This window comes from Saccopteryx bilineata, chromosome 6 (genome assembly GCF_036850765.1).
Source record: "Saccopteryx bilineata isolate mSacBil1 chromosome 6, mSacBil1_pri_phased_curated, whole genome shotgun sequence".
In the NCBI taxonomy this organism is placed as follows: Eukaryota; Metazoa; Chordata; class Mammalia; order Chiroptera; family Emballonuridae; genus Saccopteryx; species Saccopteryx bilineata.
Window position 1 is genome coordinate 169,967,590 of NC_089495.1, and position 250,585 is coordinate 170,218,174.

At 43.3% G+C, this 250,585-nt stretch overlaps 2 protein-coding genes across 2 annotated transcripts; both read right to left on the minus strand.

Annotated features, from left to right (window-relative positions):
* Nucleotides 1–3,328: 3,328 nt before the first annotated feature.
* DTD1 (D-aminoacyl-tRNA deacylase 1) lies at nt 3,329–230,560 on the minus strand. The gene is made up of 6 exons (XM_066235051.1): nt 230,346–230,560; nt 222,590–222,680; nt 220,288–220,523; nt 184,696–184,802; nt 19,420–19,592; nt 3,329–3,830 (listed from the first exon to the last, which is right to left on the minus strand). The coding sequence occupies exons 1-5, from the start codon at nt 230,386–230,388 to the stop codon at nt 19,440–19,442; spliced, it is 630 nt and encodes a 209-aa protein (XP_066091148.1). The 5' UTR covers nt 230,389–230,560; the 3' UTR covers nt 3,329–3,830; nt 19,420–19,439.
* An 8,735-nt stretch (nt 230,561–239,295) lies between these two features.
* Nucleotides 239,296–241,431, minus strand: SMIM26 (small integral membrane protein 26). Its single transcript, XM_066234667.1, has 2 exons — nt 241,239–241,431; nt 239,296–239,613 (listed from the first exon to the last, which is right to left on the minus strand). Exons 1-2 carry the CDS (start codon nt 241,354–241,356, stop codon nt 239,459–239,461), a joined length of 273 nt encoding a protein of 90 aa, XP_066090764.1. The 5' UTR covers nt 241,357–241,431; the 3' UTR covers nt 239,296–239,458.
* Nucleotides 241,432–250,585: the final 9,154 nt, after the last annotated feature.

A 250,585-nucleotide genomic window follows, 5' to 3' on the forward strand; every position in this document is an offset into this window, starting at 1 on the left:
ACTGGCTTGAGCAAGGGGTCACTCGGTCTGCTGAAGGCCCGCGGTCAAGGAACATATGAGAAAGCAATCAATGAACAACTAAGGTGTTACAACGAAAAACTGATGATTGATGCTTCTCATCTCTCTCCGTTCCTGTCTGTCTGTCCCTATCTATCCCTCTCTCTGACTCTCTCTCTCTGTCCCTGTAAAAAATAAATAATTTAAAAAAAAATAAAAAGACTGCTGAACGTCCCTGGGTGACAAAGGGTGAGGAATCTGACAAGCGGGTCCGACAGGAAAGATCGCCACTCTGGGTTTGGAGTTCTTAAACCGACACCGTATTGGTGAGGTGGGACAGCGTGTTCCTGCAATCCAATCAATGAAACAGCACGTTGTCTGTCAGCCGGCTGGCACCTGTCCAGTCAGGATGTAGCCTGACAAAGCGCCTCCCTGGGGACCACCAACTGTATGGTGCTGGTGTGGTGTCCAGCCCCAGAGGATGTCTTTATTCGGCCTATATTTTGTGTCGCCAGAAGAGTTTGATCTCCTGTAAGCCATAAAAGGCAAGATGAAACGCAGCCTAGTACCCAGTGTTACTGGACAGAGCTGTTTAAAGTGCTGGCCTGCAGCCTGCCAAGACTGCTCGGCAAAGCCATACATGGTGCGATTCTCCTTCCCATCCTCATCGAATAATGTCGAATGGACAGTAAGCAAGCAGAAGGTTGGGGGTGGGGATGTTAGGAGGGGTGCAAAGACTGAGAGTTTATACTCTGCAAGTAGAACTACACCCGAAATCCAATTAAGCCATTAGTCCCGCAGAAAGAGTTAGGAACGACTTTTGAAAGGGGGAGGGAGTGGGAGGCAGAACTCAGCTGTGTGTCTGATGGAGCCACTGAGGCCACGGACTTTCTCCTCCAGCCTCAGTGCTTCCTCAACACCCGCCCAGAGGCAGCCCGGCCTTCCTGAGGCGTCGTTCGTGCATGCTGCTGCTTCTCTGTTCATGGCGTGAAAGTGACTTTCAGGGTGGTAGAAAATCTTCCTTCAATCCAATGCTACAAAAATAGCAGATGTTTCCAATAGGTCCCATGAGCTATACATACTGTAAGGGAGGACATTTTTTTAAAAATTAATTAAAATAAAAATCTCCCCACACTTATGAAGGCTTGGAACTTCTGCACACTTAACAGCCCCCAAAATCATCATCCTCTTTTGAATGATGGTGTTAGAAAACCTGACCTTAAATCAAGCCAGCATCTATCTGTGTGTTTTCTTTTTTTGGGGGGGGGGGGTTATTATCAGCACTTGCCAGCTTTCAACCAGGAGCAGTTATCCATCTGCACTTTTGAGGGTGGACCTGCCCCTCCTCCATGAGTCTTCCTGAAGGGCCCACAGGGTCCTATCCTTCCTGCTGTCAGACCCTCAGCTGAGAGGGGAGGAGGGTGACAGGACCTACAGACAGTGACGGAAGCAGCAGGCCAGCATAGGTGAGAACTCAAGTGATAATTCAGCAAAGGGGAAAAACTACTTTATCCTTCTCGTACCAGTGAGAGCTTCATCACGGTACTAGTGCCTCAGCTCCTGCCCGGGGACTCCAACAGCACCCAGGGCCCCAGAGCAGTGAGGGACAGAGCCTGAAACACAATAAGGGGAACTGGGAAGACAACTGAAGTGGGCCAGCCCCAAAGGGGAGAGGACACTGTCTATATGGATTGGCTGGTGGCCCCAATGCTAGGGTCCAAAGCTCTGGAATCTGTGAGTGTAGGCTTGTTTTAAAAACAGGATCTTTGCAGATGTCATCAGATTAATAATCTCAAAATGAGATCATTCTGGATTTAGGGTGGGCCCTATATCCAATGACAGGTGTCATAAAAAAAAAAAAACTGACACAGGGCAGGCCATGTGACGATGAAGGCAGAGACAGGAGTGATGTGGCCATAAGCCAAGGAATGCCAGGAGCCACCAGAAGGTGGAAGAGGCAAGGAAGGATCCTCCCTAGAGCCTTGGTAGGAAGCACAGCCCTGGACTTCTGGTCAAGCCAGCATCTATGTGAATGCACCTTATACCTTCTGCTCCTAGTTTTGTTCCTGACCCAGTGTCTTATCTGTGTCTTTCAAGTACTCAGTCTAGTTTTTTTTCGCCTTCAGCTCTTCTTCTTCTTATGGCTTTCAGACCCTTCTGCAAGTTGACCACGTAGCGCTGCTCACACTCCCGTGTGTCTGAGTCCCTCTGAAATGAGATGCAGGAGCTAGAGGGCTGAGGACTGATCATCTTACCACCATCCAAACGTCCAGCACATTAGCTCTTCCGTCCATGCCTTCCTCAGACCCATGACCACAGGGATAGACTGCAGCTGCTCCATCAGCATTACCAGTGCTAACAATGTTGAGGAAGGGAAATGTCTGACAAATCTGTCCAGCATGTACACAGCCATACAGTGGAGTTTACAAAACTGTAGGTTCAAGTAACTTAAAAGTAAGTCTGAGGGCACCCTGTCGGTCTACTCGGATAACTCAGGCAGAAGAGCTTCCTGGGTGTTGCTGTCCGTACAGCTGGGAGCTGACCTGGCGTTTGCATCTGGGATGTAATGATTCAAGTCCATCGATTATAGTGGACCATCTGAATCAATTCAGAATAAAGCAATCTGGCCAATGTCTTTCCAACTTCATATTCTAAGTACTTGAATATACATTGGAGGTGTGATTTGAGCTTCCCTCCCCCACATTTTCTATGTTTTTATTTGAAGTAGGCATTGGGCCAGAATAGAGGGACTCAGAGTTATTATGAAGGTCACAGATAGTTTCAGCATTATAAAACTGGCAAATAAGAAAGTCTCTTCTAGAGTCAGGTATGGAGAATTTCAAGAGAGGATTCTGTTTAAGGTGATCATTATCTATTATAAATATGTTATAAATATATATTTTACTATTGACATCATATAACATCTAAAAATGATCACGATAGCTATACCGCTAGTAGGTTAAAATTAACTGAGAAGCTTTGGAGCAGAATGTGGCTCTTCCTTCACATAGCTGTGGAGATTCTGACCTGGACACATGGACAAGCACCCGATTCTGGGAGGAGGACGTGTGTGCGGTCTCACAGGTGGGCCCTGCTCCCACCGCTCAGTGCTGGATACACCAGCTAGGGCGGCCACACTCAGTCTCAGCCCTCTGGCCATTCTCAAACTGGCTTTTCTTCCCACATCCACTCCCCTTTCCTGCTAACTCACGTCCAAGTAAAATGTCATCAACTACAAATTACCATAGACAGGCTGTCACTGTGGAATCAGAGGCCTGGGTCATGGGCCGCTAAGAGAAGGCTTCTAATAAGGGAGTTATTTGAAAAAATAACTTGTTGAGCTTTGAAGTTTTATTATTTCTTTTTTAGAAAAAAAGAGAAAATGTACAAGATGCAAAGGTCTCACACAATACATTGTCACTAACGACTTTTATCTTTACACCTTAACATGGGCTCTGGCCTGGCCAGGGTTGGGAAAAACATGGACGGCACGAATGTATTTCAGACCCATCACGGACACGCAGTGTGAAAGGAGAACTCAGTGACAAAGGATGTTGGGCCACTCTGCTTCAAAAGTAAGCCAAGACATCACAGGAACCAACAGAGCCTGCCTGGGGGGAGGCCGGGCGTGTGCCCACCGCCGTGAGCACGGGCACACGTTCCTGCCTGCAGCACCGTCTCCTCTCTGTGACCAGAGCAACGACAGAAAATGGTAGCATTCCTTTGCTGTGCTTTGCAGGGTTCTTCAGGTTCGCAATTTCTTACTTCTGTCTTCTTTTTTCACGATTCAGTTCCAAATTCTTGCAGCAGTATAGGTGCCCAATGATAATGTACTAGAAAGAACAAGATAAGACACATAACTCAGATAGAAGGTGACAGAGGACAATCTGACTTTGGGTGGTGGGTATGCAACATAATTGAACAACAAGATAACCTGGACTTGTTATCTTTGAATATATATATCCTGATTTATTGATGTCACCCCATTAAAAAAATAAAATTATTTAAAAAAAAAAAGACACATAACTCAGAAGGGCCCCAATATTTGCCTTCAAATCCTATTAAAAATATTACTAAGCATAATAAAAGAGCCAAAGATACCCTTTTTCACGTTCATACTAATGAAAATAGTATGAAACTGTTTCACTTTACTGTGAAAAACCTGGCATGTTGTCATGTATAAATTCAAATGCCTTATTACCAAACAGTATCCAATGTATTAGAACTTCACTTTTAGAGTTCAAAACGATACCAAACCAAACACTGGGAATTAAACAACACACTTCTAAATGACCTCTGCAGCAAAGAGAAGTCACAAAGCAAATTAGAAAACATTTTTTTCTTTTTCTTTTTTTGTATTTTTCTGAAGCTGGAAACGGGGAGGCAGTCAGACAGACTCCCGCATGCACCTGACTGGAATCCACCCGGCACGCCCACCAGGGGGCGATGCTCTGCCCATCCGGGACATCGCTCTGTCGCAACCAGAGCCATTCTAGCGCCTGGGGCAGAGGCCAAGGAGCCATCCCCAGTGCCCGGTCCATCTTTTGCTCCAATGGAGCCTCGGCTGTGGGAGGGGAAGAGAGAGACAGAGAGGAAGGAGAGGGGGAGGGGTGGAGAAGCAGATGGGCACTTCTCCTGTGTGCCCTGGCCGGGAATCGAACCCGGGACTTCTGCACGCCAGGCCGACGCTCTACCACTGACCCAACCAGCCGGGGCCTAGAAAACATTTTAAAGTAAATGAAAATACAACATAGCAAAATTAAGATATTCACCTAAGGCAGCTTTTAGAGGAAAATTCATAACATTAAATGCTTATATTAGAAATATGAAGAAAGCTGTCAAGTCAGTAATCTAAGGTTCCACCTTAAGGAACTAAAAGAATAAAAGCAAAGTAAACCCAGAACAAGCAGAGTAGGGGAACAATAAAGACAAGAACAAAAACAAATGAAATTTCAAACAGAAAAACAAAAAAGAAAAGAAAAATATCAATAAAATTAACCTCTTGCTAGACTTAGCAAGAAAAAAGAAGACACAGTTACAAATATCAAGAATCAAAGAGCAACAAAGGTACAGATTTTACAGATATTTAAAGGATAAAAAAGATATATCACAAACAACTTTATGCCCATAAATTAGACAATGTAGATGAAATGAACAAATTTCTTGAAAAAAAGATACAAAACCTCATTTCCAAATGCTTTTAACCTTTCGGGAGGCAGAGGAAGAAAACACAGGGCAGAGAATAACCACTTGTTCTTGGGGTATTTTATTTTTTTTAAGTGAGAGGAAGGGAAATAGACAGAATCCCACATGCATCTCAACCGGGATCTACCTGGCAACCTCATCTGGGGCTGATGCTTGAATCAACTGAGCTATCTTCAGTACTTGAGCTATTTTTAGCACCTGAGGCTGTCCCTTGGACCAACTGAGCTATCCTCAGCACCCAGGGCCACGCTTGAACCCACTGAGCCACTTGCTGCAAGAGAGGAAGAGAGAGAGAGAACAGGGAGAGAGGGAAAGAGAAGCAGATGGTTGTTTCTCATATGTGCTCTGACCAGGGATCAAACCTAGGATATCTGCATGCCAGGCTGATGCTCTATCCACTGAGCTACCGGCCAGGGCCTCTTGGGGTATTTTCAATACTGTTTGAGGTATGTAGTATCATTGGTATAAAATTTCTGAGTGTCTAGAGTTTCCTTCTATAATTCTGAGGTTACAACAAAAAACAGCTGGTCTTGCCAAGACTGGCGAGGCAGGTGTTTGCCATCCAAATGTTTAACTAAATCCCAAACTTAATAGAGCACTTTCTATGTCCTTAGATCTAAATTCTATTTGGATGAACTTCAGTTAAAAAGCAAAAGATGGTGGTAACTGGGGTCACAAGTGGTGGTGCAATCTCTATGACAATGCTGTGGACACACTCAACACAGGGCATATTCTTAAAAAATTAATTATGAGCAGATGCCTCAATGGAATTAAAAGGCTTCCATTCCTGAGCACAGCTTGTTACTGAGGTCCATGGGCCCACACAAGAAAGGCTAACTGAAACTGCAGCTAGTCCGTGTTCTTTGGTTCTATCTGGACCCACCCAAGGGACTGAAATTTCCCCCCAAGGCCTGCCCTCACGCTCTGAAACCCACCCATCAAAGTCCTGCATTGCTTCCTAAGAGATATCTGAAAGACCAACCAGGGGCTATAGAAGATGCATTGTAATTCTTGAAAACCATATTACTTCCATCTTAAAGTCAAGAAAAGCAACCCATTTTTGCTGATATTTTAACCAAGATATGAATCCAAAACTAAGAATCTAAGACCTATTACCTTTCTTCTCACCTGCAGTACAAATAACTGAAATCCTGAAATTGTACTCACATTGATATTTGGAGAACTCTTATCTTCTGGTATAAACTAAGACATTTGTTTTTGAACTTAAAATGAGCTTTGGGATCCTGCTTGAATACATTATTCTTTTACACTTTCTCCAATTAAATATCCTACATGTTTTAATGCTTTGGATAATAAATCTATGATTCAAATATTTGATGTGTAGGTGGAAATGATAAGGTTTACCACAGAAGAATAAATGACCTACAAAATGTTCATGATATTCTGTTAAATGATAAAAGCAGGTAACATTAAATATACATTATGCCTCTACCTTTGGAAAGAGATATAGAATTAGCTGCTTAGAGAAATCATTACAAAAACATTATGCTAATAATTATTATCCTAGAGCGGTGGTTGGCAAACCACGGCTCGCGAGCCACATGCAGCTCTTTGGCCCCTTGAGTGTGGCTCTTCCACAAAATACCATGTGCAGGTGCTACCTCAATAAGAAATGTACCTACCTATACAGTATACATTTAAAAATTTTGACTCTCAAAAGAAATTTCAATTGTTGTACTGTTGATATTTGGCTCTGTTGACTAATGAGTTTGCCGACTACTGTGAGATGGCACGTGACTTTTCTTCTTTGAGCATTCTGGCATTTTTGAAATTTTCTATAATAAATGAGCATTAATTTTGTAATAAAGTTAGCTTTTAAAAGATATTTTATAAGAGAAAGATGATTTAGGAATTCTAATTCCCTCTTAGAGAATCATACAGTTCCAAGAGGTTTCAGCCCTGGCTTTCTCAAAGTTTTTAGTAAACCACTCAGGCACAGGGACTTTATAAGGCATTTAACCTGGGGTTTGTAACTCATATGTCTTCAGGACTAACTGTGCTACTCCTGGGAGCCCTAACGGGCAGGACTAATCACAATATCAACACCGGTGTTTGAGTGATTAGCTTCCAAACTTCATTTAGGAGCCTTCTGGGGAGCAGGACACTGTTCCACCTAAAGGCTACTGCCCCTCAGCTACACATGGACTGGCCAGTAGAGGCTTTTCTTTACTGACCCACTTTTAACAAATGTTCCTTCTCACCTGGAAATGCTGAGGTCGTCGGTTCGAAACGCTGGGCTTGCCTGGTCAAGGCACATATGGGAGTTGATGCTTCCTGCTCCTCCCCCTTCTCTCTCTCTGTTTCTCTCTCTCTTATCTTCTCTCTCTCTCTCTCTCTCTCTCTCTCTCTCTCTCTCTCCCTCCCTCCCTCTCTTTCTCCTTTCTAAAATGAGTAAATTAAAAAAATAAATAAAAATGTTCTTCTCATTTTCTTAGACATAACTACAGAAAAGCCTAGGGGCCAAGTTGCTGGCTATCAACTGGGGGCAGGTGGAGATCACGAGGCTCACGTAGCTGGAAACGTGAACAGGAGAGGGGAGTGAACTCTCTGTGAGGCCCATTTGCAGATGACAAGTGCTGAGAAGCTCAGGTTCAAGCTGACAAACACAGGGGTCTCTGGAAGAGTGAACCATCAATACTTAAAATTGGGAAACCCTGGAAAACAGGTTATATGCCTCACTCTGAGAGGATGACATCTATTTCCAAATGGATTTTTTTTTATGCTCCTGTGAGCCAGGTGACCTATTTGAGGCCCAGACATGGGCTGTAAGCTAGGGGTATCTGACAGCAGTAGTAAGAAGTGTCTGATAACAGCACAGTGACTTCCCAACCTTAGGAAAGAAGCTGCTGGAGTGGCTCTTTTCACTGCCTGGAAACATCAGAAACAATGGGGACGAGTCCAGGACCAGGAGAGAGGAGCCCCTCCACAGTCTGCTGGGACACTGTGTCTCTCAAAGATGCTAACTTCAGGTGATCTGCTCTGGCTTCTGGCCATCAGAGTGACCACACACACGCAAGTGCTAGAGTTAGGATGGGCACACAGTGCAGACTTGCTATCCCGGCCCGCTGCCAAGAAAACCGAGCTTTTATTTATTTCAGGTCCCGGCTGGGGAGCTCATCAGTATTATCCAATGTGGCAACCACTAGCCTGTGGTACTGAGCATTTGAAATGTGGCTACTATGACTGAAAAAATGAATTTTAAATTTTATCCAATTTTAATTAATTTACATTTTTTAAGAAAAGCTGTTTTCATTTTTCCCCAATAGATCTTGCACCCACCTAACACTATATATAGTTTTCATATTATTGACTGTATTCCCTAAACTGTACTTTACATCCCTGTGACTACTCTGTAACTGCCAATCTGCACTTCTTAATCCCTTCACCTTTCTCACCCCGCCCCTAACCCCTCCCCTCTGGCATCCACCAGTCTGTTCTCTGTATATCTGTCTGTTTCAGTTTTCTTTGTCCGTTTCTTTTGTTCTTTAGACTCCACATATAAAGTGAAATCACATGATATTTGTCTTTCTCTGACTGATTGACTCAGCATAACGCCCTCTGGGCCCATCCATGTTGCCACAAATATACTGCTCACAAAAATTAGGGGATATTTCAAAATGAATATGAATCAATAAAAAAAAAGCATTTGATTTTTTTTTAAACAATAACATCAGAAAAGCAAACGACAAGTCAAAGGAAGTTGTTCGACTATGCAAATGAGATGCAAAACCAACTTCTATTTCATTGGTGAAAAGGCACTATACAAAAGGCTGAAAGTACTGGAGTATCTGCACGTTTCCTGATCCCCTAAGTTTTGTGAGTCTTTTTTTTAGTAGTATTTCATTCTTATTTTCGAGTAGTATTCTACTGTCTATATGCAACATATTATCTTTAACCATTCATCTTTTGATTGGAGCATTTACTTCATTTACATTTAAAGTAATTATCGATAGTTATATATTTATTGCCATTTAAGTACTTGTTTTCTGATTGGTTTTATATATAGTCCCTCTCTTTTCCTTTCTTATTCTCTTGCTCTCTTCTCTTGTATGTTGACTTTCCATAGTGTTATGTTTGGATTCCTTTCTCTTTATTTCTTTTCTTAAAATTTTATTGATTTTAGAGACAGGAAGGGTAAGAGAAAGAGAGAACATTGATTTGTTGTTCCATTTATGCATTCATTGGTTAATTCTTGTATGTACCCTGACCAGAGATTGAACCTGCAACCTTGGCATATCAGAACAACACCTTAACCAACTGAGCTACCTTTCTGGGACTCCTTTCTCTTTATTTCTTGTATATCTCTTGTAGATTCTTGGTTTGTGGTTACCAAGTGCTTTATATATACCAAGTTATGTTTACAGTCGTGCACTTTAAGTTGATGGTCTTAAGTCTGAACATATTTTATAATCACTACCAATTTTACTCACCCTCTCCATGTGCTTTTGTCAGTATTTTTTACTTCTTTTGTGTGTGCATGTTTGTATCCCTTAACTTACTGTTGTAAATACACATGATCTTCCTACTTTTGCCTATTAACCTTCATACTAGCTTTAGTTTTGACTGATCCTCTGCTTTTATTATATATTTGCTTTTTTTTGGTGAGGTATTTTTTCTTTGTATTTTCTCATTGATATTATTTACTTTTCTTCTTCTTCTTAAAGAAGTCTCTTTAACATTTCTTATAATACTGGTTTAGCTCTTTCCTGTCTGGGAAGCTCCTTATCTGTACTTGAATTCTAAATGATATCCTTGCTGGGTTGAGTAATCCTGATTGGAGGGCCTTGCTTTCCATCAATTTGAATATTTCATTTCTGTCCTGCAAAGTTCCTGTTGACAAATCAGCTGTCTTATAAGAGTTCCCTTGTAGGGAACTAACTGCTTTTCTGTTGCTGCTTTTAAGATTCTCTCTTTGTCTTTAACCTTTGGCATTTTAATTATAATGTCTCTTGGTATGGGCTTCTTTGGGGTCCTCTTGTTTGGTAGTCTTTGTGCATCCTGAACTTGCATGTCTATTTCCTTTGCCAGGTTAGGGAATCTTTCAGTCATTATTTCTTTAAATATATTTGCAATCCCTTACTCTTTCTCTTCTCCTTCTGGTACCCCTATAATGCAAATGTTGGTATACTTAATGTTGTCCCAAAAGTCCCTTAAATTAAACTAATTTTAAAAATTCTTTCATCTTTCTGTTGTTCTGATTAGTTCTTTTCCACTTATCTCCAGGTAAAAAGAGAGAGAATGTGGCAGGAAATAATGTTTGAAGAAATATTGCTTAAAGTTTCCCAAATGTCTTGAAAAACATACATTTACAGATTCCAGAAGTTCAGAAAACCCAAAGTAATCATCAGAATGAGACTTAGATATGATACAGATGTTGAAATTATCAGTCAAAAATAAACAAAAACAAAACTATGGTTAATATGTTAAAAGATCTAATGGGAGAAGTAGACAATCTGCAAGAACAGATGGGTAGTGTAAGCCGAGAGATGGAAACTCTAAGAAAGAATCAAAAGGAAATGCTAGAAACAAAAAAGCACTATAATAGAAATGAAGAATGCTTTGATGGACACAGTCAAGGGATGAGTCAGTGCGCCTGAAGGTGGGTCAATGCAAACTTTCAAAACTGAAATGCTAAGACAGAAAAGAATGGGGCGGGGGAACAGACCCATCCAAGACCTGTGGGGCAACTGCAATAGGTTTAATATACAGAGATATAAATAGAACTAGAATGCCAGAAGAAGACAGGAAAGACAAGGAGGAACCATACCTAGGCAAATCATATACAAGGTGCAAAAAAGAAAAAAAAAAGAAGAAAGGAAAGAGGGAGAAAGGGATGGAGGGAGGGAGGGAGGGAGGGAGGGAGGGAGGGAGGGAGGGAGGGAGGGAGATGAAAAGTAAAGAAAACATCTTGAAAGAAGCCTGGGGTAGGGGTGCTCATGGAACCACCACGAGCCCACCCCACCTACAGAGGAACAAGGATTAGAATTACAGAGGACCTCTCAGAAAAAGCTATGCAAACAAGAAGAGAGCAGAATAAATATTTAAAGTATTGAAAGAACCACCAATCTAGAATTCTATACCACCAAAATTATCTTTCAAATGTGAAGAAGAAACAAAGCCTTCCTTAGATCTGCACTGCAAAAAAATGCTAAAAGAAGTCCTTCAGGCAGAAGGACCTTCTGACCTGAGACAGGTCAGAAACTTGGATTCACATAATAAAAGTAGAAGTCTCAGAGAAGAAATTAAGGTGAAATAAGATGTTTTTATTCTTAATTCATCTAAAAACATTTATAAAGTAATAGTAACAATTGTATTAGTTTACACAGTATATGGAAAGTGAAATGAATGTCAGCAGTGTCAAGGGGCGGCAGAGAGGATGTGGGGCACGCAGCTCTAAGGTCCCTGTAATGAAGGAGAGCTGGACAGTGTTATTTGAAGGCAGAATTAAGTTAGTTTAAAATGCATATCGCCAACTTGAGGGCAGCCACTACAAAACTTGTTTTGAGTTCAAAACAAACAAACCTTACCACCTCTGAGGCACAGCTGGGTTTATACCACGAAATGCCAGCACATGGCCTGGGGCAGTGGTATAAAGGTTGACTGAGGGGAGCAAGTGAAACTCTGGGGATAAAAGAGAGTCAACCTTCCACAGGGAAAAGTGGCAAGTGATAGAATTTCCTTCACACATAACAGACACAGTGCTCTAGCTTATTAAGAAAAAATGTGCTCAACCAGGACGTGTCTTACTATTCAGATAAAGGTCAAGTTGAAAAAGCAAACAGATGGCAGCTTCCAAAAACAATTTTCTTGTTTGTTTTCAAGTGTGTTGACATTTGAGGACAGAAATGTGGAGGCTGCTCAGGTGCAAGGTCCTCTCACCCCTAATGACAACAGTTAAGTAAATGTTCAGAGTAGCGATGCCTGCAATTGAAAGCAGAAAGCACATTCTCACAGTGAGAAGCTGCCCCAGCATCTTCAGCTGTGGGCCGGACAGGGGACTGAGTCATGCCCCACGGTAAACCTGAATCCTCCCAGGAAGGTGAGGGAGCATGGGAGCAATGAGACAGGGGACAAAGAGGGGTTAATGTTGGCAGTTCAGGTCCATTTAATAAATCAAAACCAGCACTTGTGGTGTGATAGAGGTGTCGACACCCTGGGACTGTCCTCTGAACCATGAAGGGTTTTGACTCATTTTCAAAGAAAAATATGCCCAAGATCATGAAGTTTCTCAATCCACTTTCTTCTGCCTTCTCTTTCTTTCTCGTGCCCTGGAACTCAACGCTGTTCCCGGCGGGCCTGTGAGGCTCCCAGGACTCTTTCTGTTTTTAAGGAAAAGCAAATGAAAATGGCAGCCCCCTCACTGAGGTGGGGAGTGGGGACAGGCAGCTGATGTTTTCCTGTGGAGCAGAGCAAATGCCAAGGTCCCTTTCTGTTTGTTACTGCTGAATACAGCTTTTAGAGAAATCTGAATACCGGGTAGTGATATTGTGGGTTTCCTGGGATGACAAATTTCATTAGAAGAGGCAGTAAAAGCCCATGAACAACAAAACTCCCAAATAAGTCACTGGAGTCACAGCTGTCCTTTAGTCTAGCCCCTTTTAGGGTCTACAATTTGGGAACGTGGCTACAATCCCAGCAGCGGGGGCCACGGCGCTCCCTGGTCCTCGGCTGGCTGTGGGGGGTCTCAGAGCAGTCAACAGGAAGGCTCAGAAGACCCCTCACTGCCATCCATCCCTGCCAGGATGCCCACACCAGCCTCCAGGCCTCTGCTGCCCATTCTTTAGTTTGAATAATTGTAAGTGGACATCTAACTGTCAATAAAAGAATGGTTTTCCTCCTGCAATTAGTCAAAACCCAGTGGGTATTACATAACTGTACAAAAAACTGTGCTTCTGCATCTCCAAGGACCCATCCAGACTTCTTCACCAACCTCAACCCGCTGAGCCTGCTGGGGGGATCTTGAATGCACAGTCACGCTGTCTCATCCTGGTGTCAGACCAGCTCTCTGCTCCTCAGTGGCCTCTGAGGCCAGGCAGCTGTGTGGCTCAGCACCTGGCCCCTGGCACACACCAGTGAGGGCACTCACTCCACTGCTCAGGGGCCAGGGACCCTCCCTGGCTGACGTGGCCCTGCGTCAGCTATCACTAGCACTGCACAACCCTCAAGTCCCACCCAGGAGGCCAGAAGGAAGTCATTTCTAAGCTCTACAGGGACTGTCCACACTGTTAAGGGCTGAAGTCATGACCCCTCTGCCCTTTTACAATAGAAAAAGCTGTTCCCTTACAACCTCTAGGGCAGGCTCATCTCACCCTTCCACCAAAACCCACAGTCAGCCCAGTGGACACAAAGCTCTCTTCCTCACCCCTCCCAGGGTAGGTGACACCTTCTACGAATGCCTTCCCTCTCCTAACGCCTCACCATGTCTGGCTGCCCCGCTACCTGGCTGCAGCATCTCGTGGAGACATGAGGCCATCCTGCCCCCAGTCTCCTTCCAGGATTCCCACCAGCGACCAGAGACAGGCCCTCATGGCTTCCAGCTTTTGCATCAACTAACTCCCAGCTCAAGGAAAGTAGCCTGAAGCAGGGAGCCAGGACAGCAAGGGTGTCCCCTCCACTGGTGTCCCCTCCACGTGCTCCTCTCCTCTTCCCCAGTAACCCTTGTCCCCGAGGGCTTTCTTCCACCTCCTCTCTGTCCTGCAGGGACTTCTCCCTGCATCATTCCTCTCTCCTCTCCCTCGCCCCAGGGAACCTGATTTACAGGGAAAAGGAAGGAAAAGACATCCCTCCACTCTTTCCAAGACAATGTGCCCCTTGAGTTTGCTGCCCCACTGCTGTGCTCCCTCTCTGGCTATTTGTTTTTGGGTGTTTGACAGGACAACAGTACAATTTACCCCAAGTTCATGCTACTCAATCTGTACTACCTTGAGAATAAATGTAATTCTAAATTTAGATTTTTGGGGGTCAATTTTAGACAAGCAAAAAACAGATACCTATAATTCTGTGAGAGATTGTGCCTCTTAGAAGTGGAAGATGTTAAAAAGAAATGCCTACTTTCACCTCTTGCTCTTCTTTCTGTTTGCGCACTTTTCCTCTTGCGAATGTGTCCTCTGGGAAGTTCCACAACACACACTTATTGTCACTTCCTCAGTGCATGGGACCCTCATGTGTTTCTCTTGCCTACAGAAATGGCTCAATCACTCCCAGGCTGCCCAGTAGCCACGGGATACTGATGTCCATGGTACATTCTCTACTGGAATCATTCTGAGGCTAAATTCTAATGCATATAGAAAGCAATGTGTTACCCTAATTTTAAAAGAATTCTATACCCCTCAATAAATAAAACCAAGACTTCCAAAGTATTGATCAGATGTAGTTAAAGCAAAATAATCTAGATATTAAAGTTATAAAATATTATATGTTAGCAAGTTGATAAATACAGTCAAGAAAGAAATAGGCCCTGGCTGGTTGGCTCAGTGGTAGAGCATCGGCCCAGCATGTGGAGGTACCAGGTTTGACTCCCAGCCAGGGCACACAGGAGAGGCACCCATCTGCTTCTCCACCCCTCCCCCTCTCCATTCTCTCTGTCTCTCTCTTCCCCTCCCACAGCCAAGGCTCCACTGGAGCAAAGCTGGCCTGGGCACTGAGGATGGCTCCATGGCCTCTGCACTAGAATGGCTCTAGTTGCAATGAAGCAACACCCCAGATGGGCAGAGCATCACCCCATAGTGAGCATGCCAGGTGGATCCCGGTCGGGCGCATGCAGGAGTCTGACTCTCTGCCTCCCTGCTTCTAACTTCAGAAAAATACACACACACACAAAAAAAAAGAAAAAGAAAAAGAAAAAAACTAAAACTAGACATATATATGCAAAAAAATGAAACTAGGCTCTCTCTTACACCATATACAAAAATAAACTCAAAATGGATTAAAGACACCTGAAACCACAAAACTTCTAGAAGAAAACACAGGCAATAAACTCTCTGCCATCACTGTTAGCAGTATCTTTTTGGATATGTCTCTTCAAGCAAAGGCAACAAAAGGGAAAATAAACAAGTGGGACTACATCCAACTAAAAAACTCTTGCACAGCACAGGAAACCATCAAAAAAATGCAAAGGCAGGCCCTGGCCGGTTGGCTCAGCAGTAGAGCGTCGGCCTGGCATGCGGGGGACCCGGGTTCGATTTCCGGCCAGGGCACATAGGAGAAGCGCCCATCTGCTTCTCCACCCCTCCCCCTCTCCTTCCTCTCTGTCTCTTTCTTCCCCTCCCGCAGCGGAGGCTCCACTGGAGCAAAGATGGCCCAGGCGCTGGGGATGGCTCCTTGGCCTCTGCCCCAGGCACTAGAGTGGCTCTGATTGCGGCAGAGCGACGCCCCGGAGGGGCAGAGCATCGCCCCCTGGTGGGCAGAGCGTCGCCCCTGGTGGGCGTGCCGGGTGGATCCCGGTCGGGCGCATGCGGGAGTCTGTCTGACTGTCTCTCCCCATTTCCAGCTTCAGAAAAATACAAAAATACAAAAAAAAAAAAAAAAAAAAAAAAAAGGAAAGGCAGCCTACTGAATGGAAGAACATACTTGCAAACAATATCTCCAATACTGGGTTAATAACCAAACTATATAAGGAACTCATACAACTCAGTATCAAAAAATAAACAATCCAATTATAAAATGGGCAGCGGCCATGATAGACACTTCTCCAATGAGGACATACAGGTGGCCAACAGACACATGAAAAGATTCACAATATCAGTGATCATCAAAGAAAAGCAAACTGAAACTACAACAGGATATCACCTCACACCTGTCAGAATGGCTATTATCAAAAAGTCAACAATTAACAAGTGCTGGTAAAAGTATGAGAAAAGGGAACCACATGCACTGTTGGTGGGACTATAAATTGGTGGAGTCACTGTGGAAAACAGTATGAAGTTTCCTCAAAAAATAAAAAATGGATCTACCATATGACCTAACCACTTCTGGTTATTTATCTGAAGAAATCCAAAACATTAATGCAGAAAGATATAAACACCCCATGTTCAGCCTGACCTGTGGTGACGCAGTGGATAAAGCGACCTGGAAATGCTGAGGTCGCCGGTTCGAAACCCTGGGCTTGCCTGGTCAAGGCACATATGGGAGTTGATGCTTCCAGCTCCTCCCCACCTTCTCTCTCTGTCTCTCCTCTCTCTCTCCCTCTCTGTCTCTCTCTCTCCCTTTCTCTCTCCTCTCTAAAATGAATAAATAAATAAATAAATTTAAAAAAAAAGTAACTAAACACCCCATGTTCACTGCAGCATTATTTACAATAGCCAAGACATGGAAACAACCTAGGTGTCCATCAAGAGATAGAGAAGATGTGTTACATGTATACAATAGAATATTACTCAGCCATAAAAAAGAATGAAACCTTGCCATTTGCATGAGTGGAACTAGAGGGAATTATGCTAAGTGAAAAAAGTTAAACAGAGAAAGACAAATACATGCCTTAAACTTATGAGAAAGACAAATACTATATGATTTAACTTATATGTGGAATCTAAAAATCAAAACAAATGAACAAAACAGAAATGCACTCATGGACACAGAGAACGGACAGCTGCCAGAGGGTGGAGGTGAAGGGAATGGGTAAAAAGGTGAAGGGAAGTAAGAGGTAGAAATTTCCAATTAGAAGATAAATAAGACACAGTGAGGTGATAATGTAACAGCACAGGAAATATAGTTAATAATACTGTAATAATTTTATATGATAACAGATGGTTATTAAACTTATCATGGTGATTGCTTCGTAAGGTATATAAATGTCAAATCACTATGTTGTACACCTGAAACTAATATACCGTAATATTGATGTCCACTATAATTTAAAAATAAATAAATTTAAAATAAATAAATTAAAATATAAGCTATATAAAATCAAATATTTTTAAAAATCAACTAGGTGATGTTAGAATTTTTAAAGCCATTTAAAAAATACAAACTTTGGCCCTGGCTGGTTGGCTCAGTGGTAGAGCATCAGCCTGGCATGTGGATGTCCTGGGTTCGATTCCTGGTCAGGGTACACAGGAGAAGCAACCATCTGCTTCTTTACCCCTCTCTCTCCCTCTTCCCCTTCCACAGCCAGTGGCTGGACTGGTTTGAGCATCAGCCCTGAGCACTTAGGATAGTTCAGTTGGTCTGAACGCATCAGATGATTCAAGCATCAGCTCCAGACAGAGCTTGTCGAGTGGATCCCAGTCAGGGCACACGCAGGTCTGTGTCACCATCTTCCCTCCTCTCACTTGAAAAAAACAAAATACAAACCTCCAGGGACATTTCAATTTGTGCATGTGTGTTTAGGTGGATAAGATAGGCTGGGTTTGGTTACCAAAAGATGAGAACTTAAATTTTTATTTCTTTTCTATTTCATGAGTTCTTCATGGGAGTCTAAAATTATAATTTTTAAGGTCCCAGCTCCCTAGGGAAGGGGCTATTATTTATAATCTTACAGCTGCAGGGAGAAGACATGGTGCTGTGCTGCATGGGGCCAAGAGAGTAAAAGGCATGCGGGCTGGGCAGCCGGCCTCAACCCAAAAAGGGATTTTCTTCTGAGCCGATGAGCTGTCCGTGACGAAAATCTGCCTAACAGCTCCCTGGCCACCGCGTTAGCCAGCCCTCACCCCTTCATTCTGGAGCGGAGTGGGTGCTGGGTGTTCTCTCCGGCATGCTCCCCAGAGGGCAGGGGATGTCTGAGAAGCAGCTCCAGAAACACTCCCCTCCCCTGGACCGCTCCCACCCCAGCTGCTGGGACTGTCCATGAATTGACAACCCATTCTTTCTGAGCTCTCTGTTCTGGCCATGAGCCCAGTCATCACTATGGGCTCTGTACTATACCTCAATTTCCAATGGTGTGCATCCTAAAGGACATTTCATAGACTTCTAACCTCTTCTCTTCCAAGGAAAAGAGAAGGCAAAAACCAACTTACAAACGTTCTCTCTCACAATTTGGTGTCTCCAGGACAAACCCATATGCTGACAGATTTGAACCACAGTCTATAAGCCGAAGGCTCCAAACTGTATGCAGACTTTGATCTTCCCTTGGTTTCTGCAACTGCCTCCAAACTGGCCTCTCTGCTTTCAGGCTCAGTCCCCAAGGCTGCTTAGAGTGATCTTTTAAAACTTGGTATCTGGTTATGTCACTTGTACATTTAAAACATTTCAGGGGTTCCTAAGCACCCATCACAAAATGAGATCCAAATTTCTGACAGTCACACACCAGACCCCTTGACCCCGACCGTCCGACTTCTCTCACTTCAGAGAGGCTCCCAGACAACACCCCACCACCTGCCCAGCGCTTCACCCACTCTTCATTACCTCAGTTCCACACATGTCCGTCCTTGTCCCCCCAATGTCTGCACCTGCTCTTCTCTTGGCTTAAGCAACTCCTTCCCCTCACCCCTCATCTCCCCATTTCTGCATGTCTCATTCCAGAGTTCCTCCCCCATGCCTCCCTAACTTCCCTCTCCACCCAGCCCACATCCCACCACAAGGCACCATGCTGCAGCATAACTATTTCTAGATGGGAACGCTGACAAATGAAGCTCTCGAGAATGTTTTCACTGGGGGAGTGAACTTAAGCCGAGGGCCAGCAGATGGCTGGATAAGTTTTAGACACCTCTGATCTCCAAGCAGGGAGGTGGAGTTAACGTCAAATCACTGCTGGGCTGGGAAGTATTCCCGGGCATGAAAGTGATGAGAATAAAACCCTGTTTTAGGGAACGGAAACTAGCCGCGCCACGCGGGATGAGCGCAGGGTGCTGGCCCAGCAGGCTGGAAGCTGTGAGGGTAGGCTGCCGCGGACCAGCCTCCGTTGCACCTGCCGACAGCAAGAACGGGGAGGAGGGTCCAAGAGCGAGAGCTCGTGTGAAGCTCCTGGTCTAGATTCTGGATCTGCGAGTGCTCTCGGGATGCTAACAGTAGCAGCAGTTGTCAACTGATACAGCACTGACAAGGGCGACCCACGCAGAACCTCCCAGGATCCACCCTGGCATGGGCACCTGTCTCCCCACATGTCGAGTTTCCTTCTGTCCTACAGGTCAGTAGATTTAAGGAAGCTACAGATAGATGTCCATGAAATGAATCTTATCTCAAAAGTCCCTCTGTTCTCTGTTTATGATCGTTTGTCCCAAATGTGGGAAGACAGAGCTGTGCAGGGAGAAGGCCTCCTACCTGAGTCCCATCCCGGAGATCTAAGGTTCCCGTTCGGAAGACACGTCCCCCTCGGCCCCACTGCTGGCACTGCGGTCCTCCTTGCGAGGAGCACTTCTTTCTTTGCTGGATTCAGAAGGCCCTTTGGCTCTGGTCTTCTCTTTTCTCTGCTGTTGTTTTTCAAGCTTTGACAGCTGATTATCAAAAATGAAAAAATAAGTTATTTTGCAGATGTAAACATGTGCCTGTATATGCAAAACACTACTTTCACAAACAGCAACCAGTGAACAAGCCTTTGTCTGATAGCTAGTGAGCACAGTGCCAAATTAGACACAGATGTGTATCAGGCACCTGCACTGTTAACCCAGATTAGTCATAGGTGTGATCTCTTAGACTTCCCCCTTATAGCTCACTTGTCATGTGGAACTTGGAAATGGTCAACTCATAGGCTTTTAGTCCTATTTTTTTCTTTGATATCTCTTTAGCTTTTTCATACCAAGTTGTCTTTACATTTACTGTTTCTTATATATTTATTTTTGAGAAGGGAGAAAAAGAGAGAGTGAGAAGCATCAACTCGTGGCTGCTTCACTTCAGTTGTTCATTGATTTGTTTCTTATATGTGCATTGACCAGGGGCTCTAGCCAAGCCAGTGACCCCTTGCTCAAGCTAGCAACCTAAGGCTTCTATCCAGAGACCTTGGGATCATGTTGATCCTGTCTGTGATCAAGCCAGTGACCCTGCATTTAAGCCAGTGACCCTGCACCTGAGCTGGTAAGGCTGCACTCAAGCCGAAGAGCCTGTGCTCAAACCAGCGACCTTGGGGTTTCAAACCAGGGACCTCAGCTGTGCAGGTCAACATTCTATCCACTGTGCCACCACTGATCAGTCCCATTTACTTTTTTTTTGAAGAGATCAAAGCACTGCACTGTTTGCTAAAGATAAGCGAGAGTCTGTGAATAAAGCACATTTAGACATGGTCTCAGTTTCAGTTTGTTCTCTGAGACTGCACCTGACTCTTCCCTCGCCAATACTCTAAGTGCTCTTACCAGGCTGGTGGTAGCTACACAGGGACACTGGCCACCGGAACCCTCTCAGATTTCCTCCGGACCAGCTGGGGACATGCCTCTGACATCCATCCCCAAAGGAACCTGAGTCCACTTCTGCCCAGGACTTATCTCCACACTGTCCAAGGAAAGGCCAGACCAGCCGACTGAAAGGGGCTCAGACACCCGGCACTCTAGGCAACAGCACAGCTGCTCCAGGAGAACCTGCTGACAAACTGGCTGAGATTGGCCAAGTTTTGACCCATGAGATTCTCTTGGACTACAAATGCCATCTGTAAAAAAGCCCAAGAGACAGCCACACCCAGTGTCATCAGCCGCCCAGACCAGAATTGGAACACTCTCTCGTTCACATGGGAATGGGAAACTGAATGAAGGGCTGGCTTTTCCTATTGGTCCCGCCCTATATCCAGAGACAAAGAGCACTCACTGTAGCCAAACTGCCAGGTCACTTCTATCGTACAGACAGACTTTGAGCTAAACCTTTAAATGAAGCAACAAATAAAGCTCTCAATTTGGTCCAGAAAATCAGTTTTATTGATAGCTGACATAATGTTATCTTTCCCACTCCCCATTTACCTGAACTAGGTTGGTTACCATGCTAATTAGGTTTTGTGAATGGAGACATCACTTTCCCTTTGACCCACCACTCTCCTTCCAGATTATACCCGTGTGCAGGAAAGGCTCGCAGGAATGGGCACTGCAGTGTTGTTTGCATTAGCAAAAGCCAAGAAACAACCCAAATGTTTGCTCACGGGAGGACAGATGAATATAATGAGGTGTAGTCACAAAAAGCACTCCTATAACGCAGATCTAGATGTATCAAAATGGATGTCTTTAAATTCATGGACCAAATTACATTTCAAAAGGCCAGATAAAGCAGGATTCCATTTACACAAAACAACACCTATTCTAATGGGCTCGTGTGGATCCAGCATGGACTGGGAGAGTACAGCACCTTCAACACACCAGTGGGAGCGAAAGAGAAGAGAATGAATCACAACGGAGTGAATACGTACGGGCTTCCACTGTACCTTTCACTTCTATAAGAGCACAACCAGACCTAGAACAGGACTCTGAACAGTGCCACCACGTGAACCGCTTGCTAATGGCCACTGGTGATAAGAGCACAGATGATAAGACGCTCGTGCCAGGATGTAAAGCACCACACAGCTTCCTTCCCCAGAATCTTGCTGAGAAGAAGGAGCAGTCACTGCGCATGTGCTTGCCGGTCAGCTCACTGCATCCCGGGCAAGCTCCTGTCTGGGCGTGCCTGGTAACCAGCTGTTCATGCACAGTCACTTTGAGCAGGAATGACCTCGAGCAGAGATGACAAAAATCTCCAGCAAAGTTTTAAAACTCTTGAGTAATATTGTACAGAATTCCTTGCTTGTTTTTCTCTGTACCATTATTTTTCCCCGGGTGATTATTCTTCTCTGTACTATTCTACCGCAGGTCAGGGAGGAATTTCTTGCATCTGTGATGATGGCCTTCCTTCCTTGTTTCCCTTTGAGAGTAAAATGCTCTTTCTTTTGGAAATGATAAGGATAGTAGATGGGGGTCCTTCTTTCTATCTGTCTCTCTCTTTACTGGCAAAACGACCCTGGGTTGCACAGTATGAATGTACTTAACATTGTTGAACTGTACACTTGAAAATGGTTATTAGAATGGTAAATTTTATGTTACGTGTATTTTCCTACAAATTTTTAAAAATCTTTTTATTGAGATATAATTACATATAACATTATATTAGTTTCAGGTATACAAAATAATGATTCAATATTTGTATTGCAGCTGACCTTTAAACAATGCAGGGGTGAGGGGCCGTGACACACACACTACCCTCCCGTGTAGTCAGAAATCCAGATATAAACTTTTGACTCCCCCAACACTTAACTACTAACAGTCTACTGTTGCCTGGAAGTCTTACAGATAACATAAACCATCAATTAACATATATAGTGTATGTTACAGGTATTACATACTGTATTCTTACAATAAAGCCAGAGAAAAGAGCATGTTAAGAAAATCATAATGAAGAGAAAATACATTTACAGTAGTTATTGAAAATATCCACTTAAGTGGAACAATGCAGTGCAAACCCGTGACGCCCAGGGATCGGCTGTACTGTGAGGTGACCACAGCACGTCAAGCTGACATCCAGCACCAAAAAAAGTCTTCATGATCTTGGAAAATAAAAATATAAAGCTGGAAACCCATGCTGAATCCCCAATTTCTTTTTTATTTTTCACAGACTTTATTTTTTAATTTATTGATTTTAGAGAGACAAGGGTGGGGGAAAGCATTCATTGCTCCACTTAGCTGTGCGTCCATTGGTCGCTTCCCTTCTTTTTATTTTCATACTCTTAGATCATGAAACCAAACATCTGGACACAGTGCTCTGCAGTGAGCTGTGACAGGCTGCCTGCCACTGCCTGAAGTTTACATTCACATCAGAGTCTGTGTGTTATTTATACAAGTGTTATTACATGTGTGTATTTACAGACAGACTTTGCATCTGCACACACACATATATACTGCTCACAAAAATTAGGGGATATTTCAAAATGAATATGAGGTGATAAAAAAAAGAAGCGTTTGATTTTTTATTAAACAAGAATATCAAAAAAGCAAACAAAATCAAAGAAAGTTGTTCGATTATGCAAATGAGATGCAAAACCAACTTTTATTTCATTGGTGAAAATGCACTACACAAAAGGCTGAAAGTACTGGAGTATCTGCACCTTCCCTGATCCCTGAATTTTTGTGAGCAGTGTATATAAAATCATAAATGTATCCAAGTTAGACACTGAGAAATCATGATTTTTATTCTAAAAAATGTTTTGTTTACCCTCTTTAGAGTAAATCTAGAAAATGTGAATATAACCAGTGACATAAACCAAACCAAGCCTCCGTCACTGCTAAGATTCATCTCAGACAAAGGTCTGCTTGTGATCCAAACTGTTAGTCATTTTCTACTCGTCAGTGCTGGTGAGAACGAGATCCCAGGAGGGTGACGGCGAACAAGTCTCAGTCCTAGCCGCTGGGAAGCTCCTCAACCCGGCCCACAGCCCTCCACTTCTGCACGGACTCAGAGGCGCCATCAAGAGGGCAAACTGTGGAAAGCCTGTTTGACCTTCCATCCCACCATGGACCACACTTGTAGACCACAGGTGATCATTCTTTAAGCAGCAGGCATAGCCCAAGTTCCTGCAAACAATGGTTCTCTTGCATTATTTATCTTAGAACAGTCCCACTACATACAGCTCCATGCCCCAAAGTCAAGTCCTCCATGAGAACACTGTGAACCAACCTAATAAATGTAAGCATTTTCTCAGAAAACTTGGAATCCGATGCAGCCAAAATGTGGACTTTTACATCTCAAGGCAAGAAAGCAGTTGGATTTTCTCTTTTTATTTTTTTTTTCTTTTGAGGAAACAGATGAGAAAGAAAGAAAAAGGAAGAAAAGAAATTGGCACTGCATCCAGACTCCTGTATGACGTCAGCAGCTTTCCAATTACCAGGTAGAGGCTGTCGAGGAGAAACAGAAAGCACCACAGGCCCTGTGAGCACATGGTTACAAACAATGAAATGAAGTACTTTGGTTTTTGTTTGTTTGCTTGTTTTTTGATTGACTGATGAGAGTGTCCATGTTGCAAAGGAGACGGTGTCCAGACCACACTGGCTCCAGTGCCTTAGACTGCAATCCAACCTTCCGAGGCAGCTCTGGGCATGAAAACCGCCAGGGACCAGGTTCCCACCTCAGGGCAGCTTCTACCCCTTGTAGTAGAGCTCAGAAAAGAGGGACCAGAGCAAGGTGACGAGAACATCTACATCCAAACCTCCCCAAGTCACGACCAAGGCCACTGAGAAAATAAAGGATTTTCTTTTTAATTAAGATGCTTATACTCTAATTGTACAATGTAAAAATAAACTTTTAATTGCAGCGTTTGGAGTTTCGATCTTTACACTTTGACATGTGAAGAGCAAAACAAAAATAAAATCCCCAAACACCTCACTACTGTTTGTTTTAAATGACTGTAGCCAGCTTAACACTTTGGAGCTTAAATCTTTGGGTTTGAGTTGATCACCAAAACAATGCCCACTAAGAACGTTAATACAAACCTGAGATAAAGACTTTAAGAGAAAAAGAATGAATGAACTAGCTGAACATGGACATCACAATGTTCAACCCCGGGACCTGAAAACTTAAATGGCATGAGGAGCCAGGCAGGATGCACAATGAGTGAAGTGAGCGCAAGAAAACAGGGCATGGTGGAGATGGTGGCCACCCAGGAAAGAACAAGGTCCACCTAAGGGCATTCACATTTTCTCTTTAAACATATAACTGAATAAGCGCAATGTCGATGGGATGGATAGAGGCCACCTGTTATGGACCTGCCCCATGCTGCATGTCCACCTGTGTGATCCTGTTTGCTCTCAACAACCAGTAACAGTTATACCACCACCAGCATTCCATGGAGAAGCCACTATCAGCTGGCTGCACCACAGGTATAGCCAGAGTCCCAGCTCCCTCCTCCCTGCCTGCTGGCATGAGCAGCCTTCTCCTTCAAACATGGCAATGCCCGCCCCTGCTACCACATGGACATAGGAGAGAAGTCACAGCCAGCAGGACCTGAGGGGGCTGCAGGGAGGCTTCCGAGAAAGGCATCCCCCCCCCCTCCCTTATAAACACAGGTGCAAGGAGACACAGGAGAAAAGGGAGCGTTGGTGGCAGCTCTCAGAATGAGGAGGGGACACCTAGCGGGCCGCAGAGGCCTCTGCAGAGCCTAGAAGAGCCAACCTCAAGGAATCAGTTATCCTATAGGGGAGGTCATCAAGCTCCATGCAGTTCAAGCCAAACTTAGGTAGGTTTGCTAAAAGCAGAATACCTTATAACATGCCCATTGAAATAAATGAGAAAATGGGTGTCCAGTAGGTTATAGGACTCATTTAAAGTTTTTCAGCATAACAGTGGCTGAGATGAGACCTAACTTCAGGGCCCTAGATGTCATACTCCACATTCTTTCCAGGTCCTCTCTTGCTTAGTCTATGAACATCATTTAACGGGTGATTGAGCACCACCTAAAAGCCATGCCCTGTTCTGGGTGGTAGGGGCACAGAGGAGAACCTGGCAGAGCCCTGGCTTCCTGGGGCTGACTCTCTACCTGGTGAATAACTGGCGACCCGCACTTACAATGAGCCAGGCCCTGTTCTAAGCACCTGGCAGGTAGGAAGGGTACTATTATAATCCGCATTTAATGTGAGAAAGCTGGGGGTGTTGGCAGCCCCCACCACTCTACCTGCAGCATACGGCAGGACAAGCTGTCATCCTTCTCTGCACGTGTCTTTATTGGTAGAAAATATGCAGGGAGTGACCTCGGGGCCAACTCTATTTAAAAATTAAAGAAAAACTGGCCCAAGCATGAGTTAACTCCTTGTTGGTTTAGCAACGAGCTGCTGCAGGAGCTCAGCTTGCCTGTCTGTTTTGTTCTGATAGCTGAAGAAGTCACAGGGATCAAATACAATTATTGGACTTTAATCAGCCGGGAAATGTCTTGATAAGGAAGTGGAGTAAAGGAAGCCGCAAAAGAAACATGGGCCCAGAGATAGGTCTCTAGTGTCCTGGCACTTGTCCTGTGTGGCCTGTGAATGGCAGGAAGAGGCACACCAGAGCAAGGAAGACGAGTCTGAGGCAGTTATGGGACAGGGCGCAGCCCAGCTGCTGGCATCAGGGCAAGCGCAGCCCAGCAGACAGGATGGGGACTCAGAGCCCATTCCAGAGCAGGGGCAGCCAAGGAAAGCAGTCAGCAGCACAGCACTGCAGCAAGGACACAGGGCTGCTGGACAGCGGGGGGCCTCAGCAGGGGAGCCCCCAAGCTCAGAGAGGTCGAGGAGGAGTTGGCACAGGCAGGTGGGGAGGGCCAATGGAAGCCGGGGCTGATGGTGGGAGGGGAGTCAAGGTCTTGATGGAGCGCTAAGAAGGCATGCAAATTCCAGAGACCAGCAGCATTGTCTGTGTGTCACTCTTCCCGGCCGTTAGGATGGAGAGCATAAGACAGTGCAGGCTGTTGAGCCAAAACCGACAGGTAGATGACCGCAGACCTGAAAGTCAAGGGCTGAACGAGGAGGCTACAGAGCAAGAGGCCACGGGGAGGGTGGGCACCACCAGGAAGAGCTGAGAAAGAGCAAAGGTGAAATATGGTTAGGGTGCACCATCAGCAGTAACTGAGGTGTCCTGGTCTGGGAGTGGCAGGAGAGGCAACATATGCCTGATGGTGACCATCACCAAAGACTTGGAGGACAGACCAGACGCAGCAGAGCAGCACAGAGGCCGGGGCGCCGCTGGTGTGGGGAGCCCAGGGAACAGATTGCTCACAAGTTCCTCATTAATGAAGAGAACTGCAGTGCTGTGACTTGCACAGTGTCACACACACACCTCTGGGTGAATGAGTGCAGAAATGAATGAATAGCACGTGCTTTGTTGGAAGAATGACCAGGTGATGGCCTCAGAAGGAAGGGGCCTCAAACGTTTGCCTATGTCAGCTGTGACACTAAAGAGCTCTTTCCGGCATTTGAGAACAGGACCAACACAGGACCCACAGAGCAGTGTGCTGTCGGTACTACAGGTGAGTCTTCCTCCCAGGGCAGGGATAGCTGTCTCATGGCAGGAAAAAGAAACACAGAGACTCCGGGACAGGCCATTGAATCCACCCTCCCTCCATCTGCCTTTCCATAACTGATCAATGATAGGCGGCCCCGCCCAGCCTGACTGCCCAGGGCTCTGAGAACAGAGCGCAGCATTCGCACAGGCTCTGAGACATCTGAAGCACCAAATAAACAGGGAATTGTTCTTACCTACCTTGTTCTTTCACACTCAGACTAGTACTTCTAAGCATCCTGCCCATTGGGGAATGACCCAGTGTGACAAGAACATAAAACACAAAATTAGTAACTTCAGGCTTCCATGGACACTAATTAGCTGCAAGGAACACCTTGATGAATCCATCTGAGAGCTCAGTGCTCCAGGTAGAGTCAGACTCTAGGTCTCCCAGAGATGCCTCTGGCTCCAGGAGAGGCTGAGACCAGGTCTGCAGCCAGCAGCTGGCAGCACCCACATCGGCTGGCAGGGTTTGCAGAGCTGGAGCGATGATGATCTGTCTGCTGTTGCCATCAGCCCCACCTGCCTCTCTCAGGAACATTCACCCCCACCAGGTGTTAGGCACTAGACAGTTTTTAAGGGGTTCTAGAAAACTAATTTCTTTGCAAGTCATTTTAGAACAAAGCAGGTGCCCAGGACTCCTGCTGGCAGGACCACTCAGAGTGAGCTAGTGCCTGGAACGTGGTTCAACGTGATCTGGGAGAGTGACGGGAGGAACTGCAGCTTCTCGCTGATGCCTTCATACATCCTCAGGAACCACTGCAGACCTTACTCCTTCCCTTTTCTGAGCCTACTCCTCCCTCCAGGACCTACAGAGCATAACCTGAAATGTTCATTTCGGCCCTTTAAAGTCTGTCTTCACACTTGGGAAATAAACAGCCCCTTAGATTCTGACAATTTGTCACCTTCAGCATTCCAAGAAGTCAAGGGCAGATACTATTATTTTTCTCAGGTTGCTTTTGCGCACAGTGGAGGTGAAGTCAGTTGAGAGAGAGCACTTGGTGACCAGGCGGGGCAAGTGCCAGGTCTCTGGACTCCTTGCCCAGCCCCTGGTGGACCTGGCCTCCTTTTGGAGCCAGTGGTCACCCAGACAGGGGTTTCTGGGGTTGGCCACGGGGCCAGGGCAGCAAACCCTATCTCCACAGTTGCTAGGGCCATGCCAGGCACAGCCCGTTTTTGAGTTATTTTAATGCTGCTTACTTCCTGCCAAACTCTTCTGTCTCACATATGAGCAAAATCTAATTAGGGAGTGAAGAAAATAACAAAAGAAAAACTCAAGCCTCATGAAATCAGTTACTACAATTTTATAGACCATAGTGTAGATGGAAAAGTTCTGTTCTTCCAACCAACCCCTTGCAAAGATTCCAAGAAAGTCTTATGGTACAAGTCATAAAGATCAAATGTCTCCTCTGCAATTACTTTTTAAAATACCTCGAGGTATTATTATGCTGAGGGTGCTAGCTCACACCTGCAGCCCTGTTGTGTTAGGAGGCACAAGTGAGCAATCACAGGAAGTAGGTAATCATAGGAAGTGACCAGGGAAAGGACACACCCACCAGGTTCCCTTCCACAAAAGCCCCAAACCCATTTCAATAGCTTTAGAACTTCCCTCAATGTTCACTGTCTTTCCTAAGTGTCTATCTATCCCACCATCAGTAAAAAATATCCTGACTTTGTCAAATCATTTAAACTGCCCTGTTGATCATTCTCTTACCCTGAAGATAAACAAAAAAGAGTCAATGCTAGAGTTGAATAACTAAAAATGTGAAGGCAGTGCAAAACTTGCTGTAGGATGCATACATATTTCATCAGCAGTGCACCTGCTCAGGGCTGGCTGACTACTGTGCCTCCATGCACTTTGCTAGACCACATACGCTGGGAGGTGGCCTCCCAGCACTATCCTGCAGATGCAATAAGCCCCAAAGGGACTAGCACAGTGATTGGAACAGCCCGCTGGCCTTGTCATGGGCTGGAACAGCATCAAGAGTGTACTCTTCACGAAATGACAGAGAGTGGCCCTCAAACTTTAGAAGAGGACACTTCCACCCGCTAGTCCAATGCCCGAGAGTTAACTTCGGAGATACTCGTTCTGCCTTCAGAACCAATACATCCTTGAACTACTGGAAACCTGTTGGCCCATGACCTTTGGTTTCTCCCTGTATCTTTCTGCTACTTATAGGCCAGAGTGGCAGAGGGTGGAAAGGGGTTAAGAAGAGAAGGAAAATTCCAATCAGCAAATGATACTGGCAAAATTTTGAGACAATGGAAATGTGAATCTACTGTGGAGTTGTAAACAACCTGTATAAAACTACTTCCACAGTTATCTCTGGCTGACTAGGCCATTTTTTAAAAAGCAATTATAGCTTGTATTCAGGTGGTTTGTTTTATCAAATTGTAACTTGATATAATTTCTATTATGTGATAATTCTGAAAGCTTTTTTTAAAAATACGTCCTTGTGTAATGGAAAACCGGATGGAACATTGGAAGAGGATTTCCGTACACACCACAGCGTCGGCCACTATGTCAACTGTCACATTGTGTTATTTTTAAATCAACTCGCTGCTTAATAAAAACATTATGAAGCAAAGTACACACATGGTACCTAATTTTCATATGTTATTAATTCTGCTTGAGGTTTTTGTGGGAATTTAAAAAATCAAGCAAGCAGGCATCTGGTCCCTTCTGAAATCATGCAAGCTCATTTTATTTTCTAACTCCCCATTGTTTACAAAAACCCTCTTAGGCATGCAGAAATAACAGGGCTGGGGGTGGGGTGGTCAGTTGCCATTCCCATTATTCTCACTGAGCTGAGTGTCCCCTGGACTACACAGCACATGCTGGACTGAGGCCTTGGGCCACTGAAGGACAAGCTGAGGAGTCAGAGGTCAGCTCACGCGTGTGTTTATCTATCAGTGCAGCTGCCCTGCAATCTTCCAGGCGAGCCCCCTGCAGCAGATGCTGCCAGGGCCTGACGTGTCCCAGCCCAGAAGTCACCTGCAGGGTCAGGGGGCAATAGTCTGCAAGCCCAAGACTTCTGACCTGTACCTCTCTGCTTGAGGACACCACCAGGCCACGGGACATGCTAGGCCGCAGTGCAGGGCCGGGCCAGAAGTATCAGGAAGTTCGTGCCTCTAAAAGTGACCTAAGTCACTGAAAAATGACAGTTCTAGGACTCAGACTCCCAGGTTCCTCAGCCTTCGTTGCGCCAACTCTGGGACATGTTCTGTACAGTCCCCCAGGGGCACCCGAGCAGGGGCCATCAGCCCACCTCTGCAGGCTCTCCCCCGCCCTGTCTCACCTCTGTCCTCTGTGCTTCCTGGGGAGACCTCCTAAATTAACCACATGAACCTAAAGTCTTTTACTTTGGGGGGACCCAAAACAGAAGCATAATAACAGTTTGAAATAAGCCACATTTTAATGTGATAATTCGTTATGTGTACATTGCTACCTGCTCCTCTCTGAACCAGAGTTCTACACTGGCTTGCAGGCCTGGATGCTGGTGGGCAAGAGCGACGTTAGACTCACCCCACTCAAAGCACTGAACGATGCAGCAACGTGAGTGACGACTAAGCAAGTCTGAGCACAGTCCTGTGACATTTTAGTATATATGCTAATTCTGTGACCATTGGCACCCTGTCCATGGCAAACTACCTGTTCTAGCAGCAGGGTCTCCACCATGCTGCACTCCATTTCCCACCTTCGTGGAGAACAAGGTATCGACTGAGTTTCTTACATTTCCCAACTCCTGATCACTCCTGTGGCCTGGGCTTTTCCTTCGATGGGGGCTAATTATAAAACCTGAAGAGTTATGGGAGAGAAGTATTTCATTTTCCCCTCACTAACAGAGAGGCAATGAGTGTGGCATTTGAAAGGCTAGACACTAGCCTTGTCCCACCCACACACCAACTAATGGCCTCTCCTCTCCGCCTCCGTGCCTGTGTGCACTATTGTTCTGTAGGCCGTAAGCTATTTGAACGCAGAAATAGCAGGTGACTATTTAGTCAACAAGTTTGTTAGACTTAAGTCAACATCGATCACACTGTTGGCACGTGTCCGGTTAATTATCATGAACTGTAGCAAAGTCTAAGGAGACACTAAAACAATTTCAGCGTTGGTATTCCAAAGTATAATTGGTAACAGAAAACTGTTCATGAGCATTTTAAACTAAGAGTGCCCTTTAAATGATTCAAAATGTTCCTTCAATTTGCAAGAATCTTAACAGGGAGGGGTGAGATCTCTTCTCTGCCCCACTTGGTCTATATGTTGTATAAATGCCAACACAGCAGATCTGGAACACTGAATCACTGTTGTGGAAAGCAACAATAGTCCGAAAAGAGGAAGACATGGGACCCAGAAAAACAGTGGACATGGCCTGGAAGAGAAATCAACGGCAGGCTTAGGCAAAATCCCTGGCAGCCAGGGAGCGGCCCGTCCACAAGGAGCAGGGCGCGACCCCCGCAGCTGGGCCCCTACGGGAAAGGCCTGCAGGGAGGAAGCCTGGGAAACGGAGGGTTGGAGCGGGAGGTGTCAGAAAGATGGCAAGAAAAAAAGAAAGACAAGTAACTCTCCCGGAAAAGCAAAAGGCTCAACAACAAAAACAAAAAACCATAAGACACAACTTGGCTCAGTGTAACTAACAGTTATCAAGTCACAACAATATAAATATTTCTTATTGATTCAATTAAAATTATGATATCATAATACTAGAAACACAGAGGGGTGGGGAGTGAATAGTGCTGTCTTCACCTATAGAAGCATGAAATAAATAATGTCAGAATTTAACACATCAATAAATAGTAAAAGTTTTTTTTATTTAGGGATAGGAAGAAAAGTTCCCAAAGAAATAGCTTAAACTATGTCAAAGGTACTTGCTTTTAGGAAGAGGACAGGGACAGGGAAACAGACAGAGGGGTTCTTTCTCATGACAACCTTTTGGTATAACTTTTAATTGTATAATTACTTTAATAAATAATTTAAATTTTGTTTAAGAAAGAAAACTCATAAGTAAATGCAGTTCATAACAGACCCAATACTATGGAAATAGTTAATGATTAAGAAAAATCAGTTTATTTAATGCAATCCCCATCAAAATCCCAATGTCATTTTTTAAAAAAATAAAGCAAAAATTTACCAGGTTTGTATGAAGCCATAAAAAGCCCCAAATAGCCAAAGTAATCCTGAGAAAAAAGAATGAAGTTAAAGGCATGACACTCCCTGACCCCAAATTATACTACAGAACCATGATAATCAAAACAGCATGGTATTGGCAGAAAAACAGACATACAGACCAATGGAACAGAATCAAGAGCCAAGAAGTAAAATCACATATATATGTACAAATCATCATCAAAAAAGGAGCCAAAAACACACAATGGAGAAAAGAAAGCCTCTTCAATAAATGGTGCTGGGAAAATTGAAAAGCCACATGCAAAAGAATGAAACTTGACTACAGTTTGAGCCCCTGCACAAAAATTAACTCAAAAAGGATCAAAGACCTAAATGTAAGACCTGAAACAGTAAATTACATAGAAGAAAACACAGGTACTAAACTCATAGGCCTTGGCCATAAAGAACAATTTAATAATTTGACCCCAAAGCAAGGGAAGTAAAGGAAAAATAAATGAATGGGACTATATAAAACTAAAAGCTTCTGCATAGCAAAAGAAACTGACAAAACAAATAGGCAGCCAACTAAATGGGAGAGATATTTGCAAACAACAGCTCCAATAAGGGGTTAATATCCAAAATATATAAAGAACTCACAAAGCTTAGCAACAAATAAGCAAATAATCCAATTAAAAATGGGAAGAGATACTTTGCCCAAGAGGACATACAAATGGCCAACAGATATATGAAAATATGCTTCACTAGCTATTAGAGCAGTGGTTCTCAAAGTGTGCACCGGGGCGCACTAGAAGATTTTCAGGTGCACCCTACGTGTGCCGTAGGGCAGTGGTCCCCAACCCCCCAGGCCACGGACTGGTACTGGTCCGTGGGCCGTTTGGTACCAGTCTGCAGAGAAAGAATAAATAACTTACATTATTTCTGTTTTATTTATATTTAAGTCTGAACGATGTTTTATTTTTTAAAAATGACCAGATTCCTTCTGTTACATCACAGGCATCCCCAAACTACGGCCCGCGGGCCGCAATGCAGCCCCCTGAGGCCATTTATCCAGCCCCCACTGCACTTCTGGAAGGGGCACCTCTTTCATTGGTGGTCAGTGAGAGGACCACTGTATTTGGCAGCCCTCCAATGGTCTGAGGGACAGTGAACTGGACCCCTGTGTAAAAAGTTTGGAGACCCCTAAGACTTATTCTTGACGCTTCTCTTGTAAGTTCGACAATTATATTTAAAAACACCACAGGTTTTATACCGGTCGCATAATTTTATTTTGTGTGTTTATCCATCCCACCCTAAAGGCTGGTCCATGAAAATATTTTCTGACATTAAACCGGTCCGTGGCCCAAAAAAGGTTGGGGACCACTGCCCTATGGTATTCCAGAGAAATATGTGCCTATTGGGGCATAACTCAAAAAATGTAACATAAAAATGTTTTTTAATGTCAGAATAAATTTAATTTTGTCATATTTATTTTTTTTAATTACCATAAAAGCACGCTTGGACTTTATATTTTTTCTTTAATATTTGACTTAATTATAATAATATATTTCTTAGAAATTTGTGTATAGTGCGCCTACAATTATTTGTAGAATTTTAAATGCGCCCTGACTTCAAAAAGTTTGAGAACCACTGTATTAGAGAAACGCAAATCAAAACTACAATGAAATACCACATCACATCTGTTAGATTGGCTATAATCATCAAGACAGGTAATCACAAGTATGGAGAGGCTGTGGAGAAAAGGGAACCCTCATTCACTGCTGTGGAATGCAAATTAGTACAACCATTATGGAAGAAAGTATGGTGGTTCCACAAAAAATTAGGAATAGAATTACCATATGACCCAGCAATCCCTCTACCAGGTATGTACTCCCCCAAATCAAAAACATTGGTATGTAAAGATACATGCATCCTCATGTTCATCGTAGCATTGTTCACAGTGGCCAAGACATGGAAACAACCAAAAAGCCCTTCAATAGAGGATTGGATAAAGGAAATGTGGTACATATATACAATGGAATACTACTCAGCCATAAGAAACGATGGCATAGTGACATTTACAACAACATGGACGGACTTTGAGAACATTGTACTGAGTGAAACAAGTAAATCAGAAAAAGCTAAGAACTGTATGATTTCACACATAGGTGGGATATAAATCTGAGACTCATGGACATAGATAATAGTGAAGTAGTTACCAGAAGGAGAAGGACACGGAGGAGTGGGTGGGGGAAAGGGTATAAAAAGGGACAAATACAGGAGGTCCTCGGTTTATGACATAGTTCTGTTCCTATGACAGTGATGTAGCCCAAACTTTGGTGTATGTCGAAACAGATCCTAGTCTAAATCGCTTACCTATCCTAACTGGTACATGCCGCTGATGCTGGTCTTCCAGCCACAAAACTGGGAATCTGTCCATCTCAATCATTATGCCACTCTGCTGTTTAGTAATCACAGTTGATTTCATGGGGCTGATCCCTTCACGTGCTCTAGGACACTGTCTTTATCTTTGATAACTGTTGCTACGGTAGAGCCGCTAAAGTCTAGCACATGGCCAATGTTCGTCACTGATTCTCCTTTTTCTGATCTCTTTACAATATCTAATTTCACTTCAGTCGTGATGGCTTTCCTCTTTGATGCACTACCATCTGAAGACTCTGACTTTCACTTAGGAGCCATAATAAGGGCCAAAAAGTCACCAAAGCAACACAAATGGAATACTTGTGCTTTTAATAGTCCAAAATGGCGTAGGTAAGCATACTGGGGACACCAGCTTCCTCACTCATATGCTGCATTACTGCGTATCCTTCCGCTACATGCAACCAAACTACAATAGTTTGCCTATGTAGTCTGTAAGTATGACACCAACAGCATATACTAAAACACTCACATCTCAATTTTTTAAAGTTTTTATGGGAATGAGTATCATAAACTTGAAACGTCGTATGTAGAGACCGTTGTAACGCAAGGACCCCCTGTATAAGGTGACGGAAAATGATTAGACTTTGGGTGAGGGTACACAACATAATCAACAGTTCAAATACTATAGAAATGTTTGCCTGAAACCTGTATACTCTCATTGATCAATGTCATCCTGTTAAATTTCATTTTCTAAAGAAAATTTTTAAAAAATCGGTTTACATAATTCTTCCAATGTTTGGGAGTAAAAAAATGATAAGCAGAAAGAGCAGAGAGCTGGAAGTCACCTGTAGAGAAGGAATTGCAAACGGAAAGATCAGAGCAGACACAGAAAAAGCAACAAGCAAAGACATTATTCCAGGAAATATCCCATGGACTACCAAAAGGCTCATGTATCTCCTGGAAGGACCAACCATTGGGAACTGTAAGAAAAGAAGTCCCACGGAGGGCACCCATTGTCTCTTCCACACCACTAACACCAGTAGAGAACAGGACACAGTACAACACTACCAGCTTCGTGCTGGGTGAATGAATGTGTGATGACAGAGGGGCAGACAGAAGGAAGAAAGAAAGTCAACCAGCCACCAGGATGATACCTGCAGTTTGAGAGTAAAAGATAGTGACCCAAATATTCCATTTCAACCAGGATATTCCTCAAAATGCAAGTATTCAGAAAGCACTGTGGCCATTCCCATCCTTAAAAAATAAATGTCTAAATAAATTACTCATAGAACTCTGGCCTCTTGAGAGAGTAATAAAGGAAATTGTGTTAAGTAATGTGAGCAATAAAATGAGGTATATGAGTTCCAAAGCTAATTGCTGAATTAGAAAGTATAAAATGAAAACAAGATATTAAACTTATCAGGATCTCAAATCTAAATTCAACAAGCAATTTTTTAAAACGTGACAAAATGTAAATGCCTAGTAAGCTTATGAAAGAAGAGTCCAACTTCACTAGCAATTAAATTGATGCAGACATAAATAATGATACAATTTATGAATCATCAAGTTGACAAGGATTAAACAATGACAATGGTCTTTGCAAGGGTTTGAGGAAAGAATCACATGTTGGTGATGAAAAGGGTAAATTTGGACTTGGGGGGCACAGTTTGGCAATGTACATTTCAAAGCACTAAGTATATATACATTATGACCCCCAATTTAACCTCTTTTAATTTATCTGGTGGAAAATAAGAGGCTTAGTGCACAAGGACACATGCAAAAGGATGTTCACAGCATTGGTTTGTATAGTAAAAACTGTGCAGCAGTCTAAAAAAGGGAATTTTTTTTTTCCTGTTCTTAATTTATTTTTTTTTTATTATCAACAATTTATTTATTTTTTTAAATAAATTTTTATTAATGGTAATGGGATGACATTAATAAATCAGGGTACATATATATTCAAAGAAAACATGTCTAGGTTATTTTGTCATCAAATTATGTTGCAAACCCCTCGCCCAAAGTCAGATTGTCCTCCGCCACCCTCTATCTAGTTCTCTGTGCCCCTCCCCCTCCCCCTAACTCTCTCCCTCCCTCCCTCCCATGTCCTCCCTCCCCCCACCCCTGGTAACCACCACACTCTTGTCCATGTCTCTTAGTCTCGTTTTTATGTTCCACCAATGTATGGAATCATGTAGTTCTTGTTTTTTTCTGATTTACTTATTTCACTCCTTATAATGTTATCAAGATCCCACCATTTTGCTGTAAATGATCTGATGTCATCATTTCTTATGGCTGAGTAGTATTCCATAATGTATATGTGCCACATCTTCTTTATCCAGTCTTCTATTGAAGGGCTTTTTGGTTGTTTCCATGTCTTGGCCACTGTGAACAGTGCTGCAATGAACATGGGGCTACATGTGTCTTCACGTATCAATGTTTCTGAGGTTTTGGGGTATATAACCAGTAGAGGGATTGCTGGGTCATAAGGTAGTTCTATTTGCAGTTTTTTGAGGAACCACCATACTTTCCTCCATAATGGTTGTACTACTTTACAGTCCCACCAACAGTGAATGAGGGTTCTAAAAAAGGGAATTCTTTATGCGACATTCTGGACAGAGTGATTGACCTTCTGAGGTGTTTCTATGGAAAATTTATAGTGACAGTAATCACAAACTAGAATTCCCATTTCTTCAACATTAAATAGAGAGGAGGCATGCTCTCTCTAGAGCACTCCTGCCTTCTTTCCCCAGAAGTGTATCTTTGCTCTCTTTCTCCTATGCTCCAGGAGTCCCACGGGACTTGCAGCCCCCATGAGACTTGCAACCAGGGGAGCGGTGGGCAGTGGCAGCTTGTCCCAGGCTGATGCCCTGCACCTGTCTCCCGGGGCCCTTCTTTTGGCCTCTGTAACTCATTTCCTGAGCCCACCCAGTCTGCCTCTGTGATTTCTTCCTGAAAGAACAAGGCAGGTCCTGAGCAGCCTGTTCAATCCTTCGAGTGTACTTTTGCTTTGCTTGCTAAAGAAATTTCCTCTTGGCTATGGGAAAAAACGGAAGAAATGTTGAGGAATAGTATAAATTCTGCCCTGAGGGCTACATGGTGGTGGCGGGTGCTGAAACATCAGGGCACACACAACAGGCTCAAGCCTGGCAGAGAGGAGCGAGCTGAGAAGGACAGCGTTTGAGTAGCCCTCAGACAGGGAAGCCAGACCTCTCTCACAGACACAGGTGAGCCAGCAGCACTCTGAGAGAGGGCCAGTGCGGCTTCAGGCTGGGGAGGCAAGGGACTTTTGTGAAGGAAGGAAACGGGGGCCCTGGGACCGTCGATGCCCATGTCTTAAGCGGGGCGGCAGATCCTGGGGCATCTGTGTTATCGTTATGCTTTTCACTTATGTGTGTTACATACACTCTTCTCCTAGCAAATATTATGCAATAAAATATTTTTAAAATACACGTGAGTGACAACATCTCATTTTCAGTCATATCTTTGCTCAAACAACTCCAACAATCTGATTTTCCTCTGACCAGAAACCTAAAGAAAATAAAAATCCACTATTAATCACAAATGTACAGTTCTCAGGTATGCAGGCTGTCAGAGAAGATGACGTACCCTCTACGTTCTTATTCACAAGTATTATTAGGACACCTGTGCAAATTTAACTGAAACCTCAGCTCTGAGTGCCTTGTTTAGTCTCAGGATCCAGGAGTACATACCCCATGGGAGCCAGGGATGTAGCAGGCAAGTTTTCTAAGAAATCTAACATTTGTTATCATTGCGATTTATTTCTAAAAAGAAATGTTAGCACACCACCACGAAACCCCCATGAATTCCATTTCTGTGGGAGAAAAGGTATTTATAAAACATCAACAACAGTTTTGGTACAAACAAAAGCTGCTCCACCCCGCTCCAAGATGTATCTGTCATTAGCCACAACTCATTTTCGGATGCTACCAGGAATTATCACCTTCTGAGACAAGCTTTGCTCACAGTGAATTTCGAGAGCAAAGGCAATGCTCACTAGTTTGATCCTCCTGCCTGGAAGTACACCTATTACTGGACGACCCGGGGAAAACACCTCTGGTGCTTCTAACACAGCAGCCCTGCCCCGAGCCACAAGACCTGTCACACCCTACCTGGGTCTGCCATCTAGTTTCTTATGCAAATAAGGCCCCCAAACACGTGACAACAGGAGGCCAAATCACCTGGGTATTCTGCTTTCCTCTGCTTTCCAGGTTCCCACTCTAGACAGCAACACAGAGAGACTGAGCAACAACTAGCTGTTTGGAAACAGGGCTGGTTCCAAGATATTCCAGACATCTCCTGAGAGCTGGCTGCAAAGGCAAACTCTCAGGCCCACTGGACCCCTGCAGAATCATAATTTTCACTGTAACCGCCCCCTCCAGACCTCAAGAAGTCTGAAAAAAACACAGGAATTTTGTAACTACCTAACATGCTCCCTGCCTCTTCTTGTACCCTTCAAATCCATCCTGTACTCAGCCCACAGGATGCCATCAGAAACGCCAATTTGAGGGCCTGTGAGCATCACTCCCCAGAAGCATTCTTCATAATACCCAAAAGGTGAAAACACCAATGTCCACCAAGTGATGAACGGATAAATTAAATGTGGTCGAGCCATACAATGGAATAGTATTTGTAAAAGAAAACACTGAAATATTGGCACATCGTTTAACGTGAGAGAACACTGAACGCATCAAGCTGTGGAAGAAGCCAGACACAAAAGGCCACACAATGCATGACTCCCTCTGCATGAACTGTCCGAGACAGGCAGAGCCGCAGAGACAGGAGAGAGACGAGCTGCTGCCTGGGCCGGGGGTGGGGCCGTGGGCAGTGGGAGCTACGGGGTGCAGGGCTTCCTTCTGCAGGGTGGGCAGTGCGCTAAAAGTCAGTTGTGGTGGCTGCACAACGCAGAGTACACTAAAGTCAATGATTTGTACACTGTAAGTGGATGAATTGTGTGGGTGTGAATGATATACCTCAATAAACCTGTTTAAAAAACAAAGTCACTTCCCACTTAGAACCCTTCAAGGGCTACTCATAGCCTACAGGACCAAGTCAACACTCCTTTGCATGTCACAGAAAACTCACCATGAACTAGCCTAACACCACTTCACGAGTTTTATTTCCCCCTGACCCTGACCTTGCCTCCCACACCGTGGGAATCCCAGACTGCCCCATCCACTTCACTACCTTGCTTCCTGCCCAGGCCTGCGTTCCCGCTTCTATTTTTGTGTCACCCCGTCCACATCATGCCCAGTTTCCGCGTGGGCACCCTACCTGCCCCTCCACGCTGGGCCGAGACCCCTCCCCTGGGTTCTCATACAGACCTGCCACCCCAGGAGCTCAGGGAGCACCCACAGTCTGGGGGCAGCTCTGGATTCATCGTTAGGAGCCTCTGCTTCCAGACGGGCTCCGACTAGGACCACACATGGGTCCGAGCCTCCAGCACCCCTGGCCACAGCACCCCTGTGGAGGGGACACCCCCTCTGCTCAGGGACCGCTGCCACCGCACCAGCACACACCAGTCCGTATACTGTCCTTGCCGGCGAGGCCACCAGAAGTGCAAAGGTGGTCACTCTCAGCCTCGGTCCCCTTTTCTGGGAAGATCAAGTCAATGTCAAGTCCCTTCTAGCCTCGCTGCCACTGACCTCTCAGGAACACACCGTCCTCTTGTCCTCTGCCTGGACTTGGGGCAGAAGGTCCACAAAAGGCCTCGGTTACTACAGGAAGGCAGTCATGCGGAAGGCTGCCTGTCCCCCAAGAAAGGGGATGGGAGGGAGGAGGAAAAGATGGCAAATGTAACAAAGCTCCCCAAACTAAACCTGGATCTTGCCTGGTGGCCAAAGGAGTGAGTCTATGAGCCTAACTTCCTGACAACCAGGAAGGACTTCGCAGCCATTCCAGCTGGCCTCCCTCAGAAAAACCTCCGGGATTTTAGTCTCTCCCGCGTCCCTGCATAGGCACCTATATTTTAGTGACAACAGCTGACATTTAAACTGGTGCCTGACTGAATTATGTCAGCAACCAGGTAAGGAAGGAGCCCCTACACGGGCAGCCCTCCCCTGCACCATGGCTGCGTTTCGGCGACAGAGGACGCAGCTGCACCATGAGAACTAGTGTAAATATGGGCTTCAGAGGACGACAAATAAATTGCATGATTTTCAATTATTAAATCAAGATTGGGAACATTTCTGAACAAATAGATGAAGAATGAGTTTGATAAAGCATGAAAAAAAATGTCTCCACTGTCACTAGGAAGGTCAGACCAGCAAGATGAATGTGAATGTCTAAATTTCTGGTTCAATCCATTATTGATAGATCATCTATGCCAGAGGCATCCCACCCCACACCTGCAAATTCAGAAATATCCTTGAACCTGTGAGGACCCCAAACAAGTGAACTTGAGGACAAGCCAATGTTTTGCTACAAGGCGACCTCGTCTAGTAAAACAGCAAAACCTAGACGGTGGGAGCAGCAGACAAAGATGTCAGTCTCCAGTTCCACCGCCAGCACCCTCTGCCTGGGAACACCCAGGGATAGCGCCAAGGGAGGGGGTGCCCAGCGCTGCTTGACACCTGCCTCTGACCGCCTCGCAAGGTCTGCCTGAACTCGGAGGGACAAAACGCCACACCAGACACCGATCAAGATGCGGCGATGAGAGAAACTGCTGAGACTGTGTGGGAGGCTGCTTGCTAGACGTCCACCTGCCTGTCCCCCAGTTAAAAGGAGTAGGCCGAGCCTGACCTGTGGTGGCGCAGTGGATAAAGCGTCGACCTGGAAATGCTGAGGTCGCCGGTTCAAAACCCTGGGCTTGCCTGGTCAAGGCACATATGGGAGTTGATGCTTCCTGCTCCTCCCCCTTCTCTCTCTCTGTCTCTCTCTTCTCTCCCTCTCTCTCTCCTTTCTAAAATGAATAAATAAATAAAATAAATAAATAAATAAAATTAAAAAAAAGAAAAAGAAAACAAAAAAAGGAGTAGGCCGAGGCTGAGGAGATGCTTCTGTGGGAGGATGATGACAGGGACCGCTGTCACCCAGAGAGAGGGAGAGGCGAGTCAACTGAAAACGAAGCATGCCCGGGTCTGGGCCCTGACAACAAGCCTATCAGGAAGCACCTTGCAGAGTTCAAAGCGGGACCGGCAGGGCATCTTCCTCAACATGACTGGACATCTCCAGAGAGAATGTCATTCAAACCTGGTTCCTGTCAAGGCGTGGTGCACGGGTCAGATAGAGAACTAGGCCCAAAAGAAAGGGATCCAACAGAGCGAGGCCTGTCAGAAACATCACTTTAAACTTCCGACTTTGGGATGAGACAGAAGGCTGAGAAACAGCTTCAGAACTATTTTTTATGAACTATAAATAAAAATATAAATCCACTTATTGTCCACTCTATTGCTAAAAAAAACAAATGAGGGGTATGCCGATGGAACTGCCCCTGAGTAACGACTCACTCGCTCTGGAAAAACCTATGACAGGCCACTGACAGCATACAAACTCTCCCCCTTGGCCATCCTGAACAAAAAGGAAATAGATCCCCATTTATCTGAAACTAAAATAATATGTTCAAATACTTTAAATTTGTCAGGGAAGAGAGGGCTTCTCTTTTCAGGAGAAAATCTGGAGAAAAATATATACTATTTAGTGCCCATTACAGATCCCAAACCACAATCTAGGATAGAAACACAATACACCAAACTATGGGCTGAGTTGTAGGGTGATGCTCAAGTGTTATAGCTTATTTTGATAATAATTATTTACCAACAGAATTTTGAACTTTTTTATTATAAAAAAGATTAAACTTCAGAAATCTAATATTGCTTAGTAGGAATCAATTTATCACAAACAATTAGCAATTACGTAGACCAACTGCGGTTTTGGGCCTTGGAATTCTCAAATAAGGCTGAGGACAAATCACAAACTAAACACAAAACTCAGGGAACACAGGTTTTTCAGCCCTACCCCAACCTGTTCATTAACTTTCTTTGAGCCACTTCCGTTAGGTGCCCGGGCACCAGTGCAGGCTCTGAGCCTTGAGTTTGCTGCCCTGTGTTGTCTTTATCTTCCCTGACATAGACCAACCTTCTCACCCGCAGGGGCAGGCCTGAGGTGGCAAGAGGCAGGCAGAGTCAGGTGACAAAAAATGAACATCTCATCCCAAACACTGATCATTGTTTAAATTCCTGTGACATTTCCCTCCAAGGAATGCAGGCTTACCGGGCACAGGAGACTCTGGAGCCCCCGCTCCCGCAGACTGTGTGGCAGGGGAGTCTGCTGGAGCTGTACGAACACATGACCGCCCCAGAGGAACGGGCGAGGACGTGGGATGAGCCCTGAACTTAGGCAGCATACGCATGTAAGAATGGGCGTCCAGAGCAGGCTTTGTGGCACCTGGAGCCTGGCGAACAGGTGTAGGCCTGATGAAAACAATGCCATAATCTTCATGGAACCCCTAAGAAGGCTCCGACTTAATTCTAGAAAGCTATCTGAAGGGAATGGTGTGCCCTTATCACCCATGATGCACAGATGTGGATGTGACCACCTGTCCCTTTTTCAGGACAGAGCCCAGGGCTGGGGCTGAAGTATTGCTGCCCACCTGACCCCTACAGCTTCCAGCTGATCTCCACCACCACCCCAAAAGACTTTCAGTCTGCAGAACACTTAAATCAAAATGGAATCAAGCATGGCTTTGAGAGAGGGAGAAAAAAAGTTCCCACAGACCACCACCAGGCCCAACAGTTTTACAGACACATTCTACCACGAGCATTCAAGGAATAAACCATTCCAATTAGGTACACATTTCCAAAGTAACAAGAGAGAAAGAAAGAACATGCCCAAGTCATTAATTCTATGAAGATAATATGAACTCAATTACAAACCAAATAACAGAACAAATAAAGGAAAATGATAAGCCAAATTCATTCATAAACAGAGATACAAAAATTCTACACAAAATATTAGCAAACCAAATCCAACAAAATGATGCCATAGCATGACCAAATCTGCTTTTTGCCAAGAAATGCAAGGATAGTTTAACACTAGAAAATTATTATACTTCACTACATTAACAGGTTTGGAAGGGGAAAGTTCACACGACTGTCTCAACTGATGAATATTATCATATGTCATGAAATTCACTATTCACACATAAGAAAAACTGTTTAGGGAGGAGTACAAAGAAAACTAGATAGAGGGTGACGGAGGACGATCTCTCTTTGGGTGACAGGTATGCAACAGAACTAAATGACAAGATAACCTGGAAATGTTTTCTTTGAATATATGTACCTGGATTTATTGATGTCACCCCATTAAAATAAAAATTTATTTATAAAAATAAAAAAAAAGAAATACTGTTTAAAAAAAAACTAGAAACTGGGCCCTGACTGGTTAGCTCAGTGGATGGAGCCTTGGCCCAGTGTGTAGACATCCTGGGTCTGATCCCCAGTCAAGGCACACATGAGAAACAACCATCTGCCTCTCTTCCCCCTTCTCTCCTTCTTCCCCTCCCACACCAGTGCCTCAACTGGTTTGAGCATCAGCCCCAGACACTGAGGATAGCTCAGTTGGTCTGAGTGTTGGCTCCGGGCACTGGGGATAGCTCAGTTGGTCTGAGTGTTGGCCCCGAGCACTGAGGATAGCTCAGTTGGTCTGAGTGTTGGCCCCGGGTGCTAAGGATAGCTCAGTTGGTCTGAGTGTTGGCCCCGAGCACTGAGGATAGCTCAGTTGGTCTGAGTGTTGGCCCCGGGCGCTAAGGATAGCTCAGTTGATTCAAGCATCAGCCCCAGATGGTGTTGCCTGGTGGATCCCAGTAGGAGCATGTGAGGAAGTCTGTCTATCTCCCCTCATTTCACTTAAAAAAAAAGAAACTAACTAGAAACTGAAAAGGACTTCCTTAAACCTGATAAAGAGTACTTATTAAAACAACCCTACAGCAATCATCTTCTCAATGGTGAAACAATAGAAGCATTCCCTTCAAAATTAGGAAAAGACAAAGGAGTCTGCTCCCGCCACTTCTGGTCGGCATTGTAGTCCTCCACATCTGTGGTTTCAGATGCCCACAGTAAATGCACTCCAAAAATTTTACATGGAAAATTTCCAGAACAACTCACAAGTTTTAAAATGCACTCTGTTCTGAGCATCGGGATGAAATCTTGCACCATCCTGCTCAGTCCTGCCAGGACACAAAGCCTGTCTTCATTTTCCCATCAACTGTCACGGGAGCACGGCGCTTATGCTCCAATGACACTTATTTTACATAATGATGCCACATTCACATAACTTCTATTACAGTCTATCGTTATAATTGTTTTATTTTATTATTATGCATTGTTGTTAATCTCTTAGTCTGCCTAATTTATAAGCTAAACTCTATCATAGGTATGAGTATATAAGGACAAACTGTATACATAGGGTTTGGTACGATCCGTGGGTTCAGGCATCCACTGGAATGTACCCTCAGGGATAAGGGGACCGGTGTACTGAAGTACTAATCAGTGCAGCAGGACAATACAAGGAAATAAAAGAATGGGGATTGTAAACACTATCCTTATTCTCAGATGGTGGGACAATACGTAGAAAGTCCAAAAGAATCTGCAATCTACAGATTACAAAATATTAGAAAGTTTAACAAGGTTGTTAGATCTAAATTCATATGTGTCTTTGGAAACAAAATCTTTCTCAGGAAATAACTAAATCATACCTAACAGATTAACAAGCTTCAAAAAATAACCTTTTGGGAATAGAAATGAAATCCGCTAATATAACACTAGAAATGCAACAGTACTGAAGAGAAAGAAAAGATTAAAATAGAGTAGATTTAAACAAATATTTCCTGGAAAATCATAGACAGCTATTTCAGGGGGAGAGAGCTGAGTTATCTCACGTCTCTCAATAATGAGACCTGCCGTTTTAAAGAGTTCCTGCAGGTCGGGGCAAGCGAGCTGACCTGGTTTGTGTTAAATATGTTTTATGTCTGACTTGCATTTGTGTTGTTAAAAAATGTTCCAAACAGTCAATGGTAGAAAACCTATTGGTCATTTTCCTACCTACTAAGCTATGTAGAAATGATTACTGGTATAATCTGAGACTGGCATATCCTCTATTAGATCTAACACTACAAACCAGACATGGTCTCCACTCAAATTTGAGAGCATTGTGACATTATTAACACATAAGACACACATCCAAACAAGTTCTTCTTTTATATCTGCAATGTTGATGTCCAAGCTCTAAAAGAAAATCACCATTGTTTGCTCTAGAAGGAATCACAAAAACTGCACTGCCCCGGCCTCAGCTTTGAACTGAGCAAGCATGGCTTTATTTCGGTAAACTGTGCTAACAAACCCCAGACTCCTCAAGAATCAGAATTCTGGAACATCTACAGATTATGATTTCCTGAAATATCCTACTCTGGTAAACAAATTATTTTGACAAAATGGTTTAAAATGCTTTGCTACATTATTACATTACAATAAGTGTCTTAAACCATAGCAACTTCCAGGGATTGGCGGCTGGCACATTCTTGGTGGAGGAGACGCACTTTCTTCGGAGAAGCCAAGTGTGCTGCCCGGAGGCCTGGTTCCTGGTACTCCTCCCAGTCTCTGAGGCGCTTCACCTTGGAAAACAACTCAATCCAGATACTATGCTCTGGTAACTACAAAACAATGCCTAGTCTCACAGCTTTTGTCCCCATAATTATTAGATAAGTCATAATGTGATGATGTTCTATGACACTCATTTCATCTGACTGTTCTAGCCACTCGAGCTGACCGGAGATTCTAGCAACAAATCCTGGGAAATTCATATTTAAGAAATCCCTCTGAGAACTGGTCTAGGACATATCATTATATGTGAATAAGAGGAACTCTGACTAGCATGCTTTTAGAAAATAGGTTAAGGTAAGGGGAGATGTGGAGAAATACACAGGTAGGAAACATACTCAAATATGCAGAAAGTTACACAAAAATGTAAAACAGGAGACCATGCCTCCCAAAAAAGACAAGGCTCGCAGCTCTCTGCTCAGAGAAGAGGGCGAGACAAGTCATGCATCAGGTCGAGCCGCCAGCCAAGGCGAAGAGGACAGAACTCCCACCAGCACCTTGCCCAACTCCGGTTCCTATGCTGCCCAAAGGGGAACACACAGTAAGTTGTCCTGAACTTGGAGAAGGCTAGTTAACAAGCTACTACCTCCTCTTCAATAATAAGCTAACCTCTTTTTGAGAATTTTCTAATTTAAATATATAAAATTGTGATATCTGTAATAGAAAGGGGTTCGATAGCAGCAAGTTCATATGGTTCAACCCTAATATAATCTAAATAGCATATATCAATAGTATTGTATATTATACATTAACGAAATTGAATGTTAGAGATAAATAAATTATTTTGCTCTTACAGGTAGCTTTTTGCTCCATATTTCTAATTTCTAAAATTTGAACAGGTCCTGGCCAGTTGGCTTAGTGGTAGAGCATCAGCCGGCGTGTGGATGTCTCGAGTTCAATTCCTGACCAGGGCACATAGGAGAAGCGCCGATCTGCTTCTACACCCTTACCCTTCTCCTTTCTCTCTGTCTCTCTCTTCCCCTCCTGCAGCCAAGGCTCCATTAGAGCAAAGTTGGTCCGGGTGCTGAGGATGGCTCCATGGCCTCTGCCTCAGGTGCTAGAATGGCTCTGATTGCAGCCGAGCAACGCCCCAAGATGGGCAGAGCTTCGCCCCCTGGTGGGCATGCTGGGTGGATCCCGGTCTGGTGCATGTGGGAGTCTGTCTGCTTCTCCCCCGCTTCTCGCTTCAAAAAAATGCAAAAAAATTAAAATAAAAATAAATAAATAAATAAAACTTGAGCGTTCCTTCCTGAGAGCACCCTGTGAACCCTCTCTCTGGAGTCACAGGCTCCAGCATAGTGTTGGTACTTCTGGGGACAACTGCCTCTGGTCGCCACTCCTTCCTCGTAGGCTGTTGCCCCAGATGACACCAACAAGTTACAGCACACAGTCCCAGAACTTTTCTTCTAGAAATATAAAAAGAGTTCTCCAATCAATCTCACTCCACTAATACCGTAGGATTTCCAGCTTTTCATCCAAAATAAATCTATTAAGGTAACATTACCTGAACCTTCAAAGCTCATCATTCTTTCTAAATATTTTTAAAGAAATAAATTAAAGACTGAGTCAGATACACTGGTAAAGACATGTTTAAAAAAATCTAACTCTAATATGAATCCCAGGTGACTTCTTCCATTGTGTTCTTTGGCTACTTCTCAAGAGGCTTACAACAAATCTCCTGCTCACCCCAGATAGATCTTATCCTTCTTCTACATTCTTTTGCATTTTTTACCTTCTAAATCTTTAATCCTGGACTATCAAATATCATATTTTTTTCCATTTTAAAAGAGAATGCAGTTCTCTGTTGGCTCAGTAGATTGAGGGTTGGCCCAGCATGCAGATATCCCGGATTCGATCCCCAGTCAGGGCACACATGAGAAGTGACTGTTTCTCTTTCCCTCTACCTCCCCCTTCCTTCTGTCTTCCTCTCTCTCAGCTAGTGACTCAACTGGTTCAAGCATTGGGCCCCAGTGTCGAGGATAGCTCAGTTGGTCCATCAGCCTCAGGTGCTAAAAATAGCTTGGTTGATTTGAACATCAGCCCGTGGAGGTTGCCAGGTGGATTCCAGTCTGGGCACATGCGGGAGTCTGTCTATCTGCCCTCCTCTCACTTAAAAAAGAGAGAGAGAAAATGCCACACTAATCTCTCCACTTCCTTTGGCACCCCTCTGTACAGGAGGTTTTGAATAAACACAAAGTAGCTAGTTCATTAAGTTCCTAGCTGATTGCATTTAGTTAAAGCTCTAAGTTTTCTAAAGGAAAGGCCAGAAAGATTAAAGGAACAAGAGCTCTTACAATCACAAAACCAAAAGAAAACAAAGTGGTTTCATTACAAAAGATAAGCTCTTTTACCTAAATCCAGATTAATAAAATCATAAGTTGGCCTGTTCTATTATTTTTGAAAGACTGAAAAATCTCCCTTCTAAACACCTTTCAGAATAGCCTGACCTGTGGTGGTGCAGTGGATCAAGTGTCGACCTGGAACACTGAGGTCCCCGGTTCAAAACCCTGGGCTTGCCTGGTCAAGGCACATATAGGAGTTGATGCTTCCTGCTCCTCTCCCCTTATCTCTCTCTATCTCTCTGTCTCTCTTCTCTAAAACGAGTAAAATAAAAATAAAATAAGTTATCAACACCTTTCAGAATAAAGACAGCCCCACCGTGTCAGGCTAGCTCTACTAGCTCAGGAGTCAGAGCAGACCGGGAGGTGCCCCGGGAGGATCTGGCATCTACTTAAGGAGCCAAAGATGTGATGCTGAGGTTCCAACCCTCGGACTCCACACACCAGAACCCAGACCGCTTTACACAAGTGCCTTTCTCAGTCCTAAAATGTTACTTTTCCCCTCTGGGGAGGGGAGGACATTATAGCCTTTTCTTTTTTTTTTTTTTTTTATTTTATAATTTTATTTTTTTAATGGGGTGACATCAATAAATCAGGATACATATATTCAAAGATAACAAGTCCAGGTTATCTTGTCGTTCAATTATGTTGCATACCCACCACCCAAAGTCAGATTGTCCTCTGTCACCTTCTATCTTGTTTTCTTTGTGCCCTTCCCACCCCCTATCCCTCTCCCATTCCCCCCTCCCCCCCGTAACCACCACACTCTTATCAATGTCTCTTAGTTTCACTATTATGTCCCACCTACGTATGGAATAATACAGTTCCTGTTTTTTTCTGATTTACTTATTTCGCTTCGTATCATGTTATCAAGATCCCACCATTTTGCTGTAAATGTTCCGATGTCATCATTTCTTATGGCTGAGTAGTATTCCATAGTGTATATGTGCCACATCTTCTTTATCCAGTCATCTATTGATGGGCTTTTTGGTTGTTTCCATGTCCTGGCCACTGTGAACAATGCTGCAATAAACATGGGGCTGCATGTGTCTTTACGTATCAATGTTTCTGAGTTTTGGGGATATATACCCAGTAGAGGGATTGCTGGGTCATAAGGTAGTTCTATTTTCAGTTTTTTGAGGAACCACCATACTTTCTTCCATAATGGTTGTACTACTTTACATTCCCACCAACAGTGTATGAGGGTTCCTTTTTCTCCACAGCCTCTCCAACATTTATAGCCTTTTCTTTTTAAGGGATGAAGTGAGTAAAAAGCGCCACATGGATTACATTCACTCAAGAAAGCACGTGGTTTTAAAAATGAATGGCGAGGGTGTCATTGAAATGAAATGGGTTTTACTGGGGGCCAAATGCCTAAAAATAGTTTGAAAATCTAGTAAACCAAGAGTCTGGTGGGCTGACCTTTCCTTGGCAGAAACTCTTATAGGAGGTAGGCCAACCTCAAATTACTCACATTGTGCTTCAAATGTGACATAAACTATACCAAACACGAGTGAGTGCCAACGACAGAGTCCAAATGCACCTGGACTGTGTACCTGTGATTCAACTCAAAATCCTCCAAGTAAAAGTAGTGAGGAATACGAACCCCCACTGTTTCCACAGAACATAAAGTCTGTGAATTAGAGCCTGACAGATTAATCTTAAAACTGGGAGATTTTTCATAGTCCAAAGTCTGTGTAACTAGAGGGAAAAAAGCAAAAACAGCTTTGCCAACTTTGTCTAGTCATGACTTTATAGATTATATCAACAGAAAATCCCAGATTCTTACTTTAAACAATAGTTTCAACCTCTTCTCCCACCAAAATAGAAGTTCCAGAATGCCTCTTTACTTGGTGACATGGTTTGGGTTTCCAGTGACAGCCCGCTCGGCCAGGCACAGCAGGGGCACTGCAGGAGAGTTAGCGGAGCAGGAGCAGGTGCAGAGCTCCCAGCTTCTGGGCCGGGCAGGAGGGGAGGCCGGCTCAGCACGCCACTGTGACCAGGCAGAGCCCCAGGTCAACGGAGCAGTCTGGGGAGTGGCAGGCACTCTTCCATAGGGAGGTCCCCTGGGGTGTGAGTTCAGGGACAGGGTTTGCTACCGTCACACTCCAGGCGGGGGGTAGGGGAAGGTGAGAAAGGTGTGTGGCAGGACTCAGGACACCCAGGACACAGGGCCAACCCCACTACTGGAGCTGGCCCAGTGGCAGCTATGGTGAAGGCAGCGTCCCACCTGGCCCACTCTAGGGCCCAAAGTCAGGACTGGTCTTCAGGCCGTGACTGAGCATGAACCTGCAGAGCCTGGGGTCCAGGATGGGCCTGAGGACTGGAACCAGTCTTGTTAAAAGCCCTAGACAACAGATGTTGGTACATAAAATTCCCTGGGATTTGGCTAAAGAGGCAGGAGTATCAGAGCCCAGTCTCTCTGAGGCACTGAAGATACTGCCTATTGAAACAAATCTCATTGAAATAAGAAACAAGTTTTATTGTGAGACAACATTTTTAAAACTTCAGGATTTAGGCCACAGGATTTGATCCACAGCAATAGTCTCAATAGCTGTGTAGGACACTAAGAGAAGGGGCCTGAGTCCCCCCAGTAGGACAGCTGCGCTGGCCCGACCCAGCGGGTGGCTGCTGACCAGAGAAGCAGGGCACTAAAGGAGCGGTTACGCCCACCGCCCAGGTCTCTCTGGGGATAGGGACCACTGACTGACAAAGGAGAAAAATCCACTTCTCCTATGAGTCTTCTTGTGAATAGTAGAGGCAAGAAGAAATTCTAAAAATAGGTCCAAGCAGAAGAGAACTTAAGGTAAAAATAATTATCCCACAGCAAGAAGCCACAGGCACAGAATATGGGACTCATGTCCATGAAAACGGCTTCCGTGTGGGTCGCCCGGTGATGCAACAGAACACAAGGCCTAAGCACCTGGCACATCAGGTTAAAGGTGACTAGACAAACCTACAGGTGGTTAGAAATGGGAAAATCAAAAAGATGACTTGGTCACAAAAATATATATCTAGTAAGCCTTCTGACTTTACCGGCTAGGAAACGGGGACCTGAGCGGCTGCGTGATTTGACACAAAAACCCTCCGTGCTCACCTGCTCGTCCCCTTTCTCATCCTTCCTTTCCCTGGAGCCTCACAATGATCTGGGAGGGCAGGCAGGCCTCACAATCATCCCATTTGATAGAAGTTGGAGAGCTCCACGCCTATCTCGCTGCACAGTTCTAGGGAATAGGAGAGTGGAGGCTTGAGGTCAGAGCTCCTCCGTCTAGACTAGGACTCCGGATGAGATCCCAGACCCTCATGGGCCCTTGACAGCTTGCCTGCATCAAGGCAACGAAAACATCTACTAATGACCCACACGACCCACAATTGTGGTGAGTCCAGAAAGGGATGCAAACCAAGGAAGAGAGAACCTGGAGAAGACCAAAATTCCATGGTCTTAGGCAGAGCCCGTAAGAATGGGATTAGCCTGTATTAGCAGGGCACAATGCCAGTCTGGAGAAGAGCACGAACAAAGGACCAGAGATAAGTGAAAGGAAAGAGTGTCCAGGGATGACAAAATGCTGGAACTGAGGAGTAATAAGAGCTGTGGCCAGACGATAAAGATGGGGATGTGAACCCACGCTGAGGACCTCTGAACCCTTAGTTCTGCACCAAGGACCTGCTCTCATCTGCCCACCACCCTCGAGGCCACGGGGATCCATTCCCCAGCTCTTCACCACTGAGTGCAACGTTCCCAGAGGCAGTGGGACATGCTGCTGGGCTGGTTCATCCAAGCAACCTGGAGAGCTGAGTCCTCAACCACACCTGGGGACCCTGGGAAGATTCTGACAAGAGGAGGTTTCTGAAGAAGAAGGTTTGGGGAAGAATAAACCTATCTAAAATTAATTTTTTTTATTGTCATTAGAAACACACAAAGTCAGAGCTTTGTGAAACAGCCCCCAAAATGCCAGGAAGGCATGCACTAGAAAGAAAGAGCATTTGGAAGAGGAGCACAAAAAGGCATCTTTCAAAGAGTGGCCTCTGTGAAGGATGCCGGTGGGACAGCCTAGGCAGGAGGCCCCCAGAGGGGCAGCAGAGGAGGCCATGAGCCCGAGCGCAGCAAGCCAACAGTCTCCTCCAGCCAAGGCCAAAGGCGTGGAAGCAACTGGGGAAATGGAAATCCTGGGGTGGGAAAGGAAAGAGAACACATTAAAATGGTAATCCCATTACAGGGAGATCTAGAGACAGTTAAGCCATGAGAGCTTTGCCAGACCCCTTTGCTGAAATTGGTACCTTATGTGGTGTGGCGAGGAGGGAGGTCTGTACGTGAAAGAACTTCAATGGACTGAAGAAAGAAAGACTCCAGCATCAGCACTGCTATTGGGAAAATAGGTTTCATATGAGTCAGTGTAAGATCTCTGACCTTTTTAAACTAAGACAGAGAGAGGGTCATAGTAGACATGTGTCCAATGAGCTTGAGGACCTTGAGTATGTGCCTTTAGGGGCTTTATTTCCATCAGGGACCCATGCAGAGGCCATGTATGCTCTGCTGCTTTATTAAAAAGTCTATATGAGAGGGCAATGACCTTATTTTATGGCATTTGTCTCAGTTGTTAAAGTTTAGTTTTTATGTGGTATCTCAGGTCAAGTTCCATGCTGACTTGTGATCCAGTGGTCTCATGGTAAATGAATGGCCACCGGAAACACAGACACAGACTGAGGGAGATTGCCACATTAGCAGGACAGTCTTGTTCACATCTGATCATAGGGGAGAGTCACTACTCCATCCTTACTCTTTCTCTCTCTCTCTCTCTCTCTCCCTCTCTTACACTCTTACACACACACACACACACACACACACACACACACACACACACTGATTCTCAAAATGATATCCTCTCTGCATCCTTTGGCCAAAAAGATGAACATTCCAAACAACAAGTATTTATATATGCTGGCATTTTATGGGCTTATTCTTGTGCTAATCATTATGAAAGGAACAAAAAGTATAAATAAGGACCCCTGGCTCAAGAAGTTTGGGAAAGCAAGACTAAATCATTGTAAAACAAAGCTGGAACCCTGCTGGGAAGTGCCCTGCCAATTGCCCCTGATTCTAACTACTTTGGTAAAGATAACCCCAGTCCCGGGAGTCAGTGAAGAAAGATCTGTGGAAAAAGTTTAGACTTGAGCTGGTTCTTAAACAAGGTCCGGACCTAAGTAAGCAACACAAAGAAGAAGGACTTCAAGGCAACCCAGATGCTACCCTTGAGCTAGAGAGAGGCTGTGAGCCAGAACAGCTCATAAGAAAAAAGTTATACTGAATCAAGATATAAAACAAACAAACAAACAAAAACTACCTCTGTCCTGAGACTTCTGCTTGTCTAAGACAGAGTGCAAGAAACCAGATTTACCCTCTCACCTGAACCAAAAAAGAAAGAAGAGACAAAGTTGAAGTAAAGCAACAAAGGCCAGTGATCTCTGAGACAGGAAACAAGGTGAGGCTCCGGCAGCCCCAGCTGTGCGGCCTGAGCGAGTTTCCACGCTGCAGCACAGTCAGGGGAACTGAGGCAGAGCCAGGACGGCTCCCTGAGCAGAGAAGATGAAACTGGGCATCCTGGATGCCAAGGCAGCTGAAGGGCCCAGGGCAGAGTCCTGAGAGGAGAGAGCTGCACACTGCCCGGGCGAGGAAGGGGGAGAGCCTCTCACAGGAATTAGAGGTTGGGGTGTCCATTGCTCGCCCAGAGCTGGGAACGGTGCCCGCCAGATGGGAGAACCACCTAATCCACGGGGCAGCAGGTGTGTGCTCAGAAGGCGAACATCTAGCCCCAGACTGAGCAATGCTCTGGCCTCAATAAACCATAAAAGCAAGACCCAGAAGAATCAAACTGATTCCAAGTAACTTAACTAAACTCTCCAGAATATTTTATAGGAATACAAAAATATCTAGTATTCAACTAGGTAAAGACTCTTTGAAATCTGTCTAAACTTCTTTACCCACAAATGGTCAAATGAGAAAACCAAAGGCTTTCTCACTCTCAGCTTAACTCAGCACAGCATGGCATGTGGCTTCAGTGGACTGTCGTCTAGGGCCAAAGGCACATCAATATGCAGCCCATCTGTAATGTTTGTGACTGTCAGCCACCTCCATTTATGGGCTCTTTTCTGAGGAGCAGTGCAGAGAATCTTTTTAAAAAATTCTTTTAAAATTTTTATTTGTTTTTATTTTAGTGAGGGGAGGGCAGGAAGCATCAACTCTCATATGTACCTTGACCAGGCAAGCCCAGAGTTTTGAACTGGCGACCTCAGCATTCCAGGTAGACACTTTATCCACTGCGCCACCACAGGTCAGGCTGAATTTTTTTTTTTCTACCATATTCTAAGCTATGGGCAAGTCCCAAGTATTCAGTTGTTTCTAGGTATGAAAATTAAAAATAACTGAGGTACTGATTTTTCCTTTTATGTTTTATAAAGCTTATTTCATTGAATAAAATTCTAGTTCATAGGCTATAATTTTATTAGAAATGCCAACCTTATAAAAATAAACTGATTATTAAAGCTATAAATGAGATTTATGAATCTTTGAGGCAATTTTAAACAAGTAAGCTTATTTTGTATATGAATCTTAACAAAATAAAACACTCTCACTACTTATCTTCAAAACGTCCAAAAAATTTCTCAGAATATTTTAATAAAATTGTGAAAGTATAAAGACATTTTTTTTATTTTGTCAAAAGCTCTATTTTTTTGTGAAAAAATCTTGGTATAGATTTCATAAAACTAAATTTATATAGTTTTAATAGAAAAATTCCTATTATTTCTATTATATTATTATCCTATATTTCTATAATTATTATTTCTATTAGCTATTATTTTCTATTATTTCTATTATAGAGAAAATATAAGACATGGTACCTGATTTCTCAGTTCTACCTAAATTTCTGATTTTAGGATGAATAATTGAAACTGATCTTCATAATTAGGTGACCACTGGTTGTGGTTTTCCGGAGAACCAAAGTTTCCAGCAGCCGTCCCATTCACTCTGAGAAGAGCCTCGAGTGTGGACAGTAGTACATTACAGGTTGCTCTGGTCACAGTGGAAGGGAGCACACTGTCGTTTCAAAAATGATCCAATTCTCAAATACAAGCAGAACAAGTGATTTACCCTAATATAAATATATTCCCAAGTCAAAAATAAGATTAGGATGAAGGCCCATTTTCTAGATGGTTTCCCAGGCATTTCCAAAAACAGAACAAAAAAACAAAACCACTCAGATACTCACCAATGACAATGCCCAGCCCTCCCCAGCCCCTGCCTCCTGATAGAAGGTGGCTTATCAAGTCCTCACCCGGCTTCCATTCCCTTTGTTGAACTAGTAGGTTCCCCAGAGAAACTTTTAAGATTTTTATACCAAGTCTATGCCATATGTTGTAAATTATACTATATATACATCAACTGCCTGGCACTCAGGAAAAAAAGCAAGAAATGATAATTCCCATAGGCCTGGCTATTTGCCCTCCACTGCCCTTGGGGCTCTGCCCACAGGCAATGGAGAGGACTGTTGCCCCGCAGCCACCTGGGGAGACTGCGGATAGAGGGCAGGTCTCAGGCACAGCTTTGACCTGAGCCTCTGGGGTCAGGGAGGTGAGCAGTAAGGCTCCTTCAACACCTTCCAAGAAAAAACAAGAGGGGGATGGAGAGGCACAGAGAGAAAAATAAACAGGAGAGTGAGGGGAATAATAGCTTCCTTACCTAAACAGGAGGAAGAAGAGGAACAGTGGCCCACAGGAGTGACCCGGCATGGATTTTATCATGCACACTGGGACACACCACAGAGACGTACAGAAACATGGACCTTACCGTAGAGGCTGTTTATACAAAACCACAGCCTTCTCTAGAGAGTTTCCTGGGTCATTTGGGCCATATCGAATTTCCACCTTACATGATAACTATGGAAGCTGACCCATGCTCAGAGGAGAGCTGGCCACTCATTTGTACCCCCACATTTACCACCAAGGGCATGTGAAATCAAGGGACTCAAAGCCACCGCCTGCAGGAGGTCAGGAAGGCACGCTGCAGGTGAAGAGGCCAAGCTTCTGGAAAGAAGCCGCCTGCCAAGGAGGCAGCTAGCTGAGCCTCGGAGGCAACAACCGCTGCCACAGGACTGTTCTGTGCAGGCCCAGAGAGGCCAAGATCTTGGATTTAGAGAAAAACCTGAACTTTTAAAAATGAGGTTCCCTATTTGTAACTTTAGGTCTCTTAATAGTCAGGTCACCATGCTTATTCAACTAATGAATATGTCTGTACGGCCCATGGTCCCTAAATGAACTGCCTGGGCATCACCTACCTGATCAAATCCCCCATAATAAAACTAAAACCAGTCATCAAAGACTCTAAACAGTATTTCCTCCATGCATAACAGACTTCTGGTAAGCCACAAGCTAAGTGAGCTCTACATAAATTGCAGAGTTATGGGGCTAAAAAATACAAACAGGGTTGGCAAAAGTAGCTTTAGAGTTGTTTGTATGGAAAATAACACAATGATTAATATATACTAACATAAGAATAAACTTTGTGTTTCATGCACCCACAAATGCAAGCCGATCTGGCCCCACAGTCAGTCCATTTCCAAGGAGACGTGAGAACCCTGGCGGTGCTGCACTCTCCCAGCAGTGCCTCCTCACTCCGCACACCTGGACAAGAACAGGCACACGCAGGCTCCAGGATCCCTGCACCCACACACCTGAGCAGGGACCCGGAGCCGAGAGCGGGACAAGGTCACAGCGCTCACAGATGCTCCCTGGAACATGAAGCTGGAGGAAATGGAAGCTGCTGGGAAGAAAAATGTCATTCTAAACTTACAAGATAGCAGGGGTTTCAACAATGTGTTTTTAAGTAACTGTTAAAATATGAGTCCGTTTTTATGTAATGATCCAGAAAGGTTTGACAATGGCCTTTGGAAGGAAAGCTAAACCTCTCTTCCAAAGACCAAAAATATCCCTGAACAAATGGGGATTTTAGTTTTGGATACTCCTCTTTTCAAAGTGTCTTAGCTGTGACAAAGTCTAAGAAATAATATACTCTGTACATTGCCAAGTCTTGCAGAGTCGGGACCAGTAGTGCAGCAGACAGCTTTTTCCGGGAGGCGCTAAGCAGGGTGGCTGCAGCGTTCCTACACAAGGGGCTCTGCAGTGGCAATCCAGCTGGGGAAGCAAAGGGTACTCATCTTGAAGCTGTATTTCACTGCAAGCCCATCACTTTGACTTCTGCTATACATATATTTTCAGCAGCTTACAGGAGTGGTGGAGACCACAGGAGGTGGGGGCTGCCTATCCCACAGCCACTCTGTAAGACCAATGGCCGCCACCCTGGCCATGCAGGTTCACGTTGGATTTGGGCAGACGGTAAAGGAACTGTGGAGCCGGAAAATGGTGGGCCATTCTGTTTATTAGTCTTGCAATGGCGGACAAGCAAGCAGGCAGGGAAGACCACTTCCCTTTCTCTTAGGGTTCCCAAGCCCCTCAGCACTCCAGACTAAGCTGGACTCATAGCCCCCCCCACCAGCAGCCTCAGCAGGGTTCCCAAGCCCCTCAGCACTCCAGACTAAGCTGGACTCATAGCCCCCCCCCAGCCTCAGCAGGGTTCCCAAGCCCCTCAGCACTCCAGACTAAGCTGGACTCATAGCCCCCCCCCCACCAGCCTCAGCAGGGTTCCCAAGCCCCTCAGCTCTCTCTCTCTCTCTCTCTCTGCCTAGACTCTCCAGCCAGGGAGGCTGGGGGAGGAAGGAAAGCCCTTCCCAAGCAGGAAGGCAATCCACAATTGCACTCTGCCGCCCTGAGGGCAAGCACCCTCAGCCTTCCACAGACTACACACACATGGTGCTGCCCCAATACAAGCGAGTAAACTTAAAAAACATTTCTTTACCCAACACACTCCTAATGCCACCACTGGGCAGGTGAGAGGGCCGCATTTTTAGCAACAGTAGTGTTAGCAGACTGCTCTCTAAGCCAACACCGCTCGAAGTAAGGGCAACAGACCACTGCTGGCCCCAAACGGCAAGTGCAGGTCTGTGAGGAGGTATGTATAGAAGAAATGTTCAGAAATTGTTGCAGCAATCGATATTGCTGTGCATTTTTATAGTATTTGTACCCAACAGACTGAACATGAAAAACAAAAATATTAACAGAAAATAAACACAACTACAGATAACCTGGACCTGTCAGACAGAGGGCGCGGCTGCTCCCTGCCCATTGCTGCCCCCCCACTCTCCTAGGGCTCGCAGGCCATCATTAAGATCCAGACTGCCTGACCTGTGGTGGCGCAGTGGATAAAGCATCAACCTGGGACACTGAGGTCGCTGGTTGCTGGTTCGAAACCCTGGACTTGGCCCTGGCCAGTTGGCTCAGCGGTAGAGTATCAGCCTGGTGTGCGGGGGGACCTGGGTTCGATTCCTGGCCAGGGCACATAGGAGAAGCGCCCATTTGCTTCTCCACCCCCCCTCCTTCCTCTCTGTCTCTCTCTTCCCCTCCCGCAGCCGGGGCTCTTTTGGAGCAGGGATGGCCTGGGAGCTGGGGGTGGCTCCTTGGCCTTTGCCCCAGGCGCTGCAGTGGCTCTGGTGGAGGCAGAGTGATGCCCCGGAGGGGCAGAGCATTGCCCCCTGGTGGGCAGAGTGTTGCCCCTGATGGGCGTGCTGGGTGGATCCCGGTCGGGTGCATGCGGGAGTCTGTCTGACTGTCTCTCCCCGTTTCCAGCTTCAGAAAAAGAAAAAAGAAAAAAAAAAAAAAGAAACCCTGGACTTGCCTGGTCAAAGCACATATGGGAGTTGATGCTTCCTGCTGCTCCTCCCTTCTCTCTCTCTCTAAAGTGAATAACTAAAGTCTTTAAAAAATTTTTTTAAAAAGATCCGGACTGCAGCCTAAACCAGACTGTAGGAGTGGGTGGCCTCGTGATCCTAAAATATCCAAGAGTCCCCTTAGAGTTTTCAAGAGTGGGAAAGGCCCCAAGGAATCACTAACACTAGAAGATAGATGAGTCTGTTCTATTGGGTAAATTAGTCAGAATTTAGAAATGGGGCCAAAAAGCATCTGAGCTCTGTTTCAATGTTGTCCTGGAACTCAGTCCAAGCCCACCCCAATACTCAGAGAATGTAGCTTGTATGATTTACTGTGTACTACTGATTAGGGCTCAGACCCTAAAAAGTACATGTTAGAAGACTGAGAACCTGCAAATCAGTTCTGCAGAAACAGAGAGAGGTCCTAAAGATCCCCATCTGGTGGCTACTAAGCAATTTGTGTTTGCCTCAGCAACCTTACCCTCTCGTCCTACAGCTAACTGCTCATTCCCTTTGGTCTGTAATAGCCCTCCCCCCTAACCCCCACTCCCAACCCCAGTGCCACCTGGCTGGCTTCCTCATTAGTAAATTAATTAAATCTTTGATACCTGCTCACTATCCATTTGTATGAGAATTAGGTTTTAATTTTTTTTAGTTATAATTCAACCATTAATATGAAAAAACTCTGTTTTCCCTCTTACCTCTCTTCCTCTAGGACAGTGGTCCCCAACCTTTTTTGGGCCACAGACCAGTTTAATGTCAGAAAATATTTTCACGGACCGGCCTTTAGGGTGGGGCGGATAAATGTATCACGTGACCGAGACAAGCATCAAGAGTAAGTCTTAGACGGATGTAACAGAAGGAATCTGGTCATTTTTTAAAAATAAAACATCATTCAGCCTGACCAGGCGGTGGCGCAGTGGATAGAGCATCGGACTGGGATGCTGAGGACCCAGGTTTGAGACTCAAGGTCGCCAGCTTGAGCACGGGCTCATCTGGTTTGAGCAAAAAGCTCACCAGCTTGGACCCAAGGTCCCTGGCTCAAGCAAGGGTTACTCGGTCTGCTGAAGGCCTGCCGTCAAGGCGCATATGAGAAAGCAATCAATGAACAACTAAGGTGTCGCAATGCGCAACAAAAAACTAATGATTGATGCTTCTCATCTCTCTGTTCCTGTCTGTCTGTCCCTGTCTATCCCTCTCTCTGACCCTCTCTCTGTCTCTGTAAAAAAAAAACAACAAAAAAAAAACATCGTTCAGACTTAAATATAAATAAAACGAAAATAATGTAAGTTACTTATTCTTTCTCTGCAGACCAGTACCAAATGGCCCACAGACCGGCAACAGCCCGTGGCCTGGGGGTTGGGGCCCACCGCTCTAGGAGCAATGGATTGACCCTATATGCCCTAACAATATAATGAATCTGTCAGTTAGAACAAAGCAGAGACATAAAGACACTTTTTTAACGAACAAACACTTCAATTAAGAAAAAATCTTGAACCACACATTGCAGTGTTTAAAATGTGTAACCATGCTTGACCAGGCAGGGTCACAGTAGATAGTCAGACTGGGATGCAGAGGACCGAAGTTCAAAATCCAGAGGTTGGTCTTGGCTGGTTGGATCAGTGGTAGGGCGTCGGCCTGGCGTGTGGAAGTCCCAGGTTCAATTCCCGGCCAGGGCACACAGGAGAAGTGCCTATCTGCTTCTCTACTCTTCCCCCTCTCTTTTCTCTCTATCTCTCTCTTCTCCTCCCACAGCCAAGGCTCCTTTGGAGCAAAGTTGGCCTGGGTGCTGAGGATGGCTTCATGGCCTCCACCTCAGGCACCAGAATAACTCTGACTGCCGCAGAGCAACGCCCCAGAGGGGCCGAGCATTGCCCTCTGGTGGGTATGCCAGTTGGATCCTGGTCGGGCGCATGCGGGAGTCTGTCTGTCTGCCTCTCCCTCACTTCTCACTTTGGAAAAATACCAAAACAAAATAAATAAATCCAGAAGTCACTGGCTTGAGTGCGGGCTCACGCGGCTTGAGCACAGGCTCACCAGCTTGAGCACAGGGTTGCTGGCTTGAGCATGGGATCAAGACGTGACCCCATGGTCGCTGGCTTGAGCCCAAAGGTCACTGGCTTGAAGCCCAAGGTCGCTGACTTGATCAAGGGGTCACTTACTCTGCTGTAGCCCCGGGGTCAAGGCATATATGATAAAGCAATCATTGAAAAACTAAGGTGCCGCAATAAAGAATTGATGCTTCTCATCTCTCTCCCTTCCTGTCTATCTGTCCCTATCTCTGACTTTCTCTGCCTCTGTCAAAAAAATAAATATTAAAAAAATAAAATAAAGTAGGATTAGTAACCAACAAGCCAGCCATCAGCAAAATCACCTCCCTGTATACAAAAATATATTCTTTTAAACAAAATTTATCTCAACAGTAAATGCACTTTCTTGCTCTCTTAGATCAAACACTTCACTACTTCAAATAATTGTCATGTGCTTTTCCCATAATGCACCATCATGAGACGTGGAGAATGATATATAGATAGAAGAAAGTTCACAGTTCACAATTAAGATTTTAATCACTTTAATCTCAAAGTCCTGGGCAACTTACATGTATGGACATACACAAACACACACACACAATTTTCTTATTTTTTATTTGGATAAATCCCCAACTGTCCCTAAGGAAAACTCACTTTTGTTGAGACCTAGAAGCAGCCCATACCACTCTGTGTGAAGACTTTCTTTGTTCACCAGACTATCCTGATAGTAGTTAAAGCCTACAGACCTTAAGTCAATGCGATAGAAATATAACAATCTACAAATAGAAGCCACATATGTAATTTTAAATTTTCTAGTAGGCACATTAAGAAAGTTTTCTAAAGGTAAAATTAATTTTAATGTCATATAATCAATATAAAAATTAATGAGATCTTTTATCTTTTTTTTACACTGACTCCTCCAAATCCAGTGTGCACTTTATACACATCTGGGTTTGAAGCACACTTCATTTGGGACTATCCACATTGAAAGAGGCAGGGGGAATGCGCCATCCTCCCCAAGCTGCTGACCACCCTCTCAGTGCCACAAGCCGCAAGCCCTGTCCAAGCATGGTAAGACATACTCGTAAGACTTCTGTCTGGGAGGCCTGTACGCCAGTGGGCTAAGTGCTGGGACTGGAGCCTTGGCCTGGGGTCCACAGGAAAGTTCTGACCTACCTTTGGTCGTGAGGACCAGCAGGCTATGGATAAAGTCAAGGGCAGGAGCTCTGAGAAGCTGTAATCCTTCATTCTCTCTTTGGTCAGGCACCTTCTACTTTTCTCCTTGGCTAGAAAGGAAGCAGTATTAAGACACGTGTGTGTGTGTGTGTGTGTGTGTGTGTGTGTGTGTGTGCGCGCGCGCGCACGCGCGCGCAAGCATACACATATGCTGAGTGTTACATGTATGGTAAAATTTTCTGTGGCAAAGTCCACCTGTCCAGAGAGAAAAGAACCAGCTCTAAGATCTTCCCTCAACACTGGGTCAGTCTCCAACAGGTCTAACACATGGTGCTGTGAGAAGGCTTTCTGATAAGAGGGGGCTATCCATTTAACTTCAGAGGAGCCATCTTTCCTTTCAGGCAACCAGGGCTATGTGAGTGCTGGTGCCACCACACTGTGCAGTGCTGTCCGACCGCAGTGCCATTATACTGCATAATGCCCTTACACCGCGGTGCCATTATACCACACAGAGCTGTCACACCACAGTGCCATTATACCGTATACTGCTGTTACACCGCGGTGCCATTATACCACACAGTGCCATCCGACTGCAGTGTCATTAAACCACACAGTGCCGTCCGACCGCAGTGCCATTAAACCACACAGTGCCATCCGACCGCAGTGCCATTATACCACACAGAGCTGTCACACCACAGTGCCATTATACCACATACTGCTGTTATACCGCAGTGCCATTATACCACACAGTGCCATCCGACCGCAGTGCCATTATACCACACAGTGCCATCCGACCGCAGTGCCATTATACCACATAGTGCCGTCCGACCACACTGTCATTAAACTGCATACTGCTGTTACACCGCAGTGCCATTATACCACACAGTGCCATCCGACCGCAGTGCCATTATACCGCATACTGCTGTTACACCGCAGTGCCATTACACCACACAGTGCCATCCGACCGCAGTGCCATTATACCACATAGTGCCGTCCGACCACACTGTCATTAAACTGCATACTGCTGTTACACCGCAGTGCCATTATACCACACAGTGCCATCCGACCGCAGTGCCATTATACTGCATACTGCTGTTACACCGCAGTGCCATTACACCACACAGTGCCGTCCGACCGCAGTGCCATTATACCACATACTGCTGTTACACCGCGGTGCCATTATACCACACAGTGCCATCCGACCGCAGTGCCATTATACCGCATACTGCTGTTACACCGCAGTGCCATTACACCACACAGTGCCGTCCGACCGCAGTGCCATTATACCACATACTGCTGTTACACCGCAGTGCCATTACACCACACAGTGCCGTCCGACCGCAGTGCCATTATACCACATACTGCTGTTACACCGCAGTGCCATTATACCACATACTGCTGTTACACCGCAGTGCCATTATACCACACAGAGCTGTTACACCGCGGTGCCATTATACCACATACTGCTGTTACACCGCAGTGCCATTATACCACACAGTGCCATCCGACCGCAGTGCCATTATACCACATACTGCTGTTACACCACAGTGCCATTATACCACACAGTGCTGTCCGACCGCAGTGCCATTATACCGCATACTGCTGTTACACCGCGGTGCCATTATACCACACAGTGCCGTCCGACTGCAGTGTCATTAAACCGCATACTGCCCTTACACTATGGTGCCATTATACCACACAGAGCTGTCACACCACAGTGCCATTATACTGCATACTGCTGTTACACCGCAGGGCCATTATACCACACAGTGCTGTCACACCACAGTGCCATTATACTGCATACTGCTGTTACACCGCAGGGCCATTATACCACACAGAGCTGTCACACCACAGTGCCATTATACTGCATACTGCTGTTACACCGCAGGGCCATTATACCACACAGTGCCGTCCGACCGCAGTGTCATTATGCCACAAACTGCTGTTACACCGTGGTGCCATTATACCACACAGTGCCGTCACACCACAGTGCCATTATACCATATACTGCTGTTACACTGCAGTGCCATTACACCCCTGTTATACCACACAGTGCTGTCACACCGCAGTGCCATTATACCGCATACTGCTGTTATACCGCGGTGCCATTATACCACACAGTGCCATCACACTGCAATGCCAATATACCATATACTGCTATTACACTGCAGTGCCATTGCACCCGTTATACCACACAGTGCCATCACACCGCAGTGCCATTATACCGCATACTGCTGTTACACCGCACAGTACCATCACACCGCAGTGCCATTTTACTACAGTGCCATTACACTTCCATAACACCATGCAGTGCCATTACACTGTGCAGTGTCCTTTGACCAAAGGTGTTAGCATGTCCCAGGACACTGGCCACCCTATCTTTGTAGAATATATTGGGTAAGACCAGCTGTGCATATATATACGATATGAGAAGCAAGCCAGATTAGTTCCAAATACAGAGTATTCAAAAAACCATCTCTTCTAATGCATGCAGAGGTATTTTACTTAGACAACAAAGGTGTATGGTTTCAAACAGCTCAAGAGGTTGTTTAAACTGAAGAATTTGAGCCGAGACCAAGAAGGTCTCTGGTTTCCCCTGATCAATTACTATGTGCTTCATCTGGCAAAAGTCTTATTTTGAAAATAACTGAAATCCTGATCATGTCTGAGGAAGGTAAAAAGTCTGGAGTCATCAGAACTCTTGAGTCTCTCTCATGAAAACTTGGCTGCTTAAAGGTGACAAACGAAAGATGAATTATGGCAAGCCACACAGGAACACCAACACGGGCAGGAGGCCGCCCCAGGGCAGGCCCTTTCTCCCCACACTCCCGCAGGACAGGGCGCCCCCTGCTGCTTAGCCCCCTTTTGCACACTGGCTCTCCTGGCTCTCCATGGGACAAACCTGATGGGTATACTTCACCTGCTGAATACTGAAACTTTCAATTAAAATATGCAAATGTGTCACTAAAGAGATTAAAAAGAACTCAATTACAAAGGCAGCACTTTCTTTCAGAGGCTTAAACACCAGGACAGGGCTAATTACAGAGCACTGAGTCACATTGCTTCCTTGGGTATAATTTGCACAAAATGTTTTTCTGCTTACAAATGCACTCCACTTGACCTGCCTCAGAGAGTGGAAGTAAAAGGTCATTTTATGTGTTATTTTTTTCCTGAGATTAGCTACTAATCTAGCTCCTTAGAGGTAACTTCCTACATAACTGTCAAAACATCAAACCTTATTTTTTAAAGGTAGTGGTCCTCTGCCTGTAAAGAAGGCCTAACAGACCATTTCCTTTTCTAAAATCAACCACAACACCCTGACCTGCCCAAACCCAGGAGCAATGACATCAATTTGACCGGTTACTAGTATGATTGGAAATCAAAGAAAGAAAATTCTATTCCAAAAGACATTACATAAGGAGAAGATCTAAAGCAGTAACAAGAGATTGTATCTTTTCATTTCTTTCCTTCCGATTGCAATATGCTCTCCATAAAGACATCCTTCCATGTACTGAAGAAGTGTGACACCCCCAAATACACCTGAACACAGGGTGTGGCTGGCAATGGCTGCCTCTACAGCACAATTGCCTGGTGTTACGCCTGACCTAGGGAAAGAGTTCCAAACTCTGTGCTTGGTAAAGACCCATCATTTCCCCATTCAGAGTCAACAACTGTTAAATCTCTAGCATCAAACCTCAAATGCTGATGGCAGTTCACTCAGCTTTTATCCTTTAAGAAAAAGAGGACTGAGGAAAGCCACACCCACTGAGCCAGTCCCTTCATCCAGTGCAGTCTCAGATAAAGGCCTCTTCCTCCTCCTCTTCTTCCCCCCAGGTGCATTTTCCTTGCCTCTTTTTCCCGATCTCTAAGGGACCCCACAAGACTTGAAACCAGAGTAGCTGTGGGCAGCAACAACTGGTCCTAGGCTAACCCCCTGACCTGTCACTACGGCCCTCTTTTCTCTGACTTTCCTCCTGCACGGCCAATAAATTCTTTCTTTACTTGATGCAATTTGTCTCATTACTTCTTTCCTTCAAAAAGACAAGAATCAAGCCTGACTGGTGGTGGTGCAGTGGATAGAATGTTGACCTGGGTGGGGCACTGAGATCCCAGTTCGAGACCCCGAGGTCGCCAACTTGAGCGTGGGCTCATCTGGCTTGAGCACAGGGTCACCAGCTTGAGTGTGGGATCACCAAAATGATCCCAAGGTTGCTGACTTGAGCAAGGGATCACTAGCAAAACTTGAGCCGCCTGGTCAAGGTACATGTGAGAAACAATCAATGAACAACTAAAGTGATGCACCTATAAGTTGATGCTTCTTGTCTCTCTCCTTTTGTGCTGTGTGCGTGAAAAGAATAAAAAAAAAGAAGACAAGAATCAAGGTCTTATCATTTTTGCCAGTAATACTTCTGTACTTTGACATCTTGTCTCTAACATCTCTATTCTTCATTCTTTTAAGTCCTTTTTTTTAAAGTACAAAGGATTGAGCAAAAAGGACAAGAAAGGAGGGAGGAAACATGGACGCAGACAACATAGTGGTGATTGCAGGGGATACGGAGGATGAAGAAGGGGACAAAGGGATAAGTGGTGATGGAAAAAGACTTAACTTGGGGGGGGTGAATACACAGTACAGTGTACAGAGATATGTTACAGAATGGGCACCTGAAACCTGTGTATTTTGTTAATGAGTGTCACCCCCATAAAATGCAATTTTAAAAAAAAGTCTACAAAGGAGCTCAGAGTAACTATCTTCTTCAGGAAGGGAAAGTACACGTGTGGCATATGTACGCCTTTCTACATAGATAGGGAGGTGGGGACTTATCAAGTCCCTTTTTGTTCAGTTTAGTTATTTTCACACAAAGCAGAGCTCCTAACATATGGCACCCACCATGACTAAGCTAAATCACTTCTGTCCACCTCCTCCTTTCCACTGAACCATCTGTGTCTGAGCTCATTATCATGTTATGAAAGTATTCAGATTCTCTGGATCCTTTGGGAAAGATAGTAGAACTCTCACCTTCCAGTACAAGCTATGATGATCCTGGCTCACTCATTCTCATGCATATTCCCCAGTTCAGAAGCACTTGCAGAATAAATGTATTATTACTGGTGATCATTAATTTCCTCCACGATCACTGATTAGTTACTGGTGGTTCCACAGGGCCTTGAGTTCACTTCCTTTATCTGGGTGCTAACTCTGACCCCTAAACCTGACATTCTACTGGCACCCCAATGCATCTTGTGACATGTTTTAATCCTTTGAGTAGTATGAACGTTCATGTACGTCTTCATGCCTCCTGGCCATCCAGAATACAATCATACAAAAATTTTTATTTTAAAAATGTGTAAGGAAACATTTAAAAGAGGCAAATGTATGTTCTTATTTCCATAAATTGGTTTTCAAACAAACATGATTTTAAGTTAATAAAACTGGAACTGGAACTAATTTCATTTTTTGAAAAAAAGCTCACTCCCGGGGGCCAGCAAACATGAAAAAAACTCACTACTCAAAGGGCTAATGAGCCAGCACTACCTCACAATGCCCACAGCCCAGTAAAAGACAACTGAATGAGACATCATACCCCCAGAAAAACATCCCATCCACAGGGTATCGTGGACTCAAATGAGACCAAGATTCTCATCTCAACAGCATCCTCAGACCTGACATGCAACATCTTTAATCTGGGCCTTCCTGGGGAACTCCTTGAACAATATCTGAAGCTGCTCTAACTCTCCACCTTCTTGAGTTCCATCTCTCTTCATATATTAACTATGAACCAATTGTGAGGAAAGGGTAGGGCTGGCTGGGGACACGGGCTGCCATGGGGTGAGAGTGGGTTTCTGTTAGGGGAGACTGCATTATGGATATATGTCCAGCATAAGGATAATAATGAACTCTTATTAATCTTAAAATTCATAATTTGTGCCAATTGATAATTCCCCTTATCCCTGATACCTTAAAATACAAAACTTAATTTGTTGACAAAACAGCACCCATCTTCAAATTCCTTAAAACATCACCAATACTGTCTAGGCCAGCTCTACTCAATGGAATTACCTGTGATGACAGAAATGTTCTATCTTAGTACTGTCTAATACAGTAGCCACAAATGGCTGTCAAGGACTAGAAATGTGGCTAGTGCAACTCAATGAGTTTTTTTTTTTTAAGATTTTGTTTATTCATTTTAGAGAGAAGAGAGAGACAGAGAAGGGGATAGAGAGGACTTCAGCATTCCTGATCAATGCTTTATCCACTGTGCCACCACAGATCAGGCATGAAATGTTTAATTATAGTTCATTTTAGTTAATTTCAATAACTACTGTGGCTAGGGACCACTGTACCAAACAGCATAGATCTAGACAGTGTCCCTTACACATTCCCTGGCACAAAATCTTATTTACTCACTCAAGACTCTCATATTGGCAGAGTGGACAAGCAAAAAAGGAGCTGCCATCTTTTGCTCTGCCCTGACTGCCCAAGAAAGAGGTCTAATCATCCTCCTCTAAAATAGTGCTTCTCAATCTCAGCACTACTAACATTTGGAATTAGATAGTTCTTTGTTGTGAGGACTATCCTGTGCATTTAAAAATGTTTAGTAGCATCCCTGACCTCTTCCCACTAGAAGCCAGTAGCATTTCACCTTTCTCCAGTTGTGACTACCAAAAATATCTCCAATGTCACATATCCTCAAGGTGCAAAAAACAACTGAGAACCACTGCTCTAGGAATAACTTTAAAAAATAAATACAAACAACAAGATCAACAACAACAAAAACATCATTCTAAGAATTTCTCAGTTTATTTTATAAGACTATGCTACTCTTTTATATTTTCCATGGGTTAAATGGCCTGTGATCCACCCCTTTCACATTCTCCTTCAAAACCATAGTCCTTTGGGTCTCCTGCAGTTTTTCTGAGGTACCTGCTCATATATGTACACAGGCTGCATGCTCAGCTGTCCTTCAGTTTGGGAAGAGGCCAAATGGAGACCAAAATGACCTACCTGTAAAACTACCCCACAACGACCTGTGTTAATCTATTCTAGTTAGCATTCTGAACTATGGACAGGCAACCAAAGACATTCAGATATTTGATAAAGTGTCCATAGTTCAAAAGAGAAGAATAAAGTAGAACAGAAAAACTAACTTTGAACAAACAGATAATTCAGCAAATAAAACCAAACATGAAAAAAATTCCAGTTAGAATCTTTAGAGAGCACCAGGAAAACTTCTCAGAGCTAAAGAAAGGCAAGATAATCTAGATTTAAGAAGCCCTGGATTATTAAACAGGATGAAAACTATATACATCTTCATGAAATTTCAGAAAAGCAAAGAAAAAGACAGGTCTCCATAATCCAGAAAGAAAAAAAAGAAAGGCTACCAGCAACCAAGAGATAAGAATGTAATCACAGAATGTCATCACAGAAGCACCAATTGCAGAACCAAGAAACTACAGTAGAAGTTTATATCCATTTAAACCAACAACCAACTGTCAGCATGATATAGACAGTTCAGATGTCTTCAAAAGTCAGAAAATTTACTTTCCAGTCTTTTTAGAAAAAAATTACTTCAAGATGGACTTCAGCACAAAAGAAAAAGAACCCCAAGAATGATGAAGATGCAGAGGAGACCCAGAAAGTGACCTAGTTCAGGAGCAAGGTGAAAAGAGGCCTTTGGATTAATGCTGGGCAGTAGCAGGCATCAAGTGCTGGTGCAGGCTGAGGCCCAGTCAGAGGACCCTGGGAAGAAAACGGGTGCCACTGAACAGGTAGCACCATTGACAAAGAGGGAAACCTGGGGATATAGCAACAGCATGGTCTACGAACATTATTTGCTAATTCTTTTTAAAAATTTTATAGGAATGTCCCTTTTTGTCTTTTGCCAGACATGATTTCTACTCCAACAGAACTGATAATAGCTTTGCAGTCAGACCTCCCTTCCTTTGTGACAGGCACCATTCCCTTTAGTACCCGCCACAGAGAAACCAAAGACTGTCCCACTCCTGTTTCCAGTGCCTGCAAACCATTGAAGAGCTCCATCTGACCCGTAGTAGACTGCCAGCTTTCTCACCTCTAGTATGTAATCCAGTTTGGCTCCCCCAGCCTGCCTCAAACTCAAATTTTTATCTGACACCATTTGCTCCATTCGCCAACTTGCCCAAATCATTCTGGACTCAACAACTGCCCAGTGTGGGAAGTGGAAAAAAGAGAATTTAAAATAGGAACATAATTAATGGCACCCAACTGAAGGGTTCATTGCCAAGAAAATTAAAATTAAGGAAGGAGAGCTTGGTACAGAGTGGGAGGAAAGAAACACAGAGGTGGGAAGGCTTTTCAAAGCAAAAAAAAGTTTTGCTTTGAAAAGATTATCAGCCTTTCCCTCTGTCTCAGCTCAAGGGACCAATGACAGGTCTTCCCTTTTGGCATCCTTGCTTCCCCTCTTTGGTGTTTTTGGAAGGACATACAAATAGATGCGTATTCTGAAACTCTCTGGCATGAAAGTAAATTAGAGGCTTTCTAGACATTTATTACACAATAGAGTAAAATGATTATAGACATATTTCTCCATCAACAGTGATAAGGTTACATAATAGGACTTTAAAATAGACCTTGGGCCATGCCCTACATCAGCTCTATACAAAAGGAGTAGCTCTAAATGGTACTTTAAATCAACCAGCAATCAATTCTGTTCCTCTTCACAATCATCAGTTTACTTGATGCATTTTATCTGATAGATGTACAAATCAGTAACCTGAAAGACTTAAAAATTATCATTTAAAAGTAGAATCCAAAGTACACAGAATATCACTCACTCAGAAACTATTAACTGAAAGTCAGCCTACCACGTCCCAGGCACGGGGGTAAGACCAGTGCTAATTCCTAAGTGAACCACGTGGCAGGACTGTGCCCGGTTCCATCCCAACGGTGCCCCTGGACACTCCGAGGGCAAAGGGCTCCCTGACAGCATTCAGCTCACACAGGGCAGCAGAGCTCAGGGCTCTGAGATCTGTCCCCACCTGACTATAACCTGTCTACAGGTCACACAGGATGCAGGAAAGGCATAAAGTCTTGTGGGCAAAAACTATCATCAAAAAGGCCTAAAAAGTTCAAAGAAGAATCTAGGACCTAGAAAATGACATAATGATGATAAGAAAGTAACCTATTTAGAGAAGACCATTCTATTGTTTTTAAAGACATTCGCAACACATTCCACTTCTCACAGGGCACCTGTGAGTAGGTCTCATTTATCAGAAACTCATTAAGACAAGTTTGTTAGGCGACACAGTCTCCCTCTGGCCCCGAGTGCCCACATGCAGACAAGGCGCAGGGGTGGGGACAGATCTCTGCCAGTACTCCCCTCACAGTGAGAAAACCCAGCACCCCCTGAGTCATTTCATAATGAATGAAAAAAACAATCAATTAACCTGTGCTTTACAGATATACTGCTCTTCCTTAGGAACACTATGGGAAACAGAAATAGCACGCTCACTTCACAGCAGCATCGGGCTATGCTTTAAGGCCACCATCCACCTGCACAGTGCTTCGGTCCAGATGGGACTGTGCAGCCGGTCTCCGCACACTCCGGCCTCCATGAGCCCTCCTCCTCCCCGGGGTCCGTGTGCTCTCGGCCTTCTTCAGCCCCACTCACGTCTCAGGCCATGTGTCCCTGACTTCCACCCCCACCATTCTGGTGAAACTGGGTCAAGGAAGGTCACCACTACGTGTGTAGGAGGAGTTCTGGAGGGATACACATGAAAGAGATTTCAGATTTTTTATAATTCTGTACTGTCTGAACTTTCAAACCAAGTGTGTGTCAACTTTCACTTTTTTCACACACCAGCAGAGGTGACTGGGGATGGTCAAATGATGAGCCACTTTTCAAAGGCTTCTGTGTTTTTAAAAACATACCTAGGAAATATTTTCAAAAATAAATAAATGAATAGTAACTCCACAGTGTAGAAACCTAGAAGAACCACCTTGACCAAGACAGTGATCAGGGTCAACTTCACTAGTAATAAGACACATCAACACCGAGGTACCGAGGTATCAGCCCTGATATGAGGTACTGTGGCGATCCGGCCAGAATGCATAAACTGACTCGGAGAAAACATCAAATAAGCCCCAAACTGAGAGACATTATACAAAGTTGGAACAGGTACATTTGCCTGTTAAATGCAACTTAGATGTGTGTCTTAACATAGTGTTTATTTTTACCTTTCTGTGCATATAAATACCGAAACATTTTCAAACCTGCAGAACCTACCTCATCCATACCCAGGGACTGCCTGTACAAAATAGCAAAACAGCAGGCAGTGTTCTTCAGAAGTGTCAAGACTATGAAGGACAAAGACTGGGAACTGTCTCAGACTGGAGGAGGCTCAATGCGACGTGGAATTCTGGACTGAATGCTAGGTCAGGAAAAGGCATGAGTGGGACAAATGATGGTTGAAAAAGTTCTAGAGATTAGTTAGCAGTATTAGGTGACTTGCTGGTTTTGATCACTGCTACAGATAGGTGAGATGTTAACATCTGAGGAAACTGGGCAAAGGGTAGATGGGAACTCTTCATTCTATTTTTATAACTTTATTATAAATCTGAAATTATTTCAAGCATAAAGTCCTTTCCCAATATATACATAATCAAATCATTATGTTGTGAACCTTAAACTAATAGAGTCTTAAATGTGAATTATATCTTAATAAAACTGGGGGCGAGGAAGAACAGCTAGAAAGATAATGTGAACATTCAGTAACAAATCAGCCTTCAACCTTGGTCACTGATGTGGGGCATGCTGTTCACCCTCCCATACAATCTAGTGACAATGTGTTTCACTCTGTCATCCAAAACTGTTTCAACCAATTAGAAAGTCACTCAGACCATCCTATACCAAACTGAGAGAGGCCTCTATCATGCTGGTCTTTCATCAGCTCCTCCAGGGCTTCCACAGCCTGACCAGAGGGTGCCAAGCCTATTTTGCATTAAACTGTATTTTCTCTAGTTTTAATGGAAAGTAATGAAAAAAGAAAAGCACAGGAACTCTTCTGTGCTGCTGCAACATGTTATTTACCCCACTGAATTTTCTCACTACTGTGCATTTCAGTTAGTGTGACAGGACCCCCAAAGCTCAGGGGCACCTAGGGTGAGCAGACCTGAGGGGGCGGGGGAGCAGGAAAGCTCTGAGGAGGACATGGAAACTGCAGGCATCGCCTTTCCTCACCTGGGCAAGACGCTGCCGTTCCTGTTTTCACCTGTGAGACCGTCCCAGGCAGGCGGCCTGACTTGTTCAAAGACATGCTGTCCTGGGGGGACGGGAAAACGCACAGGCACCAGAAGTGACGCACATGTGCTTCTCACTCCTGGAGCCCTCCGAAGAATTCATGTGTGGAGATGTGCTCCATACACAGAGGACAACAGAGCCTGGGTATGACTATCAAAGCAACACCCAAAAAACCACAGTCAGAACAGGAGGCGGCCATGGGTCCACTTACAACAGGGATTTTGCTGGGGAGTGTCCTCTCCGGGCAGTGCAGTCATTTCCAGACAGTGCAAGGTCAGTGGCACCTGGTCCCACTGCTCCCTGTGGGAGTGATCCCACTGCTCCTGTTCCCAGAAAGACCGCGACTCGCCCTCCTCCAGGGAACAGTGCTTTTTAAGCTTCTAAGCCATTGTTATGCTAGAGAGGGCTAGAGTAATAACAGTCTATTTAATGTTGAGTGCTGAGCACTGGGTTTTACAAGGAGCTTCTCTCTCTCAACCCTTACCACTGCTCCATAGACAGGCACTAAATCCCTATGATTAAAATGGAAGAAAATGAGGCTCAGAGAGGGTAAGGGACTAACCACAGGACAAGCATTGGGCTAAATGTCTTTGCACTGATCATTCTTCTCCTTTGTAAAACATGCTGCCTAATTACCTTTCTTCCCTGCTGAGGACAGAGACAGACAGCATCCCCAGCATCACCCATGTCCCCGAGGTATGGCCAGCACAGAAGTGCTGACATGGATTACAAAGGGCTCTCTGGCTGAGGTTCAGGCATCTTGTTACTCGCAGAGACGGTGGCTCTAGGAGGGCCCGGCTCTGCCTCTCTGATTCCTCGTAGGGTCCCTGTGGTTACAGCAGGGCCTGACAAGGAGAGATACGCAGCAACACCTGCTGATGGGATAAATCAGGGGTCTCAAACTCGCGGCCGTGCGGCCCGCCCACCAATTTTGTGCGGCCTGCAGAGTAATCAAACTTCGTGGATTAATCTGCGGGCCATTCTGTGGGCCGCACAAAATTGGTGGGCGAGTTTGGGACCCCTGGGATAAATGGAGCTCTTTCCAAGCTGCCCACTGCAGCGCTGTCCGACAGACCTTCCTGGGTGATGGAATGTCCACTAGCCACCAGACACACGTGGTTACTGAGCACCTGAAATGTGGCTAAATGGAACTAAAAAAAAAGGTTTTATTCTGTTTAATTTTCATGATTTAAGTTTCCATGGCTACCTGTGGTTAGTGACTACCCTACTGGTCAGCGCAGGTGCATCTGTCCCATTTTCTAACATGAGACCATGCCGTCGCTTGGCGCCTCTGATCCCGGGTTCAGGTGCCACTCCTGCACGAGCCCACGCTCGTGTGGGCACCACACTGGCACTGAGTGCATGGTGCTTAGCTAAGGAGGAAGGGGAGAAACTAAATGAATGAAATAACCATGATTCATGCTCAAGATGCAACCAGACTAAAACAAAAGCTTGTGGAAAATAATGTTATTCACTGGTTACTTTTCTTCAGTGATGTATGATGAAAACAATGTCCCCTCCCTTCCTGCCACCAACCATCACAAGTAATAAAAGGTCAATAGAAAAGCAAAGAATAGTTTTGCTACTAAATGTGCCAGTTATCAAAAGATTTGAGTCAGGTACCAATTAAAAGCAGAAAAGATTAATGTTTCCAGAAAATATTCAAATGTATAAACAACAAAGATCACATTAAAAGAGTTCAATGTAGGAGTTATTTTCAGAATTTGGTTAACTCATGTGCAGCTCTCTCCTGTTTGGCAGGAAGACAGTTGAGGGTGGTTTTATAAAAGTAAACGTGGGAGATGACGTCAGAGTAATGGCGGAATAGGAAGCGATACCGATAAATCTCCCCCAAAACTCAACAAGATCTTCAACCAGAAACAGAAAAACCTATACTTGGAGCTTCCAGATTCTTCGCAATACACCCAAAGGTATGATTGAGTGAAAAATTGGCTAAATATATAACCAAACCCCGAAGGAAATAGGGAGTAAGAAATGCTCCGCCTTCCTCACTAACCTAAACAGGGCGGCTTTCTCTGGTAACTGTGAATATAGAAACTGAGGCGGGCAAAGGGGGTGAATAGATCCAGGCCCCCGCAGCAAAAACGGCCGAACCAGGCTGTGGCTCAGAGATCCAAGCCGAGGAAAATCTGATCTTGTGGCAACCCGGGCAATACAAGCTAACACTCGCGCCAAACCCAAACAAAGAAAGACAAGCGGAGCGGCCATTTTACCCGGTCTCCTGGTCGGTGCGCAGTTAGTGGAAGAGAGATTTCTTCCTAAGCCGCGGAAGTGGGTGCCCGTGTTGCCCCATGGAGAGGCAGGGTCAGAGGCCTTTCTGTGGGCTGAGGGCAGAGTCTCTGGGCAGCCCCAGTGCCCTGGGAAAGCCACGCACGGGAGGGAGTGAGAACTACTTCCAACGGTGGAGATTTTCCGTGCTGGAGGCTGTTTCACTCAGAGGGAACCACGGCCGGCCTCATATCCTGGTTTGCGCGCGCAGATAAGGAGTGAGCGATTCCTCCGAGTGCCTCGGCAGTGCGCGCCCGTGTTATCGCAGAGAGGGGCAGAGTCAGGGGCCTTTGTGTGGGCCAAAGCGGAATCTCGGGCCGCCCCAGCGCCTTGCAAAAGCCGCACACGGGGACGGAGCGAGACTCAATTCCAACGCTGCAACTTTTCCCTGCGGTTGGGGGTTTCACTCAGAGCGTGAGACTGCTGGCCGGATATCCTGGTTGCAGACAGTGAGTGAGAGTTTCCTCCAAGCGCCCCGGAAGTGGGCGCCCGCTTGTGTTACCGGATAGAGTGGCAGAGCCAGAGGTCTTCGAGTGGGCGGAAAGCCCGCCTGATTATGCTGGCAGCTCTGACTGACTGAGCCTTACCCAGAGCCCTGTGCTGAGTGGAAATAGAGTGGGGAGTTGCCAGCAATTTGAGCCTCTTACTATCCAGGCAGAGGCAGCAGCAACCCCATACCTGGACTATCAGGCTACTAATTGAGGAAGGAAAGACTAGGAGAAAGGCTCCAGGAACACAGACTCTCTCACTGTCGAAGCCTATAAATGCTAATGAGCCTCGACTCCCAACGAGAATAAAGCACAATACATGACATTGCCATAGAGACTTATCAACTGCAAACCTCTACCTGAGCGTGCCAAAGGGGCAGAACCCGGGGTACAGAGTCACCGACCAGGAAGAGGGAGAGAAAAGAAAAAGCAAGAAGATAACCTCTCAAAATCAAGAATAATCTGCAGACTTTATAACCTATCCCATTTTATTATATTTGTTCGTTTGTTTCTCTTATCTTCATTCTTGAGACTTTTTTTTCCTCCTCCAATTTGGCCGATTAACTCTCTACCGGTCTTACTCTCTCCTCTCCTTGAACTACACTACCCATAAGTGTTACATCTCCCATTATCATTTCTCTTCTCTTCCTTTCTCTCTATGAGGGTTGCACTCCAAAACCCTTAACTCTCTCTCTCTCTCCTTTCTTTTTTCTTCTTTTAGTGGTTCCCTCTTTTTTTCTCTCTCTCTCTTTCTTTTCTCCCTCTATATTAGTTTCTTCCTTTCTCCTTTACATCTCCTCTCATTCAAACCTCAATAACAAACAAATTATCTTATCTGGGACTCAAACCTATGTTTGTGGCATTTTGGGGGGTTTTTACTTCACCTTTTTAACTCACTAGCAGTGCTCCCATCCCTGGCTCTCCATATTATCTAGTTCTTGTTCCACTAAATACAATAGTAAGTTTTTAATTTGTCCCCCCATTTTTCCATTTTCCTCTTATTCCTCTCATCATAACTCTTAGAAAACCAACACCTAAAAGCAAATCATTTTATTCTTGACCCAAATTTTTTCCTTATTTGCTTTTTGTGGGTCCATACGCTCTTTTTTTTTTTCTTTTTTCTTTTTTTTTTTTTTTCCTTTTTTTTTTTTTTTTTTTTCCTTCTCTCTTTTTTGCCCCTTTATTACTTTTCCCCAATTCAGGCCCTCCATCACAGGCATTGTTTGTTTTAACTCACAGTCCACCACAAGATTTTCTCAAGAAAGAGGGGAGAGGAGAGGAGAGGAAAAAAAGAGGGGGGGAATAATTTCCTTTTTTAAAAATTTTTATTTTATTTTATTTTTCTTTATTTCATTATTAATTTTTTTAAAAAAAAAACAACTCTTTTCGATTTGTTATTTTTTTATTTTTTTTAACTTTTTATTCTTTATTAAATCTCATTAATACTATCAACAAAACCACCCTCAGATGCCATTAAGGAAGAGAAAATCGAATATCATGGATACAAAAGAAAGAGAGGTAACACAGCTAGATGAGGAAAAATCTATGGAGAAAAAATTTAATATATTGGAAACCTTGGAGCTAAATGACAGAGAATTCAAGATAGAAATCCTAAAAATCCTCCGAGATATACAAGAAAACACAGAAAGGCAATATAGGGAAATCAGAAAACAACTCCATGAACACAAAGAATATATGTCCAAGGAAATTGAAACTATAAAAACAAATCAAACAGAGATGAAAAACTCAATTCACGAGCTGAAAAACGAAGTAACAAGCTTAGCTAATAGAACAGGTCAGATAGAAGAGAGGATTAGTGAAATAGAAGACAAGCAACTTGAGGCACAACAGAGAGAAGAAGAAAGAGACTCAAAAATTAAAAAAAATGAGATAGCCCTACAAGAATTATCTGACTCCATCAAAAAGAATAACATAAGAATAATAGGTATATCAGAGGGAGAAGAGAGAGAAAATGGAATGGAGAACATACTTAAACAAATAATTGATGAGAACTTCCCAAGCCTGTGGAAAGAACTAAAGCCTCAAGTTCAAGAAGCAAACAGAACTCCAAGTTTTCTTAACCCCAACAAACCTACTCCAAGGCATATCATAATGAAATTGACACAAACCAACAGCAAAGAAAAAATTCTCAAGGCAGCCAGGGAAAAGAAGAATACAACATATAAAGGAAGGCCCATTAGATTATCATCAGATTTCTCAGCAGAAACTCTACAAGCTAGAAGAGAGTGGACCCCAATATTTAAAGTCCTGAAAGAGAGGAACTTTCAGCCACGAATACTATACCCATCAAAGCTATCCTTCAAATACGAAGGAGAAATAAAAACATTCACAGATACAGAAAAGATGAGGGAATTTATCATCAGAAAACCCCCACTCCAGGAATTACTAAAGGGGGTTCTCCAATCAGATACAAAGAACAAAAAAAAAACAGAGCCACAAGTAAAAGCTCCAAGAAGAACACAATAAAACCAAATTTAAACTGTGACAACAACAAAAAGAAAGAGGGGGAGAAGACGGAGATTAACAGTAGCAAAGGACGATGGAGTGCAAAAGTACTCACAAAATAGTTCGCTACAATGAACAGGGTAGGGACCCTTTTCATTACTCAAAGGTAACCACCATTGAAAAAACCACCACAGAAGCACATGAGATAAAAAAAATAGCAACAGAGGAAAGATGTATGGAATACAACCAAATAAAAACAAAAGATAGAAAAACGAAAGAGAAGGATCAAACAAGACACAAAACTAACAGAAAGCAAGATATAAAATGGCAATAGAAAACTCACAAGTATCAATAATTACACTAAATGTAAATGGATTAAACTCACCAATAAAAAGGCACAGAGTAGCAGAATGGATTAAAAAAGAAAATCCAACTGTATGCTGCCTACAGGAAACTCATCTAAGTAACAAGGATAAAAACAAATTCAAAGTGAAAGGCTGGAAAACAATACTCCAAGCAAATAACATCCAAAAAAAAAGCAGGTGTAACAATACTCATATCGGATAATGCTGACTACAAGACAGGAAAAGTACTCAGAGACAAAAATGGCCATTTCATAATGGCTAAGGGGACACTGAATCAAGAACACATAACAATTCTTAATATATATGCACCAAACCAAGGAGCACCAAAATATATAAGACAGCTACTTATTGATCTTAAAACAAAAACTGACAAAAATACAATCATACTTGGAGACCTCAATACACCGCTGACGGCTCTAGATCGGTCATCCAAACAGAGAATCAACAAAGACATAGTGGCCTTAAACAAAACACTAGAGCACCTGGATATGATAGACATCTACAGGACATTTCATCCCAAAGTGACTGAGTATACATTTTTCTCCAGTGTACATGGATCATTCTCAAGAATTGACCATATGTTGGGCCACAAAAACAACATCAGCAAATTCAGAAAAATTGAAGTTGTACCAAGCATATTTTCTGATCATAAAGCCTTGAAACTAGAATTCAACTGCAAAAAAGAGGAAAAAAATCCCACAAAAATGTGGAAACTAAACAACATACTTTTAAAAAATGAATGGGTCAAAGAAGAAATAAGTGCAGAGATCAAAAGATATATACAGACTAATGAAAATGACAATACGACATATCAGAATCTATGGGATGCAGCAAAAGCAGTGATAAGAGGGAAGTTCATATCGCTTCAGGCATATATGAACAAACAAGAGAGAGCCCAAGTGAACCACTTAACTTCACACCTTAAGGAACTAGAAAAAGAAGAACAAAGACAACCCAAAACCAGCCGAAGAAAGGAGATAATAAAAATCAGAGCAGAAATAAATGAATTAGAGAACAGAAAAACTATAGAAAAAATTAATAGAACAAGGAGCTGGTTCTTTGAAAAGATCAACAAAATTGACAAACCCTTGGCAAGACTTACCAAGGAAAAAAGAGAAAGAACTCATATAAACAAAATACAAAATGAAAGAGGAGAAATCACCACGGACACCGTAGATATACAAAGAATTATTGTAGAATACTATGAAAAACTTTATGCCACTAAATTCAACAACCTAGAAGAAATGGATAAATTCCTAGAACAATACAACCTTCCTAGACTGAGTCAAGAAGAAGCAGAAAGCCTAAACAGACCTATCAGTAGAGAAGAAATAGAAAAAACCATTAAAAACCTCCCCAAAAATAAAAGTCCAGGCCCTGACGGCTATACCAGCGAATTTTATCAAACATTCAAAGAAGACTTGGTTCCTATTCTACTCAAAGTCTTCCAAAAAATTGAAGAAGAAGCAATACTTCCAAACACATTTTATGAGGCCAACATAACCCTCATACCAAAACCAGGCAAGGATGGCACAAAAAAAGAAAACTACAGACCAATATCTCTAATGAATACAGATGCTAAAATACTAAACAAAATACTAGCAAATCGAATACAACAACATATTAAAAAAATAATACATCATGATCAAGTGGGATTCATCCCAGAATCTCAAGGATGGTTCAACATACGTAAAACGGTTAATGTAATACACCATATCAACAAAACAAAGAACAAAAACCACATGATCTTATCAATAGACGCAGAAAAGGCTTTCGATAAAATACAACACAATGTTATGTTTAAGACTCTCAACAAAATGGGTATAGAAGGAAAATATCTCAACATGATAAAGGCCATATATGATAAACCATCAGCTAACATCATATTAAATGGCACTAAACTGAAGGCTTTCCCCCTTAAATCAGGAACAAGACAGGGTTGTCCACTCTCTCCACTCTTATTTAATGTGGTACTAGAGGTTCTAGCCAGAGCAATCAGACAAGACAAAGAAATAAAAGGCATCCATATCGGAAAAGAAGAAGTAAAGGTATCACTTTTTGCAGATGATATGATCCTATACATCGAAAACCCCAAAGAATCCACAAAAAGACTACTAGAAACCATAAGCCAATACAGTAAGGTCGCAGGATACAAAATTAACATACAGAAGTCAATAGCCTTTCTATATGCCAACAATGAAACAACTGAGAAGGAACTCAAAAGAATAATCCCCTTCACGATTGCAACAAAAAAAATAAAATACTTAGGAATAAACATAACAAAGAATGTAAAGGACTTATATAATGAAAACTATAAACCATTGTTAAGGGAAATCGAAAAAGATATAATGAGATGGAAGAATATACCTTGTTCTTGGCTAGGAAGAATAAATATAATCAAGATGGCTATATTACCCAAAGCAATATACAAATTTAATGCAATTCCCATCAAAATTCCAATGACATTTTTTAAAGAAATAGAGCAAAAAATCATCAGATTTATATGGAACTATAAAAAACCCCGAATAGCCAAAGCAATCCTAAAGAAAAAGAATGAAGCTGGGGGCATAACAATACCTGACTTCAAACTCTATTATAGGGCCACGACAATCAAAACAGCATGGTATTGGCAGAAAAATAGACACTCAGACCAATGGAACAGAATAGAAAGTCCAGAAATAAAACCACATATATATAGTCAAATAATTTTTGATAAAGGGGCCAACAACACACAATGGAGAAAAGAAAGCCTCTTCAATAAATGGTGCTGGGAAAACTGGAAAGCCACATGCAAAAGAATGAAACTGGACTACAGTCTCTCCCCCTGTACAAAAATTAACTCAAAATGGATCAAAGATCTAAACATAAGACCTGAAACAATTAAGTACATAGAAGAAGACATAGGTACTCAACTCATGGACCTGGGTTTTAAAGAGCATTTTATGAATTTGACTCCAATGGCAAGAGAAGTGAAGGCAAAAATTAATGAATGGGACTACATCAGACTAAGAAGTTTTTGCTCAGCAAGGGAAACTGATAACAAAATAAACAGAAAGCCAACTAAATGGGAAATGATATTTTCAAACAACAGCTCAGATAAGGGCCTAATATCCAAAATATACAAAGAACTCATAAAACTCAACAACAAACAAACAAACAATCCAATAAAAAAATGGGAAGAGGATATGAATAGACACTTCTCCCAGGAAGAAATACAAATGGCCAACAGATATATGAAAAGATGCTCATCTTCTTTAGCTATTAGAGAAATGTAAATCAAAACGGCAATGAGATACCACCTCACACCTGTTCAATTAGCTGTTATTAGCAAGTCAGGTAATAGCAAATGTTGGAGAGGCTGTGGAGAAAAAGGAACCCTCATACACTGTTGGTGGGAATGTAAAGTAGTACAACCATTATGGAAGAAAGTATGGTGGTTCCTCAAAAAACTGCAAATAGAACTACCTTATGACCCAGCAATCCCTCTACTGGGTATATATCCCCAAAACTCAGAAACATTGATACGTAAAGACACATGCAGCCCCATGTTTATTGCAGCATTGTTCACAGTGGCCAGGACATGGAAACAACCAAAAAGCCCATCAATAGATGACTGGATAAAGAAGATGTGGCACATATACACTATGGAATACTACTCAGCCATAAGAAATGATGACATCGGAACATTTACAGCAAAATGGTGGGATCTTGATAACATGATACGAAGCGAAATAAGTAAATCAGAAAAAAACAGGAACTGTATTATTCCATACGTAGGTGGGACATAATAGTGAAACTAAGAGACATTGATAAGAGTGTGGTGGTTACGGGGGGGAGGGGGGAATGGGAGAGGGATAGGGGATGGGAGGGGCACAAAGAAAACAAGATAGAAGGTGACAGAGGACAATCTGACTTTGGGTGGTGGGTATGCAACATAATTGAACGACAAGATAACCTGGACTTGTTATCTTTGAATATATGTATCCTGATTTATTGATGTCACCCCATTAAAAAAATAAAATTATAAAAAAAAGAAAAAAAAAAAAAAAAAAGAAAAAATTGTCATCAATATCCAAAAAAAAAAAAAAAAAGTAAACGTAACTTGTAGGCCTACGGTGCCAACTGCTAACTGCTCAGGGGCAGAGCCACAGCCCTCTCCTCTAGGCACACACTAGGGCTCCTCCTGACTGCGACCTGACCAACCCAGTCTCCAGCATGTCCCGTTGAGCTATGGCCTCCGAAACAACCAGATCAATGGTTGGCAGAGTATCTGTCCTCTTCCCTAAACGATCCTTTCCACAGTGGGAGCTGTTCTAGCCCTGGTGAACCACCTGACTGCTAGAACCAGCTGCCTCTGTGATAAAGGCACAGGAGATGACCTCTTTGTCTTCTACTTAGCCAGCCCCAAATGCCCCAAGTGGAAGGCATTCCCACTGAAGGCTTCACCAAAGAAAGCAAAGATACAAAGTCTATAACTAATAAAAATATCAACAGGCCAAGTGCCAGAGGCTTTCCTCTAAGACGTCAGAAACCCCTCATTATGTCCACACAGGCAGAGCAGATAATCTACAAACATTAAACTCCTTGTCATAGGTATCATGTTACTATTGACTCACACAAGAAAGAGGGAAATCTCCATCCAGTCCTTGCACTGGTCAATGGGTACACTAACTGCAGAATAAACTGTGGAGAAGAGCACAGTTTGGGTATGGTCACACATCTTTGGTGTGCAGCAAGTACTCAATAAAAGAATAGTCTTCTTCTATACATTCATCACCACACCTTAAGTTGTAAGCAAGGCGGTAATTCTGACATGGGCACCACCTCCCTGTCTTCTCCATTCATAGCACCGACACAAAAAGGTGAATGGCAGCCTAGGAGCTGGTTTCAAGTGTTGTCAGGTGTGAGATTCTCTAAGCAACTGGGGCCAAGGATAGGGCAAGAGTAATCCACCTGGGTGCAGGCAACAAGGTGGGGCACTATCTAGCCCAACCCTGTCCAATATGGTAACCCCTGGCCACATGTAGCTATTTAAATTTAAACTTAATAAAAATTAAATTTAAGTTCCACAGTCACTCTGCTACATGTAAAGTATTCACTAATCACAAATGGCAAGCAGCTGAGGTATTAGACTATAGAATACTTCCATCTTCACAGGAAATTCTATTGGACAGTGCTGGTCTAGATAGTTTTAAAACAACAATAAAACTGACTACAAGTGCCCTGGCCGGTTGGCTCAGCGGTAGAGCGTCGGCCTAGCGTGCGGAGGACCCGGGTTCGATTCCCGGCCAGGGGACACAGGAGAAGCGCCCATTTGCTTCTCCACCCCTCCGCCGCGCTTTCCTCTCTGTCTCTCTCTTCCCCTCCCGCAGCCAAGGCTCCATTGGAGCAAAGATGGCCCGGGCGCTGGGGATGGCTCTGTGGCCTCTGCCTCAGGCGCTAGAGTGGCTCTGGTCGCAATATGGCGACGCCCAGGATGGGCAGAGCATCGCCCCCTGGTGGGCAGAGCGTCGCCCCTGGTGGGCGTGCCGGGTGGATCCCGGTCGGGCGCATGCGGGAGTCTGTCTGACTGTCTCTCCCTGTTTCCAGCTTCAGAAAAATGGAAAAAAAAAACAAAAAAAAAACTGACTACAAGTAATTCTGATTTCTATTGTCAACAAACATTGGCAATTCCCAACAATATTAGTAATAAAATACTCTCCCAATTGCCATCTGTCCAGATAGATCTGCCTAGTGATAGAGGATAACTATCATCCATAACCAAACTAAAATCTCAGTTGCATCACTGCTCAAATGAATGCTAAAAATTAAAAAAAGGAACAAAGGACTAATGTGTATTCCACTCCCTTGTTCTGTCCCTAACAGACCTCCTCTAAAGAAAGTCTAGAGCTGATTCTATGAAAATCTAGAGACAAAACTAGTTTAACAAAAAATTTATAATGATCAAACCGTGGATAACTCCTGAAAACTACACATAACATATATACAGGGAGGGCGGGGGCAAATAACACAGAGCAAACCTTCTTCTACCAGATGTATCAGTTCATAGGAGAGAAAAAGCAACCCAGCCTCAGGATCTCACTCCATAGGAGGATCCAGTTCCCAAATACAGGCAGGCCTAAAATAGAACCCAACTTCTCTCTTCTAGACAAGGCTGGAACTAACCAGACCATGGAGAGCTGTTCAGCTATTAAGGTCCATGCATTAAACATTAATGTAACTAGTCTCTTTCTCTGCAGAATATTAAAAATGCACACAATGTTTCTAATTTCAATTCCCATAATGGTCTGTAATGCTTTTGGAGAGCTTTGAATTTTTTATATTCATTCAGTCATCCCCTTCTGGCAGGTGCTGGCTTCAACTGCTACATGTTATGCCTCACCCCTCCCCCTCCCCCTCCTCCAGTCAAGGGTGAATGAGGGCCTGACTTCTGAGCTCTCCTACACATGTCTGCTGGCATCTCCTCCCAGGTACACAGGTTAGCCAATGAGCCCCACTTCCTAAGAAGGAGATCCTTGCTCAGATAATTTCTGTGAATGCATCACAGGTAAAAATAAAACACTAGAAAAGCAGACAACAAAAATAACATTTAGCTATCTACTGATGCTCCTCAGCTCATGATGGAGTTGCATAAGTTGAAAATATCATAACACAAAAATGTATTTTAGGCCCTGGCTGGTTGGTTCAGTGGATAGAATATCAGCCTGGCATGTGGACATCCTGGGTTCAATCCTCAGCCAGGGCACACATGAAAAACAACCATCTGCTTCTCTTCCCCTCCCTCTTCTTCTTTCTCTCTTCCCCTCCTACAGGCAGTGGCTCAATTGGTCCAAGTGTCACACCTAGACACTGAGGATAGCTTGGCTGGTCCCAGTGTCAGCCTCAGGCACTAAAGATAGCTCAACTGATTTGAACATCAGCCCCAGACAGGGGTTGCCAGACAGATCCTAGTCGGGCGCATGCGAGAGTCTGTCTCTTATTCTCCCCTCCTCTCACTTGAAAAAAAAAAGAAAAAATGTATTTAATACCAAACATCATAGCTTAGCCTCAGAACACGTGCATCAGCCCACAGTTGGGCAAAGTTGTGCAACACCATGAACATAGAGCACTGGCTGTTCACTCTCGTGATCGTGTAGTTGCGTCTAGCTGCCTGCCCCAGCATCACCAGAGCATCCTACCACATGTTGCTAGGCAGGAATAGGTCAAAATTCAAAAAGTATAGTTCTACTGAATACATATCATTTTCTACCACTGTAAAGCTGAAAATTCCTAAGTCAAACCGTTGTAAGTCAGGAGCAACTATTATATTAGGTAGATTGTTCCAGACAATCTGGAACACATGTCACAAGGTAAGTGTTTATGACCCAATATTTAACTATGACTGAGTTTGGGCACATAGTAAGATGGCAGGGTTCTTTGCAAAAGACAATAATGCTGGGAAAAACAGAAAGCAAGAAAAGAGAAAGACCAAATATGAGATAGCCTGACTCCAGAAAGAAAACCCACAGGCACAACAAGTCTATAGGAGCTGAGCAGGGCTGTGGAGAACAGGACACTGTGGACATCACTCATTTATAGGGCTGCCAGGAGTCGGAGCAGACTCAATGGCACAGAACACATACAAAGATTAAGAATGTCCCACAGTTATCTTGTTCTCTTTCCTCAGGGCCTTTGCACATGCTGCTCCTGCTCCCTGGGATGCTCTTCCCATACCACTTCACCTCATTAGCACTCCTCATTCTTTAGCTCAGCTTCACTTCCTCAGGGAAGCTTTCCTGGCACCCCAGATGAGCCCACACTGTCATGACACTTTGTATTTACATGTCACAGCACTTATCACAGTTTATAATACTTATTTGTAGAATTATTTGGAGGATGTCTTCTTACCACAAGTCAAATCAGTGAGAAGTAGCTCTGTGTCCATTCTGTTCAACATATTCCCAATGCTAGTGAAATACATTTTTGTACCAAAACATAGCTGGGTGTATGGGTTTAACTAACTCAAAGAGGAAAAGAGATATTGTTTTGCTCTCTTTGAAATCAGCCGCTGGTATCAGATTGCTCTTTTGGAAATGGCCTTCTGCCTAAAGGTGAAATCATTCACTGAACAATGTCAGAGGTAAAATGAGATGACAGGATGAGGCAGAACACATACAAAGAGCCTTCTGAAAACAAGTTTTCTCAAATTCTAGACACCTGTCTTCTTCATTATGGCAGGGCTGTGAAGCCATAGTTCAAAACACTAAATATATATATATTACAAATATAATGCACCTCCTCTTTCTTATTCCACCAAGTCTGCTCTGGTCTCCCAGCGTTGAGAAGCGCTTGCTCCTTTACCAGAAGGTACTTCTACAGTCCACATCCCTTTCATTCTAAGGCAGTTTGGATTTGTACCCTTACATCCTCGGCCCTGGCTTCCTCACACCTGCTTCCCACCAGCATCACCACCCTCACACTGCACTTGCAGGTCACTTTCCTTTGGCTGTTTCTCAAATTCAGCCAGCACTGCCTCTCTGGAACTCATGCTGGGCATTCGCTCCACCTGGAATGCCTTTCCATGACCTCTGCATGGCTCCTCCCTCCCTCAGGCCTTGGAAAGTAGCTTCCCTAAAAATGCAACCTACCAGAAATTCCCATCAGCCTGGGGGATGCATTAGCCCCACCCTCTAAACTCCCTGTTGCTCCACATTGCTTGGTGGCTCTTACCCTGATGACAAGGCAGCTGCCTGGACAGGGGTGTTGAGTTGCAGAAAGACCAAGGAGGTGTCAGTAACTCAGCTACATGGCTCTGGGGCAGGGGCTACTCCTCCCACCCTCCCTCAAGCCTGTCCAGTGCTCCCCCACATTGGAGATCCACTAGCCCCACCCCCTAACTCCCAGTGATGCAGCCATGCTGAGCTTGAGTTCCTGGAAGACTCTAGACTGAGTTGTACACCTCTAGAACAGGGGTCATTTTTCCCTCACCCACCCTAATGGTACAAAGCCCTCCCAAATCTTGGTCTGTTTGGGGCTGATAAACTATGCTGGCTTCACTCTCATGATTTCCTGATACTTTTACTGTGACAAAGATCTTCAGGGACCTGGTGGGAGGCAGATAGATTTAGAATACTCTGGGACTTTTGCTGAGTGGCCTCAGACCCAGCACTGACACCAAGTTTAAACCTATAACTGTTGGACACCATTCACCCTGCCTGGTGACTCACTGAGAACTGTCTTCCTGAAACTTGAGTACCGGCAGAGGCTCTTTCAGTGACTGAGCCCAACAGGCAGCCAGCAGGCGGAGGCAGGCAGAGGCGATTATTAGGGTGCCTTGGGTCATTGCTGACCTGCACATGGTTCAGAGCTGGTGGAAGCAGCCTTGGTGCACAGCTTTGTCCTTCCCATGCACACCCACACCCAGGAGAGGCAGCCTAAAACTGTGGATTGTTTATAGCTCCAATCAGGTTGCCCGGAGCCAGTCACAGGCAGTGCCTGACATTGACCTGCACCAGAGGCCCTTCCAATGGACTCCAAAACCAACACACCCACTAACCAGCTTCAGAAAACATCAGAGCAGGGTCAAATTCGCTTCATAAGCAGCACATCCAAAGGGAGATGTTGGCAGGTACCAGACCCTGCTGAGGTGAATTGCACTTCATGTGGTCAGCACCTGCAGAGTAGCTCATACACTGTGGTCGACGTCAGCGCTCACACTCAGCCAGCCTGAAGGTTGAATCCCACACCAATGGGCCAATAACAACCAAGACAACAGGAGGGCTCATATAATCCACACAAGGAACATTCCTGGAGTACCAGCTCAGGTGATCAAGGGGAGAGTGCCACTGGATCCCACAGAAAACGTACTACCTAAGGCCACCACACCAAGACTGGTTAAAGGTTTGTCAATCTGTTTATCTCTTCAAAGAACCAACTCTTGGTGTCATTATTCTTTTGTATTTTTTTTTACTTTGTTAATTTCTGCTGTGATACGATTTATTATTTCCTTCCCTCTACTCATTTGGACTTTGTTGTTCTTTTTTAAGTTCCTTTAAATGTAAAGTTAGATTGTTTATTTGAGATTTTTATTGTTTCTTGAGGTTTACCTGCATGGCTGTGAATATCCCCTTGGCACTGCTTTCTTTGTGTTCCAGAGATTTCGGGTTGTTGTGTTCTCATTTTAATTTATTTTAAGGTAACTTTTGACTTCTTCTTTGAACTTGCTGTTAACCCATTCATAGTTTAGTAACATATTATTTAGCCTTCATATCTTTGTGTGTTTTTCAGTTTCTTGTGATTGACTTCTAGTTTCATACAATTATGGTCAGAGAAGATGCCTGATATCATTTCAGTCTTCTTAAGTTTATTGACCTGTTTTGTGTCCTAACATGTGGTCTGTCCTAGAAAATGTTCCATGTGCACTTGAAAAGAATGTACACTCTGCTGCTTTGGGGGGAAATGTTCTGAAGATACCAATTAAATCCATCTCATCTAGTGTGTTATTTAAAACCACTGTTTCTCTGTAGATTTTCTGTCTGGAAGATCTATGAATCCATTGATGTCAATGGGGTGTTAAAATCCCCTTCTATGACTGTATTTACTGTCAATCTCTCCCTCTAATTCCATCAAGATTTGCTTTATATATGTATTTCGGCACTCTTATGTTGGGTGCATAAATGTTTACAAAGTTTATATCCTCTTTTTGGATTGATCCCTTTATAATGATAAAATGAATGTGGTGTCCTTCTTTGTCTGTTATTATAGCCTTTGTTTTAAAGTATTTTATCAGATATAAATATTACTACCACAGCTTTTCTTTTCTTCATTTTCATTTGCATGAAATATCTTTTTCTGTTCCTTTACTTTTAATCTGTGTATATCTTTTATTCTTTTAATTTTTATTCAGTGAGAAGAGGGGAGACAGAGAGACAGAATCCCACATGCATCATGACCAGGATCCACCTGGCAAGCCCACTAGGGGGCAATGCTCTGCCTATCAGTGGCATTGCACAGTTGTCAGCAACTGAGCTCTTCTTAGCACCTGAGGCAGAGGCCAAGGAACCATCCTCATCACCCAGGCCAACTTGCTCCAATTGAGCCATGGCTATAGGAGGGGAAGAGAGAAAAAGAGAGAGAGAAACGAGAAGGAGAAGTGAAGAAGCAGATGGGCACTTCTTCTGTGTGTCCTGACTAGGAATCAAACCTGGGACATTCACACTCTGGGTGGACACTCTACTGATGAGCCATCCAGATGGGACCTGTGTGTATCTTTTATTCTAAGATGGGTCTCTTGTAGATAATATATTCATGGGATCTTGTTTTCTTGTCCATTCAGCTACTCTCTGTCTTTTGATTGGAGCATTTAAACCATTTACATTTAAAGTGATTATTGATAGGTATGTATTTATTGTCATTTTGTTTTTTATAACTTTCCTCCGGCTGCTACTGCTGCTGTTTGGTGGTAATGAGCTCCTTTAGCTTTTATTTGTCTGGAAGCTCTTTATTTCTCCTTCCATTTTAAATGATAGCCTTTTGGGTAAAGTAGTTTTAATTGTAGGTCTTTGCTTTTCATCACTTTGAATGTCATGCCAATGCTTTCTGGCCTTAAGTGTTTCTGATAAGAAATCAGCTGGAAGCCTGTGATTTATGTGAGCTCTCTTGTAGGTAACTAACTGTCCTTGTTTTGCTGCTTTTAAGATTCTCTCTTTCTGTTTTACCTTTGCCATTTAAATTGGAAATGAAGAAGTAAAACTATCATTATTTGCAGATGACATGATATTGTACATGGAGAACCCCAAAACCTTGATCAAAAAACTATTAGAACTGATAAATGAATTCAGTAAAGTAGCTGGATATAAAATAAATATCCAAAAATCAGTTGCATTTTTATACACTAATAATGAACTAGAAGAAAAAGAAACTAAAAAAACAATCCCATTTACAATTGCATAAAAAAAAATCTAGGAATAAATATAACCAAGGAGGTAAAAGATATATACTCAGAAGATTATAAGACACTGAAGAAATTAAAGAAGATACAAATAAGTGGGTGTAAATACCATATTCATGGGTACAAATAATATCAAAATGCCCATACTACCCAAAGCAATCTACAGATTCAATGCAATACCTATCAAGATATCAATGGCATATTTTACAGAATTAAACCATACAATCCAAAAGTTTATATGGAACCACAAAAGACCCCAAATAGTAACAGCAATCTTGAGAAAGAAGAACAAGGTTGAAGAAATAATGTTATCTGATAAACTATCCTACAAGGCTACAGTAATTAGAAGAGCATGATGTTGGCATATAAAAAGACACATAAATCAATGGAACAGAATAGAGGCCAGAAAAAAATCCATGCCTATATGGTCAATTAATGCTTGACAAAAAAGGCAAAAACATACAATGTAATAAAGATACACTGTTCAATAAATGGTATTGGGAAAATTATACAGCTATGTGCAAAATAAATGAAACTAGACCACCTTCTCATACCATACACAAGAATAAACTAAAGATGGATTAAAGACTTAAATGTAAGACTCAAAATTATAAAATTCCTAGAAGAAAACATATGCAGTAATATCTCTGACATTTCTCCTAGCAATATTTTTTCTGATATATCTCCTCAGGCATGGGAAACAAAAGAAAAATAAATAAATGGGACTACATCATACTAAAAAGTTTTTTCACAGCAAAGGAAAACATCAACAAATTGAAAGGAAAACCCACTGAATGGGAGAACATATTCACCAATGATATAACTGATAAGAGGTTAATATCCAAAATATATAAAGAACTCGTACAACTCAACACCAAAAAACAAACAATACAATTTAAAAATGGGCAAAGGACCTAAATAGACACGTCTACAAAGAGAACATAGAGATGGCCAATAGACACATGAAAAGAGTCTCAACATTATTAATCATCAGGAATATGCAAATTAATGTACAATGAGATATCTCACACCTATCAGAATCACTTTCATCAATAAACAGCAAGTATTGGCAAGGATATGGAGAAAAGGAAACCCTCATGCACTGTTGGTGAGAATGCAGCCTGGTGCAGCCACAGTGGAAAACAGTATGGAGGTTCCTTAGAAAATTAAAAATAAAACTGCCTTATGACCCAGAGATTCTGCTTCTGAGTATATATCTAACAAAACCTGAAACACTAGTTCAAAAGAACATTTGCACCCCTATGTTCATTGCAGCATTATTTATAATAGCCAAGATTTGGAAGCAACCCAAGTGCTCATCAAAAAATGAGTAGATAAAAAAGCTGTGGTACATTTACACAATGGAATGCAACTCAGCCATAAAAATGAATGACATCCTACCTTTTATGACATCATGGATGGCCCTGGAGATCATGGTGCTAAGTTTAAAGTCAGAGAAAGACAAATACCATATGATTTCACTTATATGTGCTTTCTAATGAACAAAACAGAACAAACTCATAGATACAGAATATTGACAGCTGTCAGAGGGGAGGAGGGTTGGAGGCTAAGTGAAAAAAAGTGAAAGAATTAAAAAAACTCAGACATAAACAACAGTATGGTGGTTACAATTGGGAAAGGGGTGGGGAGAGATAGAAGAGGGTAAAGAGGGGTAAATGGTGATGGAAGGTAACTTACTTTTTAAAATTTTTTTACATTGATTTGAGAGAGAAGGGGGAGAAGGGAGAGAGAGAAGCATCAACTTGTTCCACTTAGTTGTTCCATTAAATTGTGCACTCATTGATTGCTTCTCTCACATGCCTTGACCAGGATTCTAAAGGAGACTTACTTTGGATGGTGAACAAACAACACAATATACAGAGCATGTATTATAGAATTGTATACCTGAAACCTATATACTTTTATTAGTCAATGTCACCCCAACAAAGTCACTAAAAAATTTTTTTTAAATGAACATTTTAAAAAATAAAAAGAAGGGAGGGGGAATCTGATGCCTCTGGCACCTCTAGCTATAAATATTAAAGCCCAACTGTAATCAAATTAACATAAATCTTCACATTATAGATCTACTTACCCAATCTATGCCCTAATCAGTTTGCCTGGCTTTCACCAAAAAATGACAAGGTGTGCAAAAAAGGGTTAACAAGGTATGCAGGTCTGGGTTGCTCAAACTCTACACATGCCCAAGGAAGGTCCATTTTCATGACTGGCTGAGGCTAGCTCCTGGGAACTGAGCCTTGGAATCTTCACTATGTAAGAGTGTTTTTGCATCTTTGAGGCTTTGCATCACGCTGTAAGTTTGTCCAGCTAGATACTGACAATGTGATTTGTAGGGAACATCTTGCCCTCTGGAGGCCTGGGGCTTTAATAACTGAGATCAGTCACGCAGATACTGTATGACTACCGAACTGACCTCCAGTAAAAACCCTGTACACTCAGGAAAGAAGAACCCTCCCTGGTTAACAGCACTTAGCACATACAGCCACATGTCACTGCTGAGGGAATCAAGCACCTGGGGACATTAGGAAGTTTGTACCTGGCTTCCAGCAATCTTCCCCATATAGTACTTTCCTTTCCTGATTTTCCTCTATCTCCTTTCACTGTAATAAACCATTACCATGAGTATCCCAACTTCTGAGTTCTTCTAGAAAATCATCAAGCCTGAGGGTGGTCATGGAGACCCCAACACAGACGTGAGAAGAATCAGAAGTGGGATTCGTAGAACGATTCTGACTCCCTGAATTAAGACTAAAGCACTGCTAGGAAAAAGGATGAAGGAGAGGGAGGACAGGTCTTTGTCTGAGGTGATGGATCATCCGTGATGCTGACAGCAGCTGCTCTGGGATCACTGCTGGGGCAAGTCACCAACTGTACTGAGATACGATGGCTCTAACTCCCACAGAGCTGGCTCACTAGATACATAAAGAATGTAAAATAATAGACGCAGACTATACTAGAGGGGTATAGACAATGTACTATAGACAAGAGGCAGATAAAGGTCGGTTGAGGCCCCGGGTGCAGAAGAAAATAATTGGGCCCCTTAAAAAAAGAGAGACAGGGAAAATAAAAATATATGTTAACCATATTTTTAAATAAATAAAAAAAATATTATGTACTATTAATGTTAAAATTGCACATATGAAACCAAACTTGGTGTCATTAGAAAAAAGGATAAAGTTGGGGCTTTGCAGGCCCTTCAGAAGTCAGGACCCAGGGTGCATGCCTGGTGTGCCCGCCGTTAAAGCCACCTCTGGTTTCAGAACTGTACACCTGAAACCTGTATAATTTTATTAACCAATGTCATCCTAATAAATTCAATTAAATTGTTTTTTTTTTCTTTTTTTTTTTTTTCTTTTTTGTATTTTTCTGAAGCTGGAAATGGGGAGAGACAGTCAGACTCCCGCATGCACCCGACCGGGATCCATCCACCCGGCACGCCCACCAGGGGCGACGCTCTGCCCACCAGGGGGAGAAGCTCTGCCCCTCCGGGGCGTCACTCTGCCGCGACCAGAGCCACTCTAGCGCCTGGGGCAGAGGCCAAGGAGCCATCCCCAGTGTCCGGGCCATCTTTGCTCCAATGGAGCCTTGGCTGCGGGAGGGGAAGAGAGAGACAGAGAGGAAGGAGTGGGGAGGGGGGGGTGGAGAAGCAAATGGGCGCTTCTCCTATGTGCCCTGGCCGGGAATCAAACCCGGGTCCCCCGCACGCCAGGCCAACGCTCTACCGCTGAGCCAACCAGCCAGGGCCTCAATTAAATTGTTTTTAAAAAATAAGCCATATGGACAATCCCTTGGTTATTGTTAGCCATGTTAACTGAAATGAAGAAAAAGGACAGTGCGGGACAGATCCTGGCACTGCAATCCGAGCTGTGGTCACCACTAGTGTCATGGCCACCACCAAATAATTTATTCTAGCACAATCAACAGACCTCTATGACCTTTGGTCACCAAGAAGGCAGTCCAGGTAGCAAAGAGAAGGGCCAAAACCAAGAAACTACTGCAACCAAAACCAGGGCGTAAACAGTGGAAGAGCTCTCTCATTCTGTGGCTGATACTGCCCTCTTCCTGAAGAACTGAACTGAAATGAGTTTGATCAGGCTATTTGGATATGCATGCTGTAAAATAAAGGAGTACGGTTAGGTTGATGTGGGACCCACAGCTTATTACTGAACAGTCACAGATGGTTTGACACAACACAAACACACAGTGGGCTGTTCCCAAGGGGGCAGCCAACATGGTAGACTGACTGGACATAAGCCACTATACAGTTTGTTGACACTGAGAAAGAGAATTACCCTTACCCCTCTTTTAAATGTCACATAGAACACACCAGATCCAACTGGCTGATATGCTGTACATGCAAGCCATTCTGGGTTGGCATTATGACAACTGTACAATTGGGATGTACATCCATCCACTTGATGTTCCCCTACCAAGGCCACAGAAAATGCTGTGATTCACATGGGCTCCATGTAACCTCACTGATACAAAATAAGGGAATAGCTTGAGAAGCCATATCAGATTTGTTGTCTCAGCTTCCCCTTAAGGATGTTGAGGATGCTAAAAACAATTAGAATGATTCTCAAGAGAATGAGACCTGACAAAGAGGATGGCCGTGGGGCTCCCCAACAGGGAATAAGTCTTTAAAGGGCAAATAAATGGATCATTGATGGGATCAACACAAAGGTCTTCATATAACACAGCTGAGGTTGGACCAACTAATCGAAGCCCTCACTGGTACTCTAACACTGAAGGGACCTAAGTGAATCTGCTCTATTTATCACAGTTTGGAAGAATTTGAAAAGCGAGAAGGCAAAGATGACAATGAGAAGCCGGGCCCCCTGACTGATTAATCAGGATAAGAATTAATGAAGGAGTTGTGTGACCAGGCTGTGGTTGCTGGCTCGAGTGCAGGCTCATCCAGCTTGAATGCAGGCTCACCATTTTGAATGTGGGATCATTTATACGATCCCAGGGTCTGCCCAAGGTTGCTAGGTTGAGCAAAAGGTCACTGGCTCAGCTGGAGCCCCCCAAACAAGGCACATATGAGAAAGCAATCAATGAACAACTAAAGTGCCACAATGATGAATTCATGCTTCTCATCTTCCTCCCTTCCTGTCTATCTGCCCCTGTCTGTCCCTGTCTCCCTCTCTCTAAGTTAAAAATGAATGAATAAATAAATAAATAAATGATGAATAATGAAGGAGCCACAGACTCTTGGCCTGATCTCTGACTGGGACCCAAGGCCATATGCACATGTGTGGATAAAATGGCCATGGAGTAAAAACAAATTTCCAGAGCTCCTCTTCATGATAGCCCAATGATCTATTATTCCAAAACCTACGGGTGAGGTCCTGAAAGTGGCAACAATTAGCCTGAGATACGGGGATGCAATGGTTGCTGGCAGGAGGATAAAAATGTGGATGAAAACTGGAATGTTTGAACAGATTTTATGTGAACTCATTGTGTCTCACTTACATGAATATACATACTGTTGGGATGGTTATTGTGTCTGACTCAGGAACACGTTCCCTATCTCGTATTGTTAATTTGAAACAACACAGGATTTCTGGGACAAAAAGAAATTACCATTTTAACTAATGACATGTTATAAGTACCAACAAGTGCTCTGTAAAACATCCCTGAGTGACCTGAGAAAAAACATATGGCTCACAGAGACTAACAGATTATTATCAAGGTTTGAATCAAGTAGTACCACCCACAATCTCAGCAGTCCCTGACATGGTTTTTGTTTTGTTTTCTTTCGGGTTTTGTTTTGTTTTGTTTGAGAGAGATGGGCACAGAGAGCTGCTCCAGTATGTGCCCTGACCGGGAAATTGAACCAGCAACCTCCACACTCCACAACAATGTTTCAACCAACCGAGCTATCTGGCCAGGGCTTAATTTCTTTTTTATTTCAAGAGATAGAAAAAAAGGACGGGAGAGAGAGGGGAAGGAGAAGGGAGGCATTTATTTGTCGTTCCACTCAGTTGTGCCATCATTGCTTCCTGTGTGTGCCCTGACAAGGGACTGAACCCACAACCTTGTTGTTTCAGGACAACACTCCTAACCGACTGAGCTAACCAGCCAGGGCTGTAATACGGTTTTGACAGTGTAAGAAATACAAACTATAGGAGACTGGTCTTCAGTCACTGACCTGGCAAATGCATTTTTCTCAATACTTACTTCAAAAGAGTCAAGTGTGGTTTGCTTTCATATGAAAAAGATCCCAATTTACATTTACTGTATTGCCACAGAGCTATGTGAATTCACCAGCTTACTGTGATGATCTGGTTAGGAAGGATTTTATACTTAATGAAGATCCTGAGTATGACAATATTCTACATTGTTGATATGGTAATAGAAACTGAGGAGCAAAGTAGGACTGAATTAAATGCAATGTGACACATGTGACTAAGAGGCTGGCAAATAAACCCATCAAACATTCCAGAGCCCAAATAAACAGCAAAATTCTTAGGGCTGACCTGGGCAGAAGCCACCTGATATTCCACAGGCAAATAAACACAAATTGCTGTCCTTCCCCACCCCTGGAATGAAACAAGCAACACCGTGCCTGGTCTAATAGCTCAGATTTGAAGAACACACATCCCATATCTGGAAATATTGCTAGTTCCTAACTATAAAACTACCCCCAAAAAGTCTCATAGTTGACTGGGAGCCTGAAGACATTGAGCTATATCCAAACTGCAAAAAGAAGTGGCTCAGGCAGTGCCTGTGAGCGCTGGAGTTCCCACTCGGATATGACTTTGCACTCACACAGATCAGAGCCCGTAACCAAGCAGCAACCACAGAATTTTGGAGAAGAAAATTTCTAGACATAGTCATATTTGGTATGTGTTATTTGAGAGAAAACTCTTGGGCTATCATCAGGTATTAATCAAAACTGCCACTGTGGCTAAGGGACATGGAATACTCTTGATATCTGAAATCTCCGCCCTATCCTGGGGGCAGAGAAGCACTCTAACAGGGGAGGCAGAGGGGCACCATACTAAAATAGAAATGTTCTTCCCAGGAATATGCTACCGGAGGAATGCCAGGATCTACTCATCATAGTCATTAATGGGGAGCCTGCCTTCCTGTAGGGTCAACTTTGAAATCACCTAGAGAGCTGCCAGATCCTACTATTACAACAGGCAATGTTCTATGGAAATTCCCAATTGACCAACAGCTGCTTGGTTTACAGGTAGTTTTCCAAGACAGATGGACAGCATTCTGTTTGGAAGGCTATTATACTATATCCAACTGATGGAAATACTCTGAGTAAAGGTTAAGAATAAATTAGCTCACCCTGACTGGCTGGCTCAGTGGTAGAGCATCGGCCCGGCATGTGGATGTCCTGGGTTCGATTCCCAGTCAGGGCACATAGGAGAAGCAACCATCTGCTTCTCCACCCATCCCTCTCCCCCTTCTCTCTCTCCTCCTCTCGCAGCCAGTGGCTTGATTGGTTCAAATGTTGGCCCTGGGCAATGAGGATAGCTCAGTTGATTCAAACGTTGGCCCTGAATGGAGGTTGCCAGGTGGATTCTGGTTGGGGTATATGTGGGAGTCTATCTCCCCTCCTCACTTAAAAAAAAAAAGTAGAAGATAAAAAGATCAAAACTATGACTAGTAAAATGATAATACATACATATCAACAATTACTTTAAATGCAAATGGTTAAATACTCCAATAAGAACACAAACAATGGCTGAGTGGATAACAAAACAAGACCCTTACATACGCTGTCTACAAGAGACTCACTTCAGATCTAAAGACACATACAAACTGAAGGTAAAGGGATAGAAAAAGGTATTTCATAAAAATGAAAATTAAAAAAAAAGAAAAAACTGTGGTAGCAAAATTTATACCAGACAAGACAGACTTTAAAACAAAGGCAATAACAAGAGACAAAGAAGGACCCAGCAATTCCATGTCTGGGTATTTATCTGAAGAAACCCAAAATACTGAATTGAAAAGACATATATACCCACATATTCACTTCAGTATTATTTACAATAGCCAAGATATGGAAGCAATCTATAGATGACTGGATAAGACAATATGGCACATACACTATGGAATATGACTCAGCCATAAAAAGAATGAAATCTTGACATCTGGAAAACATGGATGGGCCTACAGGGTATTGTGCTGAGTGCAATAAGTCAGACACAGAAAGATAAATGCCAGATGACTTCACTTTTATGTGGGATCTAAAAAACAAACAACAGAAACAGACTCATATAGATACAGAGAACATTTTGACAGTTGTCAGATGGGAGGGATCTGAGGGGAATGGGTGAAAAAGGTGAAGGAATTAAGAAGTACAAGTTGGTAGTTACAGAATTGTCACAGGGTATAAATAAAGTCCAGCATAGGGAATATAGTCAATAGCATTGTAGTAATGATATATGGTGTCAGAAGGCTACTAGATTTATCAGGGTGGTCACTTTATAAGTTATATAAATGTCTAATCAAAGGTTCATAAACCTGAAACTAATAAATTGTAAATCAGCTATAATTGAAAAATAAAAATAAAAATCTACTAAGCAAAACAGTAAGAATAATAAAAACATTATTTCACTTTAATTTATCCTTCTCTTATACTCTTCCTTTCTTTATAGAGATGCAAATTTCCGATCTTTATCATTTTTCTTCTACCTAAAGAAGCCTTTTAACATTTCTTGCAAGACAGGTCTGCTGGTGATGAATTCACTCAGTTTTCATTTGTCGGAGAAAGTCCTTTATTTCTCCTTCACTTCTGAAGAGTAATTTCACTGAATATAGAATTCTAAATAGATGGCTTTTTCTTTCAAAACTTGAAACATTTTCTTCTACTCTCTCCCTGCTTGCACAGTTTCTGACAAGTAGCCCACTCTAATTCCCATCCTTGTTCCTCTCTAATGATGTTTCACTGCCATACTGAAAACCTTCCAGTAAAGCATCTTCCTCTAAGAATAGACACACTCTATGGATCCCACAAAATGTCTAGTGACATAAATCTGAAGGATATGTACAACCCAGGCAAATTAACGTGGCTCAAGTAGATGACATCTTGTCATAAAAGTGTCTATGAAGGACCTCACCTGATATCTGCATTATAATTCCACACCTTGCAAGTAAATCAGACTATAAATAAATCTAATTTCTTATAAGATGTACCAAATTGACAGGCTGCTCAGCATGCCCAGCTGGTGTCTGATCTAGAGATAATACACCCCATGCTCCCAAGCAGGAGGCTCCTGCACGAGGGAATGTCCACTTCTGAAATCCATTGTATGATAACACGGCCCGTAGCCAAGGTGTGGATAATGAAGCCCCTGGCATCGCTGCGTCTGAAGGGTGATCCAGATTAAAATGCAGGCTGCCCACTCCTGCCTGTCAGTTCCTGACAGGCCATGTGGCCAAGGTCTCAGTGTCTCTGCCTAAGGAGAGATAGCAGAGCAACTCAGCTATTTTTCACAAGGTGACCTTGAGCAAGTGGGAAGCCCATACTGCAGGGCTTCATACAAAGTGAATCCAGTTCAGAGTGGGTGACAGGTTAAATTAGTGAGGTTATCTACATATCACATGGAAAATTTTCAACACTATAGTCTTCCAGTTGGTTCCTTATTCCTAAAGACACCATATTCAGGCTTCTGTTTTGATTGTGTAACAATAGTTTACTGGGCTCATAATACATTTTAACCAGTCTTTCCATAAAGCTGACAAATAGCCAGCTGTAAGAAGCAGGCACTGCTTTATCCCAGTGGGGTTTTTTGTGAGGCCTGGTAAGTGATTAGTAATAAGGGGTCTGAGTACTGAGCCACGCACTCTCTAGTCAAGAAGATATAGCATCTCCTTGAGCACTGGGGTTTAGCAAGCTAACAGCAGCTGGCAGGACGTTTGTGCCTGCGTGTTAATGCATGTCTCTTTCATAAATCCTGTATAGCAGAATTGGATCTGACACTTGTTCCATCGCATCGGGCAGAAAGGTTGTGGTGAGAACAACTAACCCTCACCCACCTCAAACATTCTGCTGGTGGGTGTTACCTACCTAAAAGAATCTAAGAGTTGTCACAGCCAGGTTGATTAGGTCAGTCTCAACAGTGGTTTATCCATTTTCCCTCCCGTCACAGGTCGGTATTACACATAAATTAGACCAGAGGGTAATTGTTTAAAATGTCATTTTTTAATATCTGTTTAAAATAAAATACTTCAAGTTCCAGACTCCCTAGAAAACTAAAGGCAGCAGTGGCAAATATCAATGACCACCACAGCTGGATCACAGGTCATGAAGACCCCAGACTATAACCAGGAGCGAACAAACATCAATAACCACCACAGCTGAATCACAGGTCATGAAGACCCCAGACTATAACCAGGAGCGAACAAACATCAATAACCACCACAGCTGGATAACAGGTCATGAAGACCCCAGACTATAACCAGGAGCGAACAAACATCAATAACCATCACAGCTGGATCACAGGTCATGAAGACCCCCAGACTATAACCAGGAGAGAACAAACATCAATAACCACCACAGCTGGATCACAGGTCATGAAGACCCCCAGACTATAATCAGGAGAGAACAAACATCAATAACCACCACAGCTGGATCACAGGTCATGAAGACCCCAGACTATAACCAGGAGCGAACAAACATCAATAACCACCACAGCTGGATCACAGGTCATGAAGACCCCCAGACTATAACCAGGAGAGAACAAACATCAATAACCACCACAGCTGGATCACAGGTCATGAAGACCCCAGACTATAACCAGGAGCGAACAAACATCAATAACCATCACAGCTGGATCACAGGTCATGAAGACCCCCAGACTATAACCAGGAGCAAACAAACATCAATGACCACCACAGCTGGATCACAGGTCATGAAGACCCCCAGACTATAACCAGGAGCGAACAAACATCAATAACCACCACAGCTGGATCACAGGTCATGAAGACCCCCAGACTATAACCAGGAGCGAACAAACATCAATAACCACCACAGCTGGATCACAGGTCATGAAGACCCCCAGACTATAACCAGGAGAGAACGAACATCAATAACCACCACAGCTGGATCACAGGTCATGAAGACCCCTGGACTATAACCAGGAGCGAACAAACATCAATAACCACCACAGCTGGATCACAGGTCATGAAGACCCCCAGACTATAACCAGGAGCGAACAAACATCAATAACCATCACAGCTGGATCACAGGTCATGAAGACCCCCAGACTATAACCAGGAGCGAACAAACATCAATAACCACCACAGCTGGATCACAGGTCATGAAGACCCCCAGACTATAACCAGGAGAGAACGAACATCAATAACCACCACAGCTGGATCACAGGTCATGAAGACCCCTGGACTATAACCAGGAGAGAACAAGGTCAGGGTGAGTCACTTTCATGTGCTTTATAACAAAACCTGTTCTACACCCTGAATAAAGAAGCACCTTATGCTTTCTGGTGACTGCCCACAGCACTAACCATAGTATTATCTCCATAGCAACTGTTGCCATGGCAATAGGCCTTTTCAGATACAATCAAAGAAAATGTAAATCAAATGCTTTCACAACTCAAAAGTATTATCTCAGGAAAAGTAGAGATAAGGCCCTGGCTCACTCAGGGCCCTGGCTAAGGAGGTGGCTCATTATGAATTTAACTCTAATAGCAAATCCGACATTGTTTTTAGTATTCATAGGGTACTCACATAGAGCCTGAGATCTCTCCAGCTTTCCCCCCACTCCTCGTAAGCCGTCCTATGGATGGTAAGTCCAAACATGGAGGGAAGAGCTGTCCGAGAAAGCCAAGGGACAGGGCAGCAAGGAGAGACCTGTGCGTGGGAGAGGTCACTGATTCTAAGTCCAAAATACACTGAAAAGAAGTAAAATCAATTCTCTGTGGGAACCTGGGGTGAGCAGGGGAGAGATGGGGTGAATCGGGTGGAGGGGACAGGGTGATGACAACGAGCAGGACAGAGACAGGCATGGGGAGGTAGAGACAGAAAATAAATATGAGACCAATAAGGTAAAATGTTATCTCCCCAAAGGGTAAACAGTTCACCTGGACAGCTTCCTGTCCACATCAAGCATTCAGATAACATGCATTTTTAATCCCAAAGGTTTATTTCTGATACCCTTTTCAGATCTCCTTTCAGAAAAAAATCACAATTACAATATGGCCTCACCAGTAATCAAATTTCAGTACAGGAGTTCAGTTTAGTTACTATAATGACTGAGAAAAGAGCAGCGGCAGGACTCAGGAGACACCCCTCTCCAGGGAGGCAGGGGGAAGGGCAGCAGTGGGAGGTCCCGGAGAGCAGCGTTCCAAAGAAACCACCATTTCCAGGCAGTCAAGGTGATTGCCAGGGGAGGTGTTAATAGTCCAGCCCTCACCTAGAAACGCCTTCAAATCAGCTCCGCTTCCTCCCGTTAGGCGACTGGGCTTGCTGTGCCCCCTAGAGTGGCTCCAGGCCCCTCCAGGTCCCCTTGGGCCCCTGCTGTCTGCACCAGAATCCCACACGGTTTCACTTCCTCTCTCCAGGGCTGTCCTGTCTGGCCCTGCCAGCATCTACAGTGTCTTTTGTTTCCAATTCTTTTTTATTTCTACTCATGCCATCTCATAAACCTCAGGAAAACCTGCGGTTATCATTTGTTCCACAAAAGACCAGAGCGCCAAGGCAGCCGTGTTGGGGAAGCAAGCCCTTCCTCTCACCAAGCACACTTTAAAATCACACTCATGTGTCCGGTAAGGAGAGGTGAGGTTTAATTTTTAAAAAGAAGCAATTCCATTTCTCAAATTACTGCTTAAGACTTTGGTAAGAGTAGATGCTCCTGAATTTTGCCTTTGTTTATAAATGTATTTGGATAAGGATTTGGTAAAGATGAGAAAATTGAGGAAACTAAGAGGGAGTTTGGAGCTAGTTCTAATGGGACACAGCCTCCTAGTTCTCTGCCCTTCCCATCAGTAAAATCAATGCAGGTCTCCTCTGAGACGTGGGGAGAATCTGTAACAAGCCATATGTATGGCCAGTAGCCACAGCCACCTGGCTTTTGCAGGTTCACATTTGATTTGGACAAATAGTAATGAAGCAGCAGAGCCAAGAACTGGTGGGCGTTTTCCTTTATTCTAGACTCATACCGGCCAACGAGTAAAAACAAACACACAGGCACCAAAACCCACTCACGTGTTCTCCTGTTCCACAACCAGGAGAATCTTTCTGGTTTTTCCTAGAATCAAAGGCCCTCACCAGTCTCATTCACCTCTGTTCCCCATCTCCTTTTCTCTGCACAAACTGGCTTCTCCTTCAGCATTCTACCATCTTGCTCCCTGCCTCCTCTTCTACAACCATGTGGCCTCTCCTCCTCTACAACCACGTGGTCTCTATTCCTCCAAAATGGCCTCCTAGCTCCTCCTTTTAAAACTTTTCCCTGGGACAACCCCTCCACCAGCACACATTAGCATAACCAAGCCCCTTCTGAAACATGAAGGTAATCAGCTGCCCCACTTGGGCAGCACCATTTTTAACAATCAAAGTGAGCAAAACCAAATAACACAAATTTTACAACTTATTTGCCCAACACCATATCTGTGAAAGGGTCTGAACACTGTAGAAAGTAAAAAAAAAAAGAAAAAAAAGTCTTCTTTAAGCAGTACTTGCTTAACACCTAACCCTGAAAGGCATGCCTTCAGGAAATGCATGCCCTGGGGGCAGATTTCTTAGAAATTATTTGATTTTTATTTTTATTTTTTTACAGAGACAGAGAGTCAGAGAGAGGGATAGATAGGTACAGACAGATAGGAACGGAGAGAGATGAGAAGCATCAATCATCAGTTTTTGTTGTGCATTGCAACACCTTAGTAGTTCATTGACTGCCCTCTCATATGTGCCCTGACCAAGGGCCTACAGCAGACCGAGTAACCCCCTGCTCGAGCCAGCAACCCTGGGTCCAAGCTGGTGAGCTTTGCTCAAACCAGATGAGCCCACGCTCAAGCTGGAGACCCCGGGGTCTCGAACCTGGGTCCTCCGCATCCCAGTCCGACGCTCCATCCACTGCGCCACCACCTGGTCAGGCATGGGGGCGGACTTCTAACAGGTGGACATCTGAGCACCAGATGGGCCTTCCAGGCGTATTAGCCAGTTTCAACCACTTCTCCACATTCCTTGTGTTCAATTCTCTTAACTGACACAAAACCGCTCCAAGAAGAACATTTGTCACTGAAATGACCCCTCAATAAGTCAGAACTATAGAGACAACATGGACTCTTCAGTAACAGGTTCAGAAATCAGGCTCTAGTTCAGTGGTCCCAAACCTTTTTTGGGCCACGGACTGGTTTAATGTCAGAAAATATTTTCACAGACCGGCCTTTAGGGTGGGATGGATAAATGTATCACATGATCGAGACAGCGTCAAGAGCGAGTCTTAGACGGATGTAACAGAGGGAATCTGGTCATTTTTAAAAAATAAAACATCGTTCAGACCTAAATATAAATAAAACGGAAATAATGTAAGTTATTTATTCTTTCTCTGCGGACCGGTACCGGTCCGCGGCCCGGGGGTTGGGGACCACTGCTCTAGTTCACAAAATAATGTGACATGTAATCATCACCTCAATGGAAAATGCTGTGTGTTTTCTGTAGGTTTACAGAAACATTATATTGAAACCCCAAACCACTTCCATGTGTATGGGCTGTAAAGGACTGTTCAGCTTTGAATCTAGGCAAAGAATACAAAAACCACAAATGAGAAAATATTTACTTGCTCATAAAGTTCACATGTAAAAGAAATTTTTAAGCTGCACATTATTTATGACTGTGATTAACTACCTTGTCACCTGAATAAAATAATGCCTACAAAATGCCTATTTCTCTTCCTTTATTGGAGACAGGAGAGGTAGTCAGAAAGAATAAAAACAAGAGCAATGCCTGACAAGTGGGAGCTAGAAGTTGACTGGATAGTAGTTCTCATCTCCTTTCCATCCCTGTCCTTTGGAAGCATGAGACAGAAGTATTCAAAGGGCCAACAAATAGATGTCCAGTACACACAAGCATCAGACACTAGGCTGGGCTCTAAAGTATACCAGTCATTGAGCCCTAAATTAACCAGCACAAAAGTGGAGAACAAATACGACCAAAATGCCATCTTGATAACCACCAGCAGTCAGCAAAGGGCATGGCCAACCTCGATGCTCTGAAGATAAACTGATCATGTGGGCAACGAATATCCCAGTGCATCTACTCCCTGCTCCTGCCTGTTCCATGGCTTGCAGAACCTTCGGATTTGGGGTGGGCAGAGAGAAATGAGGAATGAAAAATAAAACAGTTAATCTCCCAATGTACTGGCTACAGCGCAAGTAGAAAAAATAGCTTCTTGCAGGGGAGGCTGCTGGGTCTCTTTTTGAATTGCCTGGCGGTTCATTCCATGTGGCCAGGCTAATCCCTACCTCCTCCCACCACCTCCAAGCAATTTCTACGGGCAACTAGGAATTAACTGACTTTTTATTAAGTGAAGCATACTCCAGATAAACAAATTTCTATCTTTTTTCTATTTTTTAATCTACCTAGTGAGCAAAGACTCACATTGACATGCTGAGCCCCATGCCTGGGAAGGGTCACCAGCAAAATCTCCCAGGGGAGGGTTAGCTCTAAAAGCATCATGGGGAGGGGCTCCTAATAAAAGAATCAAAACCCTGAATGTGTCTGTGTTCTTTGCGCCAGCAGTTCCAGGTCTGAGAATTTATTCTAATTATCAGCTTGGGCTACAGAGCAAGATTTTTTTCTCCTTCTTCTTTTTCCAAGTAAGAGGATGGGAGATAAAGAGACAGACTCCTGCATGCACCCCAACCAGGATCTAACCAGCAGCCCCCATCTGGGGCCAATGCTCTATCAGGGGCCATTCTAGCAATCGAGCTATTTTTTGTGCCAAAGGTGGAGGCTCCACTAGCCAAGGCCATGGCTCCAATCGAGCCATGGCTGTAGGAGGAGAGGAGAGAGAAAGAGAGAAGAGAGAGAAGGGGGAAGGGGAGGGGTTCAGAAGCAGATGGTCACTTCTCCTGTGTGCCCTGACTAGGAATCAAACACAGGACCATTCACATGCCAGACCGACACTCTACCACTGAGTCAACCAGCCAGGGCCTACAGAGCAAAATTTAAGACACAACTCAATTTACCATATCATTGTTCCTAAGATCAAAAGCTAGGACGTAACTTAAGTGTCCAACAATAGTGAGTAGCTAAATAAAGTATGATACATCCTATGGCAGAATAGTAAGCTCCATTAAAACTGAGGTTGTGCCTGACAAGTGGCGGCACAGTGGATAGAGTGTTGACTGGGCACACCAAGGTTGCTGGTTCAAGCCCAGGGTTATTGGTTCAATCCCCAGTCAAAACACACATGAGAAGCAATCAATGCACAATTAAGTGGAGCAAAGAGTTGATGCTTCTCTCTCTTTCTCTCTTTAAAAAAAAACAAACTGAAGTTGAAAAGATAATTTATGCAAAAATGTCCATGATATTAAAAGTGGAAAAATAAGGTTATAAAACAGCACAGTATGATCCCATTTTATAAATATATACATAGCTATAGAGGGGTATATCTGAATACACAAGCACAGAAGGAAAAAAAACACTACATAGAAAAAAAGACTAGGCCCTGGCCAGTTGGCTCAGTGGCAGAGGGTCGGCCCAGCATATGGAAGACCTAAGTTCGATTCACAGTCAGGGCACATAGGAGAAGCAACCATCTGCTTCTCCAACCCTCCCTCTCCCCCATCTCTCTCTCTCTCCTCTCCTCCCACAGCCATGGCTTAAATGGTTGGAGCAATTTGGCTCTGGGCACTGAGGATGGCTCCATGGCCTTGCTGCAGGTGCTGAAATAGCTCGGTTGCCGAGCAACAGAGCAGCAGGCCCAGATGGACAGAGCATCACCCTGTAGGGAGTTTGCCAGGTGGATCCTGATCGAGGTGCATACAGGAGTCTGTCTCTGCCTCCCTGCCTCCTGACTCTCACTGAAAGAAAGAAAGAAAGAAAGAAAGAAAGAAAGAAAGAAAGAAAGAAAGAAAGAAAAGAAAGGAAAGAAAGAAAAGAAAGAAGAAAAGGAAGAAGAGGAAAGGAAAGGAAAGGAAAGGAAAGGAAAGGAAAGGAAAGGAAAGGAAAGGAAAGGAAAGGAAAGGAAAGGAAAGGAAAGAAAAGGAAAGGAAAGGAAAGGAAAAGGAAAGGTAGGTGTTGGTCAAATAAGTTTATAAATATGATTTATATGTTTGCTCGCTTATAGTTTGCATTGGGTGTGGGGGACAGGCTGTAAGCAGGCAGGGTCATTATAGCCTAAGGCTTAGTTTTAAGACTAAGTTTTAAGACTAAGCCTTTCCCACCCTTTTGAGAAATCCATTATGCCTCAGATAAGTGACTTTTTATCAGAGACTTTTTTGTTTGTATATTGGATTAAAGGTTTTGATATCTACATTATAAAGTGGGGCAGAGGAGCTCATGCTAGAGGAGAGCAGAGAAAGGAGAGCAGAGAAAGGCCACGTGGAGGAGAAGACAAGCAGCCAAGATGGCAGAGTGCTGAAGGAGAAGCCAGTTTGTGCAGAGTTTGTACAGAGAGAAGGAGATGGAGAACAGAGGTGAATAAGGCTGGTGAGGTAGAAACCTTTGATTCTAGGAAACTCGGATAAGTCAGTGGCTTTGGGAGCCCTTAAGGAAAGGGAAGTGTTTTCCAACTAGTGTGTATTTCTTGCCCGCCGGGTGCAAGCTAGAATTAAATGTAATGGCCCACCAGTTCTTGGCTCCATTGTTTCATTACCGTTTGTCCGAATCAAATGCGAACCTGCACGGGCCAGGCGGCTGTGATGGTGGCCACGGCTACTGGCTTTACATTTGGCGTAGTCTGTGGCAGGATTCGATACAGATCGGTATGGAACCACCACCATCTTTGAGCGGTGGAGTAGAGGACTGGCTGCTGTTATGGTTCCCCATGGCTGTCCTTTTGGGGGCCATAGGCTGGCTGACTTTTACAGCCATGCATGAGGAAACCAAGAGCTCTGTGGAAGAGGCTGCCTGGACCTACAAACCGAGCAGTGGAAGGAGCTGGAGCAAACCTGGGAGAAAGATGCCGACCCTGGAGCTGAAGCAAGCACCAGAGGAGGCCGACCAGGTTCATGAGAGTCGCTTGGAAATGGAGCGGCTGCTGGAGAAGGAATCACAGGTTTGTGAGTTGCAGATTTCCCTGGACATTGTGGAGAGCCAACAGTGGCAGGAGGCTGGAGCTGAGGCCGGGGCCAGGGCTGCAAGGCCCGTGGAGCAGAAGGCAGCAGTGGCCCGGCACTCAAGCCCGGCAGTGGGAGTTGGTGTTTACAGCTCCTCTTTGAAGGATGAGGAGAATCAGGCTGGAGTTGCAATCCTCAGTCTCCAGAAGGTGAGAGCCCAGCAGCAAGGAGTACCTGCTACGCTCCTGGTAGGTCTGTGATTTGGGGACATAGGGGTGGGTGCCATCATGCTCTCCGGAGCAGAGATGGAAATGCTGACTGCAATTGCCACATGCTCCTCTTTGGGACAGTGTAAGACCTGCCAGGACGGCAGGGATGAGGGGGCTGGCTGAGGCCCCATGTGCTTGGAATGATTCCTGGACTATGACCGGAGTGGGCACTGGCTCCTTTGCTGGGTGGACTTATGGATTTTGGACAATGTGAAATACCCTGATGGGGTTGGGGGGTGGCTTTGCTGGAAGCACTCCCCTGTCCCGGGAAGCTTTTCCCATGGCTAGAAAGAAGTCAGAGGACATTTTGCGCTTTTGGCAAAGTGCTCAGAGACTGGTGAAGTGTACCTTTATAATTGTTGAAATTGTATGATTTGTCATGTTGTTGTAATTTGTGTAATGTGCTTAATTTCCTTGTGCAGAAATACCTGTGCTTTAGATTGTGAAGCGAGCAAAAGGGGTGGAATGTTGGTCAAATGAGTTTGTAAATATGATATATATGTTTGCACCCTTATAGTTTGCATTGGGTGTGGGGGACAGGCTGTAAGCAGGCAGGGTCGTTATAGCCTAAGGCAGGGGTCCCCAAACTACGGCCTGCGGGCCGCATGCGGCCCCCTGAGGCCATTTATCTGGTCCCCACTGCACTTCCGGAAAGGGCATCTCTTTCATTGGTGGTCAGTGAGAGGAGCATAGTTCCCATTGGAATACTGGTCAGTTTGTTGATTTAAATTTACTTGTTCTTTATTTTAAATATTGTATTTGTTCCCATTTTGTTTTTTTACTTTAAAATAAGATATGTGCAGTGTGCATAGGGATTTGTTCATAGTTTTTTTATAGTCCGGCCCTCCAATGGTCTGAGGGACAGTCAACTGGCCCCCAGTGTAAAAAGTTTGGGGACCCCTAGCCTAAGGCTCAGCTTTAAGACTAAGCCTTTCCCACCCTTTTGAGGAATCCCATTATGCCTCAGATAAGTGACTTTGTATCAGAGACTTCTTTGTTTGTATATTGATATTGGATTAAAGGTTCTGATTTCTACACTATAAAGTGGGGCAGAGGAGCCCATGCTGGAGGAGAGCAGAGAAAGGCCACGTGGAGGAGAGGACAAGCAGCCAAGATGGCGGAGTGCTGAAGGAGAAGCCAGTGTGCAGAGTTTGTACAGAGAGAAGGAAATGGGAAACAGAGGTGAATAAGGCTGGTGAGGTAGAAACCTTTGATTCTAGGAAACTCGGATAAGTCAGTGGCTTTGGGAGCCCTTAATGGAAAGGGAAGTATTTTCCAACTAGTATGTATTTCTTGCCCGCCAGGTACAAGCTAGGATTAAATGTAATGGCCCACCAGTTCTTGGCTCCATTATTTTATTATTGTCTGTCTGAATCAAATGCGAACCTACATGGGCCAGGTGGCTGTGATGGTGACAATGGCTACTGGATTTACAGAAGGAAAAATAAAAAGACTAAAAGTATTTGGCACTATGGAGCATAGAATTAAAGGTGATTTCATTTTCTTCTTTGTAAAAACAAGATTAAGTGTTATCACTGATTTCAAAAGAACAGTGTTTGAATAAAATGCTTCCATGATGCACTCAGCAAGAATGAAGCTTTTCTCTATTATGTCCAGGCAGTCCCCTCTGCAAGCTTCCCAGAGTATGATTCATGATACAAGTGCCATACTCAGTAAGTATCCTGTTCATCTTTAAGGTAATGATGTGATGACAGGATCGATTTTACCAACTGGAAGCTATGTTTGGGATGGTGCGGCAATCCCCAGTGAGCAATGACCCGTGTGGTCACAATGAATAGGGCTAACCTGTGTAACCAACCGGATACTGCAGGGATGACAGCAAGTGATTTCAGAGGCTAGGTCTCTGGGGGAAACCAGTTGTCACATTAGGATACCCAAGCAGCCTTGGGCAACTCCATGTGGTAAGAAACCAAGGTCTCCTACCAAGATCCAGCACCAGTCTGCCAACCTCCTGAGGGCCACATTGGAAGCAGGCCCTCCCAACTTTCCTGCTAACATCATGACTATTGCCTCATGAGAGACCAGCTCAACAGTTCAAATTCATGACCCATAGAAACTGGATGGAAAATGTTGATTGTTGTATTCAGTCACTAGGTGTCAGGTAATTTGCTACGCAGCACCAGATAACTAACACAGATGGCTTGCCTAACATGTACGACTCACATAACCCACACAGAATTCACTGCACAGCAGCTGAGGCTGGGGGTCTTCACCAGCACAGCTACACCAGTGGCCAGGGGTCTCACACAGGCACACTCCGCTGGGAACTCCACTGGGAATAGGGGCGGGGACACACTACTGTCAGTAAGCTCTGTGGCTCCTCTAGTGACACCTGGGAAGTCAGCTGACTTCTGGGCAAACACTGATTGGGGCAGCCAGGGAGGGGCCCGACTCCCTCAGAGAAGACAGCATCTGACCTTGTCAACATAGAGCACTCTGAAGCAATCTAAGGGGCAAAAGATCGCTTATGTGGCCCCAAGTTGTATGCAAACCCACAGAACAAACATGCTTCCACAAAGTGAATTCCACAAAGTGAAATAGTGCACGCAGCCCACCAGTTCCACTATTGCACTTGATGCGCATTTGGACTCAGATATTTGCTCCCGAGATCATCTCCAAGTAAAACTATATTTAACTCTCAATGTCACGGCCATATTTTAAGTGATTTGGGTTAACTGCCCTCTTTTGTAACTGCTACAAGCAATTTGTAATTTAAACAGCATTTTTTCCATTCCCCACCCTATTCCTTCCTTTTGTTTTTAAATCATAAACTTTTGGTAATGATCTCAGGGTTGTCAGTTATTATAAACACTGCAAAAATAAAACACACACACATTGAAAATCAAGCCAACCCAAGTATCCAAGTCAATAAAACTATTATTGCTCAGAATATTTCAATTGCAACAGTTTCTGTATATATTTATAACATCAAGTTAATAAAGTGGAAAAAAAATCACCAAAGTAGAAAAGAAGTACCTCCAATATAAATCTATATGGGAAAAACCAGAAATTTAGCAATGCAGATACAGGCAAAACTATAAAACTTAATTTGGTAATTTAAGAAGATAGGCATCTTCTTCCTTTATTAGCAATATTTTTGAAAAAGTGATTCTAATACAGTTGGTGTCAGAATAGAATAATTGTAATAAAATTCTTAGTTGTGAATTCTAAACAGAAAGATATCTCAGTGTAGGGTTTATTTCAATTTGGATCCATTTTATAATGCAGAAAACATAATTAGATGAATGTTGCCAGAGTGTTTTAGCAGTACACTTTGCTGAAAAATACTCTAGTCCCACTCAACTATCAAACTAGTTCTACAATCACAATAGAAAGATTTCGGTGCTTATTTCCCAAGAAATAAATTAGAAATACTATTTCTTCTATCCTATAGAAGTGACGCTTTTAGTATTGATTTAGCTGTGACATAGGCTTAAAAGAGTTAAACTCTTTTAAAGATTATGAGTGATGATATTTCAAAGAAACTGTACTTTTATTTTTCTAATCACTGGGATAGACAATATTCTATAAAGGTCAAGAATCATAATTGTGGCCCTGGCTGCCAGTGGCTCAAAGGATAGAGTGTCGTCCTGTGTGCCAAGGTCATGAGTTCCACCCCTGGTCAAGGCACATACAGGAAGCAACCAATGAGTGCACAACTAAATGGAACAACTAAGTGGGACAACAAATTGATGCTTCTTTCTCTTTCTCTCTCTCTCACCCCCCTTTCCCATCCCCTCTCCCTCTCTCCCTCCCTCCCTCTCTCTCTCTCTCTCTCTCTCAAATCAATGGAGAAGTTTTTATAAAAATCATAAACTTAACAAGAATAATTTTCACCACTCTAGACCTACCCTGCTAAGAGTTGAATCCCGTCCACCCTTCCCCAATGACATGTAAAAATAAATAATGATCACAAAAGAAAATATGGTTCATAGATATGTTCTACCATGTGCTCTGATTTGTAGCATTATTCACACCAGAAAAGGCTTAATGTTTTATTAACTATAAGGTGCTTATGTGGGTAAAAAAAATACAAATTAAAAAAAGATTGATCAATTGATCTCAAATGGTTTCAGATATCACATGAAAATGAAACTCACACAATCCAAGAAAAGCTCAGAAATTCAACTGAGGACTTGAATACACTAAACAGATCAAACAGTTTGGCTATCAATTAACACTCACAGATAATAACACAACACTATGGAAACAGGTGGCACTCCACCAATAAGATACTCCCTATGTACAAATGGCATCTGGTCCCTTGTAAATTCCTCAGGTAATTCATTAATTAAGCAGTTACTGAGTGCTTGCTGTGCACCATGCTTAGTGCTTGCAGTGGTGAGAAGATTAAAGTAGAACCCAGCTGAACGACAGAACATACTCACTTGCCTGGAAGCAAGAGACATCTACACCTAGGAAGTCTGAGTTTGAGCTCAGCAGCATCTGTCTGCTAACTAAAACACACGTTTTCTGTACAATCATAATGGCACAGTCCCAAACCAGATCAATATATCAATTAACCAGTAGGAAATTTGCTAGACTACAGGATTCATCATGAACGCTTCCATTGGTGATGTTATATTGGGTGTCTACTTCAGGTTTAACCAGTGGAGGTCCCCATCTATCCAAATTTATTCAAAGGCAGAGACGATAATTTAAATAGCATAAAAAAATAAAGAAGCATTAAAATAATCCTTTCACCCTTAGAGAATTTTTCTTAATGTAAAATTCTTCAAAATACTATTATAATATTATTTTATAAACACTGTTATGAAGGAGCAATTTAGGAAGTATATTTTGGCCCAAACATAGAGGCAAATTTTTTTTAAGAGAATTGATAAGCTTTTCTATCATTGCCCACTGGATTAATAAGCTATGACACATGATCCATACTCTTGTCCAAGTCTGAAGTCACTTCACTGCTTGACAAGGTATCAAAGTTGCAAAGGCCTTAAATGATTCATGACCTCTGTCTAAACAGACTGACAGGCTTTTTTTTTTTTTTTTTTTTTTATTTATTCATTTTAGGGGGGGGGGAGGGAGAGAGAGAGAGAGAGAGGAGGAGGAGGAGGAACAGGAAGCATCAACTTCCATATGTGCCTTGACCAGGCAAGCCAGGGTTTTGAACCGGCAACCTCAGTGTTTCCAGGTTGACACTTTATCCACTGCGCCACCACAGGTCAGGCCTGACAGGCTTTTTTAAAATTTTGCTTACCTTAAAACATGCCTGTCGCCAAGTTTTCAAAGTGGTTTCACATTTGGATTGCTATTGACCATCCTGCTGAGTCAATGGGGAGGTTTCGGCATGCCATGCCTAGCTTTTCAAGTTTATGATTCCTTCCCTCAAACCCCCTCCCCCAGTACAGCCTGCCCACATCCCCTTCGTCCCTCCCCCAGACCAGGTCTGGAAAGGTCTCAGGGGTTGCTCTGCTCCCATGGCCCAAAGCTTTTTCTTTAAAAACATTAGATACAAATGTCCTGCAAGTCATCAGAAATTAAATAAACAAATACAGTCGTGCCAAAATACTCCTTTAAAAACATCTGTTCTAACAACAACCAATTAAAGTGATGAAGAGCCTATAAAAAGCAAAACAGATGACCAGGTTGGTGCTGTTTCGAATGCCTGTGCAATAAACAGCACAGGAGGAAGTTTTCCAGCTTACTCTGGCTTCAGCCTCTTGGTAATGAAGTCAAACCTTTAAAAGTAGCATAACTCAGAGTGCAACGGGCCAAAAACACTAAGCTTTTCTGTGCTGATAGAGATGGGATATAGGCCTTGAGAGATAATGAAAAGGAGGCCTTCACAGGGGAGTTCTATTCATTCATTCATCACAGGGATCAATTAAAACCTCTGCATGACCCCAGAATCTTTACAACTGCTGTGTTTTAAACTTTTTTTTCCATTGAAATGTTCTCAATTATATAATCCATTAAAGTTAAGAGAACAGAATTTAAACTGTAAAGGTCTCACTCAGCATAAAATAAATACTAGAGAAGGAGGAAGGAGCCCCAGTCAGAATGTCTTGTGAAGGGGCAGCCCGTCCCCTTCCCCTTGCTTTACCCTACTAACAGCGCAGTCCCAGACACTCTACAGCAGTGGTCCCCAACCTTTTTTGGGTCACGGACCAGTTTAATGTCAGAAAATATTTTCACGGACCGGCCTTTAGGGTGGGATGGATAAACGTATCACGTGATTGAGACAGCGTCAAGAGTGAGCCTTAGACGGATGTAACAGAGGGAATCCGGTCATTTTTTAAAAATAAAACATCGTTCAGACTTAAGTATAAATAAAATGGAAATAATGTAAGTTATTTATTCTTTCTCTGTGGACCGGTACCAAATGGCCCACGGACCGGTACCGGTCCACGGCCCGTGGGTTGGGGACCACTGCTCTACTGATTCAAATGCATTTACACAAGGGAGACTGTTTTGAAGAGTGCTGACTAAGGAGTAACGAAGCCACTCAGTTCCCGTTTCTGTGAGGCTGTCAACTGCAGCTACCTGAGAATCTGCAAGGGGGTCCACATTGTATACATTAGAAGAAATTATGCAAAACGGTTAATTATGCGTGCCCAGAACTCCAAGCTCACATCTGCATATTAATAGACAAGGAGTGATGATGCCTGTGTTCTCACTGCCCAGTTACACAGAAACTCAGGCAGTTTCAGTCAGTGGCTTCCTTTTTCTGCTTGCTTGGCTCTGAGTGAACCTCTCATGAACCTGCAGGAGGAGACTGGAGGAGGAAGAACAAAAAAGCTGGCAAACAGGAACACATGTTCTCATGCAGCCGCATAAAGCTTATCTTGAGTAATGACTTTCTTTAGAACTCGAATCAAAAGCAAATATATGTCCACTGCTTACTCTGTGCACTGTAAGGGGTGCTGTAGGGGGAATTTAAGTTCTGGTTCTCCCTTACAGAGTCTGCAATTTCACTGAAGAACATAGATGAGCTCTAGAGAAATAGACTATAAATGACTTAAATAACATTTCAAGTCCATGAGAATGCTAACAAATTACCCACGGGGGTGCATAGACAAGCCAGGCCTGCTGCTCAAGTGCAGAAGGGGGACCCACTCCTGTAGGAGAGGGGAAGCAGGCAGGAGGTGCACTGATTTGCAGCCGTGCAGGTGAAAGAGTTTGCACAGTCTTGGGGATAAGAAAACAATTGTGTGCTTTCACTGACGATTTCTACAGAAATGTACGGGAGACAGGCTCAAGACAGGGACATGTGCTGGGCTGAAATTTGATCTTCACCCTAAGGCAGTGGTCCCCAACCCCCGGGCCGGTACCGGTCAGTGGGCCATTTGCTACCGGTCCACAGAGAAAGAATAAATAACTTACATTATTTTCATTTTATTTATACTTAAGTCTGAACGATGTTTTATTTTTAAAAAATGACCAGATTCCCTCTGCTACATTCGTCTAAGGCTCAATCTTGACGCTTGTCTCGGTCATGTGATACATTTATCTGTCCCACCCTAAAGGCCAGTCCGTGAAAATATTTTCTGACATTAAACTGGTCCGTGGCCCAAAAAAGGTTGGGGACCACTGCCCTAAGGGAAGTGAAACCAGCAAAGATTTTGGGAGCTGAGAGCTGTGATTAAACTGTTTGAGAAATACTAAGCAAACCCTGGTATACAAGATACAGTACAGGCCCTGGCCGGTTGGCTCAGCGGTAGAGCGTCGGCCTGGCGTGCAGGGGACCTGGGTTCGATTCCTGGACAGGGAACATAGGAGAAGCCCCCATTTGCTTCTCCACCCCCCCCCCTCCTTCCTCTTTGTCTCCCTCTTCCCCTCCTGCAGTCAAGGCTCCATTGGAGCAAAGATGGCCCGGGCACTGGGGATGGCTCCTTGGCCTCTGCCCCAGGCGCTAGAGTGGCTCTGGTCACGGCAGAGTGACGCCCCGGAGGGGCAGAGCGTCGCCCCTGGTGGGCGTGCTGGGTGGATCCCGGTCAGGCGCATGCGGGAGTCTGTCTGTCTCTCCCCGTTTCCAGCTTCAGAGAAAATACAAAAAAAAAAAAAAAAAAAAAAGGATACAGTACGGAACTCCTTGGCATGCAGCCCCATCAGGGGCAATCAGAACAATGCCAGTTGGAGGGGAGGTCTTTTGTTTTTTCGTTTTGTTTTTTTTGGGTTTTGTTGTTGTTGTTGTTGTTTGTATTTTTCCGAAGCTGGAAACGGGGAGAGACAGTCAGACAGACTCCCGCATGCGCCAGACCGGGATCCACCCAGTACGCCCACCAGGGGTGATGCTCTGCCCACCAGGGGGCGATGCTCTGCCCCTCCAGGGCATTGCTCTGCCGCCACCAGAGCCACTCTAGTGCCTGGGGCAGAGGCCAAGGAGCCATCCCCAGCGCCCGGGCCATCTTTGCTCCAATGGAGCCTTGGCTGCAGGAGGGGAAGAGAGAGACAGAGAGGAAGGGGGGGGGAGAGAAGCAAGTGGGCGCTTCTCCGATGTGCCCTGGCCGGGAATCGAACCCGGGTCCCCCACACACCAGGCCGATGCTCTACCGCTGAGCCAACTGGCCAGCGCCTTTTGTTGGTTTTTTTATTAATTTTTACGATTGAATTTAACAGGGTGACATTGGTCAACTAGAGTACATAGATTTTGGGCAAATATCTCCACATCATTTGGGCAGTCAATTATGTTGTATACCCATCACCCAAAGTCAAATCATCCTCCGTCACCTTATATTTGTCCCTCTTTATGTCCATCCACTCTCCCCTGGTAACTACTGCAATCCTAGTTATGTCCATGAGTCTCAATTTTGTGTCCCACTTATGTACAAAATCATACAGTTCTTAGCTTTTTCTGATTTACTTATTTCACTCAGTATAATGTTACCAAGGTCCATCCATGTTGTCGTAATTGATATTATGTCATCATTTCTTATGGCTGAGTAGTATTCCATAGTATATATGTACTACATCTTCTTTATCCAGTCATCTATTGAAGGGCTTTTTGGTTGTTTCCATGTCTTGGCCACTGTGAATAATGCTGCGATGAACATGGGGGTGCATGTGTCTTTAAGTACCATTTTTTTGAGTTTTGGGGGTACATACTCAGTAGAGGAATTTCTGGGTCATATGGTAGTTCTTAATTTTTTGAGGAACCACTATACTTTCTTCCATAATGGTTGTACTACTTTACATTCTCACCAACAGTGAATGAAGGTTCCTTTTTCTCCACAGCCTCTCCAACACTTGTTATTACCTGTCTTGTTGATAATAGCTAATCTAACAGGTGTGAGGTGGTATCTCATGTCGTTTTGATTTGCATTTCTCTAATGGCTAGTGAAGATGAGCATCTTCTCATATACCTTTTGGCCATTTGTATTTCTTCTTAGGAGAAGTGTCTGTTCATGTCCTCTTCCCATTTTTTATTGAATTGTTTGCTTGTTTGTTGCTGAGCTTTGTGAGTTCTTTATATATACTGGATATTAACCCCTTATCTGAGGTGTTGTTGGCAAATATAATCTCCCATTTAGTTGGCTGTTTTGTTGTCAGTTTCTTTTGCTGTGCAGAAGCTTCTTAGTTTGATATAGTCTTATTCGTTTATCTTTGCCTTTACTTTCCTTGCCTTTGGGGTCAAATTCATAAAATGTTCTCTATGGCCAAGGTCCATGAGTTTAGTACCTATGTTTTCTTCTATGTAATTTATTGTCTCAGATCTTATATTTAGGTCTTTGATCCATTTTGAATTAATTTTTGTGCAAGGACAAACTGTAGTCAGGTTTCATTCTTTTGCATGGGCTTTCCAATTTTCCCAGACCATTTATTGAAGAGGTTTTCTTTTCTCCCTTGTGTGTTTTTGGCTCCTTTATCAAAGATGATTTGCCTATATATATGTGATTTTATTTCTGGGCTCTCAATTCTGCCAGTACCTTGCTTTTTGATTATCGTGGCTCTGCAGTATAATTTGAAGTCAGGTATTGTAATGCCTCCAGCTTTTTTCTTTTTTCTCAAGATTACTTTGGTTATTCAGGGATTTTTATGGTTCCATACAAACCTGATGATTTTTTGTTACATTTCTTTAAAAAATGACATTGGAATTTTGATGGGAATTGCATTAAATTTGTATACTGCTTTGGGTAATATGACCATTTTAACTATTTATTCTTCCTATCCAAGAACATGGAATATTTTTTCCATTTCATTGTCTTTTTCAATTTCCTTTACTAATGCTTTGTAGTTTCCAGTATATAGGTCCTTTACATTCTTTGTTATGTTTATTCCTAGGTATTTTTGTTGTTGCAACTGTTAAAGAAATTTTTTGAGTTCATTTTCTGAAGTTTCATTGTTGGCATATATGAAAGCAATAGATTTCTGTATATTAATTTTGTATCTTGCGACCTTACTGTATTGGTTTATTGTTCCTAATAGTCCTTCTGGGGAGTCTTTGTGGTTTTCTATATACAGGATCAGGTAGTCTGCAAAAAGTGAAACCTTTACTTCTTCTTTCCCAATATGAATGCCTTTTAATTCTTTCTCTTGCCTTATTGCTCTGGCTAGAACTTCCAGCACTATGTTGAATAGGAGCAGAGAGAGTAAAAAGCCTTGTCTTGTTCCTGATTTTAGAGGAAAAGTTTTCAGCTTTTTACCATTTAGTATGATGTTAGCTGATGGTTTGTTATATATGGCCTTTATTATGTTGAGATATTTTCCGTCTATGCCCATTTTATTGAGTGTTTTAAACACAAAAGGATGTATTTTATCAAATGCCTTTTTTGCATCTGTTGATAGGGTCATATGGTTTTTGTTCTTTGTTTTGTTGATGTGGTATACTACATTTAATCATTTTACGTATGTTGAACCATCCTTGTGCTTCTAGGATGAATTCCACTTGATCGTGATGTATTTTTTTTAACGTGTTGTTGTATTCGATTTGCTAGTATTTTGTTTAGTATTTTAGCATCTGTATTCATTAGAGATATTGGTCTGTAGTTTTCTTTTTTTGTGTTGTCCTTGGCAGGTTTTGGTATGAGGGTTATGTTGGCCTCATACAATGTGTTTGGAAGTATTGCTTCTTCAATGTTTTTGGAAGACTTTGAGAAGGATAGGAACCAAATCTTCTTAGAATGTTTGGTAGAATTCACTAGTGTAGCCGTCTGGCCCCAAACTTTTATTTTGGGGGAGGTTTTTGAGAGTTGTTTCTATTTCTGGAGGGGAGGTCTTGAGTTCAGCAGCAATAGCAGAAATGGGAATGCGGGGTCACCTGCACCTAGTGTGAAAGGGCTGGGCGAGGGTAAGACATAGATATGTGGTTTTATAGCCAGCAGGCCCAGCACAGTGAGCTCTCTGTCAATGTTGGCCACTAATGCTGTTCTAATTATCACCCCACGACACTGGCAAACAGGCCCTGGTTACAGTGGAGAAACAGGAGACTGAGGAAGAGGGACAGGTCCCAGAGCCGAGCCAGTGACAGACCCTGAATACATGACAGAGGAAAGAGGAAAGTGGCAGAGGAAATGTTAAAACTGACTTACTTTGGGGCAGAATATTTAGCATGAGGGGGGAGGGCAGCACCAAGGACAGACCTTGGCCAGAATGAGATGACCCTGCCTACAAAACCCAACTCCAGAGTGTGGCTTCCATGCCCTGTGACCAAGGGATCATCAGAAGTGCCTTGGTGACACCCTCCGACTGACACCTAAAGACACAGTTCTGAGCCTCTATCACCCACCTCACCATTACCCAAGCCCCATGTCTACAAGAGGTCCCCTGCTGAGAAAGATTAAAAGCAAGTGCTCTGCAAGCATCCTTCCCTGACTGCTAGGGGATGGAGCTGAGCCACCCAGGGGGGCTGTGCCTTTCAGAGACGCTCCCTGTCCTGCAGGGAGACTCGCCACGCCTACGAGATGCTCGTCAGCCAGGACTCAGGGAAACACACATCTGAAAACAGGAGCCCCAGCTGCAAAAATGTTCAATTCAATAACATTGCAGCTGAAAAGGACACCCTCTGGTGACCTCAGAGTCAGCTATAAAAAGGAGAAGCAGAGAAATCTGGAAAAGGGCAAGTAAAGCTATTTATGTTTCCTCATAAAACACAGGGACGAGTTCAGGAGAGACTGGTCTGTGTGGAAGTGAGGATTCTGGGGCTCATTTCCCTCAGCAATTCCACTGCGGCTCCTGACAGAAGCTCCGACCCAGAGAGTCGCCTCTCCTAGGAATGACGGGAGGGCTGGACTTCTATGCCCCTAACATGACGGGCACAGCAGCGGCTGCCATGAGCTCTCACTTGTGCCACAGTCGGGATGGGGCTTTGCCAATAGGTGTGGGTCAGGCTGACACTACCTGACAATGAGGAGTTACAGTAGTGCCACTGTCCCAGAGCCTGGCTCTGGCTTCCTCACCTCTGAGCAATGTAGAATTCTGTGGGCCTTTGGTTTTATTCCAAAATCCTATCAAAAATATAACAGCCTACTTCTTTTTAGAGCTGCTAAGAACTGATCTCACTGTTTACTGTTTATATATTTAACACATTGGCATCCCATAAACAAATTCAAAAAAATTCAAAACTCAAAATAGTGTGGCAAAAGATATCCTACAATCAGGTAACACTCAGCACCCACTTCTATAGCAATATTCCAAAATATGTTTTTAAGTTTCAAAACAATTTCAAAAATATATAATAAAAACTTGTACTACCAACATATGGTATCTTAAAAAATATAAACACGTGGACAAACATATGCTGTTCTGTTCAACGGGATACAAGAACCAAACAGACATCTGCAACACCTTCAGGAAGCTATGTTAAAAGCAATGCCTTTTATTTTCTTATGAAAAAAGAATGGGCAGCCTCAGACTACATTTATTAACTATGCACATGTGCAGATATTTTAATAAGTTGTCCCAGACATCTTGGTACTTGTAAGTATTTCTTCTTTGTGACATACAAAGAATTCTAGCCTGAGGTAGGCATTCACTCCCCACACATCCCGCACGGGCCTCTGCAGACCCACGACTGTGTCGGGTGCCAGAGATGAAAACCCAAAGAAAGACCCTTCCAGAGGCAGAGGCACAGGCAGCCCATCATCGTGGGGAAACGAACAGGGCACTCAGACAAAAGGACACTGGAGCTGGGTGTGCTGGAGGCTCTCTGTGGAGACTGGCAGGAGTCAGACCCCATAGTTCAAGAATACTGATTTATTGAATAGGTAACCAGTGACAAGTGACTAGCATTGTTCATGGGTTCAGTTTAGGTCAGGGGTCTCAAACTCAACTCAGCATGTGGGCCGCAGAGCAAGATCACAGCCGTTCGGCGGGCCGCACTAGGTCTACAAAAGGCAACTGTTACAAAACACTTTTCTCACTGCAGTGGAAAACAAAAAAAAATCAGTACAACAAGCACAATCGTACATGCAGTTTACTCAGTGTCACAAAACGACCAGAAACTGTAGTTCGCATCACAACTGCTGTTAACTAAGCTAATATCTAGCTAGGATGCTAGAGAAATGAAAAATACAAGTAGGCCCCTAGGCTTACTTAATTTTATCCAAAATATTCTGAACTTCGTGGATTAGTCTGCGGGCCGCACAAAATTGTTCGGCGGGCCGCATGCAGCCCACGGGCTGCGAGTTTGAGACCCCTGGTTTAGGTAAAGTAGATGGTTGTCACAGTTGCTGAGGATTACCTGAATATGTGGCAGAACAAAGTGTGAATGCCCTCATGTTTAATAAAACACCTACTTACTATGCATGGTGCAGGCTCTCACCTACAAGTGACACACATCCTTTCAAGTACCATCTTTTCAAAAAAATTGATAAGAAGGCAACTGTCAGCAAGGCATAGCCACAGGCAGTTCACCAAGCTCCCAAACCTCCTCTGGCTGGACCAGCGGCCGTCCCTTGGCTCTGGAAAGACTCATCGGGGCCCTGGGACAGCAGCGGTCTCTTGTCCAGTCAAAGCTGAGCCCTCTTTAAACTCTGCAGTCTCTTGCCACTTCCTGGAACACCTGCTGCTGATGAGAAGCAGGCCCTGATCTGATGGGTACCAGCTGCAGAAAACAAGGCACCCAAGGTCATGTTGCAGAACCGATGCTTTAACAAAATGCAACACCATCTGATGGGCTAGGTGCACTGCACGGAAACAAGAGGTCTGGTTTTTTATTAAAGGGACAATGACAGGGTCTCTCTGGCATCCCCACCACCGCAGCCCTCCTTCATCTCCACATCCACTGAGTTAGCATCCTCTCACACCTGCTAGAAGTTGGACAGCATAAGCAATCACAAGTACCTCACACTGCCAAGTTCAAGCAGAATCCATGTGCTTACTGCTGCTTTAGCCGCCTGGGGCTGCTTAGGACAGTGTCCTTGTCCCTGCCTCTCCCACAGCCACACTGGGAAATCCAGCCCAAATCTGTTTCCTTCACTCTGGGTTTCATTTATAGGGGTTGGGAACTAATGCACTTTTTGGGTCATGTAATGAAAAAAAAACCCTTTGATTAAACACACACAAAAAAATATTTATTATTTGAGGCAAACAAAACTATTTTTCATGATGATTTAAAAGAAAATTAAGTAAACCAAGTACAATCACTAAAGTACATCAAACTCTGCTAAAGGATGACAGAAAGTGGGAAGAAAACTGTAACAAAAGATGATGGAATCAAACTAAAAATCAGATGTAAGGGGAAAGAGACCAACTTTTCTTACAGAAGAATTCTAAATAATTGGGGTGGCCAGATTTAATAAGTTACAGGATGCCCAGTTAAATGTGAAGTCCTGGTGTCTCAAGGGACATACTTACACTAAAAATTATCCACTGCTTATCTGAAAAAGCAAAGTCATCTGGGTGTCCTACAACCTACCAAACAACACATGTAGATATTTCCACCTCCAGCAGGTGGAGCTTAATCTTCCCAGAACTCCTTTAAGGTGCGCTGTGCTAAGGACAGTGTTCTCAAAGCATGCGCGAGGGTGCACTGGTGTGCCCTAGAAGATTTCCAGATGTGCCGCAATGGTATTCCAGAGAAATATGTGCCTGTTGGGGACCAAAAAACCAACAAGGTTTTTGGAGTTTAGATTTTTGGGGGGACAGAGGTATAGGGAATTGGCTATAAGCTGACAGTCTGCCCATCCCCCACTTCACTTGCCTGATTAGGTTGCAAAAGGCTGTTAAACTGTGGTGCTGGATTGTTTATACTACCCCCCATGTTTCCCAGAAAGACTGAAGGCAAGTTTCTTCTATCCTTTGTTTGGTGTAAAGTTAAGATTTGCTAATGGCCTCATTTTGCCCTATAAATAAAGCAAGATGTGGTTTTGGGGCACACTTTGTTCTTGCCAGCAGCAATTACAGGGCCCTCCCGACCCCATATTTTCTTAATTTCTCATATTTCCTTATTTCCGCACAATTTCCATTCGGGACCTGGAATTACTAGCTGCGCTGGTTCGCGGCATGTGCCCAGATATAAAAATAAATATAGTTACTCTATTATACCATTTCATTACAAAAATACTGCTCTTTTTGTTATCATTATTATATTTATTATTAACACATTATATTATTTTTAGATAAATACACCCAAATAAAATGGATAGATTTCTCAAAAGAAGTGTGATATTGAAGAACCCAATTCTGGAAGTGAGCAAAAGTCAGTGCAAGTAAGAAAGCAAAATCGCGGCCTACTCGCAAATATAATGAAAGTTATTTAAGCTTTGGTTTCACTTGGACTGGAAGTGAAGATCATCCTTTACTGCTATGTTTAGTATGAGGATGTAAAATGGCAAATGAATCATTGCTCCCCAGTAAATTGAGTAAACATTTTAAAACTATACACTCTAATTTACAAGATAAATCTGTAAGTTTTTTCAAGAGATTGTCTGAACAGCAAACAAAAGCAGCAAATTCTTTTAAAAGTACAATGACTATTTCTGATAAAGCTCAAATCGCTTCTTATCAAGTCTCAGAACTGATAGCAAAAAATATGAAAGCTCATACTTTGAGTCACTTATTTTGCCTGCATGTAAAAAAATGGTCATGACAATGCTAGGAAATGAAGCAGCAATGAAAATAAGCAAAATTCCTCTGTCCAACGATACAGTTCACAGGCGTATTATAGAAATGTCTTCTGATATTGAGAAAAATGTATGCTGTAATAAGCTTCAGTATTCAAATTTTGCATTGCAAGTTTATGAGTCAACAGACATTACCAACACGACGCAACTCTTAGCATTTGTCCGTCTTATTAACGAAGATCAGATAGTAAATCAGTTTCTTTTTTGCAAAGAATTAGGTGTGTCTACAAAAGGTGAAGATGTTTTTAACATTCTGAATAACTATCTTGATAAATGGCAGCTAACATGGAAGTCGTGTGTAGGCATTTGTACAGATAGATGGCCCCTTCCATGGCAGGCTGTGTTAAGGGTCTTACATCTTTTGTAAAAAAACAAAATGAGAATGTTATTGTAAGTCACTGCTTTCTTCATAGGAGGCCTTGATGGCAAAAACATTGGTAGAAAAATTAAGAGAAGTTTTAGATCAAGTTGTTCAGATGGTAAGCTTTATTAAAACAAGACCTGTCAAATCATGTTCATTTGGAAAGCTTTGTTTCCATATGGATTCACAGCACAGACAGCTGCTTTTACACACTGAGATGAGTTGGTTGTCAAAGGGAAAAGTACTGACGTGTATACACAAGCTAGAACAAGAACTTCTTGAGTTTTTTGAAGAGAAACAATTACATTTTTGTAACCTCCTTCGGTGCCAATTTTGGATTGCCAGGGTACAGTATTTGGCCGATATATTTCAGCAGCTCAATATTTTGAATACTAACATGCAAGGGAAAGAAGACAATATTCTCACATCCACTGACAAAATGAAAGCGTTTCGGAGAAAACTACAGATTTGGAAAAGAAAAGCTGTTGAAGGTAATTTGGAAATGTTTCCATTGGTAAAAAAACACTTGCATAAATGAAACACTTCCAATAACAGTTGAAAATTTAATAAGTTTAGAAGAAAAATTGGGTTCTTATTTTCCATCACTTAACACTGAACAATATGATTGGACTAGAAACCCATTCATGGAAGCTTCAAGTGATTTCGGTTTAACATTAACAGAAGAAGAAGAACTGGCAGCTATATCCATTGATCGTGGATTGATGATTAAACATAAGGAATTGTCTCTTGAAGCCTTTTGGATTTCTATAAAAGAAGAATATGTGACAATATATAAAAAAGCTTTCAACATTTTACTACAATTTTCAACATCCTATTTATGTGAATTAGGATTTTCTACCCTCAACACAAGAGTAAAAAGAGAGGAATTCTTCAATGTATTGATGAGGAAATGAGAGTTTGCCTTTCAAATATATGCCCAAACATTAAAGAAATCGCTAGGACACATCAGGCTCATGTTTCTCATAAAAACAAGAATGAAAAAACTTAGCATTCATACCGGAACCTGCCGAATTCACTAAACCTTACTAAGAATGTATCTATATATATAAAAAGATAATTTTTTGTCATTTTTTTAATTTTTTAATCCCTTTTTTATGAATTCTAAAAAGCAAAACTCAGAAAATGTAACATAAAAATGTTTTTTAATGTCAGAATAAATTTAATTTTGTCATATTTATTTCTTTTAATTACCATAAAAGCACTCTTGGACTTTATTTATTTTTTTTAATATTTGACTTAATTATTATAACATATTTCTCAGAAATTTGTATATAGTGCGCCTACAATTATTTGTAGGATTTTAAATGCATCCCGACTTCAAAAAGTTTGAGAACCACTGGCTTAAGGACTTATGTCCAGGACCAGAACAGGGAAAGGCAAAAACAGTAACTCCGCATGGAGAGATCTGGACAACACAACATTAAGCAGGTGACCAAGGTTCACATCACCAGAGAGGTTGCATGGATATCAGACACCTCCTGAGATGATGAAACAAGAACACTAACCTCTCTCTGTGCTCTTCCTAAAATCCCATAACTCCAGGCTAATCACAAAAGAGAAGAAACAAACCCATATTTGGGTGCTTTCTACAGGCAACCTGGCCAGTACTCCTCATGACTGTTAAGGTCACGAAAAATACTTGTTTTTTCTTCTGTTAACTGAGAAAGACTGTGAAAAGCCTGCGAAACTCTCAGAGATGATGAAATTCATCATCTGGACTAGATCCGGGAACAGAAAGAGGACATAAATGAAAAAAACAGTGAAATCCAAATACAGTTTGGGATTGAGTTAATGGTAATATACCAATGTCAGTTTCTAATTTTGACAAATGTGCCATGGAAATGTTTAAGATGGTAACAATAAGATACGCTGGGTGGGGGTTACTCAGGCACTTTAGTTACTCTTGGCAACATTCTGTAAACCTAAAATTACTTCAAAATAAAAGTTTACTTTTAAAAAGTCAAATGTAAAGAAATTAGAGGATATCAGGGAAGTGCTTTAAAATTCTCCAGGAAAGTGTAGATAGGGAGTTGATAAAACAAGAATAATAAAGTTCTGGTAATCATGATTTAAGTAAGGATTTCTTTTGAAAGGGACATGAGCAAATGGCAAAAGGCAATGACTCGGAACTTTGCAGTGGGGACCTTTCATGTCTCACTGACCCACATCACTTTCTGTGTCATGAGAGTTTTGCAGGGTGCCCAGCCATCCTCGGTTGCCTGGGCCTGGCCAGTTTTCACAGTGACAGTCCCAGTCCCAGTCCCAGAGAACCTTAGTCCTGAGCAAAGCAGTCCTCTCGATCCCTTTCTCCCCGTGTATCTGAGTGTGCTCTCTGTCTCAGAAGCACACACACACAGTGAGATTCTTGAGTTAAATAAACAAAAACTTAGGTACAACTCCAGAGTCCAGGTAATTATTTCACTTTTATAAAAAACTCTAGAATGGCCCTGGCTGGTTGGCTCAGTGGTAGAGCGTCGGCCTGGCGTGCGGGGGACCCGGGTTCGATTTCCGGCCAGGGCACATAGGAGAAGCGCCCATTTGCTTGTCCACCCCCCCCCTCCTTCCTCTCTGTCTCTCTCTTCCCCTCCCGTAGCCAAGGCACCATTGGAGCAAAGATGGCCCGGGCGCTGGGGATGGCTCCTTGGCCTCTGCCCCAGGCGCTAGAGTGGCTCTGGTTGCGACAGAGCGATGCCCCGGAGGGGCAGAGCATCGCCCCCTGGTGGGCAGAGCGTCGCCCCTGGTGGGCGTTCTGGGTGGATCCCAGTCGGGCGCATGCGGGAGTCTGTCTGACTGTCTCTCCCCATTTCCAGCTTCAGAAAAATACAAAAAAAAAAACAAAAAAAAAAACTCTAGAATAAAACAATCCTCCCTCCTCTGTGCCATCCACCTACCACCACTATATATTTATGCCCATTATCAAGCCCAGAAAGAATTTTTTGCCATTTTTGTAAATATCAAATGCGCCCTATGCACATATCCTTCCACAGCCTTTGAGATGTCTCAGGAGCACCACAAGAGTTTTGGGGCAGGCCACTCTATAAGCAGGCTAGCTACCCAGAGGAAACATGGTTCATTGTGCACAGACATCAACAGTGAGGTCTGGGCTTTTCCAGGCTCGATGCAGATCCATGCAAGCACCAAGTACGTGTGATGGAGAACACAGGCCAGCCCCCGAGACTGCCCCAGACGTCCTGAGACTGCAGACACATCTCCGGGTACTTTCCTATCTCACACCTGCATTTAGAATCTGCATTTGAGTGAAGTGAAAGCACAGCCCACAGATGCCTGTCAGGAATCCACAATGGCCATGCCTCGTTTGTAACCAAAACAATAGCAGCTACCATTTACTGAGCAACTATTATGTGCCAGGGACATTAGTGGCTATGACGAAGCAAAAGAAGCCAGATAATAGCTGGGATTATGTTCAAAGGATTTCTACAAACTCAGATTTACATATTTTCTTTCTCTTTTAAAAAATTTTATTTAGAAAATTAAATTCAATGGGATAACATTGATCAATAAAGAGTACATAGGTTTCAGGTAAACATCTCTATAGCATTTGAACTGTTGATTGTGTTGTGTATCCATCACCCAAAGTCTAATCATTTTCTCTCACATATATTTGTCCCTCTTTACTCCCTTCCCCCTGAATACTAACCCCTATGGTATCTGTTGTTTGTGAATATCATCTCCCATTTGGTTGGCTGCCTTTTTTATTGTCAGTTTCTTCTGCTGTGCAGAAGTTTTCAGTTTGATATAGTCCCATTCATTTATTATTGTCTTTACTTCCCTGGCCTTTGGGATCAAAGTCATAAAATGTTCTCTACAGCCAAGGTCCACAAGTTTAGCACCTGTGTTTTATGAAGTGATAGATACATGAATTTACCACAACTCCAACTGCCCTTTTGTTGTCCCACCTGGCTGCCTGACCTCACCCTTACTTACTGGACTATCGCCCCCGAGGCAGAGGAATTCGAAGAAGCTAGTCAACCTGCCCCAAGATGGAACATTCTAGAAAGCTGAAATCCTAAAACCATAAAAGGGAACATACCAGAACTTTTGCCTCAGTATCCCCTCAGGCTCTCCCAAACACTATATAATTCGCCCCTAGTCTGTAACCGGTGCTCTTCTCCCGGGAGAAGTGCCCGGCAGGGTTCCTTTCTTCCTTTCAATAAAGCCTGTTACTCTGGTCTTTTCGGACTCCCATGGATTCCAACATGAAGAGCATATTTTGATGGGAATATAGATCAAGGAACTTAATCAACTGTTGTATGAATACTTTATGAAACTATTTTCTCAAACTGGATTGTGAAAATAGAGGACTTTTAGATGATGACCCTCATTAGACTTTTCCAAAGGAAAAGCCATTCCTAAGAGGTTAGCAATGCCCTTCTGACCTAAGTAAGATAACAAAAGGCCAGGAAAAGGTGAGACAAGACCACCAGGTACAGCCAGAGACACGCTGTTCTTGCCTGAGGTATAACCCCCTCCCCTAGCCCTGGACATTTTTTCTTCATTACTGGTACACAGTGAAAGCAATAAAAATTACTTCAAGATAGGAGCCATAAAAAGAAAATTAATTTATCATTAATTTAGCTTCCCTGAGCCAAAACAGAATTATCTGAAGCAGCTGTATCAGTTCAATTATGTGACAAGAGAGTCAGAATTGACCAGATGGCTGTTCTGTATCTCTTTGAAAGGAAAGTAGAACCAGGGGGTGCAGGTGCGAGTGCAATTAGACTCCTCTGTTTATCTTATCTGATTTGAAATCTCAGTACATATGGGTCACCCTCCTTCTTTTTGATTGGTGGACGAGATAACTGGTCTGATTTTTCCTCTACCGATTAGCACTGTGGTTGTTTCCCTCACACAGTACTGGGCACCCTTGTACCTATACCTTTGTGCATATGAGCGCAGAGTTTTGTACGAGAGATTCAAACAAGGGGAACTGCTCAGTCGAGTGACATCTGGTTCTAATTGTGCTCAATATTGCTAAATGCCTCCAAAAAGGCTTCACCAGCTTGCTCTACCAACCCTGCATCAGTGTCCATTCCCCTGCACTCATTAACTGATAACTTATCAACTTTTAATTTTCTCAATCTAAAGAGGCAAAACAAGAAGATCTCATCATTTGAATTTCCTGCAATGTCGGTGAGATTGAGCATCTTTTCAACCTTCAGTGGCCATTTGTCTTTCTTCTGGGAATTGCCTTTTTCCAATTTCCTATGTGTTTTGGGTCATTTTCTGTTATTGATTTGTAGATGCTCTTTATAGATCCAAGTATTAGTTCTTCATTTTTAAGAAAAAATATGTTTCATAAATGGAGAGACAAACCATGCTTATGGATTAGAAGATTCAATGTAGTAAAGAAGCAGATTCTCTGCAAATTGATGCATAGGTTTAATATAATTCCTACCAAAATCCCAACCTAGTTTTTTGTAAACAACGACAAGCTTATTCTAAAATTATAGAAATTTAGAATAAGTTGGAAGGGCACACACAGGTCCTAGAATAACTAAAAGGAGTCTGACAAAAGAGAATAAAGTGGAAGGAATCAATGTACTAAGGCTCACTATATAGTTATAGTAATCAACACTGTGCCAATGTTCAGGGGATAGGCACACAGGTCAATGGAACAAAACAAAGAACCCAGAAATAAACCCATACAAAGAGTCCAACTGATTTTTGACAAAAGCATAAAAATTGAGGTAAGACAGCCTTTTCAACAAGTGATACTGGAGCAATTTGACATGCATAGGCTAAATAAATAAACCCTGACCTAAAGATGGGTGGACTGGATCAACGTCAATGTCCTGGTTGTAATATGCTTGACAAGATGCTGCCATGACGGGTATACATATGTCACTGTGTTATTTCTTACAATTCCATATAAACCTATAATTACCTCAATTAAAAATTCAATTTAAGGCCCTGGCCGGTTAGCTCAGCGGTAGAGCGTCGGCCTGGCGTGCGGAGGACCCGGGTTCGATTCCCGGCCAGGGCACATAGGAGAAGCGCCCATTTGCTTCTCCACCCCCCCCCTCCTTCCTCTCTGTCTCTCTCTTCCCCTCCCGCAGCCAAGGCTCCATGGGAGCAAAGATGGCCCGGGCGCTGGGGATGGCTCCTTGGCCTCTGCCCCAGGCACTAGAGTGGCTCTGGTCGCGGCAGAGCGATGCCCCGGAGGGGCAGAACATCGCCCCCTGGGGGGCAGAGCGTTGCCCCTGGTGGGCAGAGCTTTGCCCCTGGTGGGCGTGCCGGGTGGATCCCGGTCGGGCGCATGCGGGAGTTTGTCTGACTGTCTCTCCCCATTTCCAGCTTCAGAAAAATACAAAAAAAAAAAAAAAAAATCAATTTAAAATGCTGAAAATATTTTCTCATGGTCTATCTCTTATCTCCTGAATTTCTTTAAGGTGTAGGAGGGTTAATTTTTATCTAGTCAAATTTACTTTTCTCAGGGAACTCTCATCCACTGTTGGTGGGACTGTAAAGTAGTACAACCATTATGGAGGAAAGTATGGTGGTTCCTCAAAAAACTGCAAATAGAACTACCTTATGACCCAGCAATCCCTCTACTGGGTATATACCCCAAAACCTCAGAAACATTGATACGTAAAGACACATGTAGCCCCATGTTCATTGCAGCACTGTTCACAGTGGCCAAGACATGGAAACAACCAAAAAGCCCTTCAATAGAAGACTGGATAAAGAAGATGTGGCACATATACACTATGGAATACTACTCAGCCATAAGAAATGATGACATCAGATCATTTACAGCAAAATGGTGGGATCTTGAAAACATTATAAGGAGTGAAATAAGTAAATCAGAAAAAAACAAGAACTACATGATTCCATACATTGGTGGAACATAAAAATGAGACTAAGAGACATGGACAAGAGTGTGGTGGTTACCAGGGGTGGGGGGAGGGAGGACATGGGAGGGAGGGAGGGAGAGAGTTAGGGGGAGGGGGAGGGGCACAGAGAACTAGATAAGAGGGTGGCGGAGGGCAATCTGACTTTGGGCGAGGGGTATGCAACATAATTTAATGACAAAATAACCTAGACATGTTTTCTTTGAATATATGTACCCTGATTTATTAATGTCATCCCATTACCATTAATAAAAATTTATTTAAAAAAAAAATTTACTTTTCTCTTTATGTCTCCTGGATTTAGTTTTTTTATACTTTGCAATTTTTTTGAGGTTGCTAAAAAGAGCATCTTTTTAAAAAAAGTTTCTTATACTAAATATATGTCTTTTTATAATAAAACATTTTTAACCATAAGAAACCCTATGAAAGGTAACATAAGAACATTAAGTAAACCTGGGCATAACCTTAAAAAATAATATTTAAGTGCTTTCAACTTCAGGCTTAGTAGATATGACAAGAGAAATTAAACATCATAAATAGAATGGGAAAAGCACATATATACGTAGGTGCTCATGAAGGAAGCCAGAAGAATGTGAGTGCATCCCATTCTGCCTAGCACTGTGTCAGCCTGGGTAGCCACAGTGGGGCAATAGGGCCGAGGTGCAAACCAGCTTCTGATCAAGTTCTTTAGCATTTAAGTCAGGATCTGACTCATCAGACTATATCCCAGAAAGGTATCTATTCCACTTTTCTAAACTTTCTTGCAGGATATTCAAAAAGATATTACAATGAAATTGTAAATTCTTCCTAAGAAAGCAGCCATTTGCATTTGACTTCTCAGTACTTAATGAATTTCCATTTTTTAAAGAAAGTATTCGTCAGACATCTTAAACTAAACTACAAATAATAAAGTGCCATTTCCAGTGCCTATGATGTGCCAGATGCCAGTCTGAGCACTTTACCTACTTTCTAAACATAGAGGTAAGTAATCTGTCCACGCCAACACCGAGGCCTCAGAGTCTGCTTCTCGGAGTACAGACTCATACTACACAACTCAGTCACATGTCCAGCTGCTAGCCAGTATCACAGCCTCACACAAGTGGGTAACCTGCCTGGCCCAATACTTCTTCCTTTGATGTTAACATGGCCTGTGTTAATAAATATTATCTCAAAGAAAAAAGAAGCAAATATATTTTTTTTTCATTTTTCTGAAGCTGGAAACAGGGAGAGACAGCCAGACAGACTCCCGCATGCGCCCGACCGGGATCCACCCGGCACGCCCACCAGGGGCGACGCTCTGCCCACCAGGGGGCGATGCTCTGCCCATCCTGGGCGTCGCCATGTTGCGACCAGAGCCACTCTAGCGCCTGAGGCAGAGGCCACAGAGCCATCCCCAGCGCCCGGGCCATCTTTGCTCCAATGGAGCCTTGGCTGCAGGAGGGGAAGAGAGAGACAGAGAGGAAAGCGTGGCGGAGGGGTGGAGAAGCAAATGGGTGCTTCTCCTGTGTGCCCTGGCCGGGAATCGAACCCGGGTCCTCCGCACGCTAGGCCGACGCTCTACCGCTGAGCAACCGGCCAGGGCAAGAAGCAAATATTTTTAAGTCAATCATGTTTAACCAGTGGAATAAGAAAAATAATATCAACAAAATGAAAGGGCAACCTATAAAATAGGGGGAAATATTTGCAAGCCACATATCAGATAAAGGAGTCAACAGCCAAAATATATAAGGAACTCATACAAATCAATAGCAAAAAAAAAAAAAATGGCAATAATCCAAATATTTAATGGGCAGAAGACCTGAATAGACATTCTTCCTAAGAAGACATACAAATGGCCAATAGGTAAATGAAAAAATGTTCAACATTGCTAATCATCAGAAAAAATGCAAATCAAAATCACCATAAGATATGACCTCCCACCTGAAAGAATGGCTGTCATAAAAAAGATAAAGAGATAACATATGCTGGTGGAGATGTGAAGAAAAGGTAACACTTGTGCAGTGTTGGTGAGAAGTTTAAGTTGGTGCAGCCACTATGGAAAACAGTATGGAGGTTCCTGAAAAAGTTAAAAGAGGTACCACACGATCTAGCAATTCTATTTCTGAGTATATATCCAAAGGAAACAAAATCACTATCTCAAATATTTTCACCTCCATGTTCATGGAGCAGTATTCACAGACCAAAGACATGGAAACAACTCAGTATCCACCAAAAGATAAATAGATTAAAAAAATGGTGTGTGTGTTAGATAGATAGATAGATATAGCTACAGATACAGACATAGCCATAGATATATAAATACAGATAGCATAAAAAAGAAAGAAATCCAGCCATTTGCAACAATATGAATGAACATTGAAGGCATCATGTTAAATAAAATAAGTCAGACAAAGAAAGACAAGTATGTATGACCTCACTTATATGCTAAATCTTAAAAGAGCCAACCTCATAGAAACAGAGAGTAGAATAGTAGTAGTTTCCAGAAGCTGAGGAGTGGGGGAAAAAGAGAAGATGTTGGTCAAAGGGTATAAAATGTTCAGTTATGAGTAAGTTCTAGAGATTGAACATACAGCATGGTGACTATATTAACAATACTGTATTGTACACTTGAAATTTATTAAGAGAATAACCTTAAATGTTCTCACCACAAAAACAAAAATTTATTATGTGAAGTGATGAAAGTGTTAATTAACTTTAATGTGGTAATCACTTAACAATATGTATGTGTATTAAATTGGCCCACTATATATAAATACTTTAAACTTATACAATGTCATATGTCAGTTATATCTCAATACAACTAGAATTTTTAAAAATGTAAAAGAAAAAAGAAAAGCTAATAGTAAAGTCATGAGTCTTCTTCTTCTTATACTCTCATTAACCAAATTACCCGTGTGTTTACCTGGGGCTGAGCCCAAATCACAAATCACTAGCAGCCACTGAGAAATGAAACGGGAAGCACATATCCTTCATTTCAGAGAAGAGAGGCCCATTTTATCAATACTTTAGCTATATGTGTGATAGCACAGAATAAAGCAAAAGACCCCAGCATGTCGTTAAGTGTAAGGAGAAGGGACAATAGCTACAGTTTGATATTTAGACTTAGAGTCAAATGTTTAAGAAAATACACTCACATTCCAGACCTTATGCTGTCCTTGGAATGTTGTTCCCCAAGATATTCATGGAAACGTCCTTAATAAATAATAGCTTTGTGTAGATAGATATTGCACACATGAAGAAACCTTATCTTAAAACAATGGGCAACAAATATTTATGACAATTCAAGTTCTTCCTGCCTGTAACATGGCTTCTCAGAGCTCACTGCCTGGCCTGAAATTCCTTCTCTGTGAAAAGAAGTCAGAGGCAAAAATCCATGCCTGGCCGAGGAGAGATGGCAAACAGGGCAAAGGCCGCACCTCACTGGGAGGGCTCGGAGGAACCTGCACACCGAGATGTCCCCTGGCTGTAACTTCCTTACAGAGCTGTGCAGGCGCTCCCTGCCCACCCCAGGCACAGTTCCCCATCATAGAGCACTTGCAGTCACCAGCATCTCCAACCAGCACACACACACAAAAAAGCTCAACCCTAAAATATTTTATCTGAATAATATATACTCAGTTGCTTCCAGGTGTAACTGAACAAATCTCACTGCATTAAAAACTCTTCATTATCATAATTAACATCCCATAACACACTGGACAATTTACACATCCCCTCTCGTGTGACTCCACCCTTCACAACAGCCTGTGAGGTCCACAGTGCAGGGAGCACCATCCCTTTGACAGGAGACACAGAGCCCCTTGACCAGCCTGCCGGAAGTAGAAGTCAGTACTAGAAGTCAAACCTTCTATGTCAAAATCTCTACTGCCCACCAAACTTCACTGCAGATGAGGCTTATTTTCTTTCTATAATTCTTGGTTTTGTTTTCCATTAAAATACAAACTACCACAATGGCCACAAGAACCAAAACTCCAGTATTACATAATTATAATTAATGCTCTTCATAGATGACAAATTCATGGTCACTTATCCTTGTCACTTCTGTCTCCCACTGTAGTAGCCAGCTTTCGAGGTGGCCCCCAAGGATCCTCATCTCCTGGTATTCAGGCCCTGTGTACTCGCCTCCCGCACTGAATGGAACTGACTTGAATAACCAACAGGATATTGTGGACTTGAGAAGCTATGTCCTAAAGGACATTATGGCCTCCGACTTGCTCTCTCCTAAACTGCTCAGCTTGGGGGAAGCCAGCCACCATGGCATAAGCCATGGCAAGAAGCTTTGTGAGGAGACCCATGTGGAGAAGAACTGAGCCAATAACCAACCCCAACTTATGAAATGACAGCAGCACTGTCTGATGTCTTAACTACAGCCTCACACAAGAGACCGTGAGCCAGAGCCACCCTGCTAAGCCACTCCCAAATTCCACATTTACAGAAACTGTATGAGACAGTACATATCTAGTGTTGGGTTAAGCCACTATGTTCTGGGTAATTTGTTATATATAAATAGATGACTAATAACTCTATTTCTCTACAAGATTCTAGGTACTCATTAGACTCAAATAAGGCAGTAGTGAGACTGATTTTCCAATTGATCTAGACTCTCCCACCCTGACCCTTCTGTGTCCACGCCCGTATTTGTTTTGGATAACCTAATTAAGTAAGGTTCAAGGGGCAATCTGTGGCCACTGAAGAGATTATGAAAAAAAAATGATGATCAAAGTAGAGGTTTAGATCATATTTATCTTAAAGTCTACAAGACTATTGGAGGTTCTTTGTCTATTGCCTCATAAACAAGAAAAGCTTTCCTTCTCCTTGTTTCTTCTGGCATATTGTCAGCAAAGCGGCAACTTATGCATAAAGTACAAAAGGCCAAATGCGAGGCTACAGTATTACTCAGCAGTGGGGCTCAGGCTGGCGTCCTCTGAGGGACCCTCAGTTCATCCTGCTCATTTGTAAAGTAAGGGGTCCCTATGAGCAAAGAGAGACCACCCATGGATGATGTATATCCATAGGGGATGTACAAACAGGAATCTGAGAACAACTCTGACTTTAATTATAAGAGTATTATTGCCTGTGACACAATTCAAATAAGATTTGTAGATGAGTATTGCGTTTGTGTTAACTTCCTGGTTTAGGTCATTGCACTATGGTTAGGAAAGATGTTAATATTAGGGAAAGCTGGGTGAAGGTATATAGATACTGGGTACTATTTTTGAAACATTTTATACGTCTAAAAATTTTTTAAATAAAGTACATTTAAAGCAACAACAACTAAAAAAGAACACTGCAATTAAGATTGAAACAACACTAAAACCATTCCTTGAAAGGCTCTGATGCCAGTTTTCTAGCGTATACTTGGAAAAGCCATTCTAACGTGGCCCTAGTTAAAGAGGGTGCTAAGATACAAGGGGAGTCTAAACTTGATTGCAACCTTCCTATTCTTTGGTGGGCAGAGACTTCAAGTGTTTTGGATGTATGTTATGTGGGGATAGAGAGCGAGGGCAGTCAAGTATACAGGGGCCTCTTTGTTAAGAACGGGAGGACAGGAGCAGGCACAATGCGCACCCGACATGCAAGGGCTCCCACAGCATTCTCAGCCTCCCGTGGAGTGAGTGATTCAGAGCTGGTGAGGTGCCTCCGGCCCCTCTTCCCCTGCCCAAGAAGCTAGTGTTACAAGCTGGAGGGAGCCTAGCCCCCAGACAGCAAGTGGAGTAGGCTCCCGCCATCTCATGTTGCACTTTGGTGAGATTAACTGTTATCGTGTCTGCTCTGGCAGCTAACATTTTAAAAAATATTCCCAATAAAGATATTTCCATCAAAAATAATTAACCTAGTACTTCTCAGAAAAAAGCAAAAGTGATCAAATGTATCAGATTATAGCAATATCTTCATGGGGGAATAAAAATATCCAAGCTCCCTTCATATTTAGATGTTTCTTCCATCCTCCTACAGAAGTACTCACACAAGTAGGCAGAGATTTACACATAAGCATGTTTATTGCCACACTGCCTGTTTGTGTTAAAAAAGAAGGAAAACAGTGAAATGCCCATCAAACAGGGAATGAATACAGCCATTCAATGAACCATTCTGTTGTCCTACACATCCTCTGATGTGTGCTCTGCCCATACTCTCTCTAGCTGAACCCCTAATCAGTGGTGCCCACAGCAGTACCATGCACCAGTGTCTCTCAACAGCCAGTCAATGTACTAGTCCACCAGAAATTTCAGGCCAGTCCGCAAAAGAGTTGAACACCCTGATGTAGTATGAAGGATATAGACTCACTGATCTAAGTTGAATTCGCTTATGCTCAAAGTGATTTCTGTCTTAGCAGTCCCGAAATATCAGATAATTCTCTTTTCACCAGCCCCAAGTGTAAAGAGGTTGAAAATCACTGCCCTAGGACTCCCAATAAATGTGCATTTTCTGTGATGGATAATAGCCACTGATACAAGATAATGGATACATGATGGTTTGTTGTACTATCCTGTTTATGAGTTTGAAGTTTTCTCTAATACAAAGTTTTAAAAATGTATATACTTCTTGAAAATCTTCTATAATTAAAACTGAATAACCCTTGCTATAAACAGAAATTATTACACTCATTAAAAGAGGCAAGAAAACTAACTCAGGGAGATTAAGCAATTGGTCTAGTACATCATTGGTTAGAATAGGCTGCTAACTGATTAACTCATTAGTCTACTACAATCGTTCACATAAATCCAGGGGTAATCAAAGCTATTTTTATCTAGATCAATTTAAAAGAGTTCATGACCTTCTTTGAAAAACAAAAATATTGACTAGAAATCATTCCCAATGGATTCTCATTTCCTAGACTGTACTGCTGACCCTAAATTCAAGATTCTTATTTTGTTGCTAATGGAATATCATAACATAACTAAACATTCTAATATCCAAAAACAGTCTTTGAAATAACTTTATATTTTAAATTACAGATTAAAATAAAATACAGAAACATGATTCATAAACACGTATTTTCTTTTCTTTTTTTTTTCTTTTTTTTTTTTTTTTTTTTGTATTTTTCTGAAGCTGGAAACGGGGAGAGACAGTCAGACAGACTCCTGCATGCGCCCAACCGGGATCCACCCGGCACACCCACCAGGGGCGATGCTCTGCCCACCAGGGGGTGATGCTCTGCCCCTTGGGGGGGGGTCGCTCTGCCGCGACCAGAGCCACTCCAGCACCTGGGGCAGAGGCCAAGGAGCCATCCCCAGGGCCCGGGCCATCTTTGCTCCAATGGAGCCTCGGCTGCGGGAGGGGAAGAGAGAGACAGGGAGGAAGGAGGGGGGGGGGTGGAGAAGCAAATGGGCACTTCTCCTATGTGCCCTGGCCGGGAATCGAACCCGGGTCCCCCGCACGCCAGGCCGACGCTCTACCGCTGAGCCAACCGGCCAGGGCCAAACACGTATTTTCTAAATCATGATTACTTTTTAAAATAATAATGTAATCTTGCTGTTAATATTGATTAATGCTCAAAAAGGAGTTCTTTTTAATGAATACAGATGCTAAAATACTAAACAAAATACTAGCAAATCGAATACAACAACATATTAAAAAAATAATACATCATGATCAAGTGGGATTCATCCCAGAATCTCAAGGATGGTTCAACATACGTAAAACGGTTAATGTAATACACCATATCAACAAAACAAAGAACAAAAACCACATGATCTTATCAATAGACGCAGAAAAGGCTTTCGATAAAATACAACACAATTTTATGTTTAAGACTCTCAACAAAATGGGTATAGAAGGAAAATATCTCAACATGATAAAGGCCATATATGATAAACCATCAGCTAACATCATATTAAATGGCACTAAACTGAAGGCTTTCCCCCTTAAATCAGGAACAAGACAGGGTTGTCCACTCTCTCCACTCTTATTTAATGTGGTACTAGAGGTTCTAGCCAGAGCAATCAGACAAGACAAAGAAATAAAAGGCATCCATATCGGAAAAGAAGAAGTAAAGGTATCACTTTTTGCAGATGATATGATCCTATACATCGAAAACCCCAAAGAATCCACAAAAAGACTACTAGAAACAATAAGCCAATACAGTAAGGTCGCAGGATACAAAATTAACATACAGAAGTCAATAGCCTTTCTATATGCCAACAATGAAACAACTGAGAAGGAACTCAAAAGAATAATCCCCTTCACGATTGCAACAAAAAAAATAAAATACTTAGGAATAAACATAACAAAGAATGTAAAGGACTTATATAATGAAAACTATAAACCATTGTTAAGGGAAATCGAAAAAGATATAATGAGATGGAAGAATATACCTTGTTCTTGGCTAGGAAGAATAAATATAATCAAGATGGCTATATTACCCAAAGCAATATACAAATTTAATGCAATTCCCATCAAAATTCCAATGACATTTTTTAAAGAAATAGAGCAAAAAATCATCAGATTTATATGGAACTATAAAAAACCCCGAATAGCCAAAGCAATCCTAAAGAAAAAGAATGAAGCTGGGGGCATAACAATACCTGACTTCAAACTCTATTATAGGGCCACGACAATCAAAACAGCATGGTATTGGCAGAAAAATAGACACTCAGACCAATGGAACAGAATAGAAAGTCCAGAAATAAAACCACATATATATAGTCAAATAATTTTTGATAAAGGGGCCAACAACACACAATGGAGAAAAGAAAGCCTCTTCAATAAATGGTGCTGGGAAAACTGGAAAGCCACATGCAAAAGAATGAAACTGGACTACAGTCTCTCTCCCTGTACAAAAATTAACTCAAAATGGATCAAAGATCTAAACATAAGACCTGAAACAATTAAGTACATAGAAGAAGACATAGGTACTCAACTCATGGACCTGGGTTTTAAAGAGCATTTTATGAATTTGACTCCACAGGCAAGAGAAGTGAAGGCAAAAATTAATGAATGGGACTACATCAGACTAAGAAGTTTTTGCTCAGCAAGAGAAACTGATAACAAAATAAACAGAAAGCCAACTAAATGGGAAATGATATTTTCAAACAACAGCTCAGATAAGGGCCTAATATCCAAAATATACAAAGAACTCATAAAACTCAACAACAAACAAACAAACAATCCAATAAAAAAATGGGAAGAGGATATGAATAGACACTTCTCCCAGGAAGAAATACAAATGGCCAACAGATATATGAAAAGATGCTCATCTTCTTTAGCTATTAGAGAAATGCAAATCAAAACGGCAATGAGATACCACCTCACACCTGTTCGATTAGCTGTTATTAGCAAGTCAGGTAATAGCAAATGTTGGAGAGGCTGTGGAGAAAAAGGAACCCTCATACACTGTTGGTGGGAATGTAAAGTAGTACAACCATTATGGAAGAAAGTATGGTGGTTCCTCAAAAAACTGAAAATAGAACTACCTTATGACCCAGCAATCCCTCTACTGGGTATATACCCCAAAACTCAGAAACATTGATACGTAAAGACACATGCAGCCCCATGTTTATTGCAGCATTGTTCACAGTGGCCAGGACATGGAAACAACCAAAAAGCCCATCAATAGATGACTGGATAAAGATGATGTGGCACATATACACTATGGAATACTACTCAGCCATAAGAAATGATGACATCGGAACATTTACAGCAAAATGGTGGGATCTTGATAACATGATACGAAGCGAAATAAGTAAATCAGAAAAAAACAGGAACTGTATTATTCCATACGTAGGTGGGACATAATAGTGAAACTAAGAGACATTGATAAGAGTGTGGTGGTTATGGGGGGGAGGGGGGAATGGGAGAGGGATAGGGGGTGGGAGGGGCACAAAGAAAACAAGATAGAAGGTGACAGAGGACAATCTGACTTTGGGTGGTGGGTATGCAACATAATTGAAAGACAAGATAACCTGGACTTGTTATCTTTGAATATATGTATCCTGATTTATTGATGTCACCCCATTAAAAAAATAAAATTATAAAATAAAAAAAAATAAAAAATAATAAAAAATAATAATAAAAAAAAAAAAGGAGTTCTTTTAACACCATAAGATCCTGTATTTGCATATGTATAAAGCTGAAGATTCCTTTATTAACCTAACCTCTTCGCTCTATTTTTTTTCAGCCTGTCACACATAGACTGTGTTTCTAACTGTAAGTTACACAGGTTCTGGAGACAGGCCAGGGTGAGCCCAGACTGGCCTGGAGCAACATAACAGAATGGGCCAGCGCTGAAGAACAGCTTTGCCAGCAGGCCGTCATTTACACCATCCAATCTTTGGGGAGGAAAGGAACACACAACCTGTGAACCTCAGTACAACTACAGAGTGAACTTCCAGGGTCAAAAGTGTGCTTCAAAAGTCAAATGGTAAGAAAATGAATACATTCTAGCTGATTCCTGGAGGACACAGTGCCAAATCCTGAGGCTTTACTTGTGAATAGACCATATTACAAACCAGAAAGATCAACTTAAGGAAGTTCAATACAGAAAAAGCTGAAGCAGTCAACTAGAAAAGCTGTCTTCCGTCGGAACTGAGTTCTCTTACTTACTGGCCGGTTCATGTGACCTTGAACAAGACATTCAAGAGAGAACTGAGTTTCTCCCATTAAGGTGCTGGTGGGAGTCACATGCATGGATATGCAACTAAGAAACCATTAGTTCTCAAATCTGTTCCTATTAACAAGGAAAGCCTGCTATTATTATAAACCCCATTCATATATAGTGATTTCATTTTTTAAAAGCAAGGTTTACTTTTAGAGTTATACATTTCCAACATTTCTCAACATTTCACTTAAAAAAAAGTAAAAGAATGTTTTATAAAGATCACCAGAGCTACTATCCAAAGAGAGAAGGCAGATTAGTAGTTATTTTTCTATACAGTCTGACCAGGAGGTGGTACAATAGATAGAGCATTGGCCTAGGACACTGAGGACCCAGTTTCAAATCCCCAAGGTTACATGCTTGAGCAGGGGCTCACCAGCCTGAGCACAGGGTTGCTGGCTTGAGCATGGGACCATAGACATGACCCCATGGTGATCACTGGCTTGAGCCCAAACGTCACTGGCTTGAAGCCCAAGGGTGGCTGGCTTGAAGCCCAAGGTCACTGGCTTGAGCAAGGAGTCACTGGCTCAGCTGGAGCCCCTGGGGTCAAGGCACGTTATGAGAAAGCAATTAATGAACAACTAAGGCACTGCAACTATGAACTGATGCTTCTCATCTCTCTCCCTTCCTGCCTGTCTCTCTCTCTCTCTCTCTCTCTCTCTCTAAAAAAAAAAAAAAAAAAAAGCCTGAACAGGTGGTGGCACAGTGGATAGAGCGGAGGACCCAGGTTAGAGACCCCAAGGTCATCAGCTTGAGCGCAGACTCATCTGATTTGAGCAAAGCTCACCAGCTTGGACCCAAGGTTGCTGGCTTGAGCAAGGTGTTACTTGGTCTGCTGAAGGTCCACGGTCAAGGCACATATGAGAAAGCAATCAATGAACAACTAAAATGTCACAACGAAAAACTGATGATTGATGCTTCTCATCTCTCTCCGTTCCCGTCTGTCTGTCCCTATCTATCCCTCTCTCTGACTCTCTCTCTGTCTCTGTTAAAAAAAACATTTATATATGTATATATTATATATAAATAATATTTAATATATATTTAAAATAACATATTAAAATGTTTAATATAATATATATAAATAATCATACGCCAAGAGCAAGTGGGATTTATTCCATGGATGACAGGTTGATAGAATATCTGCAAATCAGTAAATAGATTTATCACATAAACAAAATGAAGGGTAAAAATCACATGATCATATGAACAGATGCAGAAAAAATGTTTGATAAAATCCAGCACTGCTTTATGATAAAAACTCTCAGCAAAGTGTGAATAGAAGGAACATACCTCAATATAATAAAGAGCCATATATGACAAACCCACAGCCAACATCACACTCAAAGGGCAAAAACTACAAGTGTTTCCTGTGATTGGGAACAAGACAGAGATGTCTGCTATCACTACTCTTATTCAATACAGTACTGGAAGTCCTAGCCACAGCAATCAGACAAGAGAAATACAAGGAATCAAATTGGGAAGGAGGAAGTAAAACAGTCATTATTTGCAAATGACATGATACTGTATATGGAGAACCCTAAATATTCCATCAAAAAAACTAATAGAACTGACAAATTAATTTACAAAAATAGGAGACAAAATAAAGATAGAGAAATTAGTTGTTTTTTCCTACACCAATAATAAACTATCAGAAAGAAAAACTAAAAAATAAAAAAATCATTCACAACTGCTTCAAAAAGAATAAAATATATAGGAATAAACTGAATCAAGGATGTAAAAGACCTGTACTTGGAAAATTATAAGACAGTAAAGAAAGAAATTGAAGAAGATACAAACAAGTGGAAGCATATACTGTGTTCACAAACAGAAAGAATTAACATCATTAAAATGTCCATATTACCCAAAGCAATTATAGATTCAATGCAATTCCTATCAAGATACTACTGATGTATTTCACAGAACTAAAACAAATATTCCAAAATTTTATATGGACCCACAAAAGACCCTGAATAGCCACAGCAATCTTGAAAAGAGGAACGAAGTTGAAGGAATCATGCTACCTGATGTCAAACTATACTACCAGGCCATAGTAATCAAACAGCATGGTACTAGCATAAAAACAAACATATAGATAATTGGAACAGACTCAAGAGACTAGAAGTCAACCCACGCCTACATAGTCAACTAACACTTGACAAAGGAGGCAAGAACATGCACTGGGATAAAGAGAGTCTAATTAATAAATGGTGTTGGGAAAATTGGAAAGATATATGCAAAAAAAATGAAACTAGACCACCTTCTTACAATACACACAAGAAAAAACTCAAACTCGATTAACAACTTAAATATTAGACTCAAATCCATAAAAATCCTAGAAGAAAACATAGGTAGCATTTCCTATAGCAATATTTTTTGATATAACTCCTCAGGCAAGGGAAACAAAAGGAAGAGTAAACAAATAGGACTACATCATACTAAAATGTTTTTGTGCAGCAAAGGAAACCGTCAACAAAATGAAAAGACAACCCACTGAATGAGAGAACATACTCACCAATACATCTGATAAGGGATGAGTATCCAAAATTTATAAAGAACTTATGAAACTCAACACCAAAAAAACAAACAATCCAATTAAAAAATGAGCAAAGGACCTGACAGACACTTTTTCTAAACAGGACATACTGTTGGCCAACAGACCTATAAAAAGATGCTCAACATCAATAATCATCAGAGAGGTGCAAATTTAAACCACAAAGTCGTATCACCTCAGACCTGCCAGAATGGCTATCATCAATAAATCAACAAACAACAAGTGTTGGCAAAGGTGTGGAGAATTAAGAACCCTCGTGCACTGCTGGTGAGAATGCAGATTGGTACAGCCACTGTAGAAGGCAGCATGGAGTTACCTCAGAAAATGGAACTAATTGCCTTTTGACCCAGTGATCCACTTCTGGGAATATATCCTAAGAACCTCAAAACATTAATTCAAAAGAATCTATGCATCCCTATATTCACTGCAGTGCCCTTTACAATAGCCAGGATCTGGAAATAACCCAAAGGCCCATCAGTAGATGAGTAGATAAAAAATTCCATTTACACAATGGAATACTAAGCGGCCATAAAAAAAAGAAATCTTACATTTTCTGATAACATGGATGGAACTGAAGAGCATTATGCTAAGTGAAATAAGCCAGTCAGAGGAAGGCAAGTACCTTATGATTTCACTCATATGTGGAATCTAATGAACAAGATGAACTAACAACAAAAGAGAGACCGACTCATACATAGAGAGCAGGCTGCAGCTGCTGAGAGGAGGGGTTAAAGGTATTAAAACTCAGGGACATGGACAACAGTGTGGTGATTGTTGGGGTGGGGAGGTGAGGTGAGGTGAAGGAGGATGAAAGGGATAAATGGTGATGAATGAAGACTTGACTTGGGTTGGGGGCAAACACACAATATAGTCTACAGAGATGGTTGTAGAAGTGGGTACCTGAAACCTGTTACCCCAATAAATTCAATTTTATAAAACTTCCATCCCCTCAGCCCACCTTTAATGTCAGCCCCAGCGGCTGCAGATAGCACACCATCAAAGCTCCGGCTCAGCTGACAACCTGGACTCCTAGAGCCAACACAGAGGGTCTGTTTACCTCAGGACCATCTCAGATGCCACAAGAGCCTGCTTGCCTGCTCGGACAGCCAATAGAAGCAGGAACTAGTAGCTAAAGGCCCCACCTCCCATCCTGTAGACATAAAACCCGGGAAGGCATTCTGTACACTTTAATAAGTGGGTTCATAGAAATATGGCAGGTGCGTCTCCATCCTTTTACAACTCTTGAGAATCAAATGAGCACTATGCCCTAACCCTATGGAGCAGCATTCCTGGCGTAAATCCTGTGTTATGCTCCAAGAAGAACTCTTAGCAGATCCAACTAGAACAGTGCTAATTGGTTCTCAGCGTTAGCTGCACATTGGAGTCATCTGAGAACGTTTAGAAGTCTTGATGCTCAGATCACAATCACACTCCAGAAAAAATTACATTGGCCTGTGTCAGGGTGGGGCAGGCTGCCCAGGGCTCACCCTTGTACAGGGACCGGGAGTCCAACACTGGCCAGGGGAGCAAAAGATGCAGTGAGGTAACTCTCAAGGGGACCAGTCATGAGGGGTTTAAGATAAATCCTCTTTTCCAGAATGTACTAGAGGAGGAGGATCCACAAAAGTGGTAGGCAGATAAACAGATTACATACTAACAGATGGCTTTTGTTTTTATATAACTGGAATCATACTACCCGTACGCTTTAGATAGAGATCACTTATTTCATCTAATAATACAGCTACTACAGTTTCCCACATAGTGAATACATCTCTATTGCATTCAAATTTTAAAACTAGCTAGCCAGTTGTCATAAGACCTCTGTTGAAAATCCACCTCTTGCCCACTGATCTGAAATGCTATCTCTATCATATACCAAACTCCTTATACATCACCAAGTCTGCTTTCCGGCCCCTCACCGGGTCTGCCGGTAGGTTCCCCTCTGCTCTGCCAGCACTGTTGTCATTACTGTGGTGCTGAAATACACTGTGACAACTAGGAAGGCCATTCCCTCCAGGAGATATTTTAGAATTACATTTATCTCTTTAATTCCACTGAAACTTATTATAAGGTATCATATAAAGTATCTAAAATGATTAGTATTCTATAATTACCAACCAGTTACCCAATGAGTGCTTAATGAGAAACCCTTCCATCTGCCATTAATTTGTAGTGCCTATTTTATAACACAATATTCTCACACACCAAGTATCTCATATTCAGTTCTGAACTGCTTACTGCCTTTCTTTTTTTTTTTTTTTTTGTACCTTTCTGAAGTTGGAAACGGGGAGGCAGTCAGACAGACTCCTGCATGCGCCCGACCGGGATCCACCCAGCATGCCCACCAGGGGGCAATGCTCTGCCCATCTGGGGCGTCTTTCTGTTGCAACCAGAGCTGTTCCAGCACCTGAGGCAGAGACCTCAGAGCCATTTCAGCGCCCGGGCCAACTTTGCTCCAATGGAGCCCTGGCTGCAAGAGGGGAAGAGAGAGACAGAGAGGAAGGAGAGGAGGAGGGGTGGAGAAGCAGATGGGCACCTCTCCTGTGTGCCCTGGCTAGGAATGGAACCCGGGACTTCTGAACGCCAGGCCAATGCTCTACCACTGAGCCAACCCGCCAGGGCCATACTGCCTGCTCTTGGGGAACTTATATTCTAGCAGGGAAATTGACAATAAAAAGCAAATAACTAATACATACTGTTATAATATTTTTGAAGGGGGTAAATCTTACAAAAGTAGAAAGAAATCTTACCTTTTGCAACAACATGGATGGACCTGGAAACTATTACGTTAAGTGAAATAAGCCAGGCAGAGAAAGAAAAATATCATATGACCCACTCATTTGAGGAATCCAAGGAACAATGAGAACTGAGGAATGGAACTGAGACAGAGGAGGGATCAAAGGGACCAGAGGAAAAGAGGACAGAGGGAAAGGGGATGATAGGATGGGATAAACCTGAAGGGAAGGGGGGAGGGTGCTGTAGGGAAGGGGGAAAGGGAGATGTTCAGGGGAATATGGGGGAGGGGAGGATGCATTCAGGGAGACCCTAGAATCTATGTAAACAGATAATTTTACATAAAAGTAGAAAGAAGTGGAGCAAGGCAGGGGACCCGGGAGTACACAGAGGGACGGGAGTCGGGGGCAGGGTACCTATGAGCTATGGTGATTGGAATAGGGAGGTAGGGAGGCCAGGACTACAAGGAGGGGAGGCTCCATCACAAAGTGAGATGGGAGTGCTGGGGGTGGGCAGACGGCAATACGACAAAGGGTGGCAGGGGACACAGGGCTTCATGATCAAAAGGGTCTGTACTTCGTTTAGTGTTCTGCTACCACCATCCTGAAATTTCTAACAATTTCATCTTCGAGTTTGTGTTTTGTGGGTGAAGTCCTACAAAGAAGCATGCACATGAGCAGAGGAGATACACACTACATGTATGTATCAAGCCTTTCCTTGCTACCCCTTCACAGACAGCATTCCGAGAGCATAGAATTCACAGATACTGTTCTGACAGCACTGAATTCCAGTGGACCGGTATGTGTGGGATTCAGGACAGTCAATATAAGTAATAAAACAAGTGTATTACAGGCCCTGGCCGGTTGGCTCAGTGGTAGAGCGTCGGCCTGGCATGCAGAAGTCCTGGGTTCGATTCCCGGCCAGGGCACACAGGAGAAGCGCCCATCTGCTTCTCCACCCCTCCCCCTCTCCTTCCTCTCTCTCTCTTCCCCTCCCGCAGCGAGGCTCCATTGGAGCAAAGATGGCCCGGGCGCTGGGGATGGCTCCTTGGCCTCTGCCCCAGGCGCTGGAGTGGCTCTGGTCGCAACAGAGCAGAGCGAGGCCTCAGAGGGGCGTGCCCGGTGGATCCCGGTCGGGCGCATGCGGGAGTCTGTCTGACTGTCTCTCCCCGTTTCCAGCTTCAGAAAAAAAAAAAAAACAAGTGTATTACATCTACGACCGAGCAAGCAGGGATGCTGGCAGCTCGATAGGTCTCATTTGCATTGAATCAGAACTTGCTTTGAATGCAGAGAGCAAAAACTATCTTTTTCATTTACTGTCAGTCGTTCTTTACTCATTTGTAAACCAAAGGTAGAGAATGCTGGCAGAATGTACCTTTATCAAGAAGTAAAGCAAAAATTGGTAAATAAGTTTTGTTCAGCTTTTCCACTGTTCTGGTAAGAATAAAATACGCATATACAAACTGAAAAATAAAAACTATGTGATTTCAGTGACTCCACATACAAGTTAAATTTACATTTAAAACTGGCGCTAGACCATTTAAAGATAAACCATAAAATGCATGATTAAATTAAATGTTTCACTTGACTTTGGTTAGAATGGTGTTAAATAGCAAATAAAAAGTACCATGACAAGTCCAGAGAAGGGCCACAGAAGATAAAAAATTTACACTGCAGCACCTTTAAAGGAATTTTTCTTCTTTTTCAACATCAATCTGGCATTTCATTTGGCACTGAGCCCTGAAAATGCTCTAGCGGCTAACCAGGCCTGTCAATGCCCTGGGTAAAAGACTCCCACCAAGGCAGTGGGCTTGGGCAATAAATAATAGCCTGCCTGTCCCCTGGTTCCTCCACCCACAGCCCAGATCAGTGCCCCAAACTTGCCTGCAGACTGGAACCACCTCTGGTCCCACTCAGAGATCTGGTGTCATGGGTCTTGGGTATAGCCCAGAGGTTGGGAGTTTTTACAGGAGATTCTAATGTGCATCCAAGGGTGAGAACCAGTGGTCTAGATTAAGGCTACCAGGTATGGGGCACACACATCACTGACAGTCACAGATCCTGTAGTGGGCAGTTTCAGCAAGCCCTGCCATGTTATCAGATGAAAAACCTGCACTAGCTCCTTACAGTAAGCAAAGTGGTCAGCCACCAAGGGTCACTGGACATTTGAGGAAAATTAACAGCACCAGAGAGATAAGACAAGATGTACAAATAGAGCAGCTTATAAGACCCACAGTAATTCAAGAAACAAAAAAGACCTTTTAAAAGTGATAAGAGTGTGGTGGTTACGGGGGAGGGGGGAGAGGGAGAGGGAAAGGGGGAGGGGGGCACAAAGAAAACTAGATAGAAGGTGACAGAGGACAATCTGACTTTGGGTGATGGGTATGCAACATAATTGAACGACAAGATAACCTGGACATGTTATCTTTGAATATATGTATCCTGATTTATTGATGTCGCCCCATTAAAAAAATAAAATTATTAAAATTAAAAAAAGGCCCTGGTCGGTTGGCTCAGCGGATGAGCGTCGGCCTGGTGTGTGGGGGACCCGGGTTCAATTCCCGGCCAGGGCACATAGGAGAGATGCCCATTTGCTTCTCCACCCCCTCCCCTCCTTCCTCTCTGTCTCTCTCTTCCCCTCCTGCAGCCAAGGCTCCATTGGAGCAAAGATGGCCCGGGCGCTGGGGATGGCTCCTTGGCCTCTGCCCCAGGCGCTAGAGTGGCTCTGGTCGCGGCAGAGCGACGCCCCGGAGGGGCAGAGCATCGCCCCCTGGGGCGCAGAGCGTCACCCCTGGTGGGCGTGCCGGGTGGATCCCGGTCGGGCGCATGTGGGAGTCTGTCTGACTGTCTCTCCCCGTTTCCAGCTTCATAAAAGTACAAAAAAAAAAAGAAAAAAAAGAAAAAAGAAAAAAAAAATTTCTACAAGAATAATATCATTACAGGGAGAGAGAAATGTTAAAATGTATTAAGTCTTAGAGAGAGTGCAAAATTGTATTTTCCTCTATTTTTTTGTAGGTCTTTCTGAAAAGTCAGCTGTTAAGTTGTTAAGGAATGGACCATTTATATGATTCATTGAAGAACTCTCCACAATTGAAGCTGTAGGTAGTGAGATTCTCTGTTGAAATGGGACAATGTACTATCTAGTCATAAGAACATCAGAATCATCTTCTTTTCATTTTGTCTCTAGTTTGCAATTTATTCCATATTCAACAACTGTATTAGAGTGACTAGGAACTATTTTCATGCTAGGAACCTTATATATATGTCATATAAAAGATCATGTCATGTTTGTGTAGAGATGAAAATAAAATAAGCTATGATGACACAAAAAATAAATAAAAATAAAATAAAAGTGATGCTCCTATCATAGACCATAGGATAATGATAACACCATCCCTCAGTCCATGCTTTTCAACTGGTGTGCCGCGGCACACCGGTGTGTCCTAAGAGTTTTTGGAACATGCAACACCCGAGTATTTCATCAGGGGAACTAACCTCTTTCCCTTAGACCAGTGGTTCTCAAAGTGTGCGCCAGGGCACATTGGTGCGCCCTAGAAGATTTCCAGGTGCGCCCTATGGTATTCCAGAGAAATATGTGCCTGTTGGGGACCAAAAAACCAACAGGGTTTTTGGAGTTTAGATTTTTGAGGGACAGAGGTATGGGGAATTGGCTAGAAGCTGACAGTCTGCCCAACTCTCACCTCACTTGCCTGATAAGGTTGCAAAAGGCTGTTAAGCTGTGGTGCTGGATTGTTTATATTACTCCCCATGTTCCCCAGAAAGACTGGAGGCAAGTTTCTTCTATCCTTTGTTGGGTGTAAAGTTAAGATGATATATGTACGGTGGGGGTTTTGGATTGCTAATTAAACATAAGGAATTGCCTTTTCAAGCCTTTTGGATTTTTATAAAAGAAGAATATGTGGCAATATCTAAAAAAGCTTTCAACATTTTACTACAATTTTCAACATTCTATTTCTGTGAATTAGGATTTTCTACCCTCAACACAATTAAGAGTAAAAAGAGAGGAATTCTTCAATGTATTGACAAGGAAATGAGAGTTTGCCTTTCAAATATATATGCAAACATTGAAGAAATCACTAGGATACATCAGGCTCATGTTTCTCATAAACGCAAGAATGAAAAAACTTAACACATTCATGCAGGGACCTGCCGAATTTACTAAATCTTACTAAGAATGTATCTATATATATAAAAAGATAACTTTTTTGTCTTTTTTTATTTTTTAACCCCTCTTTTTTACAAATTCTAAAAAGCATAACTCAAAAAATGTAACAAAAAATGTTTTTTAATGTCAGAATAAATTTAATTTTGTCATATTTATTTCATTTAATTACCATAAAAGCACACTTGGACTTTATATTTTTTCTTTAATATTTGACTTAATTATTATAACATATTTCTCAGAAATTTGTATATAGTGCGCCTACAATTATTTGTAGATTTTTTTTTTTTTTGTATTTTTCTGAAGCTAGAAACCGGGAGAGACAGTCAGACAGACTCCCGCATGCGCCTGACCGGGATCCACCCGGCACGCCCACCAGGGGGCAACGCTCTGCCCACCAGGGGGCGATGCTCTGCCCCTCCGGGGCGTCGCTCTGCCATGACCAGAGCCACTCTAGCGCCTGGGGCAGAGGCCAAGGAGCCATCCCCAGTGCCCGGGCCATCTTTGCTCCAATGGAGCCTCACTGCGGGAGGGGAAGAGAGAGACAGAGAAGAAGGAGAGGGGGAGGGGTGGAGAAGCAGATGGGCACTTCTCCTGTGTGCCCTGGCCGGGAATCGAACCCAGGACTTCTACACACCCGGCCGACGCTCCACCACTGAGCCAACCGGCCAAGGCCTATTTGTAGGATTTTTTTAAAGCAGTATTGCTATTTTATTTTATTTTTTTGTGTGTGGCAGAGACAAAGAGAGTCAGAGAGAGGGACAGATAGAGACAGACAGACAGGAAGGGAGATGAGAAACATCAATTCTTTGTTGCAGTTCCTTAGTTGTTCATTGATTGATATCCCATATGTGCCTTGACCAGGGGGCTACAGCAGACCGAGTAACCCCTTGCTCGAGCCAGAGACCTTGAGCTCAAGCTGGTAAGCCTTTGTTCAAACCAGATGAGCCCGTGCTCAAGCTGGTGACCTCAAGGTTTTGAACCTGGGTCCTCCACATCCCCGTCCGACGCTCTATCCACTGTGCCACCACTTGGTCATGCTATTTGTAGGATTTTAAATGCGCCCTGATTTCAAAAAGTTTGAGAACCACTGCCTTAGACTGTCAAAAAAATGACAACAGCTAATACAACAATAATTTTGGTGTGAATAAGTCAAAATTATACTGTACCTATATTTTATCAGATCAGCAAAAAACATAATACATATTTTGATGTGCCACAGAATTTTAGTAATTAGTTCATATGTGCCATGAGATAAAAACGGTTGAAAATCACTGCCTTAGTTACCTCCACCAATAATCCAAGCCATATCCTTGTCCATCCACATCCTCCACAACTGACCAATCCCCTCCACTCTGGTTGTCATCACCCCCTGGTCCGTCTTGTGCACGCTGTGCTCCTCTCTAGTCTGGCCCAGTGCAGTGCTGACCTCTCAGGCCCCCCTGCCTCCCTCATCTTCCCCAGTCCAGCCTACCTGCCACCCTGCTACAAAAGGGTCATGGCTAATGAGCACATCTGGCCTTCCCATTCTGCTGAACTCCCTACACTGGAAGCCCCAAGCTCCCCAGCAGGACAGTGAACGTGGTCATCATGTGCCTGCCTCTCCAGGCTCGTCGTCCTCCTCTCCACTAGCAGCCCTGGCCCCACCAGACTCAACTGCTTGTTTTCCCACCAGGCAAGGTCAAGCCTCCCTCCCCTGTTCAGTGCCTGGAATGTGCCAGCTTCTGCCCCAAGCTTTCAGACCCAGCCAACTCTGCCTCCCATTTCAAGATTCAACTCAGATGTTTGACATCTGCTCACAGACACCTGTTCTGATGACCATCCCCCACCCAAAGCTCTGCACAGGTCACTTCTTCAGCAGCAGGTCAACAATGTCCCCTCAGAAGTGTCCCAAGGTGATTTCCATGTCATTAAAGTACAAGCCTTTGGAAGAATCATGCCTTATTTCTCTTCTGGTCCCATGACTAACAAACACAAAATCTGGCACCTGAAAAGTGGTCAACAAATACTTGTGAAAAGGAAACAAAGGGAGGTAACTGGTTCAATTTTTATATATATAGTTATGGATCAAGTACTATAGAAATTAGCCTCCTACTCAAAGCCAATGAAAACCCAAAACGTTTTGGAAGATAAAGGTTTTTAATTCAAATGTTAGTTATCTGTATTTGTTATTTCTGAAATATTTGACCTTTGAGACTTACAGGTTGATTGATTAGAAGAGCAAAGAAATTCCTTTCCCCACTGTCAGGGCTTTACTTTGTTCTGCAGAGCTGAAGTTAAAGCCAAATATAACTGATTTGTCTCAGAAGGTCAGGGCTGAAGAGCTCGCACACAACTGGGCCCATATGGCTCGTGCCCGTGCACGCCCTCTTCTGCTGGCAACTGATTTCCATCCATGTACACAGAGACCGATGCATGTACTGTCCTAATAGTCTCCAGTGGAAATTTCAAAACTCCTGGGGGTTGTGGGTTTCTTCTGGAAAATTAAGGCCTGATGAAAACAGTGTCAAGAGAGAACCCATGAGGGCAAATGAGGAAAGAAGTTCTACAAACGGCCAACCAACAACACTACAGAATCACAGATGACTAGAGCTAGAAAGGCCCCATAGGATTATCTGGCCCAACCCTCTGACACCACACCCAAGGGGTTCTGTGCTGTGGCCAAAGTCACCTAGTAGCAGGGAAGCTCCTAACTCCCAGCCCTGCTCTGGACCATTCCCCTTCTTCTTCCTTCAAACTCCTCAAGGGCCTTTGGTAAGGAAATTAAGAAGGGAAAAGCTACACTCTGTCATTTTGTGTATTCCCCAGCCTCAATAAAGAGGCAGACGGGGTCAATAGTGGAGACCAGGCAACAAGAAGAACTAGGAACACCCTGTCCTCTATACTGAGATGCTGGCCTCGAGCTCACTAGCATGCGCCTGCAACACAAGCTCATACAACATTCTTCTTCTACAATGGGTACTTACACCTCTTACAGAAAAAAATGCTGCCACCTCATCACAGGCCTTGGTGGCTACAAAAACACAGTACCCAGTGAAGGTCTGATGTGGCTTTCCTGCTCTCACCCTTGTCCAGAGAGCGCTCCTCTGCACTGGTCCCTGTCAGAGCCTTGGCACTCATTACAGGGGCACCCACAGGCCGCTGAGACCTACAGCAGCAGTCTGAGGCCCCAGATGGCAACACTGCTAATACCAAATAGTCTGCATCCTAGAAAGGGTGCAGAAAACACCCTCAGAATTACTATCTATGCCAGAATCCTAAAATGATGACTAACACAAGTCATATAGCCACTCTGCTCTATGCTAAAAATTATGTTCCTTTTTATACCATTAAATATAGAGTACTTCACACACTGTGTGCAGTGAATCCATAAAAGCCCCAAACTAGTTCCTGGTTGTAGTTACTTTCAGGCTGAGGTCACAGGCCTTCTCTCCTCAGCCCTGACCCTGGCCTCACAACACAAAAACCGAAAGACACACCCTCCCACCCACCACCATGTCAGCCAGGAACAGGACCCCCGTGCAGTGCGAGCACTAAGACATCTCCATGGTTCCTTTTACTCTACTGTTAATAGACAAACCAGGAGGAATTCTCCTGAAGTGTTATTAAGCATTAAAAACAAAACCCATGAAACACCCACCAACAGGAACACAGAGACTTCATTTCTAGGTACTGAGACTATGTCTCCAGAGCTCACAGTGAATCACATTTTTCCTGGACTGGTGAGAAGATACAACTGGCCACAGCCCTTGCTTCTGCGCAGAGGCCTACAAGTGATCAGAGGACTCTATGATCTGGGGACAAAGACCTATCTCTCCCTGCAAGTGTGTGAATTAGGAAATACGATCCTCCTCTGAAGTTCCATTTCCTCAGGTTAAAAAATGAGAGACTTGCCCGACTGGTAATGGCACAGTGGACAGAGCATCAACCTGGGATGTTGAGGTCCCAGGTTCGAAACCCTGAGGTCACCAGCTCGAGCGCGGGCTCATCCAGCTTGAGCGTGGCGTTGCTGGCTTGAGCGTGGAATCATAGACATGATCCCATGGTCGCTGGCTTGAGCTCAAAGGTCACTGGCTTGAAGCCCAAGGTCACTGGCTTGAGCAAGAGGTCACTGGTTTGGCTGGAGCCCCCTGGTCAAGGCACATATGAGAAGCAATCAATGAACTAAGGTGTCATGACTACGAGTTGATGCTTCTCATCTCTCTCCTGTCCTGTCTATTTCTTGCTAAAAAGAGAGAGACAGAGGCTCCAATAACACTCCGGATGCCACCTATTACTATCATGTCTAAGTCCTCAATCTATGCATTTATACATCTTTAGAGAATTCTATTTCCATGGCTTACTGAAGTAAGCTGGGCTCTGACCAATGTTTCCTTCCCTTCTCTTCATTGACCTAATATCACATATGTATGGGTATAGAACCGACTTATCAAAAATCCATCCTGGTACTGAAATCATCTTGGAAGGAATTCCTGAACACACTTCTCAGCTCACCTGACACCAGAGCTCAGGAAATGACCCGAGGTTAGAAATGAGTCTACGCCAGTGTTCCAAGCAAGTCCTTCAGGTCCATTATTCTTAGACCTCCTGTGACACTCCTCCTGTCTCATGATACTACAGTCTATGAAGAAAGACAGGGAGATGGGTATCTTTCCCGCTCCTTCCTCCTCTTCCCCCTCAACTCCCCAGACACAGTTTCCTTGTCTTTCTCCCAAGCTCTAGGGGTCCCCACGGAACTTAAAACCAGGGGAGCAGTGGGCAGCGGCATCTCGTCCAGGACTAACTCCCTGAAGCTATCTCCAAGGTAACCCTTTTCTCTGACTTTCTCCCTGCACGGCCAATAAATCCTTCCTTTTACTTACAAAATAAATAAACAAACAAATATGTTAAAGAAAGAAAAACATGAAGAAAGACTATAGTAAAAGTTGGCTGAGCCTACTTGGTATTTTATTTACTGTTCACATGTGGGTGATAGGCCTAACATCTTCTGTTTTTAAGACTGGCTGATTTTCCCAAAATATCTCTCTCTTGAATAAAGCTATATACTTTATACTTCTGAGGTAATTTCATCACTGACAATAAAATAATTTTCAATGAGGCACTAATTTTGAGCAAGCTCCCTATAAAACTCCCATTATTGAATGGGACAACAACTTTACCAAATAAAAGATTCTAGAGCCAATATTAACATTTGCTAAAGTTAGACTTTGTTATATTATTTTCTATAATTTTTAGCATGTTTGAAATATTTCAAATTTTTTAAATAAGAATAAAAGTCTGTTGCCTAGAAAATCTACATCCACAAAAAATGTAAACAAGGATGATTTCTGCATTGTCATCAGTAACAGCAAAAGTTGGACTCCATAAATCCATCTAAAAACAACTAAACAAAATGTAGTCTAGTCATATGACAGAAACTTATCTTGCAGTTAAAATGAATAAACTGGCTGCAGATGTAACAAAACAAAGGACACTGTTGGGGGAAGCATGTTTCAGAACAGTATATGCAGTGGTAATTCAAACGAAGGACATGTGCGCATGTGCATGTGTGCACACACACACCCTGAATCTACGGCTAAGGAAACCCAAACTGAGAAATAGTTTTCAAAATAACTGGCATGTTCTTTTCCAAGAAGCCATGGTCATGAACATCAAGGAGAGCCTGAGAAGCTTATCTAGAATGAAGGAAACTACAGACATATGACAACTAAATGCAACACGTGACTTTGAACCACTATAAAAGACTAGTTACTGGAAAACTGCTACAATGAATAGGGCTGGAGGATTGGATGGTACTAAAATGTCAAAGGTATTTTCTGCTTTTAATAAATGTTTTGGGGTTCTATAAGAGATATATTTGTTTGCAGAAAATATACACTATGTTTTCAGGGATGGTGGGGCATCAGGTATACAACTTTTCTCAAATGGTTCAGGAAAAAAGTCCATTAAAACAGCTGTTATTAAAAAAAAAAGAAAGAAAATAATAAATGGTGGCAAGGATGTTGAGAAATGAGAGCCCTGCACATTGATGGTAGGAATGCAAATGGTTCAACCATAGCGAAAAATGATAGGGCAATTAATCAAAAAAATTAAACAAAGAATTATGAATATAACCTAGCAATTCCACTTCTTTGTGTATTCCCAACCAAATTGAAGACAAGGGCTTGAAAAGATATTTGTACACCCATGTTCATAGTAGCGTTAGTCACAACAGCCAAAGGTGCAAACCACCCAAAGGTCCATCAATAGATGAATGGTTAAACTAAATGTGTTATATACATACAATGAAATATTACTCGGATTTAAAAAGGAAGGAAATTCTGACACATGCTATAGAACACAGATGAACTCTGAAGACATTACGCTAACTGAAATAAGCCAGACACAAAAGGACAAACATTGTATGATTCTACTTATGCGAGGTACCTAACATAGTCAAATTCACAGAGACAGAAAGTAGAACAGTGGTTACCAGAGGCTGGAGGGAGGGGAGCTGGGGAGTTAGTGTTTAATGAAGAGAATATCAGCTTAAGAAAATGAAAAAGTTCTGAACCTGGATAGTGATGGTGACTGAACAACAGCATGAATGTTCTTAATGCTACTAAACTGTATACACTTAAAGTGGCAAAATGGTTAAAATGGTAAGTACCATGTAATGTATATTTTATTTCAGTTTAAAATTTTTTATGATATACGCTCCCAGAGATATCATGTATTTTCTATGAGTATATCTAAATGCAGGCAAATGTTTTTAATAAGCTTAGAAGATAACACATAGAACTTATTAATGGTGTTCCATCTGAGAATGAGAGATTATAGTCAAAAGTATTTTTAGAGTTCCTTAAATTTCTAGATTTTTAAAGAATATTGATTTTACCTATCATATATAACAAAAAAATTAATATAAAAATGCTATTTAATGGACTCATGAGAAAAATAAAATACAGGAAAAGAACTGTTTCTATAAAAATACCTTTCTACCCAGGACTACTATAAAATGTATGAATAAAAAATGTTTCTAAACTAGCACTTCCCAGTTAATACAATGCCTACATGAAATTTAAAAAGTAATAATGAGGCCCTGGCCAGTTGGCTCTGTGGTAGAGCATTGGCCCAGTATATGGATGTCCCAGGTTCGATTCCCAGTCAGAGCACACAAGAGAGGTGACCATCTGCTTCTCCACCCCCACTTCCCCTCTAGCAGCCATGGCTCATTTGAGCAAGTTGGCCCCAAGCACTGAGGATGGCTCAGTGGCCTCTACCTCAGGTGCTAAAATAGCTTGTTTGCCGAGCAACAGAGCAATGGCCCCAGATGGGCAGAGTATCGCCCCATAGGGGGCTTGCTGGGTGGACCCTAGTCAGGGCGCATGCAGGAGTCTGTCTCTCTGACTCCTTGCCTCCCACTTTTAAAAAAAGTAATAATAAGAGTCTCTTCCCAAGAGAAAGTGAAGGGGGCAAAGGGGCAACAAGAAATAAAGAATCCATATAGTGTAAGGCCAGATCTAATCTGGATCTTGAAATGAAATTTTATAGAAATTGTACTTATCTGCTCAAGGTTCCACAACCCAATGACACCAGGAATTAACCACAGCCTGTGTCCTCCTTCTGTGGCCAACTGCACCATGACTCGAGCAGAGCCACTGTCCAAGGACATTCTTTAGGGCACCATGTTCCCAGCTGAGCAGGAGGAGTGGAGAGTGGAAACAAGCCACAAACTCAGATCTTTTCTACACAGAAACTGAGGCTTCCCGGACTTACTTTCATAATTAAAAATAGAAAGCAAAATTAACTTCACATTTTATGGAAAGTAGTCAAAGGAAAACATTTTAATTGAGGAATCGTCACGGATGTGTTCAGTCACTGAGATGATGGAATAGGCAGGTAAAACTAGACCCCGACCTGCCTCCACCAAGAGGCCCACCGCATCCCGGTACATACACCCGCTCCCACCCGGATTTCTCCTCTGCCTCGGGAGCTGCTGCCACCCTTGCAACAACGGCTTGCCCAAATTTCCAAGTTCAGTGAGCACCAGGAAACATTCTCTTCCAAACAGAAGTCCTTTATCTCCTCTGAGAAGCTCCGAACATTTAGATTTAGAAACTGACAATATAAGTAAAACTCACATACATAAATCAAACTCAATATAAAGGTTGTTTCTTGGGCTTTTTACAACCAAAAAGTTTTTATAATTAAAGTTTTGTTTCTGTGTTTTTCCATTTTGGGGGAATCCGAGCAATGGTAATCTGGCTTCAAGCTGACCTGATGAAGGGGCCGGAAGCCCTGAAACTAATCTTTTCTTCTTTTTTTTTTTTTTTTTTTGGCTTTATGCCTGGACTGTGCCCAAGGATCACTCAGACCCAGGGTGAGCATCACACCCTTGGTGTCTAAATGTCTGCCTTCATCCTAGAATCCCAGAAACTCACTCCTCGGAAGCCTTGGAGACGGGAATGGGGTCTTCGTCACTGTGAGCAGAGGGAGGTGAGCCTTGCACTGTCCTAACACTCGAACCACGGTACCATAGCGCGCTAACGTGGCTCACTCCCAGTAAAGCCCCTGTGGGCGGCAGGCACCGGAAGGAGGAGAGCCTCCGGATACACTCATCTGCGGAGGGGGCTCCTCACCCCTCTCCCAACGGCCCGGCCGGCACTCCAGTCCAGTCCCGGCCATCTCTGCAAACACACACGGATGCCTCGCACTCCAGCAACCCTCCAGTTACTACCCGTGAAACCCAAACTCTCGCTCTGGCCACAAGGCCTCGCTCGCACCACCAGGCCGGGTCCAGCCCCACCCTCGTGTCCTAGCCACCCTCCTAGCTGCAGCCACTGGACTTCCTGCCGCCAGTCACCCCTCTGTCTAGCACACTCCTCCCCCATCTTCACACAGCTGGCTCCCACTCACACCTGTACCTAAGGCAGCCCCACCCCAAGAACATTCTCTACTCCGTTTTGATTTCTCTACTACGATTTTAAGTTATAGTTGTTTTTTGTTATGTTTCCCAATAGAATGCAAAGTGCACGAGGGCATCACTTTGGTTCAGTGCTGTGGCTCTACGCATGGCCACACAGACAGGGCACATCTGTAAGCCTGCTGATGGATAGATGAGGGGGTGGTGGGTAGGAGAGTGGACAGATGGACGGGCACATGGGTGAAAGAAAAGGTGTGTAAATAAACAAGCAAACAAATTAACAAACAAATGCACACGGGCTACTGTTAAGTGCATCACCACTATGAAATCAGCGCCACACCACGCAGTGACAGCCAGAGGCCTCTCAGGATGGGCACGGAGGTGAGGATCATGAACAAGCACTGCCTCAAATGACCTTAAAACATGGGAAGATGGCAACAGGGAGCGGCAGGGCAGGAGTTCCTTTCAGAGGGAATGAACAGAAACACAAAGGAGAAAAAGAACACACTCAAGCAGTGAATAATAGTCTGTAGGAATCGGTCTCTAGCTCGGAATGAAAAGCTTTTATTAACAAGTGATACACCATAAAGTATGAACCCTTAACAACATCCCCTGTGTATTCAAATGTAAATAAGTAGCCAACTGCCTGTGAAGCTTTGACATTTATACATTTCATTAAATTGCAATTCTCCAAGCAAAGATTTAGGTGTTGATCATCCTGGGTTTTTATCCTACTCTCATCAATAAGCTGACCGATGAGTAAGGCATTCCATCCATGTCCGGTATCCAAAAAATCAAGTGAATTATAAATTCCTTTTCAACTAAAAATGTAAAAGGCTACACCACTGCCATCTCAGCCAGCCGCCAGGGAGCCCACTCACTGGGTTCTCCTCCTGAGAAATGGGTTGTTCCACCAGCATATGCCTCAATGTCACTCAGCAGAGAGCCGTCATCAGTCCTAGTGTACTGAGCTGCTGTTGCCTGACTGGCTTTTCCCTGACACATCCGTAATTGTGTCAGCAAGGCACCATGCTTTGGGAACACTTTCATCACTGCTGTGTGTACAGGGGTGGGTGAGGGACCGAGGGGCACTGATAAATGAGAACAGCCTCCTATGTGACCCCAATAATCAAGCCCAGCCATCGCGTTTCCTGGCAGCTGCAGTAATACATATTGTAAAGTATTTTTACACATTTCAGCTGAGGGTGGGGAGAAAAGAGCAGGGTGGTCCAGAAGAGACCCACACCTGGAGCAGATAAAATGGCCATGTTCAGTTTCCCCTGGTCCAGTAGTTAGTTCTCAAACATCGGTATACCTGATGAACTCACAAAGAACCGGTTTAAAACACAAATCCGCTACTCTTCTGCCTTCCACATCCACACATGCCAGGAACTCTGGCTCAGAAAACCTGGGCACTGGGGGGTAGTGCCAAGACTCTGCATTTTAACCACCCCGGGGGCTTGAAGCTGGCGGTCCTCAGCCCTCTGAGGACCATGACCACTAGGCCCAAAGGAGTCTGGAGCAGTCAGTGCACAATCCCTGCACACAGCAGCCCCCCAGCCCACCACTTCTTTGGGGCCTTCTGAGACTCAGACGAAAGCCCTGGACCCTCCCAGCAAAAGGCTCTCTCTCTCTCTCTCTCTCTCTCTCTCTCTCTCTCTCACACACACACACACACAAAACTTGGAAGACAAGCCCAGGGCTATTTGAGAACCCCTAAAAAGCCACGTGTAATGCTGTTGGCCAAGGCCAGGCAGGTTCACATTGGATTTGGACAGACAGCAGAAAAACTGCAGAGGCGGAAATGGTTGGGCCATTCTGTTTAATCAAGTCTTACAACAGTGGACAAGCACACAGGCAGGAAAAATCTCTTCTCCAGCACACAAACAGCAAGAATGGCCCCTCACAGTGGCAGGCAGGCAATCCATGCACCCACAATCCCCAATCTCTCTCAAGTGCAAGCACCCATAGCTTTATATAGGCCATACACATGTGGCGCTGCCACACACCCATGCACCAATCAGGCAAAGTGCTTGCAGCTGGTAACCCTGCAAGCAAACCTAACACAGCTGCCCCAAATTCAACCTCTTAGGGTTGCTCGCTTCACAATCCACATGACATCAAACAAAGACTACAGCAAGAGCAAAAGTTACACAATAATTACATTAAAAAGGTGTCCTTTACAATGTCTCCCTGAGCACTTTGCTCAAGGTGCAAAACCTGGAGGCCCACCTCCAACTCCCCACCCCAGGGTGCCAATAAGGCCACCCATCATGGGTGATGGGGTCTGTATAGTCCAAGGTCATGTCCATTGAAACCAAAAATGTCCTTGATGCATCTCTGCAACTGGGTGAGAGCAGCTTCCTGGTGTAGGAGAGCATCCACAGGTGCTATGCCACCCCCATCAGGGTCTCTCATAGTCTCAGTCCAAGATCAGTCCATGATAGACAGCCCTGCTGTCTGTGCGAATCACCAAGGTAAAAGTCCACTGCAAGCAACTAGGTTCACACAGGGCCTCAGGCCTCCCCCCTCATCCCTGCCATCATGGCAGCTCTGAAGGTACTGCCCCAAGGAGAAGCACATGGCAACAGTGGCCAACCTCTCCACCTCTGCTCCAGAGAGCATGATACCATCCACCTCTATGCCCCACAGTCACAGCAAGCCCACCAAGGACTCAATAGGTACTCTTTGCTGCTGGGGTTTTTACCTTCTGGACGACCACTGGCCAAGCTCTGAATGTGCAGACAGCAGTTTCAGCCCGAGCTTCCTCATTCTCATAAGAGGAGCTGGAAACACCTGCTCCTGCCAACTCAGAGCCACTCTGCCAGCACAGCTCCATCTTCGGCGCCTGTGGCTGCCAGTTCTTGGCCTGAAGTTGAACCCACAGTTGTTCCTCTAACACCTGCCACTGCCATCGTTTAACTTCCAGAGCAAACTGCAACTCACGGATTGGTTCGGCCTCCTTCTCCAAAACTCACTCCAGTTCAAGCTGCTGCTGCCACTGGGTCCTGAACTCACCCTGGAGCTCTCAACCTCGGGCCGCCTCTTGCATGGAACTTTTGGTTTCCTCTTGTAGGGCTGTAAAAAACAGCTAGCCCACGGTCCCCAAAAGGACAGCCGTGGGGAACCATAACAACGACCAGTTCTCTACCCCACTCCTCAAGGGTGGCTGTGGGTCCATACCCATCTGTTCCTAATCTTGCCCACTACGCCAGATGTAATGCCAGTGGCCAAGGCCAGACAGGTTCACATTGGATTAGGACAGATAGTGGAAAAACTGCGGAGCCGGAAAGGGTTGGGCCATTCCGTTCAATAAAGTCTCACAACAGCGGACAAGCACACAGACAGGGGAAACCTTTTCTCCAGAACACACAAACAGCAAGAATGGCCCCTCACAGTGGTGGGCAGACAATCCACTCACCCACGATCCCTAATCTCTCTCGAGCAAGCACCAACAGCCTTATATAAGCCATACACACTGGCACCCACCCACGCACCAATCAGGCAAAGTGTTTGCAGCTGATAACCCCGCGAGCAAGCCTAAAACAGCTGCCCCACACCACGTGACCCAATTCACACCCCACTTAACCAGCCTTACCTTCTCTTAAGAGACCAACATACTCAAGAAGATAAAGCCTCCAATCAGACGCACCTGAACCAGGGTGTGTGGGCAAATCACCTCCGTGCAGGCATGTTTTCTCTACTGAGCAGCCCTTCTGAAAAATCAGAGTAAGAGCTTCATTTTTAATTCCTGTTACTTCCAGATTATTCTTCCCTCTCTGTTAGTAACACAAATATTTGAACAAGTGTGGCGCAGCTGTGTTAGGCTTGCTCACTGGTTTACCGGCTGCAAGCCCTTTGCCTGAATGGTGCGTGAGCACGTGGCAGCACCATGTGTGTGGCCTATGTAATGCTATGGGTGCTTGCCCTCAGGGGGACTGAGGACGCGCCTGCCTGCCCGCCACTGTGAGGGGCCATTTTGCTGTTTGTTTGCCTGAGAGACGGTTTCCCCTACTGTGTGCTTGCCCACTATTGTGACACTTTATTAAACAAATGGCCCAGAGACAAGATGGCCATGGAGTAGGTGGATGTTCCAACTCCCACATGCCAGAACCAAAGTGCATTACAACTTAATTTTGAGAACAGTCATCTTGAAAGACCAACTTTGGACTAAATTAAGAGGATTCTAGAGCCAAGGACCATCAAAGAACCAATACTGAGACTGTAGGAAAGGCAGAGACGCAGAAAGGACTGCCCCGCTCCCAGGAGCGAGTGATGGCCCGGAGGGACTCTCACAGTGGGGAGGGTTGCCTGGCGAGTTATGGGCCCTCAGCCCCAGAACTGGAGTCCCAGCCTAGAGCCCTGGAGCCTGGAAGGGGTGAACAGACTGTATTTGGCTGAGAAAGCAGCCTAGATACTGTTTCAGAGAAAGAGACAAATCTCAGACCTAGGCTCCGTACTAAAGGGACTGCATGGAGAGCCTTGCTCACAGCCACCTGCCAGAGGCTCAAGGAGTGGGGAACGCTGGGAGGACTGGAGTTGCCACGGGGGAGTGTGCTCTCAGAGGCACAGGGGGAGACACTTTGAGGGGTGGACACCTAACTCCTGGGCTGAATCACTCCCAAAAGCTAAAGTGAACATTTTCCCTCGGAGCAGCAACACCAGCAAAGGGAAGAAATTACCCTACCCACCAGAGGCTCTCCTGCCCCAGGTACAAAGAGGCGCTTAGAGGCAGGCAGCATGTTAGGGACACAGGTAGTGAGTGCTGAGGTCTGAGCTACACCACCACCACCACCAACACACACACACACACACACACACACACACACACACGGTTGAGTGCTCGCAGGGGTCTGGCGAGGGGGCCACGGCAGCGGGAGCAGCTGCAGAAGCCAGGGCAGTCCAACCAAGCAGGAGCGAGACTGCGAACAGACGCAGAAACTGCATCAGCTGCTGCGGGGTCGCAGCAAGCATGCAAGCCCACCCACAGCGCAAGACCTCCAAGGGCTGAGGGGGCCGGGACAACAGCGGAGGTGGTCCAAGCTGCTGTGCGCCAGCCCATCTCTGGAGTCAGAGGCCCCAGCAGCTGCTGCAGAGGTCCAAGCTCACATGCAATCCTACCCACAGCGTGAGCCCGCCCTTGACTGCGGCTATGGCCCAGGAGACCGTGGAGGTGGTCCAAGCGGGTGTGCACAGGCCTGCCTACAAAGGCAAGCTGGCGCTGGAAGCACCTGAGCTGAAATGCCCGAGGCAGCAACAACGGGGGTGGGGGAGAGCAGACAAACCCTACATCGGAAGCACAGAGACCACACCCACAGGACCCCTGTGACCACACCCTTCTGAGTGCTGATAAAGAAGAAAAAAAAATAAAATAAAATAAATAAAAAGTCTGGATAGAACGACATCTGAGGCTAAGGGGCAGGCCACATCCAATACTATACCTAATCACTGAATTACAGTACTGAGTCCAACAAGTAGCCAGCAATAACAGGCAGCAGAAAGCATATTTCAGAGGAACTTGAACTTTTAAAGGATCTTCCCCCAGGCCAAGAGTGGATAAAAGCTAGCCTAGGAGTGAGGTGATATTTACAATGGCACCTGGGCCCAGCAGAGGCAGCCACAAGATCTAGATCGCCTGTAGCTCCATAAAGGTTGATAGAGCCAGTCATAGGCAGTGATCCCCACTGATCTGTGCCAGGCTCCGGCCAGGGAGGTCCAGGGCAGACACATCCAGCAGCCAGATATGAAGAGCATCAGTTCAGGACCTAACAACCCTTGTTAGAGTGGTAGCTTAAGGAAGGGCTCCTCATGCATGCCCCAGCTGAGACATAGAAAACACCGACACAAATAACAAGAAGAATAGTGATAACAGATAAGTAGCCCACAGCAGATTACAAACAACAACTGAGGCTAAGCCAAGAAGAACTAGAAACAACACAACTGAAAATTGGAGGCAGACAATATCAAACCTAGACTCAGCTAGATAGACAAACAACACACCCAAAGGAAGAGTGTATACACAGACAAAATGGGAAGACAAAGAAATGCAAATCAAATAAATCAACAAGAGAATTTCCAGAAAAAAGAACTGAGTGAGATGGAAATAACCAAATTACCAGATGCAGAGTTTAAAATAATGATTGTTAGGATGTTCAAAGGTCTTAGAGCAACAATGGATGGACATAATGAACATCTAAATAAAGAGATAACAAGAATCAAAAAGGAGAGTGAAATCATAAAAAAGAATCAGTCAGAAATGACAAATACAATATCAGAAATGAAAAATACACTAGAAGAAATTAAAAGCAAGCTTCATGAAGCATAGGATCAAATCAGTTATTTAGAACAGTGGTCCTCAACCCCCGGGCCGCGGACCTGTACCGGTCTGTGGGCCATTTGGTACGGGTCCGCAGAGAAAGAATAAATAACTTACATTATTTATGTAAATAAATAACTTTCCATTTTATTTACATTTAAGTCTGAACAATGTTTTATTTTTTAAAAATGACCAGATTCCCTCTGTTACATCTGTCTAAGACTCACTCTTGATGCTTGTCTTGATCACGTGATACATTTATATGTCCCACCCTAAAGGCCGGTCCGTGAAAATATTTTTTCATTAAACCAGTCTGTGGCCCAAAAAAGGTTGGGGACCACATATTTAGAAGACAAGATAACAAAAATATGGAAGCAGAGCAGCAAAAAGAGGCTCGAAAAGTCTGAGAAAACTCTAAGAGAGCTCTGTGACAACATGAAGAGAAATAACATCCGCATCATAGGGGTTCCTGAAAAAGAGAAAGAACAAGGGATAGAGAACTTGATTAAAGAAATCATAGCTAAAAACTTCCCTAAATTGATGAAGGAAAAAGTCACACAGGTTCAAGAAGGAAAGAGAATTCCATTAAAGAAGAACCCAGAGACCTACACCAAGACACATCATAATTAAAATACCAAAGCTAAGAGATAAAGAAATAATACTAAAAGCTACAAGAGAAAAGCAGTCAAGGAGCCCCGATAAGGATGAAATCAGACATCTCAACAGAAACACTTGAGGCCAGAAGGGAATGAATGGCAAGAAATATTCAAAGTAATGCAGAACAGGAACCTACAATAAAGACTTCTTTATCCATCTAGGCTATGGTTTAAAATTGAAGGAAAAATAAAAAGCTCCCCAGACCAAAAAAAAAAAAAAAAAAAAACAACTCAAAGAATTCATTACAATCAAACCAATGCTGCAAGAAATGTTAAGGGACCTGTTGTAAACAGAACAAAAGGGGGAAAAAATCTAGTAAAAGAGAAATGTACATTTAAAGAATAAAATGCCAATAAACAACTACATATCAATAATAACCTTAAATATAAATGGAATAAATACTCCAATCAAAAGACATAGGGTAGCTGCATGCATAAGAAAACAAGACCCATAAATATGCTGTCTACAAGAGATCCACCTCAAAACAAAAGATACATATAGACTGAAAGTAAAGGGTTGGAAAAAATATTTCATGCAAATGGAAATGAAAAAATAAACCTGGGGTAGCAATATTTATATCTGTCAAAATAGACTTTAAAACAAAGGCTATAGTAAGGGATAAAGAAGGTCACTACATAATGATTAAAGGAGCAATCCAACAGGAAGGTATAACCATTGTAAATGCCTATGCACCTAATATAGTAGCACCTAAATATATAAAGCAAACTTTGATAAACATAAAGGGCGAGATCAAGAGCAATACCATAATAGTAGGGAATTTCAATACCCCACTAACATCACTGGATAGATCTTCGAGAAAGAAACATTACAAAGAAAGAGCAGACTTAAAGGACATACTAGATCAACTCGATTTAATAGATATCTTCAGAACCTTTCACCCTAAAGCAGCAGAATATACATTCTTTTCAAGTGCTCATGGTACATTCTCTAGGATAAACTACATGTTAGGGCACAAAACGAGTCTCAACAAATTTAAGAAGACTGAATCATATCAAATATATTCTCTAATCACAATGGCATGAAAGTAGAAATCAACTACAATAGAAAAACTGAAAAACACTCAAACACTTGGAAACTAAATAGCATGTTATTAAATAATGAATGGATTAAAATGAGATCAAGAAAGAAATAAAAAATTTCCTTGAAACAAATAAAAATGAACATACAACTCAAAATTATGGGATACAGCAAAAGTAGTCCTGAGAGGGAAGTTCACAGCATTACAGGCATACTTTAAGAAGCTAGAAAAAGCTCAAATAAACAACTTAACCCTGAATCTAAAAGAACCAGAAGGAGAACAGCAAGTAAAGCCCAGAGGTAGCAGAAGCAAGGAAATAATAAAGATCAGAGCAGAAATAAATAACATAGAGGCTAAAAAAACAATACAGAGGATCAATGAAACCAAGAGCTGGTTCTTTGAAAAGATAAACAGGATTGATAAACCTTTAACCAGACTCACCAAGAAAAAAAAGAGAGAGGACTCAAATAAATAAAATTAGAAATGAGAGTAGAGAAGTAACAACTGACACAGCAGAAATACAAAGGATTGTAAGAAAATCCTATAAAGAACTGAACTGTATGCCAAAAAATTAGAAAACCTAGAGGAAATGAACAAATTCCCTGAAACATATAATCTTTCAAAAATCAATCTGGAAGAATCAGAAAACCTAAACAGACCGATTACAACAAATGAGATCAAAACAGTTATCAAAAAATTCCCAACAAACAAAAGCCCTGGGCCAGATGGCTTCACAAGCAAATTCTACCAAATATTCAAAGAAGAACTAACTCCTATCCTTCTCAAGCTATTTCAAAAAACTCAAGAGGAGGGAAGACTTCCAAGCTTTGTTTATTAGGTGAGCATAATCCTCATTCCAAAACCAGGCAAAGATAACACAAACAAAAAAAACTATAGGCCAATATCCCTGATGAATATAGATGCTAAAATTCTCAACAAAATATTAGCAAACCAGATGCAGCAATACATGAAAAAGATCATACATCATGATCAAGTGGAATTTATTCTGGGAAGGCAAGGCTGGTACAATATTCGCAAATCAATCAATGTGATTCATCATATAAACAAAGGAAGGAGAAAAACCACATGGTAATTTCAATAGATGCAGAAAAAGCATTAGATAAATTCCAGCACCTCTTTATGATCAAAACTCTCAGCAAAGTGCGAATACAAGGAACATACCTCAACATGATAAAGGCCATCTATAACAAACCCACAGCCAACATCATACTCAACAGGCAAAGATTAAAAGCAATCCCCTTAAGATCGGAAAGAAACAAGGGTGCCCCCTTTCACAACTCTTATTCAATATAGGTCTGGAAATCCTAGACAATGCAATCAGAAAGAAAAAGAAATAAAAGACATCCAAATTGGAAAAAAAGAAGTAAAACTATCATTACACTGGGGAACAAAATTTTTGTTGCATCCACAAAAATGCTTGTTCTTACCTACCTCGAGTGTGCTAATCCCAAATATGACATTAGTTTTTCTCTGTAAGCTACAGTTTTATTGCAATTCAAGATTTTAGATTTTCATCTTATTGTAAAATTTTCAACATTTAGTTTAACATAATGAAGTAGAATGTCTCCTTGGGCATCATATTTGTGAAAATATAATTTATATAATGCAGTAAATACACTAAAAGATATGGCTGCATCAGAATTTGTCTACAATTTCAAAATAGAACATATTAAAACACTTATTTTAATCATAAAATTTGTGCAAAACTTATTTAAATTCTATTCAGGCAAAAATTTGCATTTGTAGCTCTTGCATTTGTGTACATGTTGAGGACAATTTCGTTTGATGCTCCACCAGTAGTCTGCTCATCACTAACAGCTCCAATATTTTCGGGAAACTTATCAAGGTGAATGTTTAGAAAGTGAATCTTAACGCTCATGTTACATCCAATGTCGCAGAAAGCCAACAGCATCCTTTGAACCAGAAGTTCATAGTTTTCTGCTTTTTTTGTTGCCAAGAAAGTTCTTTGTAACTGCCACAAAAGACTGCCATGCTGCTTTCTCCTTCTTATTCATCTTACTGGCAAATTCTTCGTCACATATGAGGGTTTGAATTTGAGGTCCATCGAATACACCTGCTTTTATCTTCTTGAAAGACAAGGCAGGAAAAGCAGAAATAGTATGTTGAAAACATTCACTTTCTTTGTTCAAAGCCTGAACAAACTGCTTCATTAAGCCAAGTATGGTGTGAAGTGTGGGAAAAATGATCCTATCTCGATTAACTACAATTTCATTCACAATATTTTACATCCCTACTTCCAGAGATTCATGTTTCGGCCACTCCTTCTGTGTCCAGTGTTTCTCCCGAGCTCAGCTGTCCCACAAACACAGAAAGCAAGGATACTTCATAAAACCTCTTTGTTGTCCTAGCAGGAAATTTACCATTTTAAGATCCACACAAATGATTCAGTTATGCTCCTCATACTTAAGAAAGTCAAGAACAATTTTTATGTCATTATAATCTTCTCACAGATAAGTTGAATAACCAATTGGTACCGCTGCATAAACATTACCGTTGTGTAAGAGAACACATTTCAGACTCCGTTTAGAGCTGTCAAGAAATAGCCGCCATCCTGTTGGACTGTAAGTGGTTCAACACCTAGCTGGTTGAGAATACTACTGATATCATGACAGTAAACAAAGTGTTTGTCTTCAGAAAAAAAAGTCCACAAAAGTTTGTGCACACTTCCTGAAATGGGATACTTTAGCTGACCAGTGAAGTATATCCTTTTCTTGAAGCCTGAAGGCTAATAACTCAGCTACTTTCTTTGATAGGCCCAAATCTCTTACTAAGTCATTCAATTCGGGTTGGTGAAACTGCTGAGGGGTTAATGACTGCTTGGCATCAGAAGAAGATCCTTCAGATTCTACAACCATTTCCTCATGCATCTTATCAAAATACACTTGATCACCATGTTCACTTTCTTCATCCATTAAAAACTTAAACTGGGCCAGGCCCTGGCCGGTTGGCTCAGCGGTAGAGCGTCGGCCTAGCGTGCGGAGGACCCGGGTTCGATTCCCGGCTAGGGCACATAGGAGAAGCGCCCATTTGCTTCTCCACCCCTCCGCCGCGCCTTCCTCTCTGTCTCTCTCTTCCCCTCCCGCAGCCAAGGCTCCATTGGAGCAAAGATGGCCCGGGCGCTGGGGATGGCTCTGTGGCCTCTGCCCCAGGCGCTAGAGTGGCTCTGGTCGCAACATGGCGACACCCAGGAGGGTCGCAACATGGCGACGCCCAGGATGGGCAGAGCATCGCCCCCTGGTGGGCAGAGCGTCGCCCCTGGTGGGCGTGCCGGGTGGATCCCAGTCGGGCGCATGCGGGAGTCTGTCTGACTGTCTCTCCCTGTTTCCAGCTTCAGAAAAATGCAAAAAAAAAAAAAAAAAAAAAAAAAATTAAACTGGGCCCAGTGGGCAGGCACCAGCAACGCTCATACCCAAATGCCCTAGGCAGTAGCAGCAGCAGAGGGGGTGGCGGACCTGCAGACACACCATACCTAGGGAACAGAGGCCACACCCAGTGGACTCCAGTGGCCAAAACCTTCCTTTACACAGAGAAAATGAGAAGGCAGAGAAATGCAACACAAATGAATCAAGAGAAATCCCCAGAAAAGGACCTGAATCAATCAGATATAACCAAATTACCAGATGCAGAGTTTAAAATAATGATTGTTAGGATGCTCAAAGATATTAGAACAACAATAGATGGTCATTACGAACACCTAAATATTAATAAAGAGATAGCAAATATAAAAAAGGACATTGAAATAATAAAAAAGAATCAGTCAGAAATGACAAATACAATATCAGAAATGAAGAACACAATGGAAGGAATTAAAAGCAGGATGGATGAAGCTGAGAATCAAATCAGTGAGGTAGAGGACATGATAAATAAAGGCACAGAAGCAGAGCAGAACAAAGAAAAGAGACTCAAAAAGTCTGAGGAAACTCTAAGAGAGCTCTGTGACAACATGAAGAGAAATAACATCCGCATCATAGGGGTTCCTGAAGAAGAAGAGAAAGAACAAAAGATAGAGACTTTGTTCAAGCATATCATAGCTGAAAACTTCCCTCAATTAAGGCAGGAAAACATCTCACATGTTCAAGAAGCACAGAGACCTCCATTAAAGAGAAACCCAAAGAAATCAACACCAATATACATCATAATTAAAATACCAAAGCTAAGTGATAAAGAGAAAATATTAAAAGCTGCTAGAGAAAAAAAGACTATCACCTACAAAGGAGCCCCCATAAGGATGACTTCCGACTTCTCAACAGAAACACTTGAGGCCAGAAGTGAATGGCAAGAAATATTCAAAGTAATGCAGAACAAGAACCTACAACCAAGACTACTTTATCCAGCAAGGATATCATTTAAAATTGAAGGAGAGATAAAAAGCTTTCCAGACAAAAAAAAACTCAAGGAATTCACTACAACCAAACCAAGGCTGCAAGAAATGCTAAGGGGCCTGTTGTAAACAGATCAAAGGAGAAAAAGAATATAGCAAAAGTGGAATACAGTTTTAAAGAATAAAATGGCAATAAACAATTACATATCAATAATAACCTTAAATGTAAATAGATTAAATGACCCGATCAAAAGACATAGGGTAGCTGCGTGGATAAGAAAACAGGACCCATACATATGCTGTCAACAAGAGGCACACCTTAAAACAAAAGATGCACATTGACTGAAGATAAAAAAAAATAGAAAAAAATATTTCTTGCAAATGGAAATGAAAAAAAAAAAGCTGGGGTAGTAATGCTTATATCAGACAAAATGGACTTTAAAAACTAAAACCGGGAGTGTCTCAGAGTGTGGGATAGGTCGTATTGCTGAAGAAATATTAGGATATGCAATCATATGCTGTTTTTTCTTGCCGATGCCCTTTGTATGGATCAGACAGAAATAACAGTCACTGCTGTGGTCCTTAGGTTCATGCCAAACCATGGGAATACCAAAAGGCATTCATTTGCATTTTCCTTTTGTCCAATCACGAAGCATTTCCTCACAATTATGACACACAATATGAGAAGCCCAATTCTTGTCTTGATCGCCAAGGGGAACTTGAAAATAGGCAATATATGCACGTGTCACAAATGATGAAACATTGCGCCTTTGATGTTGAAGTGTTAACAGCCTCACATATAACAGAAGGTGTCAGGATTATTCTTACATTTACGCCTACTCAAAGAAGCTATGATTCAATCTTAAAACAAAATAAGAGGGTGTTTTTATCAGATAATAATTTTTTACATTTAAAAACAACTACAATTATGTAAAAGTGATGTTTGTAAAACATTAATTGCCTTGTGGTTATGTTCAATCCAAGAATCGTTGCCCTTTAACTCCAATTTAAAAACCAATGCATGCCATTAACTATAACAAAAAGAAATAAAAATTTAAAAACTAGAGCATGCACCAAAAAACGAATTTCAGATTTGGAATTAGTAATGCAAAAATATATAGAAACAGTTCTAAAACCTCATGCAACAGAAAATGAAAAAAAATTTGTTCCCCAGTGTTATTTGCTGATGGTATGATACTGTACGTAGAAAACCCTAAAGTCTCAGTCAAATAAACTACTGGACCTTATAAATGAATTCAGTAAGGTGGCAGGATATAAAATTAATATTCCAAAATCAGAGGCATTATTACACACCAACAATGAACTGTCTGAAAGAGAATTTAAGAATACAATTCCCTTCACTACTGCAAAAAAATAATAAAACTAGGACTAAATTTAACCAAGGAGGTTAAAGACTTGTATTTAGAAGATTATAAAACATTGATAAAAGAAATCAGGGAAGATACAAACAAGTGGAAGTATATACTGTGTTCATGGATAGGAAGAATAAACATCATTAAAATGTCTATATTAAGGCCTTGGCCGGTTGGCTCAGTGGTAGAGCGTTGGCCTGGCGTGCAAGGGGTCCCAGGTTGGATTCCCGGCCAGGGCACACAGGAGAAGCGCCCATCTGCTTCTCCACCCCTCCCCCTCTCCTTCCTCTCTGTCTCTCTCTTCCCCTCCCGCAGCCAAGGCTCCATTGGAGCAAAGATGGCCCGGGCGCTGGGGATGGCTCCTTGGCCTCTGCCCCAGGCACTAGAGTGGCTCTGGTCACGGCAGAGCGACACCCCGGAGGGGCAGAGCATCGCCCCCTGGTGGGCTTGCCGGGTGGATCCCGGTTGGGCGCATGCGGGAGTCTGTCTGACTGTCTCTCCCTGTTTCCAGCTTCGGAAAAATACAAAAATAAATTTTTTAAAAATGTCTATATTACCCAAAGCAATTTATAAATTCAATGCATTTCCTATTAAAATACCAATGACATACTTCAAAGATATAGAACAAATATTCCAAAAATTTATATGGAACCAAAAAAGAACACGAATAGCCTCAGCAATCTTGAAAAAGAAGAATAAAGTGGGTGATATCATACTTCCTGATATCAAATTATACTACAAGGCCATTGTACTCAAATCAGCTTGGTACTGGCATAAGAACAGGCATATAGATCAATGGAACAGAACAGAGAACTCAGAAATAAACCCACACCTTTATGAACAATTGATATTTGACAAAAGAGTTAAGAGCATACAATGGAGTAAAGACAGTCTCTTTAACAAATGGTGTTGGGAAAATTGGACAGCTACCTGCAAAAAAAAGAAACTAGACCACCAACTTATACCATTCATAAAAATAAACTCAAAATGGATAAAAGACTTAAATGTAAGTCGTGAAACCGTAAGCATCTTTGAAGAAAACATAGGCAATAAGCTCTCCAACATCTCTCGCAGCAATATATTTGCCGATTTATCTCCACATGCAAGGAAAATAAAGGACAGGATAAACAAATGGGACTGTATGAAACTAAAAAGCTTTTGCACAGCAAAAGACAATAAGAACAGAATAAAAAGACAAACTACACAATGGCAGAACATATTCGACATATGTCTGATAGGGGGTTAATAACCAAAATTTATAAAGAACTTGTAAAACTCAACACCAGGAAGACAAACAATCCAATCAAAAAAGGGCAAAAGAAATGAATAGACACTTCTCCAAAGAGGACATACAAATGGCCAATAGGTAGATGAAAAAAATGTTTAACATCACTAATCATTAGAGAAATGCAAATTAAAACCACAATGAGATATCACCTCACACCAGTCAGAATGGCACTCATTAACAAAACAACACATAATAAGTGCTGGCGAGGATGTGGAGAAAAGGGAACCCTCCTGCACTGCTGGTGGGAATGCAGACTGGTGCAGCCACTGTGGAAAACAGTATGGAGATTCCTCAAAAAATTAAAAATGGAACTGCCTTTTGACCCAGCCATCCCACTTTTAGGAATATATCCTAAGAACACCATAGAACTGTTCCAAAAGAAGAAATGCACCCCCATGTTTATAGCAGCATTGTTTACAAAGCAAAGATCTGGAAACAGGACTAATGTCCGTCAGTGGACGAGTGGATTAAAAGCAGTGGTACATATATACAATGGAATACTATGGGGCTATGAATAGAAGGAAATCATACCTTTTGCGACAACATGGATAGACCTGGAAACTATTATGTTAAGTGAAATAAGCCAGGCAGAGAAAGAAAAATGTCATATGACCTCACTCATTTGAGGAATCCAATGAACAATGTGAACTGAGGAATGGAACAGAGACAGAGGCGGGATCAAAGAACCAGAGGAAAGTGGACAGAGGGACAGGGGATGAGAGGACGGGATACTCCTGGAGGAAAGGGGGAAGGGCACTGTGGGGAAGGGGCAAGGGTGATGTTGAGGGGAACACGGGGGAGGGAGGATGCATTGGGGGGACACTAGAATCTATGTAAACACAGTAAGTTCAAATCAATTATAATAATAAATAAATAAACGGAATGGCCCGTTGCTTGCTGATTCCACAGTTTTTCTACCGTCTGCCCAAATCCAATGTGGACCTGCCTGGCCTCAGCCACCAGCATTGCAACAAGGCTTCTTATGAAACACTACCAACCTGCCCAGTATTTTTCTACAATTGCCCAAGGCTAGAAAGCTCTTAATAAATTAATTAAAAAACTAAGAATCCCAAATTGAAATCTTGCATCTGTATAATTAAGTTACTGCTGTGCTCAGTATACAAATCCACAGAAGGATAAACTTCACCTTGCTCCCCTGGGATGAAGTAAAATGCAGTTCATCTGCAGCAGGTCAAGTCAAGTAAGGAGTTTGCTTTCTTAACACATCTACAAATGAGATTAGAAGATTAAAATAACTAAGATTCTGCTGAAAACACATACACAGGAACAAATAAATAAAGCCCCAAATCCTGAATGCAATAGCCCTTTAGTGCCCTGACAGAGTTGTTAAAAGTAGAACAGAAGCTTTGCTCTAGTTGGAGATTAGAGACGTTTTATGTGTCAAAGGTAGAGGAGATCATAGTTTTTCATTCATCAGCCACATTCCGACAGCAGTGAACAAACTCCAACTTTTGCAGTTTAGGTAACATATGCTATGGATTGAAGGAGGTGAGATGAAGGTCAATCAAAGGTCATTCCATCAGTGGGTCCCAGGTGGAGAGGCACAGTCATGTATCTTTTGAGAAGGCTTCTTTTTACCTCTGTGGTATACCAACCTGGACAAATTAAAATGGTGAAATAAAAGCAATCCCTTGCACCTTCCCAATTAGAAGTAGCCAGGCTGCTTAGAAACAGCTACAAGGATCCCACCCTTTCCTACCAGCCAGATATGCGTGCGCAGGGCAGAATTCCCCTCCCCCACAACTGACAGGACTCAGTACAGACTCTGGCTGCTGGTGGGTAGAGCGCAGGGCTGAGGCAGGGCAGGAGCCACCAGCCTGCGCACCCCACCCTCTCAGCAAAGGGCTGTTCTGTTTCCTAACTCAGGAAAGTGGGTGTTCACACTGAAAGAAAACCAGGACTGGTTCCCATAGCCCAAGAGATCTGGCAGGTGCCAGCCCTGCCATGTTGAGAAGCCCTCTGTGCAGCAGGTGAGGTCCCACTTCGTGTTACCACCATGCCCAACATGACAGTGTGACAAAGATGGACAAGAGCAACAACAAAAACTCTGTAATAGAGAAGTGACCATCTGCTTTTCTCCCCCTCCCTCTCTCCCTTCTCTCCTTCTCCTACTCGCAGCCAGTGGCTCAGATGGTCAGCCTCGGGTGCCAAACATAACTCAGTACTCAAGCATCACATCGCCCCAAGACAGGCCGATGCTAGGTGGATCCGACACATTGGCCAACAGGCATGCTAGGTGGATCCCAGTCAGGGCACCTGTGGAACTCTGCCTCACTATCTCCCTTCCTCTCACCTAAAAAAACTCACAAAACAACAACAAACTGTAATGAAGAAGCTCTTACGAAGTTTCTACTTTTGTTTTGGTAACACTTTGGTATAAACAAAGCAGGACTCTCAGTCAATGAAAATCAATGTGACAAAATGAACTAATAACTAGAATAAATGACAGGATCTGATATCAGTTTGATAACTAGACTCAGAAGCACACTGGGGCAGCTGTGTTAGGCTTGCTCGCTGGTTTACCGCTACAAGCCCTTTGTCTGACTGGTGCGTGAGCACATGGCAGTGCCACGTGTGTGTGACCTATATAAGGCTGTGGGTGCTTGCGCTCAGGGGCACTGTGGATGGCAGATTGCCTCCCTGCCACTGTGAGGGGTCATTTTGCTCTTTGTCTGCCTGAGGGGCAGTTTCCCCTGCCTGTGTGCTCGTCCACCGTTGTGAGACTTTATTAAACAGAATGGCCCAACCCTTTCCAGCTCTGCAGTTTTTCTACCATCTGCCTGAATCCAGTGTGAACCTGCCTGGCCTCAGCCACCGGCCTTACACACTTTACACACTCTTGTGACAAGTCTCCAACACGAACCTCGCTCAGGCCACGCAAAAACTGAGTTGAGCCTGGCTGCAGTGGCACAGTGGATAGAACATCGACCTGGAATGCTGAGGTCTCTGGTTCAAAACCCTGGGCTTGCCTGGTCAAGGCACAGACAGGAAGCAACCAATGAACAAGCTACAGTAGAGCAACAATGAGTTGATACTTCTCATCCCCCCCACCCTCTCTCTCCTCTTTCTAGAAAATCAATAAATAAAATCTTCTTAAAAAGCTGAAATCAACAACAGAAATCAAGGAACATCTGGAGTTCAAGTTTAAAAAACAGAATAAAAAAGGGAAAACCTACATTAAATAAATGTTCTATTAAAAATGGAAACTTATGGGCATCAGTATAATTCTTCCTTATATTCAGAATACTTCTCATTAGATTTGTCTCACAATGTGAGCCCATCTTTGTGCACCTATGGTTGGGGCTGCCACCTGTGTGCTAATCTGTCCCGTTTCCCCTTCTGGATTCCACAGCAGGTAACACTGAAATCAGCCTGCCCCTGTCACTGAAGAGCAAATAAATCAAATGAGCCTCTTCCTGCCCCACCACCTACCCTACTTATCTCTCCTCGACCCCACAGAAACCACGACTGTCTCCTTCTGGAAACCACAGTTTCCAGGCATAATGCTGGATGCTTGCTGATAAGACAAATGTACAGAGAAAAGTACAGGTGAAGGGATGGTGACATTCAGAGAAGCATAAGATTAAAAGCCCACGCACTATATTTTACTGGTCAGCGTATCCTACTGACTCGTCAACACCCACATGAGCTAATTCAAAGCGTATTTAAAAATTCAATTTTTCAGCTCTTTCCAGCATTTCAATTTAGGGAGGCTTTCAATTCCATTAAATAAACAAGAATATAAATAATTAGTGGCAACACTATAAACAAGGCGGGCCCTGGGCCCCAGGAAGAGCCCCTCAATTACAAAATGCCCCCTTGCCAGGAAAACTCCCGTGCTCTCATACACACGCATCCTCATTCATGAGACCCAGGCGAACATCCCCAGCCAACTAAAGGGAAGCGTTTAAGATTAAAACAAGAGCAAGAATAAATTTCTACCAGCGGGAATGGCTGGCTAGGGGGTTGAATTCTCCCACTATCTAGTCACCACAGAAGAAGACACACTCTAGCAATCTTTTGTGGGAACTAATCAGCATGTTCCTATCAGAACCGTGTTCTTCCACAAAAAAAGCAACAGGGAGAACAGCTGCTGTCTGGCGGGTCTGCTGCCGCTCCCACGCTCTAGTCCCTATAGAAGCGCATCCTCAGAGTGAGACTGGAATCTCTTCTTCCCACTTCTCACCATCAGAATGCATCACGACCCACAGCAGTCGGTGGGTACCCGGGGCACGGAGCTGATGCAGCTACAGAGAAACGTTCATGGCTCCAGTGGCCAGTTCCAAAAACAGAGATCTGGTTAGGGCAGACAAACTGTGAGTTACCTTCACCAGCGCAGTCTTGACCAGCAGCAGCTGCACCACCCAGAGACAGAGCTCTGGGACTCCTACAAATAAGAACTGCCCTAATTTTCAGTACATGCTCGGAACAACTGAGAATGCCTCCTCCCCTCCACAGCCTTAAAGGTCAGCTGAAATCTCCAGTCCCCTTGGTGGTCTACGCAGCTCAGCGGCAACAGCAGTGGCATCAGCCTCCTCAGAATGCAGGACGTTCACAGATGTCACAGTTCACAGGCCCAGAGCAAACGATTCCAAAACCAGCCACATCCATGCTCACCTCCTGGGGTGGGCACCGCCGTGCACAAGACTCGGGAAGCTTAAATTTCCGGAGTGGTGTGGACAGATAAAAGAACATGGAAACAAGCAGAGAACAAATGGTCCTAAGTGCTGCGACATAAGTCATCAGAGCAAGGTGACAGAGTAGCTGGCAGGTGCTTACTGGGATCAAGGGGGTCAGAGGATCTCTGTGTCGGAGACCCTGACATTGAGACCACAGCCAGAGGTAGGAAAGAGCTCCGCCTGTTCTCAGAACAGAGGACCAGGGGCAGGAGAGGGGCAGCTGAGAGGCGGGAGAGGGGCAGGTGAGGGGCAGAGTGAGAGACTGCTGGCAGGAAGCAGGCCACAGGGACATGGCAGGTGGCCATTCAGGCCGCAGCTTTAGGAAGAGCATGAAATGATGGCCTCCTGGCATGTCCTAAGTGGACAGTACTGTTCTTTCCCGGTTCCCGCTGCCCTAAGCCTACCCCTGAGGGCGGGGCTGTCTGCACCTCTTTCTTCCTCACAGTGCCCAGCACACTTGGACACAAAGACACTTGATGCATAAACACACACACACACACACACACACACACTGTTCATCTGCTCAAATGGTTTAAAGAACCTACATTTAAAAACTTGTCAAAAGACTCATTCCTCTGTAAAGTATGCAATGCTCACAACTACAGCAGTTGGGATTATAATGGAAAATAAAACACTTAGAATTAAAAGCTCAGTTGATAGAATGCTTGTTTACTTATTGGTCAAAATAATTTGGCTGCAGTTTTCCTACCAACACAAACATAAACGAATTATCTGACCTATGGCAAACCCCTTCTCACTGAGAATGGAAAGGCCAAGAAAGGCCACAGACAGAGGCCAGTGCCACCGCCGCGCCAGCCCCTTCCTGCCTACTCGGTGCCTACTGGACAGCTGGCGGCTAGGTCTGTGCGGTCTTCCAGGGCCGGAGACTTCAGGAGCGCCCTGGTAACACGTGAAAGCCAACGGGAATAAGATGGATGCGTGAAAAAGACAGAGTGAGGTGACAAGAGGACAAAGCGCTTAGCGGAGGCCTTCGAGAAGACAGGAGGGATGACAGGAAGAGGGGGAGGTGGGGAGGGTTCCACAGCCCAGGTCAGTCTGGCTCCATAACCATCACACAGGCAGAGCCCCCATTCAGAAGGGCCCCATCCTTGTTTTAATGCTCTACTGTCACCATCTTGAAATTCTTAAAAATTTTTAAACAAGGGGCCCTCGTTTTCATTTTGCAGAGTCTCACAAATGACAAGGCCCACCCTGGCCCGGGTGCAGTGCTGGCCTCAGCACCAGGAGGCAGGAAGAGGGAACACAGGAGCAGGCTCAGTGCCAGCCAACAGCCTCCTTCTCTGTGATGCAGGAAGAGCGCCACCAGCCGGGAACGAGCAGGAGGGCCCCCCAAGGGAGAGAGGGGCACATCCCTGTAGGGCGGAGAGATCTGGGACACGCCGCCATAACCACACAGTCCAGGCTCATCCACATCACCTGGAATAAGACAACTCAGTGCCATGTACTGCCTCAATGACGCACTAAAAACAAGATCACTTCTGTGCTGTCTGTGGTTCATGTCAGAGTATATAACCTCAGTGCGAGCACAGGAAACCCTACTGAGGACCATGCAGAACAGCAGACCAGTAGTCTTGAAAAAGTGTCAAGGTCATGAAGAAAGAGAAAAGAGAGGAGCTGTCACAGATTGGAGAAGACTAATTGGACCCCATGTGACATTACCTGAAACAGAAAAAGGACATTAGGAAAAAACCTAGTGAAATTTAAATAAGGTTGTCGTGTAGTTAAGAGGATGTATCAATATTAATTTCAATGTCTTGATTAATGTACTATGATTATGAAAGAGTGAAATGCAAGGAAGCTGGATAAAAAGTATCTGCAAGTTCTGACTCCTTTTTCAACTCTTCTGCAAGTCTCAAATTATTTCAATACAAAAAGTTTAAATTTTCATGTGGATTTTTTATCTGTGATTTCTTTAATGCTATCACTAATTCCAGGACCCCCCATTATCAGCTTTGAAGTCTAGCACTATTGTGCCACACATGCTCCTGCTTCTCTATCAACCCAAAGAATCAGTAACAGAAAAAGAAAGTTATGTCCTCTATACAAATTCTAATTCTGAGGAGATCACACCGCTGTAAGTTTATATGATACTTCCCCACACCTGGTGCATGATTCTGCTCTGCAGCACCTTAGCAAAGGGCGGGGGGGAGCAGGAATGTTCCCTCAGTCCCACTCCTCTGCGTGCCCCTCCCCCATGTCTGGAAAGCTATTAGGTGGGTGTGTTCATTAAAGCCCTAAGAAGTGTTGACCTTCTATGAGAACCACGTAGGTTACAAAAACTATCAACAGATTTCCTTTCTCTATTTTATTTTAGATTATTTTCTGGACGCTTACAGAGTTGGCAGCAAATCCAGGTCAGATACTGCTTTAGAAAAATGAGGTTTTACAAAGAACATTGGGTGACACATCTGCTTACACCTGGGATAAAAATCCACTCCAGGTAACTATTTCCAAAGGGCCAAGGCAAGTTGTGCTGCTACTCTGCTGCCACCCAGTGGCGTGTTGTTGCCAAAGCACCTCACCAGGGCACAGGAGCCCAGCGGATGAGCTGAGCTCTCCGCAAGGGCATTTTTCTCTGGAAGCCAAAGGCAGGCGAAGGCCAGGGAGGAGTGCTGTCCCTGCCCGCCCCAACACTAGGAGGCAGGATATAGGCTGAGGAGAGATGTATTAAAATAAATACTAGGCTACACAATTAAGTGTTTTGGCAGACTGAGCTGCTCCAGGGACTAACCTGAAGCCCCAAGGAGTCACAGGCACTCAGGAAACAGACCTGGACTCCAGCCTTACCTGCTTTGGGTCAGAGAGAGCAGCTCCAGGGGCTGGGGATTCCAGTTCTATGGTCACGGGCCCGTCGTTCTGAATGTGGACTTGCATGTAGGCACCAAATTTGCCATCTGAAAGAGCAATTCAAACACTTACACGATGTGGGGACTCCAGATCACCCCACCTAAAAAGCACACCTCCTCAGTGTGATCAGAAGCCTGGGAGTAGGAACAGTCAGCAGAGAGGGAGAGGCAAAATTAAACTGCAGGGGAGCCACCATGTACCCCACAGACTGGACAAGAATGCAAGACGTGGTAACATGGAAGAAGGAGGGGCTTCTGGGTGAAGAGGACTGTGAAATGGAGGAGAGCATCTTTTTTCTTTTTTTTTTTACAGAGACAGAGAGAGAGTCAGCGAGAGGGATAGGTAGGGACAGACAGACAGGAACGGGGAGAGATGAGAAGCATCAATCATCAGTTTTTCATTGCGACACCTTAGTTGTTCATTGATTGCTTTCTCATATGTGCTTTGACCGTGGCCTTCAGCAGACCAAGTAACACCTTGCTCAAGCCAGTGACCTTGGGTCCAAGCTGGTGAGCTTTGCTCAAGCCAGATGAGCCCGCACTCAAGCTGGCGACCTCAGGGTCTCTAACCTGGGTCCTCCACATCCCAGTCCGATGCTCTATCCACTGAGCCACCACCTGGTCAGGCTGGAGGAGAGTATATTGGTGTAACCACTTGGGAGGGAATTTTGGTGCTGTACCCAGCAAAGTTCAAATTGAACAAATCCTATGACTTTGGAATTCTATTTCAGGAAGTTGGTGCTAGAAACTCTTACACACAAAAAAAACCTCAAAGGTTCATTATGGCAGTGTTTATAAAAGAAAAAAGTGGATACAATCTGTCTCTCAGTGGGGGAATGAAGGCATGCACACTACCTTAATTCCTCAGTGGAATACTGTAAGGCAGCCACATCTGTCAACATGGCAAATTTCAAAAACATAAATGCAATCTTTAAAAATAACTTGTAACAAGGAGACATCATTATTTCATTTATATGATATTTTTAAACATCAAAATAAGTTATTTTATTTATGGACAGATACCTATATATGTATGTATGTGCGTGTGTGTATCAAAAAACCATAGGCAGAGATGGAGATGGAGTAGGCGGATGTACCAACTTCCACCTCCCAGAACCAAAGTGTATTACAAGTTAATTTAAGAACAATCATCTGGAAAAACCAACTTTTGACTAAACTAAGAGGACTCTTCAACCAAGGAACACTGAAGAAGCCACACTGAGACTGGTAGGAAAAGTGGAAACGCAAAGAGGACTGCCCAGCTCCTGGGAGTGAACAGCAGCCCAGAAGGAATCACACGGTGGGAGGTGAGTTTAGTGGAGAGGGGAGGATCCTGGGCCCCAGGAACAAAGCCTCAGCCAGCAGGCCCAGAACCTAGAAGAGGCATACAAACAGTATTTAGCTGTGAAACAAGCCAGAATACTGTTTGCGAGAAAGAGAAAGATTTCTCAGACCCAGGATTCTTCTTAAACAGACCCCGCAGAAACCCTCTTTCACAACCACTCACCCGGGGCTCCAGAGGACAGGGAGAGATGAGCGGACCAGAGTAGCAGGAAGAGAGTGTAATCTAGGAGGCACAGGGAGAAACACTTTGAGGGAAAGCCACCCTAACCCCTGGCTGAGTCACTCCCCAAATCTAAAGTGAATAGTTTTCCTAGAACCAGCAATACCAGCAAAGGGAAGCAGGTCACCAGCCAAACAGAAGCTCTCCTGCTGCACTCAGAGCAGAGTCACAGAAGCCGGGAGCCATCAGGGATAAAGTATTGAATGCTAAGGTCTGAGCTGCACTGACGCCCCCTTCCCCACTGCTGAGTGCTTGCTGGAGGGCAGGAGGTGGGACACAGAACTGGTTGGCGGGGGCGAAAGCCAGGGGCTGGCTGCAACTGAGGCCCTCCCACCTGGGAGGGGTGGAGGCAGAGGATGGCCATGGCGGCAGAAGGGGCACACAAAAGCGGTCAGACCCACAGCTATGCGCCGGGCCACTGAGAGCAGTCTAGCCTGCAGTCCCACCAGCAGGGGCAAGGTGAAAGCCGAGAACTGGTTGAGACCTGTAGCTGAGCTCAGGAGAGCAGTCCCGCCCACAGGGGCAGGATGAAGACAGGGGGCCAGCCAGGGCTTGCAGCCCAGGCACGTGAACAGAGTCCCGCCCACGGAGGTGAGGCAGAAACCACAGTGACCGCTGCAGCAAGCAGGCACCAGCAATGCCTGTGCCAGAACACCTGAGGTGGTGGCAGAGGGGGTGGCGGGCCTGCAGACAGACCACACCTAAGGAACACAGAAGCCACACCCATCAGACCCCTGTGTACACCCTTCTTATACACAGACAAAATGGGAAGGCAGAGAAATGCAACCAAAATGAATCAAGAGAAATCCCCAGAAAAAGACTTGAATGACTAGGAAATAACCAAATTACCAGATGCGGAGTTTAAAATAATGATTGTTAAGATACTGAAAGATCTAAGAGTAACAATGAATGGACATAACGAGCACCTAAATAAAGAGATAGCAAGTATAACAAAGGACATTGAAATAATAAAAAAAATCAGTCAGAAATGACAAACACAATATCAGAAATGAAGACCACATTGGAAGGATTTAAAAACAAAATGGATGAGGTGGAGGATTAATTCAGTGAGTTAGAGGACAAGATAAACAAGACCATAAAAGCAGAGCAGCAAAAAGAAAATAGGCTCAAGAAGTCTGAGGAAACTCTAAGAGAGCTCTGTGACAACATGAAGAAAAATAACATCCGCATCATAGGGGTTCCTGAAGGAGAAGAGAAAGAACAAGAGATAGAGAATCTGATTGAAGAAATCATAGCTGAAAACTTCCCTAAATTGATGAAGGAAAAAGTCACACAAGTTCAAGGAGCACAGAGAGTTCCATTAAGGATGAACCCAAAAATGCCAACACCAAGACACATCATAATTAAAATACCAAAGCTAAAAGATAAAGAAAGAATACTAAAAGGTGTAAAAAAAAATGCAGTCTATTACCCACAAAGGAGCCCCCATAAGGAAGACATCTGACTTCCAACAAAAACATTAGAGGCCAGAAGGGAATGGCAAGAAATAGTCAAAGTAATGCAGAACAAGAGCCTACAACCAACCAAGACTTCTCTATCCAGCAAGGCTATCATTTAAAATTGAAGGAGAAATAAAAAGCTTCCCTGACAAAAAAAAAAAAAAAAATTAAGGAATTCATTACAACCAAACCAATGCTACAAGAAATGTTAAGGGGCCTGTTGTAAACAGAACAAAGGGGGGGTGTGAATCTAGTAAAAGAGGAATGTAGACTAAAAGAATGAAATGGTAATAAACAAGTACATATAAATAATAACCTTAAATGTAAATGGTTAAATGCTCCAATCAAAAGAAATCAGGCAGTTGCGTGGATAAAAAAACAGGACCCATACATATGCTGTCTAAAAGAGACACACCTCAAAATAAAAGATACACATAGACTGAAAGTAGGGATGGAAAAAATATTTCTTGCAAATGGAAATGAAAAAAAAAAAGCTGGGGTAGGAATACTTATATATGACAAAATAGACTTTAAAACAAACACTATATAGTAAGGGATAAAGAAGGACACTACATAATGATAAAGGGAGCAATCCAACAGAAAGATATAACCATTATAAATATCTATGCACCTAATATAGGAGCACCTAAATACATAAAGCAGATTTTGATAGGCAAAAGGAGTGAGATCAACAGCAATATGATAATAGTAGGGGATTTTAATACTTCACTAACATTACTGGATAGATCCTCAAGAAATAAAAGTAACAAAGAAACAGCAGACTTAACGGACACACCAGATCGACTGGATTTAATAGATATCTTTAGAACTTTTCATCTTAAAGCAGCAGAATATACATTCTTTTCAAGTGCTCATGGCAAATTCTCTAGGATAGACATGCTAGGACACAAATGAGTCTCAACAAATATAAGAAGATTGAAATCATATCAAGCATCTTCTCAGATCACAATGGCATGAAACTAGAAATCAACTACAATAGAAAAACTGAAAAACACTCAAACACTTGGAAACTAAATAGCATGTTATTAAATAACGAATGGGTTAACAATGAGATCAAGAAAGAAATTTTTAAAAAATCCTTGAAACAAATGAAAACGAACATACAACAACTCAAAATTTATGAGACACAAAAAAAGCAATCCTGAGAGGGAAGTTCATAGCATTACAAGCATACCTTAAGAAGCTAGAGAAAGCCCTGGCCGGTTGGCTCAGTGGTAGAGCGTCAGCCTGGCGTGCAGAAGTCCCAGGTTCGATTCCCGGCCAGGGCACACAGGAGAAGCGCCCATCTGCTTCTCCACCCCTCCCCCTCTCCTTCCTCTCTGTCTCTCTCTTTCTCTCCCACAGCCGAGGCTCCATTGGAGCAAAGATGGCCCGGGCACTGGGGATGGCTCCTTGGCCTCTGCCCCAGGCGCTGGAAGTGGCTCTGGTTGCAACAGAGCAACGCCCCGGAGGGGCAGAGCCTCGCCCCCTGGTGGGCAGAGCATCGCCCCTGGTGGGCGTGCCGGGTGGATCCCAGTCGGGCGCATGCAGGAGTCTGTCTGACTGTCTCTCCCCGTTTCCAGCTTCAGAAAAATACAAAAAAAAAAAAAAAAGAAGAAGAAGCTAGAGAAAGCTCAAATAAACAATTAACCCTGCATCTAAAAAAACTAGAAAAAGAACAGCAAGTAAAGCCCAGAGGAAGTAGAAGGAAGGAAATAATAAAGATCAGAGCAGAAATAAATGACATAGAGGCTAAAAAAACAATACAAAGGATCAATGAAATCAAGAGCTGGTTTTTTGAAAAGGTAAACAAAATTTATGAACCTTTAACCAGACTCACCAAGAAAAAAATAAAAAGGACTCAAATAAATAAAATTAGAAATGAGAAAGGAGAAGTAACAACTGACAGCAGAAATACAAAGGATTGTCAGAAAATACTATGAAGAACTGCATGCCATAAAATTAAACAACCTAGGCAAAATGGACAAATTCCTCAAAACATATAATCTTTCAAAAAATCAATACAGATGAATCAGAAAACCTAAACAGACCAATTTCATCATATGAGATTGAAACAGTTATCAAAAAACTCCCAATAAACGAAAGTCCTGGGCCAAATGGTTTCACTGGCATATTCTACCAAATATTCAAAGAAGAACTAACTCCTATCCTTCTCAAGCTATTTCAAAAAATTCAAAAGGAGGGAAGACTTCCAAACTCCTTTTATGAGGCGAGCATAATTCTGATTCCAAAACCAGGCAAAGACACTACAGAGAAAGGAAACTATAGACCAAAATCTCTGATGAACTTAGATGCTAAAATTCTCAACAAAATATTAGCAAACCAGATCCAGTAATACATGAAAAAGATCATACCTCATGATCAGGTGGGATTTATTCTAGGGAGGCAAGGCTGTTACAATATCTGCAAATCAATCAATGTGATTCAACACATAAACAAAAAGAACGATAAAAATCACATGATAATATCAATAGATGCAGAAAAAGCATTTGATAAAATCTAGCACCCATTTATGATCAAAACTCTCAGCAAAGTGGGGATACAGGGATCATATGACAAACCCAAAGCCAACATCATAATCAATGGACAAAAATTAAAAGAAATCTCCTTAAGAACAGGAACAAGGCAGGGTGCTTCCTCTCACCACTCTTAATCAACATAGTTCTGGAAGTCCTAGACACTGCAATCAGACAAGAAGAAGGGAAAAAAAGGATCCAAATTGGAAAAGAAGAAGTAAAACAATCATTATTTGCTGATGATATGATACTGTACATAGAAAACCCTGAAGTCTCAGTCAAAAAACTACTGGACTTGATCAATGAATTCAGCAAGATGGCAGGATATAAAATCAATATTCAGAAATCAGAGGCATTTTTATACACCAGCAATGAACTGTCTGAAAGAGAAATTAAGGAAACAATCAATCCCCTTCACTACTACAATAATAAAAATAAAGTACCAAGGAGAAAATTTAACCAAAGAGGTTAAAGACTTATACTTGGACAATTATAAAACATTGTTAAAGGATATCAAGGAAGATACAAATAAATGGAAGCATATACCATGTTCATGAATAGGAAGAATAAACATCATTAAAATGTCTATATTACCCAAAGCAATTTATAAATTCAATGCAGTTCCTATTAATGACATACTTCAAAGATATAGAACAAATATTCCAAAAATTTATATGGAACCAAAAAAGAACACAAATAGCCTCAGCAATCTTGAAAAAAAAGAATAAAAAGTGGGTTGTATCACACTTCTTGATATCAAGTTATACTACAAGGCCATTGTACTCAAAACAGCCTGGTACTGGCATAAAAACAGGCATACAGATCAATGGAACAGAACAGAGAATCCAAAAATAAACCCACACCTATATGGACAATTGATATTTGACAAAGGAGTTAAGAGCATACAATGGAGTAAAGACAGTCTCTTCAACAAACGCTGTTGGGAAAATTGGACAGGTACTTGCAAAAAAAATGAAACTGGATCACCAACTTACACCATTCACAGAAGTAAACTCAAAATGGATAAGAGACTTAAATGTAAGTTGTGAAACCATAAATATCTTGGAAGAAAACATAGGCAGTAAACTCTCCGATATCTCTTATAGCAATATTTTTGCTGATTTAACTCCATGGACAAGTGAAATAAAGGACAGGCTGAACAAATCAGACTATATCAAATTAAAAAGCTTTTGCACAGCAAAAGACACCATTAACAAAATAAAAAGACAAACCACACAATGAGAGAATATATTTGCCAATACGTCTGATAAGGGGTTAATAACCAAAATTTATAAAGAACTTGTAAAACTCAACACCAGGAAGACAAACAATCCAATCAAAAATGGGCAAAAGAACTGAATAGACACTTCTCCAAAGAGGACATACAGATGGCCAACAGGCAGATGAAAAAATGTGCAACATCAGTAATCATTAGAGAAATGCAAATTAAAACCACAATGAGATATCACCTCACACCTGTCAGAATGGCACTTATTAACAAAACACAGAATAAGTGCTGGAGCCTGACCAGGAGGTGGTGCAGTAGATAGAGCGCTGGACTGGGATGCCGAGGACCCAGGTTTGAGACCCCAAGGTCGCCAGGTTGAGCGCAGGCTCATCTGGTTTGAGCAAAAGCTCACCAGCTTGGACCCAAGGTCACTGGCTTGAGCAAGGGGTTACTCAGTCTGCTGAAGGCCAGCAGTCAAGGCACATATGAGAAAGCAATCAATGAACAACTAAGGTGTTGCAATGTGCAACGAAAAACTAATGATTGATGTTTCTCATCTCTCCATTCCTGTCTTGTCTGTCCCTGTCTATCTCTCTCTCTGACTCTCTCTCTGTGTCTCTGTAAAAAAAGAAAGAAAGAATAAGTACTGGTGAAGATTTGCACTGCTGGTGGGAATGCAGACTGGTGCAGCCACTGTTGTAAACAGTATGGAGATTCCTCAAAAAATTAAAAATCAAACTGCCTTTCGACCCAGCCATCCAACTTTTAGGAATATATCCTATGAATACCAAATCACTGATTCAAAAGAAGAAATGCACCCCCATGTTTATTGCAGCATTGTTTACAATAGCTAAGATCTGGAAACAGTCCAAGTGTCCGTCAGTGGACGAGTGGATTAAAAGCTGTGGTACATATACACGGAATACTATGCAGCCATGAAGAAGAAGGAAATCTTACCTTTTGCGACAACATGGATGGACTTGAAAACTATTATGCTAAGTGAGATAAGCCAGGCAGAGAAGGAAAAATACCATATGACCTCCCTCATTTGAGGAATCCAATGACCAATGTAAACTGAGCAACGGAACAGAGACAGAGGCAGGATCGAAGGACCAGAGGAAAAGCGGTCAGAGGGAAAGTAGAAGAGAAGATGGGATCAGAGAAGGGAAAGAGATCAATGAAATTATATATACATAACACAGAATTATAGAGAACAGGACAGCAAATCCTGGAGGGAAGTGGGGAAGGCCTTGCGGGAAAGGGGCATGGGGGAGCCGAGGGGGAATAAGGGGGTGGGGGGAGATATATTTGGTGGGACACTTGAATCTATGTAAACACAAATTAAAATCATAAATTAAAAAAAAAAACTCATGGGTAGGGAACACTAATGCAAACTCAGGACAGTAGCAACATTCATTCTAAAGAGAAGACAGGAGGTGGTGGGATTGGAGAGAGAGATCTGAAATAAATGTGACCAGCTGCATAGTGAGTAGTAGAAGGTATTCATTTTCTGTATGTTTCACCATTTTTAAACAATTAAAATATAAAGTAAAAGAAAGCTTAGGAGACTCCCCCACAATAACTCATGAACTTCCCTGTAACTAGCCCACATGCAGTGTAAGACAAGAAGGAGGTCCTGTTCCCTGTATGTGGGGTCAAAAGGTCGGTCAACCTATGGACAGCACCTCAGGGAAGAGAACTGAGGAGACACCTCACTCCCCACAGGACGGGACTACCCAGAACTGGGGGCCACTCACCTCTCCCTGCCCCCACCCCCTCCTCACCCCATCAAGGCAGCAGAATCACCCTGTTTCCAGGAAATGCACTGTCACACTGGTCACAGGCTGCCCCCCAAAAAAGCACCTCTGTGTGTCCTGTGCCCAACTCTAATACCCAAACCCACTCAGTTGTGTTCGATCAATCCCCAAAGCTAACTTACATTTATAAAGAAAGACCAGAATATGCTTTGAGAGATGATGTCGCAGAATAATCAGAATGGCAGCTCCATCCATCCAAGGACCTCTGTTCAGCACTGGGCCTAAACACTGCTGATGACACACAGGGACACTTACAGTAGGAAATAGTTTTTGAAAAGTAGGAGGGATACTTGCACAACACCTCTGACAAATCCAAAATTAAGAAAAGAGTTGAGTCCACAGAGTAAAGTGAGTCCCCAGGAACCAGGAGCCACCAAGAACCCTTCTGCTCCCGCCCACCACTGAGGAGCAAGAGAGCGGAGAGATCAAGTCTGCACTTCAGATCATTCGCCACTTTTCATTCACAGCAGTTGTGCCAGGCACAGTGCTGGAGACCAAAGACCTGGCTCAAAGCACAGACAGCCTAAAACTCACGAATCCCGTGGTTTAGTGTGGAGGATGGACAGAAGCGTAGTGGGGGGGGGGAGGGGGTCTATCATGCCCCGGGCGCCACTCGCAGAGGGGCGCCCAATGGTCTCCAAGACAAACAAGAAAAGCATAGTAGAAGAGTAGTTAGGGGGGAGGGGGCGCCAATAAAGTGTCGTGCCCCGGGCGCCGGTTATGTTCGCTACGCCACTAAGGATGGACAGGCACATCATGATGGTGACATAGCACTGCATGCAAACCATGAGGGGTTCTGGCCCTTGAGGGTGGGGAGGAAATCAAAGGCTTCTCAGATGAGCCTACACACAGGGTCCAAGGCTTAAAGAGCAACCAGGATTCGGGCTAGAAGACAGAACAGGCTCAGTCCCTAACTAGCTCTGAGGCCTTGAGCAAGTTTCTGAACCCAACGGTTCAGTTTCTTACCTGCATCACAGGGATACTAATAAGAGGATCTATACCACGGTGAAAAGTCAGTGAGGCCATGCATGAAAGTGCTTGGGACAGTGGCTAGGACATGGTGTGTGCAAGATCAGTGTCTGCCCTTATGAAAGTCAAGCTTGGGAGGCTCCACACAACCAGAGCGACGCTCCCACACAGTCCTGCCAGCTGTCCTTACTGCAGAACTCCACAGTCACACTTCTGAAAACCACACTGTCTGAACATTTCCTTCTGGAATCACAATGAAGAGCAGGCTGTCACAGGCTCTCGAGACACCCTTAAGTAGAAAAACCTGTTGTTTCTCTGCTCTGCTAGTTCCCAAACTTCCCTGGGTAGGGCGCCCTTATTTCACAGGGAAAAGCCCTCAGAGTGCGGATGACCTCTGGGAGCTGAGGAGGAGAAAAGCAGTGCAAGGACACATCAGCCCAGGCAGCCCTGCCGGCAGCCAGAAGGGGGTCCTAGGGTCCCTCTGACACCAGACCCACCACAGCACGAGGTGACCTCTGCCAACCTCGGCTCCCACCCTCACGACCACAGTGTCCACCTCTGATTCTTCCCCACCTGGCATCACTCCTTCAAAGGTCCTTAGCCTCATGCAGGGCCTGAGCAAAGTGGACACACCAACTCCTGGTTTCTGCAGAGCACAGAAAGTAGTGCTGAAAACGGTGTTGAAAGCACACATGCTGTTCTCCATTTTTATAGGCAAGATTAATCTACTTCCCACTGGGTAGCCAAACCTGCCCAAGTAACGGTGACTTCCCGTGACCTCCTCTCAGGTTCAGATGGCCGTTCAAATCTAGCAAACTTTTGTTTTATCCATGTCAGACAGCAAAAAAGACATCAGCTGGGAAGGAAATCATGTGTTTAATTGCATGCTAAAATTATGGCTACAATTAGTAGCAAATTTCAGCTGCGGCACTCCTCAGGGAAGCGCACACGGCTCAGGAGGGAAGGAATTATTTCCGACCTTGAATTCCTGTTGCCAGGATGTACTGCATATGCTTCGCCATGCCTGTCATTCCAAAGCAAGAATTTATTTTCTTTTCCGTTTCTCTTCGGGTAAGAACAGAGCTTTTATCTGAATCTCCATTTGTACGGACAATAAATCCAAAGACAGGTTTAAGAGGTCTTAAAATAGTAACAGTTTTTTCCAGTCCAGATCAAAGAGTAAAACTCCCATGAAAAACTATATTGGCCAGGGAAAATAAAAACATTTGTTTAAATAATCTTAAAAGATAAACACTGTAACGGGGCTCCAACGGTGATAAAATCAAGTTCCCCACGGGGCTGGAGGGGAAGCATGTGTCAGGCTCCTGTGCCACCTCCCGAGCAGGCAAGCCCCCACAGCAGCCAAGCCTACTGTGTGCTGGTCGCCACACAGCTGTCTGGGGCCCCAACCCCACATCAGGGCACCCCTTTTACTTGCAAAGGCTGATGTCCCAGTCCCTTTGAACAATGCCTAACTGACTGCCCACCCTCAAGAAGGTTGCCCTGCTTCTTGTGCCCAGCCTGATCTAGGACAACAGCAGGACAGTCTCCCAGGAGGTCACATGTCCAAGGGTGCGCGTGAGCTACACAGGCAGGGCGGACACCCTGGGAGGCCACATGCCCGAGGGTGCATGTGAGCTACACAGGCAGGGATACACTACTGTGACTCCTACTACTGTCCACGGTAGTACATAGGCAAATAAGAGAGAAGACATAAATAAACCACACTAAATTAGCATGCTATTGAAGAAAACAGGAGAATAAAAGGCCCATGTTCTCAATCTCCAGAGCAGGCCCTGCATGGCTGTGACCAAGCTGGGCGAGGCCTAACTCTGTGAGCGCACCCAGACACCAGTACTGAGCAGCGAGCCTCAGGCAATCCTGTCTGAGCACACTGCAAAGGCAGCTCCATCGGCCATCCAGGTGGCCTCCTCACCGTCCAGACCCCTTCTGTCCTACTTCCACCCTGTTCAGAGCCTGGGCAGGCGAGGGAGAGGATGTCACTAACATACAACCCAACATCAAGCGCACAGGCTGGGAGCCAAGAAATCCAGAAAATGGCTGGAACTGGGGGCTCAAAGTAAGCGCATGGTGAGGCTCAAAGTAAGCGCATGTGGCTGGAGGAATCTGGTCTAGACACACAGGCCTACATCGTGCCAGGAGCCCGTGGAAGTGTGACCCTGTCAGGCTGTGAGCACTGCGGCCAATCTGTCCATGAGCGCACAGCTGCCTCAGTAGAGGCAGAGTGCTCCTTGGCCCCACCTCCCCAGAGGGCTCAGCCAAAGCAGGGTGCCACCTCAGGGCCAGGAGTACAGTATGGCAGCTGACACAGCTCCAAGGGCCTGAAGATCAGAGGCAAGGGCTCTGGGAATCAGCAGAGACCAGCAGCCCAAGTAATGGCACTTCCTAAGGCTCATGGCTGGGCAAAGACTCGGTGTTCCAAAAAGGGTCCATAACCAATTCTTTAGGCCAGGGGTCGGGAACCTATGGCTCACGAGCCAGATGTGGCTCTTTTGATGGCTGCATCTGGCTCGCAGACAAATCTTTAATAAAAGAAATAATAACATTAAAAATACAAAACATTCTCATGTATTACAATCCATTCATTTTCTACCGCTCATGTTCATGGTTGTGGGTGGCTGGAGCCAATCACAGCTGTCCTCCGGGACAACACCAAATTTTTATTGGATAATGCATAACGTACATGGGTCATTGTGAGGTCAGGAAGTAAACTTCCTTCCTTTTAATCAAGTAGTCAGCTAGCTAACTGCAGAAACCCTTTTGATGAAGAAGATGGCTAAAAGAAAAAAAGATGAGGAGTATCATACTTTTCAACAGGAATGGACAGAGGAATTCGCCTTTGTGGAGAGAGCAGGTTCTGCAGTGTGTCTAATATGCAATGATAAAATTGCATAGATGAAACGGTCAAATATAAAGCGGCACTTTGACACATGCCATACTAAATTTGCATCGAAATAGCCAGCGGGGGACAGCAGGAAGAAAGCATGTCAAGAGCTACTGTGCAGAGTGTAAGCTAGTCAGCAGCAACTCCGTGTTTGGACCCAATAAGGTGACTGGAATTCAGCTAGTTTTGCTGGTCCTTTAGCAATTGTGAGAAATGGAAAGCCATTCACAGATGGGGAGTATGCCAAAACATTCATGCTTGATGTTGCCAATGAACTTTTTGACGGCCTTTCAGATAAAGACAAGATAATCAAACGAATAAAAGACATGCCTCTGTCGGCAGGAACTGCTCACAATCGTACCATCATGATGGCAAATCAAATTGAGGCAACACAAGTGAAGGACATAAATGCAGCACCATTCTTTTCTATCGCTTTGGATGAGTCAACAAACGTAAGCCATTTATCCCAGTTCAGCATGATTGCAAGGTATGCTGTCGGTGACAAACTATGTGAAGAAAGTCTTGCTGTTTTGCCTATGAAAGAGACAACAAGAGGGAGGATTTATTCAAGTCTTTCACTGAGTTCACTAAAGAAAAAAATCTACCGATGGATAAACTTATTTCGGTGTGTACTGATGGTGCTCCGTGCATGGTGGGGAAAAACAGAGGATTTGTAGTGCTTCTTCATGAACACGAAAAGAGACCCATCCTAAGTTTTCACTGCATCCTACATCAGGTGGCGCTTTGTGCTCAGATGTATGGCAAGCAGCTTGGTGAGGTGATGTCGCTGGTCATTCTGGTGGTCAACTGTATTGTTACCCAAGCTTTAAATTATCGTCAGTTTAAAACACTGCTGGATGAAGTTGGGAATAATTATCCTGGTCTACTTCTGCACAGTAATGTGTGTTGGTTGTCAAGAGGGAAGGTGCTCAGCCATTTTGCGGCTTGTCTGAGGGAAATCCGGACTTTTCTTGAAATGAAAAACGTTGAGCATCCTGAGTTGGCTAACACTGAGTGGCTCCTGAAGTTCTACTATCTCATGGACATGACTGAACATCTGAACCAGCTCAATGTGAAAATGCAAGGCGTTAGAAATACAGTCTTATCCCTTCAACAAGCAGTGTTTGCATTTAAAAACAAGCTGGAACTCTTCATCACCAACATTGAAACAGGTCATTTACTACACTTTGAAAAACTGGGAGAGTTTAAAGATGCATGCACAGCAAGTGACCCTGCTCAACATCTTGATCTCCAGCAGCTAGTGGGCTTCACATCTAATCTCCTGCAGTCATTAAAAGCGTGCTTTGGAGAATTTCGTGAGTGCACTCGTCTTTTTAAGTTCATCACCCATCCACACCAGTGTGCAGTGGACAGCACCAACCTGAGTTATATCCCCGGTGTCTCCATCAGAGATTTTGAGCTACAAGCTGTTGACCTGAAGGCCTCAGACATGTGGGCGAATAAGTTCAAGTCACTGAATGAAGATTTGGAAAGACTTGCACGACAGCAAGCAGAGTTGGCGAGCAAACACAAGTGGGGAGAAATGAAAAAACTTCAATCTGCAGACCAGATGATTGTCAAAACTTGGAACACACTTCCCATCACATACCACACACTGCAGTGTGTGAGTATTGCTGTACTGACAATGTTTGGCTCTACATATGCATGTGAGCAGTCTTCCTCACATCTAAAGAACATTAAGGCCCTGGCCGGTTGGCTCAGCGGTAGAGCGTTGGCCTGGCGTGCGGGGGACCCGGGTTCGATTCCCGGCCAGGGCACATAGGAGAAGCGCCCATTTGCTTCTCCACCCCCCCTCCTTCCTCTCTGTCTCTCTCTTCCCCTCCCACAGCCAAGGCTCCATTGGAGCAGAGATGGCCCAGGTGCTGGGGATGGCTCCTTGGCCTCTGCCCCAGGCGCTAGAGTGGCTCTGGTCGCGGCAGGGCGACGCCCCGGAGGGGCAGAGCATCACCCCCTGGTGGGCAGAGTGTCGCCCCTGGTGGGCGTGCCGGGTGGATCCCCGGTCAGGTGCATGCGGGAGTCTGTCTGACTGTCTCTCCCTGTTTCCAGCTTCAGAAAAATACAAAAAAAAAAAAAAAAGATAAAGAACATTAAGACCACCCTACGATCACGTTTAACGGATGGAAGTCTCAATGCCTGCATGAAGCTTAACCTCACCACGTATTAATCAGACTACAAAGCCATCAGCAAAACCATGCAGCACCAGAAGTTGCATTAATGGTAAGAATTACTTTATTCATCATTGATTAGCAACAGCATAACGTTATTAAAAATAATTCAGAGACTTATTATACTTTAAATGTTAGTCTTACATAAAATGCACACATTTACTTGTATTTAGTGTTAAACATATTATATGGCTCTCACGGAATTACATTTTAAAATATGTAGCGTTCATGGCTCTCTCAGCCAAAAAGTTCTCGACCCCTGCTTTAGACCCTGACAGCTGAGTTTGTCAGAGAACACAGGCCAGGCCCGGCTAGGCAGCATTAGAACCACTGTCCAAATTCACTCACATTCAGGGCCATAGGGAAAACTAGAAAGGTGACCTCAGGACCCTGCGGCTTCTCCCGAGGTTCAAGTCACCCTTACAGGTGGTCCATGCATGGCTCTGCAGCAGTTCAGTCCACTCATCAAGCAAGATGTCTCCTCTGGGCAGCACAAGTCTCAGGCCTGTGACCCTATGGCAAGAAGCACTGGAGAATAAACCTGTGGCAGAGGACAGAGAGTGCCTATACACAGGAGAGTGAGAGCACCTGTCACCAAGCGGGGCCACCCAATTCCTAACCAAAGGGGGCTGCCAGGGCACACGGACAATTAACATGATAAATGTTTAGAACCAAAATTAACCTCTCACTGGTAGCTTAAATTCTCATCTGAGCTGAAATTCTGAGGTCATGGATTTGGTGCAGCCCTCTTACACAATAAGGAGGCTTAAGGAATGCTCTTCTCTGATCCTCAGCTTTGCTCAGACAGCTCAGGTTCTGCTGGGGTCCTAGCCATCATCCTGCCTGGGATAACTGCATTGAAGGAAGGCTACCCGGTCTCTTCACTGAGGTGTGAGTGAGCATGTGCAAGGTAGTGTGGTGTTTGAAGTCCCCAAGGACCTAAATGGACCCCTGTGTGAAACAGCTGGATACAGCTGATTCCATCGGGCATGGCCACCCCTCCGCCAGGAACAGCAGAATAAGAAACCAGGGAGGACAGTTTCTGAACTCATTGGACCACCCTCATTCCTTTGGACTTGAAAGCCTTTGTATATAAATAAGGTATAGAATTTAAATTTGACCAGCAGTTTTTCTCTTGGAGTAAGCTAATAGAAGAGCGTTTACATTCAAATTCCGTGACTCTCCAGGCTGATGGCATTTTATTATGAGTTTCTTATGCATTTCATTATTGGAGTATATTAATATCATCACTTAACCTCACTGCAGAACCTCTGGTGTGCTGGCCAGGCAATGTTATTGAGCACAGTTTTGGACACAGACTAGAGAATAAGTCTTCACCTTGAGAGCACTGTGACCTTGGAGGTGCTTCTACAGCAGGGTCACGACCCAGTCAGAGCCTCTGGGGACAAAAGAAACATAGCAGGAGCAACTCAAAGATTTCAAAGGTGGGATGATAGGATAGAAGACTGTGGCAGAGTAGGTGAGTTATACTTGGCTCCTCCCAGCTCCATACTGTAATCACAACTAAAATAGAGAACAACTGAAGTATAGAAAAGAAAGGCCAACATGAATAATTTTTGGCAAAACTTACTTTCTCTAAACAAAGAGACTTTTAGCAGAACTTACTTTTTCTGAAAAAACTCCCTATTCCTGGTCTTGAGGCTGGTTTCCCAGACTGTGGCCTTGGGCTAGCTTTGCAAAGTTGCAGATGTTCTCAGAATGTTTCTCCCTGAATTAACTCTATAGATAAACATTGTAAGAAAGCTTGTTTCACTGCTATGCTTCCTCTCCTCCCCCCTCCTCAGTCAGTATGTAATTTTCCCTTTATAAGCCAGCCCCAAACTGTGTTCCCCATCACACTGATTTGAATGACTTAGGTCTCCAGGCGGTCTGTGCTGGTTAATTAAAAGACTCCTTAATTTCTTAATTTGGCTAATTGATTGATTGTGTGGCGAGACATCTTATCTCTCTGTTCCGATACAACACAATCACCCTGAATAACCAACTGAAGACTAGCTGAACAGAAGTCGTACAACCAAGGATACACAGAAAAAGCCACATCAAGACTGGCAGGAAGGGCAGAGATGCCAAAAGGGTTGCCCCATTCCCACGGGCAGCAGCTCAGAATCCAGAGGGAATTCTCTGCTTCAGGGGTTCCCACCTGAGGAGCATGGGGTCTCAACCCAACACTGGGCTCCCCAGCCCAGAACAACAGAGCAAAGAGGCACCACATAACATTTGGCTGTAAAAATATGCATGGATTATGTCCACCAGGGAAAGACAGGAATCTGCTACAGACATAGACACCCCCTTAAAGGGCCAGTGCACAAAGTCTCCTTTGCAGCCACTCACCCTGGGCTCCAGCAGAGGGAGGGCAACTCAGAGCCTACTAGAGCTTTGCGAAGACAGACTGGGCTCTGGAAAGAGAGCTGAAGGTCAGCCAACATGGTCCCTACACTCGGTGCCTCCCCCATATGGCTCACAGACACCAACTTTCCTAGGTGAACACTCCCTCCAATCTGCATCAGCCTTAGGGAGACTACATAACCGCACCTTCCCAACCCCCTGTTGCCCTGCCTGAGCTCAAGCCCTGCAGAGGAGTTTGCTGCCTGAGCCCGTGGTATAGACTCTCCAGACGGGATCTTGAGGGCCAACTCAAGAAGAATCAGACACAGTTTGTGGCTCTGGGGCAAAAACCATTTCCTCTCCCACCTACCTCAGGTAGAAGACCCCAGCCAGGCAAGGTTGGACTGCCCCTTCCCCAAAACCATAGCAGTTCCTCTAAGCACCAACCCAGAGCACTCCACACCCAGCAGCCATAGTAGCCCCTCTGAGAACCAGTCCAGAATGTCCCACGGAACAGCCATAATAGACCCACTGAGTGTCACTTGAAACGCCCCACCCCCTGAGGCCACATTAGCCCCTCAGCACCAGTCAAAAGGGGCTCCCAGAGGCCACAGTGGCAGTATCCAGACCCCTTTTGGAAGATCCACTAGCTCCCTGAGGGGAGAAGCATTAGCTCCACCCTCCAGTCTCCTGATGGCCCCACCCTGCCGAGTTTGTGCTCCACAGTACTATCAGCCAGCCATGACCAGCCTGGCCTCCCCCACCTCAGTGTAGAGGACTCTCCAGTAGGTCCAGGAAGACTCTGGGAAGAACACAGTTGTGTGGATCTTAAGCAAGACTATTCTTTCCAAAATGCACCAGACCAGTGGTCCTGTGCAGAGCCTCCCTGTGCAAGACCAAACCCTAGTTTGTGTGAGTCCAGAGAACACTGCAGCCTCTACTAGAGCTCTTTCAGTAACTGAACCTAACAGGCAGCTAAGAGGAGAGGGAAGACCTCAGAGAGCTTTGGCCTTTTGCTAACCTGCCCCCAGGCCTGGTGCTGGTAGAGCCCAGCCTTAGTGCACAGCTAGGCCTCTCCCAACCCTACCCAGGCCCCACAGAGGCAGCCACACAAACTATGAATCATTTTAAAACTCCAAACAGGTAGCCCAGGGCCCATCACTTGGCAGCACTGGCATTGACCAGCACTGGCCCCAAATGAAAGCTCTTTTTCTCCAGAAAAAGAACTAAATGAAATGGAGGCAAGCAAATTACCAGATACAGAGTTTGAAACAATGGTTATAAGGATGCTCAAGGAACTTAGTGAGAACTTCCAACAATATTGAAAAGGACATAAAAACCATTAAAAAGAACCACTCAGATATGAGTACAATATCAGAAATGAAAAATATACTAGAAGGAATCAACAACAGGCTAGACAAAGCAGAGGACTGAATCAGTGATTTGGAAGACAAGGGATCAGAAAACACCTAATCAGAGCAGCAAAGAGAAAAGAAAAAGATTTTAATTATGATAGCCTAAGACAGTGGTTGGCAAACTCATTAATCAACAGAGTCAAATATCAACAATACAACGATTGAAATTTTTTTTGAGAGCTAAATTTTTTAAACTTAAACTATATAGGTAGATACATTCCTTATCGAGGTAGCACCTGCATGTGGTATTTCGTAGAAGAGCCACACTCAAGGGGCCAAAGAGCCTCATGTGGCTTGCGAGCCGCAGTTTGCCAACCAGGGGTCTAAGAGAACTTGAGGACAATATGAAGTATAACAACATCTGCATCATAGGGGTACCAGAGGAAAAGAGAGGGCACAATGGTTAGAGCATAGGCCTGGGATGCTGAGGACCCAGGTTGGAAACCTCGAGGTCACTGGCTTGAGAATGGGGTCACCAGTTTGAGTGTGGGATCATAGACCCCATGGTTGCTGGCTTGAGCCCAAGGTCACTGACTTGAAGTCCAAGTTCACTGGCTTGAGCCCAAGGTTGCTGGCTTCAGCAAAGGGTTACTGGCTCAGCTGGAGCCCCCACACACACACCAGTCAAGGCATATATAAGAAAGCAGTCAATGAACAACTAAGGTGCTGCTACTATGAGTTGATGCTTCTCATCTTTCTCCCTTCCTGTCTATCTGTCTCTCTCTCTCTCTTTCTCTAAAAAAAAAAAAGGCATTCAAATTAAAAAAGTAAAACTCTCATTATCTGCTGATGACATGATACTGTATATATAGAACCCTTGTGTACTGTTCGTGAGGATACAGATTGGTGCAGCCACTATGGGAAACGGTATGAAGTTTCCTCAAAAAATTAAAAATCGAACCCTGGCTGGTTGGCTCAGTGGTAGAGCGTCGGCCTGGTGTGCAGCAGTCCCGGGTTCGATTCCCGGCCAGGGCACACAGGAGAAGCGCCCATCTGCTTCTCCACCCCTCCCCCTCTCCTTCCTCTCTGTCTCTCTCTCTTCCCCTCCTGCAGCCAAGGCTCCATTGGAGCAAAGTTGGCCCGGGAGCTGAGGATGGCTCCATGGCCTCTGTCTCAGGCGCTAGAATGGCTCTGGTTGCAACAGAGCAATGCCCCAGACGGGCAGAGCAGCGCCCCCTGGTGGGCAGAGCATCGCCCCCTGGTGGTCATGCCAGGTGGATCTCAGTCGGGCACATGCGGGAGTCTGTCTGACTGCCTCCCCGTTTCCAATTTCAGGAAAAAACATTTAAAAAATTTAAAAATAATAAAAATAAATTAAAAATCAATCTGTCTTGCCTTACTGGTGGTGGTGCAATGAATAGAGCATCAACCCAGGATGCTGAGGTCCCAGGTTTGAAACCCTGAGTTTGCTGGCTTGAGCATGGGCTCACCAGCTTGAATGCAGGGTTACTGGCTTGAGCATGGGATCACTGACATGATCCCATGGTTGCTGGCTTGAACAAGGGGTCACTGGCTTGGCTGGAGCCCCCTAGTCAAGGCTCATAGGAGAAGCAAGCAATGAACAACTAAGGTGCCACAATTACAAGTTGATGTTTCCCTTCCTGTCCCCCTACCTCCTTCCCTCTCTCTCTCTCTCTCTCTCTCTCTCTCTCACTAAAAAAAAACAACAACAAAACACAAAAACACTAATTCAAAAGAATATACACATCCCTATGTTCACTGCAGGGTTATTTATAATAGCAAAGCTCTGGAAATAGCCCAAGTGGTGCCCATCAATAGACAAATGAATTTAAAAAGCTGTGGTGTGTGTGTGTGTTTGTGTGTGTGTGTGTGTGTGTGTATACACACAACAAAATATTACTTGGCCATAAAGAAAAAATAAAATCTTACTATTTGTGACAGCATGGATGGACCTAGAAATGTCAGTCAGAGAAAGACAAATACCATACTATTTCACTTATGTGTGGAATCTAAAAAACAAATAAACAAAACTGACTCATAAACAGAGAGCGACCTGGTAGTCAACAAAGGATAAGGGAGGGCCCTGGCCGGTTGGCTCAGCGGTAGAGCATCGGCCTGGCGTGCGGGGGACCTGGGTTCGATTCCCGGCCAGGGCACATAGGAGAAGCGCCCATTTGCTTCTCCATCCCCCCTCCTTCCTCTCTGTCTCTCTCTTCCCCTCCCGCAGCCAAGGCTCCATTGGAGCAAAGATGGCCCCGGCGCTGGGGATGGCTCCTTGGCCTCTGCCCCAGGCGCTAGAGTGGCTCTGGTCGCCCCCTGGTGGGCAGAGCATCGCCCCCTGGTGGGCGTGCCGGGTGGATCCCGGTCGGGCACATGCGGGAGTCTGTCTGACTGTCTCTCCCGGTTTCCAGCTTCAGAAAAATCCAAAAAAAAAAAAAAAAAAAAGGATAAGGGAGGTAGAGGACAAGTGAAAGCTGCGAGGGGGCTGGTGAGATGGATGAGAAAGGTGAGGGGTTAACAAGTACGAATTGGTAGTTACAGAGTAGTCATAGGGATGTTAAGTACAGCATAGGGGATATAGTCAGTAACATAGTCGGTAATATGTATGGTGTCAGATGGATACTAGATTTATCGAGGTGATCACTTAGTAAGTTACATAATGTCCAAACACTGGGTAATACACCTGAAACTAATATATTGTATGTCAACTATAATTTAATAATAAAAAATTATCTAAAGTCCAAATTTTTAAATTAAAATAGTAATAAATAAATAAATAAACCAGGACTACAATGGTATATATCAGTAGTATATATTATATTATGAATAATAATAGTTGAATCACTCTTTCTGCTTTTCCCAATAAAAACATTAAAATGTGAAATAAAAAAGATTTCAAAGTGAACGGCTTCTGGTCAAGATGGCAAGGTAGATGAATGCAGTATCACATCCTCCCATAACCACATCAAAATTACATCTAAACTACAGAACAGCCATCACTTAGAATCACCTGAAGTCTAGCCGAACAGAAGTTCTATAAGTAAGGATATACAGAAGAAGCCACATCAGGCTCATAGGAGAGGTGAAGACACATAACAGGCTGGTCCTCACCCACATGTGGCAGTTAAAAATCAGGAGGGATATCTCAGCTGCAGAGTTCCCCTGTAAAGAGAGAGGAGTCTCAGCTTCACTTCAGGCCCCCCAGCCCAAGGTTCAAGTGCCGGGAACAGAGAAGTCCCTATAACTTTTAGCTGTGAAAACCAGCAGAGACTGTGGCTGTGAGACAGAGGGCTGCTAGTGTCCCAGACATTCCTCTTAAAAGTATCAGCAGCAGCTCAAAAGGCACCAGGGACATACAGCGTGAAAATGAATTATCTGACTTTGTGGTGTGGTCTAGACGGGCAGCTTTCTCCCAGACAGAAATGCTGGCAGAAGCCACTGTTCCTTTGCTGAGCCTCCCCCTGCAGGCACAAGTGAGTACCATACCTGGGTCTCCATCAACCTGGCTCACACTGCTTTCCCTGTCCTGGTGATTCCCTAAGACCCCATCCCACCCAATTGCAGGCCCACCCAAGCTACTTCCAGTGGCTTTTCCATACAAATGGCCAGTCGTGGCTCATGCTGTGAACTCTCCTAAATTCTCTCAAAGGTTCACAAACCCCAAACAAGCAGCATAAGGCCTCAGTGTTCCACATACCTCTTGCTAGGTGGCCCTAGTCCCAACACTAGCAGCACCCAGACTCAGTTCACAGCTTGGTCTCTCAGGGGCACCTACAAAACCAGCACAAGTAGCAGCCATCTATAGATTGCTTTGTAGCTCATTCCAGGTAGCCCCAGGCAAGGCACAGTTGAACTTGGCCTGTACCACCTAGGAGGCCCCAGAGCCAGTGCACCCAGCGGCAAGCTTCAGACCACAGTGAAATCCTACCCAACCACCTCAAGGAGCGACACACTCGAGGGGCAAACTCGGAAGGTACCAGAACCCACAGAAGTGGGTTTGGCTCATGGGGTCAGCCCCTGCACAGCAGCTCCTCCACTGTAGACTCAGCTGGTCCACACAGCTGATCAGTCTGGGGGTCCATCCCTCCCACTGACTTGCCAACAGCATTCAAGGCTCAACAACAACAGGACAGTGCACACAGCCTACACAGAGAGGCACACTTGGAGTGCCTAACTCCGGTAATGAGGGAGGCTGTGCCACTGTACCCTACAGGCCACCTACTACATAAGGCCACCCTACCAAGACTAGGAGACATAACAAATCTACCAAATACATAGAAACTAACACATACAGGCGACCAAAATGGGGAGAAAAAGACATGTCTCACATGATAGGAAAGGAAAAATCTATAGAAAAAGAACTAGATAAAATAGAGAAAAGAAAACTACCAGATACAAAGTTCAAAACAGTGGTTATAAGGATACTCAAGGGACTTGGTGAGAGCTACAACAGCATACAAAAACAACATAAAAACTACATATATATAAAGGCCTGGCCTTTTGTAGTACAGTGGATAGAACGTCAACCTAGAACACTTAGGCCATGTTTGAAACCCTAGGCTTGCCGGTCAAGGCATATACGACAAGTGATCAATGAACAACTACAATGAAGCAACTATGAATTGATACTTCTCATCTCCCTCCCCTTCTTCTCTGTAAAATCAGTAAATAAAGTATTTAAAAAGAAAAAACTATAAAAATAGAACCAGAAGAGCCTGACCAGGAAGTGGCACAGTGGACAGTGTTAACCTGGGAGGTTGAGGTCCCAGGTTTGAAACTCCAAGGTTGCCATTTGAACTTGGGTTAATCTGGCTTGAGCACAGGCTCATCAGCTTGAGTACAAGGTCACTGTCTTGAGCATGGGATCATAGACATGACCCCAAGGCCGCTTGAGCCCAAAGGTCACTGGCTTGAGCAAGAGGTCACTGGCTCAGCTGGAGTCCCCCAGTCAAGGCACATATGAGAAAGCAATCAATGAACAACCCAGGTGCTGCAACTATGAATTGATGCTTCTCATCTCTCTCCTTCCCTGTCTGTCTCTATCTGTCTGTCTCTGTCTCTCTCTTAAAAAAAAAATAACTATAAGAATACAATAACTGAAATGAAGAATACACTAAAAGGTTTCAACAGCAGATTACATAAGGCAGTGGATCAAACCAGTGGTTTGGACTACAAGATAGCAGAAAACACTCAATCAGAGCAACAAAAAGAAAAAAAAATCTCCACTGGCTTGAGAGAGAGAAAGGGGAGAGGGAAGAGAAAGAGAGAGAGCACACAAGAGAGAGAAGCATCAACACGCTGTTCCATTTATAGTTGTGCTCCCACTGTTTCTCATATGTGCCCTAACCGGGGCTCGAATTGGCATCCTCAGGGTCAAGCCAGAACTCTTGGGATCAAGCTAACACCCTTAGTAGGATAGAGCTGGTGACCCCAGAATTGAGCCCGCAACCCCAGGATTGAACCAGTGATCTCAGAACACTGAAACAATGTTCTATCCACTGCACCACAAGCTAAAGCAAAAAAATATTTTTTTTTAATGAGGACCTCAGGGTAACATTAAATGTATCAGCATTCCCATCAGAAGGGAGTACCAGAAGGAAAAAAGAAAGCAAGAAATTAAGATCTTATTTTAAAAAAGATAATGGTTAAAAATAGCCTTAATTTTGTAGGAAAAAAAAAAAAAAGACACACAGGTCCAGGAAACTGCAGAAAGTCCCAAACAAGATGAACCCAAATATGCCTACACCAAGACACATTACAATTAATGTGTACACATGCCAAAGATTAAAGAAAAAGAGACAATCTTAAAAACAGCAAAAGAAAAATAGCTAGTTACCTACACTGGAGCTCCCATAAAACTCTGAGTTGATTTAGCAACAGCAACTTTGAGGCCAGAAGTGACTGGTACGAAATATTCAAAGTGATGAAAAGCAAGGACCTACAACCAAGACTACCCTACCCAGCAAAGCTATCACTTAGAATCAAAGGACAGATATACTGGCCCTGGCCGGTTGGCTCAGTGATAGAGCGTTGGCCTGGCGTGCAGGAGTCCTGGGTTCGATTCCTGGCCAGGGCACACAGGAGAAGCAACCATTTGCTTCTCCAACCCTCCCCCTCTCCTTCCTCTCTCTCTCTTCCCTTCCCACAGCCAAGGCTCCATTGGAGCAAAGTTGGCCCGGGTGCTGAGGACGGCTCCATGGCCCCTGCCTCAGGTGCTAGAATGGCTCTGGTTGCAAAAGAGCGACGCCCCAGATGGGCAGAGCATCGCCCCCTGGTGGGCGTGCCGGGTGGATCCTGGTCGGGTGCATGCGGGAGTCTGTCTGACTGCCTCCCTGTTTCCAACTTCATAAAAATACAAAAAATAAAAAAAGAAATAAAAGTGAGCAATTCTGAAACAGCCTTGATATTCAAACTCTCAAAACAAAAAAAAGGACAGATATAGAGCTTCCCAGAGAAGAAAAATCTTAAGGAGTTAATCACCTCCAAACCAGTATTATAAAAAAAGTTAAAGGGTCTTCCTTAAGAAGAAGAAAAAAATTTTAAATATGAATAATAAAATGACAAAAAATAGATATACATCAACAATTTTTTAAATGCAAATGAATCAAATAATCCAATCAAAAGACATATAGTAGCTCAACAGATAAGAAAACAAGACTCTTACATGCGCTATGTACAAGGGACCCACATCTGATTGAAAGACATACATAGACTGAAAGCAAAGGGATGGAAAAAATTGTTTCATGAAAACGGGAACAGCAAAAAAAGTTGGATTAACAATACACACACCAGACAAAATAAACTAATGAGAGGCAAAACAGAACCCAGCAATTCCATGTCTGAGTATTTATATGAAGAAACTCAAATACTACATTGAAAAGATAAAGCCATCCCTATGTTTTTACAATAGCAAAGATATGCAAACAACTTAAGTGTCCATCAATAAATGAATAAAGAAAATGTGGTACATAAATACAATGGACTATGACTCAGCCATAAAAGGGATGAAATCTTGCCATCTACAACAACATGGATGGACATAGAGGGTAGTGTGCTGAGTGAAAAAAGTCAGACACAGAAAGAGAAATGTCAGATGACTTCACTTATATGTGGAATCTAAAAAATAAATTAAATGAACAAGGAGCACTGAAATAGACTCAAAATACAGAAAACACTGTGACGGTTGCCGGACGGGGGCTGAAGGAATGGGTGAAAGGGTGGAGGGATTAAGAAGTACAAATTGGTAGCTACAAACTAATCACACAGATGTAAAATACTGCATAGGGAATATAGTCAAGAATATCATGATAACCATGTTTGGTGTCAAATGGGTACTAGTTTTATCAGGGTGATCAATTCATAAGTTATATAAATATCCAGTCACTGGGCTGTACACCTGAAACTAACAGAATATTGTACATCAACTGTAACTGAAAAATAAAAATATTGTATTTTTTAAAAAGAGTCTTGAAGGACTGAGCCTGTAAATTCTGACCCTCCCCTGAGCAGGGAGCCCCTATGACCAGAGGGAACCTCTGCTTCAACTACCCGCCATCAGCTCCCCTAGGGTAGAGTCACAACCCCCAGAGCGGCATGCACTGCCCTCATCTTTCTGTGTATATACACTTGACCCTTGAACAACATGGGTTCGAGTTATGCAGGTTCAATATGCATGGGGTTTTTTTCCTTAAGTATATAACTGGCCCTCTGTATCACCAGGTTTCACTTCTATAAATTCAGTCAATCGTGGATCAAAAACTATTTTTAATTGAATTTATTGGAGTGCCATTGGTTAATAAAATTATATAGTTTCAAGTATATAATTCTGTAATTCATCCTCTGTACATTGTATTGTGTATTCACCACACTAAGTCAAGTCTTCTTCCATCATCATCTACCCCCCTTTAACCGCCTCTACCTCCCCACACATCCCCTTCCCTCTGGCAATTACCATACTGTTGTCTGTCTATGAATACTTTTTTTTTACTTAATTCCTTCACCTTTTCACCCAGCTCCTCTACCCTCTTCCCTCTGACAGCTGTCAGTCTGTTCTCTGTATCTATGGGTAAAAACAGTATTTGTTATCTGCCTTTGGGAGTCCACGGATGCAGAGGGTCGACTGTGTACATCAGGGGTCCCCAAACTTCGGCCCGCGGGCCACATGCGGCCCCCTGAGGCCATTTGTCCGGCCCCCACCCCACTTCCGGAAGGGGCACCTCTTTCATTGGTGGTCAGTGAGAGGAGCATAGTTCCCATTGAAATACTGGTCAGTTTGTTGATTTAAATTTACTTGTTCTTTATTTTAAATGTTATATTTGTTCCTGTTTTGTTTTTTTACTTTAAAATAAGATATGTGCAGTGCGCATAGGGATTTGTTCATAGTTTTTTTTTATAGTCCGGCCCTCCAATGGTCTGAGGGACAGTGAACTGGCCCCCTGTGTAAAAAGTTTGGGGACCCCTGGTGTACATTATTCTATGCCATCTTATATAAGGGACTTAAATATCCTCATATTTTGGTATCTGCTGAGGTCCTGATGTTAATCCCCTCAGATATTGAGGGACAACTAGGGAGTCAGAATTTATATGTGGATTTTCAACAGCTCAGGGGCTGGTGCCTCGAACCCCATGCTATTCAAGGGTCAACTGTATATAATTTTTATTGTAATTATTATTAAGAAGACAGAGTAGTCCTTAAGTTTCCTAAACTTGAAAGCATGCTATTACCTTAAGATAAACATTTATGATGAGAGTGGCTCACTCGGGTTGTTCTGTGGGGAAAAGCCTGCAGGAGGCCCAGGTGGAAGCAGGAGACTCACTAAGAGGTCGTGATAATTCAAGTGAGAAACAATATTCAAGTGGCCAAGAAGCACATGAAAAGATGCTCAATATCATTAGTCAGTAGAAAAAATGCAAATCAAACCACAATGATATACTTCTTCACAGTCAGTAGGATGGCCATAACAATAAAAAAACAAAAAAAAAAGGTATTGGCCCTGGCTGGTGGCTTAGTGGATAGAGCATCGGCCTGGCATATGGGCATCCCAGGTTCAATTCCTGGTCAGGGCACAAAAGAGAAGTGACCATCTTCTTCTCTCCCCCTTTATCTTCCCCTCCTGCAGCCAGTGGCTCAACTGATTCAAGCATTTTCCTGGGTGCTAGAAATAGCTTGGTTGATTCAAACATCAGTCTGGGATTGCTGGGTGGATCCCAGTCCAGGCACATGCAGGAGTCTGTCTCACTATCTCCCCTCCTCTCACTTAAAAAAAGAAAAGAAAAGAACAAAGAAGTATTGGCAAGAATACAGAGAAACTGAAACTCTCTGGTGGGAATGTAAAAAGGTTAGGTCATTAGAGAAAACAGTTTGGCAGTGCCTCAGTAAGATAAACATAGAATTACCATATGATCCAGCAATTCCATTCCAGAGTATATAACCAAAAGAACTGATAACAGGTGTTCAGACAAAAACTTGTACACACATGTTCAGAGCAACCAAAAGGTTGGAAACAACCTAAAATTCCATCAATGAGTGAATAGATTTTTAAAAAGTAGTATACTCAGGCAATGGAATATTACTCATAAAAAGGAATGAAGTATTCATACATGCTACAACACAGATGAATCTTGAACACATTATGCTAAGTGAAAGAAGACAAACACAAAAGACTACATATTGTGTGATTCAATTTATATAAAATATCCAGAAGAGGCAAATCCATAGAGTTCAAAAGCAGATTAGTGGGTGCCAGGGGCTGGGGAAGGAAGGAATGAGGAGTAACTGCTAAATGAGTTCTAGGTTTCCTTTTGGGTACTGAAAATGTTTTGGAACTAAACAGTGGTGACGGCTGCATAGCATTGTTAATATACTAACATTTAATTCTACATTTTAAAATAGTTAATTTTGTGTTATATGTATTTTACCATAAGAAATCAATTAATTTTTGAAAGAACAAATAAATAATAAAAATTAAAAATAAATGACTAACTTAAAACTCAAATGACAAGCTAAACTTTAGACTTGATATAGTCAAAGAAAGAATAAGTAAAGAGTATTCACTCATGACATAGCAAGGGAGAAAGCAATTAAGACACTATACCACTTATATAATTTATTTTCTTAATAAACCCTTTGAAAAAAAAATAAAAGACAGCCAACTAATTTATCAATACTTCTGAATTCGTAGATCCTGAAACAGTAAGGGTTTGAAATCTATTTCCACTGCCAAAAGATTCAGACTTTTCATCCTGAGTCATTTCATGAGCTTGAATTGTGACAACAGTGAAAGGAGTTTCTTTCTACCTGTGCCTGTATCTTCTTTTTTTAAATTACCTTTTTTTTGTTCAAACTGAGTTGTCATAACATACTCTGCTGGGCAAGAAGAAAGTGCTGACCCAGTTATTCATGACCAGAAGCATGGAAAGAGCTCAGGCAAAGAAATAAAAGGGATGAAAGAGAATAAAGATAAGAGGTAGAAGCAGTACAGAGAGGAAGAGGACAGATGGGACAGCAAAGCCACCAAAATGAGCCTGTCCTCATCATCACATCCCCAGAGGCATTCCTTGCACTAAATATCTGAGCACCTGTGACACAGTGAGGCAGGCACTCTGCCATGTTCTAATATCACAGACACTATTTCTAAGGGGACCATAGACACTTATTTAGGTGGGGAAAGGAGAACTGGTAAAATTAGGTTTACTTTGAATCTTCAATTATGGAAATCATGATAAGCTTGAATTTAAAAACAAAAATCTGGGCAGAGGAAAGGCTTAAGTTGTAGCCACAGAGATGATGCAGTTTAAGTATAAGACCAGAAAGAGATATGCAGAAATAAATAAGGAAGTTAGTAAGAAAATATTAACTGATTTGGCCAAACTCAGTCACATATCCACATCAAACTTCTGCATGGCAACATCAGCCTGTGCTGCAGTCTGCCAGCCTTGCCACTTAACAATGCAGATGTGACCCCACGTTGTGATCTCTTAAATTTACATTAGCCACAGCCCTTGCCAAAGCATATAAAACAGGCTCAACTGAGAGCTCACTCGTGCTGCTAAAATGTTCTAAGTAGTAAGAAGAGCAGAAAATTAAACAAGCCATAAAAATTAAACACTAACTAGGAAGCACAAACGAGATGTTGCCTTCCTCCTGGCCCCTTCTCTTTGCAGCATGAACCAGAAGGACACCTGGGCACAGGGATGCCCCACGAAGTGAACAGCGCTGAGACGAGCTCAAAGCCACCGCCCTACTTCCATGGCTTTCCACGTTTCTTAAGCTCTCTGCCTCCCGCCTGTGACAGATCAGACCCCACAGAGAACACAACAGGCAGCTCTTTGTGATACCATGCAGCTTCTGATTTGCTGAACAAAGCCGCTGACAGGTGACTGCTTCCTGCGCCCACTACAAATGGCTCAGAGTCGGAACAATAAGCTTGAGAGCAGAAATCCTTCTTTTCAACGATTCCACTTTGATATAACATTTTTCTCCCAGGTATAAAAGCAGTGCATGCTCGCCAATCAGCTTTGAAGAGTGTTTAGGTCTCCCACTGTACAGTACTTATGAAGATGCCTGAGGGGCTGCAGAGGGCCACATCAGAACCCAGTTTTCTGGGCCCACTCAGTCAGTCTGGGGTACAACAGAGCACCCTTAACCTGTGGTTCATTCTGCAGTGAGGAGCCACTGCGCCACTTCAGCCGCAGGTGTTGTAAAGTATCAAAAGCTGCAGAATTAAGATTAATATTTTAAGAGGCTTGGAGAACACTTTATTAATTTGGGTTAAGGTGTGCAGAGAAATTTTGAGAATAATCTGTGTACTGTGTGATTGGCCTAAAACCAGGATGGCCCTTGGCATTGTATTGTAAATGCAAAGGGAAGGAAAACATGGATTCCCTGACATTCCACCACACCTGTAGGGAAAGGGGTGAATGGCTAGCCAGGTGCAGGAAGAGAAAAGCCAAAATAAACCTTCTTATAGTAATGAGTCATTTGTGGGTATTTGTCCCCATGGAAACTAACTCTCCCATATGAATGCATGTGTGTGACTCTGGACAAAGAGATAGCAGATAAACACTAGATAATATAGGAATGCCTTTTAATATGTAAAGAGACATCTTTCTACCATTGTGTTGACTTATAAATTTTGTTTTCTCCAAAATTATGTATGGCTTGCAAATTGAACATGGTCCTATCATGTTAAAGGGCATATGACTATAACCAATAGCGGTAAGGGGCTCCTAATTGCAATTTTTGCTTCTGTACTTCCCACTTACAAAACTATAAAAACTAAGTAGAACAAAGGGCCGGCGTGCTCTCCCTCAGATTTCTATCGAAGTTGCCGCGGCTTGGCCAAGCTAGACAATAAAGCTCTGGTGTGGAATCGATGGATTTTGTTCATGTCTTCAATGTTTCAAGTCCCTCCGGATTAGGCTTAACAGCAGTAAATGGAAAAAACTGATAAATTTGTGCACTAGGTTATTCCCTCTAAAGCAGCAATTTTCAACTGGTGTGCCTCAAGATTTTTTTAAAACATGCAATACCTGACTATTTCATCAGGGGCACCGACCTCTTTTCCCTTAGATTGTCAAATAAAGAAAAATGACAATAGCCAACACAACAATAGCTGTCTGCTGCAAATGAATCAAAATTATACCTACTTTTTTGTCAGATCTACACAAAATATAATTTATTTTTTGGTATGTCACAGAACTTTAGTAATTAGCTTATGTGTGCCACAAGAGGGAAAAGGTTGAAAATTGATGCTCTAACGCAATTATTTGAAGAAGAGCCAGAGAATGAAGAAAAAAAATTTTTTTAGAGAGAAATGAGAAGCATCAACTTATAGTTGTAGCACTTTACTTGTTTATTGATTGTGTTTTCTTTTGCAAGGGCAGTCAGAACAACAGGAACAAAAAGACCACCATCAGGCTTGACCAGGCAGTGGCACAGTGCATAGAGCATCAGACTGGGAAGCAGAGGACCCACGTTTGTAACCCTGAGGTCACCTGCTTGAGCGCGAGGTCGCTGGCTTGAGCCCAAAGGTCGCTGGCTTAAAGCCCAAGGTCACTGGCTTGAGCCCAAAGGTTGCTGGCTTGAAGCCCAAGGTCACTGGCTTGAGCCCAAAGGTTGCTGGCTTGAAGCCCAAGGTCGCTGGCTTGAGCCCAAAGGTCGCTGGCTTAAAGCCCAAGGTCACTGGCTTGAGCCCAAAGGTTGCTGGCTTGAAGCCCAAGGTCACTGGCTCGAGCAAGGGGTCATTTGCTCTGCTGTAGCCCCCATCAAGGTACATATGAGAAAACAACAAAGGAACAACCAAGGTGCCGCAACAAAGAATTGATGCTTCTCATCTCCTTTCCTGTCTCTCTGTCCCTATCTGTCCCTCTCTTTGACTCTCTCTGAAAAAAAAAAAAGAGCACCTTCAGCAGAAAAAGGAAGAGCCCTCACCTAGCAGCAGAAGCCCTCGGACTGTATTCTATGAACGTGAACAAGCGTCCACTCCCTGGGGCCCAGCCGTAGGTCTTTAGTGGCTTGCCCACAAGCTGCGACAGCTTCAGTAGTGGATGGACAGAATGTGAGGTTCTTCAGGACAGAATGTGAGATTCTTCCTGCTATAGCAAAACAGCCATGTTTGCTCACCTCTCTTCCCCACGAGACTGTGGCATTACAGCAGGGACAGCATCTCTCTGCTCAGCACTATATGCCCAGAGCCTAGTACAAGGGTCAGCAGATAAACAGTGTCTTATTGATATAGAAGACACAAAAATATGACCTGCATGGAACCAATCATATCTCCCCCAATAGAAACAGAACTAAAATTCTAGATTAACCTCATTGTTCTGAGATGAAGGACCACCTGGCCTCAAGCTACACTGCTCCCTTCTTACAGACCTACGGGGGGTCCAACAACAACCTGTCCACTCATTTCCCTGAGCATGGCAGAGAAGGCAGGAAAGTCCCAACAGATGTGCTGAATTCAGCAGATAATAAAAGGCCAAGAAGTAAAGAAAATGTGAATTTTACAGTGAAATGAAAATGTCAGTGAAGCTTAGGCCATTCCAGGCTCTGCCACTTATATGCTGAGTGACCTGCAGGCGTCCCCAAGCTACGGCCCACGGGCCGCATGTGGCCCTCTGAGGCCATTTATCCGGCCCCACGCCGCACTTCCGGAAGGGGCACCTCTTTCACTGGTGCTCAGTGAGAGGAGCACTGTATGTGGCGGCCCTCCAACGGTCTGAGGGACAGTGAACTGGCCCCCTGTGTAAAAAGTTTGGGGACCCCTGTTGGATTCCTTTCTATACCTCTGTTTCCTCCTCTGTAGAAGTGGGGTAACCATAGTGCCCACCTCAAGGGTTCTCTGAGGATTCAATTAGATAAAGAATAGAGAGTGTTTACTCCTGCACAGGACCTGGCACACAAGAAGCCCCTCACAGAGGTACTTCAGCATGCTTTTCAATGATAATCATAATTTTTAAAGTATGTGAGTACTCATTTCAAACCATAATAACTTGCCTTCCAGGGTCTGACCCCACATGGAACCCAGGCAGACTGGAAAGCAGATCAGGAAGCTGCTGTCCTGCACACGAGCCATGGCTGGGTGTGGGGAGGAGCTGCAGCCAGGCCAGAGGAGGCCTGAAATCACATGGGCACTGGGTGGGGCAGGAAAGAAACAGCACAAAGGTATAAAGGGGAGAACATCTTCCCTCTATTCAATCCCCAACAGCAAGTAAGGGGTACAAATTAAATATAAATTTAAAATAAAATTTTGGTCAGCAAAGAGAAAAGAAATAGCATAGATGTTCAAGCTAATTAAACCAAAAGCCTAGACATGGAAGTAACTTGAGTGCCCGTGAACAGACAGTGGATAAAAATCGGCGGGACACACACACAGCGGAACACGACTCAGCGCTGCAAAGGAAGGAAGTCTTACCATTTGTGACAGCAGGGATGGACCTAGAGGGCATGATGCTCAGTGCAATAAGCCAGACAGAGAAAGACAAGTACCACACGATTTCACTTCTATGTGAAACCTAAAGAGCAAAATAAACGAACAAACAAACAAGACAGAAGCAGACTTATAAATACAAAGAACAAACTGATGGGCGCCAGAGGGAGGGTGCTGCGCGGCAGAGTGAGAGAGGCGAGGGGGAGAGAACTAACTGGGAGTCACAGTAGAGGCACAAGGGTGTGAGGAGAAACATGGGGAGCAGAGTGAACAGCACTGTGGTAACTACTGTGGTGCCTGAACTATCAGAGGGAACCCTCTGTAACCTATGTTAAAGTCTGTCTGCTGTGCTGTCCACCTGAAACTGATAAAAAACAGTGTTGAAGGCAAACTGTAATTAAAAAATAAAATAATAATAAAGAAAGAAAGGCATTTACAATTTGTTTGCATTCCCACATCCCTTCAGCTAACAGAGCTTTCCATATTGGAGATGGAAGCCCAAACCTCAAATGAACCAAAAGACAACAAGCATGGAAAACAAGCCCAGGCATTCGGTTCCACTGAAGACCAGAAACCAGGGAAAAGGCGGGCAGAGCCGGCAACGCCCTGCTGGTACCACTGTGGTGCCTCTGAAAGTCCAAAGGGTTTGAAAATGAATTTTAATGACAACTCTTTGCACACTTCAAGTCAATTTTCCATCAAAATGATCAGCTGTATCACATCGCATGAGCTTAAATTCTGATCCATTACAAAATTACAATGTCTGCAGTACATTGTTTCAGCCACTTCATATAAGGACCTGAATAAAATACACATCCTTTTAAGAAGTAAAAGGCGCATTTAGGAACACCAAGCACCCAGTAATACACACACACCCCACCATAAGGACCTGGGTGAACGCTGTTTCGTGTTCACGGCAGCGTTCCTGAACTAGCGTCAGTGTTCTCCCATCTAAAGTGCCCTCACTTGTGCTTTTACGCTGCTGCTTGTGTGCGCCCTTTCAAGGGCCCTCAGTGCATTCTAAACACATCTGACAATACTCAGGAGGAGGAGGAGTCTGCAAACATTAGGCAAGAAGACAGTGCTGGTGGCGTTTCATCCTTGGCTCAGCAAAGAAAAGTAATTATTCAGGGGACTTGCCTTAACTACTAATTCTAGGGAGAAACATTTTACAGCAAAGCCATGTTGAGGATCCCAGTGGACACAGCGTGGAAAAAAAATACTGGAGACATCCATGACTAGGCTTGTGAATGGAATTCTAAACTTGGATAGTTTCAGAAAGGACCAATATATTCTGTTCTACCAGGACCCAAGTAAGGACTGAAAGTTGATTTAGGGCAGGAGTGGTCTTGATGACACAGAATCCATTTGTCCTTATAGCAAATGGACACTTGACACAAGTAAGAAGAGAATTTAAATAAAAGGAAATTCCAAAGGGGGTACTAATGTCAACGAATGTCACTCTTCTAAACATATATATACTGCTCACAAAAATTGGGGGATATTTCAAAATGAATATGAAGCTATAAAATATCCCCTAATTTTTGCGAGCAGTATATAATCTCCTTAACAACTTTTTATATTAATTACAGGATGAAATCATAATATTTTAAATATATTAGGCCAACTAAATTATAGTCTTAAAATTAATATCACTTCTTTTTTTAAAAAGATTTTATTTATTGATTTTATAGAGAGAGGAGTGGGGGAGCGAGAAGTATCAACTTATAGTTGCTTCACGTTAGTTTTTCATTGCTTGCTTGTCGTATGTGCCTTGATCAGGCAAGCCCAGTGTTTCGAACCAGTAACCTCAGCATTCCACATCGATGCTCTATCCACTGCACCACAGGCCAGGCTCACTTATTTCTTTTTACTTTTTTTAATATGGTTACTAAAAATTTTAAATAACATGTGGCTCATATTTGTGGCTTGTGTTATATTTCTGTTGGACAGGGTAAGTACCAAAATAAAACACCACTACATCAAACACACTTCTGGGTTGCTAAGCATTTCCAAATGTAACTGAAAGAATGAAGAAGGGTAAATGGTATCCGGAGCACTCAGAGGACATGCACAGCAACAAGCAATGGTAGCAGCCATTATGCTGTTTTAAGTAAGTAATAAGTATAAAAACAATGAGCTTTCTAGAAAGGAGAGGTTGCCAGGGCAGGTCCTCTTGCCCCTGCCCGGAAGTGTCCCAGACCCTCCCACCTACCTCTGATGAGCTCCGGCCTGTACGTCTTGCGCAGCTGCTCCAGGAAGCTATTGTAGAAGCTCTCTGCCTGCTCTGTGGGCATCGCCAGGTGGAAGTCGGGCTTGTTGCCCTTGAGGACGCACTGGAGGGTGAACTGGCTGACACACAGCACCTCGTACTGTTTGTCCATCACACTCTTCGACCAGTGCTTCCCACTCTCATCCTCAAACACACGTAGGTTCAAAATCTTTCGGACCCTAAGGGGAAAAGTAGCGGTGAAAGCTACCTGAAGAATTGCAAGTCCCCAACACACCCATAGCCCCCAACGTCACCAGCTTCCTGCTAAACAAGAACAGAACGCTGGCTCCATCGCTCACAGAAAGTGTGACCCTAGGCAAGTTACTTTTCCACTCTGTGCCTCAGTTTCCTCATCTATAATAAGGGGTAATAATTGTCCTACCTTATGGGGTTGTTCGGGGAGTCCCTTTTTGTTGTTGTTGTTGTTGGCTCTCCAATTCATAGCAGCTGCTGGTGGGAACTGGAGCCAAGATGACAACCAGACATTATCTGCTCCTTCAAGTTGGGGATGTGTCAAAACATGGGTCTAATTCTAAATGTTGCCCTGGCCGGTTAGCTCAGCGGTAGAGCGTCGGCCTGGTGTGCAGGAGTCCCGGGTTCGATTCCCGGCCAGGGCACACAGGAGAAGCGCCCATCTGCTTCTCCACCCCTCCCCCTCTCCTTCCTCTCTGTCTCTCTCTTCCCCTCCCGCAGCCAAGGCTCCATTGGAGCAAAAATGGCCCAGGCGCCGGGGATGGCTCTGTGGCCTCTGCCTCAGGCGCTAGAATGGCTCTGGATGCAACAGAGTGACGCCCCAGAGGGGCAGAGCATTGTCCCCTGGTGGGCATTCCGGGTGGATCCCGGTCAGGCACATGCGGGAGTCTGTCTGACTGCCTCCCCGTTTCCAGCTTCAGAAAAATGAAAAAAAATAAAATAAAAATAAAAATAATTCTAAATGTTTATAAAGGAATTCATATAGTGGAATAAATGGTTCCTCTTTTTAATACCCCTTCGTGGAGCCACTCAAAATGAACAATTCAGCAAATAACCTGGAGGGAACTTAGGGCTACTTCAAATATGCAAAAAGATCTGGAGAAAGACAACTTAACAACTATGTCACATGCTCCTTAAGTCCTAAAGGGACTTTCCCTGTACATGTAGATGACAAAGAACAGCCACCTAGACAAGGAAGAGGACTAGGTAACGTTCACAAGATTAGATTTGAAAAGCACGACAAAGAACAACCTGTATGAAAGTTGAAATTCCACCCAGAAAGTCACCCTTTTGGATATTGCTGAAGAGTGTTCAAGGGCTCTACAAATCCACTCTTTATATAGGTGCTCTCTGTGGTGGGCACTGTCCATCACCCCCTCTCCACAGCCAAGGTCTGTCCTGTTGAGTCAAATCTCTTAACCACCAAGGTGTGTACTAGCGCTCTAGAACGTCAAAGCCATAAAGATTCAGGCCCAGAGCCCCTGTTCTTAACCACTGAAATAGCAGTGGTTAAGACCACTATCCTTATCAGTCAGTCATCAGCACCTTAGTAGGAATTGGGTTCCAAGTCTGAGTTTCAACCTAATATAAAAGGGACAATTGGGTGGGGTTATATCCAGGTGCTGGGTGCCAAAAGGCACTGGTCAAGGTGGGGGGGGGGGCATATAAGGGGGGCATTGGGTGTAAACATGACAAGGGGAAGCTGCGGCACTAAGATCACCAGTCAGGCCACAGCAATGACAAACTCCTCTACTTTAGTAAAAGGAGCTCTGGCTTCCAGGTCAGTATCCTGGACTCTAAATTAGATTTGGGCTTTTTGCTAAGTGTGTTTATCTGACTTTGGGCAACTGAATCTCTCTGAGATCCAGATCCTTATGTGTACAGTGAACAACTGGGCATTTTTAAAATGCATAAACAGTGCCAGATCATATTTCTCAAATTACAAAACAAATCATTCATAAGAAAAGCAGCTCAGTTTTTACATTAAGAGAAGGGTTCACAGATGTAGTAGCAAATAAGGACGGAGGCTAAGTTGTGCTCCTGCTCTCCTACTGGGTGACCTCTGACAGATAGTTCTTCTGCAGTCTGAAACAGGCAGATAACCAAACTACATCAAATGTCATACTGGTAAAAGTAACAGGGGCTTACTCTATAGGACAAAACACTATAGAAGTTCCTAGTATATGTGTGTGTACGTATGTATTATGTAGAATAGTATACAAGCACCACATATCCCATTCAAAGAGCAATGACTTAGAAATCTGCATCTTACATGTGCTCCAGTTCCTTCTGTGTATCTTCCAGAGAAATACCCAGCAGCACACAGATGCCCCGTCCAATGGCACTTATCTGCTCTCCGCCAACTAGATAAGAAACAAAGGGGAAAAAAGACTCAGAACCAAATAGGTGCCATGAAGCATTTTTTTTTTCTTTTTCTTACAAGTGAGAAGAGGGGAGATAGAGAGACCGACTACCGCATGCACCCTGACCAGGACCCACCCAGTGACCCTCATCTGGGGCCAATGCTCTGGCCATCTGAGGCCATGCTGGCAACAGAGCTATTTTTAGCACCTGAAGCATAGGCTCCAGGGAGCCATCCTCAGCACGTGGGAACCCAGGGCTGAAGCACTCAAACCAATTGAGCCATGGCTGTGGGCTGGGAAAAGAGAGAGAGAAAGAGAGAGAGAGAGAGAGAGAGAAGAGTGGAGAGGGGTGAAGCAGATGTTCGCTTCTCCTGTGTGCCCTGACTGGAAACTGAACCTGGGACATCCACATGCCACGCCAACCCTCTGCCACTAAGCCAACAGGCCAGGGCTTCCGTGAAGCATTTTTAAATAACCACAGGAATGTTTAAATATTATATAATACATACTTTTTATAACTTCTTAGGCAAAGTCAGTTATGAAAGGAGTTACGTAAATGCAGTAAGATGATAATAATTTGTATCCACTCTGATTTTACATCTGAAATTAGTGAATTCTGAAGTGAACAATCATTAAGCAAGATTTTAGGGCCACATTTCATCTGTTTGGGTAAGACACCTGAAGCTTTCTATGATGGAGTTGCCAATTTGTAAAAACAAAGAATCTCCTGCCCAGAGAATCCAGCTCAGCTAATTAATTCTCAGTAGATGCCTGCTTATCTTAGAATCAGCAAATCTGGTAACACGATACACAGCACAAAATTGAAAACACTTACGTCTTAAAAATAAATTATTTTTATACTTACTGCAGATAGGATACATATATTATACACAAAAACCATGGTTTAAAAGTTAAACTTCGCCCTGGCCGGTTGGCTCAGCGGTAGAGCGTCGGCCTGGCGTGAGGGGGACCCGGGTTCGATTCCTGGCCAGGGCACATAGGAGAAGCACCCATTTGCTTCTCCACCCCGCCTCCCTCCTTCCTCTCTGTCTCTCTCTTCCCCTCCCGCAGCCAAGGCTCCATTGGAGCAAAGATGGCCCGGGCACTGGGGATGGTTCCTTGGCCTCTGCCCCAGGCACTAGAGTGGCTCTGGTCGTGGCAGAGCGACGCCCCAGAGGGGCAGAGCATCACCCCCTGGTGGGCAGAGCGTGGCCCCCGGTGGGCGTGCCGGGCGCATGCAGGAGTCTGTCTGACTGTCTCTCCCCGTTTCCAGCTTCAGAAAGAAGGAAAAAAAAAACAAAACTTCAAGTCAGCCAACTTCTACTCTTTCCCAGTTTAGTACTACGGTTGCATTCTAAGCCAATGATCTCCAAATCTTTTTGAATTATGCACCTCATTCATAAAAATAATCTCTGAACATATATTCTTCTTCCAAACATTTGTGTATTTATAGTTAAATGCACGCTCTGCCTTTGACAGTCTCTCAATGTTGGCCCAGAACTTAGGCCAAGATGCATCCTTACAACGGAAATTCAAAACCCATACTTCAAATGTTGATTTTCATAATCTTCTATTTTTTTGCCTAACTTTTTGCCATATTTCATCAGATTATTGATGTTTTGTTACGTTATCGTGTATTGACCTAGTGTTCCAGTTAGAAGAGGTCAATTCTGCCATTTCCTTGTTGTTTGCTTCCACTGGATAATAATATGCCTGTTGCTATAAAGATACGTGACAAGGAATCACAGACCTCACTGTGCTGCAATATCCTGCATGCTAAGGGAAGACTGAGACTCCCTCTTTCCTCGGGTGTCTGACAGGCCCCATCTGACATTCAGACGCCAGGGGAGCACCAGCATCCACCCATCCGTGAAATATCTGTAAAGCTTCATTTCTGAGTTTTATGCTAAAAAAAACCCCAAATATTTTAATGTTTCTTTAATGAACTATGAGTGATATATTGTTCTTTGAACCTCTCTGACTCAAAAGCTGAAACTGAAAAAAATCTATCCTAACAAAAGAAGTAAACAATTGGGAGCATTTACTTGTTTGTGTTGCTTTAGAAAAAGCCTTTCAGCCTGACCTGGGGTGGCGCAGTGGATAAAGTGTCGACCTGGAAATGCTGAGGTCACCGGTTCGAAACCCTGGGCTTGCCTGGTCAAGGCACATATGGGAGTTGATGCTTCCAGCTCCTCCTCACCTTCTCTCTCTCCTCTCTCTCCCTCTGTCTCTCTCTCTCCCTTTCTCTCTCTTCTCTAAAATGAATAAAAAAAATTTTTTTTTAAATCTCAAAAAAAAAGCCTTTAGGTATTTTTTCTATTTTAATAATTTTTTATTGTTCAATTACAGTTGACATACAATACTATATTAGTTTCAGGTGTACAACCTAGTGATTAGATATTTCTATAACTTAAGAAGTGATCACCCTGATACATCCCGTACCCATCTGACACCATATATAATTATTACAATATTATTGACTATTTCTCCTATGCTGTACTTTACATCCCACGACTATTCTGTAACAACCAATTCGTACTTACTTCTTAATTCCTACACCTTTTTCACCCATTCCTCAAACCAACTCCCAAATACCAACCATCAAAATGTTCTTTGTATCTATGAGACTGCTTCTGATCTGTTTATTTATTGGTTTTGTGTTTTAGATTCTACATCTAAGTCAGGGGTTGGGAATCTATGGCTCGTGAGCCAGATGTGGCTCTTTTGGTTGCTGCATCTGGCTCACAGACAAATCTTTAATAAAAAATAATAATGTTAAAATATAAAACATTCTCAAGTATTACAATCCATTCATTTTCTACCGCTCGTGTTCATGGTTGCAGGTGGCTGGAGCCAATCACAGCTGTCCTCCGGGACAACACCAAATTTTTATTGGATAATGGTAACATTTACGGGTCGTTGTATTGCTCTCACGGAATTACATTTTTTTTTAATTTTTTATTTATTTATTCATTTTAGAGAGGAGAGGGAGAGACAGAGAGAGAGAGAGGAGAGAGACAGAGAGAGAGAAGGGGGGAGGAGCTGGAAGCATCAACTTCCATATGTGCCTTGACCGGGCAAGCCCAGGGTTTTGAACCGGCAACCTCAGCATTTCCAGGTCAACGCTTTATCCACTGCGCCACCACAGGTCAGGCCACGGAATTACATTTTAAAATATGTGGCATTTATGGTTCTCTCAGCCAAAAAGGTTCCCGACCACTGATCTAAGTAAAATTATATGGCAATTGTCTTTCTCTGTCTGACTTATTTCACTCAGCACAATACCCTCTAGGTCTATTCATGATGTTGCAGATGGAAAGACTTCTCTTTATGAATAATAAAATATCAATAAATATGTGTCTATCAAAAATTACTGGAAATATAAATGGATTAAATACTCCAATCAAAAGACACAGGGTGGCTAAATGGATTAAATAAAACAAGAACTTCACAGATGATGCCTACAAGAAACTCATTTCAGACTGAAAGATACACACACAGACTGAAAGTCAAGGTATGGAAAAAGATATTTCATGCAAATGCAAATGAAAAACAAAAAAGAAACAAATAAAAAAAAAAACCCTGGCTTAGCAACACTTATACCAGACAAAATAGACTTTAAAACAAAAGCTATAATAAGAGACAACAAAGGACCCAGCAATTCCACTTCTGGATATTTATGTGAAGAAACTCAAAACACTCAATAAAAAAGACACAGGCATCCATATATTCATTGCAGCATTATTTATAATAGCCACGATATGGAGGCAGCCTAAGTGTCCATCAATAAATAAATAAAGAAGTAGTGCTTAGATACAATGACACTCAACCAGCCATGGCTGGGTAGCTCAGTTGGTTAGAGCACTCTCCTGATATGCCAAGATTGTGGGTTCAATCCCTGGTCATGGAACATATAAGAATCAACCAATGAATGCATAAATAAATGGAACAACAGATTGATGGTTCTCTCTCCTTTCCTCTCCCTCTAAAATTAATTTAAAAAAAAAAAAGATTCTTATAAAAAATAAATACACCTCAGCCATAAAAAATATATATTAGTTTCTAATGTCAATATATTTTCTAAGTTTTCCCCAAAGTGTATTTTAAAGGCTTAAAAAATAATGATTATTGAGCTACATCCACCATTAAGTAAATATACATTATAGAAAATTTGGAAAATATAACAGGAAGGAAAAAATAACAATATTATTGTGATATTGTTATAAATATTATATATAAATTTTGTGTCTCATTTTTTCTTTTATTACATAAGGATTTTTTTAAACTTTTTTTATTTTTTGCTTTCTTGTTGTTTTTATCCACACAAAGAGTTCACATACCATGCTGTTAGTTTTAACACTGAAAGCTGAAAACCCTGACCCGACTCCTAAACATCTTTTAATAGTTGCATCCCATCCAGGACAACTGTTCCATCCAGTGGACTGACTAACCATCACATCTGTTACAATTGACAAGCCTACAGTGACACATCATAACCATCCAGAGCCCATAGTTAATATCAGGGTTCACTCCTGGTGCTGTACATACTACAGGTTTGGACAAATACATATGTAATGACATGCATCCACCGTTATAGTACCAGACAGAATGGTTTCACTGCCCTAAAAATCCTCTGTGTTCTGCTTTTTCATCCCTCTAAAGTGTTTTCTATAATTAGGACTATCTTCCTAGACTAGATTTTCAAAAGCAGAATCGTTATTTGAAGTTTCAGCATTTTTACAATGTAATGTTGTCTTATTAAGAATCAAATTATGCCTTACAGCTTATAGATTTACACAGTTTGCTCTCTTCCTCCTCCTGGAATAAGCAGGACAATTAAGAGATTCAAAGAAAATCTTTTATTATAGACAAATGTAATTTCAAAGAAAAAAACTTGAGAATTTTAGATAAAAGATCACATGAGATATTTGGTCAGTTTCTCCCTCTACACCTAGCATCACCCATGAACATCTTCTTTGAGAATCCACAATCTCCCAAATTAACACATTCAAACCCAATGATTTTAGATCCTCTTCCCAACGTTCTATGAGTCTATTCAGATTTTAGCTGCTGGAGCGGAGTGACAGAATATGGGAAGTACTGTACTATCTGCCTATTTAACCAAATGAATACATTTGAAATGTTCTATAACAGCTTTTTAAATTAGATTATTACAATAACCATGCTAAGGCAACAAAACTTGCCTGACCAATCTTATAAAGTGAATCTGCCAAATATAAGATGCGACTCCTAATAGTCTACTCTCTTCCAACCATAAAATTGGAAGTGACATTTTAGAACCCCTGAAATAAAATATAATTCACTTACAGCCATATTTCAGTGGAGCTAGTCACATGTCTAAGGAATCAGAAAATCTCTTTCCATTGCACTAAAACAAGCAGGCCTGGCTAACTCCAAGGTCCCCCTAGCACTGAGAGAGAATTCCATTTTATTAACACTTTCCCACAATAAATACTTACCTTTTTAGTAGCAAGTTTTCATTTATTTAACTAAAAGTATACAATTTAAATAGTAAACTAAAATCACTCAAACTATTCAGCCAACTTCACAGAACACGTCTTCAATATTCCAGAATGGAGAATTCAGAGACACGAGATCAAAACCTAAATTCTCCAAAGTTTATTCATTGTTGATGACCACATAAAGCAAACTGCAAGGTTCTTCTCAAAAAAGAAAAAATAATCTTTTCATCTATGAATTATCCTAGTTTGATGACATTAAATATTAACTACAATGCTAGAAAATTTTTTGGTTTTAAAAATCCCATAAATCCCTGTTATTCTATTTCCCATTACTCTGGGGCCATACCCAAAAGCAGTTACCAGAACAGCTTAGAAACCATTAGGCAGGGTTGAAAAGTTGAATCACAGATCTAAATACCTGTATATGGTTTTGCTGGGTTTGGCTACTTATTTAGGGCATTTCATTGTTTTGTTTCTAGATTTATACTTTTGTAAACACAAGAACACATATTTGGTGTAGACTGGCTTGAAGGATATCTGGAATTATCTGAACTCAAACAATATTATAATTCTGCCTATAAAAATCAAATAGGCTAGAAAACTATCTAAAATTATTCACTAAAAATGTTTAAATATCCTTATTGTCTTGGTTTGAGTTTTTAAAGTGACTATTTTTAAGGTGATCAACTTTTTTACAATGAAAAGGACAAAAATAAATTGAAGAAAACAATATCATAACTAAAAGAAACATTTTATTCACTGCAACAATAATACACTATAATATAATAAACGCATAATAAAAACATTTGTAATATTTTATATTATAATTATTGGCCCTGGCTGGTTGGCTCAGTGGTAGAGCATCGGCCTGGTGTGCAGGAGTCCTGGGTTCGATTCCCAGCCAGGGCACACAGAAGAAGCGCCCATCTGCTTATCCACCCCTCCCCCTCTCCTTCCTCTCTGTCTCTCTCTTCCCCTCCAGCAGCCAAGGCTCCATTGGAGCAAAGTTGGCCCAGGCGCTGAGGATGGCTCTGTGACCTCTGCCTCAGGCACTAGAATGGCTCTGGTTGCAACAGAGCAACGGCCCAGATGGGCAGAGCATCCCCCCTGGTGGGCATGCTGGGTGTATCCCCGTTGGGCGCATGTGGGAGTCTGTCTGACTGCCTCCCCGTTTCCAACTCCAGAAAAATACAAAAATAAATAAATAAATAAAAATAAAATTATGCTTACATGCCTGTTAATTTTTAATAATAATTGTAAGAAAAAAAGTACTCATTTCGATACAAATATGTCACATCTCATGCAATGGATTGACTCTGCATCGATCAAATATGGACATTTACAGATTAGTCTTCCAGTATCAAAAAGGAGGACATGTAGGAGGACACACTTTTCCAGGGAGGACGGAACTTACAAAAGAAGGACTGTCCTCCCTAAAGGAGGACAATTGTTCACCTTACTACTTTATCTACATTAATCATCTGGACTCCGTTAACAGTGATTAACATTAATCATTGTTCATATTAGAATACAGTGATCAAGGGGTGGGTAGCTTGACCCACAAGAAATCAGTAGAATTACTTTATCCTTAATTCTTAAGATTCTGACCCCATTCCCCGGGGGTCAGGGAGAGAGGACCAGGAGTGTTCTGGGGCAGGGAGCGGGCTGGTCACGTGGACGCAGGCAGCCCGCAGAACTCATCGGCAGGAACCACTCTTCACATCTGCGCATTTCATTGCGAGTCAAGCTCCCTCCAAATTGGGGCATGCAGAAAATGGGCAAAATGGTTCATTTAAAATAGGACGTTGGTAAAGCGGATGTTCTTGCTCCATAAACGTTGCCTACGTGTTTGTGCAATATTCCACTGCGGGGGTCCTCGGAAGAGCTGCCACACGGTACTCAGAACCAAAATAAAAACGGGAAGGCGCGTTTATGGTGAACCCAGAGAGATCCTGGGGCGCGCTGGGTTCCCCCCGACCCCCAGGCACAGGGACAGCGACCTGGGGCCGCGGCAGTGCCCCGAGCCGGGCCGGGACCGAGACTGAGGGGTCCGGGCTCGCGCACCGGCCAGAGCGGCCAGCGCGGCCCCGGGGACCGTGTGGGGAAACCGTCGCGGGGCGCCCAGGGACTGCCGGGCTCAGGGTCGGAGCAGCTTCTCCCGGGCCGGCCCCGCCCGACTGACCTGTGACGCTGGCCCGGGTGACACGCTGCACCACGGCCTTCATGGCGACGGCTGGCGTGAGTGGGGCGGTGTCGCGCTTCTTCCGGCCGCGGACTCTGCGGGCGCTTCTGCGGCCAGCGCCCTCTGCAGGTAACACCGGGAAGCGCGCCTGGCCGCCCCGTCAGGTCAGGTTGGCGAGGGCCGGCGGGGTCTGTCACGCTCACCTAAAGGTTGGTCCTGCCCACGCCAAAACCTTACTGTAAACCGCCCATTCAGTGGTAGGCCCGCCCCATTCTTGGTCTTGCTCCACGCACGGCGAGGTCCCGCCCGACCCTGGATCCCCACCTCTGCCCAGACCTAGGTCGGCTGAGACCAGTCTCTCTGCACCTGCGTTTCCTCACTTCCTCTCGCCGGAGAGCCATCATTCCTATATCCCAGAGTATCCTGAATCCTAATGGTAATTGATTCCTCTTCCCCTTTTCCATCCATGCCACTGCCCCGATAGCCTCCCAAATAGTTTTTCCCTTGTCTTCCTGCCTCAGTGGCTTCTCAGAAACCAGACAGAACAAGATAAAACAAGATAAAAAGATGTAGATGCTGCCTAAAATAGCCATTTAACTATTTAAGTATTATTCATTTGACTTAACCAGGTCATGGTAGTACAGAGATGTCTGCTGTAATTCTCACTCTTACTCTAAATACTTAGCCCACATCTACTGGCCCCAACCCTGCAGGGTTGTTAGGAGATTTAAATAAAATAGACTATGTAAAAATGCTTAGAAAGCTGCAAAGGACTATGCAAATATCACCCTAACAAATCATTATCACTGGTAAAAATAAGTTTCTCTCAGTGTGTCTTCTTACCATTTTCTAGTAACATTGATGGGTGTAGAATGATAACGTTCAGGACACACTACCCCCAACACGGCACTTTGGCATACTGAATATGTAAAGCTGGAGGAGTTTGAGAAAACAGAAGCAGGAAAGTCACTCAGACCTTCCCTAACCCTTCTTCTCTGGAACAGGTCATAAATACTGCACGTGAGAGGTGCCTTTGCTGCACTTGAAGGGAAGAGCATCCTTATCTCCAAGAACAAGCAGGCCTTGCTAGTCTCCCCAATTTACTAGTTACCTTCATATTACTTGAAATATCATATTCCTCCACTACTGCCCCATATTCATCAAACCTAAAAATATTCTGGTCTTTCATATGGTCTCTTTTCCTTATGAAGGCTCCTGTGTCAGGTATTGATTGATTGAGTGATGTCTCAAGTAAAACAAATTTGTATGCTTTTCTCTTGTTCAATCAGTTTAATTCTCAGACCCACCGAGGGATCCTGGGAGTGCTGAGGAAAACTTTTCCTCCTCATACAAGAGAAATCCTTCAAATAAAGAACAAAAAAAAGTCATTTGGCCAGGAAAGAATACAAATTACTATGCTTGAATGTTAACACTACTCACTAAATCACCTTAATGAAATGGCCAAAGTTAACCACACCAGTAATGAGACAAACACTATATACTTCCTGCCACTGCACTAAGAAAGACATATCAGCTTTGTGGTATTTCTGTCAAAAATGTATAATCTGTGAGGAAGGAAGAAACTTTACCCTCAAGCTTCTTCCGACTGGTCTAATAATCAAATAAACACAACTCAGATTAACATGAGAAACTAACCAAATTTAATACATACATACTTGTGGGACAAGAGTCAGAGACCCCACATGCATGAGAGGTTCAAAGAGAGAAAGGGAACACGGGAATATAAGACAGCCTGAGTAGGAATGTTAAGGTGCTTTGGGGGCTTCAAAGGGTCATTTCTGAGAGAGCATGTTTAATAATTAGTAGTTTGCCTTGCCCTATAAATAGGTTAAAGGAGGTTATCTGTTTTCTTTCTTTTCTTTTTTTTTACAGTGACAGAGAGAGAGACAGAGTCAGAGAGAGGGATAGATAGGGACAGACAGACAGGAACAGAGAGAGATGAGAAGCATCAATCATCAGTTTTTCATTGCCTACACCTTAGTTGTTCATTGATTGTTTTCTCATTTGTGCCTTGACCGTGGGGCTGCAGCAGACCGAGTAACCCTTTGCTCAAGCCAGCGACCTTGGATCCAAGCTGGTGAGCTTTGCTCAAACCAGATGAGCCCACGCTCAAGCTTGTGACCTCAGGGTCTCAAACCTGGGTCCTCCACATCCCAGTCTGCCGCTCTATCCACTGCGCCACCAACCAGTCAGGCAAAAGAGGTTCTTTTTATGGGCAAAACCCCCAATTCAAGTTCTAGGTAGTTGAGGGGCATATGTTTCTCTTGAGCCCACAGCTAAGTTGCCTTTAGTTCAAAAACAATTCACGGCCCTGGCCGGTTGGCTCAGTGGTAGAGCGTCGGCCTGGCATGCAGGAGTCCTGGGTTTGATTCCCGGCCAGGGCACACAGGAGAAGCGCCCATCTGCTTCTCCACCCCTTCCCCTCTCCTTCCTCTCTGTCTCTCTCTTCCCCTCCCGCAGCCAAGGCTCCATTGGAGCAAAGATGGCCCGGGCGTTGAGGATGGCTCTGTGGCCTCTGCCTCAGGTGCTAGAATGGCTCTAGTCGCAACAGAGCAACACCCCAGATGGGCAGAGCATCACCCCTTGGTGGGCATGCCAGGTGGATCCCGGTTGGGTGTATGCGGGAGTTTGTCTGACTGTCTCTCCCCGTTTCCAACTTCAGAAAAATACAAAAAAAAAAGAAGAAAAACAATTCACATATCACAGAGATACATGTTGAGGTGGTTCTTTCTGTACCCCCCAGTTCCCACCTCTGAAACTTCCCTGGAAGTTTCACATTCTGGAAGTTGGGTTGATAGATTGCTCTATATCTCATTAAATCAGTCTGTCTTGAGAAAGGTTGAGTTCAAATATTTGTCTCATTTCAGGAGGTAGTGATGACGGTGAGCTCCTAAATTTAGGATTATGATGCAGGTCTTTAGTAAAAAACATCTCTGAGGAAACAAAAATATAATAGTAAAGCTTAATGATTGAAGCAGACCATAATCTATTTCTGAGTTCTTAGGCAGGCAGTTGAGATTTCTGAATGTCTGTCTTGGAATCATCTTCAGATTGAATGAGGGCACGCAGTTACAGTGTGAGATTCTCCTGGCCTGCAGTTTGAGCTTCTCTGGCAATCTTTCTTCAATTGGCATATATGAGCGTCCATATATGAACTGTTGTGGTAATTTCTCTGAAATCAGTTAAGTTGTCCAACTTCAGCTTGGCCTTGGGAAAGGGACAGTTTCAGTTCTCAGTGATTCCAAGTCAAAGGATGAAAGAAAAATTGGAAACAGTTTGACAGTCCTAGGCAGATGGAGAGAACTAGAATTAAAGATTCAATCCAGTTTACAGAAAGAAAACAAAAAACTCAAAAGATAATAAACAACACTAGAATTTAATATCCATAAAGGTCTATTATAGTTTCTATTTAAACATAATTTTTCCTCTAAAATCATATTTACCAAAGATAGCCAAATTAAGACTAATTTATTTGCAAAATACAGGTAAGTCATTTCAATAAACTTGGCCTGATTACTTTGTATAAGTCCAGCAAGAATAGTAATTAACCACATGGGCTTTTTTATTTATGTTTTTAAAGATTTTATTTATTCATTTTTTAGAGGAGACGGAGAGAGAGAAGGGCAGAGTGGGGAGCATCAAGTCATAGTTGCTTCCCATACTGTGCCTTGACCAGGCAAGCCCAGGGTTTCAAACCAGTGACCTCAGTGTTCCAGGTGGACTCCTTATCCACTGTGCCATCACAGGTCAGGCATTAGAACCTGTTTTGTTTTGTTTTTTAAAAGATTTTATTCATCGACTTATTAGAGACAGGAGAGAGAGAGATAATGGCAGGGTGAGGAGTAGAAAGCATCAACTTGTAGTTGCTTCTAGTATGTGCCTTGACCAGACAAGCCCAGGATTTTGAACTGGTAACCTCAGTATTCCACCACATGGACTCTTTTAAATGTGCTGTGCTGGAATTTTTTATAAGGAATCTTCAGAGTGAACTTTAAAAAGCCTCTCATGACCAGAAAAGCCATGGCAAGAACTTGCCATCAAACACTGCCTGCAATATCCATAGATTTGGGTATGTTCCTCTCCTCTCAAGCTCAGCAATATATCCTGAGGTTCCTGCACCTGCCAAAAAGTGACATTCTTTACTCACCTGGTAAGGCTGCTGGGAACTGTGTAAGCAAGGTACCAAGATAATGTTTCCAAGGGTTTTTATTGGCTTCCATCAGTCAATATTAATGCTGTCTGGTCATATCTGAATCTATGCATGTCTCTCTCAAATGACATTCCAGTCAAGTCTTTAATAATGTAACATTTCCAATTATCTCCTGTTTTAAGAACAGATTCTTACTGAACTTCTGCAAATAACAATTTTGCCATGAAAATGATGACACTGCGAGTTTCTAAATTCTGGAGTAATCAAGTAGGGAAAAAATGAACAAATGTTTCAGTTCTGTTTACAAAAGTATAGTTTACAAATCACTCAAAGTCATAGGTAGCTTTATTATTATATATATTTTTATTTTACTGAGAGGAGGGGAGGCAGAGACAGACTCCCACCCGGCAAGCCCACTAGAGGGCATGCTCTGTCCATCTGGGCAATGCTCTGTTGCAACCGAAGCCATTTTTTAGTGCCTGAGGCAGAGGCCATGGAGCCATCCTTAGCTCCCAAGGCCAACTCACTCCAATTGAGTCCTGGCTGCAGAAGGGGAGAAGAGAGAGAGAGAGAAGTGAGAGGGGGAGAGGGGGAGAAGCAGATGGGCACTTCTCCTATGTGCCTTGGCCGGGAATCAAACCCAGGACATCAACACACTGGGTCAATGTTCTACCATTGAGCCAACCGGCTAGGGCCCATAGCTACCTTTAGAGAAAGATTTTTTTCTTCTATTTGTAAAAAAACAAACAAACAAAAAAACAAAAAACAACCAAATTAAAACCAAAAACCCAGCAATGTTTCAAACAAAAATCATAAAAGTTGTAACCGTTCTCATCAGTTCATTCAATCCCATATAATTAAATTTCTGCTTGAATCCAGTTTTTCCATTAGTTCTCTCAACCCTGCTTGATAATTGAAGGTGATAGGTTCAGTGATAATTCCAAGAAATTTTCAAGGCTGTCCATCAAAGTTCATATGATTTTCTCAGAGGTTGCAGAAGGCATACCCCAAGGGACAAACACATTTTCTTTTCTTTCTTTTTTTTTTTAATATTTATTTATTTATTTATTCATTTTAGGGGGGGAGAGAGAGAGAAAGAGAGAGAGAGAGAAGGGGGAGGAGCAGGAAGCATCAACTCCCATATGTGCCTTGACCAGGCAAGCCAAGGTTTTGAACCGGCAACCTCAGTGTTTCCAGGTTGACGCTTTATCCACTGCGCCACCACAGGTCAGGCACAAACACATTTTCTAACAGTGTTTGCCATTGTGAGGGTGTCAGCCTTTCATTAGGGGAAGGCTTTAACCTGTCCAGGAATCATACAATGTTAACATATTGATAACCCATCCCAACTGCAGTTGAATAAAATCTGGCTTAAATGTAGTATGGTGATGAAGAAATGCAAAAAGAAAAAAAAAAAGAAAAGAAAAGAAAAAACGGGGTTTGCCAGAAGCCTGAAAGAACCAAGTGGCTGCCTTGGGTTTCCTACAATCTTCCCTATTCATGCTATTGTTTATCTTTACAATATACTCTAGAAGCTTGTCACCACATTTTCTTTTCTTTCTTTTTTTGGTGACAGAGACAGAGATAGAGAGAGGGATAGGGACAGACAGAAAGGGAGGGATGAGAGCATCAATTCTTCATTGTGTCTCTTTGCTGCGGCTCCTTAGTTGTCCATTGATTGCTTCCTCATATGTGCCTTAACTGGAGGACTAAAACAGAGCAGTGACCCCTTGCTCAAGCCAGTGACCTTTGGGCTCAAGCCAGCAACCCTGCGCTCAATCTGGCAACCTCAGGGTTTCGAACCCAGGTCCTCTGCGTCCCAGTCCCATGCTCTATCCACTGTGCTACCGCCTGGTTAGGCTGTCACCACATTTTCTTTTTTTTTTCTTTTTTTTTTTTTTTTTAGAGGCAGAGATAGACAGAGACAGACAGACAGGAACGGAGAGAGATGAAAAGCATCAATCATCAGTTTCTCGTTGCGTTGCGACTTCTTAGTTGTTCATTGATTGCTTTCTCACATGTGCCTTGACCGCGGGCCTTCAGCTGACTGAGTAATCCCCTGCTGGAGCCAGCAACCTTGGGTCCAAGCTGGTGAGCTCTTTGCTCAAGCCAAATGAGCCCGCACTCAAGCTGGTGACCTCGGGGTCTCGAACCTGGGTCCTTCCACATCCCAGTCCGAGGCTCTATCCACTGCGCCACCACCTGGTCAGGCTGTCACCACATTTTCTAATGCTTCCCATGAAAGTTAACTATGGGAAGTTAACTAAACCTAACTATGGGAAGATTCTCCCTTTTTTTATTTATTTTTTCAAGAGAAAGAGAGGGATAGAAGAGCAAGAAGTATCAACCCACAGCTGCTCCACAGCAGTTGTTCATTAATAGCTTGTCATATGTGCCTTGACCAGGCAAAACCAGGGTTTTAAATGGGCAACCTGAGCATTCCAGGTCAACTCTTTATCCACTGCGCCACCACAGGCCAATTGGGAAGATTCTTAAAATATCTCAAAAGGTTTGGACATTTGACTAAAGAGGATAGGTCGTTATGAAGTAATACTTAAGTATCCATTTAACCAGTGACAAAACTATTTTTTGAAAGACAAATACAGAGGTTTACATACCTGTTAGCAAAATTTGTTCTTACTATTGAAGAGATTTGGTTTTCTTAGATAATCAAGGACTAAGATAATATAAAATACAGAAAATTATTTTGATAAAACACATAATCTCTGCTTTCTAGGCAGAAAAATTTTTCAAAATATCAGTAGCAGACCAATAGTCTAAGAAAACTTTGTCCTCTATAGTAAAGAGAAAACCAAACTCTAATTTTACATCTTACTTTTGATATTTAAATTCATTGAAATTATTTCCTCTTACTCAGTTTCACTTCTAAACTTTCCTTCCTCAAGATTACTTTTTCACTGACCAGGCGGTGCTGCAGTGGATAGAGCATCGGACTGGGATGCCAAGGACCCAGGTTCGAGACCCCGAGATCGCCAGCTTGAGTGTGGGCTCATCTGGTTTGAGCAAGGCTCACCAGCTTGGACCCAAGGTTGCTGGCTCGAGCAAGGGGTTACTCGGTCTGCTGAAGGCCCACGGTCAAGGCACATATGAGAAAGCAATCAATGAACAACTAAGGTGTCGCAATGTACAACGAAAATCTAATGATTGATGCTTCTCATCTCTCCATTCCTGTCTGTCTGTCCCTGTCTATCCCTCTCTCTGACTCTCTCTCTATCTCATATGTGCCTTAACTGGGCACATAAAAAAAAATACTTTTTCATAAAGTTTCTTCAACTTTCTGTGTCTGCTTTAGTATGTCCCTTGTTCTCTTACTCAGAAATAATCTGGAGAAAATTATTTCATTTCCCTTAAGGAAAACACATTTCCACATCTTACACCTTCTTTGAGCCAAGTACATCCTATTTTTCTTGTATACACATTAATTTTTGTACCTTTAATTACACATATTAGACTTCTTAACCTTTAAAAATCCCAATTTCTAGGGAAAAACTAAGGAGTAAACAACTTGGAACTGTCACACCAGTATTCTTTTATAAACACATTTTATAATTTATAGAAATATATATTTCCGGTCCTGGCAGTTTTGCTCAATGGTAGTGTTGACCTGGCATATGGATGTCCTGGGTTCAATTCCCGGTCAAGGCACACAGAAGAGCCCATCTGCTTCTACACCCTTCCCCTCTCGCTTCTTTCTCTCTCTTTCTTCCCCTCCTGCAGCCAAGGCTCCATTGGAGTGAGTTTGCCCCAGGAACTGAGGATGGCTCCATAGCCTCCACCTCAGGCACTAAGTGAAGCTCAGTTGTTGAACAACGGAGCAACCCTCCAGATGGATAGAGCATCGCCTCCTAGAGGGTTTGCCAGGTGAATCCCAGTCCCCGCACATGCGAGAGTCTGCCTCTGCCTCCCCTCCTCTAACTGAATAAAAATAAATAAATAAATATATATTTCCTCACAGCACAAAATCTTTTTAATGTGGAACAAAACATGTTTATTAATAGACTCAAATATCCTTAGTTCCTCTATGAGAAGCAAAAAGTAAACCTATGTTCAATAATTAATGTTGTAGTTTAATTTAGCTAGCAAAACTTTAAAGATTCAAGTTACCGAATTACCAGACTTAGGAACCCATTCTTAAGTACATGTATGTTGAAATAAGAACATCCAAACTTGTAGAAAAATTTCATAATAGTTTATTAGAATTTATTTCAGCCAGAGGCAGGCAGGACGGTTGAGTGGGTGGTTCCTGGTGCCAGGCCCTCCTAAAACTGCAACATAATCTGCTCTAATTCTGTGGTGTCCATACACATTTTTTATAAACACCCCCTTGATTTAAGTTCACTTATGTGATTTTGTTCCTTGCAACCAAGAGGCCAGTAAAGAAACCAATGCAGCACTCTAGGGCAGGAAGCATATTGTCCCAACTTTGTATTCCCTGCCTCTAGAATATACTTAAGTCACAGCTGGGATTTAATCAACACCTGCTCTGTTCCTAAATAACAAGTTGTCTATTTAGTTCATAACATATTTGCCAAGTACCCAACAGTATCCAAAGGGCTGCTACAAATCCCAAACTGAAAATAGAGATTTGCTGAATCTAACCATTAATGGACCACTAAAGCCATGTCTGACAGAAACATAAAAGAAATATAAAGTTTATTCACTAGTTTCAGAAAGCAAGCTTAAAGACCTCAATGTAAATTTTCACTTTAACTTTTCACTCATAAAAGTACAGAGGGACACACTTGTTGAATATGTAAATTTACTTTTCCTCAAGGAAATATTTATTGCATATTATTAGTGACTATTTTACAGCAAAATTAGTTAAATGTATACACATCTCACAAACATAAAATGGTAATCAAGGCATCTATCAAATGTATACGCTGAACCAAAGTCCTGGTTTTCAGAATTCCGCCGTTAATCATGATTCTGGTCCAGGGCCTCCAGTCCATGATTTCCAATAGTTGGCGATCTTGTCAGTAATTGGAACAAAATCTTCTTTATATGTGATAATCGTTTCCACATAAAACCCTTTCGGGGGCTCAATTATTTCATCCTTCTGCTCTAATTCATCACCTTTAAAAAATATGGAACACCTGAATTATTAACTTTTTACTTAGGAAGTAATCATCAAAATTATTTAGTAAAGTCCTGGAAATAAAATAAACTAAGACAAGAATTACTTGGCCCAGGATTTCCTTTTTTGAGACATCTTTTTGTCCTACATCATCACCATTTAAAATAATTGAACACCTCAAGCCCTGGCCGGCTGACTCAGTGATAATGTCAGCCCAGCGTGTGGAAGTCCCAGGTTCAATTCTAGCCAGGACACACAGGAGAAGTGCCCATATGCTTCTCCACCCTTCCCCCTCTCCTTCCCCTCTTCCCCTCCTAAAGCCAAGACTCCATTGGAGCAAAGTTGGCCGGGGCACTGAGGATGGATCCATGGCTTCCGCCTCAGGCACTAGAATGGCTCCGTTGCAGCGGAACAACGGCCCAGATCCACATAGCATCACCCCCTAGAGGGCATGCCTGGTGGATTCCACTCAGGCTCATGCGGGAGTCTCTCTGCCTCCCTGCTTCTCACTTCAGAAAAAACAAACAAAAAACTAGAACACCTCAATTATTAACTTCTAATTTTGAAATCAGTCATGTAAATTATTACTAAAGTTTTGTAAATAAAATAGAATTATCCCCACCCTCATTAGATACCGACACCATTTTCTTTCCGTAAACAAGAAAAACAAACAAAACGTGACCACTACAGAAACTAAAATATTTTTAAACGCTCAATATTGGACAGTGTACATTCAGGGCACTGACAATCTTCATCACCAAATGTAATCTTCAGCACAGCTTCAACATAACAGCTTTACTGAGATACATACTTAACATGTCATACAATTACTCATTTAAAACGTATCATTAAAAGTATCAACCTGGAAATGCTGAGGTTGCCGGTTCGAAACCCTGGGCTTGCCTGGTCAAGGCACATATGGGAGTTGATGCTTCCAGCTCCTCCCCCCTGCCTCTCTCTCCTCTCTCTCTCTCTCTCTCTCTCTCTCTCTCTCTCTCTCTCCCTCTCCTCTATAAAATGAATAAGTAAAATTAAAAAAAATAAATAAATAAAACGTATCATTAAATGGTTTTTGGTATATTCAAGTCTAGGCAACGAGCACAACAATTTTACAATATTTTAATCCACAAAAAGAAACCCCTTTTTGCTGTCACTCTGCATTACTCCTCCCATCCAGCCCCAGGCAACCACTAAACGACTAGAGAAGTATATTCAGATTTCCAAGCACATCTTGGAAAGCTAAGGGATTTCCTTTCCACTCAGTAACGGGGAAGGTCCTTAGCTGGTACAAACGCTGCCACAATTGTTTGCTCGCCAAATGCGACCAGGACTAATGCTAACAGAAGCACCGCCGTCCAGGGTCTGAAAATTGCATTTCGAACATTACTGATCCTTCAAATTCTGAGTATAAGGGCTGGCCTCGTTCAAAATATGAAGAAGACTTAGATAAGAGAATTAAAAATGTAGCTCCTGGCAGACTCCATTATAACGAGTGGCTCCAAGCAACCATTCCCCAGTTGTGCAGATTAGCTCGCTGATAGCACAGCAAAGCCGCTCGGGTCACCCCGGCGCATACCCCACCAAGGCCGCACGTCCGGGGGAAGGTCAGGCCGGAGAGCCCTACCTAATGGCTTGCTCTTTTTCCGGCCGAATAAAATCAAGGAGCCCAACAGGCTCCAGGTGCCCAAGGCGTAGAAAGCGGACATACGCCGATACCAAGCCGTGGCCTGGTCCAGACGCATTGCGGGACCACGAAAAGGTTTCGATTTTCCAAGACTCAGGAGGTAGGCGGGTCTTCCGGCCTGTGCGTCACAACCGCTGGCGCTGCCTCCAAAGGAGAGTTCTCCCGATGCATCCTGGGGCGTGTAGTACGGAAAGTCGCTCCTGGGATTGGACACAGGTCGAGGACCTTTGCTTCAGGTGCTTGGGATGGTTTCTTTGCTTTGCTGCGAACGCACAACCGTGCATGCCAAATGACCTGTTAAATGACAGTTTCTGAGAGCGAACTTCTCACTTACAAAATTGTACCGCCTGCCTTAACAGGTTTCAGATGGTTTTGTAAAGATTAGTTCCATTCCTCCTCCACCTGTCTCACCCTGCAAACTCTTCCCCCTTTTACTTTCTGGAGCCCTGTCTGGGTGAGCATTGGGTTTATCCACATCAAAGCTAATCCCTCCACTATGCTCTGGGTCCCATTCTAGGGCCTTTCCCATCAATTACACCTTACTTCTCCCCCACCTCCCACGCATTTTCATTTTATTTTTACCCTTCATCATAGAAATGTGCCCATTATCTCAAGAACAAAAAAAAAAATTCTTCGTGTGTCCACCTTCACCTTTTCTCCTATCCATACATTTCTTCAAAGCATAATCTACCCCGACTCCAAAAGACCAAACAAATTGAGAGCAAAAGTGATGTGCTTCACAGTGCTGGACACTCAAATTGCCATATATGGACATATTTTTCAGCCATAATCAAACTTGATGTCTACAGTATTTAACCCCACTGACCCCACCTTCTCCTTTTACATTCTCAAAAGCATTTTGTTTGGCACCTCCAACTGCTTCCCTGGACTCTTTCTACGTTTTGTTCATCCTCTAGAAATTGGTGTTTTGCAACACAAAAAAGATGAACTCTGAATGGATCATAGATTGAAATTAAAAGCTAAAACAATAAACCTAAAAAAAGAAAGAAACGAAAAATATTTGCCAACTTGGGATAAGCCAAGATTTCTTGTTTCTTAGCACAAAACAAAATATTGTGAAATTGGACACCTTCAAAATTAAAACTTGTTCTTCAAAACTCGGTTAAGAAAATGAAATAAGCAACAGAATATTCAAAATACATATAATCTGACATAATATATATGAACCCTTACAACTCAAAAATTAAGACAACCCAATTAGCCTGACCTGTGGTGGCACAGGGGGTGAACTGTTGACCTGGTACGCTGAGGTCACTGGTTTGAAACCCTGGGCTTGCCTGGTCAAGGTATATCTGGGAGTTGATGCTTTCTGCTCCTTCCTTGTTCTCTCTCTCTCTTGCTCTCTTTTTCTCTCTCCTCTCTAAAATGAATAAATAAAAATCTAAAGAAAAACTAAATAAAAATCTAAAGACAACCCAATTAAATAGCAAGCAACAAATTTGAACAAATACTTAACAAAGAAAGATATACATATGGCCAATGAACACAAAGACATCATTAGTCAACCACAACTAGACATCATTACACTCCTATTAGAATGACTAAAAATTAGATTGAAAAAAAAATTGGTGAGAACACTAAGAGTAGTAAGGACTTGGAACAATCAGAACCCTTCGTGGTGGAAACATAAAATGTCACAACCTCTTTAGAATACTGGCAGTTTCTTAAAAAGTTGAGCTACCCCTCATTTACCCAAAAGAAAGGAAAACAGTACATCCACACAGACATGTACATAAATATATACAAAACTTTATTCATGAGACAAAAAATGAGAACCCAAATGTCCAACTAGTGAATGGATAAATTAAATGTGGTATACTACTTGGCAGCAAAAAGGAACTACTGATACATGCAAATACATGGATGAATCTCAAGTGGATTATGCCATGTGAAAGCCAGACACAAGAGAAACCAGACATAAAATTCTAGAAGCAAATTAATCTGGTGAAAGAAAGCTAATCAGTAGTTTCGTATAGCTGAATATAGAGAAAGGGAAGGACTAAAAATGGGGACTGAGGAGACATGAGGACAATAGAAATGTTCTTGTATGTTGACGGTGGTGGTTTCATGTGTACACAATCTTGTCAAAACTTACTGAATTATACACTTTAAATGGGTGCATTTACTATATATAAATTATAGCTCAATGAAGTTGATAAAAACAGAAAAATCTATATTGTTTCAAGTTTCCTTCTCTTCTCATTCTGAGTAACTTTACTCATTATTTACTTTATATATTAATGACTTCAAAATCCACTCAATTCGCCCTGGCCGGTTGGCTCAGCGGTAGAGCGTCGGCCTGGCGTGCGGGGGACCCGGGTTCGATTCCCAGCCAGGGCACATAGGAGAAGCGCCCATTTGCTTCTCCACCCCCACCCTCTCCTTTCTCTCTGTCTCTCTCTTCCCCTCCCGCAGCCAAGGCTCCATTGGAGCAAAGATGGCCCGGGCGCTGGGGATGGCTTCTTGGCCACTGCCCCAGGCGCTAGAGTGGCTCTGGTCGCGGCAGAGCGATGCCCCGGAGGGGCAGTGCATCGCCCCCTGGTGGGCAGGGCGTCGCCCCTGGTGGGCGTGCCGGGTGGATCCCGGTCGGGCGCATGCGGGAGTCTGACTGTCTCTCCCCGTTTTCAGCTTCAGAAGAAAAAAAAAAAATCCACTCAATTCTTGTCTGACCAGGCAGTGGCGCAGTGGACTGGTACGCGGAAGACCCAGGTCTGAAAGCCCGAGGTCTCGGACTTGAGCACGGGCTCATCTGGTTTGAGCAAGGCTCACCAACCTTAGCCTAAGGTCACTGGCTTGAGCAAGGGGTCACTCAGTCTGCTGTAGCCCCTGGGTCAAGGCACATATGAGAAAGCAAACTAAGGAGCCACAACGATTGATGCTTCTCATCTCTCTCCCCCTTCCTGTCTGTTTCTATCTGTCACACACACACACACACACACACACACACACACACACACACACACACACATCTCAATTCTCCTGAAAGCAAATCCATATTAATTACTGCCAACCTGCTGGGCATTTTCAGTTATATCTCACAAGTTCCTTAACTCACCATGTCCAGAATTAAATTTTTTTTTAAATTTTATTTATTCATTTTTAGAGAGGAGAGAGAGAGAGGGAGAGAGAGAAACAGAGAGAGAGAAGGGGGGAGGAGCTGGAAGCATCAACTCCCATATGTGCCTGACCAGGCAAGCCCAGGGTTTCGAACTGGCGACCTCAGCATTTCCAGGTCGACGCTTTATCCACTGCGCCACCACAGGTCAGGCCAGAATTAAATTTATCAATGCTACGCCGCAATAGGATAGAAACCTTTTCTTTTTCTAAAACTCAAGGCATATCTGGGAGTTGATGCTTTCTGCTCCTCCCCTGTTCTCTCTCTCTCTTGCTCTCTTTTTCTCTCTCCTCTCTAAAATGAATAAATAAAAATCTAAAGAAAAACTAAATAAAATAAAAATCTAAAGACAACTCAATTAAATAGCAAGCAACAAATTTGAACAAATACTTAACAAAGGAAGATATACATATGGCCAATGAACACAGGGACATCATTAGTCAACCACAAGTAGACATCATTACATATCTCTCTGTCTCTGTTCTCTAAAATGAATAACAAAACTAATTTTAAAAAATAAAGAAGTATAAATGTTACTGTTAGACACCTTAAGATAGGAAAACCTCCCAAGAATGCAGAGCAGAGGCAAAAGGCAGTACATCATTACATATTTAGGTTGCCTCTAAGATAAAATTCACAGTCCTCATTGGGTACACAGGACTCCATGCTCCCCTTTTGGGGTGGCTGCTGTCCATAGAACACTAACCCCAACCTCCATGTTCTATCTGGAAATAGACGTCTTCTAAATTAGGTCACCCAGTGATGTCCCCTCTGCCCAGCACTGCAACTCATTTCACTGGAGAGAACATCCAAGTGAGCTGGGTCTATCACATTCTTCTGTTAAAGTAAAACAGGCCCAAGAAGGCCCAGTTTCAGCCTTATTCTGTACACAGTTTTATGTACTCTCCTCTATGATGTAACTCAATTAAAAATTATATCCAAAAAATAAGAAAAGTATTCTATGGGAAAGCTACAGAAAATAAAAGCTCTTGGCATTTAAATGTTACTGTTGGTCTGGCCTGTGGTGGCACAGTGGATCAAGCATCGACCTGAAATGCTGAGGTCGCCAGTTCAAAACCCTGGGCTTGCCTGGTCAAGGCACATATGGGAGTTGATGCTTCCTGCTCCTCCCTCCCTTCTCTCTATCCCTCTTTCTCTCTCTGTCTCTGTTCTCTAAAATGAATAAACAAAACTAATTTTAAAAAATAAAGAAGTATAAATGTTACTGTTAGACACCTTAAGATAGGAAAACCTCCCAAGAATGCAGAGCAGAGGCAAAAGGCAATACATAAAAATCCCGAAGACAGAGCTACAGAATCAATCTAGATCAGGGGTCTCAAACTCAACTCAGCATGTGGGCCGCAGAGCAAGATCACAGCCATTAGGCGGGCCGCACTAGGTCTACAAAAGGCAACTGTTACGCAACACTTTTCTCACTGCAGTTGAAAACAAAAAAAAATCAGTACAAGCACAATCGTACATGCAGTTTACTCAGTGTCACAAAACAACCAGAAACTGTAGTTCGCATCACAACTGCTGTTAACTAAGCTAATATCTAGCTAGGATGCTAGAGAAATGAAAAATACAAGTAGGCCCCTAGGCTTACTTAATTTTATCCAAAATATTTTGAACTTCGTGGATTAGTCTGCAGGCCGCACAAAATTGTTCGGCGGGCCACGAGTTTGAGACCCCTGCTCTAGATGGTACAACATCCAATTAATAGTTCCCACCTTTATTTTTCTACATAGCACTCATTCTTTCATTATTTATTATTATTAATTAATTTTTTTAAGTGAAAGGCAGGGAGACTCCCGCATGCACCCAACTGGGATCCACCTGGCAATGCCTGTTTGGGGCTCAATGCTCAAACCAACTGAGTTATCCTTAGTGCCTGAAGCCCATGCTCAGAAAAATCGAGCCACTGGCTATGAAAGAAGACAGAGAGAAGGGGGAGAGGATAGGGAAAAGAAGCAGATGATTGCTTCCCATGTGTGTCCTAACTGGGGATCAAACTTGGGATGTCAGCATGCCAGGCCAATGCTCTATCCACTCAACCAGCAGGCTGGAGCCATAGCACTCATTCTAATAAATTACATAATTTACTTCTAGTTTGTTATTGTTGTTCTTTCCTCGCTAGACCATAAGCTCCATGAAGGCAGAAATTTTGTCTTACTGGCTTCCTTCCCAGTGTCTAGAAAACTACTCCGTACATAGCAAATACTTAAGAATTAGTTGTTGAATGAATGACATAGTTGCTCCAAAATTCTCAAAGATAAATTTGGGGTTTAGAATTTTATACTCGCCCTGGCCGGTTGGCTCAGCGGTAGAGCGTCGGCCTGGCGTGCAGGGGACCCGGGTTTGATTCCCGGCCAGGGCACATAGGAGAAGCGCCCATTTGCTTCTCCACCACCCCCCTCCTTCCTCTCTGTCTCTTCCCCTCCCGCAGCCAAGGCTCCATTGGAGCAAAGATGGCCCGGGCACTGGGGATGGCTCCTTGGCCTCTGCCCCAGGCGCTAGAGTGGCTCTGGTCACGGCAGAGTGGCGCCCCAGAGGGGCAGAGCATCGCCCCCTGGTGGGCAGAGCATCGCCCCTAGTGGGCGTGCCGGGTGGATCCGGGCGCATGCGGGAGTCTGACTGTCTCTCCCCGTTTCCAGCTTCAGAAAAATACAAAAAAAAAAAAAAGAATTTTATACTCAGTAAAACTGTCAAGTATGAAGCCAGAACAGATTCAGTGAATTGTTTTCCACATTTTTTTTTTAAGAAAATGTCATGTAAGATGGAAAAATGACTTAGGGAATAGAATAAAACTAACCCAGAAGTCCAAACAAACAAACAAACAAAACCTTCCTGGATAACAGCTGTCACAGCAATTGCCCTATGTTTAAGGAGCACATCAGTAACCTCTAAAACAGGGGTTGGGAACCTTTTTGGCTGAGAGAGCCATGAACGCCACATATTTTAAAATGTAATTCCATGAGAGCCATGCAACGACCCGTGTACATTACGCATTATCCAATATTGTCCCGGAGGACAGCTGTGATTGGCTCCAGCCACCCACAACCATGAACATGAGCGGTAGGAAATGAACGGATTGTAATACATGAGAATGTTTTATATTTTTAATGTTATTTTATTAAAGATTTGTCTGCGAGCCAGATGCAGCAATCAAAAGCGCCACATCTGGCTCGCAAGCCATAGGTTCCTGACCCCTGCTCTAAAGAATACTCCATTCAGCCTGACCAGTGGTGGCGCAGTGGATAGAGTATTGACCTGGGACACTGAGGCCCCAGGTTCAAAACCCCAAGGTCACTGGCTTGAGCGCAGGCTCACCAGCTTCAACAAGGGGTCACTGGCTTCAGCGGGGCATCATTGACATGATCTCATGGTTGTTGGCTTGAGCCCAAGATCACTGGCTTTAGCAAAAGGTCATTGGCTCACCTGGAGCCCCACCCCCACCAATTCCCCCAGTCAAGGCACAAATGAGAAGCAATCAACGAACAACTAGAGTGACGCAATGAGAAGCTGATGCATCTACTCAGTAGAATAAGAAGCTGCAATTCCTTCCCTGGCTGGATTGCTTGGTTGGTTAAGAGCATCACCCCAAAGCAGAGAGGTTGCCGGTTCGATCCCAGTCAGGGCACATGATGTTCCTGTCTCTCTCTCACTCACTCTCCCTGCTTCTCTCACTAAAACCAATAAAAGAAAAACAAAACAGCAATTCCTTAATAGAAAACAAATTCTTCTCTCAACAATTAGAAACTCTAGGGAAAAACAACAACAGCAAATATAAGTCATCATCCAAAAAGGAACAAACCTACCTGTGGAATGCTGGAATGTAAAAAAAGTGATTTTTGTCATTAGAAATATTGTCCCTGAAATGGCATTGGAACTGCAACATCAAACCCCTGGAGAAAAATGTAATACTACCTGAATCGGACATGAACAATATTTATATTTATTTACATTATCACTACTGTGTAGATAATCTTTATTAGCTGTCAACTTTCAGAATCAACTTTGAGACAAAAGACGTAAGTATAGTTGTAGGCTGGAATGTAAATTTTACTAACATTATAATATAAAAATAAAGGTATATCTGATTAAAACTAAATGGCAATAAGGTCTTAAAAACTTGATTCTTAAAAATGGAAATGGATACTGGCTAAAATTGATACATCAACAACAAAGTTTGAAAGCAAAGGTTAAAAGCAGTTACCTCTGAGAAGTAGGTCTAGGTTTACGGCAGGTGTGGCCAACAGTTTTTGCCCCCAGGCCAGATTAGAAAGAAAACTTTTTTCACGGGCCAGACAAAATATTAAAATTAAAAAATATTAAATACAAAAACAATTCTTTTAGCCCTGGCCGGTTGGCTCAGTGGTAGAGCGTCGGCCTGGCGTGCAGGGGACCCGGGTTCGATTCCCAGCCAGGGCACATAGGAGAAGCGCCCATTTGCTTCTTCACCACCCCCCTTCCTCTCTGTCTCTCTCTTCCCCTCCCACAGCCAAGGCTCCATTGGAGCAAAGATGGCCCGGGCGCTGGGGATGGCTCCTTGGCCTCTGCCCCAGGCGCTAGAGTGGATCTGGTCTCAGCAGAGCGACGAGCCGGAGGGGCAGAGCATCGCCCCCTGGTGGGCAGAGCGTCGCCCCCTGGTGGGCGTGCCGGGTGGATCCCAGTCGGGAGCATGCGAGAGTCTGTCTCTCCCCGTTTCCAGCTTCAAAAAGAAAAAAAAAAAATTCTTTTAAGTAAACAAAATTCTATTATGTAATTTATGAATAAATGTAAGTAATTTAGTACAACAAATTAACAAAAATTAATGTGATGTGTTGAGGTGCTTTGCATCACTATTATTTTTTTAATATCTGGCTCTATCCTTGTAGTAGCTTTTTTTTTTTTTTTTTTTACAGAGAGTCAGAGAGAAATAGACAGGGACGTACAGACAGGAAAGGAGAGAGATGAGAAGCATCAATCATCAGTTTTTCGTTGCAACATCTTAGTTGTTCATTGATTGCTCATATGTGCCTTGACTGTGGGCCTTCAGCAGACTAAGTCACCCCTTGCTCAAGCCAGCGACCTTGGGTCCAAGCTGGTGAGCTTTGCTCAAACCAGATGAGCCCGCGCTCAATCTGGTGACCTTGGGGTCTCAAACCTAGGTCCTCCGCATCCCAGTCTGACTCTCTATCCACTGCGCCACCGCCTGGTCAGGCTATAGTAGCTATCTTAACACAGCTTCCAAATGTAAATCATTCAATCTTGATCTTGTTGTACTTTTATTTCTTTTAATATTATTATTATTTTTTTTGTATTTCTCTGAAGTTGGAAACGGAAGGCAGTCAGACAGACTCCTGCATGCGCCTGACTGGGATCCACCCAGCATGCCCACCAGGGGGTGATGCTCTGCCCATCTTGGGGCGTCGCTCTGCCGCAATCAGAGCCATTCTAGCATCTGAGGCAAAGGCCACAGAGCCATCCTCAGCGCCCAGGCAAACGCTGCTCCAATGGAGCCTTGGCTGCGGGAGGGGAAGAGAGAGACAAAGAGGAAGGAGAAGGGGAGGGGTGGAGAAGTAGATGGGCGCTTCTCCTGTGTGCCCTGGCCGGAAATCGAACCCAGGACTCCCGCATGCCAGGCCGACGCTCTACCACTGAGCCAACCGGCAGGGCCTTGTACTTTTAGATTCATAAAAAAAAAATGTTTGTTCACAAATATAAGTTGAGCTAAAGATTACTAAATATTCCTTGACAAATTTCTTTTAATTTCCATATTTTCCAATATTCAATTGCTTATAAAAATTGCACAGATGAGTACAAAAGTTGTAAATCTTTATAATGGAATTTTTAAAAAAAATAAGTATCACGAATCCATTTGACCAATTATTGAAAGTTAACCCTAGGTTAGATACATGCAGAATTCTTTTCCACGTATCACTATCTTCTTAAATATCTCGATTTCCAATAATCAAAGATGCTTCCGCTTCTGAGTAGCTGAGATTTTAACTTCCATTGTTGTACAATGGTTAGATATCGTAGTTTATGTATAACGATTTAAAAGTACCACTTATTTCATTTCCACAGTGTGTTGTGCGGAGAATATTAAAAATTTAATCAATATGTACCTGGATTTATTGGTCACCCCATTAAAATAAAAATTTATAAA

Bases quoted from the DNA above. Each gene is read 5' to 3' on its own strand.
- DTD1 (XM_066235051.1), bottom strand. From the start codon at position 230,388: ATGAAGGCCGTGGTGCAGCGTGTCACCCGGGCCAGCGTCACAG. The intron at 184,803-220,287 runs GTAGGTGGGAGG...TTGCTCTTTCAG, and splicing joins CAGGCCGGAGCTCATCAGAG to ATGGCAAATTTGGTGCCTAC. The intron at 19,593-184,695 runs GTAAGGCTGGAG...TTTGATAATCAG, and splicing joins CTCTCTCTGACCCAAAGCAG to CTGTCAAAGCTTGAAAAACA.
- SMIM26 (XM_066234667.1), bottom strand. From the start codon at position 241,356: ATGCGTCTGGACCAGGCCACGGCTTGGTATCGGCGTATGTCCGCTTTC. The intron at 239,614-241,238 runs GTAGGGCTCTCC...TATTTTTTAAAG, and splicing joins GAAAAAGAGCAAGCCATTAG to GTGATGAATTAGAGCAGAAG.